The sequence below is a fragment of the Pongo pygmaeus genome, chromosome 4, assembly GCF_028885625.2.
Source record: "Pongo pygmaeus isolate AG05252 chromosome 4, NHGRI_mPonPyg2-v2.0_pri, whole genome shotgun sequence".
In the NCBI taxonomy this organism is placed as follows: Eukaryota; Metazoa; Chordata; class Mammalia; order Primates; family Hominidae; genus Pongo; species Pongo pygmaeus.
In genome coordinates, this window is record NC_072377.2 from 38,977,897 (window position 1) to 39,221,689 (window position 243,793).

General features: G+C 37.7%; 2 protein-coding genes and 1 pseudogene across 14 annotated transcripts; 2 read left to right on the forward strand and 1 right to left on the reverse strand.

Moving 5' to 3' along the window:
• Window positions 1-11,743: 11,743 nt before the first annotated feature.
• Window positions 11,744-105,369, forward strand: OSMR (oncostatin M receptor). 7 transcript variants are annotated; one of them, XM_054489565.2, is made up of 18 exons: window positions 11,744-13,651; window positions 34,345-34,430; window positions 41,551-41,723; window positions 46,926-47,097; window positions 49,229-49,513; window positions 50,752-50,887; window positions 51,438-51,589; window positions 73,681-73,823; window positions 74,150-74,303; window positions 87,321-87,397; window positions 88,620-88,842; window positions 91,396-91,575; window positions 92,940-93,044; window positions 94,211-94,384; window positions 94,998-95,165; window positions 101,636-101,717; window positions 102,214-102,286; window positions 102,420-105,369. In XM_054489565.2, the coding sequence occupies exons 2-18, from the start codon at window positions 34,358-34,360 to the stop codon at window positions 102,423-102,425; spliced, it is 2,376 nt and encodes a 791-aa protein (XP_054345540.1). In that variant the 5' UTR covers window positions 11,744-13,651; window positions 34,345-34,357; the 3' UTR covers window positions 102,426-105,369. The 7 variants fall into 7 exon arrangements, with proteins under 7 accessions (XP_054345540.1, XP_054345537.1, XP_063520826.1 ...); XM_054489562.2 differs by having other exon boundaries at window positions 102,623-105,369; XM_063664756.1 differs by having other exon boundaries at window positions 74,153-74,303.
• Window positions 105,370-107,626: 2,257 nt separating this feature from the next.
• RICTOR (RPTOR independent companion of MTOR complex 2) lies at window positions 107,627-243,239 on the reverse strand. 7 transcript variants are annotated; one of them, XM_054489567.2, is made up of 39 exons: window positions 243,137-243,239; window positions 242,919-242,966; window positions 190,596-190,693; window positions 173,123-173,187; window positions 172,123-172,254; window positions 166,445-166,508; window positions 160,575-160,701; window positions 151,841-152,010; window positions 148,542-148,609; window positions 145,476-145,543; window positions 141,792-141,874; window positions 137,660-137,747; window positions 137,048-137,138; window positions 136,871-136,937; window positions 136,338-136,418; window positions 134,511-134,611; window positions 132,590-132,755; window positions 132,199-132,300; window positions 132,029-132,075; window positions 130,140-130,275; window positions 129,521-129,720; window positions 128,928-129,054; window positions 128,395-128,559; window positions 128,171-128,247; window positions 127,358-127,436; window positions 125,302-125,411; window positions 124,468-124,555; window positions 123,161-123,253; window positions 122,676-122,782; window positions 121,883-122,112; window positions 119,408-120,416; window positions 119,052-119,123; window positions 116,953-117,130; window positions 116,164-116,248; window positions 115,191-115,424; window positions 114,613-114,768; window positions 114,146-114,269; window positions 112,550-112,688; window positions 107,627-112,099 (listed from the first exon to the last, which is right to left on the reverse strand). In XM_054489567.2, exons 1-39 carry the CDS (start codon window positions 243,183-243,185, stop codon window positions 112,025-112,027), a joined length of 5,199 nt encoding a protein of 1,732 aa, XP_054345542.1. In that variant the 5' UTR covers window positions 243,186-243,239; the 3' UTR covers window positions 107,627-112,024. The 7 variants fall into 7 exon arrangements, with proteins under 7 accessions (XP_054345542.1, XP_054345545.1, XP_054345547.1 ...); XM_054489570.2 differs by having other exon boundaries at window positions 115,191-115,310; window positions 243,137-243,224; XM_054489572.2 differs by lacking the exon at window positions 119,052-119,123 and having other exon boundaries at window positions 115,191-115,310; window positions 243,137-243,224.
• On the forward strand, window positions 191,965-192,117 carry LOC129037077 (androgen-induced gene 1 protein-like; annotated as a pseudogene).
• Window positions 243,240-243,793: the final 554 nt, after the last annotated feature.

The window sequence follows — 243,793 nt, forward strand, 5'->3', positions numbered from 1 at the left end:
AAATGTGGTCGCTTTCTGGTGAAGTCAGTGTTCTCAGGGTGTGTGATAGTTCAGTGTGTCCACAGTTTTATGATTGAGGCTGTAGATTGTTAGTTCTGTCTGCTTTCTAAGACCTTCTGAAGGGGCAGAGCTGGTTTGCTTAGTTGCTTTCTTCAGCAAAATGTATAGTGTTCAATAAATGTTGCAACTGACAGATATGTTTCAGCCTTGGCTTCTCCTTCCCAGGGAATAAATCTAATATGTGATTCTGACCACAGTGAATGTGTACAGGGAATGTGGCTAACATCTATGCCACCAGGAAAAATAAGCACTAAAGAGCTGCCCTCTGCTGATAAAAAAGCTTATTAGCATAACTTCAGATTCGTATCTGTTAACAACTTATACTTTTGATGGTCTGAGAATTTCTTTTTCACTTAAAAAAAAAAAAGGCTTGGCTTTCAAGTTATCCACAGTTCTTTTTGAAAAAATATGTGATCAATTAAGAAAACTTAGCAATGTCTTTGAAGCTGTAAAAAATAAAGTAACTTATAACCCTACTATTTAGAGATAACCACAAATAACATATTTTCTATTTCCTCTTAGTCTATATTTATAAATACGCATATGCATGTATGATTTTTTCCCAAATTAGAATCCTGAATCTACATTCTTTTCACTTATCATTGGCATTTTCCTGTCATTAAATACTCTTCAAAATCTGATTTTTAAAGACTAAATGATATTCCACTATAAAGATATATCATAATTTATTAACAAATTTCCTCCTGTGCCCAGTGTGCTCGCTCATTCTGTCCGCTGTTGCCTCTCCTTGTGCACATGGGATGCTCGCATTTCCCCGCCTCACTTCCAGTTTTGCTGGGGCCATGTGACTGGGTTCCAGCTGATAGAGTGTGGGTGAAAATGACTGGCCCGGGGCTGAAAAACTCATGTCTCCCTCCAGCTCTCTTGTCTGATGCTGCAGTGACTTTGGAGGTTCTAGTTGACATGGCTGTAATACAGAAGCAGCCTAGATTCCTGAGTTACCACTTGGCAGAGAAAAGACCATCTAATTGGCATCAGACTGTATGATCTGAGTGAGAAACAAGCCTCTGTGAGTTACTGCACTTAGTGAAATGATGCCTTAAGTAAACCGACCTAATGGAAGACCTGCAAGTGGCTTCCAACTTTCCATTATTGTAAGTAAATAGCAATATTTTGGTTATTTCCAATTATGTTGCTGTCATAAATGAGAAATATTTGGGTTATTTTTTCCTATTTTAAGTAAGTGGATAGTTACTATTTTCTTCTTTATGTTTTTGTATAATTTTGTAGTTTTATACAGGAAGCTATTCTTTTTTTTTTTTTTTTTTTAGATGGCGTTTCACTCTTGTTTCCCAGGCTAGAGTACAATGGTGTGATCTTGGCTCACTGCAACCTGCACCTCCCCTGTTCAAGTGATTCTTGTGCCTCAGCCTCCAGAGTAGTTGGTATTACAGGCATGCACCACCATGCCCAGCTAATTTTTTTGTATTTTTAGTAGAGACAGGGTTTCACTGTGTTGGTCAGGCTGGTCTCGAACTCCTGACATCAGGTGATCCACCCACCTTGGCCTCCCAAAGTGCTGGGATTACAGGTGTGAGCCACCACACCCAGCCCAGAATGCTGTTCTTTAAACAAACAAATATTAAAAGAGTGTGGGCCAGGTACAGTGGCTCATGCCTGTAATCCTAACACTATGGGAGGCTGAGGCGGGAGGATTGCTTAGGCCCACAAGTTCAAGACCAGCCTGGGCAACATGGCAAAACCTTGTCCCTATAAAAAATACAAAAATTAGCTGGGCATGGTGGCACATGCCTGTAGTGCCAGCTACTCTGGGGGCTGAGGTGGAGGGATTGTTTGGGCCTGGGGGGTCAGGGTTGCAGTGAATCCAGATCGCACAACTCCACCTCAGCCTGGGCAACAATGTTAGACTCTGTCTCAAAAAAAGGAAAAAAAAAAAGAGAGAGAGTGTGTGGAGAGAGACAAGTTGAATTGTCTGCTAAATGACCCTGAAGTTGCCATCTGGTGATGGGCTAACCTAGAACAAGGGTTACCTCTTCCCCATGGGAGGGTCCGTGCCCCAACTCAGCACCGTATGGGTTGAGGCATCTCTTCAGCTCTACGAATCTAATTTCTAAAACTGTTGTCAGGTGCTAGGAGCCAGCATTCTCAGACAATAGCTGCACAGCCTACATCTAAACTCAGGCTATTTGGCACCGAAGGTCTGCCTAGCTTACATAAAGCCGATTTGTTAATCTCAGCTCATACATACAACACTTTAATTTAGTCTCTGTCTGTTAATCATCATTTTATTAATTTTAATTTTTAAATAATATATTTATATAAGTAAAAATTCAAAAGATAGAAAAAGGGAGACTTAAGACTCTCCTCTCTGACGCTTAGGCACCCAGGGACTTTCCTAGAGGAAACTAATTTTTTTTTTTTTTTCTGAGACGGAGTTTCACTCTTGTTGCCTAGGCCAGAGTGCAATGGCGCAATCTCGGCTCACTGCAACCTCCGCCTCTCGGGTTCAAGTGATCCTCCTGCTTCAGCCTCCCAAGTAGCTGGGATTGCAGGCATGTGCCACCACACCCAGCTAATTTTTGTATTTTTAATAGAAATGGAGTTTCACCATGTTGGCCAGGCTGGTCTCGAACTCCTGACCTCGTGATTCTCCCACCTCGGCCTCCCAAAGTGCTGGGATTACAGGTGTGAGCCACCGTGCCTGGCCTGTTTTTTGTTTTTTAAAATATATCTTAAGACATATTTTATCCTTTTCTATCCTCTTTTTCTTTTAAAAAATGCATGCTTTATGAACTGTCAAACTTTTATCCATTGCCTATTTCAGTGCAAAAATTATCATATGACATTCAATATCTTTCTTTATATCTGGCTCCAAACCTTCTTTATGAAGAATGTTTTACTTCCTTCCAATAGACATCTCTCTTTACATTCAGCAGGCCTGGGAATTGCCTTTTCAATAAAGTCTGTTTTTCTTTGTTCAGATCTTTCTTCCAGCCTGGAATGTCTGCCTCACTGCCTAACAGTCAGTCAGACATCTCTGGGTCTTCTTTGGTTCCAGCAAGCAATTTAGTTTCTTCCTCTCTTTAAACTGGGCAGTACTACCTTCCTTTCAGCTCTGACAAGGCTATACTGTATAAAATGGGTCTCTCCTCCCTCCAGTTTCCCTGCAACTCAGAAACCCTGGATAGTGCTAATGAAATAGTTGGTAAAAGGATGCCTTCACCAACAAAATATGCTTGCAAACAATCTTGCTGTTCCCATGAGAAAAATCAGCCCCCCTTGTCAGGAGGAAGATCCCCTTTCAGACACACCCTCTTGCTCAGTTCCTATAATTCTGTTGTTATCTCTATTATCTCTCCTAGGCTCATACTTTTTCTTTCTCGTAGCTCTTAAACCCCTCCTCCTTAACAGTCAAAAGTCATCACTCCTCTGAACTCCTGAAAGACTGTTGCCTGTGCTTCTCCATCGGTGCTTATCACAAATAGCGTTTATTGTCATAGTCCACAACTGGACAGTAAACTTCTTGAGGACAGGGACCAAGGTACAAGTTGTTTTATGGATTATCCAAAGAACCTAGTGCAATACCTTGTATATAAGCATTTTATAAATATTTATCGATTATAAACTGAATATAACATTCAAAAAATAACAAGTGACGCTTCTTCTCCAGCAAGGCATTCTTTGATTTCAAAAATCATTATTTTTAAGAAGTAAAAATACCAATGATAAAAGGCCAATCTGCACAGACAGCTCTGAAATGAAAAGCACAAGCTTCTCTTACTCCTCATCCTTCATCTTTAGACCTTCTCCACAAGAATAACCTGTTATCAATTTCTTGTAATCCTATCCAGAACATTCTTATGTATCTACTCCATAAATATTAAGAAATTAAATAGATGAAATGGATATACTACATACACATTTCTGACTTCTGCTTTTTCACTGAGTTGTGCATGATGGACATATTTCCATAGGTGCATACATGTATAATCTTCCTTCTTTTGAAAGAATGAATCATAGTTTTCAGTCTTCTATTGGCAGATTTTTAGATTGTAGTTCTTTGTCACTACAATGTTCTTCTAATGAGCATTCGTGTGTTTGTGTGTGTGTATATAATTTTGCAAGTACGGATGTTTGTAAGCCTAAATATCCAGTCAAGCAGAATATTCTTTAACTTTTTTATTCTTTTTAAAAACGGGGAAGATTTTCAGAAGAAATTGCCTATTGTCGTCTTCTTTTTTTTTGAGATGGAGTCTTGCTCTGTTGCCCAGGCTGGAGTGCAGTGGCACCATCTCGGCTCACTGCAACCTCCAGCTCCTGGGTTCTAGCGATTCTCCTGCCTCAGCCCCCGGAGTAGCTGGGACTACAGGCATGCACCAGCACACCTGCTAATTATTGTATTTTTAGTAGAGACAGGGTTTCACCATGTTGGCCAGGCTGGTCTTGAACTCCTGACCTCAGGTAATCTGCCCGCCTCGGCCTCCCAAAGTGCTGGGATTACAGGGGTAAGCCACCGTGCCCAGGCTGTCTTCTTTTTCAAAACATTTACAATTTTATCTTTAGGCATCATGTTCCATGATCTTATGATAGGAAGATAAGTTCTTATGATTATTTGTGGTTCGAGAGCTAAGAAAATTTATATAATAACATTTCTTTCTTTCTTGGGTGTGCCATCATTTTCTCTCTTAGCTTGGTTGCTTCGTATTAAATTTGAATAAACATGTTTCCCTAGCCTGTTCCCCATATACTTCCCGTGGGAGTATGAAAACTATCTGACCATTATTCCAAAGTGACTAAGTATCATAGGCCACGGTTTTATAATGGATAAAATAATTGCCATTGCATTATAACTGGACAAAAGGAGCTACATTTAAGTAGCTGATAAGATTGAGTATAAAAGTGAGTGCCTTTAGGAAGTGTTTGTTTTAGTGTACATGGAGGTAAGTTAAGCACAAATAAGATAACAAACATAAAGGTATAGCTTACTGTAACTCACTCAAATGAATTTTGTGTTTAGCATTTGAACAAAGTTCAGAGGAAATCCAAGAATGCATTTAACTATTCTCCTTTTTTGATTAAAATTCTTTCCTTTGTATTATAGTGGTATTAATATTTATTTAAGCCTTCATTCTAAAGTGATGTTCAGCCATAATAGATTAACCGTACATGATTTCAGAAGGTTTTTACTCAATTTCCAGATTTAGGTCTATGGCAAATGTATTTCAATCTTCTGAAAAACTCGGTTGCATCCAAAAGAATGTTCTACTGGAGAGAAATCTAATTTAGCAAAGGAAACAGTTCATACTAGCTCCTCCCAATAACCTAGTCACTTAGCAGATATAACTAAAATTGCAGGGAGTGCTACTTTCAGCCATTGCTGAGTAGCTCTGTTTAATTGACTGCCCCTCCCCAACATAGAACAATATAAAACACTAGAAAAATATTGTTAAAAATTAAAAACAATTATCAGCAGTGGAGAGTGACCAACACCAGGCAGATTGTGGAGGAAAGTCAACACTTGGCAGAGGAAAGCCATGGAGCAACTTTCCCAAATTTTATGACCCTCAGCCCAAGACTAGTGCATGTCTGTGCAATGTGAGATATCTAAAACTCTGTTAGAAAATATGCAATATTTCTGGTTTGAAGAACCAGGGGTCAGGGTTCACAGCAACAACATTATTTGGAAAGTGAGGAGGGAAAACATAAAGGAGGGAGCAAGAGAGGAAGAAGCCCAAATGCTGTATTTAAAGTAAGTACCAATTATTGGATAATCTCTGAACCATGCTTGTGCAAGGCAAACTCAAAGCAGCCTGGTTAACATTAAAAAGTGAATTCAGATTTGAGCTTCTGCTTACTGTAAGCAATATCAGGTTTGCAGTTTGAGTTTAACCACACTGCTTGCCATTTTAAAAGATAATCAGTGTCATTGGAGGAACAGAACAGAATCTTCATCACATAATATTTATAATGCACAGGTTGCACTCCAAAATTACTTGACAATCCAAACATAGGTAAAAAAAAAAAAAAACCCAGGAAAATGTAATCCATTCTTATAAGAGAAAAAAATCAGTGGAGATTGACTACAAGATGATGTAAATATTGGAATAATGAAGCAATGTTTTAAAAGCAGCAATTATAATAACTATGCTCAATGAAGCACAGGAAAATATGTTCACAATAATAAAAAGAATAGGGACAACCAGTGTAGAAATAGACAATATATTTTAAAAGAACAGATTGAAATTCTAGAACTGAAATATACCATATATATGACACAAAATTTACTAGATGGATATAATAGTCCAACGAATACAACACAAAAGGAATTTGTAAGCTTAAAGATAGTTCAATAGAAATTATTGAATCTGAAGAGCACAGAAAAAAAGTTGAAAAACAACAGAGGCTCATGGGCATTTAGGACTATATTAAGGGGTCTGACATACTTGTAATTGGAATTTCAAAAAGATAAGAAAGATAATGGTGCAGAAAAGATACTATAAAGATATACAGGCTGAAAAATTCTCCAATTTGGTAAAATACATAAATTTATAAATTCAAGAAGCTTAGCAAATGCCAGGCAGGGTAAATAATAATTTTGAAACTTCTAAGCACATAGTTGATAAACTATTGACAATCAAAGATAATGAGAAAATATTTAAACCAGAGAAAAAATGACACATTATATTGACAGAGGAAAGAAGAATCAAATAATGGCTGACTTCTCATCAGAAGCAATGAAAGGCAGTAAAATGTAGAACAGTATCTTTAAATAGTTGAAAGAAAATAGAATTCTATATCCAACAAAAATATTCCTTGAGGATGAAGTGAAATAAAGATATTTTCAAATAAAATAAGACTAATACTATGTACCTCCGATAGACTTCCAATAAAAAATATACTAAAGTAAGTTTGTTAGGCTTACAGAAATGCTACCAGAGAGAAGTTTAGATCTTTGGGAAGGATTTAAGAACATTAAAGGTAAATGTGTGTATAAATATAAAAGAGTAGTTTTCCTCTTAATTTCTTTAAAATACATATTATATTGTGGGTTTTATCTTGTCTGTAGATGTAATACACTTTACAACTATAGTGTAAAGGATGGGGTGTGTGGTTAAATGGACCATTAAGTGAAAAGGTACAATACTATTTCAAGTACACAGTGAAATTTAAGAATGTATACTGTAATCCATAGAGAAAACATTAAGGCATCATGCAAAGAGAAATAAGAAAAAAAAAAGGCAAATAAAAATGAAATTTAAAAAGCGTTCAAAGCCAGATATGGTGGCTCATGCTTGTAATATTAACTACTTGGGAGGCTGAGGCGGAAGGATCGCTTAAGGTCAGGAGTTTGAGACCAGCCTGGGCAACGGAGTGAGACCCCCAACTCTAAAAAAATTAAAATGAAAATATAAAAAGATAAAAAGTATTTATATAGTCCAGAAAAAAAAGAAGAAAATGAGGAATAAAAAAACAAAACCAGAGAGAACAAAACAGAAAACCTATAGTAAAATGGTAGACTAAACACAAGCATATCAATAACTGCCTTAAATATGTCTACTAAACACTCTCTATCAAATTAAAATGCAGAGATTATCAGTCAACTTCTAAAAAAAAGTCTCAACTATATGTTTTCTGTAAGAAATTCAGTTTAAATATAAACACAACTATAGACTTATTTCGGATCAACCTTAAGCCAATAGTTTTCAAAAATCCAGAAAGTTCCCATGTAATTCTCTCCAAAGTATTTCTCTCTCACTGTATTAATGTTCTAACCTTTAGCATTAACAACTGCACTCAAATTTAGTAAGTGCCATAACCATAGGCCAAGAGAATAAAAGCAGCTATCTAAACAAACACATATTCAATATTTTCCCTAAAGTCCCTGAGGGAAAAAAAGTAAAAGATCCAGGAAGGTTCTCCTCATTGTCTGGTTTCTGATGACTTCTGGAAGAAGGTGTGAGCACAATTACAACATCCAGAAGAGGGTGGAATGTGCAAAATCCATCAATCAATCAATCAATTTTCAGATAATATCTAGTTTAATCAAGGAATTCCTGTAGAATTATTGTGGATAATATTATTCATCACTTAAATTAACTTAAGATATTTTGAAAGAAAAAACAATTCATCATTAAGTAATTATAGGGAATTCCTAAAATGATAAAATGAGAAAGTCCCACGTAGTCTTCTTACACTCAACATCTTGCTTTGTCATTGCAGTGTCACTTTTTTGCATATTTAGAAGTGTTAGATGTGTAACTGCACCAGACCAGTCTGGTTCAACTTTTTTTTTTTTTCCAATTTTTATTTTAGGTTCAGGGGGTACATGTGCAGGTTTGTTATGTGGGTAAATTGTGTGTTGAGGGAGGGATTGGTGTACAGATTATTTCATTACCCAGGTAATAAGCATAGCACCTGATAGGTAGTTTTTCAATCCTCAGCCTCCTCCCTCCAGTAGGCTTTGGTGTCTACTGTTCCATCTTTGTGTCCATGTGTATTCAATGTTTAGTTCCCACTAATAAGAGTATGCAGTGTTTGGTTTTCTGTTCCTGTGTTAATTAGCTGGTTCAACTTCATGGTTCACCATTTATATAGCAAAGCTGTGAGTTGTTTTTTAGTTGCCATGGACCCCCAGGTTGAAGGTCATGTAACTTGAGGAGGCCCACATGAACTAAGAATGCAACCATGGGCAGAATGTAAATGCTTGGACCACTAAATTAAGAAGCGGACACCACATGGCAGGATCCAGGATCCAATGAGATTGCGCCCTGGTGTCACCTCATGGCAGGATCCAGTCAGATTGTGCCTCCCAGCCTCACTTTATTGCAAGATCCACTCAGGTCATGCCTTATTATCTTCTGGCTATAAAACCTGACCCAAGTGCCAGGTGGGGACACAGATTTGAGCCAGACCCATCTCCTTGCTTGGTAGCCTTGCAATAAATTTTTCATGCTATGAGAACCGAGTGTTTTGGTGTTTGGCGTTCCACTGCACAGTGGGCAAATGGACCCAGTTCAGTTCAGTAACAGATGTCCCTTAATTAATCAAGCTTTATGATAAATTTCAGATTAAATTTTTTTTTGGAAGACCTGTTTAGCTTTCCACAAAATAATTATTTTCACAAAATAATTTTAATTTCCAATAACTTTTTTTTAGAAATAAGGCCAATATCACCACCAATAATAATCACAGAGGCACGCGTTAAGGCCTAAAAGTGAATCTTTAAGATGTCAGTGTCAGCTGGGTACTGTGGCTCTCATCTATAATCCCAGAAATTTGGGAGTCTGAGGTGGGTAAATCACTTGAGCCTAGGAGTTCGAGACCAGCCTGGACAACATGGCAAAACCCTGTCTCTATAAAACATACAAAAATTAGCCAAGCATGGTGGTGCGTGCCTGTAGTCCCAGCTGCTTAGGGGACTGAGGTGGGAGGATTGCTTGACCCCAGGAGGCGGAGGTTGCAGCGAGCCAAGATTGCACCACTGCATTCCAGCCTGGGTGACACAGACCCTGTCTCATTTAAAAAAAGTCAAATGTGATAATATGCCAACAAAATAGAATTCTACAGAACTTGTCGATGAGGGTAATTGTAAACCATTATCCACTGCTTAGGTGATGAAGCCACTTTCTTTACAAAATCCCCAATACCTTCAAATTCCATCAGTTGGTAACAAAATGCTGCCATCTTGTAATTATAGCCATTTACAGTAGTGGAATAAATAGAATCATAATTATATTTCACAATTTACATAGCTGATTTCATAGATGTATGTAAACATAGATATAGAGATACAGACAAATATAATGTTCCTGACAGTTATAGAACTATTTTTCCTCTGAGAAGTTAGATAGGGTAGCAATACATTCCACTAATCCCTCCTCCATAATAGTTATACATATGAGACTTTCTGATGGAAGATGGAAGATGAAAGAGGATGGATGGAGAATCATTCCCAGGGTTTTAACTTCAGTGTCCAGAGGACACTAAATGAAGGCTGGCCCATTAATTTAGTAAAAGTTAAAGGCTGGACCATTCACTTAGTATAATAAAATCAAGTGAGCACAACTGAAGTTTGAATTTGGGCATACTGATTTCGAAGTACGGTCTGGAGTGCAGATGAAATCATTGCAATGGATAGGAAGAGCTGAGAGCCATCAAGGCACAAGTGATCATTGAAATCCTGGATGTGAATATGATTATTCAAGAGGCCCTGGGGCCCTGGGAAACACCAACATGTAGGCGGCAAGTGGAGAACAAGAAGTTCAAAAATATGAGGGAGGAGGAAGTCAGGGAAATGAAGGAAGAATGGAGAGAGTATTGCTACTGAAATCGAAAGGAAGAGAGAACGTCAAGAAAGAGTGTTTAATGGGCCGGGCGCAGTGGCTCACGCCTGTAATCCCAGTACTGTGGGAGGCCAAGGCAGGAGGATCACGAGGTCAGGAGATCGACACCATCCTGGCTAACACGGTGAAACCCAGTCTCTACTAAAAATACAAAAAAATTAGCCGGGCGTGGTGGCCGGCGCCTGTAGTTCCAGCTACTCGGGAGGCTGAGGCAGAATGGCGTGAACCCGGGAGGCGGAGCATGCAGTGAGCCGAGATCGTGCCACTGCACTCCAGCCTGTGCGACAGAGCTAGACTCCATCTCAAAATAAATAAATAAAAATAAAAACACACACACAAATAAAAAAAATAAAAAGAGTGTTTAATGAAGCAGAATAATATGTGCCTTGGCCACACAATCTTATCAAAACTAAGCAAGGATGGATATTTTAGCTCTTAGCTTAATAAGCCATTGGTATTTTTCATCTTTTTCCTATTAGCTATTTTCAGGATAATTGTTTAAAACTAACTTATGGAACATAACCTATGTATCAGTTTCTTAAGGCTGCCATAACACATTACCACAAACTTGGTGGCTTAAAACAACAGAAATGTATTCTCAGTCTGGAAGCCAGAAGTCTGAAATTAAGATGTTGGCAGGGCTAGCTTCCCCTTAGGGGTTCAAAGGGAGCCTGTTCCGTTCCTCTCTCCTAGCTTCTGGTGGTGGTCGACAACCTTGCCATTCCTTGGCTTCAGTCAGCATAAGCAGGATCTGTCTCAGTGGTCACACAGTGTTCTTTCTGGGTGTCTGTGTCCAAATTTCCCCCTTTTTCAGAAGTACAGCAGACACTGGATTAATCTCATATGACCTCAGGTTAACTTGATTAAAGCTGCAAAAACATTATTTCCAAATAAACTGATATTTGGAGGTTTTGGGTGGATCTGACTTTATGGACCCAGTGCACCCACTGTTAAGGGTATGATCGTGAATTTATAGGTGCTACTGCATCTAGATTCTAGAATAAAGTATAAATTTAAGAAATTAGAATGGTGCGAAAACAGATAAATTATATTTGGGCACCAAATTTTTACACTTCAGTCTCCTTCAATTGCAATAGGAGCCCAAAATAAGCCTCACTTTTTAGAAATTCATACGGGGCTGAATATTTTTATTTGACATCTCATTTGCTAGAAGAGAGATCCCTTTCAACTGTTTCTATAAAGAATAATTTTTTTCTCAATAAAATATAAAATCATAAAGACTTTCCAACTCTTGGGCTTGGCAGTTTCCATAACCATGCAGATGGCTAAACTAATGGACTCTTTAAAACTCTTCAAGTAATGAGAGGTGTGGCAAAGGACCGTACATGTATTGAGACAAAAATACATTTTATTATCATCAAATATTTACTATGCATCATGGTCTTTGTGGCACCATTAGGTATTAAGTGTATTAGGGCCTTTAGGCCTTTGTTTTAGGAAAAATAAAAAAACAAAAGGACTCCCAACTTTCCTTGGGATGACATTGGGGAGGAGCCAGATATGTGAACAAACATAAAAGCAACATTTTAAAATAATTCTGACATTATTTTGAGTCATCCAGTCAATTCAATATAGGATTCTGAGACATGTTTATGGTCGATACTTGTTGATCACTCTTGGTTCCCTCCCCCACCCCCCTCCTACAACCTTCCTTTTATGATACTTTCCAGGGTCCCCAAACTCAAACCAAACTAGGCACAGCTGACCTGGAGCAAGGCCCCTTGCCTGCTGATCTGTCAGGCATCCAGACAGGCGAGGCTATGGGAGCCCCCGGTCCGAGGCTGCCTCGGAAGGCTCCTGTTATCCTCTAAGAGAGTCAAATGCACCTTTCAAAGGCCCAGACACGGTAAAGATTGGATGGCATTTTTGGCCGGGCGCGGTGGCTGACACCTGTAATCCCAGCACTTTGGGAGGCCGAGGCGGGCGGATCACGAGGTCAGGAGATCGAGACCATCCTGGCTAACACAGTGAAACCCTGTCTCTACTAAACATAGAAAAATTAGCCAGGCGTGGTGGCGGTCGTCTGTCGTCCCAGCTACTAGGGAGGCTGAGGCAGGAGAATGGTGTGAACCCGGGAGGCGGAGCTTACAGTGAGCCGAGATCGCGCCACTGCACTCCAGCCTGGGTGACAGAGTGAGATTCCGTCTCAAAAAAAAAAAAAAAAAAAAAAAAAAAAAAAAATTGAAGATTGGATGGCATTTTTAAGGGGAAAAGTAAACCATGTGTAGCATGTCGTAGCATTGGGAAATAAAGGTTTCGGGACCGTTGCAGCCGAAGAAACTTTGTCGGACAGGGCGTTTCTGGATAGAACGCGGGTAGGGGAAAAATGGGGACCCTTTGATTCGGTTCAAACACGTTTTCATTGCTCTGGACGCCAAATGGAAACACGGCCAAAATTTAGTTAAAGGACCTCTCTTGCCTGAAGATTTTCGGCCGGCGATCTCACGGGTTTGGCTTCTGGCTTGGGATGACAAGTGCCCCTGTGGGATACACAGCCCCAGGCCTCATCGGTCACTCGGCTTCCCTCTGGTTCCGCCGGCTGGCCCGGGCGTCCTTGGCCGGGGCAGGAGCACCGCTGCGCGCAGGGCACGGAGCCTCGGCCGCCGAGTTTTCGGTTTCCAAGTTTCCTTCCCAGGCCTCTCCCACTTCCTCTTCCCACCAGTGCCCGCCCGCCCGCAAAGTCCGGGTTGTGAGGCTGCGCCTCCCGCAGGATCGCGGCCGCCTCCCCCCGGGACTGAAGGGAGGGAATTCCTGTGGGTCTCAGGAGTGCCAAGAGTGCGCAGCAAGACGGGAAATTGCAAAAGACCTCACCCCTCTGCCCTCCCCCGCGGTTTTCCAGTAACTCCCGCCCCTCCGCGCTTGCCCCGCAGCTGATTCATAGCCCCGGCCCGGGCCGTCTCTGCACGTCCGCCCCGGCGCCCGCACCCGCGCCCCACGCGCCGCCGAGGACTCGGCCCGGCTCGTGGAGCCCTTCGCCCGCGGCGTGAGTACCCCCGACCCGCCCGTCCCCGCTCTGCTCGCGCCCTGCCGCTGCGCCGCCCTCGGCGGCTTTTCCGACGGGCGAGCCCGGTGCTGCGCGGGAAAGAATCCGACAACTTCGCAGCCCTTCCCGGCTGGACGCGACCGGGAGTGCAGCCGCCCGTTCCCCTCCTCGGTGCCGCCTCTGCCCAGCGTTTGCCTTGGCTGGGCTACCACCTGCGCTCGGACGGCGCTCGGAGGGTCCTCGCCCCCGGCCCGCCTACCTGGTGGGTAAAAACTAAACGATTCATTCCTTACAGGCCGCACAGTGCCGAGTCGCCCGTTTCCCAGTCTGTTTGAAATTCACCATCCCAGCGCCTTTTTCTCAAATGATGGGGGATTGTTTGTTGAGTGGAAAATTCCCACTTGAATCCCTCTTGCCTCTCTCCCAACACATCGTGTGGGGGAGTTCATTGCTTCCCCTACCTCTCCTCTCGTAACCCTTGACTCCCACCTGAGAGCCATTTTTCTGGGAATCCGTGTGTCTCTCCCACCTGGTCCCTAATGTAGAAGCGGGAGGAGCTCAAGCACAGGTGGAGAGAGGAACCCCCGGGCGACTCTGCAATAGTGTCCGTCCGGGGCGCTTACCTTCTTCTCCAGCCACTTGAGTGGAAGTGGCCCTCTACATTCTGGAAACCTAGGCACGGAGGGGTTCAGTAACTTGTCCAAGGCCATATAGCTAGCTGTGAGGGCACTGAAATCCGAGCCCGGCTCTCATAGGCCAGGGCTTTACCCCTGACACCGCGATTCCTTTCTCGATAGTTCTTCATCTGCCCTTCATCCACCCACCCATGCATGCCTGCATCCGTCCATCCATCCTGCCTGCCTTGCTGCGGGAGGCACAGTGCTAGGTGCTGCAGATGGAATGGCTTTGATAACAGACCTGCCTTGAAAACACTTTGGGAACAAGATATTCAAGAGAAGTAAATGGGAGGGCCTATGAAGGCAGAGAAGATAGAATTGAATGTAGGATACTTAGTTTGAGCTAGAAGGAATTCTGATGGAGGAGAAAGAAATATTTAGGTTTTATTCCCAAGATTAAAACTGACTTTGGAACAGGTCAAACTACTTATCACCTCTTAGTTTCCTTGTCTGCAAATAATAATGGTTCGTACTTACTGTGAACCAGCCCCTATTCTAAGCACTTGACATATGCTAGCTCATTTAAGCTTCATGAGTGAGGCGGGTACTAGTTTTTTATTCTATTTTATTGAGGAAACTGAGGCCCAAAGAGGTTTTGTAACTTGTCTAGGGTTACACAGCTAGCAGGTGACAGTATCAGGATTTGGGTTTGGAGTCTGCTCATGATCACTGTGCTGTAGCTCAAACTCTAAGACTGGGTGGGGTGTTTCATTATGGTCTTGCTTTTTCTCTCTCCTGGGCTGCTTTAAAATGCACTCAGAGCCCTTGATGTTCCCAAACTCCGCTGTGTCTGAGAATCATTTCTTGAGCTTTCAAAGCATCAAACTCCAAACACAGCCTTCTATTCAGAATCTTCAGGAAATACTCAGTTTGTTTTCCCCGTAGCATTTGTTCAGTGCCTCCAGTGGCAGGAAGCTCACCACCTCACATTTTATTGTGGGAAGAGCTAGTTCTCTGCTGTAAATTGCCTCCTTGTGACTTATATCTTTGTCCCAGTTTCCGTTTGTCCCGCAGGTATGGCTAAGCCTTTTGTATCAAAGGTGGCTTTGAGAGAAAAAGGCTGGTCTTGGGTGTTTCTTCTGCAGGGACCCGAGCTGCATTGGGGAAAACACATAAACACTGGGTCTTTTCCCCTCTACCCTTTTCTTTAACCTGAACAGACCAGGAACACATGCAGAGGTGTTCCTGGATCTCTCATGTTTTTGTAACCCTTTTGTCAGGACAAAACCGAATCAGGAGAACTGTTACGGTTTTCAAAGAGGAATCAGTGGTACTGTATTTAACAAGAAGAAGGTGTATATTTTCCTTGTGGGAAAGGGCTGGGGCGTTCGTTGGCTGCAATAGAAGAGAATCTTAGTGAGTGTGGTCTTGCTCACTTACAGGAACTGTGAGCCTTGGCCCTCCTTTCCCTGGGGGAGAAAATCCTTCTTGATTGCTTAAAAAATGTATAAAATGGGGGAAAAAAAACCCAAACCAAAACAAATAGAGTATCATGGCCTTGCTGGAGAAACCCCCTCCTCCAAGCAGGCTTCTTTGTAGCTACATGAAGGGAGAATTTCTTTTCCAACAGCTGTGTTGATGGCTTCATAGCCTTCCTTCCCTCCTCATTTTAGTTCTACTGGTCGCTCTGCATTTGTGCACTCCTGTTGTATTCTATTTTTGTGTTTTAAAAATAATACAAATAGTAACAACTCATTCTCACTCAATATAGAAGTGAAGTGAAATGTAGACGTGCCTTCACCATCCTCCCTACTCCCACTCAGAAGAGAGAAGGTTAAATTTGATAATACCATTCTAAGTCTTGTTTATCTTTTCTATAGTTTTACATAATACATACATATATATATGTTTTAAATATGCAAATGATCTTACTATACTTATTGTGCAGCTTGCTTTTTCGCTTTCCAAGTCTTAGAGATCTTTCCATTGTCTCTACGTACCTCTTTTGTTAATGGCTACATGTTATTCTTTTTGTGTGTGTGTGAGATGGTCTCACTCTGTCACACAGGCGGAAGTGCAGTGTCATGATCATGGCTCACTGCAGCCTCGACCTTCTGGGCTCAAGTGATCCTCCCACCTCAGCCTCCTGAGAAGCTGGAACTACAGGCACATGCCACCACACCTGACATTTTTTTTTGTATTTTTTGTAAAGACTGGGTCTCTCTATGATGCCCAGACTGGTCTCGAACTCCTGGGCTCAAGCAGTCCACCTGCCTTGGCCTCCCAAAGTGCTGGGATTACAGGCGTGAGCCACTGCGCCCGGCCAGCTACATGTTATTCTAAAGTAGAAATAGAATGTAATTAGTCCATCCTTTCCTGTATTGATGGACATTCAGCATTAGCAACATTGCTTCAGAGCAGATCACACATTCATCTTCCTGCTCAAGTGTGAGTATTCTGTGGAAGAGAATCTGAGGAGAGGTATTCTTGTGTCAAAGGGTTTGCCCATTTTTCCACTTGATAGATACGAAGTGAAAGGTAATGATGTAACTTAATATTTTTGTAAAGTTTTAGACAGCTGATCCAATAGCATTTATTTAATAATTCGTCTTTTTTCAAACTCATTTGAAATTCTGTTTTTATCATTAAATAAATTCCTGTTTGTAAAAGGGTCTGTGTCAGGACTCTATTCTGTTTCATTGATCTTTTTTTTTTTTGTCTTTTCCTATAACAATATTACTCTGAGTTAACTACTGTAGCTTTATAGTGTTTTTGAAAATCTTGTAGTATATATTTGTACTTTTTAAAACAACTTTTTTATAAATCACATACATTTTCTCTTTACAAATAGCCTGTCAAGTTTAATAAAATCCTAGTTTTAATTAAGATTTTATTGGGTTTATAATTGTTAGCAATTTTTAATGCTTTAATGTCCACTTCGGTATGAGCTCCAAGCTTTAAGGAAGCTGTGTCATGTGAACTTTGGTTAATGACTTATCTGATTTCAAATACTGGCTACACATCAGATTAACTGGGTCAGTTGGATAAATTACTTGTCAACTTTCTTATCCTTAATTTCCTCCTCTGTGAATGGGAATGATAATATAATCCTTTTCTTAGCGCTGTTGTGAGGATTCAATTAATAAATGCATGTAAGTCACTTAGCAAAACACCTCGTAGAGAGTTAGTATCTAATACATGCTAGCTGGGATCTTTTTCATATTTATATCCTACTCATGGTTTTGCAGAGTGCCCTACTGGTAATAGGAACCAGTAAATAATTTCCTTTATTTATTGGTAGTATCCTTAGAGACAAAAATATATATTTTAAATATAGTAGTGTTTCTCAAACTTCAATGAGCATATGAATCACCTGAGGATATTATTTAAACGCAGATTCAAGAGGTCTGAGGTCTAAGGTCTGGCCTGAGATTTTGCATTTCTGACAAGCTACCAGGTACTGCTGGTCCTTTGTCCACATTTGGGTGTACAGTCTTGTACTACTATTTAAATTTATGCTGCTAGTGATAGTACTTCCTATTTGTAATGAATATGATTGACAGGATTTTTAAATTGATTTCTTTTAAAACTACATGCTAAAGAACTAAATTATAGTTGTTTTCCTTTCTTCCTTCTTCTCTCCCTCCCTTCCTTTATTTTTGTTAAAAGAAAGAGGGTTGGTGAGATCACTAAATAAAATACCTAGCTCTGTTCTTAGATCTAGAATCATTGAGGCAATTAACTATCTGGATTATTTTAGACTGTTGACTTAAGATGAAGACAGCCATATAAAATATATGCAGCCTGAATATGACATTTAATGTCAACTAAAGAAAAGCACAATTGTAAGTGGCTTCTGCAAATAGAAAAATGTAAGACATAAAGAACACTTGGAAAAATGTAAGACAAAATAATTCTCAGAAAACAGTGATTGAGGTTTCATTGTTCATGTGTATGCCAGCTTTTGAGAAGATGTGCATCAACAGAAGTTATGCTTTCTTGTGAGTAGATTTTTCATACACCATGTTATTTCTTGGTCACCTCTTTCTACTTTCAGTCTTCCTAATGGGGGATTTTGAGCAAGTTTACTTCATATATATACTTCAGTGTGCCTGTCTGTCAGCGGGGGATGGTAGTATGATTTTTCTATTCAGGACACTGGTTACTTTTTGCATTTGGAAATAGATCATTAAAGTATCTACACTCTCTCAGAACCTAAGAGGTTACATTTTCTGTACAGAAACACATGGCATCCTCCCAGGCTGATCCACTATGTAAAAACTGCCAACCTTTTTCAAGTCTGTTCAATACCATGGGTCGGATTGGAAGCACAAACACTGTCAACTAGTTTAATCGTGTTGGGATATATGATTTCAAGTGTGGAAATAAGGAAATTGCCACTTGCACAAGACTGAGCTTAATATGTTTAAAACATGCACACACACACGTTTTAAGGAATGCTTTACGTTGCAGAACTGTATAACTTCAAGTGAGTTATCTATAATTTCTCTTATTCTGCCCACCTCCCTCCCTCCATCTCAGCTCTAAATTTATAACTTAGTTAGTGGGTGTGTCTTTTGGGGCCAGTTTGGATCCCTCAAGTAGAAGAGAGCAAGATAGAAACACATGTGCAAGAGATTTACTGGGGGAAGGACTTGTAAGGGGAAAGAGAGTATCGGTAGGCACAGATCCTTCAGACCCAGTGCAGGTGTGATGCCTGTGGAAGGAGATGGGGAGGAAGGAAGGTGGGAAGGAGTTGCTCCCAGCTGCAGCCATTGGCTGGGAGCAGCCTGGGGTGTGTGAATCTTCAGCAGATCTGAAGGGGCAGTGTCTGAAGGCTGTCAGTCATCTATGCTCTCTTGAAGGGAGCACTGAGGGGCACATCTGCACACTGCCGCAGTTCTTTTTCAGGGATGTTCTTAGGTATATACTGTTTTGAAACTGACTTAGTCACTGATGTGGTTTGGCTGTGTCCCCATCCAAATCTCATCTTGAATTGTAGCTCCCATAATTCCCTCATGTTGTGGGAGGAACCCAGTAGGAGATAACTAAATCATGAGGGCAGTTTCCCCCATACTGTTCTCATGGTAGTGAATAAGTCTCACGAGATCTGATGGTTTTATAAGGGGAAACCACTTTCCCTTGGCTCACATTCTTCTCTTGTCTGCCACCATGTGAAATGTGCCTTTCTTCTTCCACCATGACTGTGAGGCCTCCCCAACCACGTGGAACTGTGAGTCCATTAAACCTCTTTCTTTTGTAAATTGCCCAGTCTCTGGTATGTCTTTATCAGCAGTGTGAAAATGAACTAATACATTCACTCAATATTTTAGAATATTTTTCCATGTCAGCACGTGAATCTAGTTCATTCTTTTTAACAGTTGCATGATATTCCTTTGTAGAAATGCACCATAATTATTTTTCTGTTCTTTTTGAAAGGCTCTTGGATTTTCACTTTTTCCCTCGTGTACACAGTGCTATAACAGTCTTTAAACACATTTGCATACAACATGTGCAATACTCTACCTGTCTGTCTATCATCTGTAGGGCAAAATTTCAGCAATAGAATTATAGAATGATTTCTGGATCAACAGAAATACACATAGAATTTTAGTAGATGTGGTCAAATGGACCTCTGTAAGGTTGTATGCTTTGATCATTAGTGAGTCACAATGCTTATTTCTTTAAACTCTTACCAATGTGAGGTATTAAGACCTTTTTAAATGTTACCAATTGGATACTACATAGACATACACAGACATACATACACACACAATTGTCTTTAATTCTTAGTGATCTTGCCAAGTTTTTTGTGGGGGAGGGTGATATTTGTATTTCCCTCTTTTCATGAATTATATATTCATGTTTTTCTACAGAGTTGTGTGCCTGTTTTTACTTATTTCTAAGAACTCTTTGTATATGAGGGATAGCCCTTTTTGATACATATTGAAACTATTGTTTTCATTTAAAGCACTAAAATGTTTCAGTGTTTATTAATCAGTACAGCTATCTTTATCATTCTTCACCCTCCCCCTACAATCCTTATCTTTTTTGCTTATGAGTTTAATATCATGCCTAACAGATTATAAAACTATTTACCTATGATTTAATCTAGTACTTTTAATGGTTTTATTTCTTGCATTGATGTCTTTGTTCCTCTGGAATTTATTTTGCTGAAGGAAGTGAGGCAATAGCCATAATGATAAAATTAACATTAACTGGGTTTGCTGTATGTAGGTTCTCATAAGCCCATTTAATCCTCATGCCAGTGCTATAAGGTAGCTTATTTTATTCTTCTCCTTTTACAGAAAAGGACATTGAAACCTAGAGGGGTTAAATCACTTGTCATTGGCCATATGGTTTTTAAGTACCAAAGTAGGAATTTGACCCTAAGCATTTTATGTCAGAGTCCGTGGTACTTAATTATTAATATTATAGTTTCCTTTTCCCACAAGTCTGCATGCTATTGTTCCAGTACCATTTTGGGGAATGATTTATGTTTTCTCAAAAGTGATTTAAAATATCACCTTTAGCATATGTACATATTTTTTGGATTCAGAATACCCTTGTATTCCAGTTTTTCATTTTTTTATTTGGCTTCATTTACCTTTTAGGGACTCAGCTTTAATCCTAGCTGATGTCACAAATTCCAGAAATCTTGAACTGAATGTTGCTTTTTAAAAAAATCAGTTATTCATGAGCTAATTCAACTTTATAAATCAGGATTTACCTTATATAACACTGGTGGAAACACTTAACCATTATCCAGTGGACAGGTTCAAGAGGTGGGGTGTTGGGGACGGATGTGAAAGGAGAAATGCTCAAAGCTTCCCATGGCTGTAGCTTCTGATTGTGGAACCTTGAGGAGGAAGGGAATTGGAGTGAACACTTGTAAGTAATCAACCCTATGCTGTAAGACAGAGGCCTCTTCAGAGGGGCTCTCAAATATATAACTGGCTGTACTCTTAAAAAAAAAAAAAAGATAACCGAGCCTGAGAATCATGGAGAACCCGCAAGAAGTAGCATTCAACTCTTTGTACTGCTGCACAGGACTCTTTCATAAATGCGTACACCCAGGTAGGAGACCTCTAAGAAAGGGCTTCTTCCTTTAAAATGGCATTTGCATAAGACATCATCAGGTCACCCAGCCAGTTTTGAAGAGTTTGGCAACACGCCCACGTTCTTGGGACGTGAATGACTCATCACGCTGTTTCTCATGGGCATTATTTGTGGTGAGGAAACTTCCCAGGAATATTTCAGTAATGACAGAACAAGAAGTGTGGTGAGGAAGGGCAGACAAAAATCCATTTAAAAAGTTGTGTTTTGTTATGCATGTGATATTTTTCTGAGGGATTTTCATAAGCATCTTTACCGAGAATGAGATTTTGCAAAGAGACAAGATTTGATTAAGAAGTTCTACAAAATCAATGGGTAATTTTTCTTTCCTTCTTTTGCCTTGCAGAGAAGGAAAGTCAATGCAAGATTTATAAATTAGGCAGTATTTGACAATAGTAAAAGTAGAAAGGCCTGAACAGGTATCTGTTTTCATTAAAATAAGATTGAAAGCAAAGAAGAGAGAATGTGAGAAAATTAGTACCCATTTTTATTCATTTACCAAATACTTACTGAGTAGCAACTGTGTTCTGGGACTGACAGACAATGGGGAATAAGATCCAGGCCTGCCTGCAAGTGGCTCATAGTCTAGTTGGGAATGATGGAGACCTGAAAAAGAGAGAGAAATGAAGAACAGATTTGGGGAAAGGACCAAGTAGTGGGGATGAAGCAGGAAGTATTCTTTCCCTTTCTAAATTCTGCTGCTTCACACTTCCCTGACTTCCTTTTCTCACTGGAAGTTGGAAGTAGCAGTGCTCCTCACTGACAGTTGTGGGGAGAGAAAGCTGGCTGGGTGGATGAGAGAGCTGGCTGCCTTTCTTGTGCCAGAAGCAGAGCTGCAGAGGAGACACCACCAAGGTTGTCCCGGCCAGAGCAGCAGTGCAACTGTGTCGGGGCTGCAGGGGCTGTGCAGATTGCTCACCCCCACCACACAGCCCTCACCCTTGAGGCAAGCTAGGAAAGCCTGGCCCAATCTTGGATTTTCACTTGATCTGCAGGAGGGGTCACAGTAGAGGGTGTGGAGCAGCCCAGAGCTTCGTGCACTGACCTCCTAGCTTTTCTGTCTGTACTTCCGGTTTGGTGATGGTCTAGTCCCATGGGTTTAAGTACTATGTGTAAGCACTGAGGATGCCTGAATGTATATGCCTAGCCAGGACCACTCCCAGACCTTCAAACTGTGTTTCCGGCTAGCTGCCTGATACCTTTTCTTGGAGATGAAATAAGCATCTTGAACTTAACATGTGGCAAATTGAACTCTTGATACAGACCACCAGGTCTGTTACTCCCACACTCCTCTGCTCCTCCATAAATGGTAATTCCATTCTTCGAGGGGCTCTGGTCAAAACTGTTGTAGCCATTCATGATGTGTCACTTTGTCACCACCCCTGTCCTGTCAGCTCTGTCTTTTAAATCACTCCCAAATTCCACCACTGCTCACTGCTTCCACGGCTGTCACCTGCTCTGAGACCCTCATCATTCTTGCCTGGACCATTGCACTAACCCCCCCAACCCCCACTGCCACCGCCACACCCCCCTCCCCACCTGTTGTCCCTCACTTCACTGTTGTCCCTCACTTCACTGTCGTCCCTTTAATCTCTCATCCTTGCAGGCTTCTGTTCAATGTAAACCAGACCGCGTTACTCCTCTGCTTAAAATCTACAGTGGCTCCCATCTGGCCCAGAGCAGAAGCCCAGTTTCTTCCCATGTTTTGCCTGCTCTGTTCTGCCTGTCTGCGTGCCCTCTAGATGTCTTCTCTGGCTCTCACCAGCTTGCTTGCTCACTCCTTTCTAGCCACACCTGGCTCCTCCTTGTTCCCTAAATCCTCCAAGCAGCCCCCAACCTCAGGGTCTTTGCAGAGTTTTCTCCCTCACCTCTGGGCTTTTCGTTGTGTTAGTCAGGGTCCCATCCATCAGGAAACAGTTGGCACACTTGGATAACTTGAGGAGAATTTATTTACAAGGTATAGAGCTGGGGACTTCTTGGGTCTTGGAAGCAGCTAACTTAGAATCATTGGTGTCTGTGTTTTTTCACACTGCATCAGCCATGAGGAAGCCTGTTCCTATGGGATTTATCAAAGAGGCTCCCCAGTGTCTCTGGAATGTTCTTCCAGGTGTTGATTCCTGTTCTGCACGTTTTGATATACTTTATTGATTTTAGCAGAAGGTTTTTGGACAGTAGCTAGGACTCATCTTCCCTCTGTGGTCCTCAGGTGGCCTGGGGCCTGAAACACGGGGAGTGGCCTTGTCCAGTCCCACTGCTGGAAATAATAATCACTTTGCTCATGTGTAGGCAGTGACTACTGTGTCCTGCTTGCCCCTGCCCAACATGTGTGAACTGATGACAGAAAAAACAGGGAATCTGAGCGCAAAAGCTAAGCTTCTAGGATTCATAGCCTGACATATGTGAGAGACAGTATAAAGGGCAGGAATTCCAGACAAGACTATCTTGTGATCTTTTATTTTTGGTTTTAGAGATATGCTCTGACACCCAGGCTGGAATGTAGTGGTGTGATCGTGGCTCAATGCACCCTTGAACTCCCACACAAGGGATCCACCTGACTCAGCCTCCCTTGAAACTGGGACTAGGGGCACGTGCCACCATGCCCAGGTAATCTTAATTTTTATTTGTAGAGATGGATCTTGCTATGTTGCCCAGTCTGGTCTGGAACTCCTGGCCTCAAGTGATCCTCCAGCCTCGGCCTCCCAAAATGCTGGGATTATAAGCATGAGCCATCATGCCTGGCCCAGACAAGACTATCTTGATGATTCTCAAAGGCTCTTCTGTGGTACCCAAACCACAGAAATACATCTTTTGTAAATACTCATGTCTTTCCATTGTGTTGCTTGACAGCTTTTATTCTCTAATTTCTGCTTACCCTTAAATGGCAAGTGGCTTCTAATTTTTAGTCTTAAGTTTTTCTGCCCTATAACCTTAATTTTTTGTGACATGTAAAATACTCGACATTCTAGGAAAACATCAAAATTTTAGAAACATTTTAAGTAGTCCTTTTTAAAAAACATTTGGCAACATGCACATCATTCTCTGAATCATCTGCTTTTAAATTTATGAGATGAGATTTCCTTTCAATGGTGAACACCTTGCATTCCTTAGATGATATGAATGTGAAGAGGATGAGATACTAAGCCCATAGAATATAAGGGATATTTTAAATTTCAAAGTGAGTGTCATTTTGGAGGATTTTTCTTTGACTTCCCCTTGGTTATGACTAGAAACTATTTCCTCTAGAATTAGTTTTCTCCCTGGCTTTAATATTCAATTGTAATACAAACTCATTTGAAGTTTTATTTAAAATTGACACATAATAATTATACATAATTATGGGGTACAGTTGTGATGTTTCAGTGTATGTATACATTGTATAATGATCAAAGTAATTAGCATATTCAAAACATTAAACATTTATCATTTCTTTCTGATAACATTTAAAACTCTCTCTTCTAGCTATCTTTTTATTTTTATTTTTATTTTTCTCCTGAGATGGAGTCTCGCTCTGTCGCCCAGGCTGGAGTGCAATGGCGCCATCTCAGCTTACTGTAACCGTTGCCTCCTAGGTTCAAGCAATTCTCCTGCTTCAGCCTCCCAAGTAGCTGGGACTATGGAGGCGTGCCACCATGCCTGGCTAATTTTTGTGTTTTTAGTAGAGATGGGGTTTTACCATGTTGACCAGGCTGGTCTCAAACTCCTGACCTCAGGTGATCCTCCCACCTCAGCCTCCCAAAATGCTGGGATTACAGGTGTGAGCCACCATGCCCAGCCTCTTCTAGCTATCTTTTAAAAAATTGTATATATAATAATTGTACGTAATTTAGGGGCGTGTATGTGATATTTTGGTACATGCATAAAACGCGTAGTAATTAAATCAGGGTCTTTAGGATATCTATCACCTGAAACATTTATCATTTCTTTGTGTTGGAGAAATTTTTTCCTCTAGCAATTTTGAAATACACAATATGTTGTTGTTAGCTGTAATCACCCTGTGGTGCTATAGAACACTAGCCCTTGTTCTTCCAATCTAACTGCATGTTTGTGCCTGTTGACTGCCCACTTCCTAACCCTTTTCAGCCTTAGGTAACCATTATTCTATCTTCTATTTCCATGAGATCCACTTTTTTTTTTTTAGCTCCCACATATGAGTGAGAATATGTGATATTTTTCTTTCTGTGCCTGGCTTATTTCACTTAACGTAATGACCCTGAGTTCTATCCATGTTGCTGCAAATGACAGGATTTCATTCCTTTTTATAGCTGAATTGTATTCCACTGTGTATATATACCACATTTTCTGTATCACTCGTCCGGTGAACAACACAGGTTAATTCCATATCTTTGCTATTGTGAATAGCGCTGCAACAAACATGGGGGCGCAGGGATCCCTTTTATGTACTTATTTCTTTTCCTTTGAATAAATATCTAGTAGTGGGATTGCTAGATTGTATAGTAGTTCTACTTTTAGTTTTTTGAGAGACCTCTATACTGTTTTCTATAATGGCTCTTCTAATTTACATTCCCAGCAACAGTGTATGAGTTCCCTTTTCTCTGCATCATTGCCAGCATTTGTTATTTTTGCCTTTTTGATACTAGCCATTCTAACTGGGGTAAGATGACACCTCACTGTGGTTTTGATTTGCATTTCCTTGATGATTATTGATGTTGGGCATTTTTGCCATATACCCGTGGGCCATTTGTATGTCTTCTTTTGATAAGTCTATTTGGAACATTTGTCCACTTTTTAATGGAATTTTTGTTGTTATTGTTGAGTTCCTTGCATATTCTGGATATTAGTTCCTAGTCAGATGAATGGTTTGCAAATATTTGCTCTCATTCTGCAGGTTTTCTCTTCACTCTGTTGATTGTTTCCTTTGCTGTGGAGAAACTTTTTAGTTTAGTATAGTTGTATTTATCTGTGTTTGTTTTTGTTTCCTGTGCTTTTGAAGTCTTAGTGATAAAATTGTTGCCTTGACCAATGTTCAGAAGTGTTTCTGCTATGTTTTTTTCTAGTATTTTTATAGTTTAGGTATTATGTTTAAGTGTATAATCCATTTGGAGTTTATTTTTGTCTATGATGAGAAATAGGGATCTAGTTTCATTCTACTGCATTGCTATCCAGTTTTCCCAGCACCATTTTTCGAAGAGTATGTCCTTTCCCCAATATATGTTCTTGGAACCTTGATTGAAAATCATTTGGCTGTAAAAATGTGAATTTATTTCTGGGTTCTCTAATCTCATAAATTGGTCTATGTGTCTGTTTTTATACCAATATCATGCTGTTTGGGTTACTGTAGTTTTGTAGTATATTTTGAAGGCAGGTGTTGTGAGGTCTCAGCTTTGTTCTTTTTGCTTAGGATTACTTTGGCTATTTGAGATCTTTTGTGGTTTCATATGAATTTTAGAATTGTTTTTCCTGTGTCTATGAAAAATGTCATTGATGTTTTGATAGGGATTGCATTGAATCTATAGATTGCTTTGGGTGAGATGGTCATTTTAACAATATTATTTCTTCCAATTTATGAAAATGTATTTGTTTGTGTTTTCTCCAGTTTCTTTCATTAGTGTTTTGTAGTTTTCCTTCAACATCTTTCACCTTCATGGTTCAATTTATTTTTAGGTTTTTTGGTGTAGTTATTGTAAATGGGATTGCTCTCTTGATATCTTTTTCAATCAGTTTGTTCTTAGTGTATAGAAACACTACTAGTTTTTCTATGTTGATTTTGTATTCTACAACTTTACTGAATTCATTTATCAGTTCTAAGAATTTTTTTGTGGAGTCTAGGTTTTTATATATACAAGATCATGACATTTGTAAGTGGGGACACTTTTTCTTTCTCAGTTTGGATGCCTTTTATTTTTCTCTTGCCCGATTGCTTTAGCTAAGACTTCCAGTACTATGTTGAATATGAGTTGTAAAATTGGGCATCCTTTTCTCATTCCAATTCTGAGAGAATATATTTTGCTTTTCACCATTCAGTATGATGTTAGCTGTGGGTCTGTCATATGTGGCCTTTATTATGTTAAGGGTCATTTCTTCTATGCCTAGTTTGTTGAGAGTTTTTATCATGAAGGAATGTTGAATTTTATCAAATGCCTTTTCTGCATCTATTGAGATGATCATATGGTTTTTGTCCTTCATTTTTTTGATGTAACATATCACATTTATTGATTTGCATAGGTTGAACCATCCCTGCATCCCTGGGATAAATCCCACTTGATCATGGTGTATTATCTTTTTGATGTGTTATTGGATTCTATTTGCCTAGTATTTTATTGAGGATTTTTGCTTCCATGTTCATCAGGGATATTGGCCTATGTTTTTCTTTTTTTGTGTGTCCTTGTCTGGCTTTGGTGTCAGGGTAATGCGAGCCTTGTAGAATTAGTTAGAGAGAATTCCCTCTTCTTTAATTTTTTTTGAATACTTTGAGAATTGGTGTTAGTTCTTCTTAGTAAGTTTGGTAGAATTAAGCAGTAAAGCCATCTGGTCCTGGACTTTTCTTTATTGGGAGACTTTTATTACTGATTCTATCTCACTACTTCTCATTGGTCTGTTCAGGTTTTCTATTTACTTCTGGTTCAATCTTGGTAGATTGTGTGTGTCCAGGAATTTATCCATTTCCTCTATGTTTTCCAATTTGTTAGCATACGGTTGTTCATAATAGTCTCTGATGATCCTTTGTATTTTTGTGTTATCAGTTGTTATGTCTGCTTTCTCTTTTCTGATTTTATTTATTTGGATCTTCTTCTTTTTTTTCTTGGCTAGTCTAGCTAGAAGTTTATTAATTTTGTTTACCGTGTTAAAAAAACTTTTGTTTCATTGATCTTTTATATTATGTTTTTAGTCTCTATTTCATTTAGTTCTGCTCTTTATTTTGTTCTACTCATTTTGGGTTTGGTTTTTCTTGCTTTTCAGTTTCCTTGAGATGCACCATTTGGTTATTTATTTGAATTTTTTCACTTTTTTGATATAGGTATTTAATGCTGTAAACCCCTCATAACACTTTTTGCATTAGCTAATAGGTTTTGACATGATGTGTTTCCGTTTTCATTTGTTTCAGGACTTTTTTTTTTTTTTTCTTTTGAGATGGAGTCTCGCTCTTGTCACCCAGGCTGGAGTGCAATGGCACAATCTCGGCTCACTGCAGCCTCCACCTCCTGGGTTCAAGTGATTCTCCTGCCTCAGCCTCCTGAGTAGCCTCCCGAGTAGGTGCCTGCTACATGCTTGGCTAATTTTTGTATTTTTAGTAGAGATGGGGTTTCACCATGTTGGCCAGGCTAGTCTCAAACTCCTGACTTCAGGTCATCTGCCCACCTCAGCCTCCCAAAGTGCTGGGATTACAGGCGTGATCAGGACATTTTTTATGTCCTTAACTAATTCATTGACCCAATGGTCCTTCAGGAGCCATTTTTCCAAAGAAAATTTCCAAAGTTTCTCCTGTTATTGAATTCTAGTTTTATTCTGTTGTGGTTTGAGGAAACACTTGATATGATTTTGGTTTTTAAAAATTCGTTGAGATGGCCAGGTGTGGTGGCTCATACCTGTAATCCTAGCACTTTGGGAGGCCGAGGCGGGCAGTTCGTGAGGTCAAGAGATCGAGACCATGCTGCCAACATGGTAAAATCCCGTCTCTACTAAAAATACAAAAATTAGCTGGGCATGGTGGCATGTGCCTGTAGTCCCAGCTACTCAGGAGGCTGAGGCAGGAGAATTGCATGAACCCGGGAGGCAGAGGTTGCAGCGAGCTGAGATCGCGCCACTGCACTCCAGCCTGGTGACAGAGCGAGACTTTGTCTCAAAAAAAAAAATTAGTTGACACTTGTTTTGTGGTCTAAAATATGGTCTATTTTGGAGACTATTCCATGTGCTGATGAGAAGAATGTATATTTTGCAGCTGTTGGATAAAATGTTCTGTAAATGTCTGTTAGGTCCATTTGGTCTAAAGTGCAGTTTAAAATCAGTGTTCCTTTGTTAATTTTCTGTCTAGATGATCTCTCCAATGCTGAGAAAGGGATACTGAAATCCCTAAATATTATTGTATTAGAGTCTATCTTTCCTTTTAGATTTAGTAATATTTGCTTTATTATATATCTGGATACTCTGGTGTTGGGTTCACATATATTTGGTATTTTTTATATCTTCTTGCTGAATTGAGCCCTTTATTACATATAACAACTTTCTTTTTCTCTTTTTCTGGTTCTTAACATCTATTTTATCTAAGTACAGCTACTCTCACTTGCTTTTGATTTCAATTTGCGTAGAATATCTTTTCCTATCCCTTCACTTTCAGTCTATATGTATCTTTACAGGTAAAGTTTGTTTGTTGTAAGCAGCATGTAGTTGGGTCATTTTAAAAAATCCTTTCAGCCTACATCATTCAAGTGGGGAATTTAATCCATTTACATTACATTCAAGGTTATTATTGATAGGTGAAGATTTATTCCTGTCATTTTGTTAACTGTTTTTTGATTGTTTTTTATATCCTTTGTTCTTTTCTTTCTCTCTTATTGTTCATCATTGCAGTTTGGTGGTTTTCTGCAGTGGATATATCTGAGTCAGCTCTTTCTCATTTGTGTGTCTGTTCTACCAATTAGTTTTATATTTTCACGCGTTTTCATGACGGTAGATATCATCCTTTCACTTCCAGATATACGATTCCCTTAAGCATTTCTTGTAGGGCTGTTGTAGAGGGGATAAATTCCTTTAGTTTTTGCTTATTTTGGAAAGACTATTTCTCTTTCATTTGTGAAGGATAGCTTTGCTGAATATAGTATTCTTGCTTGAAGTTTTTTTTTTTCTCCTTTTAGCACTTAGAATATATCAGCCCATTATCTCCTGGCCTTTAAGTTTTCTACTAAGAAATCCATTGTTAGTCTGATGGGGGTTTCCTTATATATGACTTGATGCTTTTCTCTTTCTTTTTAAAAAATTATCTCCCTGTCTTTGACTTTTGACTGTCTGACTTTTTTGGGGTTAAATATCTTTCAGGATCTCTGAGCTTTCTCTATCTGATGTCTATATCTTGTGCAAGACTTGGGAAGTTTTCAGCTATTATTTTGTAAAATAGATTTTCAATGTCATTGCCCATGTCTTTTCCTTATGGAACACCAAAAATTTGAGTATTTGGTCACCTTGTGGTGTCCCATATGTCATGTAGGCATTCTTCCTTCATTTAAGTTCTTCTCTCTGTCTGTCTGTCTGTATCTCTCTCTCTCTTTGTCACTTTTATGACTGAGTTATTTCAAAAGACCTGTATACGAGTTCAGAAATTCTTTCTAGTCTGCTGATGAAGCTCTTGATTGTATTTTTTATTTCAATTATTGAATTATTCAAGTACAGGACTTCTGTTTGGTTCCTTTTAATGATATCTCTTTTGTTGAATTTCTCATTCAGATATGAATTGTTCTGATTTCTTTGTTTATGTTCTATTGTATCTCTCTGAGTTTCTTTAATATCATTACTTTGAATTCTTTTTCAGACATTTCATAGATTTCTTTTTCATTGGAATCTGTTGCTGGAGAATTATTATGTTCCTTTGGAGGTGTCACGTTTCCTTGCTTTTTCATGTTTCTTGTGTCCTTACATTGCTATCTGAGCATCTGGTGAAAGAGTTGCTGTTTGTAATTTTATGGATTTGCTTTCATAGGGAAAAATTTTTTTCCTATAGCTATATCAATAGTATTGGTTGGGTAGAGAGAGTGCTTAGGTTTTGATTCTGGCTGGACACAGTAGCATAGTCTCTGTATGATATATTTGGCTGTAATCAGCATTAGTAGTGTCTGTGAGTTCCTTGGTGGCTTAGGCTGCTGTTGTTAGTGGAAGCTGTGGTGAGACTTTGTTAAGGATGGGGACACCAGACAGGCTGGTTGTTGAGCCCCACTGGTGGTGGTGGCACCAGGCCTACTGTGTCGGTCCTTGGGCTCCCACATGCCCACCTGATGTACATAAGCACCAGTGGTAGTGGGGTTGGATGGGCCAGTCCTTGGGCCTCCATGTGACTTGCTTGGGTGCCAGCAGTGGCAGTGGTAGGCCAGGCAGGCAGACAGATCTTCTGGCCCTTGGGCAGCATGTGTGGTGCTGGTAATGGTAGTTGTGGCAGGTCAGCCCTCAGTACCCCAGGCAGCACACATGAGTGCTGGTGGTGGCTGTGATGGGCTGTGGCAGGCCAGTTCCCAGACTCCAGGTAGTGTGTGCAGGTGGGTTCTGGTGGCAGTGATTATAGCAGGCTCATGCTCAGGCTTCCAGGAGGCAGGTGCAGATGCTGGTGGTGTTAGACTGGGCATGTTAATCACCAGGCTCCTGGATGATATATGTGGGCACCAGCAGGCTGGGGGGGGGCCTGTCCTCAGGACTCCAGAAAGTGTGAGTGGCTGCCAGAGGTGGTGGGCAAGGCAGACCAATTCCCAGGCCCCCGCTTCATGTGTGCAGGCACTAGTGAGGGTGGTGCTGTGCGTGGCAAGCCTGTCCTCAGGCCTCCCGATGTTGTGCATGAATGCTAGCTGTGGTCGGTGGGGCAAGTTGATCCCCAGGGCCCTGGACAATGCACTCAGGCAGTGCTGGTGACAGTGGTTGGTGGGGTGGACTGGTCCCCAGGCCCCCTAAAAGTACATGCAGGTGGGTGGCAGCCCTGATGCTGGAGGTGGGGGGCAGGTTAGAGTTGCTGTCAGTGACAATGACCCCAAGTAATGGACTCTCAGGCTTTTGAGAGCACATGCTTTGGCTTCTTTTGTTCTGAGGGTAGCTTCCCCAGTGTGCTGCACCAGTTGTTCCCCAGGGTATAGACTGAGTGAGGCAGAGTGCTGGGGACACAGCCACACTGCTGGGTCCAGCCAGCATTGCAACACCACAGCCCTCTGAATGGATATTGGGTGATGTCTGCAGGGTTGCAGGAATGTGGAGAGCAGGGTCTGTTGGCCCCAGCACAGGAGGTAGTTTAATGGAGGTGGGCTCTCAATATGGTCCTGTGCTGATGAGAGGGAGGGGACGGGGACCCCACACGCACTCCCTCTCTGGAGCAATGCCATCACACAGACTCCAGACAACTCCCTATGCTAGTCTCAGGGCTGGCAAGGGTGGAGGGGCTGTCTTGTGGCTAGGATTATAGGAGTTCACGGTAGGAATATGAACCACTGGGGATCTCTCACTTAACTTTTCCTGGCACTGGGGAGTTTCTTCTGGCTCTGAGCCAATCCTGGCTGGGTCATCTGCTTTACCTCTTTCTCCTTCTCAGGGGTTCCCTGTCACTTCCCTGCTGAATTCCAGTGGTTTCTCTTCGATGCTCTATTCAACATGTGATTATCTACTTACTGTACTGGTCCTTTTAAGAGGAGGTGAGTGCCAGGTCCCTCTAGCCAGCCATCTTGAAGTCCCTCCCTCAGTGTATTCTGTTTGAAGTTTTAAGTAGAGATTTTGGAGAAGTATGAATGACTTGTTTGCCAAAAATAGAAAGTAGCGGAAAGAGGTGCTTAAAGGAATATAAACAAAACCTGTTCTTTGCAGACTTTTGCCTCTGTTTGCAATTGGGGTTAGCTATAGACAGGTCTGACCACCCTAGAATAATTCAATGATGTGGTTTACCCTCTTCTTATCTTCACTGTTGTTCCCACTTATCTGTAAAATATTATTTTTTAAAATAGAGGACATAGGCAGTAACAATTGATTATCTGGTTTACTGAATCACTGGCTTTTGATAAAATCCAGGTGGCTGGACAGAGGCAAAAATTGGTTTCAAATTAATTGTTTCATTGTTGCCCTCTGCTGAGTCAGAGTTTGAAGGAGAAAAGTGAAATTCAGTGCTTCCCCTGACTAACACATTTGTTATTAAATTAAGAACATATTAACCTTTTTGAGGTCATCCAGCCTTATTCTTGATGTCCTCAGATTTTTCCCGTGGTCAAAGTACCTGATGAATCACTGAAGCTCTTTGGCTCTTTACAATTCTTTTCTAAGGAAAGGAAAACCGGAAATTATTTGGAATAATGAAAAACTGTCTCTTGGGAGAATATGCTAACCTAGGTTAAATTTTAATGAGGGAGATAGGGAAGAATGGAGATGCTCTCACCTCCAAGTAATTAATTTAAATTTAGCTCTCTTGAGACTATTGTATTTGGAGATAGGGAATAATGGAGATGCCCTCACCTCCAAGTAATTAATTTAAATTTAGCTCTCTTGAGACTATTGTATTTGGAGATAGGGAAGAACGGAGATGCCCTCACCTCCAAGTAATTAATTTAAATTTAGCTCTCTTGAGACTATTGTATTTGTTCTCTTTCTAATCAGAGTTCGTGGTCCATATTTAACTCTTGTTTCTCTGCTTGACCTTTCTTTACCAATCTTTGCTTGGTCTGAATGAATTGGTTGATCAGTTATGCATTGCCACCAACCATCAGTGGCACACAGCAATAAGCATTTATTGCTTTTTCACCTGGGGTCAGCTGCTCTTGTCTGGGGTTGGCTGGCTGCTGGCTGATCTAGGCTGGTCTCAGCTAGAGCAGCTGAGGTGGCCCTCTCTGTTTCATGTGTTGCTCATTCTCCTTCCGGTTCCAGTAGGTGATATGGTTTGGCTGTGGCCCCACCCAAATCTCAACTTGAATTTTATCTCCCAGAATTCCTACGTGTTGTGGGAGGGACCCAGGGGGAGGTAATTAAATCATCAGGGCCAGTCTTTTCTGTGCTATTCTCATGATAGTTAATAAGTCTCATGAGATCTGATGGGCTTATTAAGGGTTTCCACTTTTGCTTCTTACTCATTTTCTTTTGCCGCTGCCATGTAAGAAGTACCTTTCACCTCCTGCCATGATTCTGGGGCCTCCTCAGCCATGTGGAACTGTAAGTCCAATTAAACCTCTTTTTCTTCCCAGTCTCAGATATGTCTTTATCAGCAGTGTGAAAACGGACTAATATAGTAGGGTAGCCCATAAATGCTCTTTTCATGTCAAAGGTAGAAACACAAAAGAGTAGGTAGAAACTGGCACACCATCCTACCTGGCACACTATCATTTATGCCTCATTTATGGACCCAAAAAGGTCCCATGGGACAGGGAAATATACTCTTCCTATTTTGGGGGAACTCTAAAGTACCATGACAAGAGGGCATAGATACAGGGAAGGGAGAAGTATGGGAGCCTTTAATGCCTCATCTACCACAATTGGCTCAAAGAAACTTGCCAGGATTGAAAATTAAATAAAATTTTCCTTCTTTATAATTTATCTTTTTCAGAAAACCAGAACTGATGGCTCTATTTGCAGTCTTTCCGACAACATTCTTCTTAACATTGCTGTCCTTGAGGACTTACCAGAGTGAAGGTAAGAAGTGGAAGGAACAGTAAAGACAAAAATCACGTCGGGAACAAATGAAGTCATTGGTGCTTTGGAAAAAAGTTAAACAGTTCTTTTTTCTTTGGGAATTACTTAAAATTCCTGAGTATCTCCCATGAGGAGATTTGTCAATCTCTCTAAGCAGTGGTTGCCTTAGTCTTGGCGTCTCTCATCTTGATGGCTCTCTTAATAAGCCACCCCTTGACCCTGACTTCCTGGTCAACGCACTGGTCATTAGGGCAGTTGTAAATAGACCTAATCCCATAGAATTTCATCATGGATATATTTTATCAGGCCATCATCGAAGTGGTTCTTTCTGTACCTTGCTGAGAAAAGACACTGGATATACCACACCAGTGCTGACCTCTAGGTTAGTACAAGTTTTTATGTCCCTCAACTATGTTCATTGAGAAGCTGTTAGCTTAGTAAAATATGAGTAAAAGCAATGAAAATATGAAACAATAGAAACTCTTTCAAGTCTCTGAAAGACAATATGCTAAATGCTGAAATGTTTTATAGATAAATAATATTTGTCACTTAGCTACTCCCCAAGGGAAAATATTTTGAGATAAATTAACTTTATAAATAAGGTCAATAAGAATTTAATACCTCTAAAATATTTATTGATACTATATTACTTTGAACTTGTTTAGAAGTAGATCTTAGACTTGAGTTTCTATTGGTTCATAATTTTTTGTACCTTTCATCTGTATTTTACAAAGCTTTACGTTTTCCTCTTCCTGTATTTATTCTTTGCTGTACTCCCCTTTTAAATGAGAGTACAGGTGTTTGCTCCTAGTAATTACCCATGCAGTTGCTGTCCACAGATTCATGAAAATGATCTTTGTGGGGAATATGCATAGAATTTCTCATCTTCCTTGAAACTCCATGAAAATATATTTGAAAAAAAAAGGAAACATTGTTCTGATAATTGCTCAATTCTCTGCTGACATTCCTTTCATCTGGATTTTTTTATTTTAGGTCCAGGGCACATGGGAAAACACTACTATGCTGCTTCTTTTGGCATCTTAAAAACCATAGTTTGATGTTAGTCTCTTCTAATCTGGGGCTGAAAGGTGGGAATTAGGATTTCTCATTTGTAGTATGTATACCTCTTGCTCACTCTGTCTTACTTGCCAAAATTTAAGCACAGTGCAACCAGACTGGGAGGTCAAACCGTATAATAAGAATGATTTTCTTTTTTTTTTCTTTTTTTTTTTTGAGACAGAGTCTCGCTCTGTCGCCCAGGCTGGAGTGCAGTGGCGCAATCTCGGCTCACTGCAACCTCTGCCTCCCAGGTTCAAGCAATTCTTCTGCCTCAGCCTCCTGAGTAGCTGGGATTATAGGCACACGCCACCATGCCCAGCTAATTTTTTTGTATTTTCAAACAGACCCACTGCCCCACCTCCAGGTGTAACCGAAATGCAGGTTCAGTTGCTTGCAGCTTGCGGAGTCCAATTAAAATGAGCAAGGTCTGGTATAAAAATAAAACCGAGTTTTTATTCCAAAGCTAACTTAGGGGAATAAGGACAGGCTTTCCTCCTTAAAGGGACTGCTTTGCTTTTGGAGTAGAAAGTGGGCACTTTTAAAGCAGGGGGTCTATGCAGTGGCAGAAGTGAGCAGGTAGGGGTCTGCATACTCACTTTGGTGCCTTATCTACTGGTTAGTTGAGTTGGCATCTTCATGGGCAGAAATAGGCTGTAAGGTGGCTGAAAATTCTCCAGGTGGGAGAGAGTTTCACAGTGGGCATACTTTGGGTTGTAAATCAACTGTTACCTCTCAAGGCAGTCTCCTGGTGGGTGAGAGTTCCTCTCTGGAGCTTCTAAGCATATCATTATTAATAGATGAACTTGCCCTGTAGGGAGTGTCTGGTGAAGGGGAGATAAAAGGTTATAATTGCATTTCCAAAGGGCTAAGTAGGAAGTGGGGAACAGAGGGAATTGGGGAAAAGAGAAAATAATAAAACAGTAGTAACTCATTCTCCTTTTCTTAGAAAAATGGGGTACTTGGTTACACAGGGTCTCCAGGAAATCCCAGGCATCTAACTCTAAGCTTTCAGCCCAGCTCATTTCTCTAGTGAAGTTTCCTTTTCTGATCCAGCACTATTTACTATGCGCCTTCTATGTACAAGCCACTCTATTCTCAGAGCAAGCTCTGCTGCTCATGCTTTCAGCTTCTTTTGTTTAGATCAGACATGCATTTCCCTGTTTTTCTATCAACCAGTCTTCACTTCTGCTTCCAGCTTTCTCTGTCCAGCATGCCTTCTTTGGTAATTAATCCTGTCTTTGCCCTGACTTGTGCTATTTGGATTTCTTGTCTCAATTTCTGCTGCATTTAACTAAGTACTTACTAAACTCGCACTCAAACTAGTTGGCTTACCACTTAATCACCCAGTCAGATTCAGATCTGAATATTTATTCCAAATAGCCTGGCTTAGTTTCTCCAATCAACGAGGCAGAGCCAAGACTTTCTTCAGTTAACCCTGGGTACATGTTTCCATCAGCCAGAGATTATGACTGCAGCAATATTTTCCTCTGTCTGTTGTGTATATGTACATACAGATAGAGATAGGGAGATGAATACATAGTGTGTTTTTAAATAAAAGTTAAATTATAGTATATATATATATGCTCAGGATTTTTTTATTACTTAAGACAATTACTACAACATATGATGAATGTTTTTCTTTGATATTAAATGTTCTTCTAGAAACAACATTATTTTTAATTGCTGCATGATATCCCTTCTTATGAATGGACAATGGTTTATTTCCTTGAGTAGTGTTATGGATGGTCAGAGAAACAGGGTGGGGAAAGTGGGAGGAGAGTATGTGATTAAGTCCTGGTCTGATTCCCAAACCTGACCTTCTTGGCCATACTCCAGCGTTATAAAAAGAGAGCTGGACAGAGACCCAGGAGCCCTAGGTTCTGGTCTGATTGTGCGGTTGTGGCAAAGTCACTTCCCATTTTTTAACCTCAATTTCCTCGTCTGAAAAATAATGGGATTGGATTTAATAATCTTTATGATTCTTTGATCCCTCTGACTTAACCTTGGCATTTTCCACTGTTTCCCAAGGAAGTCCTAGATTGCTTTTAACCAGATTATTTTTGACTGATGTCACTCGAGCACCTGAGTCATTCAGCACTCACTGATAGCATATGTTAATATAAGGAGTTCTCCTTTTGTCTGGAGCTTCCAGAAGTAAAGTGTAGACTGATAGTTGACTCATGCATTCAGCAACCAATCGCTGAATGTCTTTCCCATAACTGGTATGTTCTTAGTCTTGGTTTCTCTGAGCTGAGTAAGGCTGAGTCCCAACCTTGTTTCACTCACAGTCTACAGGGAGACAGACATAGAAACAGACTCTTACAGCATGTTGCAATCAGTGCTCCAAACAAGGGCTTAGGAAATCTAAGGAGGAATTGCACATTCTGAGGTATGGTTATAGTGGAGTGAATCAGATAGCTTAAAGAAGTATTTCTTTTATATTATAACTTATTATTTGATTTTCAAACTAATACATGTTTCTGAAGAACGTTTGCAAAATACCGAAAAGTATAAAGAAGAAAATTAAAATCACTCAGCCTCATCATTCAGAAATAATTACTGTTATAATGACTGTTAACATTTTATTTTTACTTCCCTTTATTGGTTTAAAAAAATGTCCTTTAAAAATCGTAAAATGTACATGTTCCAATACATTTTTAAAAAGTGTACGGGAAAATCCAATAAAAATATATATGATTTAAATTTGGCAATAGAATGAAAAGAGTAGGATTATGGAAACTCAATTTCTGTGTTATGCAAGCATTTTTTTCATGAGTAATTAGTGACATTGATTCATGATACTCATTTGGTGAGTAAATTAGCAATATTAGTACATTCACAATGTTATGCAACCATCACCCAATTCAGTTCCAAAACATTTTCATTACCCCAGAAAGGAAACCACTGCTTAAGCAATTAGTCTTGATTCCCCTCTCTCTCAGCCTCTGGCAGCTACCAGTCTACTTTCTGTCTCTGTGGTACTTACTATTCTGGCAATTTCACACAAATGGAATCACAGTATAAAACCTTTTGTATCTGGCTTCTTTCACTTAGCATGATGTTTGTGAGGTTAATCCAATTGTAGCATGTATCTGTATTCAGTTTCTTATGGCTGAGTAATAGTCCTTCATGTGTGTATACCACAGTTTGTTCATCTGGTCATCCACTGATGAAAGTTTCAGTTGTTTCCACCTCTTGGCTATTGTGAATAACGCTGCTACAAATTTGTGGACAATTATTTCTTTCAATTCCTGCTTTCAATTCTTTGGGATACTACTTACAAGTGGAATTGTTGGGTTATATGGTGATTCTATTTTAACTTTTTTGTTTTGAAGACAGGGTCTCACTCTGTCACTCAGGCTGGAGTTAACTTTTTGAAGAACTGTCAAAATGTTTTCAACAAGGTGGAGCCATTTTACATTCCTACCGGCAGTGTACGGGGCCTGTAATTTCTCCACATCCTCGCCAACACTTGTTATTTCCATTTTAAAAATTATTATAGCCATCTTCATGGATGTGAAATGGTACCTCTTTGTGATTTTGACTTGAATTTCCTTAGTGACTAATGATATTGAACATCTTTTCATGTGCTTGTTAGCCATTTATATATCTTCCTTGGAGAAATGTTCATTCAAGTCTTTTGACTTATTTTATTTTAATCTATTTTATTTTATTTTATTGCGACAGGGTCTCACTCTATTGCCCAGGTGGAGTGCAGTGGCGTGATCACAGTTCACTGCAGCCTCTGTCTCCCGGGCTCAAACCGTCCTCGTATGTCAGCCTCTTGAGTAGCTGAGACTACACGTACCATGACACCCAGCTACTTTTTGTATTTTTTTTGGTAGAGACAGGGTTTTTCCATGTTGCCGACTCTTTTGCCCATTTTTAAATTGAGTTCTTTGTCTTTTTGTTGCTGGTTTGTAAGAGTTCTTTATATAGTATGGATACTGGAACCTTATCAGATATATGATTTGCAAATATTTTCTCACATTCTATACGTTGTCTTTTCACTTTTTTGTGATTGTTATTTGATGCACAAAATTGTTTATTTTATTGGCTATTTTTGTTGTTGTTGTTGTTGTTGTTGTTGTTGTTGCTCATACTCTGGATTCAGATCTAAGGACCCACTGCCAGACTCAGGGTCATGGAATTCACGCTGAGATTATAGTTATCACCCTAGCCCTTCCCAGCATCACATTTACAAAATATCACAAGGTAACTTTCAGGGAAGGTAGCCACTGTGGCTCCCTTTCCTTTTATGGGCATTCTTGTTCATCTCACTTTCATAGAATGAGTTTTCTGAGGTGTTCCTCCAAATTCTGAGGTTATGCCTCATTTGAATCTGAAGCTTTCTACTATGTGGACCAATCACAAGAAAAACATCATGTTTGTCTTGTATCCACCAGGAATGCTCCTCAGTTTATCTGGCTCCATGCAGAGTCCCATCCTGTCACCTGTGTCCTGACCATGGTAGGACTTTTTTATTGGTGCCATGCAAAATACTTCTCAGACATTCCATTCCGTGCAAACTTCGATTGGGCCAATGCTCCTGTCTTAACAGTTGGAGGACAGTAAAGGGGGACACAGGTGTTGGTATTAGAGAGATTCCTATTTAATTTCACATCGCTTTGTATATGTTATTTACCCTAACTGAGCTTGAGTTTCCTTATCTAAAAAATTGCTGTCTAACAGTTTTATAGTAGGCATTGCATGAGACAACATAAGTAAAGACCCTAGCACTGTGCATGGTAAATAACATGTGCTCAATTTCATTGTTGTTATTTTTACTTCCCTATGAGAAAAACAGCATGTGCAGAATGGCAATTTGGGGACATTTTTTCAGTATTGGAGACTGTTTCCATTGTTTATTATCAAAATGAGATAATCTGTTACCATTTAAACTTAATGTTTGAGGGGTTCAAATGACAAGGGGAAATCCCCCTGAAACTAGAAAACTGAATGCTTAAAAGATGATATCTCTTATGCCATGAGTCATCAGATGGCAGCTGATTTTATTGATGCAGGCTTTATCTTTTCAATACCTTTGTACCACTCCCAGTTTACTTCTGATACCCTCACAGTTGAAATAGTTGAATCAGCAATACACAATTATTTTCCAATCTGTATGGTGTTTTTCTCCTCTTAAGTGGAAAGTCATGATTTGTTCTTCTCTAAGAATCAGCAAATCAGCAGTGACTTAACTCACTCAGTCAGGACATATTTCTCTCTCTAGTGGCAGATATATCTGCTTAAATCTCTGTGTGCAAGCCATTTGCAGTGGCGCCATTGGTGGTTTGTGCAGTCAGCCTAAGAGATAGGCTGCTGCTTCCCAAGGCCACCAACTTCAGCAAATCTCTTTCGTGTTTGAATTCCTGTTCTTTTACAGACTGTGTCATACCACTAACTAGTCTAAAATTCCAATCTCTTGATTATTTCATATGAGTTCATCATGTCTCTCCAACTAGCTTCCTTCTTTGAGCTAGGAACCTTGTCACAATTATTTTGTTTCACATCAAATGCCTGGTATGTTGCTGGTCTCATCAAAAGAGTTCAGTTAATTCTTGCTAGTCTTTATCTTTTAAGTTAAATACATTGAGACACAAATTACCATGTCTACAGATAAGACATGCTCCCACATTGTAGTCTTTTACCAAACTACAAAATATTGACTTTCAAAAAGGAAACTTTCATTTCTGATTTTCAGAAATATAACATTTCCATCAAAAAGTCTTCTTTCTTTTTTTTCAGCCTTGTTATAAAATTTCCAAACCGGTTAGATTGTCCAATAAAGGATCCTTCTGTTTCATTTACCTGTTTATCAATGTATGAGCTTGCTGTATATTATTGAGCAAGTCACTTCATTCATCTAGATCTTAATTTCTGTGTCTGCTAAGTGATTTCTAAATTCTCTTCCAGATTTCCAAGGTGTCTGATTCCAGGATGCACATATGAGCAATATTTTCCAGAGCTAAATAATGATGATATTCAAGTTTAATTATTTTTGACTCTTCAATCATGCTCCTATTAAATATTATTTCATACTTCATTTTGATCTTTTCAGTCTCGGCTGAACGTTTACCATTGACTCCTGTATCACTTAAAGTTTCCACCAATTCTACACATCAGAGTTTGCATTTACAATGGACTGTCCACAACCTTCCTTATCATCAGGAATTGAAAATGGTGTTTCAGATCCAGATCAGTAGGATTGAAACATCCAATGTCATCTGGGTGGTAAGTAATTTTTTTGGGTCAATATTTTAAAAATCATCTTTAAAAAAAGACACCACGTTTTTCTTTTATAACATCTGAAAAATTCTCGTTTTGGAAACATATTAGCAGCTCAAAACAGTTTGTCTAAACAATTACATTTCTGCATTTTCAGTTAAGGATCCAGGACAAAGTAACATGACAACTTTGGTTTGGTAGGTAGGATGGGATGCACTAAGAAAATAGATTTTCTCAGTTTTGCTCTGTCTTCTAAGAAGACTGTTGAATCTGTCCTCGTGAATACTGGATTCCAGAAAGCCACGAAGATTAACCATTTCATTCCTCCTACCTCTTTCTTCTCCGTCCTCCAGAGATTTTCCTAAATAAGATGTAATAATTTGGCAACATTTTTCTTTCCAATGTAGCTTCCTGACAGCTTCTTGGCCTATACCCAGCTGAAATGCAGGGAAGAGTAAGTACTAGCACTTAATGTTCCATCCAGCAAGGAGCCATGTTGGAGAGTAACTTCCTGTGTCCTTTGTTGCCTTACATGTGGCTTTTTCCACAACAAATTAAATTAAGAAAATACTGAATTTCACACTCTTTTTGTCTTTGAATTCTTTGGGGTGGATTTTTCACTTAGTTCAAATGATTATTGGGTCAGTTTTGCCTGAGATGTCCCCATCTAGTGCACTGGGACACATTAGTGGTTTATGATTTCCGTTTCTCATCTGGAAACTCTAGTAATGTAATGTTCAGTCATTTTCACGGGATAGTTAAGGACAGTGGAATGTTTTCTCATTGAAAGGAACTGAAAATTTTCCTACAGGTAAGAGAAGCCTGGACTGTGCTTGGGCCCTCTGTCAGCTCAACCAGGCTCCCCTCTTCACCCAGGCAGTGGAGGCTTTGGGTACACAGATACAGCATGGTTAGTTCCTTTGGTAAAGCATACAAATCACTAATTTTAACATTTTCAGTTACTTTCCATATTCATTATTGAAATTTGAGATCTGCGCAAGTTAAATAAAATTTTGACTCTGTCCATTTAGGATTCATACCAAGTCTATAATTCTACCTCTCAAAGGGCAGTTTCCCACAATGAGACACGTAGTATGATGATTTTGAACAACAGCGATACTTGTGTGTAGCTGTTTACTCCCTGCTATCAACACATCTTTCCACTATCCCACCTTATACTACTGAGTCTGATTTTTGTATTTTTAATGGGTACACTCGTTGGTAATTTGGGCCCGGTAAAACATTGAAGCAAAGGTCATATTGAGACTAAGGATTATCTACAAAAAGAAAAATTGAGGTGGAAGTGCTGGAGGAATTGTGGAAAACTCGCACTTAGCACCATTAGCAAAAATAACATTAACCATAGACTACATGGATCCCATTCTTTATTTTTCCAAAAGACAACTCATATCTATTATTATGTTAGAAAAAATAATATTAGCCATACACCAAGTGGATTTTTTTCTTTATTTTCCTAAAAAGCAGTTGTTCATATCTGTTTTCATATTCGATTCCCATAAGAGTCCTCTTTTCAAGGGAAAGCAGCTAGTGTAGACTATTTCTGGAATCTTCTAGGGCTCAAGACCCTTCAGGGTAGAGTTTTTCCTTGTCTGTCGTGTTGTCCTCACAACACCCAACCCAGCCTGACTACAACAGTGGAGAAACCACAGCACAGAGAGGTTTGTTGTGTTGCTCCAGGTGACAGAGGCAGGGTGGGATCATCCTTCACCCCTGTGCCCAAAAAGAGATGACAGTCACATGCAGCCCCCAGGCCATCGGTGGACACATGTCCTATGGAATAGATGATGCCTTGAGAAACGCTTGTCTGAATCACTCATGCCTGAAGTTGAGAAGAACTATCCTCCTCCAGTTAAGGAGGAGGATGCTGCTTCTGTTTAGACCAAAATCTCCCTTATACAGGGAAGCTCCCTGCAGTGCAAGCCTGACAGGGCACTCTCATTCATGCTGGGGGATGGGGGGAAGCTTCTGGACTCAATGTCTTGGACACCTCTGTTCCCAAACAAGTCAAAGGAAGAGCACTTGCAGCTGGACCAGAGGCACCAACCTGTCTCCTGGATGGTACTGGCCATTTGGAACCCTGAACTGCATGGTCCTGCCTTCCTGGGTCATGGTCCTCCCCTTCCCTTTGCTTTTTGATTTTGTCAATGGCATAGGAAGGCAAAGTAGAGTAGGAGCTTAAGCTTGGAAGGAGACTCCAGGTGTGGGAGTCAAATGTCTCAGTAACAAATCAGTGACCTCTGTTAGACTTCTGTGTAAATGTGTGTGCCAATTTCTTGTGACTTACTGATGTCTGCAAGGGTCAAATTAAACTTGCCGCTTCAATAAATGAAATGACCCAAAGACAATTCATCATATTTAAAGAAAAAAAATCACTGAATTGCTGTATTTAAAGAAAAGTTTTATCTCCTACATTAACAGGGCTGTAAAGACCACAAAGCAGAAGTTGAGGTTAAACAGGTTCCACACATAAATAGTGTCTGGGGGAAATACAACTCATTGTGTATTAATGAAATGATTAAATCATTCAGTCCAGAGTTTTAGCCTGTGCTCCCAGATCAGGCATTGTGCGCAGTGTGGGAATGTCAGCGCTGAGCACGCTGGAAAGAATGAGGAGGTGAACACACGAATAGGGCATTCTACACATGGGCTGTGTGTGCAGGTCACTGATGAGATGTTATGAGGTTGGGGTTAGGCCTCACCTTCTCCCACAATTTGGACAAAGGGCTTTTTGAGACCAAATATCCAAGAGGATAGAAGTTGTTTCAGCAAGTAGAGTGGAAAAGAGTGCTCTGAGCAGACCCAACAGGCATGAGCAGAGGCCTTGAAAGAAGGGAATTTCCAGGCCTGAAAGCCCGCTCTGGTGCTGGATCCCCGAGCACATGAGGGGGCACAGGCCTAGATGCACAGGACCATGGGGTGCATGCTCAGGTTTTGTTTTTTTATCCCAAGGGCAATAAGAACAAAGGAAGTGGCAAGCTCTGATTTGAATAGCCACACAGCGGAGCGTGGTGGAGAACTAGGACAAGGGATGTGTGGCCGCTAGGAAGCGAGCTGTAGGGTTCAGCCAAAGCGGAGATGCGGGTAAGAGAAGCGGCAGCATTTAAGGGACAGAAGGGAGGTAAAATTCAGTCTGTGACTTGTTGGCATTAGAGTGAGGTTGCCATTATTGATGTACTTTCCTTCTAGCAGGGGTCTGGGGGAAGAGAGGAAATATTTGCTCTTTTTTTTTTTTTTTTTTTTTTGAGATGGAGTCTCATTCTGTTGCCCAGGGTGGAGTGCAGTGGCGCAATCCCAGCTCACTGTAACCTCCGCCTTCCGGGTTCTAGCGATTCTTCTGCCTCAGCATCCTGAGTTGCTGGGATTACAGGCACGCATCACCACATCCGGCTAATTTTTGTATTTTTAGTAGAGATGGGGTTTCACCATGTTGGTCAGACTGGTCTCAAACTCCTGACCTCATGATCTGCCCGCCTTGGCCTCCCAAAGTCCTGGGATATTTGCTCTTAAATTTTAAAAATATTTAAGCAAAATGTACTTGACATTGCTCATGTTAAATAGTGAGAGTTTCATGGATCAGGACCTCACAACTTGTTAAGGAACATATTTCGTGATCTAGGAGTAAAGTAATGCAATAAATGGAAATAAAATATAAACATTAAAAAAAAAACACAGTCTGCAGAGAGTGAGAAAGGAAGCCCACAATTAAATGCCCCCTGGGTGGACTAGGATGTTCTCAGCCCAGGGCTGGGTTTAATTCTGTCAGGGGCACTGTTTCAAGTTTGTGACCTGAATAGGGGGCAGACATAAATAGAAGGCCTCCGAGTTGCTAACACCAAGCAGTGTGTGACATGTGACTTGTCCCATCCCCTTCACTGAGGACTTATTATTTGCCCTTAGGAACGTGGATGCAGACTCGAACTCAGGTTCCCCCAGTAAGTGTCAAGTGTGTGTTGTCTCCACCTTGCAGCTGTGGGGCAGGAAACAGGAGTCTTGGAGGAGGCACATTGAGGAGAAAGCATGCCTGGAGCTATGGGGGACGTGAAGAAGAGAGCGTGGTTCCTGCTCCCTCGGGACCATGCTAGAGTCACAGCTGATACACCAACAGCTAGCTGCAGTATATAGGAGGGCCTCAGAAGGGGTGGAGACAAGAGGAATGCAGAGGAAAGAGAAAGAAAGGCTTCATGAAGGAGAAGGGACATAACTTAGGCTTGAAGAACAGGACAGATCCCCATACAGCAGGGAGTGGAAGACACCAAATCAAAGACATTGCCTGAGCAAAGACATATCTGAAAGCATAAGGCATATCCAGAAGTATAGGGGAGGTGCTATGTTTGGAGAGAAGATTCCTGTGAGGGACTGGTGGGTTGGAGCCAGATTATAAGAAGGCCTTGCATGACAGGGCAAGGTGTAAAGGGACCATTGAAGCCTGTAGAATTAGAGAATGGAAACACCAGCATCTCAGAAAGATGAAGGCTAAAGGCTGTGTCAAAAGCCCAAATTACAGCTCAACTTAGGCAAGCTTCCTAGAGAACAGTGTAAGACATTTTGTGTCATTGACAGCTTCAGGGCCTAAGAGTCTGACAGATGGAGCCCAAGAGATGGAGTGTGGCCATGTGGCCACCATATATGAAAGGACAAGAGACAGAAAACCAAGGGAGACTCAGAGAGCCATCTGTCAACTTCCGAGAGAAAATGGAACTTCTGGTGTGCCATGAAAGACTGCTTTCTTGACTGAGATTTGACCATCCTAATCCAAACCTTGCTAAAGATGAATATTTTTAAAAAACAATCGATTTTTTTTAAAAGGATTACTGTGTTAATTCTCTACTTTTCAAGAACTTTCTTAGCAGATTCTCTGGGACTGGCACAGTGAGCACCTTCTGTCTCTGATCTGTTCCCCCAAGACCTGAGTAGCTTCTGTTTTCTCTCCCGCTTATTCCACATGAGTCCCCTGGAATTGGAAGACCATAGGGATTGGAAGCTTAGTTTTCAAAAGACAGGAGGTCATAGCTGGCTCCCATGCAAGGCATCAGAACATGGGGAATTGACTAGCAGAAGTGGACTTCACTGGTACATATTGTGGACCTGCAGTGGGGTCTTAGGTTTGTGCTTTGGGATAAGTCAAGTCAAGCTATTTTATAGGACAAGATGGCTGTGTGTTTCCAATTGTTTTCTCTTTGCTTTTAGGGGAATTACAGCACCACTGTGAAGTGGAACCAGGTTCTGCATTGGAGCTGGGAATCCGAGCTCCCTTTGGAATGTGCCACACACTTTGTAAGAATAAAGAGTGTGGTGGACGATGCCAAGTTCCCTGAGCCAAATTTCTGGAGCAACTGGAGTTCCTGGGAGGAAGTCAGTGGTAAGAAGTGAGGTGGTTACAAGAGTGAAAAGGGTTAATATATTTTTTAATGAGGAGCAATAGTCAAATAGTGGAAATCTCCTTTGAGGAACCCTGGGTAGACACTGACATTATTTTCCTTTGGCTCCTATGGGAACTAAAAAACAGAGGTGTGAAACTTGGCACTGGAAGATATAGTCTGAAGTCTTGCTCCTGAACTTACTCATTGAGTTAGTTGTGCAGATTCAGGCAATTTTATATTTGTTTTCAAAACGTGTAAAGTTTGTGTATTATAAATGCTAAGTGAACAAAGCAAGACATAAATTGTACATATGTATTTATTTGAGCAACAGAAAATGTGTATTCGTCCAGAGTAGAGGTTGGGAACATTTTTCTGTGAAGGGCCAGATAAGAGATAGTGTAAGCTTTTCAGAGCATACAGTCGCTGTTGTGACTATTCACCTCTGCTACTGTAGTGTGAAAGCAGCCATAGATAGCGTGTAAACCAATGAGACAGCTTTGTTGATAGAAATTTATTTACAGAAACAGGGCCAGGCATGGTGGCTCACGCCTGTAATCCCAGCACTTTGGGAGGCCAAGGCGGGTGGATCACTTGAGGTCAGGAGTTCAAGACCAGCCTGGGAAACATGGTGAAATCCTGTCTCTACTAAAAATATAAAAATTAGCTGGGCATGGTGACGGGCGCCTGTAGTCCCAGCTATTCTGGAGGCTGAGGTAGGAGAATCGCTTGAACCCAGCAGGCAGAGGTTGCAGTGAGCCTAGATTACACCACTGTACTCCAGCCTGGGCCACAGGGCGAGATTCTGTCTCACACACACACCAAAAAACAACAGATAGTGGACTCAGATTGTAGCCCCGCCGAATCTAGACGGGGGTGGGGGGGAAGGGGGACAGAATATGGAAAAATGAAAACGGTGTATTATTTGAAAAATGAGATTATGGATAAATATATTTTAAATACTCTTTAATACTGATAATTTACTTTTGTTGTAATTAAAATTTAGAGTGGGTTTTGTCAGTTTCTTTTGCTCACGTTAAACTAATAATACTAATGAGATAATAATAATTGAATTAAATCTATGACCTAGTCGCTTTTTAAAGTACTATACATATTTAGTTCTCATATCAGTCCTATAAAAGGACTTCTTATCCTCGCTTCACAGATAAGGAAACAGGCACTGAGAGGTTAAAGAAGCCATGCAAGGTCACCACGCCACTAAGTGCTGGAGCTGGAACTCCAACCCACACAGTCTGACTCCAGAGGTCATGTGCTTAACCATTACATCCTACTATGGAAAGAAGGACACATACACAGGGAAAGAAAATATATTAAAAAGATAGTAAGAGGTTGGGTGTGGTGGCTCACATCTGTAATTCTAGTACTTTGGGAGGCCAAGGCGGGCGGATTGCCTGAGCTCAGGAGTTCGAGAGCAACCTGCACAACATGGCGAAGCCCCAGCTCTACTAAAAATACAAAAAATCAGCCGGGTGTGGTGGCACATGCCTGTAGTCCCAGCTACTCAGGAGGCTGAGGCACGAGAATTGCTTGAAGGTTGGATTTTTTAAAAACTTTAAAAAATGAACGTTTTAAAGACCCCTCACACTTGAGGGACTGGCATTTCTGAGAAGGTAGGAAGAGATATGATCTCCAGTACAATGAAGAGATTATGAGGGATTTTGGAGCTGCATAGACCTTGCCAGTCTGAATGTTGCTTTGCCACTTTCTAACTGAGCAAACTTTGGCTAAGTCTTACCTGACCCATTGTTGTAAGGTACTAAGAACGACATGAGATAATGTATATAAACACTTAACATGGCCTTCAGCAGGGCTGGGACTTGATAGAAAGCAGTTACAATAACCCAGCTATAGCAATCATGCAATTATCAGAGTGGTAATAGTAATGTGCTGTCTGTGGCAACAGCAGTGGTATCAGTGTAACAATAGGAGCAGTGGTGGAAAGGATTGTCTTGCATGCACCAGAGAGTAGAGGTTTGGCAGAGAAATTTAGGTTGCTATTTTCTCCAGGAGGTAGAAAAAGCTAAAGTTATCTGTGGAAGGCAAATGGATAACTTGTTTTAAGAGGCTTGAATTTTGAGTGCGATTCTAACTTGGCTATTTTTTTTCTTGCAGTACAAGATTCTTTTGGACAGGATATATTGTTCGTTTTCCCTAAAGATAAGCTGGTGGAAGAAGGCTCCAATGTTACCATTTGTTACGTTTCTAGGAACATTCAAAATAATGTATCCTGTTATTTGGAAGGGAAACAGATTCATGGAGAACAACTTGATCCACATGTAACTTCATTCAACTTGAGTAGTGTGCCTTTCATTAGGAATAAAGGGACAAATATCTATTGTGAGGCAAGTCAAGGAAATGTCAGTAAAGGCATAAAAGGCATCGTTCTTTTTGTCTCAAGTAAGTATGCAAATTCTCTGTGGCCCTTTCCTCTCATTTCCTGAGGAATAGATTAAATCTCCTTTACTAGAAGACAAACATTTCTACCCATGATTTTGATTTTCTTTTGTTTCCCAAGTTTTCTAGGAGAGGCTCTGAAGTCGATGTCTTTAGCAATATTTCCAGGATTTCCTGTTGTTTTCTTGTCCTTACTGAGAGTTGTATTCCTAGAAATCAATAGTATTAAAGAAGACACAGTTCAGGTCATGACCTGGACCACTGGGAAATACCCTTTTTTGCCCAGCCATGCTGGAATTACTTCGAGATCATGGAGGGGGGTAGGAGCTACAGATTGGACAACCACGGAGTCAGCCAGGGTTGTGGCCTAGGAGACCTGGGTTTGAATCTTCTTTCCCTGGCTGGGCGTGCCATCTTGCCAAGTTTCCTAGCCTCTCCGAGCCAGTTTCCTCCTTTGTAAAATGGGGACAGTGATGGTGATTGTGAGGATTAATGAATGTGGGTAGTGCCTGGCCCCAGTAATAGCTGCATGCAGTAGGAGATCAGCAAATGGAGGCCATTACTGTTCTTAACTGTGCAGTAAATTGGTTCCATCGGATGTATTAGTGGAGTGGGAACATTTTGATTTTTATATAGATCTGTGTGCGCACAACTAGTGGCCTCCTGTATTTTGTTTTGAGCATCTCCTTCCCCTGCACAGTAGGGAACATCTACCTTCCTGCCTCCCTTGCCAAAGTCAGTCTCCAGTTTCCTGGTTGCCTGGTTCATCTGTGTCCCCTTAGCGTGGCCACTAAGGGCAGCAGTAACTCTGGGGATTCGGAGGTGCTTTGCCATTCCCTGAACACTCAACTCCTGCCTGTTGAATTTAGCAGGTTTACAAATCTGACTGATTTTCTTGCATCCCCGAAGCATTCTGTGAGCCACAGCACCCGAAATGAAACATTGGCAGGCACTGGGGATACAACCCTGTCAAATGGACATAGCCTCAGCCACTTGCATAACATGGACCACCCATGCCCATGACATCTCAGAAAATCACAAGGGCAGGAAGGAGAAGGGGCCAAGATGAGGTGGCCCCTGAAAAGTGACTTTTGGAGGCTGTTGATAGGTAGCCTTCCACCTCAGTGACCCCTTCATTGTTCAGAGTAACTCTGTGGCTTCAGACTCTAAACAGAGCTTTCCATTTGGCTTATCTTCCAATAAAAAGATTTAACTAGGTCTGTTTTCCTTTTTATGGACAGAAGTACTTGAGGAGCCCAAGAACTTTTCTTGTGAAACCCAGGACTTCAAGACTTTGCACTGTACTTGGGATCCTGGGACAGACACTGCCTTGGGGTGGTTTAAACAACCTTCCCAAAGCTACACTTTATTTGAATCGTAAGTTGGCTCTGGTTACGTTATTGACAAGTTCTTCCTCATTTGAGGTGCTTGTGACAACATGGCAAAAATCTACACTTAGATGTTGCAGGAAATTTGAACAAATATTTCAGAACCACCTGCCAAGGTCAAGAGGAAACCTTTAAGTGGTGACAAGTGTCTAATACTTTCTACCTGAGGTTTTTTAAAAAGGAACGTTTAGCATAGCATGGTAAGAAAGACAGTTAGTGTATACCCTGACGTGAAAATAGTCCTGTCTGCTAATCTGGGTCTACCCAATTTCTGACTTTTTAGGAATATTCCAAGTAAATTAAGGGATGTTCTCGCCACCCATGGGGAGTCAGTGATTCATGTTAAGACATTTCAGTACGTATGTCAAATTTGTAGAAACAATATTTTCGTTATTGGTATTTGTTGGCGATGGATCAATGCCATTATGGGGAACATAGTTTGACAGTCACTGAGTATGCCCTGAGGGATAAGGGATACATTTGCTTTGACAAAAGTAAAAACCTCATAATGGTTGTGTTATTTTGTTTTGTTTTTAAAGATTTTCTGGGGAAAAGAAACTTTGTACACACAAAAACTGGTGTAATTGGCAAATAACTCAAGACTCAGAAGAAACTTATAACTTCACACTCATAGCTGAAAATTACTTAAGGAAGAGAAGTGTCAATATCCTTTTTAACCTGACTCATCGAGGTGAGACTAGAGTTGTCACAGCCCACCGTGGCCACTAACGTGTCTTTGTTTGACAGACTGTGTGATCAAGTAAATGTGCTGTAGATCTTTGCCTCATTCACAGCGGAGGTGAGAGTGAGAATTTATACCTATTGTTCATGCCACGTTTCTCCTCATGGATGCACGCATCCGCTATTATTTGTTTCTTTTAATAATGTCACGAGCACCAATGAGCTTACTATCCAACTTCAAAACTAGGACTCTAACAATAACTTCTATCATATCTCATCCTGTAATGCCCCCACCTTCGCTCCTTCCGCCAAGATAATTATCACTTTAAATTGTGTGCATGTGTATTCTCATTTCTTATGTGATGGTAAAAATGCCTTTATTTTGTTTGGTTTTAATGCATAGAAAGGACATCAAGCTGTATGTAATAATTCAGTAATTATGTTTATATAATATTAAATTGCTAATACTTGCCCATATTGTTTAGTGTTGCTATAGTCCATTCACTTTTACTGCTGTGTAGTATTTCATTGTGTAAATATTAAATATTTTATTCATGCATCTCCTTTGATGGATTTGCAGGTTGTATCAAGGTTTTTGCTCTTGGGTACATGTTAATATGAACATTTTTATACATGTGTCCAGTACGCATCTACAGTTGTTTTTCTTGCATATATACTTAAGAGTTGGATCAGATGTAGAATATGTTCAACTTATAGGATAAGGTCAAATTGTTTTTCAAAGGAGGAATACCAATTATACTCCCACCCTATAGATTCGTATATTCTTACCAAGTTGGTATTGGCACTTTTTTTATTATTGCCAATTAAATGGCTATAAAATGGTATTTCATGATAGTCTTGAGATTGAATCTCATGAGTATTTTGGCCACATCTGTTTTCTCTTTTATGAAAAGCTTATGCAAATTGCACATTTTTTGTTGGTAAGAATATTCATATATTCTTGATACTGATTTGTTGTTCATTTCTTTACTGCTGATATCTTCTTCCAATTTGTAACTCACTTTCTTTTATATGTCTATTGATTAACAAAAGTTTATCATTTTTAAAGCAGATAATTTTATAAAAATATTTTAAAGATACATTTCCTACCCCGAGATCAGAAGGACAGTCACCTATAAGTTTTTAGTAAGAAGTTTAAAGGTTTTTAAGAAGACAAATTCCAAATCCATCTGGGATTGATTTTTTTATATTAAGTGAGATAGGGTTATGACACTGAATTTTTCTGTTTGGTAACCATTTTTCCATATCTGTTTATCAAATAACTTCCCTCCCTATGATCTGACATGCCACCTCTTTCACTATTATGAAAGTGTAAGAGAGTTCTGGATTCTTAATTCCACTGGTTGGTCTGTTTATTCCTGCACTAGTATTGCAGTAACTTACTTAAAGTTTCAGATGAGTCTTGACATCGGGTAGGATAAGTCTCTTACCCTATTCTTTTTCAGAAATATCCTCACTATTCTTGGTGCCATACTCTTTTATGTAAAACTGATAATTTACCAAATTCTATGAAAACCCCTGCTGGGCTTTTCGCGGGATTTGCACTTAATCTATAAATGCAACTTGGAGAGATCAAAATCTCTATGTTACTAAATCTTCCTGTGCATGGACATAGTATCTTTTTATATTTCTTTAGGCCTCTGTTAAAATCATTTCATAAAGTTTTAAATTTTTCCCTTGTATACTTCTTGCATATTTTTTGTGCTACTGATACGGCTGCAATGACTGGAGGAACATCAGGGTTCTTCGTTTCGCGCAGGTTTGGATAAAACGACACAGACACATGTGGAGTGGTTTTAAGGACCGAAAAGTTTAATAGGCAAGAAAGAAGGAAGGAAGAAGGAAACAGGTCCTCCATACAGAGCCAGAGGGAGGAGGGATTTGAACAAAGAAAAAACCCCATGTGCAGCAGAATAGTGGCTGCTTATATGAGGAGGCTGGAGGAGTTGGTTTCTGATTTGCATAGGGCTGAGGGTATTGATTTGACCAGGCATGTCATTCACATAGCCCAGGAAAAAACTGGCCCTCCCACCCTAGCCTTTTAATATGCAAATGCAGGGCACCTTGATGTTCTACACGCGTGGGGATATGTGGGGGCTGCCATGTTGCTAGGCACATGTTGGGGCAAGGAAGAAGACGGCGCGAATTGCCATGTTTGGGTGGACCCAGTTTGTTTCTAATGGCCAGCATTTGCACATTGAAGCTTGGGTGGGATGGCGGGGGTGGGGTTGAGAGGGAGGTTCTAAGAGCCAGGGCCTTTCTGCTAGACAAGAAACATTTCTGGAGCTGCTTTAAAAGAAACAAAAAACTTCCCAAGGACCCCTTTTAACTCCTATAACACTATAGGCACTTAAAAATTTCCTGAAAAGAGTTAAAATCATTGTTAGGATATATCCTTCCCTTTTTTCTTTCTCCATTTTGAAATTTTTAAATTTTAACTCCTTTCTCATTTAAAAATAATTGTACTATATCATCATTGTCAGAGCACATAGATATTACCTGTTACATCATCTCCCTTTTAAATCTTGCTGCATCTCATGAGTCCACAAGTATATATGTTTAATGTTCACCATTAGTGCTTATGCAAATATTTCTCTGGTCATTTTGATTATCTGAAATTTATTCCCTAGTACCTGCTTCAGAAAGTGTTTATGAGAACAACAGTCCCCTGAATTTTTGAATGTCAATAAAAGTTTTACTCTGGTCTTTGTATTTAATGGTCAGTTTGAATAGATATAAAATTTTTAGCTTATATTTTCTTCCTTGAGTATCGTAAATTTTGTTGTTGCATTTTTTTTTTCTGGCATACAGCAAGGCTGATGAAAAGCCTAGTAGTAATGGTAATCTATTTTTTTCCCCATTAGAAGTCACTTAGTTTTTTTGCCTAGATGCCCAGAGGATTTTTTTCTTTTTCTTTAAAACCTTTGTCTTGGTGTTGGCTATTCTAGGTTGATGTGTTCAGTAATATGGTACATTCTTTCAATATGTAGTATCAAATATTTTTTTAATTCAGGAAGTTTTTTGAATTATAGTTTTTGGTATTTGTTTGGCCGCCTTCCCTTGGTTTCCTTTTTCAGGAATTCCTGCTAACTCTATATTGAATCTTTTTTCTGATCTTTAATATTTGTCACTTTCTCTTGAATTACTTTTATCCCTTCATTTATTTTATTTTAAACAATTTTTTCTCCCTTTACCTCCTATTTGCTTAAGAAATTATCTGTTGTGTTTTTTTGCTCTGGTAACTACTTCCAGTTTCACGTCTTCAATTTTGAATTTATTTTTTGTTTTATATCTATTTCTTTCCTGAGTTCTGTTACCTTATCCATGATGTTTGCTAAATCTGATTTATATTGTTCTCTAATATCTTTTATCACTTTTACAATGTCTTTTAGTCTATTTTGAAGTAGTTGTCTTATCATCATATTCATTTCTGCTGTATCTGTGATTGTATCTTCTTTTCCATTCACAATATTATCTATATGTGCCTTTGCTCTTATTATTTGGTAATCTTGCTAGAAGTCTAACTACTTTGATTTCTTTTTAAAAAGAAACCAATTTTGCTTTGAAAATTAATTCTTTTTATTGTGTTTTGTTGTTGAATTTCCACTGTAATTTTTATTACCTGTTTTCTTCTTCTTTCTTGGATTTTTTTCTGTTGTTCCTTTTACTTTCATAAATTGGATATTAGTTCACAAATAAAATATTTAAAGCTACATATTTCCATTGAAATACCAGTTTTATGGCATCCACAACAGTCCAATAAGTTTTAACTTAACATTGCAGTGCTTTCATTATAACAAACTATATATGATACCATTTCTAATCCATGAATTAATTTGTGTTTCAAATTTTCCAAAATGAAATTTTTATTTTTTTGTTATTAATTTTTAACAAAAATTCACTGTGGTCATAGAAGGTGTCTATGTGATACGTGTTCATTGAAATTGTTGAGGTTTGTTTTATGGGCTTGTACCTTGCTGAAAGTGTGGTCTATGGACCAGAAGCATCAGTATCACCTAGGAACTTTGTAGAAGTGCAGAATCTCAGGCCCTGCCTCAGTCCTACTGAACCTGAATCTGTATTTTAACAAGGTCATCAGGTGATTTCCTATCTATATCAAAGTTTGAGAAGCATTGATCTAGTCTCTGATAAAGTAGGTTAAGTTTGTCCATTGTTTTGTTCAGATCTTCTGTATCTTTCTTGGTTTTGCTGACCGGCCTATCAATAATTGAGAAGGGTGTGTTAAAATTACTCACTATTTTGGTAAAATTGTTTATTTCTCCTTGAAGTTCTATAAATTTTTACTTTACATATTTTATCAGGTTCATAGTTTAGAATCGCTGTATCTTCTTTAAGGTAATCCATAGATTTCTTGTATGTCTTTTTTAATGTTTCTTTTGTTAATTTTAAACTCTTCATCTGTTTGTTCTAATACCACTGCTAAACTGCAGTCTGTAAATCACTTTGTCGTGTTTCTCTTGTCATAGTCATGCTGCTCAGATGTCTCACTATCTTGGTTTCTGAGCTTGAATTCCCCTGTAAGTATCTTCTATGCTGGTAGGCAGCAAATACCAGGGAAAGGCTACAGGCCAAACCCCAGCCTTGTCAGCTCAAAGTCTAAAGCAGAGCATGGCCTAGGGATGAGCTGAGGATAGAGAGATATAGGCACCCCCAAAACCATAATTAATCACTCTTCATGGTACCAAACAACCTTCAGGTCAGGGTTTCACCTTCAGCCCTGCCCCCCACTTTCGTCCCTCAAGAAGCAACATTAAAAGGTTAGATTGGAATCTACCAGACCTGTGTGTCTGGAGGAGAGAGAGGAAGAGAGTCTCCCAAGCCACTTGATTTCCTCATTTTCCTCAGCTCCTTGCCTTGCAGGACTTCTGTTCTTTCCTGTTCTTACTCCTGGGAACCCCTGCTCCAGTGGTCTGAGTTTGAGTTTGATTACTTAAGCATTTTTTTTTTTAAGATACAGACAGCATGGCTTCATGTGACCTACATGTTCTGGCACAGGTTGGCTGCTACCTTCTGCAATCTGCTGCCCAAGATTGGCATTTGTATTGGCCAGATGGGACCTATATTTTATATCATACCTGAAAGCTTTCCACTGTAGCAGAATCATTACAGAAACTTGTATGAGATTGGTTACTTAGGAATCATTCTTGATACTTTTCTCCCTTTTATCTTTCAGATTCACTCCATCTGCAATTACTATTTATTTTTTTATTTCTAAACATTTTTAAAACATACTCACTTCTTTCTGTCTCCACAATTTCTCCCTTAGCCCAATGTATTTCCCTCCTGACTTGGGCCACAAATACAGCTTCCCACCAGATTTATAAGTATCTTCATATTCTCTATACCCAAACAAAGGTTATCATCTCAAAACCAAATTTGATATTATCGCTGCTTCAAAATTAATAAAGCATTTTTAAAGATATAGACAACGTCATTTGATGTAACTCTCATGGTCCACCACAGGTTGGCTGCCACCTTCTTCTTTGTCTGCCCCTTGTTTTTTCAGTGTGAGGCCAGGTGCCTTCTCTGTCTCCTACAGGTTTGTTGCAATCTCTTTATCTTTATACATGTTGTTCACTTTTACTGGGATGCCCCCCTTCTCCTTTTACCTGCTTAACTCTTACACATCTTTAGATTTCAGCTTAATCCTCACTTCACCCTCCAACAGAGCAGGCACTGGGGACCTAGCAATGAACAAAATTGAGTGACTGCCTCTAGGGAATGCATATGCTAGTGTGTGTTGAGAGGGCTGGATTGGGGGCAGGATTGAGGACTGTAGATCTATAGCAACGTGTTAACATGTAAAGAAGTCAATACAATAATTTCAAGTACGGTAAATCCTATAAAGAAGGTAAAATTCAAGTAATAGGGTAGAGAATGCCTGGGATGTTGCTGCCGTTAGGATGGTTATGGAAAGCCTCTAAGAGAGCTGTCTTAAAGGATGAGGAGGAGACCTCCAGCCCCGCCCAGCTCAGTGTTTCCCAGCATGCACTGCAGTGGCATGTTTTCCTTGTGCTGGAAAGCAGTGTTTAGTGTCCACACTGTCCTAGTCAGATGGGAGTACTACCCTACCAGTAGTCTGTCTTGATGTCCTTTCTTCAGTTGCTGTGTGAGTTGGCTGTTCTTTTTTTTTTTTTTTTAATTTTTTTTTATTATTATTATTATACTTTAGGTTTTATGGTACATGTGCGCAATGTGCAGGTAAGTTACATATGTATACATGTGCCATGCTGGTGCGCTGCACCCACTAACTCGTCATCTAGCATTAGGTATATCTCCCAATGCTATCCCTCCCCCCTCCCCCCACCCCACAACAGTCCCCGAAGTGTGATGTTCCCTTTCCTGTGTCCATGTGTTCTCATTGTTCAATTCCCACCTATGAGTGAGAATATGCGGTGTTTGGTTTTTTGTTCTTGTGATAGTTTACTGAGAATGATGATTTCCAGTTTCATCCATGTCCCTACAAAGGACATGAACTCATCATTTTTTATGGCTGCATAGTATTCCATGGTGTATATATGGAGTTGGCTGTTCTTTAGTATCATTCAATGGCTACTTGGCTTGCAAAGGACAGGGTTCATGGAAAGCCCACCATATTCTATGAGAATGCATTCATTATTGTGTTGCTTGGGTTGTGAAGGATGTTACTTGCTCACATTAAAGTCTCATGGGTTACTCAAAATGATGACATAACTTTCTCATAAGGGCAGCTATGGTAGTCTGAGCATTCACATAAGTGACACGTATTTGACCTTTTTAGCCAGCTGTCATTCTACATAATGAACAGAGAGAGAGATTCTCTGAAAGAGAATATTTGGGACTAGACATTGCAATGGGAATACGTGTGCCATAGTAAACTGTGTATATTCAGGAATGTAGAGGAATTAAAGGAAAAATGAGGAGGATTATATCATTGTTTTGAGATAATTATCCTTAGCTACAAGAATCACTAACAAGGGTGATATCAGTCCAAGTTTGGACAAGCAGTTGCTGGGCAGTTGTCCTTGCAGAAATTTTGTGTGTGTATAAGACTGTGATGGCCTTTATGCAAGATTATGGTTTTTGCAGCCTTTTGTGAGAAATTTTTTATTCGGATATTCATGCATGAGAACTCTCCTTCCCTTCAGGGCCTTCCCTGGCTTCATTATTCATGGTTTTAAAAAAATCAGTTGACTCCATTTTTATTCTGACAACTTTCACATTTCTGCCTTTTGATCAAGATCTCTCTCTGAAATTATTGCTGATCATCTATTAACCAGGATGGACCTGTCCTGGGTTACTGGTCTGGTCCCACATTGGAGGGAGTGGTTGGCAACTAGGGGTCAGTGTCAAAACCCTTTTAGCCATATTTGAACAAGGGAGGTCTGGAGGGAGTTGCTCTCAGGGTAAGCCTTCCTGGAGTCCATTGTTAAGTTCAGTTCATCTATTCTGCAGTCTTTTGGCCATCCTCTCAAAGTGCTGGGCCAGCATTGTTCTGTTAGGAGTAGTACTTCAGCAGAAATTTGACAAGGAACAAGTACAAAATTTTAAAAGGAAAATGGAAAATAAAGTTAATAGTAATATGATAACCCCAGATTGCCTAATAGTTTTGAGCTTTGAGCCTCACCTTAAGGGCAGACAATTGAATAAATCAAATGACATGGGACTTAGGTGAGACCTGTTGTAATTATGTGACCTATTGTTTAAAAAAATTGTATGTATACAGGCCTCAACTTCTCCAGAGGAATTTATCCATATACAACATGTAATATTAGCAATAGCACAGATATTTCCTTATTTCATGACTTGAAGGAGTTCTGGAGTCAGGTTCTATCAAGTTATCCACAGAAACTACTGATTGTGAAATTTCAATTACATTATTATCCTGTAAAGAAAAAGATACGCCTAAGAAAGGAAAAAGTAAGAGGGGCAAGAGTGTTGTTATGATGGGAATCTTGTCCCATCATCTTGGGAAAAGTTGTTGACTACATAAAGCCGTCAACCTCTTGTCCTCGTTTGCAGATTGAAGGTCACTGGGTATGGAATTAGTAGGTTCCATTACCTTTCTGTGCAGCTCGTACATCAGGCCTGAGACTTGTTCCTTGAAAGTTATATTAAGTTGTCCAGCTTCAGTTTAAGAGCTTTAGGAACAGAGCAGGTTTTGGAGAGTTATAGCCAAATATTGGAGGAAATTAAGAGAATACAGGATCTAGTCCAGCCTACAGGCAGATAACAAGAACTCAAAATCAATGCACTGGTTTATAGAAGGAGAGTTGGGTTCAAATGATATGTCTGACAAAATGGGACCTGTTCATGTGGCTACATTTTATTTGCCCCGATAGGTAATTTAATGAAGGCTGGGTACCAAATTTTGGGTAAAGCAATTTCTGCAGCAGATTTATTTTTGAAAACCTCTTCCCTTTTTGTGTTTCAAATGAGTTTAGGAGTTAAACATTCAAATATTTACATTTTAGCTAGGACTAACTAAATCGTATCAGAAGACCAAAATCTACAAGTGACCTTCAATTTTAGCAATAATTTATCTTTTTGTTTGCCGGTCTTGTTGGCTCAATTGGTCAACCTAAGTGGGAAATGTTTTAGAAAAAGATACTTAACAGTCCCCCACTCCCTTGGCTTTTTCTGGCTCATGCATGGCAGACAAAGCAACATTTTTATGCCAGGCAGAGATAACTTACATTATTGCTCTGAACTCAAGATTTTGACTTGTTTAATCTGAGAGCCTAACTTTTTATAAACATTTATCTAGTTCTTTTCCTTTTAGATTATCAGTCTTTTAATTAGCTATTATATCACCCTAAGCAACTGCTAGCGAGGCAAACCTAATTTTACATTTCTGAAAGGATGACTCTTAGGTGTACAAGGCTAGGTTGTTGGTTGCCACAGAGCTGTTGTAATTTGAAAGCCCCCTCTTTTTTTTTTTTTTTTCTTATCTTGGCTGAAATGCCTTAAGAAAAACTTCTAATTGGCTTTTGAAATTAGCAACAGTAGAATATCTTAATTCAAGTGAAAAAGTCAATACATTCAGAGTAAGCGGAGAAGAAGAAGAAAAGAAAAAAAGAAATAAGTTGGGAGCCTCTGTATACCAGCATTTTAAAAAATTCTATAGCTGTAGTTTCTTAATTTGGTACCGAGAAAAACAAGCCTGGGGGCATTGAATGATTCTTAAGATGACCATTGACTGAAAACTGTGCACGAGGAAAAGCCAAGTAGCCAGCCAGAATACTTGGCATGCCTGAATACTGGGGAATCCCATTCTATTTGCTATTCATCTCTCCAGACCAAATAAATCCTATAAATCCTGTCAGGGAATGCCAGGAGTTTAGACCAGTGTTTTAGATGGTGATTAGCCACCTTAATGGATTTTATTTGGCCATCGTGTGGCCACCATTTACAATATTTTTGTTCTCAGAAGACACTGAAAAGCAAGCAAGAGAAAAAGAGCCAAATTATTTACAGATGCACATAACCAAATCAAAGTGAAACCAAGATCAGAGTACTTGCAAAAATTTTAACTCAGATGTGCAGAGCAAACAGAATATTAATCAGGTGTGCAGACCAAACAGTACTCTGATTTTGTAGAAATCAGGAAGGATGCAAGGTCCTTTCTTAAGATGGCCTTGTTTCTAGTTCAAGAGGACTGACTAGAAGCAGCTAGTGTGCGCTGCTCTCACAGAGAGGAAACAAAATGGTCTATAAATACTAGCTCTTTAAGTGGATTGTCTAAGACCTCACATCAGGATTTACAAAGGAGGCAGCAGGCCCCATGGAGAACAGAGATGAGCAAAGCCAGGCAGCTCCTACTGGGACTAGTGTGGAGCCAGGGGAGGCTCCCTAACGTGGGGAAAGGGTGAACAAGTGAGAGTTTTGGGGGAATCCACACTTACACCATGGACCTTTGTAATCCTGGGCACATGAGAACCCACCTGCCCCTGCCCCAGGCCTCTGGACTAACAGAGAGCTGCCTGGAGTCTTTAGAGAGGTACCACTCAAGCCCACATGGAGCTCCACAGGCCTTGGATCCCTGAGCAACCTGGTGCTAGCTGCTGTAGCCCCAATAGAGGCCACTGCCACGGTGCTGAGGAATGGCCAGACTGCCCCACTGCTCCTCACTAAGGCTTATTGGTTTGGGCTTCTAGTGCAGCAACTGCACCCCTGCCTGAACACTATGGCCAGTGTGGCTCTGTGTTCCTCCAGGAAGCACCCAGACTGCAGATTACACGATCCCCCACCCCTGCCGCCCTTCTCCGCGCAAGGCTCATGGCTGGGCTCCAGCACAATAGCCACACCCTCACCTGAGCACTGTGGGCAGTCACGGCTCTGAGTTCCTCTGGGGCAGAACTCCCAGAGGTAGTAAACAAGGTGTGGCACCCTTGCGTGCCCCCAAAAGTGAAGTCCAGCATTGGTTGGATGGGAGGAAGCAGGAGCATGTCACACACCCCACAGCTGTGTGTCTTCATTGCTTCAGCTGAGAAATCCTGCCCTCCCCAGTGAAGGGCCCACAGCCTAACCTCCCTGCCACTACCTGAACATTTCAGCTGTGGCCCAGAGCCCTTCTGAAAACCCAGCCCCCACTGGCCTGGGATATTCCCTTGGGCTCCCACCATCTAAGTGTTCTTCCTGCCCCTGCCTGAGAGTTAGTTTGGCTGGAGACCTGGGGGCCAGCCTGCCCCACCCCATCATAAACAGCACCTGAACTCCAACCCCAGTCTAGCCCCTTCAGAACTCATACATGTTGTCCTGCGGGTCATCTAGCGGCCTGGGAACTGTGGAAATACCTACCTCACTGCAACCACTTCCCCTGAGGCCTGAGATTGGGCTGACTCAACTAGCCAACACTACCGCAACCAACATCCACTCACGTGGGCCCAAAGGTGGAGTCCCCCCATACAAGAAGTAGTAGTACTGCCACATCGGAGAACAGGCAAGCCATAAAGCTATCTGTATTGGGTTGAGAAACGAGATTATGCTGTGAAACCACTCCCACAGAGTCACAAAACAGACATTTCCCATGGCTTTCAATCACATTGTGGACTGCAGATAGTACATTGTGGACTACAAGGTACAGCTAAACTAGGAGTCACAAGTCCTAGAACAGGGGAGTGATAGGGAAACAACTCAAGTTCCTGCCTATCTAGGATGGGGAGCTGGTGATGCCACCTTACCCCCTACCCCTACAGAGACCTAAGTGCACTTACAGGAGCTTCTCCTAGCCACCCTTGCCAGGGCTAGTGCCTGTGCTCACCATTGGGGTATTTGTGGGCAAGCCAGGGGCTCCAGCTCTGCCCACATTTGTCACCCTACCTCTGCAGAACAGGAACCCCAGATTACTGGGCACTCCACTGTCCAGGGCTTCACCTGAAAAAACAGAGCACTTCACAGTAAACACAGACAGGATACTTACCCACCTACTTGTGTAGCAGCTGGCTCTTACCCACAAGTGCCATCTACTGGCCTATAGGCCAAGCCATGCAGCCCAAAATGAAACCTGCTGACAGAAGTACCTAGGGCTATAGGTGCAAAGCCAAAAGACCTTACCCCCTCCAGATGAGAAGGGAAAAGCATAAGAATTCTGGCATCATGAAAATCGAAATGTTGTGACAACATCAAAGGATCGCTCTAGCTCCTGAACCCAAATGGAAACTCAGAAATGACAGATAAAGAATTTAAGGCATCAATTGTAAGGAAGCTCAACGAGATCCAAGACAAGTTGAAAATCAACATGAAGAAACTTCTAAATCAGTCCAGGAAATGAAAAAAGAGATAAAAATCTTAAAAAGAAATCAATTAGAACTACTGGAACTGAAAAACTACTGGAACTGAAAAACTACTTAAGGAATTTCAAAATACAATTTAAAGCTTTATTAATAGACTGGACGAAGCAGAAGAAAGAATTTCAGAGCTTCAAGAATGTTTTTTTCAAACTAACCTAGTCAGACAAAAATAAAGATAATTTTAGAAAATGAACAAAGTCTTTAAGAAATATGGCATTATGTAAAGCCACTAAACATACAAAGTGTTGGCATTCTTGAGAGAGCAGGAGAAAAAGTAATCAATCTGGGAAACAAATCTGAGGGAATAATAGAATAAAACCTCTGTAATCTTGCTAGAGAGGTAGACACCCAGATACAAGAAATCCAGAGAACACCTGCTAGATTCTACACAAAATGAACATCACTAGGGCATATAGTCACCAGATTGTTTAAGGCCAGCACTAAAGAAAAAATCTTAAATGCAACTAGAGAAAAAGGTCAGATCATGTACAAAGGGACCCATCAGGCTAACAGTGGACTTCTCAGCAGAAACCTTACAAGCCAGAAGAGATTGGGGGTCTATTTTCAGCATTCTCAAAGAAAAGACATTCCAACCAAGAATTTCATATCCTGCCAAATTGAGCTTCATCTGTGAAGGTAACATAAAATATTTTTTCAGATAAGCAATTGCTAAGGGGATTTGTTACCATTAGACCAACCTTACAAGAAATCTTTAAGGAAGTTCTAAATGTGGAAACAAAAGAACAATACCTGTTACCACAAAATCACACTTAAGTACCTAGCCCATAGACCCTATAAAGGAACCGCCCATAGACCCTATAAAGGAACCGCAGAATAGAAACTACAACCAGCTAACAACTTCACAATAGGATCAAAACCTCCTATATCAATATAAATCTGGAATGTAAACAGTCTTAACACCCCCACTTAAAAGGCACAGTGAATTAAATTAATTATTAAATGAAAAAGAAAAAAAAAGAAAAAACAAGACCCATCTGTCTGCTATCTTCAAGAGACCCATCTTACATGTAATGACATCTATAGGCTCAAAGTAAAGGGTTGGAGAAAGATCTGTCATAAAAATGGAAAACCAAAAAGAGCAAAAAGATATTCTTATATCAGGTAAAACAGATTTTAAACCAACAACAGTTAAAAAACACACAAAAAAAGGCACTACATAATGATAAAGGGCTCAATTCAATAAGAAGACTTATTGATTCTAAATATATATGTACCCAACACGGAAGCACCCAGGTTCATAAAACAAGTACTTCTTATTTTATGACCTACAAAGAGACTTAGATAACCACACAACCACAAAAAAAAAATAGTTGGGGACTTCAACACCACACTGACAGCATTAGATCATCGAGGGAGAAAACTAACAAAGAAATTCTGGAGTTATATTCAACACTGGACAAATTGGGCTTAATAGACATCTACAGAACACCCATCAACCACAGAATATACATTCTTCTCATCTGCACACAGAACATACGGCAAGATTAACCAGATGCTCGGCCATAAATCAAGTCTCAATAAATGCAAAAAAATAAAAACATTTAGATAAACAACAAAATGAAGGAAGAAATTGAAAAATTCTTGGAAATAAACAAAAACAGAGACATAACATACCAAAATCTCTGTGATGCAGCAAAAGCAGTGTAAAGAATAAGTTTATAGTGCTAAATGCCTGCATCAAGAAGTTAGAAAGATCTCAAATTAACAATCTAATATCACACCTAGAGAAACTAGAAAAACAAGAACAAACTGACCCCAAAGCTAGAAAAGAAAATAAATAACTAAAATTAGAGCACAATTGAATGAAATTGAGACCCCAACACCCATACAAAGGCTCAATGAAACCAAACACTGGTTTTTTGAAAGGATAAACAGGACTGATAGACCACTAGCTAGATTGTAGTTTTGATTTGTATTTCTCTGATGATCCATGATGTTGAGCACTTTTTCATATGCCTGTTTGCAAATTGTATTTCTTCTTTTGAGAAATGTCTATTCAGATCTTTTGACCGTTTTAAAATCAGATTATTAGATTATTTTTCCTATAGAGTTGTTTGAGCTTCTTATATATTCTGGTTACTTAATTCCTTATCAGATGGGTAGTTTGGAAAAAATGTATTCCCATTCTGTGGTTTGTCTCTTCACTCTGTTGATTGTTTCCTTTGTTGTGCAGAAGCTTTTTAACTTGATGAGATTCTGTTTGTCCATTTTTGCTTTGGTTGCCTGTGGTTGTTGGGTATTACTCAAGAAATTTTACTTGCATAAATTATTCCAATGTCTCGGAGAGTTTCCCCGATGTTTTCTTGTAGTAGTTTCATAGTTTAAGGTCTTAGATTTAAATCTTTAACCGATTTTGATTTGATTTTTGTATGTGACTGGAAATCGGTGTCTAGTTTCATTTTTCTGCTTATGGATATCCAGTTTTCCCAGCACTATTTATTGAAGAGACTGTCCTTTCCCCAGTGTATGTGTTTTGGCACCTTTGTAAAAAATAAGTTTACTATAAATGTATGGATTTATTTGGGGTACTCTAGTCTGTTCTACTGGTCTATGTATCTGTTTCTATGCATTACCATGCTGTTTTGGTTACTATAGCTCTATAGTATAATTCGAAGTCAGCTAATATGATTCCTCCAGTTCAGTTCTTTTTACTTAGGATAGCTTTGGCAATTCTGGGTTGGTGGTTCCATATACATTTTAGGATTGTTTTTTCTGTTTTTGTAAGGAATGTCTTTGGTATTTTGATATGGATTGCAGTAACTATGTAGACTGCTTTGAGTAGAATGGACATTTTAACAATATTGATTCTTCTAATCCATGAACATGGAATATGTTTCCTTTTTTGAGTCGTCTTCAATTTCTTTCATCAATGTTTTGTAGTTTTCATTGTAGAGATACTTCGCTGCTTTGGTTAAGTTAATTCCTAGGTATTTAATTTTACTTGTTGCTATTGTAAATGGGATTACTTTCTTGATTTCTTTTTCAGATTTTTTGCTGTTGGCATATAGGAATGCTAATGATATTTGTATATTGATTCTGTATCCTGCAGCTTTACTGAATTTGTTGATCAGTTCTAATAGTTTCTTGGTGAAGTCTTTAAGTTTTAACAAATATAAGATAATATCATCTGCAAACAAGGAAAATTTGACTTCTTCCTTTCTAATTTGGATGCCCTTCCTTGCTTTATCTTGTCTGATTGCTCTAGCAAGGACTTCCAGTACTATGTCGAATAACAGTGGTGAAAGTAGGCATCTTTGTCGTATTCCCAATCTTAGAGGATAGGATTGCTTTAGCATCAATTGAAATGATCGTATGGGTTTTGTCCTTCATTCTGTTGATACGATGTAACGCATTTATTGATTTGCATATGTTGAACCATCCTTGCATCCCTGGGATAAATCCCACTTGGTCATGATGAATGATCTTTTTGGTGTGTTGTTGAATTTGGTTTGGGAGTATTTTGTTGAGGCTTTTTGTATCAGTAGTCATCAGTGATATTGGCCTGTAGTTTTCATTTTTGTATCTGTCTCTGTCTGGTTTTGGTATCAGGGTAATACTGGGCTAGTAGAATGACTTTGGACATATTCCCTCCTCCTCTGTTTTTCAGAGTAGTTTGAGTAGAATTGGTATTAGTTCTTCTTTAAATGTTTGGTAGAGTTTAGCAGTGAAGCCACTGGGTCCCAGGCTTTTTCTTTGCTGAGAGACTTTTTATTACAAGTTCAAATTTGTTCCTTGTTATTGGTCTGTTCAGGTTTTGGATTTCTTCATGGTTCAATATTGTTAGATTTATGTGTCTAGGAATTTTTCTATTTCTTCTAGATTTTCCAATTTATTGCCATATAGTTGCTCATAGTAGCCACTAATGATCCTTTGAATTTCTGCAGTATCAGTTGTAATATCTCGCTTTTTATCTTTGATTTTATTTATTTGGGTCTTCTCTCTTTTTTTTCTTGGTCTGGCTAACGGTTTGTCAATTTTGTTTATCTTTTCAAAGAACCAACTTTTGTTAGTCTTTTGTATTGCTTTCTTCATTTCAATTTCATTTATTTCATCTCCGATCTTTATTATTTATTCTACTAACTTTGGGTTTGGTTTGCTCTTGCTTTTCTAGTTCTGTATTAGGTTGTGTATTTGAAGTTTTTCTTCTGTTTTGATGTGGGCACTTATAGCTATAAACTTCCTTCTTAGTACTGCTTTTACTGCATCCTGTAGGTTTTGGTGCATTGTGTTTCTCTTATCATTTGTTTCAAGAAATTTTTCAGTTTCCTTCTTAATTTCTTGATTTGGGAGCATATTGTTTAATTTCTATGTAGTTTATAGTTTCCAAAATTCCTCTTGTTATTGATTTCTAGTTTTATTCCATTATGACCAGAGAAGATGCCTGATATTATTTCAATCTTTAAAACTGTTTAAGACTTATTTTATGACCTAACGTATAATCTATCCTTGAAAGTGATTGATGGGCTGAGGAGAAGAATGTATTCTGCAGCCATTGTACAAAATGTTTCTGTAAATATCTATTAGGCCCATTTGTTCTATAATGCAGGTTAAATCAGATATTTCTTTGTTGATTTTCTGTCTGGAAGATTGGTCTAATGCTGAAAATGGGGTGTTTAAGTCTTCAGCTGTTGTTGTATTAGGGTCCATCATTCTCTATAGTTCTAATATTTCTCTATATATCTGGCTGCTCCAGTGTTGGTTGTGTATATATTTATAATTATCATATCCTCTTGCTGGATTGACCCCTTTATCATTACATAATGACCTACTTTGTGTCTCCTTAAAGGTTTTGTCTTGAAATCTATTTTGTCTGGCATAAGTAAAGCTACTCCTGTTTCTCTTTGGTTTCCATTGTCATGGAATATCTTTCCATCCCTTTATCTTCAGTCTATATGTGCCTTTATAGGTTAAGTGCATTTCTCATAGGCAACAGATCATTGGGTCTTTTGTTTTTAAATCCATTCAGCTACTGTGTCTTTTGATTGGAAAGTTTAGTCCATTTACATTCAATGTTATTATTGATAAGTAATAACTCTGGCCATTTAAAAATTTGTTTTCTGGTTGTTTTATGGTCTTCTCTTTCTTCTTTCCTTTCTTCAAGTCTTTCTTTTAGTGCAGGTGACTTTTCTCTGGTGGTATGATTTAATTTTCTGCTTTTTCCTTTTCGTATATTCATTATACATACTTTTTTAAAAATTTGACGTTACCATGAGGCTTGCAAATACTATCTTATAACTCATTATTTTAAGCTGGTAACAACGTAATACTGCTTACATAAACAAACAGGTAAAAAGCTCTACCCTTTAACTTTGTCTCTCTACTTTTTAACTTTTTGTTGTTTCTATTTATGTAATATCTTTTTTTTTTTTTTTTTTTTTTGAGACGGAGTCTCACTCGCTCTGTTGCCCAGACTGGAGTGCAGTGATGTGATTTCAGCTCACTGCAACCTCCGCCTCCCAGGTTCAAGCAGTTCTCTGCCTCAGCCTCCCAAGTAGCAGGAATTGCAGGCGCCTGCCACCACGCCTGGCTAACTTTTGTATTTCTAGTAGAGACAGGGTTTCACCATGTTGGCCAGGCTGGTCTCGAATTCCCAACCTTGTGATCCACCCACCTCAGCCTCCCAAAGTGCTGGGATTACAGGCGTGAGCCACCGCGCCCGGCCTAAGGCCCAAGGACTCTTTAGTCAGCTTGTGGTGAATGCTGCCAAGCCTGGGACTGGGCTCCTCTGTGTCCCAGGTCAGATCCAGAAATGCCAGCCAAGAGCCAAGGCCTGGAATCAGAGACCCCAAGAGCCCACTTGGTGCTCTACTCTCCTGTCTCCAAGTTAGTACCTAAGGTGCAAGACAAAATCCCCTTTACTTTTCTCAAGCAGAGGGTGTCTCTCACTGTAGGCACTATAGTGGGTCTCACCTGAAGCCAGCACATCTCAGAGTCTCACCCAAGGCCCATGATATACTACCTGGGTATTGCTCCTGGTTATTCAGGGCCCAAGTGCTCTTTAGTCAGCAGGTTATGGCTCCTGCTTGGACTGGGTCCTTCCCTTCAAGGCAACAGGTTCTCTTCTGGCCCAGGGTGTGTCTTTAGAAATGTCATCTGAGAGACAGGAACTGGAATGGGGGCCTCATGACTCTGACTGGTGCCCTGTCCTACTTTGGATGAGCTGGTATCCAAGATGCAAGACAAAGTCGTCTTTATTCTTCCCCCTCTTCTCCTCACGCAGAAGGAAAGGGTTTCTTTTGGAGCCATGAGCTATGCTGCCTGGGGTTGGAGCAGGGGTGGCACAAACTCTCCCTTAGCCTTCCCAGTTAGTGTCTTAGTAGGTCATCTTTCCCCGAAGTCTGCTTGCTCTAAGCCTGGCTCAGCACCATGATTCACCTAGGAGTTGCAGTCCTTGTTGCCCAGACTGGCTTTCTAGTTTATTTAGGGCCTCAGAGCACTTTAGCCTACAGTGGTGAGCCTTGACAGAACCACTGGGTTCTGACTGCTGGGATGGGTGATTCCTCTCTGGCTAGGGCTCATCTGAATGCTCCCTCTGTAGGCGGACGTCAGCTGAGTTCAGCCTGGTTTTGCTTGCTTTCCCAGTGACTGGGCAGCACTGAATTCCATGCAAAGTCTCTCAAGCACCATGCTCTCCCTCTCCTAAGTGCACAGAGGTTCTGTCCATGACACAGGGCTGCTGCCAGGGAATGGAGGAGGGGTGGCATCAGTGATTTAAGAATATCTTTCTTCCCCTTTTCAGTGCCTCTTTCAGTGATGCGATGTCAAAGCCAGGTACTGTGAGTGCCTACTTGACTTTTCAGTCTTATGAAGGTGCTTTTTTCGTATAATTGTTAAATCTGGTGATCCTGCAGATGGGACGATCGATGGAGCCTTCTCTTTAGCCATCTTAGCTTCTGAGATACCAGTATGCCAATCTAAATAACAGAGAGGGAGACTCTAAAAGAAAATGATATTTATTCAGGAGTAACATTGCAATGGGAATACATGTATTCGGAAAGGTAAACAAAGACAAAGGTTTTTAAAGAAACAATGAGAAGGATTACATAATGTTTTCAGATCATTATTTTTGACTACAAGGATCAATAACAAGGGTGGTGTCAGTGTAAGGTTGGATAATCCAGTTGCTGGACAGATGTCCTTGTAGAAGTATTTTTTTGTGTAAGGTTGTGTTGACCTTTGTGCATGGTTGTGGCTTTTACAGGTTGTTTCAGGATAGTTTTGTTTTCGGGCATTGGTGTAAGAGACCCCTTCCTGCGTGACCTTACCTGGCTGCATTTTTCAGGATTTTGTTTTTTAACATAAATGACCCCATTTTGATTCTGACAACTTTTATGCTGCAAGCTCTTGCCATAATTCTTGCCCCACACAGAGGATTCCTTAATCAGTCCAGTCACTCAGTTGTTTTTCTTCTGACAACATGGCTAGGCTATTGGCAATGGCCCATGAGTCTGTGAAAATAGCAAGATATGGTGAGAAAGGTGGCTGGCGTAGCCATTGCCACTGTATGTAGTTTAGCCTATTGGATAGGATGTCCGTGTCCAGTCTCAGTCAAAAGTTGTCTATCTATTGGCCAGATGGTGGTGGCAGCCCAATGGACCCCATCTGCTTTTAGTTTGGCAGAACTGTTAGTAAACCATGCCAGACCATTGGTAGGCATATTTTTGAACCCATAGGAGGAGCCAAAACATCCTCAACAGGTTACTTGGTCACTTTTGGTTAGCTAGCCATTTGTACATGGAACCTACTGGTCCCGTGGGGCCTGGGGGGACATGAACTTAAATGTGCCAGTTTCAATGTGCCAGTTTCATATAATAATCGAGCTCTGTTGAGCCTAATTTGATTGGTGGAGTTTGCATGAACCCAAGTAAGAATGGGCATTTCATGTTGTAGTGTCATGTGTGGTGCTCTGGCCATAAGATGCTCAGTGTCCAGAGACTAGTGCCTAGTAGCAAGCAAGGAGTTGCTGTTTAAAAGGGGTGTATCTGGGGGCTGCTTCAAGCAACTTATATATCCAAAATGTGAGAGGCTGGTACATCCCGGTGGTGGTTTTTTCTTGCCAGAGACTCCAATCAGCATGCATGGAGGTTTTGGACATCTGTAATTTTATTGAGCTAGCAGGCTTTAAGGGTTCTAAAAGCAGTGCCTGGACCACAACTTGTTGAATGGCTTCCAAGGCCTGTTGTCGCAAAGGACCTCATTTAAAATTGGTGGGTTTGCTGGTCACTTTGACTAAGGAGAGCAAAAGGACACCCAGGTTAGGTGTATGTGGTCTCCAGTACTCAAAGAGGCCTACCAGCTGCTGGGCCTCATTTTTATCAGAGGATGCCACAAGAGACAACACTTTTGTTTGGCTGTATCGGGGATACTTTTTTGGTGTTCAGCTTAAGTGGCCTTGGCATTTAGCCTGTGATAGTCCATGGTTAGTCTCCATGCCCTGGGGAGCCTTTTGCGACCAGCCAAACTGGGCTGTTATATTGTGAGAGGGTGGTTTATAACATTTGTATCTGTATTAAGTCCTCAATTAACAAAATACTGTCCTATTCTCTATTCAGTATTATAAGAGTACTACTTTTGTTGAATAAGCCATTGGAACTTGGGGAGCTTAGGTGGCAGGCAGAAGAGGATATGCCCCACTGTTATGGCTTAAATCCTTAGCTGTGTTGGGGGAACACACCCCTTCAGATGGAGGTGGCCTTCTGTGCCCCAAGCAGCCAAAATGGCAATGCTTATGATGCACTGACTGACAGGAACCATGGTCTCTGGCACCTAATATGGCCCAATGGGCCCTGCCCACAACCAGATAAGCATCTTGGGTCACTATGTTTGTCCGAAAACCTCCCAATGTCATCAGTTTAATTTTTCACCTAAAAGAACAAGGAAATATTGTCATGTGGGCTCCAGTATCCAAGAACTCCAGAAAAGTCTGAATTTACTTCTTTTTCTCTTTTCTCTTAACAAGAATATTAGGCCAGTGGCCATCGGTAGGCACCTAGAGACTTTGGCAACAACCCTAACTGCACCGTTTGGGTCTGCAGTGTCCCTTTATCCAACAAACACACTAACCAGGTTGCTTGAGAGCTTACTGCTTATGTCTATGTGTGTCCTTTGGATCTTGAGTCACCTTCTCTGTGAAGGCCTGCATTGTGCATGCTGGTTCCCTCTCAGATGTCTCAAGGACCATCAGAAGACCTCTTTTTAATTCCCTCTCAGATGCCTCCAGATGTATCTGAATACCCAGGAAGGAGCAATCACATATGTGCACTAAGCTCCCCTGTTTCCACGCTTCCTTCCTCTGCCACAATCCATGCAGCCACCTCACCCACATTCTCGGGGTGTATGTGTGGCCTGTGTCTCTCTTATCACTGCTTCTTCCCCATAAAACATCTAGCTGGTCTGATGTCTCCACTGTGGGCCAGGTATGAGATAGGGTATTGCCCCTTCTACTTCACCAATGAGCCATTGTTCTGTCCGATTGAATCCTGCTTGCTGTGCCAATTTTGTGAAGCAGGTGCTCTCTGTGCACTGGTTATCAACTGTCCGAGTCCTGTGAGACAGAATACACTCATACACAACAAGTTACATGAAATGGATTTGTTACCATCAGACAGGCAGCAAGGGATAACACAAGCCTGGGATTTATTGCTGCTGGTCCCCAAGGCTGTGGAGAGCTGCCCAGGGCAAACAGAATCTTATCTCTGAGGTCTTCACTTGTACCATAGCTGAGAGACCTCAGAAGCATCCATCCTGGATTTTATATCCTGACAACACATGACTCACTGCACTAAAGCATTAAAGGACATCCTGTTTCTAGGGAGGACTGGAACAGAGCCTGAGATGTTCTGGCCAATCCCCCTCTCATCTAAAGATGTTGCATTCCTAGCATAGTCTACATATTTTGGATTATATCCTTGACATTGTTAATGTTATTTTGGTTAGACTCTGAGTTCTGTTAAAACTCTTCCCTGTGGGCCATCTTCTCCAAGTTTTGACTCCCCTTCCCAATTTACCTACTTGTGTTTAATTTTAAGAGTCCTCAGGTAGTTTCTTTTTGTATTTTTTTCAATGCATGCAGTAGAATTGTTGAGAGAGAAAGGCTGTAGTTGGCTCATTCTAGCTTGTCTGTAAGTTCTTGTTTGTCATGTTCTCAAAAGTGAACAAAAATACTTGTTGAACAAATAAATGAAGAAATAAACTGCCTATTACCAATGTCTTTTTGGATCTATGCTTGAATTTTTTTCTTTGTTTCTTTTTCTTTTTTTTTTGACAGTTTATTTAATGAATCCTTTTAGTGTCAACTTTGAAAATGTAAATGCCACAAATGCCATCATGACCTGGAAGGTGCATTCCATGAGGAATAATTTCACATATTTGTGTCAGATTGAACTCCATGGTGAAGGAAAAATGATGCAAGTAAGAATCCTGCTTAATTTTCTATTTTCAAAAATTCCTTTTTGTCCTGAACAGAGACACTGATGAATAAAATCACTTTAAACTCTTATTTCTGTGTGGGTTCAAATGGTGTGGGTCATCTGTTTTAAAAGGTCCACGAAATTAATCATACACTTTTATGGTTAGGAAATGGGCCTTGAAGATTTTTTTTCCCCCCCGAAGAAGAACTGATCTTACTCCAGGTCAGGATTTGCTGTGTTCTGGTTTGCCTTTGTAATGGGATGCACTCACCAATGCTTCTGTCTTGTTCTTTTCTCTTTTTTCCTTTCTTCTCTTTTTTGATCAAGCAGTACAATGTTTCCATCAAGGTGAACGGTGAGTACTTCTTAAGTGAACTGGAACCTGCCACAGAGTACATGGCGCGAGTACGCTGTGCTGATGCCAGCCACTTCTGGAAATGGAGTGAATGGAGTCGTCAAAACTTCACCACACTTGAAGCTGGTATGTTCAGCCCCCTGGCATTTAACCCAAAGAAGTAGGTCTTAGGAGTTAGACTGGTTTCCCTGAGAGATTTTGGTTGTACCAAAAACTGAGAGAAAAATATTTAAACAGAGGTGGGGTAGCATTTAAAAAATTAGATTAGATGCCTCATGAGAAGTGAATAGGAAACCGTCCACCTCAGACAGTTGACAGTAGTATTTTATTTATACTGCCTATCTTCTCTCTTACCTTTCATTTTCCCAAAATGGTTTCAGGCCATCACTTTGCTGGATTCACAGTAGATCTGGAGCTATATAAATTAGTATACTCCTTTAATTCAGGACTGGGGACAAATGGAAGTGTTAACAACAAGGAAAGCATTGGTCTCATCCTAAACAACTTGAGGCCATGTTTGGAAATGTAATGACATTTGGAACCTTAATGGTTATTTGTGAGTCATTTGTTCCAGTGATGCCACACTGTGTGCCCTTTCCAGCATGCTCTGTGGCAGGGTTTCCTCAGTATTGATTGCAAACTTTTTCTGCTAAATAACTATGTCTGAGAACTCAAATGGGCCTCAGGAGATTTGATGGCCCAATCCTGCTTCCATCTCCCTCCAACTCAATGTCATAAAGGATAACTGTTGCCCATTTTACAGACGAGGTGACTTGCACCCATAACTGAAGAGATTTGCCCCGATTGCAGAGTTACTGAATGGTACAGACATCATAATAATCATAGGAGTATGGTGGCTCACACCTGTAATCCCAGCACTTTGGGAGGCTGAGGCAGGTGGATCACTTAAGGTCAGGAGTTCGAGACCAGCCTGACCAACATGGTGAAACCCCGTCTCTACTAAAAATACAAAAATTAGCCAGGCGTGGTGGCACATGCCTGTAATCCCAGCTACTCGGGAGGCTGAGGCAGGAGAACCACTTGAACCTGGGAGTTGGAGGTTGCAGTGAGCTGAGATCGTGCCACTGCACTCCAGCCTGGGCAACAGAGCGAGACTCCATCTCAAAAAAAAAAAAAATCATAGGAGTCAACATTTACTGGAGCCATACATAGCTCGAAGGGCCCTCTGTGCTCCTCTCTTTTCATCCTGACAACATGCAGTAGGTGCTCTTATGATCCTCATTTTATGCCGGAGGATATCAGGGCACAGAAAGATTAAGTAATTTGACTGGCCCAGCTGGGCACTGACTGAGCTGCGACTCACGTCCAGGCAGCCTGACACCAGAGCTCCACCCTTAACCAGAGCTCAGTTCTGTGTGTTCTCTCTCTTGGTGTTATTACAACCTCCAGATCTTGCTGATTCAAGTCCTGGCTATTTTAGTGCTAAAGGAAGGATTATACATATGTATTTTATTCTTCTTATTATTTGTGTATGGCAGCTGGCAGAACTCTTTCTGTTTCATTCTGGGAGGACCATTTTAAAGCAGTGACTCTAATTTGGGGGTGGTGGGCACCGCTAATCAGAATCCACACATGAGGATGGTCATTAGTCAGGTTCTACAGGCCTCCCCGCTTCCCTGGTGGTGCCTGCCCATCCTCAAGCCCATTGAGACTCCAGTAATTTTTCCTAGGGGTACAGGTTCCTCAATAATCTTTGTTCTGGAAGGCCCTGTTCCTGAGAGGAATGTTGCATTTTCCTCAGTGTGTTTTAGAAAAGAATTTTTATTATTTTGCTTTATGTTTTCTGGTTTTTTTTTTTGAAAATTTATTCCAACGTAACTAAAATTATGTAAGGGAAGATGGCAAAAGAATAGAGTTTCTTTTAGATGATAGTAATAATCTAACATCTTGAAAACACTTAACTTTGCTTTTGATGATGACAAGAAAATGAGATGAATCTACTGAAGGTGAACCTATAAGAATTTTTTATTACTTCTGATCGCACTTTGCTTAATGCTGGAAAACTCAAATGTTTATGTGTATTATAATCATGCTTAAGTATAATTATAGTGAGCAGACATTGAGTTAAATGAATTGATGGTACAAACGATGTTGTTTATAAAATACAGTGCTATCAACTGTATTGTAGCACTTTTTTGTTATAAATAGTAATTTACAAGCCAGCTGAAGATTTTGCATTGAGCTTAGATATTGTCCCTAAGTATTTCAATAAAGTTTTAAATTTAATATTGGCTTCTCCAATGACTTATTTAGCAAATTGAAATCTGCTTTAATAGATTTAAAAATATATGGCCACCTTTAACTTAAAGTATAAAGTGTCGAGTCAGCAACTAAAATAAAAAACTTAAATGTCAATTATTAGGCAAAAAAGATTATATTTTAATAAGATGGAGAGATACATTTTTATGTTATGTTCCAAAACAGTTCTTCTTTCAAAGAAATGTTCTGAATCAGATCAAAAATTACTTGTCCTCTCACAAACCAAAAACTAAAAAAAAAGAAAAGTTATTTTTTAATATTTGAAACACCTTAATTTTGTTAAATTTTGTTAATTTCATGACAGTTGCTATTTAACACTTTCACACTTAGCAGCCAAAATTTTTTTAAGCCATTTTAGTATGCAGAAATCATATTTAAAAAATAGAAGTTGGAGGTCCTAGCCAGAGGAATCAGGCAAGAGAAACACATCCCAAAAGGAAAAGAAGTCAAACTCTCTCTCTTGCTGATGATGTGATTCTATACCTAGAAAACCCTACATTAAGAGTGGACACAGGGAGACCGCAGATGCTGGGCTGAAGGGTCAGGAAGCTGCACACCCTACACAGGGTTATGAAGCACCCACACTCGTTCTTGGCCCCCAGCAACTCCTGGGGAAGGGGTTGAACAGGCGGCCTGCCCCTGCTGTGGACCTTTGGAATCCAGGCAGCAGGAAACCCCACAACCCTCATGGACAATTAGGCTGGCAGGAAGAGCTTCTTAGAGAGGTAGTAGGAATAGAGCTCCATCCTGGGCAGGGCCCAGAGGGTTTGGTGCAGAAACATCTGCAGTGGAGCATGGCCAGGGACACAAATCCCCCAAGCCTTGCTGTGCTCCTCTAGGAGACTTTGGCCATAGGGTGACCGTGAGACCTAGACAGAGGAGAATGGTCTTACCCATGAGATGGGGCCAGTCCAATCTGAGTGATCCTCTGTCTCCTGGCCACTCCTGAGGCTCCAGCCTCGCCACGCTGGCTGGAGTTGCAGCCTCAGATGCCCAACTAGGGTGCTTCCTAGGGGACCATATCATAGCTGCTTTGCTGGCAGATGGCACCTGACCATTGGAGAGCTCCAGCAGAGCAGCCCCTACTGACATGCATCAGCCCACCTGCAGCCTCCCCCATCCACGGCCTCCCCAATGCCACATTGCCAGTATGCACTTGTCCATGGTTACCCCACCACCACTTTGCCAGTGCACACGTGTGGGTGGACCTTGCCTCTTCTCCTCCAATGGCTTGTGTGTGCACATATCCCACTGCTGCAGTTGGCATAAGCACAACGTGTGGCCCTGCCTCCCCCTGGTGCTGCCATTTCTGGTGTGAAAGAGTGCGTGGACACCAGCAGCCCCACCCCCACTCCTGCCGACACTGCCACAAGCGTGAATGTGTGCACGGCCCCACAACCCCCCAACACCATCACTGGCACAAATGCATGCACAGACACCAGCAACTCTGCCCCTATCCCTGTGCTGCCACTGTGCCTGCTGCAAACCAGCACACAGACAACCACAGCCCTGCCTTCCCAGTGCCACCACAACTGCCGGTGTGAATGCATGCATGGATGCTGGCAACTCTACCCACCCCCACACTACCACTGCTGCCTGTGCAAACTCGTGCACAAAGACTGGTAGCCTCCTGCCTTCACCACTGCCAGCACCAGTGCCAGCACTGTCACTGGCACTTCTGCCCCTGCCTGCATCCCCCCCACCAGGGCACTTGCATGCAGGAACCCTGCAGCCCTACTCTCAGAGGTACCCCACCCCAGCTGATGCACATACAAACCACTGCACTGCCCTAGCTGCTGGCACATGTGAGTGAGCATGGATGCTGCTGCCACTACCCTGATGAAGTGCTTTGGCCTGCACCACTCATCGGAGTTTTGTGGCCAGCAGACTGAGAACACTTCAGCCCCTCCAATGCAGTAGGTTCCTAGCCTTGAGGGGCTAGAGAACAAAGGTGGGGGCCTGATACCAGTCCTGCAGAGTTAGAGCATGCAGACCAGGAGTGCTAAGCTGAGCTTTGGCCCCTTAAAATCTTCCAGATGGGAACCCAGTCAACTGAACCCACCTTATACCAAAATCAGATGTCCCCCAAGGACATCAAATAACATAAAACATAAAACAAAACAAAACAAAAACCCATCCAAAGGACAGCAACTTCAAAGACTAAAGGAACATCAGCCTACACAGATGAGAAAGGAACAATGCAAGAACTCAGTGGCAACTCAAAAAGCCAGAGAGTATCTTCTTACCTCCAAAGACCACACTAGCATCCTAGCAATGGTTCTTAACCTGTTCAAAATGACAGAATTAGAATTCAGAATATGGATAGAAACAAAGGTCATCAACATCCAAGAGAAAGTGAAAACCCAATCCAAGAAATCTAAGGAATACAACAAAATGATACAGGAGATAAAAGACAAAATGGCCATTTAAAGAAAGAATCAAACTGATCTGATAGAGCTGAATAATTCATTTCAAGAATTTCATAATAAAAATGCAAGCTGAGGAAAGAGTCTCAGCTCAAAGACCAGTTCTTCAATATAACTCAGTCAGACAAAAATAAAGAAAAATTATTATGTAAAGAGAACAAATCAACCACTCATTGGTGTTCTTGAAAGAGAGGGAGAGAAGGCAAGCAACTTGGAAAACTTATTTGAGGATATTATTCACAAAAACTTCCCCAGCCTCACTGGAGAGGACAACATTCAAATTCAGGAAATGCAGAGAACTCCTGTGAGGTACTATACAAGATGACCATCCCAAAGACACCATGTCTCCAAGACATAGTCATCAGATTCTTCAAGGTTGAAATGAAAGAAAAAATGTTAAAGGCAGCTAGGGAGACAGGGCAGGTCAACTACAAAGGGAACCCCATCATGCTAACAGTGGACTTTTCATCAGAAATGCTACAAACCAAAAGAGATTGGGGCCTATACTGAACATTCTTAAAAGAAATTCCAACCAAGAATTTCATGTCTAGCCAAACTAAGCTTCATAAGTGAATGAGAAATAAGATCCTTTTCAGACAAGCAAATGCTAAGGGAATTCACTACCATCAGACCTGCCTTAGAAGAGATCCTTAAGGAAGTGCTAAATATGAAAAAGGAAGTCCATTACCAACCACCACAAAAACAGACTTAAGTAATAGACCATTGACAGTATAAAGCAACCACGCAATCAAATCTGCATAATAACCAGCTAACAAGACAATGACAGGATCAAATCCATACATACCAGTATTAAACTTGAATGCACACGGGTTACATGCCCCAATTAAAAGGCACAGAGTGGCAAGCTGGAGAAAGAAGCAAGATCCAACTGTATGCTGTCTACAGGAGACCTGTATTACATGCAGTGACACCCATAGGCTCAAAGTAAAGGGATGCAGAAAAATCTACCAACCAAACAAAACAGAAAAAAGCAGGGATTACTATTCCAGTTTCTGTCAACATATATTTTAAACCAATAATGATCAGAAAAGACAAAGAAGGGCATTACATAATGGTAAAGGGTTCAATTCAACAAGAAGACTTAACTATCCTAAATATATATGCACCTAACACAGGAGCACCAGGATTCATAAAGTAAGTTCTTAGAGACTTACAAAGAGACTTAGATAACCACATAATAATAGTGGGAGACTTCAACATTTTGCTGACAGTGTTACATGAATTATCAAGGCAGAAAACTAACAAAGATATTAAGGACCTCAACTTGACACTTAACCAAATGGGCTTACAGAACTCTCCACCTCAAAACAAGTATACATTATTCTCATCTGCACATGGCATATACTCTAAAACTGACTACACAATTAGACAGAAAACAATCCTTAGCAAATTAAAAAAAAAAAAAACCAAAATAATACCAAACACACTCTCAGGCAACAGCACAATAAAAATAGAAATGAGTACGAAGAAAATTACTCAAAACCACCCAATTACATGGAAATTAACCTGCTCCTGAATGACTTTTGGGTAAACAATGAAATTAAGGCAGAAATTAAGAAATGCTTTGAAACTAATGAGAAGAAAGATAACAACATACCAGGATCTCCGAGACACAGCAAAGCCATGTTAAGAGTAAAGTTTTCGCTGGGTGCGGTGGCTCACGCCTGTATTCCCAGCACTTTGGGAGGCCAACGCGGGCAGATCACGAGGTCAGGAGTTTGAGACCAGCTTGGCCAATATGGTGAAACCCCATCTCTACTAAAAAATACAAAAATTAGCCGGGCGTGGTGGCATGTGCCTGTAGTCCCAGCTACTCGGGAGGCTGATGCAGGAGAATTGCTGGAACCCGGGAGGTAGAGGTTGCAGTGAGCTGAGATTGCATCACTGCACTCCAGCCTGGGTGACAAAGATCTCAAATTAACAACCCAACATCACACCTTGAAGAACTAGAGAAACAAGAGCAAACCAACACCAAACCTGTCAGAAGACAAGAAATAACCAAAATTAGAACTGAACTGAAGGAAATTGAGAAGCAAAAAACTATACAAAAGATCAACGAATCCAGGAGTTATTAAAAAGAATAAGTTTCATAGATCACGACCTAGACTAATAAAGAATAAAAGAAGATCCAAATAAACACAATCAGAAATGTTAGAGGACATTACCACTTGACCCCATAGAAATACAAAAACTCTCAGAGATTACTGTGAACACCTTTTTGGACACAAACTAGAAAACATACAGCCTGGAAACATACAGCCTCTCAAGATTGAACCAGGAAGAAATTGAATCCCTGGACAGACCAATAGTGAGATCTGAAACTGAATCAGTAACAAAAAGCCTAGGAACCAGAGAAAGCCCAGGACCAGATGCATTCACAGCCAAATTCTGTCAGAGGGATAAAGAGCTGGTACCATTCCTACAGAAACTATTCCAAAAAAACTGAGTTGGGGACTCCTCCCTAACTCATTCTGTGAGGCCAGCATCATTCTGACACCAAAACCTGGCAGAGACACAACAAAAAAGGAAACCTTAAGGTCAATATCCTTGATGAACATAGATGCAAAAATCCTCAACAAAATACTAGCAATCCAGATCCAGCAGCACATTAAAAAGCTAATCCACCACAATCAAGTAGGCTTTATCCCTGGGATGCAAGGTTGTGCCAGCATACACAAATCACTAAATGTGATTCATCACATAAACCGAACTAAAAAACTACACAATCATCTCAATATATGCAGAAAAAGCTTTTGATAAAATTCAATATCCATTCATGTTAAAAACTCTCAACAAACTACGTGTTGAAGGAACATACCTCAAAATAAGAGCCTAGATCTATGACAAATCCACAGCCAACATCATACTAAATGGGCAGAAGCTGGAAGCATTCTGCTTGAGAACCGGAATAAGACAAGGATGCCCACTCTCACTACTCCTATTCAATATAATATTGGAAGTCCTAGCCAGAGCAATCAGACACGAGAAAGAAATAAAAAGCATTCAAATAGAAAAAGAGGAAGTCAGAAGTCAAACTATCTCTGTTGGCAGGTGATATGATAGTATACCTAGAAAACCCCATAGTCTCTGCATAAGAGCTCCTAGATCTGATTAAAAAAAAAAAAACTTCAGCAAAGTTTCAGGATACAAGATCGATGTACAAAAATCAGTAGTATTTCTATATACCAATAAGATTTAAGCTGAGACCCAAGTCAAGAATGCAATCCCACTTTCGATACTCACATACACAAAAATACCTAGTAATACATTTAACCAAGGAGGTGAAAGATCTCTACAAGGAGAACTAGTAAACACTGCCAAAAGAAATCATATACGACACAAAGAAATAGAAAAATATTCCATGCTCATAGATTGGAAGAATCAATATTAAAATCACTGACTCCCCAAAGCAATTTACAGATTCAATGCTATTTCTATCAAACTATCAATGTTATTTTTCACAGAAATAGAGAAAAACTATTCAAAAAATTGATATGGAAACAAAAAAGAGTCTATATAGCCAAAGCATTTCTAAGCAAAAATGACAAAGCAATAGGCAGCACATTACCCCAGTTCAAACTATACTACAAGATTACAGTAACCAAAACATCATGGTACCAGTATAAAAACGGTCACATAGACCAATGAAGCAGAATAGAGAACCCAAAAACAAAACTACACACCTACAGCCATCTGATCTTCTACAAAGTCAACAAAAATAAGCAATGGGGAAAGGACTCCTAATATAATAGATGGTGCTGGGATAGCTGGCTAGCTATATGTGGAAGAATGAAACTAGACCTGTACCTTTCACCATGTAGAAAAAATTAACTCAAGATGAATTACAGATTTAAATGTAAGACCTCAAACTATAGGAATCCTAGAAGAAAACCTAGGAAACACCATTCTGGACATTGGCCTTGGGAAATAAAAATCGACAAGTCAGACCTAATTAAACTAAAGAGCTACTGAACCACAAAAGATACTATCAAAAGAGTAAGCAACAACCTACAGAATGTGAGAAACTATTTGTAAACTATGCATCTGACGAACACCTAATATCCAGCATCTATAAGGAACTTAAACAATTCAACAGGCAGAAAGCAAACAACCCCATTAAAAAGTGGGCAAAAGGGCCAGGCGTAGTGGCTTATGCCTGTAATCCCAGCACTTTGGGAGGTCGAGGCGGGAGAATCACGAGGTCAGGAGATTGAGACCATCCTGGCTAACATGGTGAAACCCCATCTCTACTAAAAATACAAAAAAATTAGCCGGGCGTGGTGGTGGCTGCCTATAGTCCCAGCTACTCGAGAGGCTGAGGTGGAAGAATGGCATGAACCCAGGAGGCGGAGCTTGCAGTGAGCAGAGGTCGTGCCGCTGCACTCCAGCCTGGGCAACAGAGTGAGACTCCATCTCAAAAAAAAGAAAAAAAAAGGGTGAAAGACATGAACAGAGAGTTCTGAAGACATACAAGCAGCCACAAAACATTTAAAAATGCTCAACATCCCCAATCATCAGAAAAAGTCATATCAAAATCACAATGAGACACCATCTCACACCAATCAGAAAGGCTATTTTTAAAAATCTTTGCATGTTGTTACTGTTTTTATTCTTTAGCTACCTCAGGTAGCTTCTGTAGCAGTCAGCACCACTGCCCTGCTAGACCTTCTCTAAGTATTAAAAGCCAACGTTCTTACAAGAACGTTTTTACACAGAAGGAGGTGTTACACAAAAAGGGGGAAGGTTAAGCTACTGTATGCATTTGTTTGCAATGTGTCATCTCACAGAACTCATCCCTGTAACCCCATCAGGGCAGGAGCCTTCTTCACATGTCTTCATAATATTTCCAAAGGGAGGCCATTTTCCACAGTGCTTCAGCTCTCAAATGCAAGTGGAGCCTGACATAATAAAACTCTGTTTTCATTTCAACCATGATGCATGGAATATATTCCATGTGTATTAATAGGTTGTAACAGTTTTCTAGGGCTTTAATAACACAGTACCACAGACTGAAGGACTTTAACAAGAGAAATTTAGTGTCTCATAATTATGGAGGCTAGAAATCTGACATCAAGCTGTTGGCTGAGGTTTTTTCTCAGAGGCCACTCTCTTTGGCTAGTAGATGGTCATCTTCTATGTCTGCTCACAGGGTATTCTCTTGAGCTTCTCTATGCATCTACTGCCTTTTCTAATGAGGACAGAAGTCAAAATGGCTATTACTAAAAAGTCAAAAAGCAACAGATGCTGGGCAAGCTGCAGGGAAAAGGGAACACTTATATGCTGTTGGTGGGAATATAAATTAGTTCAACCTTCGTAAAAAGCAGTTTAGAGATTTCTCAAAACAGAGCTACTGTTCCACCCAGCAATCCCATTACTGGGTATATATTCAAAGGAAAATAAATCATTCTACCAACACGCATATGTTCATCACAGCACTATTCACCATAGCAAAGACATGGAATCTACCTAGGTGCCCATCAATGGTGGATTGGATAAAGAAAATATGGTACATATACACCATGGAATACTACACAGCCATAAAAAAATAATGAAATAATGTTCCTCCCAGCAACATGGATGTAGCTGGAGGCCATTATCCTAAGCGAATTAATGCAGGAAGAGAAAATCCAATACTGCATGTTCTCACTTTTAAGTGGGAACTAAACATTGGGTATTCATGAAAATAAAGATAGAAACAATAGACTCTGGGGACTACTAGAACGGGAAGGAAGGGAGGGGGCAAGGGTTGAAAAACTAACTGTTGGGTTCTATGCCCACTATTTGGGTGATGGGATCATTCATATTCCAAACCTCAGCATTGCAAAATATACCCATGTAACAAACATGCACATGTACTCCCTGACTCTAAAATAAAATTATAAAAAGAAGAGTTTCTAGGAAGTATTTTTAAAAGTATTTCAAAGGAACATAAAATGTAATAGGGAGGGATATGATTCACTAAAGTTTGATTATTAACTACTGAATGATGAAGTATTGACTATGGTTTCACATGAATGAGTTATATGGAAATATGCTAAATTACTTTCAAGAACATAATAGCATGCACAAAGAAGTCTGGAGGTTAAAGTAGCACTCAGGTGATGGACTTTGAATTTGTGTTTTCATAACCAAACTCTAATTTAATGAAATCACAATTTCTCAAAAATTTGACAGCACTGGGATATATATTTTGAAATATAGTAAACCCTATCAATGATAGTAGACTGGTAAACATTTAGTAAATACTGATTTGCACCTTCCAAAAAGGATGTTTTTCTCTGATTAAAATAAAGTTTGTGATTTGGCAAACTGAGAGTTGGAAGAAAAGTTGGAAGAGTTGGAAGAAAAATAATTCATATAAAGTTAAAGAACCTACTGATAAGTAATTTGGATTTTATATCATCACTCTAAAATGGAATCTGGACTATTAAACCATTAGATTATTAAACTAACAACTCTATATCACATTTTGTATTTAAATTGATTTTTGTTATCACAAAAGTTATTTAGGTTTGTAGCAGTGCTACTAACTCTCTTAATTAGATACTTGAATTTAATTCAGTTATTTTTATTAGGGGCTATGCTAAAATATTCAAGCTATCTTTAAGAATTAAAGGGAAGTTTCAAAGTAAACATTAAAAATAGAAGTCATATGAAACATGCTATAGTTGTATTTTCAAATTCAGAAAGCTGAAGCAGCACGTTCACAAAATGTGATTGAGTAGAGAGATGAAGATGTTTTTTAAGTCTGGATTTAAAAATGAGATACGCTGTTCGGGCTCAGTTGCAGAATGACATCAATATCTGTGAGTCCCTTTCTTGTTTGTCTCCATGGATGTGCTATAATTGGGTCATCTATATCTTCAGCAGTTAAAGCCTGATATTTCTTGTGGCTTATGAATGTTTTAAATTCTCTTTTGACTACTTCTTGTTGTACTATTCTTGTGAAGTTCATACCATGACAAAATTGTATCAGTAGTAAATTTGATTCTATGTGGAATACAGAGTATTACATAAATCCAACAAAACAATTTACAAACGAAAAGACGTACTCATCTTAATAGGACTTTCATAGTATTTTTATCAATCAATGATTAAAATGTGTGCCTTTTTAAGATTTTAAAATAAATTGCATTGATTTCATTATTTTTCCATTGCTGAGATTTTTTTAAATGAGAATTTTGTTGAACTTGTCATGCAAGCTGAGCCTTCAGTTGACCATCCATTTTCTAAAGATGAATAATGGAATGACCAGACCTTAACTACCTTGAGTTCAAATCTTGGCTTCACTTTTACTTTCACCTGGGTGATTTGAGAAATTAACTTACTCCCTCTGGGTCTTAGTTTCCTTATCTAGAGAATGGGGTAAATAATCATACCTGCCCCATAGAATTGTTATGAGGATTAAATGAGTTAATATATGCAAAACATTTGGAACTGGGCTGGCATCTAGTAACCCCTCTATAAATATTAGCTATTATTATGTGTAAAAGGGATTCCCTAAATGGTTTTATACATAGGTACCCAGAATTGGCTTGGATTTAAAGACCTTTCCTTATGATAAGCTGGTTGAGCAAATGCAGATTTAGATGCAAAATCAATCAGTCAATCCGTTTACAAAGATTTCTGAGTGAGGGATGGAGACAAGAAAAGATTGGGACATTGAAGCAGGTTGTTTTCTGAGTTCCTTTGAAGTTTGGTTTTTATTCATTCAAACAGTTTGTAGAGCTTTCACGAGCCAGGCCCTGAGGCAGACGCTAGAGTTTCAAAACCCTTGGCCCCAGGGATTCTATGGTTTATTGACAGAGAGACAAGGAAGCACACTATTCTAAAGCAGCATGGTGAGAGCCACGATAGAAGAAATGCTGGGTGCTGCAGGTGCCTCAAGTGTCCACAGCAAGCAGGTGACCCAGGCACAGGCAAGGTGCTGGGAGGAGGAGTGGGATGAGGCCTTCCCAGTGGAGGGAGACCAGCACTCCAGTGAGCGGGCCAGCCATGGGTATCATGAAACGTGAGGAAGAACGCATCCTGCTCCTAGCGGGCTCCCCATCACTGTGTCTCTATCCATGACAGATGGGGCAAGGAAGTAGCAAAGGTCTGCTGCCTAGAAAGTCAAAAAAAGGGAAAATTTACCTAACTCATCTGGAATTGGTCTAATGGACAAATTATTCCAATGTTTATAAAGGCTTTCAGAGGCAGCTGACCTTTTTATAAAGCACTGTACTGTGTGCACCTAGTGAGGAGTGAGCAGTGTGGCTGTGGACCAGTGGGTAGAAGCCATAGAGAGTGAAAAGGGGAGAGGCAAGCCTCGGGTTGGACAGATAATTGTCATGTCCTTGACCATCCTGGAAAAAGGTTGAGCATATTGCTTTACGTACATATTGTGACTCAAGAACTTTTCTTTGGTTAATTTCAGCTCCCTCAGAGGCCCCTGATGTCTGGAGAATTGTGAACTTGGAGCCAGGAAATCATACTGTGACCTTATTCTGGAAGGTAAGATGTGCAGATTCCAAAAGCCCGATTGTTTCCAAAAGCCACATTTGTGGAAACAAATGTGTTTTCCTCTGGAGAACTGTGGATTGGTTCAGTGTCCCAACTGGGAGGGATCTTCACGTTCATCCAGTAGAATTTCTTACCTAGTAGAGGAATCCCACTCCACTCCTTTGACAGCTCATGCAACTGACAGCCAGTTCTGATTGGTAGAACCTTCTTCTCTGCAACTTCAACTCAGGCCAGCCCTGACTCTTGCAGGGCCCAGGGCAAAGATGTAAGTAAACAACCACATATGATAGTTAAAAGTTACACATATTTAAATAGTCATACTATTTATATTTAAAAATTATAAATCAAGCTTAAAAATTGTAATATAAAATAAATTTTATCCTTCTATCTTGCCTAATACACCTTCATGACAACCTGGAAGGCCAGGTTTGTATTATAAACTCTGTGATGCGTCAGTTTCACACTGAAACATGGTGATCCTGGGAGAGTTGGCTCCGGTCTCAACCTACCCCACTTTTTTTTTCACCTTTTAGTTTGGCACACTTTGCAAGAATCTCTGTGCACAGACATGTGGGCATGCCAGTCTGCATGTCTGGGTTCTGTCCACAACCCAAGCAGATAGCCACTCCCAGCCCACTCTCAGGGCTGGTGGTACACATGCCAGGGGGAGGGGAGGCCTGAGGAACAGACCCCAGAAGTGGGCTTGGGACTATGTGGGCAAGAATTTCTCTGCAAACTGAGGATCTTCCAGAGGAGGGCTCTGGGTATGGAGAGCAGCTAATCCCTGTACAGCTGCATGGGGACAACACAGCTGGAGGTGGAATGAGGCCAGTACCCAGGCTCCTCCTGCAGGGTCCCAGGGTGGTGCTGTTTGTACTCATTGCTTTTCTGCCCTTGACTACCCCTCACATTCTTTTTTCCACTAGGTTAAAGAGTCTATTCCTTGTGATTCTGACCTGAGCACTCTTCTCGGGACACATGATGCTCTTGAGGCTCTTATCTCCAAATGATCCTCTTATGTACTCACCTTCAGTTAGATTTGAATGTCTGATTTCAGACTTGGTTGAGAGAGTTATTTTCTCTATTAAGCTGTTTGAATTTTCTGGTGTGTGTGTATATAAAGGAGTTGAGGGACAGAAAAGATGAAAAAGGAGTTGTACAAATTCCTTTCAATTAAAACCCATTTAAAAATGTTTATCAATATTTTTTTCAGCCATTATCAAAACTGCATGCCAATGGAAAGATCCTGTTCTATAATGTAGTTGTAGAAAACCTAGACAAACCATCCAGGTCAGAGCTCCATTCCATTCCGGCACCGGCCAACAGCACAAAACTAATCCTCGACAGGTGTTCCTACCAAATCTGTGTCACAGCCAACAACAGTGTGGGTGCTTCTCCTGCTTCTGTAATAGTCATCTCTGCAGACCCTGAAAGCAGTGAGTTTGTTTTTCATTTTGCTTTGTTTTTATTCTCTAGGAAAATGTTGATGATGTTATTAAGTAGTGATGGATAAATTGAGAAAACAATAACTTAGGAAGACAAAATGTCTAGTCACCAAACAGTCATTTTCTTTTGGGCCAGGAGTGTCAACATGTTTCAGTGGGACAGTCCCCTCAGTGTGGGGAGAAGGAGACTTCAGCCATGGCTCAGGACATTTCCGTCCAGGGGATTCTTCAACATACATGGGAAATTATCTCAAATTTATTCAAGTAAATGCAACCCCAACAAACAGTCACCACTGAGAGTTGGAGTTACCGTTTATGATGTTTGTGGCTTGTGAAATAGGAATTGCGTTTACTATTTTGTAAAAAGTGTTGTCAGTCTTTGCACCTGGAAAGAGTCCATGAACATTTCCAGAGATCATCAGAACTGGCATCAACTTTCACCAGGGGCTCTGCCAACTTTGTAGAATAAAAGATAATAACTGGCTAATCTCTTGCCTATGAAAGAGCAAACAAGGTGGAATGCCCTTACATGCCAAATCAATAGTGATATTAATTTCCTTCTTAGCCATAAAAAGAGTCAACCCCACAGTTACATGCTATGAGATGATACACACATGGGCATACATAATGTAGTTGGCAAGTGGCATCCTGGGATCATTCATGAACCTTGCAGTAATATTACCCTTCAGTTCCTGCTATTAAAATTTCCAGACCCTTGTAGGTTCTATAGTATGTATTTATTCAAGTTCAGCTTAAATTTGGGTTGAGCTGGATTAGAGGATGTTGTTGTTTTGTTTTATTTTTATGTTTTTAAAAGAACTATCCAGTATATATCACATGAGGAAAAGAAATTATATTGTGCCATAGAAGAATAACCAACCTAAATTGGTTTAGGAGTTGTTTAGTGTAACGTTTGCTTTCTGAAGAACTATATTAGAGAAAAAAGTTATATTCTGACTTCATTAGGATGGGAACAGGAAAAGGGGGCATTTCATTCAGCCTCGGGGAGCTGGTACTGGCCTCTTCTGAGGAAGGGAGAGACCAGTTCAAAGCAACACTGCTGAGAGCAATTATGTATTTTGGGGTCTCCTACCATATCCTCCATCCACATGCCCTGCCTTCAGATCCCTAGACCTTCTGGTGAGAGGCTCCAGCTAGCTATCCTTAAGTGTTCCTTGTTTCTACATCACCAGTATGTATAAAGTCACTCACGTACTATGAGAAAACCAGTAAGGTTAAGCCAATTCACACTAGGGTGCGAGTGACTGACAAAAAGATTCCCCTACTCTTTGATCTACCTCCATCTCTCAAAACATATTTTCAGTTTAAAGAAGCAGCTTTCTAAGAGTTTCAACCCTGGGTTTGGAGTGAAATTGTACTAAGTATCAATAAGTCAAGTGAAAAATGTCAGCCTTAATATGTGAGGGGCATTTGTCTGCTTGAAGGTGGAAGGCAGGGAAGCCATGTGGCTGGGATCTATAAAGCCCTCATGGGCTTTTAGCTTATACCTAGGGCTATGCATTCCTTTGGGTGCCCCCAGCTGGATGATATTTTGATGCCCTATCAAAATGAATCAGTGGTTTTCACACCACTATTCAGTTGTAATTAGAATTGCCAGGTAAAATACAGGATGCCCAGTTAAATGTGAATTACAGACAAACAATAAACAAGTTCTTAGTGTAAGTCTCTGGAAAGAGGAGAAGTTCTCATGCCTCAAGGTTAAGGTATATCCCTGTTGGAACTCAGTAGAACTGGTAGTCCCCTGAGGCCATGTTATCCTTTTTCCAGTTGTCAGACATCAGGAAACCTACTTTAACATATAAAATATATTGACATGGCAGTATTAGTTGTAAACTGTGTACATATCCTTATATAACCCAACTTTTTATATACCTGAATATTTTCTTCTTTTTTGTCTTCTACTCAATTCCTACCTGTAACACATCTCAGAAGCAGTATTTAGTTCAGGAGCAACTGATGTTATTGTGGGAGAATTAGCCTGCATTAGTTATTCATTCAACAGGTATTTTTTGAAGCAGATCCAGTACCCAATACCAGATTCTAGATTAAGGATCAACAAATTGTGTGGTAAAGGGGCAGATAGCAAACATTTTTGCAGGTCATATAGTCTCCATTACATATTTTATTATATGCCTTCTTTGTTGGTTTATTTGTATTTTTACAACCCTTAAAATGTCTTAGAACCATTCTTAGCTCAAGGGTCATATGAAAACAGCCCTCAGAGGCTGGAATCATCCTCCTGGTGGTAGTTTGCTGAGCCCTGTCCTAGGTGCTGAAGTCTGGTTGGGCTTCAGAAGGTCAACATGATGGGCATCTGAAGGGCAGATGTGAATATTTGCTGGGAAGTAAGAGACAAGAACTCACCCATGAAAACATCCCCCACCCAAGCACCTGTAACTATTGAAGTGGAGGTCTGTTACCTACTAGATACAGTGCATGTATGTATTTACTTTCTACCTTACACACTTAAAACAATTTACAGTTAATTAAATCTGGAGCATTGCTCTATTTGTTTATATACAGAAGATGTTGAGGAAGAAAGAATTGCAGGCACAGAGGGTGGATTCTCTCTGTCTTGGAAACCCCAACCTGGAGATGTTACAGGCTATGTTGTGGACTGGTGTGACCATACCCAGGATGTGCTCGGTGATTTCCAGTGGAAGAATGTAGGTCCCAATACTACAAGCACAGTCATTAGCACAGGTAAGAAGAATCTTCCATATCATCGCATTGCTATATTCACCTTGAAGAAAATTCAAGTGGGATTTCTGGACTACTTCACAGACTTTGACTGTGCTAAGCTAATAATTTTGAAATGACAAATCCAGCATGGGTGTTAGGAGTTCAGATGTTACAAGAATATGTTCTAAAACTTGACCTTTAAATCTACTTTTGCAGAGAATATCTGCACATGAGGTGGGAATTGATTTTCATGATTTTCATAAACTTGTTTCTTTAAATTAGTGCATAGTCTCAAATGGCAGAGGGACATTATTATAACAGTTGTCCAGAGAGCTTTTACAAAAGCAGAGACTTGCGTGTATTTGGAAGATGTTTAGGACATATAGTTGATGAGAATCGATCATCAACTTCAGTTTCAATAGAACATGTAGAACTTGTTCTCTTACCTCCCACATTGGATTTGTAATGTGAAGATTGCTAGTTTAGCAGTCAGAGGAGTACTGGTTTGTGTGGCTTGAGCTGGAGGGGTGGGTGACGCCATCTACTGGGCTCAGGGAAAGGTGTGGGAAATGTCCCTGTTCAGAGGGTGATCAAGGTTCTGCCAATTTCCGTGGTATGATGGGTTGTGGAAGGAGATTGCAGAGGTACAAGTGTAATGGGGAAATGAGGAAGTGGAAGCAAAGCTTTCAAGACTATTGGCTTTAATGGGAAGAGGGAAGATAAGTAACTGGAGGGGGATTTGGAGCCAAAGAAGGGCTTGGTTTTCTATGTCTGGTCTGATTCTGCACCCAGTTGTATGCATATGGATACAGGCATGTTTGAGAACTCTTGCTTCAAAGAACACTGCAGAGGCCAGTCCCTGCAGGCTTTGCTGGAGACAAGACAGTGGGGCCAGGTGTTTGCAACATGGAGGACTCCAAGGCTTCATGGAAGGAGGGAATATGGTGGGGATTAAATACAAAATTCCTGAAAGCCAATTATTAGGGGAGCCCAAATTTATTTTTCATTCTTTTTTGGGGGGTGTGGTGGGGGACGGACTGTTGCTGTGTTACCCAGGCTGGAGTGCAGTGGCTTGATCTCAGCTCACTGCAACCTCTGCCTGTTGGGTTCAAGTGAGTCTCTTGCCTTAGCCTCCCCGGTAGCTGGGATTACAGGCGCCCGCCATTACATCTGGCTAATTTTTCCATTTTTAATAGAGACAGGATTTCACCATGTTGGCCAGGCTGGTCTCCAACTCCTGGCCTCAAGTGATCCGCCTGCCTCGGCCTCCCAAAGTCCTGGGATTTCAGGCGGGAGCCAACGTGCCATGCCTTTTCATTCTTTTTCTTTTCAGAATTAGGAAACGTCATTCTGTTATTAAAAGTCTGTTGACTTTTTTTCCCTAGATGCTTTTAGGCCAGGAGTTCGATACGACTTCAGAATTTATGGGTTATCTACAAAAAGGATTGCTTGTTTATTAGAGAAAAAAACAGGATACTCTCAGGAACTTGGTAAGTTTAAAGCATTTAATGTGTCCCATGTGCAGACTTGCTCAGAACAATTCACAGATTCCTAGCTTTGGGTTTAGGAAGATGTCAGCACCATACCCAATTTTTGGTATCCCATTTATTCTAGCAATTGGGTTTTTAAAATTATTTTTTAATCATACAAACAAAACATTTTCATTAATTCTCATTGCTAAGTCTCTCCCTTTCTTCCTTTTTTCAGTCTCTTATACCCTATGTGAATAATCATCATTTTAGCTGAATCTTTGTCCAAATCCATAATAATGGTTTGTAAATGAAGTCTTAAAGATAGGATGCTGGAATCAAAGGGTTTCAACTTTTAAAATATTTTTTTCATTCCTTTCATAATTTTTAAGACTTTGCATACATGTTGTGAAATCACCCCCTAGAAATGTTACCACTGTCCCACCAGCAGTGGAGGGGATTTTTGATCCTCCCATGGGCTTGCTTATTCCCCTTCTTTAGCTGGGTGCTTGATTGTTCGCACAGATCAGACCAGTTCTCAGGGGTTCTTCCTTTAGCAGGAGTGGATCCACGGTTTACAGTTGGCTCAGAGCAGGCGGAAGGTGTGTGACCTTGTGCACACGGTCCAAGTGTGCATAAGCGTGTGTGGGAAAACAGCCTCAGCAAAGCCTTCAAAGTAAACATTCCTGGATTGTTTTTCAGTGACACTTGGATAACTATGCACTGCCACAACCTGGGAACTAGAGTTCATCAAATCCCCCCACTTGCCTCTTTGAACATAATTCTTCCACTTCCTTCCTTCTTCCTCACTTTAGTAGGTTCTCTGGTTGAGTCTTTTCTCAAACACTGTTTCGAATTCAAGAACAGAATTAAGTCTCTTTTTTTTTAGACTTTAGTTTGTTTTATTTTTTGGGGGGGCTATGTGAGCTTGTGCAAGTTATTTAGTCTCTGGGTGTCCATTCTTCATCTGTAAAAGGCAAGACTTGAACAAGATTGCTCAACTCCTTCACAGCTCTTATAAACTATATCAAGGCACAAATCCTCTAGAGAAACAGATAAAACTCCTTAACTGGGCATAAACTGTTACAATCTCCGGAGCTGGCTATGGTTCTTCTATTAGTTGACATGAATATTCTTAGACTGTTTCCAAATCATGACTTTTCTCTTATCCCAACTTCTTTTCCTAGCTCCTTCAGACAACCCTCACGTGCTGGTGGATACGTTGACATCCCACTCCTTCACTCTGAGTTGGAAAGATTACTCTACTGAATCTCAACCTGGTTTTATACAAGGGTACCATGTCTATCTGAAATCCAAGGCGAGGCAGTGCCACCCACGATTTGAAAAGGCAGTTCTTTCAGGTGACATCTATTTTTAATTTGTTTATTTATTCTTTCAAGATCTCATTATTTGAAATCATTGAAAATAATGGCTGCCATCTCAGACTGTGGCCAGGCTGAATTCCTTTCTTGCATGGCTTTATACTGAAAAGGTGTTTGGGTGTTCTTAAGCAAATTAGTAGGGTGAGCAAGATGGTGGGGGCAGGGCAGCATTTTAACTTACTTAAAAAACAATATGACTTGGTATTTTTAGAAGCATCTGAAGCACCACTAGCTCCTTAACAAATCCTGGCCTTTATGAAACTTTCCTCTTTTTTCTTTCTCTTTATTGAGCATTGTTCCAATTTATTTTTAAGCCCCTTGCAAGCTCTTACTGTTTCTTGCAGATTTGTATGCTTTGGCTGGATCACTAGTACGCCTTGTTCAGTGGATTTTTTGCTTTTTGTGCCGTCTCCTGAACATTTTACCCGGTGTGCCCATGGTGATGAAATTATGATTTGATTTTTGTTTGGTATAAACATGTTGGTGGTGCTAAGTTAACAAGAGCATTAGTGTCCAACTCTCTCACAAGATGTTTACAACGCTTTTAATAAAATATTTTTTTCCTTGAAAAAAAAAATTTAAAAAATCACAGATGGTTCAGAATGTTGCAAATACAAAATTGACAACCCGGAAGAAAAGGCATTGATTGTGGACAACCTAAAGCCGGAATCCTTCTATGAGTTTTTCGTCACACCATTCACTAGTGCTGGTGAAGGCCCCAATGCTACGTTCACGAAGGTCACGACTCCGGATGAACACTGTGAGTTTTCCCAAATCAAAGTTCTTCCCTTAGGAGTTTCTGGGAAACTAACAAATTACAGAAGTGTTGACTTAGGCTTTGTCTAGATCAGGAATTTTCAAACTTTTCTTCTCCCCATCACACGTCCCTCTTTCTCTTGATGAAACCCTTTGTGTCACAAAAAAAGTGTTGCACAGACTCTCACTATATAAAACAGATACAAATAGAGGTAATCTGTCTGATTAAGGCCTAAAATCTTCCTTCTGCCTCCCTCAGTGGCCCTTGAGACAGTTCTCTGGAACTCAGTCTCACAGTCCTGTATGTAGTTTGAAAATCACAGATAGCATATTTTAGTGCTGACATCAGAAGAGCCACAAGCCTTCTGTCTAGAGAAGAGTGGTGCTGGCTTTCTCAGCAGAATTGTTCTCTGCAGCTAGCTTTCCTCTGGCTCGTTTCCCTCAGTGGCAAACGAATTGCTTCTTGACTCTGTTAGGGCCTCCAGGGACAATTAGAGATGGGCGCAGTGGGGTGGGAATTGAGCAGGGGAATGGAATACTTGCTCACAAACTACCTGTTTGCATATTTGGGTGGGAAATGGTGAGGTGGAGAAATAGATCTTTTCAAAAATGCATTTGGCTTGAAAGATGAAGTAAGAGGGAAGGGAGAAAAACAGAACTGGTTGATGGAAAAATTTATTCTCATGGCAAACCCTGACAACCAATAAACAGGAATGTGGTGAGAGAAAATAGATACTGATGGAAGAAAGAGGAGAAAAGAATATCTTCAGTGAGGGGATCATAGAAGATCCTGGAAGGCACCCATGAAAAGCAAATAGATTCAAAAGGCTTGCCTGAAGTTACCAACTTTCCTTAATGTATGGTGCCCTCACTGAAGCTGCAGCTGTAGAGATGGGCACATCCTGTTGGACTGCTGACCCTGGAGTGCCGTGACTGGTGATTCAGATACACATGGCTGCAGTGGCAGTGTATTAGTCCGTTCTCACATTACTATAAAGAACTGCCTGAGAGTGGGTAATTTATAAAGGAAAGAGGTTTAATTGACTCACAGTTCCACATGGCTGGGGAGGCCTTAGGAAATTTACAATCATGGCAGAAGGGAAAGCCAACACATCCTTCTTAACATGGCGGAAGGAGAGAGAAGTGCTGAGCAAAGGGGAAAAGCCACTTATAAAACCATCAGATCTTGTGAGAACTCACCCACTCATGAGAACAGCATGGGGGTAACTGCCGCCATGATTCAATTACATCCCATGGGGTCCCTCCCAGGACACATGGGGATTATAGGAGCTAAAATATAAGATGAGATTTGGGTGGGGATACTGCCAAACCATATCATTCCACTCCTGGCCCCTTCCGAATCTCATGCCCTCATATTTCAAAACACAATTATGCCTTTCCAACAGTCCCCCAAGGTCTTAGCTCCTTCCGGCATTAACCCAAAAGTCCAAGTCCAAAGTCTAATCTGAGACAAGGCAAGTCCCTTCTGCCTATGAGCCTGTAAAATTTAAAGCAAGTTAGTTGTTTCCTAGATACAATGGAAGTACAGGCATTGGGTACATACACCCATTCTAAATGGGAGAAATTGGCCAAAACAAAGGAGCTGCAGGCCCCATGCAAGTTTGAAATCCAATAGGGCAGTCATTAAACCTTAAAGTTCCAAAATTATCTCCTTTGACTCCATGTCTCACATTCAGGCCATGCTGATGCAAGAGATAGGCTCCTGTGGTCTTGGACAGTTCCATCCCTGTGGCTTTGCAGGGTACAGACTCCTTCTGGCTGCTTTCATGGGCTGGCATTGAGTGTCTTGGCTTTTCTAGGCACATGGTGCAAGCTGTTGGTGGATATACCATTCTGGGGTCTGGAGGACGGTGGCCCTCTTCTCACAGCTCCACTAGGCAGTGTCCCACTGGGGACTCTCTGTGGTGGCTCCAGCCCCATATTTCCCTTCCACACTGCCCTAGCAGAGGTTCTCCATGAGGGCTCTGCCCCTGCAGCAAACTTCTGCTTGGACATGCAGGCATTTCCATATGTCCTCTGAAATCTAGGCGGAGGTTCCCAAACCTCAATTCTTGCCTTCTGTGCACCCACAGGCTCAACATCACATGGAAGCTGCCAAGGCTTGGGGCTTGCACCCTCTGAAGCAATGACCTCTTTTAGCCACAGCTGGAGCTGAAGCAGCTGGGATGTAGGGCACCATGTCCTGAGGCGGCACAGAGCAAGGGGGCCCTGGGCCCAGCCCAGGAAACCATTTTTCCCTACTAGGTGTCTGTGCCTGTGATGGCAGGGGTGGCCATGAAGACCTCTGACATGACCTGGAGACATTTTCTCCATTGCCTTAATGATTAACATTTGGCACCTTTTTCAGATACACGTGGCTGTAAATATGCATTATTTATGCATATTTATGCAGCTGGCTTGAATTTCTCTTCAAAAAATGGGTTTTTCTTTAGTATTGCATGATCAGGCTGCAAATTTTCTAAACTTTTTTGCTCTGCTTCCTCTTGAATACTTTGCTGCGTAGAAATTTCTTCTGCCAGATACCCTAAATCATCTGTCTCAAGTTCAACGTTCCACAGATCTCTAGGGCAGGGGCAAAATGCTACCAGTCTCTTTGCTAAAGCATAACAAGAGTCACCTTTGCTCCAGTTCCTGACAAGTTCCTCATCTCCATCTGAGCCTGGACTTCCACCTCAGCCTGGACTTCATTGTTCATATCACTGTCAGCATTTTGGTCATATCCATTCAACAAGCCTCTAGGAAGTTCCAAACTTTCCAACATCTTCCTGTCTTCTGAGCCCTCCAAGTCTCTAAGAAGTTCCACATCTTCTTCTCTTCTTCTGAGCCCTCCAAACTGTTCCAGCCTCTGCCTGACACCCAGTTCCAAAGTCGCTTCCACATTTTCAGGTATCCTTATAAGCAGCACCCCACTCCCTCAGTACCAATTTACTCTATCAGTCCATTCTCTACTGCTATAAAGAACTGCCCGAGACTGGGTAATTTATAAAGGAAACAGGTTTAAGTGGCTCACGGTTCTGCATGGCTGAGGAGGCCTCACGAAACTTATAATTATGGCAGGAGGGGAAGCAAACACGTCCCTCTTCACATGGCGGCAGGAGAGAGAAGTGCCGAGCAAAGGGGGAAAAGCCCCTTATAAAAGCATCAGACCTTGTGAGAACTCGCTATCACAAGAACAGCAGCATGGGGGTAGCCACCCCCATGATTCAATTACCTCCCACCAGGTCCCTCCCATGACACGTGGGGATTATGGGAGCTACAATTTGAGATGAAATTTGGGTGGGGACACAGCCAAACCATATCAGACAGGTTGTGGTGCTGACTGCATGTTGACTACTACACTGAAACATGTCCCTAGGTCTCCAAGCCAAAATCCAGAACCCATTATCTGATTAAGATGTGTCAATGATTTACATTATTTGAGCACTCTTGGCATGTTGGAGTTAATTTTAAATTTATTTTCAGGTTAGTTTTATTCAACCTTTGGAATTTATTTGGTATACACACACACACACGTGCACACACACACTTATCTTTAAATATGTATTTTCTAAGTCTCATTCATCTCCCTTATGTTAAACTTCATTAGCCCTGGCTTGGCTTGTGACTATTGATTATATTATTATTTGAAAGAAAATATTTGAAATATTTGCAACTTTCCTGAGATTTTACTTTTAAAAAAAAAATAGGTATACTATTATGTGACTAGCATCCGATTAGCTGTACCTCAGATCTTGTTAGATGGGAGTAAAAAATACCTGTATCTGCTATAATGAGGCTAGGATGATTAAACAGTAAAAACAAACAAACAAAAAACAGAAATGCAAAAAATTGATGTAATATTGACATTGCAAAGTAGTGAATAAATGTTTATTCTGTTGGTATTTTTCAAAATAATCCTTTCTCTTTGTAAATTGGTTTGTTAACTTTTTCTCTGATTAGGAGACAGAGAGGGTAAACAGTTTGTTTAAACATATGGGGTATCCAGACCAACTGTAATTTGTGTTTTCATATTTGGACATTTGGCAGTACATTTCCTTCTGAATTTAATAGGCATTACTGAATCATTTTTCAATCCTGAGTATGGAAGTAGATTATGTTCCAAAAGTTTGTGTTTAAAATTAGCCTGAAAATAGCTGAAATGAAAAAAGATGAAAAATACCAAGTGTCGATGAGGATGTGGAAAAACTGGAACTCTCATACCTTGCTGGTGGGAGTAAATTGGTACAAGCAATTTTGGAAAACTCCTTGGTAGTATCTTCTAAAATGAGCATATATATACCTTAGATGTGAGAGCCTTCATTCCTAGGTATATATGCCCCCCAAATGCCTACATAAACCCTAAATAAATACCTAAAGAAGTGTACTAGTACAGTGATTGTGAAAGGAAAATAAAATTCACTATGCAAAGGAAAAAAATAAGCTGAAAGCTGGTTCATGCAAGAAGCTGCCTTTCATTTTGCTTCTAAGCAGATAGGTACAGTAAAAGGTTAAATATCTCCACAGGAAGCTACTCTATGTTTACCTTATCTTAGCCTCTCCTGGGAGATGAATACATGACTAACTATTTTCCTGTCTCCTGCTTTTCTCCTGTGACATGTGGATAATCATACCCTCCCTCCTCCAGCCCTTTCTCCTCCAGCCCACTTTTCCCCTTTAACAACATTATCTTTGGAGAAAGGCACAGACGGCATAATGTTTCTGTGATTCTGTTTATTTCTTCCAGTCATGTCCTTCACGTTGGCAAAAGAAAATTCTAAATTGATGGAGACCTGTCTCAGATACTTTTTGGTTTACATCATCAAAAGTACTGTTCTTGAGAGCAAGGTTTTCCATAGTAAGATTCATAAAGAGAGTTTCTTTCCCCTTTTCCAGCGTCAGGGTTAATTTTAGGCCAGTTGTTTTGGCCCTCTCTTACCTTTGTGGGTCCTTTTCCCTAGAACCCTGTGTTGCCTCATAGCACGGGCTTGTGCATCTACCCAGGGCCACCTTTCTTTACAAAACTCCAACATTATCTGCCACACCACTGTCCCCAAATCAAGCCCCATTTCTTCCAGGACAGCCAGGTGTGGGGCGGAGCATGGGGAGGGCAGGGGAGGCAAATGGATTGAACAGAATCATATGTAGATGTGAATAACTTAACCCCCTAGACCCTCCCTGAGCAATTTACATTTGTGAAAAGGGATGTTTACCAACCCAGCTGAATTATTATTTGGTGGAAATTGCAAGCAATGGGAACAGGAAGATAGTGTCAGTCTAATAACAGAGAGATACTCTCTGAAAGAAAAGATGTTTATTTGGGACTGAGCATTGCAATGGAAATACTTATGCCAAAATAAACTATAGTAAACTATGTGCATATTCAGGGAGGTAAAGGAAGACAAAGGTTTTTAAAGGAAAAAAAATGAGGAGGATTATATAATTGTTTTGAAATAATTATTCTTGACTACAAAGATTAATAATAAGGGTGATGCCAGTTCAAGGTTTAATGGGAAGATGTCGTAGAAGCATTTTGTGTGTGTGTGTGTGTGTGTGTGTGTGTGTGTGTGTAAGGTTGTGATGGTCTTTCTGCAAGGTTGCGTTTCCGTAGTGTTTTTTGTTATCTGCATGGCCTTCCCAGCTCTATTTGTCAGGGTTTCCTACCATTAGTGATTCCATTTTGATTCTAACAGATTTCACAATGGTCATTTGACATAAATGAAGCACCAGTTGACATATTGGAGAAATAAACGTAATCATTTTCCCAGATTAAGACATATTTATGTAATCTGAGGCTAACTAGAAGGAGTGCACTAGTCAATTTTTGATGTGTAACAAACACCCTCAAAGGCTCCGTGGCATACAAGAACAAATATATCTTTTTATGCTCATGGGTTTACAGGTCAGCCAAGACTTGGCTGATCTAGACTGGGGTAAGCTGGACTCCAAGCTTCAGTCAGGTTCAGATTTGTTTCACGCATCTTCATTCTAGGGCTAAGGCTGAAGTCATAGCAGCTACCTGGGGCACACACTTCTCATGCTGAGAAACACAAGAGGACAAGCCGATGTATGCATGCACATTTAAAGCACTTACTTACAATTACCAACAGCCCATTGGCCAAGCCAGTGCACATGGCTGAGCCCCAAGTCAAGGGGCAGGAAAGTATTCTCGCCTACCATGAAGTTTTGGCCGGGGTGGAAAAGCATAATTTTAATACAGCAAGTCATGATCCCATCTATCAGAAGAGGCAGTAAAAAATTTGAGACAACAGTGTTGATGGCAAATGGCTTCCTGTGTTGGTTGGCTAGTTGGTTGGCTTTTTCCCTGAAGTCAGGCAGAATTCATATTACAACTTGCATAAATAATTTGAGAAATAATAAACATGTAAAATTACTCTCAATCATAAACTTATTTTTATTCCTTTGAGGAAGGGAAAAGTACTTATTAAAAATGTCCCTTTCTTTTTCCTCGTTCAGCCGCGATGCTGATTCATATCCTACTGCCCATGGTTTTCTGCGTCTTGCTCATCATGGTCATGTGCTACTTGAAAAGTCAGTGGTAAGTGTGTGAGGAAGGTTTTATCGATGAAGAGAGTAAGAGAAAAGTCTGGAAAGAGATTTAGTAAGATAGAAATGACATTGAATAATATGAAACAACGTATAGAAAAGGAAAAGAACAAAGGAGGCTGGGGTGAGGGTATGTAATTTATTTCACAATTTTGTTTTCCAGGTGACTATATGAGGAAACTAATCACCATTTAAAATAGACCACAAAATTTTTTCAACAGCAATAGCTAATATTTGTGTCTCACTGTATGTCTGGCAATGTTCTAAGTGCTTTATCAATTAATTCATTTAATCCTCATGAGGACACTATAAGTACCATAATTATCTCCATTTAGCCAATAAGAAATTAAAGCATGGAAGAATTAAGTAACTTGCTTAATAAGTTACAACACAAGGATTAGAAGCCGGGAATCTGACTCCAGAGTTCTTGCTCTTAACTAGTCCACTTTACTGTGAAATTAAGTCTCATTTTCACTTTTTTTTTCTAGGATCAAGGAGACCTGTTATCCTGACATCCCTGACCCTTACAAGAGCAGCATCCTGTCATTAATAAAATTCAAGGTAAATGGTGGCAAATTGTATGTATACCATATACCTATTAAGGACTAACCCAGAGTGGGGGCTGTAAGAATCCTACTTTCCTAGAGCTCCTCAGGAAAATATAGCACAGTAAAAGCCATCTTTGCACCCACAGCCATGAAACAGGTGATTGGAGCTGTGATTTCTTCTGTCAGGGGAAATCTTTTGGTTTTCAACATCACCTCCAGGTTACTTGTGACCAGGAAGAAACATGAACAACGTTGAAGCTCTAAGTGTATTTCACGTGCTTAATATACTTTGATGCATGCATGCACGCACACAAATGTCTATATTTACATATTTTTGTTTCCTTTCTAGGAGAACCCTCACCTAACAATAATGAATGTCAGTGACTGTATCCCAGATGCTATTGAAGTTGTAAGCAAGCCAGAAGGGACAAAGATACAGTTCCTAGGCACTAGGAAGTCACTCACAGAAACTGAGTTGACTAAGCCCAACTACCTTTATCTCCTTCCAACAGAAAAGAATCACTCTGGCCCTGGCCCCTGCATCTGTTTTGAGAACTTGACCTATAACCAGGCAGCTTCTGACTCTGGCTCTTGTGGCCATGTTCCAGTACCCCCAAAAGCCCCAAGTATGCTGGGACTAATGACCTCACCTGAAAATGTACTAAAGGCACTAGAAAAAAACTACATGAACTCCCTGGGAGAAATCCCAGCTGGAGAAACAAGTTTGAATTATGTGTCCCAGTTGGCTTCACCCATGTTTGGAGACAAGGACAGTCTCCCAACAAACCCAGTAGAACCACCACACTGTTCAGAGTATAAAATGCAAATGGCAGTCCCCCTGCGTCTTGCCTTGCCTCCCCCGACCGAGAATAGCAGCCTCTCCTCAATTACCCTTTTAGATCCAGGTGAACACTACCGCTAACCAGCATGCCGATTTCATATCTTATGCTACACAGACGTTAAGAAGAGCAGAGCTGGTACCCTCTCATCACCAGTGGCCTTGGTCCTTAATCCCAGTACGATTTGCAGGTCTGGTTTATATAAGACCACTACAGTCTGGCTAGGTTAAAGGCCAGAAGCTATGGAACTTAACACTCCCCATTGGAGCAGGCTTGCCCTAGAGATGGCAGGATCATGGGCGCATGCTTACCTTCTGCTGTTTGTTCCAGGCTCACCTTTAGAACAGGAGACTTGAGCTTGACATAAGGATATGCATTAACCACTCTACAGACTCCCACTCAGTACTGTACAGGGTGGCTGTGGTCCTAGAAGTTCAGTTTTTACTGAGGAAATATTTCCATTAACAGCAATTATTATATTGAAGGCTTTACTAAAGGCCACAGGAGACATTACTATAGCATAGATTGTCAATGTAAATTTACTGAGCGTGTTTTATAAAAAACTCACAGGTGTTTGAGGCCAAAACAGATTTTAGACTGACCTTGAAGGGATAAGAATCTATAGTTCACTGACACAGTAAAATTAACTCTGTGGGTGGGGGCGGGGGGCATAGATCTAATCTAATACGTAAAATGTGTGATGAATCAACAAGATTTCCACAATCCTTCTGTCAAGCTTACTACAGTGAAAGAACGGGATTGGCAAGTAACTTCTGACTTACTGTCAGTTGTACTTCTGCTCCATAGACATCAGTATTCTACCATCATTTTTGGTGACTACCTCAAAACATAAAAAGGAAAGTATATCACATAATTCCATTCACAGTTTTTGGTTCCTCTTTTCTTTCAAGAACTATATATAAATGACCTGTTTTCACTTAGCATCCTTTGGACTCTGCAGTAGGTTGTTTGGGTCAAGATAACTCTCAGTCACATTTATATTCATATTATGCTAAAATAGTAAAATGAAACCTCATTGTTGGACATAATTTAGATATAACTAAAAAGTTCTATGGAGTGGGAAATTCCGTGTTGGCTCTGGAGCAACTTTGTCTCCTCTGAACCAATATATTCCAAACCAATATATGCAAAGCACCTGGTACGCAACTGGTATTTTAGTACATGTTGGTCCTTTTGGTGCAATCTCAGCTCACTGCAGCTTCTGCCTCCTAGATTCAAACAGTTCTCCTGCCCCAGCCTCTGGAGCACCTAGTAGGACTCCAGGTGCATGCTACCACACCTGACTAGTTTTTATATTTTTAGTAGAGATTGGGTTTTACCATATTGGCCAGGCTGGTCTCAAACTCCTGACCTCAGGTGATCCACCTGCCTCGGCTTCCCCAAGGGCTGGGATTACAGGTGTGAGCCACCATGCCCAGCCTATTTGTCACATTATTTGTCACATTTATTTTACTTTTATTTTTTGAGACGAAATTTCACTCTTGTTGCCCAGGCTGGAGTGCAATGGTGCAGCCTTGGCTCACTGCAACCTCCGCCTCCCAGGGTCAAGCAATTCTGCTGCCTCAGCCTCCTGAGTAGCTGGGATTACAGGCATGCACCACCACACCCAGCTAATTTTGTATCTTTACTAGAGATGGGGTTTCACCATGTTGGTCAGGCTGGTTTCGAACTCCTGACCTCAGGTGATCTGCCTGCCTTGGCCTCCCAAAGTGCTGGGATTACAGGCGTGAGCCACTGCACCTAGCCGTCACATTTCTAAACAAGCATGAAAGGGGTTCCTTTTTGTCTTGCCTGCCGTCAGCATGGTGGAAATGGCTCTGCCTATGCTCATGCCTCTGGTGCCCAATGCCTTGCGCTGTGCCATTCAACACTATGAAGACAAACAAGTAGCCACACCTCAAAATAATGTGGCTGTCAACTGGCCTAAATAAACCTACACAAACCAGTAATTGCCTTTTGCTGGAAACATTGATTATGTGCTCCTCACGTAGTAGAAAGCGGTATCCTGATTAGTCTAACAGTTGTGTTAGACTTTAGGGCCAGTATTGTCAGCATTTATTTATTTATGTACCTTTGTTATGATGGGATTATATTTTTCATTTGAAACTTGTTCACAAAAATGTCAATGACATTGATGACTGATTTGTACATATTTTTCATATAGTTTTGTTTAAAAAATAATTCACACAAAAGCTTGAAGTCATTTTTGCTATTGAAATAAACCTTAATTAAAATATTTCATCATCACATTGTGTTTTATCTCCCTCAATGAAATGAAAATCTAGTAATTACTCAGTTTAGATGATACATCACCTCATGAACTTACTAAATAAAAATGTAAATTCCTGGGTATGACTACAAACCTCTTAATCAGAATCTTTGGAGCATGGACCTGGAATCTATTTTTTAATCAGTTCCCAGGCATTCATCTACACACTAAAAACTTTGAGAATCACTCGCCTAAATCAAATGAAGTCTTTCTGAAATATAACAACATGCCAATAGGAAATGCTGGGCTCTGTAACATTTGTCTTCATAGTATCACTATGACCTGTAGTCTTGGCTGTAAACATTTCATCTCCAATGGTCATAACCAAATAAATTCATGTTCAAAACCTTAGTTTTCAATACTACTATATGCCATCTTAACATGGCTTTAGGAAGTGCTATTCAGAGACTTTGAAATACATATTCATGTGTCAGAAAAATGGAGAATTTCAAATATACACAAAAGTAGAATAGTTTAATAAACCACTGTGTATCATCACTAGCCCCAATGGTCACTACCCATGACTGTTTTAGCTCCATCCACACCCCTGTTCGCTTTCTCCTCACATTGTTTTGAAGCAAATCATAATATCGTGATTTCATGTAAATATCTGAGTTCTCTAAATAAGCTCTACTTTTTCTAATAGTCATAGTATTGTTAAAATTGCACCTAAAATCACAGTAATAATTCCTTAAAAATATCAGGATATTTGGGTGGTAGGTGGGACTGGCATAAATGGCCTTTACATCTTGCATCAGCCTGTGCACGGTCCTCACCTGTGTGTGGGGGACCTCGACAATTCAAGATGGGAGTTGGGACCTCTTCACACAACAGTACGACTGCTGAAATGCTTCCTACATTCAAACAAACACCTAACCCATACTAATTAGGGTCAACCTTGTTACCTACTAGAATGCGTATTGATTAAGAACGTCAAGACTTAATATCTTATTAACACTTCCAAGAGTTCTGTTGAAAGATAAGCTTTCATCTCAAATAATTTACAAAGCATGTTACAGCACTCTGCATAAAGTAGAACTTTTAAAACTGGAAGAGAGAAACAGTAGAAGACAGAACTTTCAGTTAAAATGTTTACAACACAATAGATATATTCAATTTGAAAGCATAGTTGTTTTATTCCTCTAAGCATTAAGGAAAGTTTTAGTATATTTTAGTTTTTCTTAAAATCAATACTGAAGTAGTACTGTATTTTTGAGTATTTTATATGCTAAAGTTTTAAAAATGAAACAATATTTTCCAAGTTCAGCTACATTAGGACTTTTATAAAAGATCAGCAGCATGATGAATTTGTTAAGTATGCTTTCTATTTTGAGGCCAACTACCTTTTTTTTTTTGAGACGGACTCTCGCTCTGTCACCCAGGCTGGAGTGCAGTGGCGTGATCTTGGCTCACTGCAAGCTCCGCCTCCCAGGTTCACGCCATTCTCCTGCCTCGGCCTACCAAGTAGCTGGGACTACAGGCACCCGCCACCACACCCGGCTGATTTTTTTTTGTATTTTTAGTAGAGACGGGGTTTCACTGTGTTAGCCAGGATGGTCTTGATCTCCTGACCTCATGATCCTCCTGCCTTGGCCTCCCAAAGTGCTGGGATTACAGGCGTGAGCCACCGTGCCCGGCCAAGAGGCCAACTATATTTTCAATGACATATACAGTGGAAGACATTGGGAAAAATGCTATACAGAAATTTGCCAAACTATCCAAAACAAAGTGTTTCTTGAAGTGAGACATACATTTTACCATATTTTATTAACAGACCCTAACTTTGACACTCAACTTTATCCTCCAGAATTGGTAATTTCTGTGGTATTCTCTTTTGCCAGTAGGTAGCTGTAGGTAAGCTTATCCAATCAGGGCAGTTTATGCGTGAGAAATCAAATACCTTCCACAGAGAAGTCACCACTGTCATATCATCATCACTCATATTGCACATTATTTCCTCAAAAAATTCAGAGCTGTTCTATCTAAAGACTGACCCATTTTCCAAATCCCTTTAGATATTTAAAAAACTACACAAATGTTTAATTATGAAGTGTTTAAGAAGAGTATTACTTTAAAATACTTGTAACAGCCACTCTACATGTCTGTGGTACCTAAAAGTCACTTTTGCTTGGAGTCACGTGTGTCAGCATCAGCATTACAGGACTCAAATCAAGGCCATATGACCACTGATTATTTTCAGATTTCAAATAAAGCAATGACAACGTTTAAGAATTTTAAGTACATTTTATTAACAATGTATCCCTTTGATAAGATTATGCTTCAGGAGGCTTTTAATGCCCTTGACATAAACTATACACATTATACAAAAACAAGAAAATCACAACAAAAAAAATCAAGGTGAGCAAAACCATTTGGGGACAAATCTTATTTAAATTATACACAACTCAATGAAATATTCTTACAGAAAAAATATAAATACTTTTTCTTTCTATGTTACAGTTATACAATATAAATCAGATTTCAATGTCTGTTCAGTGACCTACAAACACCAGAACCTCCAAATATGTAGCAGCGTATTACTAAATAAAAAAAGAAGAAACTCATGTGGTTAGAGAGCATTAAGTCTGAGATTTTTTTCACAATTCCTTACCACTTTTCAAAACTAATTTACACCATTTGTTTTACAATGCAGCTTTAGGGTTTCTGACAGGCATTTTTGTAACAATTACCTATAAAATTTTTTTCACTCCCCCTCTCTGCCCCAAGACTTTGCATTTTGTGCTAAATCAACCAAGTAGCAAAATTGAAAGGTATGCTTTTTTTGGCATAAATTATATTTTTGAAATTAAATATTCTATAAAGAAAGTAAAACAAAATGTGCAATTTATGCATGCTGTGGTGTAGCTATCCGATACTTACATTACAAAAATACTCCAAACAGGAAAAAAGTCCACATTCTGTGAGTCATATAAACCTACTAGGAATGAAAAATACCCTGGAACTTGGAACTAAAAGAAAAGAATGCTCCTAGAAAGATTCTCACAGATTTCAGTGTTCTTTTATAAGCACTGCTATTAATTTCACTGGTATGCTTTTAAATGAGATTCTCACTGTAATGACACTCTTGAGATTAAGATAGTAACAGTGTATTTTGTTAATGCAGAGATAATGGAGACTTTTCCTAACTTACATTTTGGAAAATCTGAAATGTTGGTTCATTCCAAATAGCTCCTCTAACAAAAGTCTCTCAATTTTACCTTTTCTTTTTTCCCCATGTTTTAATGGATTGTGAATCTGAGACAAAAGTGGAAGCATAAGACTAAAGGGGAAAAAACCTTACTTCCAAAGAACATTTCCCAAAGTAGTTTACAAAGTTCATCTCACACAAAATTAGCACCTCACTCTTACCATGCAAAAATAACTGCAGTTATAATTTGAATGACAGACAATTTGGTTTTTATTGCTTAATGATCTGTGCTTTAATGTGGGGATAAAAGGCATCCTCTGAATGGAATGAAATAACATTTTATATAAATAGCAGTAGGAAAATCTAAATAAGCATTGATATCCCTCTGTTGAACACTTTGCCGTTGTGATATGCCCTGAAAAACTCAGCTTTAATTATCTCGAGTTCTAGATAAAAGAGCTGAAACCCATTAAAGTTGTCACTTCAAAAGGACTTGTACACATTATTATGTTATAATAATGTATATACTTCCAAAGAGCCTCGTTTAATGTCACTGTCATATAGAATGTCCTCATTCTACTAATCGTTATTAGAAAAATTTTAATTAGGGAGAACAGACTGTTTCCCCCTTCCAATCTACCTAAGAATAAACAGGAAATAAAAGTATAAGAAATTTTAGAGCATATTTAATTATGAATACTAAATTTCTAATTTCCTTATTTATCAGTATTTACTTAGTATGTGAGGCTGAAATCTGTTCTTGAAAAACAGTTCAATTAGAAATAACAATTCACTTTACGATTAGAAATTCACAGTTTACAACCAGCACAACTGCCCAGATTCCTCCCAATTATTCAATAATTACCAATAGTACAAATTTATATGGACTAAGATTAATCCTAAAATCTTTAAAAACTACAGTATTGACATTATTTTGGTATTCTATAGTCTGTAATATCTATTATTTATAGATGATTTTCTCAATTATTTCTATTACTGCTGATATCATTCCTAACCTCTTCTGCTATAATTTAATATTTTTAAACACCTAAGTTAATCACTTGGCACTGCATGTATTTTTCACCATAAAGTCTACTTTTTACAAACAAGTACTCAAAGAAAATGTATTAGACCTGTCAGTGAAATCATGGAGAAACCAAATAGCACTATAAATTTAAGCATAGACTTTTTTTTTTTTTTTTTTTAGTATACTGATAACCACAAAGCTCTGAGTATCTCCCCAAAGTAAGTGATATAGGCAGATATGATAAGGTATACATACATATTTTTCAAAGTAACAGTAAAAAAAAAAAAAAACACACAAAACATTCAGGCCAATACTAACTAAGCCTTATTTCAGGATAGATGACCAAGGTGGGGGTACAGGGATAGTGATGGTGGGGGAGGGGGTGTGTGTTTGTGTGTGTACAAGACAAAAAAAAAATTACTGTTAACTTTTGAGGGATTAAACCACAGATTTTATACTCTATATTAACTGAGGTAGTGTTTAAAATGAATGTCGAAAATATGTTAATCCCATTATGAATAAGATTACTACATTACTTCCTTTGGAGGTTTTAACCACTATTTGGTCTAGTAACTCTGACATTTGGTTCTCTGGAAAGGCAGTTTAGTTATCCAAGACCAAAGACCACGATGACAGGCAACGTTCTTAGAAGTACTGTTGACATTTAAATAAACACTTGGGTTCAGTGATAAAGTATAAAAAAATTATTTATCTTCAATTGGATTTTATGAGAGAAAATCTGAAGAACCACTTTTCAACATAAGCAGCAGCTTACAGCCCTTATCTGCTTTGTTATAATGTAAGTTGCTACACAGTGCACATAAGAACAATTCACTGAAGTGCAGTCAACGAGGTGTTATGAAGTGAGATGAAATGCTTCATCCCAACTGGAACTTTCAGTGCCAGTAAATAAATTTTTTAAAAAAGTATCTCTGTGAGTTATGTTTTCTAGTTCACAGGGTTCTTTACAGAGATCTCAAAGAACAAGCCCATTACAAAAAGGATCTGAATCATGGGAAAATATTAATGTTGCTATGACTGTGTCATAACTGATGTGTAATTGTAATAAAAATGTTATACACAAATGAATTAAAAAAGAATCCTAATCAGTCCAGCTGGATTTTCTATTTCTATTTATATATAGATCTCAAAAAAGATAATCCTTTCATTTACAAGCATTCGAATGATGGCCATGCTATTTTTATATACAAATTTGCATATATGTTTAATTCCTGTAAAAAGTTCCAAATACCTTTAGACATATACAAATTAAACCAACAAAAACCTTGCCCTCATCAACTTAACTTCACAAATGGATAAAGGCAATTAATATACGCATAAACCCACCTACCACTGCATTTAGTTTGTGCAAAACAAAAACACTGATATAAAAATTAAGTTACTGCTGCTTTAAAATTTGGTACTTAAGGCTTTTCACTACAATTTTTCTTAATAACAAGCTTTATTAATGATTTTTTTTAAGGAAATATGGCTCTTCTTTCCCCATGGAATGTGTAAATTGCAAGCAAACTTATCTTTTCCTCAGGAGATCCAAAGTATTACTTAATGCTTTCCTATCCTTTAGGTCTAAACTAACAGTGCTTGTTCAAGTTCCTGTTTAAAGCGATGAGATGGAAAGTTGATGAAAGTGGAAGTCCATTGCAAATATATGCATTCTATAAATGGGAAGTATTTTTAATTAAAATAAAAAATGATTTTTAAATTTTATTCAAGAACTGTAGTGAAAAACCTTAATTGGTTCATATATCCTGTAATAACACATTGCAACAAAATGAAGACTTGAAAAACAAGAATCTTTATGCAAGTCTAGTAACATAAAAATAACTTATAAGTCCCGGGTTGTTGAGGCTCTTCTTTTGCTTTGAGGTTATAAACCTCTGAAGTAGTGTTACAAACATCAAGAAAAACGTGAAAGGGCCAAAGTTCCCTCTCTAATACCAGCAGTTATAGCACACCCCATTGTGGTAACAGGATGTAGCCTTAGAGACACTGATTCCTGCTTTCCACAAATTAGTTAACAAACAAGGCATCTGTATATTTACCCTAAAAATAATTCAGATAACTTGTGAAGGGTGCTTCTGCATATCCCATTATTGTTCCACTGTCATTATGCTTTTAAAATGAAAAAAAATAGAAAACCTATGTAGGTATTCAGTGCTTGGCTCTTGCATACAATGGTAACTAAAACTCTTAAAACTGTGGTAATGAATCATGAACCCCTCAAAAGGCTCAACAAAGGAGAGAAGGAAGTTGTTTTGGTTAGGAAAGTCAGCAGTTCCAACTGTTCATGTACCAGTAACTGCGGAACAGTGTACAGAAGATACTCCTGTCCTTGCTGCCTAGTCAGTCGTATTTTCTGAGGCTTTTAGGAAATCCACAAATATGAATATATATACTATATATCTATATCCATCATAAATATGAGGTCAGGATTCAGCAGATGTATCAACTATAGGTTGCTTTGGTGGTGTTGCCAACACAGCCTCTGCTTCTTCATGCATCTAGGGAAAAAATGGTGTATCATTAATGACTTTTATAAAAATAGATGATATAACATATTTATATAAATATCTAATTTTTTTTTTTTGAGATAGGGTCTTGCTCAGTCTTCCCAGGATGCAGCGTAATGTTGCCATCTTTGTTCATTGCAACCTCTGACTCCTGGGTTCATATGATCCTCCCACCTCAGCCTCCCAAGTAGCTGGGAATACAGGCACATGCCACCAACCTCGGCTAATTAAAAAAAAAAAAATTTGTAGTGACACGGTCTCACTATGTTGCCCAGGCTGGTCTTGAATTCCTGGGTTCAAGCAATTCTCCCACGTTGACCCCACAAAGTGCTGGGATTGTAGGCATGAGTCACCACACCCAGCTATAATCTGTATTTTAATTCAATTCAAACACAGAATTATTCTTGGAAGATAAATTTGAGAAGTACTAATCATACTTACTTGTAGAAACTGTACATCTTGAAATAATTCTTGTATGAACCTCCGACACGGAAGTCTGAATGTGCAGTGTGACAGCAAATGGGAAACCTCAGAGTAAAGGCATATGTCATCAAATGTTTGAGGATACTTCTCCTTAATTCTAAAATAAAAGATTATGGTGTGATGAAAACTGTAATCAAGATGTGTCTATTTTTCCTCCAAGGTATCACTTACTTTAAAAATAGATTTCCCTACAGATATGGATTAGATGGAATACTAGGGGTGATGACTTGAGAATATAAAATATTAAATATTCCTGTCACACACTTAGACATTCTGAGTTTGGGTTTTTTTTTTTTAAAAAATGATTATCAAAACCTGAATACTTCTTGTAAAATTGAAGCATTCTTTTTCATTAGCATGAGAAATTGCAAAATATATTTATCAGCCTAGGATGATTAAAATATGTTCAAAATTAAGTTTTAAAATAGAAATACATCTTTAAAGTTAAGTTATTAACATCCCTGACTGGGCTATTTCTTTGGATACTTCAAATAGCAGCTTTTAGCTAGGAGAGCACCTCAGAATCAGCTGTGAGTTGGGTGGGTGACCAGTTAAGGGCCCGCTCCCAGAGCTCCCGGCCCAGAGGTCTGCTGTGGGACCCTGATACCTATGTGGGACCCCAATACCTATATCACCCTTAAAAAAAAGCCCTACAGCTGGCCGGGCGCGGTGGCTCAAGCCTGTGATCCCAGCACTTTGGGAGGCTGAGACAGGCGATCACCTGAGGTCAGGAGTTTGAGACCAACCTGGCTAACCTGGCAAAACTCTGTTTCTACTAAAAATACAAAAATTAGCTAGGTGTGGTGGTACACACCTGTAATCCCAGCTACTCGGGAGGCTGAGGCAGGAGGATCGCTTGAACCCAGGAGGCACAGGTTGCAGTGAGCCGAGATCGCGCCACTGCACTCCAGCCTGGGTGACAGAGCAAGACTCCGTCTCAAAAAAAAAAAAAAAAAGCCCTACAGGAGACCCTGAGGTGCATTTCTTTTGAGAACCACTGCTTTAAATAATAAGAAAAAAATTAAACCAAGAAAATATGACTTGTTACACGTAAGCCCACTTTCCTCAAACTTTTTGGTCTCAGGACTTACTTTCTTAAAAATTACTGAAGACCCGAAAAAGCTTATTTTTGTGTGGGTTATGGCCACCATTAACTACTATATTAGAAATTAAAATTGAGAGAATTTCCTAACATGCATTAATTTATTTAAAAAATAAATCCATTACATGTTAACATATATTTTAATAAAAATAACTATTTTCCAAAAGTAAAAAAGTGAGAAGAGTGGCATTATTTTACATTTTTTGCAGATCTCTTCAAAAGTCTGGCTTAATAGAAGATAGCTGGATTCTCATACTTGCTTCTACATTCAATCTGTGGCCATATGTTGTTTTGGCTGAAGTATTAAAGAAAATCTAGCTTCACACAGGTATGCAATGCAGTTTAGAACTACTGATGAGTTAACTAGCCTAACTTTTGAAGTATTTCAAGTATCTTTTCTCAACTTAAAAAACAGAATAAACAAATAATACTTATGCACATAGTTTACTCACGTTAAAAGCCCAGTCTCATGACATTTAGTTGAAACTGAACTACTCAAATTAATGACTAATCTTAGAACTTCTTTGCGAAGGAGTATACGGCACATTGGTGTATCATCTGGAATTGTTTTAACACCTGAAAAGATTTCAGGGAGAAGTTAAATATTATCTATAGCACAACAAAAATGATTAAAACTCAGGAAATTTATTTTTAAACTTCACCTAAAGACCTAGAGATCAATTACACATGATCTGCCAATCATTTTGGGAGCAAAACTCTAATAAAAGCAGATAGCAAGAGGCTCTATGTCAGTGGGTGATATAGGTGCAATATTTAACAGTGTTAAATTGCTTCACTAAAATGGACATATTATTGTTTTGAGACAACTTTAATTTACAGTATTTACGAAAAACAAAACAAAACCAACTAATAAGAACAGTTTTACTAATAACGATTGGATTTGAATCTGAAGACTCACCTAGTAACAATTCTGTGCTTTTGGTGCTGCTAGCTGAGCCTTCTTGAGACACCCCATCACTGCATCCAGAAATCCCCGAAAACTTAGAGGGAACCACTTCTAAGGGATTATGGATAGTCTGCTCACACCAATCAGAATATGGAATATCTTGAAAGTCTGAAGAAAAAAATAATTATTTCAATTAAAGCACCATAATGGCTTAACTCCTGTGCCTACATTGCATACTAAAAAGAAATAATAGAAAATAACATCTTCTCTAATTGTATGCAATATACCAAACACTTCCAAAACTTTTTTCCTCATAGAAAATGAAAATAACTATAGCACGCAAAGGGCCTGGACAGGGCTGTTCACAGTGGAAAAGACCTAGTCCAGGGATCTGTCAGACTCAGGCCCCACTGTGACCTGGAACCGTGAGAGGAGCAGCATCTCAGCATAACATAATTTGGCATATCAGTGTGCTGCAACTCACCAGCTGGGAAACTCTGAATTAGAATACCAAAAAGAAATTTGGAAAAGTAAACCAGAGAACTTTAGTCATCACTAGGTTTTTCTGAAGGTGGGACATGATCACTTACCTGAATGACTACATATTGCACTCAGTTGGTTGCTGGGCTGGAAACCCAGAATTTCAATACAGACACAATAAAGGCAGTTATCATCTGTATGTTCCTGTAGTCCAGTGTCTTCTGTACTTTCTAAAAACAGAGAGGCATCTGAATGGATTGAATTCATTATTTCCGTAAGACTCATCTGCTGTCGTAGCAAGTGAAAAGAATTTTTTACAAGACCTCCAGTTCCAGATGGAAGACCTGTGCATAAGTAAATATAAAACATAATCCAATAAAGATAATACTTTTCAAGGTACCTTAAATTATGTGAAATTTTAAAGAAAGCTAAAGCACATTTTATGACTCAAAATCTAACCGGAAAGAAAAAAAGAATAATTTGCTTTAAATTATAAAAATAAGGAAAGCCAGCAGATGTTTATTATTTTAATATCGTGTTTTAAATACAAAATGGAAAATTGAGATTATGTAATACATCATTTCAATTACTGTCAATATTTGCCTAAAGATATGTAATAATTCTAAGTACAAAGAGGCATTTGTTTAAAAAGTCATTAAGAATATAAAGCTATAAAACCTGTGGCTTATATTTACATATTGAAATATAACAGTTCAAAACAAAGACCATGTATTTTATAAGTACATTTCTCTCTCCTTAGTCTAAATAAACAGCTATTTCCTGATCTATGAGGATTAGTGTTATACATTGTTCATGTGCTACTTTTAAAAAACAGAAACAACTAATTTGGTTTTTATTTCCTTGAAAGGTTGAGTACTTCATTGAAAACACTGTTAAGTCCCTCACACATACACAAAAATGTGGTTTAATTTTAAGCTGACTTTAACAATTGTTTTGGTATAATTTTAAAGTTGATCCAAAAGTAAGTCTCCCTAAATTTTTAGTGTTATCCCACTAGAAAGAACTAAGAGTTTTCTTTTTAATATAAAGAAGCATCTCACAAGTACAATGCACACGCATTACCTCCTGCATCATGGGCAAATGCTCTTGCACTTCGATCATCATGTGGTGGTATGTTTTTTGTCTGAAAATAGGGAATATCCTTTACCTAAAAAAGATATAAACCATGATAAGTCCTGCTATAAAAATAAGCCCACTTTATGAAAATTTGCAAAATTAAACAAAATAAAATTAAAATAGAAATACCATAGCATATGAACCTATAATCAAGTTTACTGAAGGTTCAACTACCAAAACTTAACAAAATAATCAAAAAGTCCTTATTATATTCTTAGTGACTAAATGAACATTAATTATTTTAGTGTTTATCTAAAATGTCTTCAAACTTCTAAGAAAATGTGTTCTTTAGTACTATATACCATCTAGAGATCTGCGGGTATCTCCTGGGATTAGGGTCACCTTATATTACTGGGTACCACATATGGCTACCTTTTATGGGATAAATAGGAATGAGGATTTAAAAATGAGGTATAAGTTAAATGTGACTAAAAAACAAGTTAGAAAGTTCATAAATTTCTACAGAGAATTATGGATAAGGAAATCAAATGAGATACTGATTTAATATGGGAAGAGAGGGAAGGATAATGTTCTAAGGACTAAATAAAAGAGTATAGAGTAGTTGAAAAGGGCAAAATAATTTTAATCTTAAAGTTTCTTTAAACAAAACAGTCTTAAAAATCATGCTGCCCCAAACTGGTGCCCACTCTAAATTATGATTTCTAGTAAGCAGGTACACAATATGAAAAAATAGGAAACCAACTCATAGGAAAACAATAAAATGTATGATAATACCTGGAATATATCATTTATATCCACCGGGAGAGCAAGACCAATGTAATCATCTGAACCCCCATATGTGGCACTGGACACCATGGACCGCACTGAGGAGGATCGTTGCAGGGTATTTTGATTAATAGGACTCAATAAATCTTCTTTATCTAATGATGCATAACTTAAGGCTTTCATGAACCTATAAAACCATAAAAAAACCACTTGCATTAGTTTCTTGATCTGTAATTTTAATCATATGAAGAAATAACATATATTCCTACCTTCATAAAAGACAAGTAGCTAGTCATGTATTAAGCAGTGTCATCTTGTTTACTGGGAACACATAAACACTTTAAAATATTAGCTGTTATAGACTGCTATGTAAAAGGTCACCAGTAATGTTGACTGTTACCAAAAACAACTGTTACGGTCTCTCAGGTAAAGGTGAAAAGGTGGGCAATTAGAATAACTTTCAACATCTAGAAGTAAAAAAAGAAACTGACCTCAGTAGTCAGAGCATGGTCCAAGGACTATCTTCATAATCACTTGAGACTACTAGATTTGGCATTTATGTAACTAAGGATATGCGTATTAACTCTATTTAATATTATATTTATAAAAAATGAGATCAATTACATATAATTATTTGTGTGATAATTACCTTAATGCCTTCATTATCAACATAAGATTTACGTAGCACACAAGACAGACACAAGAGCAAAATGGTCATTTATGACAAGAGACATCCTTGTAAAAAGCACTGATATTTCCACAATGTACTGATATTTCCACAATGTACTTCTTACTACTAGAGATTCCATAACAAATATGATACACTGATATTTCCATAAGATACATGTTTCTCATACAGATTCTTACTTATGCAACAGACATGCTAAAATATTTATTTGGTATCTGCTGTATATATACAAGGCACTATACAAGGTTCCACATTTATATACATTTATATGAAGATATTTTTGTTTGGAAAACCAAGTCTTTAAAATGTATGAATGCAGCCTAATATTAAATCAAATAATTATTTTGTAAAACACACAAAATAAATGCTTTCTAAATAGTAGCTATTAAGATTATCATAGCAAAAACCATGCTCCTAATTTCCACCCAAAAAACACTCTTTCAAACTGGAATCTGTTACATTTATTTGATTCCATAAAACTCTTCAAGGATTACTGGAGTGGGAGGAAAATAATTATTGGATTATTCCCCTTCTCAATTCCTATTTCAACCAGTATAGCTCCCTTTCTATCTATTCTACCTATTGGGTTTCCACAGAAATCTTTATGTGAAAAAAGAATTTCTCTGCTTAAAAAACAACAATACAAAAGTTGACAACCACTGATCTAGTGCAATCTCTACCAGATGAGGTAACTGAGGCTTAGGAATTTTCAAAATTCATGAACTTTACTGCATAGATTTGTAACAGTGAGCTGTTGAGTGTTTCCCTGGTTTTGTCCTGGACAAGGTTGCCAAAGCTAGTGAGTTCCAGATAGATGAGACATTACTGCACAATTTCTTAAATCCTGTAAGGGTACATAATTCATCATCTGCTACCAGGAAACCCTCTATTAAATGTGTTAAGCATTATTGAAACAAAACTGCTTAATGTTATTAAGAATAATGTAAGGGCTAGATGGATTACATTAAATAAATGCCAATGATGATGATAAAAATAATAGCTTTTATTGAGTGCTTAATATGTGCTACAGTATTCTAACATATACTGTTGACATATAAGTACTTGACATATATTAATCCACTTAAATAAATGTAAATGAATAATTTAAAACTAAGGAAAGTTGTTTAGAAGCATTTGGTCCAACCACAAAAATTATAGGTACAAAATTTTTTTGCAGCAAATACTGTATATCTTTTAAAAGTAAAATCTAAACTGTTCACTTTGACTAGCTTGATATAATCTAAATATGGTATAGAAATCCCTGCTGAGTCATGAGGACCAAGTAATTCATTTAGTGTTTATTAGGTTCCTATTTAATAATCACAGCTACTTAAAGTGAAAATAATTTCACTGTAATTTTCAGTTATCTTTTTAAAAAAATAATAAAGAGGTCAACTTTTGGAGCCTTAAATTGACCTACCTGAAAAGGTTGTTTGTTATTGTAGGTCTTAAGCTCCTGATTCCCCCGACATGCTTCTTTTTAAAATCGATCCTTGCAGAAGCGAGAAATAAATAAAAAAAAGCTTGTGACTTGTATGTCCTTTGCAAAGCATGTATGTTTATTTTCAGGGCCTATAGGATTTTCTTCCCCCCTCGCAGCTGCAAGAATCCATTTCAAGTCATATCGGGTAACAAGGAGCTTATAGCCTACCATAGTAAACAATTGTAATAGGTCAGTTATGAGGCTCACATAGTGTAAAACCTGGCTAACATTTTGTATTTAAATCTGTTAAAATGCAACCATTATTGGTCACTTCTAAACATATATTTGCTCACCTGCTTGGTGTTAATCTGGACTCAAAACTGTTGGCCTTCATGGTGATGGTATCAGTAAATAGCACATCTTTTGCTGGAGATGCCAAAGCTTCGGAGTGAGATAAGGATGGATGCATTCTTTGTTGCTGTAGTCTTTTCAGTGTAGCATAGCCAAAAGCATCTCTAGAACTTGTGTAACTAAAGTTACAATCTGCTAGACTTTTAATTGTAGCAATAGAGGGTGCTTTAAGGGATTGTGCTCTTCTAGGAAGCGTATGAGAAGAACCTGGAGGCACCAGGGACACCGAATTTGATTTGGAGAGAGACAGATGGTTAGACTGTGGCGTCAAATAGTGGCTTGTCTTAATAGTTTTAGTACTTACCACAGTACTCATGCTTCCACAGTCTGTGTCCATAGTTGTAGCATCTACACCTACTGTCTCTCGTGAAGGACTTGAGCTCATTGAACTTATGCCACTTGTTGTAGTGTCTGTATTAAAACTTTGGCTACGTATCTTCATATGTGAGCTCGTTGAACTTTCTACTACTAACCTCTCTCGGCTTGTATTTTCTCTGTGATTCTCTGTACCAAAATTCCTGGTGAATTTTAAGTCATTTTCTCCAATGCTTGGTGTACTACCAGTGTCTTCAATGTGCTTATTCCCCATAAATGAAGTCTCTAATTGTAATGTTTTCTGTACAGTGGATATGGGTGTAAAATCATCACTATGATTAAAATCAACACTGGGCTCCGTAAGTGTTCTGATTCGCCTGTTGCTTGTCTTACTTTCAGATGATAATTTCCCTCCTTTTGGATCACTGCTACTACGATGTTTTTTGTTAGGCAAAGTAAGTGAATTTAAGATACGATTCTTCACAAGTTTACTAGAAGCAAAGAAAGGGAATGAATTTTTATCCTTTATGGGTCCAGATCGGTCATAAAATGCTGGCTCTGTATCTTCGTTGATATCAAGGAAAAATGTACTAGTAGAGCTGCTGCCAAACCGGTCATCCTCCAATATGAACATACCTATGATTGAAGGATCAATTAATAAAAACACATATAAAATGACAAATTCACGATAACTATTAGTGACATCACATTTCAGGAAATTTTTTTTTAGTCATCTAGAGGAAAAAATTTAAAAATAAACGGTTAAACCATTCAGCTACATGAAAATATCTTTCTTGAAACCCAGAGTTTGGACTTGAATAAAATGTAAAATTATGTAATTTATGAGAATCTCCTGTTATTTCCAAAGAAAAATTATTATAAGACCCACTATGGCACAGGTTACACGAAGTTTCTTTTGATTCTCCAAATATTCAGGATGAAATTAAAGGGAAAAAGGAGACTTGACCATAGATGCTTACTCAATTACTACAGATTCCTAGTGGTTCATCTTTAAATTACTATAGGCAGGAGAAATTCACCTTGTCAGAAATGAATTCCCAATCTTAAAATATACTTACAGAGAACCAAGTGGTAACATTATAAATTCATGTCTAAATTATGTTTCTCATTTTACCTTAGATACTAAGAAACTCATTAAATTTAGTGCCCACTACTAGAAGACGCAACCCAAGTGAGTGCCTAATGACATCTACACGATTTTTCTTTTATTAACTTTTCTGTTGAATAATTACAAATATTCCAAATATATTCTGAAAGAAGGTAAAAGAAAATCCTAAGTGAATCTGCATACTGCATTACCATTTCTATATTTTGTCAATTCTAAGATGCACACTTTTCACATTTAATCCCTTCTATTTTCACACAGAATCTGATTCTAAAATCAATATGCATCTTGTAATAGTAGTATGTCCTAGTTTAATAGGCAGCACTTTTTCTTTCTTCTTCTTTTGTGGTACATAAAATATTGGTATATTTCATAATTCATGGCATCTCAGATTTGGTGAAATACACAGTCTGATAAAGCTGACACTATCTTCTTAAAAGGAAGAACCATGCCTTAAATTTTGTACACCTAACACCACTTAGCACAGGACTTAAAACCACAAATCATTTTATATGTAACTATTTTTGTTACTCTATTAACAATTTCACTATTTTAAAATTCAGTGCTTCTCTCAAAAATGAAGATGTGAATATAATATCTGTTAAAAATATATTCTGGCTCAACAATCTCAGTATCTGAAAAATGAGTAAAAAGATTAAATAAAGAAGGTAGACAAATAAATACTTATTATATTTGTTTCTTTTCTGTCAAAAAAAGGAGGACTGGTTCTTCTGGCACATGGCTTATTACATAACTTTGTAGCAATTCTCAAAAGCTACTTAGAATATAAGGAGAGAGAACAATGTAAGCTGGTGATTATACTCTGTGTTATGAAAATATACACATTCTCCAAGAGGCTATTATTGCCAAATAATTATCTTAGACAAAAGCAAATTACAAATGTAACAAATACATTTAAATTTAAATATAAATGTTAACATTGGCTAATTTTATATGAACCTGTCAGGATACTCACTTGATGGCACAGATTCACTTTCACTATTATGTCTAGAGCTAGTTGACTCTGAGTTCAAACTTAGAGTGCTTGGGATAGATGAAAGTTCATTACAGAGTTGTTCCACATCATCTGGAACCACTGGCCACAGATGTTTACGACTATGCCTCACAGCATCCCAGTTGTGACATTTTAGAATATCACAGCCTTGTTTGGTTTTAGCTATGAGCCCAAGTACATATACACAGGTCCTGTATACAAAAGATGCAGTAAAAACAGTTATAATTCCAAGCTGAGATTTCTTAAAGCAACCACAGATTAATTTGCTATACGTACTTTGAACTTTCTCTAAAATCCACCAAAATGGTTTTGTTTGTGGAAAAAAAAAAAACTTATTAAGACTAGTTAGGAATAAATTAGCAGCAATAAAAAACAAGCAAACCTTTCCAATAAAAATAGTAATTACAACAAAATAAAAAGAACACAATGCAATATGAGCAAAAAAGATATATTAGCTTTTCTAGTATAAATCTGGAACAGCTGGGTTACTGTAATACTGGAGTATCTGTACAACACTATGCCTTACCTGTTACCTACAAGCTAAACTTCAATATCATAATAAACATCAAATTATAGTAGTAAACAAGGAGTTCGTTTAGATGTTTAACTTAATACAGTTAATAATCTTGTATCATTAGAACTTTCAGTGGATTAACAGTTATGCATTGCACTTAATCATAAAATACTTTCCCCTAACATCCATTTGTGAATAACAATGTCTACATTAGAAAGATTTCCGAGTTAAATGACCTACCCTCTGATGGAAAGAACTTCACACTGTTTTGCAAGTTTTAGTATATCTGGAATCACGTTTTCTTCCTGTAGCAAATTGAGACCCCAATTTGATGAGCCGATATTTCCCTGAAAGAAAAGAAATCACTTACATCAAATATATTTATAAGAGTAACTCTTTCAAAAGATTTGGAAAGTTACCAAGAAACAAATTCAACCTCATCTCTGAGAGAGAAAAAATGTAAAAGCCTCCTCAAGTAAAAAACATTAGGCATGAATTAATTCTAGTTGTCTTAGCAACAAAACAAAAGTCACGAAACCAATAGTTCAACCATCTATTCTTCAACATAGAGATAATACACTTAAATTGGCAGGAACAATCCAGTATTAAATATTAATCTAAGAAGTAGTTCCAAAGAAAATAATATTTATCTATTTAGTATAAATGAAAAAAAACCCGAAAAATCTAAAAATTGCGAAGATCTTACAGAAGTGTTTATTACAAACCAAGGCCCAAAGAGATGCTTTCAGTTTTTTAATTTCTTCCCACTTATCCAAATCTGGTGTACGAACATTACGACAGAGTTCTGTAATAATATTCTGGAGAAAGAAAAAAAAATCACGAGTAATAATATATTTATGTATTTAATATATTCTTACTGCATCATAAAACCAGTATAACGTTTTTTGTCATTTTTTATACTTAAAATTCTAAATAATTTTATGTAAAATTTCTTCAGAAGCAGCATTAGGGCAGGGGTTCTGAATTCACATTCTAGAATTGTCACTTATTAACTGCATGGCCTTGGGCAAGTTACTTCATCTCCACATCCTTTGATTTCCTAATATCTAGAAGAGTGATAATAACATTTGCATCATAAGGTTTCAAGATTTAATAAATTATTGCACATACAGGGCTTACCAAAGTACTTGGCACTTAGCATTACTAAATAATCATACTTATTCTTTAAAATAGAAAGTAAATTAGTGCTTAGGTATTATCATACTATGTAGGTAGTAACACTGATAAAATCATTTAAATTTTTAGTGAAATTTTCAAATCTTAATATGAAAATACTTGTCCCAACAGTTTTCACAGAGGTAATATAAAAACACATGAAACTATAGAGTACATTTATGCAAAACTTTGTGCTCTTGAGATGAATACTGATACAATCGGGAACTAAATTGTTAAATAACTATTGTTCTGTCACAAAAACAAATATTCCTATAACTATTTATTTCTAAAATAAGAGAAAGGTTACATTTATTGAAAACAGTTGCATGACGTATTCAGAACCATAAATGCGGTGTACATATTATAACTCAAAGAACAACTGCTTGCCTATGCTTGTTACATTCCATGAAGTACATGAGAATAAAATGTGCTCACAACCAGCAACTCTCAATTTATTGCTCAACAAGGATAACTTAATCTGTATCAGGTTCAGTTTAATTTCCCAATGAGTGGAAGAAAAACTCAGTTTTTCAGTACGTTTCTGGAGATCTGAATTTCTCCAATAAACTCTAAAAAAAGAACTCAGATCTTCACTGGAATGCTTACTCTACATAACAAGTTAATTATTCAAAAGGTCATACACAAGTCAGTTAATACATTGCAAGGCCATTTATATTTCTCAGGTTAATAAATATAGAATGCCTAAGTCAATTACAAAATAGATGAATTTAAAAGCAATTACACCACTGATATTAAAGCTTTTGAGAAGTTTTTGCAAAGGTAATATTTTAGCAATGTTAAGATTTTGGTTTTTTTACTATTGTAGCCACTTAAAATAAGTGAATTATGTTTTTACCTGTATTTCCAACAAATGGCAGCCTGTTTTATGGTGTACCAGTTGTCCATAAAGGTGTATAGGCAGGTAGACATGAGGACGCTGTAATCTAGTATAATAAAGATGATTACTATATCTCCTGGCTAATTTAAATATGCTAATTAGAACAAAAGAATTTTAATAAATATTTGATAAATAAAATTAGATACAACTCTCCAGCATAAATAAAAATATGAAAGTAACAAGGAATGAGGATTTCTCAGGTAAAACATAGGCTGGGCTTCCCTAATCCAAAAGATCCAAAATCCAAAACTTTTTGAGCACTGACATGACACTGTAAGTGGAAAATTCCACACATTAGTATTTAATGCAAACTATTTCATACACAAAATTACTTATAACACTGCATAAAATTATGTTTAGGCTACGTGTATAAGGTGTATATGAAACAGATTAATTTCATGTTTAGACTTGGGTACCATTCCCAAGATATCTTGTTATATATATGCAAATATTCCAAAATCTGAAAAAATCTGAAATGCAAAACATTTCATCATTTTGGATAAGTGATGTTCAACCTGTAACAGTTTATCAGATCTCAAAGTACTAGTAAGAGAATCTAGGGCTAGAAATACAGACTGGGGTGCCAGCATGGATTATATGTGAATGCGTCATCAGTAAGGATATTCAACATGCTATGAATGCCACTGAATTTTTGAACAATTAATGCTGTGCATTAAGATTCTTCCTATATCATGTAAGAAGCAGAATGTACAAAAACTCAGAAATGTTAAAAATAATTTATGATGAACTAGTTTTAAATCTGATAATTGAGAACTAGCACTGGGTACACACCTTTGGTTACTCCGACGAACATAGTTATCACCATCAACAGGCTTCCGGTAAGTAGTAAGTGCTTCATTGAGTTGTTCCTCAATCAAGTCAACATATTTGGAGTTATATTCCTAGAGGATAATATTGTTTTAATTGCATATAGTATCACAATGAGTCACTAAATTTAAAATATGTCAGATACTTAGCAAAGGGTAGACAGATCAAGGTATTATGAATGCAAATGTTCTATCATATCCATAAGCTTTCGGCTCAGGTTTCAACTAGTACTATATACTAATGACCCCCATATCTGCTATCTTCCTCACAAATCTGAGCTGTAGATCCACATTTTCAAGCCATCACTTGGTTACTGCACAGACAATGCCAGTTCAACATACTGAAAATTCATTATCCTAATCTTAACAAACCACTTTTTATAAATGTGATCTCTTAATAGTGATCCATTATATATTCAGTCATTAAATTAGAAACCTTATGAGCCAAGTTGGACCTCTTAGTTACTGTATCCAATCAGCCCATAAATTCTGTCCATCTTATTTTGAAAATGCCCAGAAAATGTGTCCTCATCTATTCAACCTAACTACCAGTGAAGTTCAGGCACTCATCAATTCTTGTTTCTAAATTTGTGTCAATATTCCTAGACTTTCCCTTCAATGATCAAAATTCCACCTCTTCACTGCAACCTGTCAGATTACTAAAGTACAACTCTGATCACTCTTTAAAAGCTGTTAAGGATTCCCCACTATATATACAATTGAAATCCCTTAGGATGATATAATATGGCTTACGAGGCCTTCTACAATCTAGCTTTAATTTACCATTCCAGGCTCATCTTGCTACTCCACACTTATCTTAGTTCCAACTACATTGGAATATGACTTTCTTCATAAGTCTATTATGTTCCAATGATCTATACAGCTTTATTCTGCTCCTTCTTCCGTGGATACCCTTCTTCTAATTTATTTGCCTACTTACTCCTCAAGACCATTTCAAGTATCACATCTACTGCTCCTATCCAACATTTCTGTTGATAATCCCTAAAGCAGAATCATTAATCTCTCCTCTGTGTTCCCTTATACCTTGCATATAACTTTGTTATAGCTCTTATATTTTATGCTATTTTCAAGCACTGCACCAATATTCTAAGCAATTTTCTAATACTATGATTTGTATAATACATTTTATTATGATGATTTAAGTATCTTCTAGGAAACAAACCTATCACATCTTGTCTCAGTTCTACAATTCATCGAATACTAAAAGACTTCATGCCTTAAGTTGCATGCTTCAAAGTTTTAGTCCATTTAAGGAGTATCTCTTATGAAATATGGTTCAATACAGACACTATAAAAGAATCTGTAACTATGTTAACAAAAAAGAGAAAACAGGACAACTGATCTGAAATGATGAAAAATCTAAAAATCATTTATATTGGTAAAGATCATTTTGACCATGGGTTTCCAAGATGCTTTGATGACTTATAATACTTCAAACAAAATAATGAAGCCACAGCAATCACCAGCTAAAGAAAAGCTAGAAAAGTTGTTTCATATCTTCAAACTACTCTCTTCTTAGCAGGCTTCCCTATGACAGCAAGAAGTTCATTCTCAGATTTAGGTAAAGTAGTATCCTAAAGTAAAGTTTAACTAAATGATTATATCTCCTTGGGATTTCAATCTCCCTTCATTTAAAAAAATTATTTTAGTTTTAGCTTAAAAGGGCTCATGCAAAGTTGTAGGCCATATTAAGGGACCCAAGAATGAAAGAAATGATAAACAGGGCCAAAAATTAGATTATAAAATCAAATGAGTTGAAAGTCAAATTTCAATAGAATGAATACAGTCAACAGTTCAGAATAAAAGAAATAACTGTAGTTTAAAAAAATGTATAACTATAAATACTAGCAATTATGCAGAATTTAGGACTCAACTTGATGTTTAAATATTTAACCTTATTAATTTCAAAACACTGATATAAAAAACCATCCTCTAAACTCACAAATCAATTTCAGAAGATAAAAACACACAAATTCAACTTTATCCAAATAAGAAGTTACCTTGTGCCACTTTTCCAATTGTTTTGCTACATAACCTCTTTCATTCAGATAGGAAAATCCTTTTGGAATGGAGAGAAATCTGCAAATTAAAACAAGCAATAGTTTAACATAGAGTCTGGCAAAAAAGTATCTTAAGAAGCTAAAATAACTAAAATTTAAAAAAGTATAAGGAGCTAAAAGACTTTAGGAATAGTTCGTTCCTAAAACTAAAAGGTCAACTATAATTTATTATAACTTCAATTACAAATAAATTTTCACAATCTTTGCAACAACACGTGAACCCAATCACAATAAAGAAAATGTCAGCCAGGCACGGTGGCTCACACCTGTAATTCCAGCACTGTGGGAGGCCAAGGTGGGTGGATCACCTGAGGTCAAGAGTTCAAGATCAGCCTGGCCAACATGGTGAAACTCCGACTCTACTAAAAATACAAAAAATTAGCTGGGCGTGGTGGCGTGCGCCGTTAGTCCCAGCTACTTGGGAGGATAAGGCAGGAGAATCACTTGAACTTGGGAGGCAGTGGGTTGCATCGAGCCAAGATTGGACCATTGCACACTCTGGCCTGGATGACAAAGCAAGGCTCTGTCTCAATCAAAAAACAAAAAAAAAAAAAGGAAAATGTCATGAAAAGTATGAACAGACCAAAAAAATTAAAAAAAAAAAGAAAAACCCAAAACAATGAAAAGACAATGTTTCAATATTAAAAGGTAAACTCTTTAGCATACTTCCCATTTGGATTTGAATCTATCTTTAATATACACTGCCAAAGAACACAACAAAAAAACATAATTGAAAATTTACTTAAAATTTACCTCAGAAGGAGAAGCAAACCCTTGTCTCCAAGGTGGGATAACGCTGGTTTCATCTGAATGAGAGCATGAAGATTGGCCTAAAAGAGATTATCATTATTTTTTTACAATTGCACAAAAATAGCAAAATTTTTAGTTCCAAAATGCCTATTATATACTTTTACAAAATTGTCAGATGAGTATTTCAAAAAAATTTAAGTATTAAATTATAAAAAATGAACCTTTACCTTATCTTCACATGCTTCATCGAGGATATCAAGAGCTTCAGAAGAAATCGTTTTGTTTTTATCATGTAGCTGGGTCACTAACAACTCAATTCCCCAATTATTAAAGAATTCAACATTAGCTCTCAATAATACCCTTAAATGTTTTGTTGCATAGAGTCTGCAGGCCTATAAAGATAAATGAATACATTAAAAAAAAAAAACTTCACCATAAATAGCCTATTTGATTTTATTTTGGGATAGTCCTGCTACTTGAAAAGGGAAGAATGCCTGGAATTGGCGGTCTAGCCCTTGATATGAATACTTTTTTGCTTCTTGTAAAATAAAATACTTCCCTTTCTATCTAGCAGCTTCTTCCCCGTGATATAAAAATCTGAGTACTATATGCAGTTCCTTAGAGAAACTAAAATTTTAAAGTAAACTCAATTTCCATATCATATTCTTAGAACTTAAAATTAATTTTACTTAGCCCAAAATTCATAAAGTAGTGAATTAATTGGTTATAAAAATAGTTTTACTGGCTATGTTATACTCACATCAGTAGCTGCAGTTAAAATTTTGGAAAGGATGACTCTAGCCAATCCATCTCTGCTATAGTCCAAGCTAGAAACAGTAAGTTTTAGCAAGTGATCTTGGTTTTTCAAGGAGCAAAGATTAAGGAGACTTAAAAGAAAAAAAAATAAGAAAGGTTAAAAGAAATTACTATATTGATACATTAAACAAATATTTTTTCCAGCTTTACTGAAGTATAAATGACAAATAAAAATTGTATTATTCAAAGTGTATAACTTGATTTGATATACACATACATTGTGAAGATTACCACAATCAATGAACACATCAATCATCATACATCAATCATCACACATAGTTACTATTTTGAATGCTGGAGTGGGAAGAGCATGAAATCAATTCAACGTATATTTTTAAAATTCCTAATATAAACAAGCTTTTCGGAAAGAAAGCATTTAATAACAACAATTTAAAAAAGAATATTAAAGCAAAGATAATGCTAATTTAAAATAAAACTTAACCAAACACACATACACAGACTAAAAAGCATACCATATCTAACTACGTTAAAAATAAAGTTCATGTATATATTGCAACAAAATCTAGGAATGCTCACCACTGAAATACACTGCATTTTTCCAGCATTTTAACTCCATGAGGGTGGCAAGAAAGTGTTCCAATAAATAAAAAGTAGTGTTGACTAAGGGTGGTCAATAAACCATTATTTTGAAGACTTCTTTCGGGTTTCATTCCAGATGAAGCATTGAGCCACTGAACAATATCCTTTACTAGATCTTCTAAGTATCCTTGCCCATCCTAAAAGTAAATACATTGTGATATTGTGAGAAAAGCATTCAAAATCTGTAATTAGAAAATCAACTTCAATCAAGTACAAAAACTTACTAATAATGATGAAGTTACCAATAATAGCTATCAATCAGTGAGTACCTGTTGTTTTTTAATCCACTTCAACACAATGCCACATGGAGATGATATTATTCTCCATTTTACAGAAGAGTAAACCAGGTCTTCTAGAGGGCAGATAACTTGCCCAGTCTCATAACTAGTGACTAAGTTGGGATCCAACTCTAGGTCTGGGATCATTTCTTATGTTTCCAAATACAGCTTATGCATATTCAGAAACAAAAGCAAAACACAAGGTGGAAACAGAGGGAGGGTAAGGGAAGCAAATTCAATAAAAAACATTTGCTCTGGAAAATATTCAGAATGCCCACCTCTTCAGATTCAAGAAGAAATTCTGTAAACTGGCAACCTACAACTGTGAGCTGTTTGGCCTTGGCAAAATCCAGATCCAGGTTGGCATATAATTTACTGCTGGGCTTGTAAAAATAAAGCAGTCTTCGTACAAACCTAAAATCAAAACACAAGTAGCAACAAGGTAAGAAATGAAGCAATTATTTTAGAATCTTAACCATTACTTATGATATAATAAGGCTTTCAGAATATGTTTTCGGTCTGAACCATTGGGATAAATGGCAAGAAATGTATTAAAAGTGTTTGGTACATGATATGGTCTGCCTGTGCCCCCACCCAAATCTCATCTTGAATTGTAGTTCCCATAATCCCCACATGTCGTGAAAGGGACCTCATGAGAGGAGATAAGATTATGGGGGCGGTTACCCTTATGCTGTTCTCGTGACAGTGAGTGAGTTGTCACATCTGATGGTTTTATCACCAGCTTTTCCCCCTGTGCTCTGTACTTCTCTCTCCTGCTGCCATAAGAAGGATATGTTTGCTTCCCCTTCTGCCACAATTATGTTTCCTGAGGCCTCCCTAGCCATGTGGAATTGTGAGTCAATTAAACCTCTTTCCTTTATAGATAATTTCTATATTATCTGTAGAGGCAGTTATAAATAACTGCCAGTCTCAGGCAGTGATTTATAGCAGCATGAGAATGGACTAATACAGTACATTTCATACCCAAAAAAACCCCAAAAACCAAACAAACAAAAAACCTTCATTTAAAAAAATATCTCTGTGGAGTAAGAATTTTATAGTGAGATGGTTAGAAGAAATAAAGGAGAAGATGCTAGCCGGATGAATGCAGATTTAACATAGCTAGAATATAAAAATTAGATAAATGAGGATGTCACCTGAACTTAGATTTTCTTCTATTGTATTCATGAAGAACTTTGTCCCATGGCTCAATAATGTTCTATTGTTAAGATAATTGTAAGATACTACACTATGATTTTGTTGGTTTTTCACAATTAGGCAAAAGGTCAAGCATAAAAGTTGCAATTTAGGTCAATGAATTTATAGACATAATTTATTATCTTTCAACATTATGTTCTAAGCTTCTATTGAATTTAGTTCAGTTCAATTTCACGCACTACAATTCAATCCAATAGAGGTGTCCAATCCAGGAGCTGGGAAAACAAAGTTGAGTAAGACATCATCTGTGTTCTCAAGGAGTATAAAAAGTTAGTACTATGCTTTTTTATTTCAGTGCAATTTATAAGTTATCTTTATTTCTTAAAACTTTTATAGATATTAGGTTACATATCATAAATAGAGAATGCAATCAAATACTACTGTTAATGACATGAATTTCTCAAACATACTAAGGACCTCTTTCTGAGATCAGTAGTAATAGCTGGTTAGTCTAAACTCAGGAGTAAAAACATATGGATGCAATGAAGAACAGCATCGTAGCTTAAAGTGTTCTTCACGCTACAAACATTTGCATGGGTTATGGAAGGTGTGGTTAAGGAGAATGTAAACAGCAGTTATAATAGATAACTCCAAAGTCAAACAGGAATAAAAGTTGTATATTAAAAATGTAAGTCCTTATTATGTCATCCTCATATGTTAGGGCTAAGACCCACTATACAATTGATATTACCCCAATTTGAAAAACTTTTATCTCAACTACTTCATCTATTCCAAAACTAAAAGCAGAATGTAAATAACAAGAAAAAGAATTTGCTAATATGTTTTGGTTATAAAATAAGACTATATTAAAAAATATGAGTACCTATTGAAGAGACATTGTTAAAATTTATGTATATGTCTTTAAAATTATTACATATTTTAGCAGGCATTAGGCCTAATATCCATATTTAAGTTCTTTAAATTTAAATGCAAAATAGTTCTTACATACCTGTGTAACTGTTCATCTTTATAGTTTCTCAGATTTACATTTGGCCACTAGAAAAACATAATATGTTATATTACATATGTACTTATCAATTCTCAAACATATAAGATAATTACATTATAATTAATAATAAAATTAAAGACAAGCCATTACCATGAAGTATCTTTTCATACCTTAAGAATGGTCCCTATAAGATTCCAATTCCATTCAAGATTCTCTTTATGTTGAAGGACTTGGCTATCTCTAAGGTTAATTAAAAGAGCTTCCTCTGTATCCTAAAATCATCAGAAAGTAATAAGAAAAATTAAGGCAAACTGTCCTCATATCAGAAAACTAAGTTCAAATTTGAAAAACTGAAAGGCAGCTTTTCCATTTAAGGATAGATCAAGGTTTTTTAACTTTAAAGTTATAAAAACCCATCTCCAAATTATAAAACTCAGAAGCCATCTGAAAATTCATATGCATGAAGAAAAGTGTAAACTCAAATACATGCATACTAAAATCCAGTGGTTAAGGAATTAAGATGTTGTGTTTAAGTTGAAAATCATGGTTTCATGTCAGCACCTTAAGAACAAATATATCTTTCTGAACTCGGAGATACTGATCCCGTTTCTGGTGTGTTGCAATTGCTTTCTGAATAATGTGGTCTAAATGAAGACTATAAGGCTTAGGTCCTCGTTTCTTCATTTCATGGAAGCGTTTTAAACAGTTCAAGGCTGCACTGGCTCGCCTAATGAGAAAAACAATTCAATTAATACAGTAGCAAGACCAACATAATTTAAGAGATTACCGTGGTAAATTATTAAAGCTTACATAAGTTCAAGGCTAGAAATTATTATTGATCAAGTAAATTATTTCATCAAATTTGGAGAGACAAATACAAAAAATAAACAACACTACTGATTTATATAAAGACACACTGATTATTTAGATGCAATTGAACATGTACTTACTCAACTTTTCTTCTATGGTGGTAGGTATTTTTTGTATATTGGTTTTAAGAACTCCTACAAGGTCAGAAACCTAGTTTTCTATATTTTCTTATCAAAAATTTAAAGCTTTGCTTTTCACATATAAATCCTTAATCCGCCTGAAACTTATTTTTGTTTACGATATGAGGTTGAAAGAATTTCACTGTACTCCCATATGGATAATCAATGATCCCAGTACCAACTGAACAGTCTCTGTTTTCCACATTGGTCTGTAACTGTAAATGGTATATTTTTATAAATTATATTTAATTCTTTGTGGTAAATAAAAGTGCCATTTTCAAGAATTTGGTAGCAAGTCTCACCTTCATAATTTCTAGTAAGTAGAATTTTTAAATATTGGGATGTGCTGACTGGCAAGTATTTATCAATAAAGAAAGCTTACTGAGCTAAAGATAAAACTATTTTAAGAGGACTATTCTTACTGGAATTCTGAAGATAAATTTGAATTCCTGATGAACCCTGGAATTTGTGGCCATAATCTAACCCAGAGTTTAGGTCTATCAGGTACTGGGAAAGTACATTCTTCCATCATGAAACTAGTAATATAAAAGCTAAAAGCTACTATTACTGATGTAAGCCTAGAGACAGAACTGAGATAACTCCTAATGCCCTCAGTTTATAAGACAACTTTGGTCTGTTAAACAGTATTTCCAATGGCAGAATGAAAATTAATAGATTATTAAGGGTACTTTATTATTAAAGCTAAGTAAACTTTTCAAAAATGTACTATAACTCTTAACAAAAATACATAGTTTTGAATAGCTAAAAAACTCCATTTCACTAACATCAAGCAAAAAATAAAATGGTCCATATATATTTCTGATCATAATAACAAAAAAACACAACCACAAAAAGACATTCCTAGCCTAGATATAATCTTTGCCAAGTCAAACTAAGTTCCTTCTAGCACTTCCCAAATGAACCCTTCCATCATTACCTTTTATACACATTTTATCATTAGCACTGGAATTCCAGCAGAGCTACAGCTGTATTACCATAATTTTGCTCATAAATTCTATGTTTGCAGTATCTCCTTTAGTAGCAAGAGTTCAGCTTATTGCTATGTGGCCCAGTAGTACTTGTTACTAATTGCAACATTTTTAACCATGCAAATAAAAGAATACATTAATACTGTAAGGCTTGATTTGAAATAGTTCATAGACATTAAAAAAAGAGCCAGAATTGCTGCTCACGACATAAAGGAGTCCAAAAAACTCTCAGCTAACATTTTTAGTAATACGATAACCATTCTATGTCCTTGTCTACAAACATGCTAGAAAAAAGTGATTTTATTACACTATTAGTATTTTGTAGCCTAAAAAACAAATTATTAAATATTTTTAGAACTATTAATTTTTCCTTTAAGCAAATTCCTTAAAAGAATTTCCCACCATAACCTATCCATACTATTTTTTTTTTAAAAAGAAGAGAAAATAATCTAATTCGATATTAAATATATCAAACAAAAGCTTTGCTAAAGCTCTGATACTTACAGTCTCTTTTCCTTGGGGATATCAAAGGATGCGGCCATATTCATTAGGGTTGGCAAGCAGTGCAAATGATGGCTATGTGAATGAGGAAGAATTGTGTTTGCCTAAAATGAAGCATAACATTTTACATGAGTTTTCAGAAGTAGAAATAGTTTATGTTATAGATTACCTGCACATACAATGCTGTATTCAAGACTATTACAAATTCTGAGGTTTTACTCATAAAATTAACTTATTTTCCCCAATACATGCTTATTTATATTTTTATCATATCTATAATACTTTCAACAAGGATGAAATATAAAGATACACACATATTAACATAACCATTAAGTTTCATATTCTTTATTATAATATTATGGTTTTAAGTGGTACCCAGTTAAATTCAATTCTTAAATGACCAGAAGGCATTATATGTCAAAACATTACAGGAATCAACCTAAGTTATGTTTAAAATAACATTTAAAATGCTAGATGCCATATCCAAATTTATGAGTTGACTTCTTAAGTTTTAAAAACTACTTTCTCAAAATAGATTTGTCCCATATGCCATAATCTTTAAAATAAGAAATATTAATTTCTACTTTCCAAATAAAAACCTCACCACACAACCAGCTATCAACGAAGACAAGTATACTGATCAAATGTGGAAGACAGAAAATGTAAGAATAATAAGCAAAATAACCAGCTCTTTTATTTCAGGGAAATTATAGAATTCTGGGTATGGGACAAGGGAAAAAGATAAAATGTATAGAGATTCCTTCATATAAAAGCAAATAACTCTGAATATTGGTATTCCTGAACAGGAAATGGTATCTTAAGAATTAAAAGACAAATAATCAGACCTGAAAGCCGCTGACTCTACATAATTCTTTCACAGATGGGCCAAAAAAGAACAGAGCAAACAGCTAAATAATTCAATGGTTTAAAAAAAGAAAGTTAAATTAAATTCTGCTTAATGCTCTTTACCTCACTCACATAGCCCAGTTGCTATGAAGGGAAAACAAGTGTGGGGAGGAGGGGAACAGATCAAGAAAGAAAAACCTAAACAAAACACATCTGCTAAAAATAGCAAACTGTGACATAATTTCAAAATATTTGCCATAGAATCAATTCTTCCTTAATGAGTTTTAAATGGTTCTTTTTATTTTGTATTTACTAACTAGTAAGTAATCTAAAAATATAAATTCCTACCTTGCAAACTATCAGGGATCCCTCATTGATTGATTTGCTGAGAGTAAGAATTGCCAAATCACTTTCCTAGCTCCTACTTTCCAAAAGTTACTGTAATCACAAAATCACGGTGAAAAGAAAAACAAAAAAAAAACCCATCTTCTGAACCTCAAACTACAAGTTTATAGAAAAGACTATAATGTTCAACCAAGACTATATTTAAAGCTTCTGCACAAAGCTTTCTAAAATTCAGGCACTGACTACCATGTATCAAGTACATTCTTAGCAGACTGAAGTAGTATCCAGTTTTGCTATTTCTTGCTTCTTAGGAAGTCTTTCTGAGGTCAATTAAGATTTACAGGACGAAAATGTCAACTTTGAAAGCGAGTGTAAAAATCAACATTTCAGTACTTTGTATGTTGTATATTTATTCCATTTACAAAACCAATCAAAATATGCGTGTGCATGCGCATGCGCGCACGTACGTATCTATCTCAGGATACAGTACCAAGGGCTTTTTGTAATGCAAAGATAAACATTTATAAGAAATGCAAATTTATTTTTGAGACAATACAAAGCAACACTATTAAAATAACTTGTTTTATAAATTCAAACATTAAAGGTATGAAACATATAATCAGAAGTTGCTAAACTTACCATATGTAAAAGCTCTCCTAAAAGGATGGTAGCTCTAACTGAGATATGATCATCACTGTTTGTTATCACTTCAACTAGGCCCTTTGAAAATAAAAAGATGACACCACTGTTGCAAAATAATACACATGAAAACATTTATGCATCAGATTTATTTCTCACTCTGAAAGGTTTTTTTTTTTTTTTTTTTCTTTAGACAAGAGTCTCACTCTGTTGCCCAGGCTGGAATGCAACGGCAAGATCTCGGCTCAGTATAACCTCTGCCTCCCAGGTTCAAGCAATTCTCGTGTGTCAGCCTCCCAAGTAGCTGGGACTACAGGGGTGTGCCACCATACGTGGCTAATTTTTGTATTTTTAGTTGAGACACAGTTTCACCATGTTGTTCAGGCTGGTCTCTAACTCCTGGCCTAAACTGATCCGCCTGCCTTGGCTTCTCAAAGTGTTGGGATTACAGGCGTGAGCCGCCACGCCTGGCCTGAAAGAATCTGTTAGAGAAAATAAACAAAATGGAATAAAATAAGGTTTATAAGTCTTACCTCTAAAAGTCCATTACGAATAAATGCAGAGAGTATCAGTGCCAAATAATTATCCATGAGGTCTGGCCTGGAAAAAACAGCACAGAAACAATTTAAATAAAGTTTCAGAGATTACACGGTCTAACATAAAAACCCTAATTCTAATAAATTGAAACCCTTTTTATATTTAAATTCTACCTGGATCTGGCACGATGAGGAAGAATAGTTTTTGCCTCAGCTGCCACAAAGCCATCTGAAAGCCTCCAACTGTCTTGGAACCTCCCTGGATCTAAAATAGTTAAAATATGGTAGGGAAAAGATTAGATATCACTGGAACACTTCAGATAAGTATAAAACCATCAGCTAGCCAGGCTATAAAGAACTTTAAAAAGTGCTGGTTAAATACCATACATTCAAAAAGACACAGACAAAAATTAGTTATGTAAATATATGCAGATCTAATTTCCTTCATTTTGGGACTTCGGTACTTTAAGTCATTTGGCTCAAATAATATAAGATGAGAATTAGATAATCTGAGGATTACATAGGTTTCTTACTGTCTCCTCTCTTCCTTTTTTGGCCCATTCCTATTAATTTAATTGCTCTAAGAGCCAAGGTGATAAAGAAGAAATTAAAATTTCTCAGTCTTAGGAACTTGAGGTTTTATTTTTATATTAATTTCCTGTCACAATTATGCAGCAAGAAAAGAAAATGGTGTTCAATATTTAATATTTCTCCTTTTAGGAACTTTGTCTCCATTAAATAAAAATCATAATATATGAAAAGATACAAATGTACTTCAATACTTACCTACACTGAGTAGTGCTTCTATGAACTCCTCAGTCACAACAGGTAGAGGAAGACGAAAGATATCATAAAGCACTTCAAGTAGACCTCGCTAAATTAGCAGACAAATACACCTCATTTATTTTTATGAAACACTTTTAAGATTTTTAAATGTTCTATTCACATAATTTTTAAAATGATAAAAACAGAACTATTAATACAATGACATGCTACATAACAATATTTTAGTCAATGATTGGCCACATACATGATGGTCGTTCTCTAAGATTATGATGAAGCTGAAAAATTCCTATCGCTTAGTGAAACTGTAGCAGCAGTCATATTGTCTGCCACAGGGCAATATTACTCAACTGTTTGTGGTGATGCTGGAGTAGACAAACCCACTGCACTGCCAGTTGTTTAAAAGTATTATATACAGAATTATGTACAATTACATAATACCTGATAATGATAATAAATAACTATGTTACTGGTTTACCTATTTACTATACTATACCTTTTATTATTATCTTAGAGTGTACTCCTATACTTTAAAAAAAAAAAACATTTTGGGAAGCCAAGGTGGGAGGACTGCTTGAGGCCAGAATTTTGAGACTAGAAACATAGTGAAACCCCATCTCTACAAAAAATTTAAAACTTCACTGGGTGTGGTGGCATGTTCCTGTAGTCCTAGCTACTCGGGAGGCTGGGGCAAGAGGATCACTTGAGTCGAGGAGTTCGAGGATGCAGTGAGCTATGATCATTCCACTGCACTCTAGCCTGGGTGACAGCAAGACCCTGCTTCTTAAAAAAAAAAAAAAAAAAAAAAAAAGTTAACTGTAAAACAGCCTCAGGTAGGTATTCCATAACAAGACATGGTTATCACATGACAGCTTCATTCATGTATACTGCCCCTGGAGACATTCCAGTATACTGCTCCTGGAGACATTCCAGACATACAAGGTATGGAGGTGGAAGACAGTGGAAGACAGTGATACTGATGATCCTAATTAGGCGTGTGTGTGTGTGTGTGTGTTTTTTGAGGCAAAGTTTCACTCGTCTCCCAGGTGTGTGTGTGTGTGTGTGTGTGTGTGTGTGTGTGTGTGTGTGTGTGTGTGTGTGTGTGTGTGTGTGTGTGTGTGTGTGTGTGTGTGTGTGTGTGTGTGTGTGTGTGTGTGTGTGTGTGTGTGTGTGTGTGTGTGTTTGAGGCAAAGTTTCACTCGTCTCCCAGGTGTGTGTGTGTGTGTGTGTGTGTGTGTTTTGAGGCAAAGTGAGGCAAAGTTTCACTCGTCTCCCAGGCTGGAGTGCAGTGGCACGATCTCGGCTCACTGCAACTCCACCTCCCGGGTTCCAGCAATTCTCCTGCCGCAGCCTCCTGAATAGCTGGGATTACAGGCACCTGCCACCATGCCCGGCTAATTTTTGTATTTTTAGTAGCGATGAGGTTTCACCATGTTGGTCAGGCTGGTCTCGAACTCCTGACCTCAGGTGATCTGCCTGCCTTGACCTCCCAAAGTGCTGGGATTACAGGTGTGAGCCACCGCACCTGGCCTATGTTTTTGTTTTTAATAAAAAAGTTTAAAAAGTAAAAAAATTTAAAAACAGAAAAATCTTATAGAATAAGAGTATAAAACCAAAAAAATTTTGAACACCTATACAATGTGTTTGTGTTTTAAGCTAAATATTATTGCAAAAGAGTCAAAAGTTTAAAAAATTTGAAAGTTATAAAGTAAAAAGGTTACAGTAAGCTAATTACTTTTGAAGAAAAGAATTTTAGTAAATTAAATGTAGCCTAAGTGTACAAGTCTGTAAAGTCTACAGTAGTGTACAGTCATGTCCTAGGTCTTAACATTCACTCACTTCTCACACATTGACTCATCCAGGGCTACTATTAGTCCCATAAGCTCCATGCACTGTAAGTACCCTATATAGGTGCTGTATTTTTAATTTTTTTTTTTTTTTTGAGATGGAGTCTTGCTCTGTGGCTCAGGCTGAAGTGCTGTGGCGCAATCTCGGCTCACTGCAAGCTCCGCCTCCCGGGTTCACGCCATTCTCCTGCCTCAGCTTCCCGAGTAGCTGGGACTACAGGTGCCTGCCACCACGACTGGCTAAGTTTTTTCTATTTTTAGTAGGGACAGGTTTCACCGTGTTAGCCAGGATGGTCTCAATCTCCTGATCTCACGATCCGCCCGCCTCGGCCTCCCAAAGTGCTGGGATTACAGGTGTGAGCCACCGTGCCCGGCCAGTATTTTTAATTTTTATACTGTATTTCTATTGTACCTTTTCTATGTTTAGATGTTTAGATACACGAATTCCATTGTGTTACAACTGCCTACAGTACTCAGTACAGTAACATGCTATACAGGTTTGTAGCTTAGAAGCAATAAGCTATACCACATAACCTAGGTGTGTAGTAGGCTATACCATCTAGGTCTGTGTAAGTACTCTAGGATGTTCACAGGATGAAATCATCTAACAGTGAGTTTCTTAGAACACATTCCTATCATTAACCAATGCATGATTATACCATATTTTGAAACTGTATAAGGCCTATATTAGAGAAGGGATAACTAAATGCTTACTACTACATACATCACTTAATCTAGTCATTAAATTTTTCATTAACCTAATTGTGCAAAAAAGCAATTTTCCCAAGGTCATGGAGCTAACAAAAAAGTAAATAAAACCAGAGGTTAAACTCCAGTTGGTCAGACTCTCCAAAGACCATGTTCTTTTTCCACCTATTGAGTAAGAAGTGAATTATCTCAACAGTTTGTTACCTGCTTACAGATCTTTCCATTTATAATCATATCCTTCCATTTCCATTATCTAAATACTTTTTATTTCACATTTAAACAAAGCACACCTGGCTAATATTTTCTAATAAAATTTTTCAGCTCCAGGTTTGGTTCATATAAGGAAGGGCAAAAGAAAGAAACAAAATTAAAACAAATAAAAACATTTAAGGAGAAAGGAAAAAAATCACTTTAAGAATTCTCTTTTCCTTCAAATTCAATTTAACTGTATAATACAAATTCTTACAAATAATTTAGAAATATACCTAGTAAATATAGAAATATTAACAATTCTATTTTAATCAAAACCACCATCGTTAAAATAAAATCTCACCACATATTACAAAACATAAGTTAGAAGGCATAAATACATTTACCTTTTGTTAAATGTAGTCTGTAGTGCTTGAACCTTTTATAGTGAGAATGCCCTTGTGTGTTGTTTATATTGTTTTAATGAATAAAGAATAATTAAGTTCATATTTTCAACTCAACTTTTTTTTGTTTTTTTGAGATGGAGTTTCGCTCTTGTTGCCCAGGCTGGAGTGCAATGGTGCGATCTTGGCTCATTGCAACCTCCACCTCCCAGGTTTAAGTGATTCTCCTGCCTCAGCCTCCTGAGTACTTGGGATTACAGGTGCCCACCACCTAAGTAGCTGGGATTACAGGTGCCTGGCTAATTTTTTGTATTTTTAGTAGAGACGGGGTTTCACCATATTAAGGAGGCTGGTCTCGAACTCCTGACCTCAGGTGATCCACCTGCCTTGGCCTCCCAAAGTGCTGGGATTACAGGTGTGAGCCACCATGTCTGGCCTCAACTCAATTTTTAATACAGCCATTATTCCTAACAACAGCAATTTTTTTTTTTTTTTTTTTTTGAGATGGAGTCTCGCTCTGTCACCCAGGCTGGAGTGCAATGGTGCTATCTCAGCTCACTGCAACCTCCGCCTCCTGGGTTCAAGTGATTCTCCTGCCTCAGCCTCCTGAGTAGCTGGGATTACAGGCATGTGCCACCATGCCCAGCTAATTTTTGTATATTTTTTTTTTTTTTAGTAGAGATGTGGTTTCACCATGTTGGTCAAGCTGGTCTTAAACTCCTGACCTCATGATCCACCCACCTCGGCCTCCCAAAGTGCTAGGATTACAGGCATGAGCCACCGCGCCCAGCCAACAGCAATATTTTAAATGATTCCTATTATATTTAGGGTTTAACTAAGTAGTAAATATTTACTTGTGTATTTTAAAAATATGATCTAATTAACAACTAATGAGGAAAAAGCATCACCTGAAATAATTTTTTTTTAATAATTAATTCCCACCGTTAAAGGTCCAGGAATGAAACAATCCTAACAACTTTTACCTACCCTTATTTCCATATTTGGTATGCAAAGTACTCCTATTAGAGACTGGATCCCAGAATTTCCAGGTTTACATAAATTAATAATACCTAAAGAGGAGAGAAAGAAAAAATCACTGACGTGAATTTCAAAAAAATTTCTATAGCAATGTATAATATAAAATTTGTCATATTTTTCTAGGCAAAATTATATGATTATCTATGATACTATTTGGTCATCATAAGAACTATTATACAACTGAAATATATTTGAAGCATACTCCGTATTTCTCTATTGATTAGAGATTACCAATAATTTCATCATTTAAATTCCATCTTCAGTATCTGTTTAATATCCAGAAAGTTCATGAGTCTGACTGCCTGACGAACGCTTCTCTGGGAGTAAGAACACGGGAGAAAATCAGACAATGGTCTGTCTCCCCTCTTTTATGCTCCTCACTTTAAAGTGAAAAACTCTACTTGGCATTTATTATTTAAAAGTTCAATTCTAAAATATACTGAATGCACATGAGTATAAGCAATAGACTTCAAATAAATTATATGATTCAAAATTTTTAAGTGACAGAAGTTGAACAATTTTAAACATATTAAAATCATGTCACAAAAGATGTATGAATAGCCAATAAACACACACAAAATGCTCAATATCATTAGTCATCAGGGAAATGCAAACTATATTAATAACAAGAAACCAAAATATACCTACTAGAATGGCTAAAATTAAAGACTCACAACACCAAATACTGACAAGGATGCAGAACAACTGGAAGTCACATACACTGATGATGGGAGTATAAAACAGTGTAAGTATTTTGGGAAAAAGTCTGGCAGTTTCTCACGGACACAAACATACATCCAATCTCAGACCCAGCAATTCCATTTAGGTATTTACGCAAGCGGAATGAAAACTCATGTCCACAAAAATAGCTTGTATGAAGTTGCTCAAAGAAGCTTTATCTTTGATAAAGGAGCTTTGAATAGTCAAATCTAGTAACAAAAGGGCAAAAAAAAAAAAAAAACCCAACACAAACTGAAATGTTCATTGCATGAAATATTACTTAGCAAAAAAGGAGAACATATTACTGATATATACAATAACATAAATGAGTATCAAAATCATTATGTCAAGTGAAAGAAGGCTTACAAAAAAAAAGCCTTTATATCAGTATGATTCCACTAATATTAAGTTTCAGAATAGGCAAAACTAAGCCACAAAAATAATGGTGGTTCCTTCTTGGGAGTACGGAGTCAAAAACTGACTAGGAAAGAGTATAAAAGAACTTCCTGGGGCAATGATAATGTTCTATATATTGAAAAGGGTTTGAATTACAAAGGTGTAAGCGTTTGTCAAAATGCATCAAACAGTAGATTAATGATGTGTGCATTTCACTGTATGTAAATTTTACCTCAAATCTCTCCCCCCAAAAACAAATCAGGACCATAAACAAACATCTAATTCTAGTTAATAATGTGCATGCTGCAGTGTTCAGGAGTAAAGAGGACTATGTCTGCAACTTCCTTTGAGATATATTAGAATAACATAGATGGACTGATGAACGCCCAGTGGGATGGACAGATGGACAGATGGACAGATATATAATACAGCAAATACAGTAAAATCTACGTGGAAGTATATGGGTGTTTACTGCATAGTTTTTTTAATTTTTCTGTGTGTTTCAAATTTTTCATGACATGTTAGGGAAAACATTCTTTAAAATGTCTTATAGGACTCCAAAGTTCCCTGTACTTCTAGCTAAGCGTACAGATATTTATGAACAGTCTCTATGTTCTCTTTAGATTCAGGATCAAAATTCAAATTAAAACATACTAGGTAAGCTTATTTGCTTAAAGTATCAAAATAGTATTTCGCAAATTTTGATGTCTGATAGTTGAGAAATTACAGATAAGATATAGTCTCAAAAGATCATACTCTGTGCTAATATGGAAAACAGGCTGTTGCATCTCATTAAAAAATGTGTTCTAAAAGGTCATTTTTCAATCAGTTATTTGGAACTGGAAATACATCACAGAAATAATGTTACAAGTACACAAAAGTTTATTTAACTTAGAAACAGTACTACAGAATATAAATATTATTTAGGAAATTATTTCCATGAGACAAATGCTTTCAAGGTTTTAACTTATAATGCTGATATTTCTCTTCTTTCTTCAATAGAAAGGTAGAAGACTCCCACCCCTCTAAGTTTCTTTCTTTTTTTTTTGAGACAGAGTCTCGCTCTGTCGCCCAGGCTGGAGTGTAGTGGTGCGATCTCGGCTCACTGCAACCTCCGCCTCCTGGGTTCAAGCAATTCTCCTGCTGCAGCCTCCCGAGTAGCTGGGATTACAGGTGCCCGCCACCACACCTGGCTAATTTTTGTATTTTTAGTAGAGACAGGGTTTCACCATGTTGGCCAGGCTGGTCTCAAACCCCTGACCTCAGGTGATCCACCCACCTTGGCATGAGCGACCGCACCCGGCCCCACCCCTCTAAGTTTCTAATGATGAATCAGTATGAAAGGGCTCCAGGGGAAATTGAAACACAGTAAAAAAAAAATGTTTAAGAGCAATAAGGAAAGACTGGCAGAAACAGACATCATTACAGGAAGCGTAGAGTCTGGATGTAGGAAGAATGAGATAGCAGCTAGGATGCAGGATAGAATTAATTTTTTTGGTAATATACAAACAGCTCTAATGACAAGGAAGATGAGGAGTGGTAAAGGAAGATGACTGTAACTACAGAAAACAAAGTACTGTGGAGCTGATGAAGTATTTAAAAAAAGTACGTATGACTGTTGAGTCATCATAGAATCCTATGGTTGTCCATCAGCATTAAGGAAAATAGGCATTTATGAGGTATAGCAAGGCAGAGCTTTTTACCAAACTGCTAAGAGATCAGAGAAAATCCCTGGAAACATACTGGTTAGGGGCCAAGTGGCCTTTCCATACAAATGGCTGGAGTAAACATTTGTATGGAAAAGGTACTTGTAAGTTAGGGTTACCTAGGTACACAGAAATGTTTAGGTGAATTTCCTTTCTTTGCTTATTGCTACTTCTTTTCCATGCTACCCCTTCACAATAATACTAAATCAAGAAGGAAGAAGATAATCATTAATACATTGGGTACAAAAGTAATTGCGGTTTTTGCCATTACTCTCAATTACTCTTAATGGCAAAAACCCAGTGTTATTAACAACACATTTAATGGTGGTATTATTTAAAAAACAATACTTACTTTTTATTCCATGGAAAGATAAAACATGCACAATCTCTATTCTTAAGAAATTTGGAACTATTAATGGCCTATCTTGCTTATTTTGTATTTATGACACTACACTGTACTTTAAGTAACAAACTTTAGTTACATACACAGCTAACACTCAAGTTTTGTAGGTTTTTTTGGTAAAGATCATGCTTAAATTTTTTTAATTGCCCAGGTAATCATTAGCACAGTGACTGGCAAATAATTAATAAATATGTGTATACTGATCATAATATTAGCTAATTCCTATTGACTATTACAAATTTCCTTCACCATATTTTAATAATTTTGTACGAATTCCTTTGGTTCTAATAATAACATACAAAGTACTAGATTAGCATCTGAATTAGATGCTACAATAATAATTTAACATTTGAAAAAGCAGTCTAGTTTTTCTTCTTGGATGTTATAAAGCAATGTAGAGTAACCTACCTGCCCATGATCGGAATGTTGCTATGATTCCCATTTTACTGGCTAGAAATCGTGCTTCTCTGTCTTCTCTGTTGGGGGTGGGGGGGGGGCAGGGGGGAGAATCAATGAAATAAAAAGTTAAAATGAGTTTTTTCTTGGTACTAAATCACAATAAGAGCTATCACTAATGTTTAAACATTTACACATAAAATTAAAACAAGACAAAGACCAGATCTACACTAAAGCAAATTAGCCAATTATAAACTGACTTCAAACTTAAATTCACAACATCGTTTAAGTTATAAATTCTGCTTTTCTACTCAGTTCTATATTCCTGCTCTCTCTGAAAACTATTCTTAGATAAGATTTAATTAAGCATTAAGTCTGCTTAATAAGCATCTGTGGTACTAGACTGCCCCTTAGCAAAGAAAATTATCACATAAACCTCTTAATTTTAATCACACGCACTCTTTACTTCACAATCTTTGCTCTAAACTTATTTGAACATTTCCAACAAGCAAGTTCAACAACCTATATAGTCACTGAAATGTTATGAAATAACTACACATTAACATCACCAGCTACTTTCTTCCTTGACAATTATGTACCCAACTGTTTCCATTATTCCTTCCTCTACAATAGTTATGACAATTAAGCAACTGAATTTTTTATATGTTAAACATTTTTCATGGTTAGCTTATGGCCAGTTTCAATACTTAATAGCAATTTTGTGTCTCTTTATGTCACTCCAACCGCCATGTCTACCCTGTCGGTTGTCCCTTTTTTCCTGTGCCACCTTTTTTTTTAATCTTTCCTAGTTAAATTCTTAATGGTTGTGAGCATACAAAAAATCACAGAACTGGGAAAAACAGCAACAAAAAGAAGGAATAAAGAGCAATGACAGAAAGTCAAATTAGATATTAGTGAGCAATTAGACAGTCTACAAAAGTGGATTGAAAAGCTCAAAGAAAAAGACTAAGCTATGCAGCACCAGCTAAAATGAGAAAATAACAGAAATGAAAATGGGGGCGGGGGTGGCTTGGAAGAAGGGAGAATCAGACACCTGTGTGATTAAGCTTTCAGTGCTTTCTCTTAAAAAAGTTGGTGACATACATTGTTTGGTAATCCATCTCTAACCTATTAAACTTGTAATATTTTAAAAATCAGTCATTTGCCTGTTCCCTGGTCATAATATACCCTTATTTACAGGCCTGATATCTACCTGTTTATACTCCAGAAACTTAGAAGAAAGTACAGACCCAAATAGGAAAGGAAGGATTCTGATGGAATAGCCCCACCCTCCCAACTCTAAAAAATATCTAGGTTCACCTATTGTCCATCATCATATGCAGAATTCTATAAATGGCCCTATCCCAAGATTCCATGACCAGATCTCTGGGTCCTGTGAAAATGGTGAGATATCACCGCTATGACTGTGATGTTTGACTATGTTTATGTTATATTGTCTAGCAGAGCATAAGAAAGGGTATACAGCATATAGCAGGCTTGATCTAATTAGAGAGCTTTCTCTAGCTGGTAGCCAAAGAAAAAGTCAGAGAGGCTGAAAGCACTAGAAAGATTACAGCATTGTTGCCTTTGCAGAGGGAGAAGACCATGTGCTGAGGAATTTGGGAGGCCTCTAGAAGGCGAAAGTAGGCCCCAGCTGACAGCCAGTAAAGAAAAAGGCATAGCAGTTGTACAGTAGCAAGAAACTAAATTTTCTCAACAATCTGAATGACCTTGGAAGTGGATTCTTCACCAGAGCCTCCAGGCAAGACCTGAGCCAGACTTCTGACCTATCAAACTGTGATCTAATAAACTGGTATTGTTTTAAGCCATGATGCTTATTGTTATTTGGTGTGCAGCAACAGAAAACTCATATACTCTCCATCAATAAGAGAATGTCTATATTTCAAAAGAAGCCAAGAAAGGGCCTTACAAATTCCAATTCATAACTAAAGTTTGCAGGAATAAGTTTGAGAAGTCTTAGAGGATATCTACTTTGATCTCTTAGCTCAAAGTAGATCATGGTATGTTAGGGTGTGATAATGAGTTCACAATGATGGATGTGACTGAAGGTATGAAACCACCTTTTTTTTTTTTTTTGAGACAGAGTGTTGCTCTGTCGCCCAGGATCGTGCAGTGGTGTGATCTCAGCTCAATGCAACCTCTGCCTCCCAGGTTCAAGCAATTCTCCTGCCTCAGCCTCCGGAGTAGCTGGGACTACAGGTGTACGCCACCATGCCCAGCTAATTTTTTTTTGTATTTTTAGTAGAGACGGGGTTTCACCAGATTGGTCAGGCTGGTCTCAAACTCCTGACCTCAGGCGGTCCACCCGCCTCGGCCTCTCGAAGTGCTAGGATTACAGAAATCGCTATTTTTAACTCAGGGGAAAAATGAAAAACAATAAAAAACATTTCCCTGTCAATGTATACTACGTATCACAGTAAGTTTATGTCTACAATAAACTCATTGCAGTGCAATAAAGTCTACCAGAAAAACACTAGATAGCATATTTAATGGAATTGTGTCATTTGCAAAATCTTTACAGAGTGCTTTCTTTGATCCCTAAATTATGTTAAAGTTGTCTCCAAATACCTAGTGAACATGTGCCTTTCTCTCCAAAAGCACCCTGAAAATTATATTGTCTCATTTCTAGATAGTAATATTTACTCTATTCTCATTTATTTCTGTATTAAACTTATTCTCAGAATTCTACATATTACATCATTCTGCTGACTCAGTAAGTTAAGGTCACTCTTGATTCTATTATCTACTGTTATTTCATTCTTTTAGTTTTTTAAATGTAATTATGCTAAAATATATACAATACAAAAACAATGACCTTGGTTTCTGTCACAGTCTACCATATATTTTTTGAAATAAGAAATTAATCTTTAAATTTCTCAAAGCTTTAAATTTTTTAAACCACAGTAAATTACGAGAGAAATGCAACATAATTCTATAAAATAGAAAATTTATTTAAACTCACATTTCTCTGGCTGTACATGGAATCACGCAAACCTAAAAGCTTTAGTATTAACATATATATTATCTTAAAAATTATTAGGAACCAATGTTACTTACTTGAGCTGTCCTTCAGCTGTATCTGGACTATGTCTGTAGTGAAAATCAGTATAGGGTGCTAAAATTCTCTATTTAAAAAAAAAAGGAAGAAGAAAAGAGTCTTTATTTTAAAATGCATCCTTCCTGCATTTTATGGAATATACATTCCATTTCTCTCTATCTTTAATGGGTTTACTGCTTGAGGGACTTATTTCTTCTAACTCATCATCAGGGAATATGTTTGGTGATTTTTTTTAATGTACAAATTGAAGTTCTGAACTTTTAAATTGAGGTTTAACATGTATCTAAAACAGTGATTTTCTCAAACTAAGCACACTCATGTAACTAGCACAAGATAAAACATTATATGCATCCTCAAAGCTCTATTATACCTTTGTAGTCACAATCAGTATCTATCCCAAGATAACCGTCTTGACTTCTGACACTATGATTAGTTTTGCCTGTGTTTGAAAATTTAAATAGTTCTATTAATGAACTGCACGTTCCTTTTGTTGCTGGTATAAAGAAAATCCAAGTTATTTTTGTGTGGTGTTGTTTGTATTCAGCAACCTTGCTAAAATAACTCATTACTTTAAAACTTAAGAGACAGGATCTTACTCTACTGTGCAGACTAAGGTGTAGTGAGTGGTGTGATCATAGCTTACTGCAACCTTGAACTCCTGGGCTCAAGCAACCCTCCAGCCTTAGCCTCCAGAGTAGCTGGGAATACCGGCTACTTTAGAATTACTATATTTTATTAATATCCCATCTTGTCTACGGCATTACTGTGGACATGAATTTTAGTTCTACATATAATTTAAAATATAAGAGATTAATAATTACTTTTAACAGTCATGATTCTTTTAAATCTAGTCATATATTTACTTTTCTGGTGCTCTTCATTCCTTCCTGCATTTCTTTGTCTTAGGTCATTTTCCTTTTAACTGAGGATTCCCTTTAGCCTTTCTTTATGTCTCCTTTTAACAACAAATAGTATTTATTAATTTATACAGTTTCAGTGACTTAAGAATCTAGGAGAGGCTTGGCTACATGGTTACAGCTCAAGGTCTCATAAGATTTCAGTCCAAGTGTTAGCCAAGCCTGTAGTCATCTGAAGGCCTGACGGGAGCTAGAGGATCTGCGTCAAGAAGTGTCATTCACAAGGTGCTGATTATTGGCAAGAGGGCTCAGTTCCTCCCTACGTATTATCTCATTTGTTTTCTGAGCCTTATAACATGAAGCTTTATCAGTTTTAGAAACAAAGTTTTGGCCACTTTCTCTTTGGATCTTTGCTTCTGCCAATTTTTTCTCTCCAAAGACTGCAATTACATTTTATCCCTTCTGTGCTGTTCAATTACTTTCTTTTTTCTCTGTGCTTTACTGTGTGTGTATTAACATTATTTTTGTTTTACCCTTGGATATTTTTATTGACTTCTCTTTCAGTTTACTAATAACATCTTCCTGTTCAAACTGAATTTTAATTTCATTGTGCTTTGAATTCCAGATATCGTATTTTCAGTACTAGAATTTCCATTTGATTCTTTTCACATATGCAATTATATGGTAAAATTCTCCATTATTTCATCTATTTTATTTCTCTTCTTGAACAAATTAATCGGGGTTGTTTTAATGTCTTTTTCCTCTATCTGAATTACCTGCAAGCATGTTTCTATGGATTGTTTTTTTTCTTTTGGGGTTTCAGTCATACAGTCATGTCTTTTTACGTGACTAATTTCCGACTGAATGTCAGGCATTGTGCACTTTATAAAAGGCTCCAAGTGATGTTATCTCCCACTAGAGATGGTTTATTCTTTCCTCTGCTACACAGGTAGATTAAGGGGACTGATCACCTTATTCTAATGTCCAACTAAGTTAAATTGAGGCTACAATGTAATTTTGATAAGACTAAGTAGACCTCTGGTTTTCCTGTGTTTGAGGTTTGTTTCATTTATATAAAGGTTTTGCTAATCCACTGTGTGATATACAGGAATAAAAACGCAGCTGGCTGGGCATAGTGGCTCATACCTGTAAGCCCAGCAGTTTGGGAGGCTGAAGTGGGTGGACTGCATGAGCTCAGGAGTTCAAGACCAGCCTGAGCAACATGGCAAAGCCCCGTCTCTACAAAAAATACAAAAATTAGCCAGGTGTGGTGGCATGTAACTATAGTCCCAGCTACTCAGGAGGTTGACATGGAAGGATCGCTTGAGTCCGGGAGGTCCAGGCTGCAGTGAGATGTGATTGTGCCACTACACTTAAGCCTGGGCAACAGAGTGAGACCCCATCTCAAAACAAAACAAAAAACAAAACACAAAGCCTATACATATTATCTTTTATTCACCTCTCCAATTTTAAAATTACAGTTTTCTTACTTGATAAGAAAAAAAATTAAAGCTAAACATACTATAAAATATCAACAGTGCCAGTTTATTCCCATAGGATTCCAATGAATAATGTACTTGAAATCACTTATTAAGAATTATTATACTAACATTGTTAGTTAATAACACAGGCTGTCAATTTTATAATGTGAAGCATTTTTAAAAATAGTCCTGATAAAAACAGAACACTTAAGTTTCAAAAAATGATTTGGAAGAACAAATTAGGGGACAATCAATCTTTTATATCACACATGATTTCATACCTAAATACAAACAAATCCTTGATTTAAACTGACTCCAAATACTATATTCAAAGGACAACAATGCAATACATGCACACGAAGAAACTATAATACAGTGCATAATTCTGTTCCAACCTCCACTACATACTTTCTTATAAAGTATACAGTAGCCTTATTACTTTTGACTAACTGTAATAAACCCTACTTGAATCAGTAAAAAATTTACAAGGTATTTACAAAATATATATACATGCTTTCTTTCAAGTAGATATAATTAGTTGCTAACAAAGTGCTTCCAACTTCAGATAATTTTAGGTTTCATAAATATTGTATAATTAGCAGGAGCTAGTCACACACAATGTACTAAAGGCCTTAAAAACAAACGGTAATCTTAAATAGGTAAATTTGTTACGTAACTTTATTTGTACTCTAATTTGGTTCATAAACTTTTCATAGATAATACAAAAATAAAATTTACACATTGATGAAATATTCTTAAGAGTAATGTTTTCAATTCAGTCCAAACTGAATGATCTGTAAAACAGGGCTGGGAATAAATCAGTGTCGGCTAATTTAGGCTTGATAATTAATGTGGTGCTGCATCTATAGAATTTAGTATTTCAAAGTAAAAGTATACATTTATAATAATATACATTTATAATAATATTTTAAAACTAGAAAAGAATATTAAAGTTCCTACCTCTAATTCTACATCGGCTCGCACATACTGTCGAGTCTTTGGATGATTAAGAAGGTGCAAAATTGTAGTAATTAGGGCCTCATTTATTCGACTTAATTGGCAATCGATCACATTTTTCAAGATGGTGTTTAGTCCACCTCGAAGGGCCACCACCTCTGGATTCTGAAGTGCTAAAAGAGAAAAACTTAACATATTATATTTGGGGTAATTATTAAAAGTAATAAAAAATCTAGGCTTTAAAACTTAATTGCCTTTCTGACTTGAAAAACTTTCTAATACCAACATTTATAAGAACAAGTAGATAAAAGGAAAAGTGGATAAAGTAAGAGTCACTGAATATACTTCCCCACAACCTAATTTTTAAAATATCTTTGGATTGTCTTTTCATACCCTTTGTCCATATAATAACGGAATGGCTTTTTTTTCCCTATCAATTGCAGGGAGTTCTTTATAAAGTAGGGATATTAACCATTTATCTGTCTCAAATCTTTCATTTGTGATTTAACTTCAGATTTTGATTAAAATGGTGTATTTCATTTCTCTATATTTTTATTAAACACACACATAGAACACACAGTTTAATAATTTTAAGCTCAGAAATTTCTTGCTCCAAAGATCAGGCATTTCTTTGCATATGTGCATGTGTACGTATGTGTTTTAAAAGAGTTCATGAATTAGTTACACTTCGGTTTTCAATCTGTTAGGAAGCTGAGTTTTGTTAAGATGATAAACTCAATTTTCCCCCTCCCAAATGCTGAATCAATTATCCTGGGATGCTTCCCAAACTAGCTTTTGTACATTATGATACATTAAAGTTTTCTGTTTATCAGGGTCAGCAACTCTTGATTCTCTTTCATTTTTCTCTCCCTTAACAACCTAGGTTAACAGTTTAAAATTATACATACATACACACACACATATATATACATATATATACATACATATACATACATATAAACAGTTAATAGTTTAAAATTATACATACATATACATATATATATTCTTTTTCAAAAATGTTTATTTTTACTCTTTTTCAAAAACGCTTTCATGGTTGGTTCTTTACTGTTTATTCTTCCAGAAAATTTTAGAATCAAGTTTTTCTCCTATTTTCTAAAATGAGGCATAATTACATTTAGTAAAATCACAGATCTTAATGGTATAGTTCAATAAACTATGAACAATGTCCCACTCAACATACAGAACTCTCATTATCCTAGAAAGATCTCTCACATTACTTTCCAATGAGTCCTCCTCCACTGCACAGGCAGCCATATTCTCATTTCTACCCTTATAGATTAGTTGTGTCTTCTTAAGAATCAATTTGACAAATTCAAAAGTACTTCCCAAACACACACACACGTCATACACAGTTCTTATAAAATTTGTCTTATACATTTTCTTTTCTACTTTAAAATATTATTGCTTTTTCTAATTACTGATTATTGTTGAAACACAAAAATCTGTCAAATCTGTTTTCACATAGTCCTACTACCTAAAATTAAGTTGATTTTTGCTGCAGAGTTTTTCTATATATAAGATACCATCTACAAAGTAACACTGTCTCCTTTCCAATATATAAACATATTTTATTATTTTGGCTAATAACCTGGCTAAAAGTTTTAAAATAATGCTAATTAATAGTTACAAGGATGTGGTATCTGTAGAAATTCACCATTAAGAATAGCATTGATTGTTGATTTGAGATAAATATTCTTGAATGTTAACAAAGTAGCCTTCTAATTATCTATGTATCTAGGCATATGTGTATCTGTGTACATGTACATAAAATGCTAGTTACATAATAAGAAATTTGTAGGTTTGGCCAGGCGCGGTGGCTCAGGCCTGTAATCCCAGCACTTTGGGAGGCTGAGGCGGGTGGATCATGAGGTCAAGAGATCGAGACATCCTGGCCAACACGGTGAAACCCCGTCTCTACTGAAAATACAAAAAAAAAAAATTAGCTGGGCGTGGTGGCGCGTGCCTGCAGTCCCAGCTACTTGGGAGGCTGAGGCAGGAGAACTGCCTGAACCCGGGAGGCGGAGGTTGCAGTGAGCCTGAGATTGCGCCACTACACTCCAGCCTGGTGGCAGAGTGAGACTCCATCTCAAAAACAAAAACAAAACAAAACAAAACACAAGAAAGAAATCTGTATCTTTTTAATGTTCTAAATCAGATAACACTACCTAAGAATTACCTGTTTTTTTTTTAAAACAAAAGTACCTGGATGAGTTTTTTTGGAGCAATTATTTCATCAATGTTTTCAAATACTTCCATAGCTTTTGAACTACTTGTATTTTACAATTTGTGAGTGACTGGAAATTAAAGTTTATCCTGAAAATCCATTCATAAGTTTCCAAATACACATAAAAACTATTCTCTTCATTTATTTATTAATCTTTTGTATTTCAAATCTTTGAGTTTTCCAAACATTTGTGGATTTTACTTTCTTCTTCCAATTAACAATTTAGATTACATAATCGATCTTGTTCACTAATTAAGACTTTTACTGGTTTTTCTCCATCTGCTTAACATGAAATGGATTTTTTTTCTTCTTTTGGTATTTCTTGAGTTATACTGGTTCACTCACTTATTTTTTGCTTAATTATAATGAGCTTTCTAATGAAAAATTATCTTTGAGTATAGCTTTCTAGGCAACCAGGCAGTCCTACAGATTGGTGCACAGTCAAGTTTTACTATATATTTTTTTAATTTCCCTAATCACAGTTCTGACTCTGTCTTTAAATCAACAAGTATTGTGGTCTTTTTAAAAAATCCTCTATGGTAGGTTTTGGTTCTCCTTTTTTTTAGCTTAAACTTTTGTTATCATTTATCACCTCAAGAGGGAATATAACCAACACCATTCCTACTTTAGGCAGTGAAAAAAACACCTTTTCTTGTGACTTAAAATTATATTTCTTTGATAATAAGTGAGGTTGAACTTTTAAAATATGTTGTTGGTGGTGGTGGTGGTGTTTTGATACAGACTCTTGCTCTATCACCCCAGCTGGAGTGCAGTGGCGAGATCTCGGCTCACTGCAACCTCCGCCTCCCAGGTTCAAGCGATTCTCCTGCCTCAGCCTCCCAAGTAGCTGGGACTATACGCGTACCTTTTTTTTGTTTTTTAGTAGAGACGGGGTTTCTCCACGTTGGTTGGCCAGGATGGTCTCAATCTCTTGACCTCGTGATCCACCCGCCTTGGCCTCCCAAAGTGCTGGGATTACAGGCGTGAGCCACCATGCCCAGCCTAAAATATGTTGCTTAGCCATGCACTTCTTTGAGAATTACAGCCATCACTCTGTATCCACAGGGAAATGGTTCCAGGACCCCCGATGATACCAAAATTCTCAGATGCTCAAGTCCTTTATATAAAATGGCACAGTATTTACATATAACCTATGCACATCCTCTCATATACTTTATATCACCTCTAGATTACTTACAATACCCTACAATGTAAACCCTATGTAAATGGTTATACTGTATTTTAAAATCTGTTCGTTTTTTTTTTTTCTCTAAATGTTTTAGAACTGTGGATGGTTCAATCCACAGATGTGGAAGCTGTGGATATGAAAGGCCAACTGTATTTGTTTTCCTGCTGGTTTGTATATAAATAAATTACTTATTTTACTTGTTACATTTACTTTTTTATTGGATTGTTCTGGCACTGCTTGTTTTCGTGACTCCTTATAGTAATATCTATAGCTGCCAAAATCCCTGTGTGATTTCTTTTGATAACTCAAAACTCCTTTTCCTTCCAATGATCAGATAAATATTCATCCATGTTCCCCACTGGCCCCAGTTTTTTCCCTATTTAGCCCTTTCATGCCTTTGCAACTAGAATTCTATTTTTTTTTTTTTGAGTCAGAGTCTCGCACTGTCACCCAGGCTGGAATGCAGTGGCATGATCTCGGCTCACTGCAACCTCCGCCTACTGGGTCCAAGCGATTCTCCTGCCTCAGCCTCCCAAGTAGCTGGGATTACAGGTACATGCCACCATGCCTGGCTAATTTTTGTATTTTTAGTAGAGACAGGGTTTCACCATATTTATCAGGCTAGTCTCGAACTCCTGACCTCAGGTGATCTGCCTGCCCCGGCCTCCCAAAGTGCTGGGATTACAGATGTGAGCCACCATGCCTGACCTAGAGTTTATTATTTTTAGGCATAATGGATTGTTTACTGTTTTTAACCCACATCAAGAATGATTTGGTTTGGCTTTGTGTCCCCACCCAAATCTCATCTCAAATTGGACCCACGTGTCAAGGAAGGGACCTGGTGGGAGGTGACTGGATTATGGGGCAGTTTTCTCCATGCTGTTCTCATGATAGTGAATCTCACAAAATCTGAAGGTTTAAAAGTGACACTTCCCCTTCGCTCTTTCTCCTGCTGCTATGTAAGACATGCTCACTTCCATCGCCTTCTGCCACAATTGTAAGTTTCCTGAGGCCTCTCAAGTCATGCAGAACTGTGAGTCAAATAAACCTTTTTTCTTCATAAATTACCCAGTCTCAAGTAGTTCATAATAGTGTGAAAATGAACTAATACAAACATACAGAATAACTAATGTTAGAGAGCCAGACTTTAGTAGATTCTATTATATAATATTACTGGAATTTAGACAATTCCTATACTAAATGTAATGATGAAGAAAAGTTTAAAATTTATAGAATTTTAATGTCGCATTGAAATTATTTGTTAAATAACAAGTTATCTACTTCCCTACCAGAAATGTACTACTTTTTCATATTTTTGAAACAATAAAGAATTCATGCATTAAAGGCCTTAAAAATGTTATATATCCAATCACATCATCTGCAAACAGAGACAATTTGACTTCTTCTCTTCCTATTTTAATATCCTTTATTTCTTTCTCTTGCCTGATTGCCCTGGACAGAACTTCTAATACTATGTTGAATAGGAGTGGTGACAGAGGGCATCTTTGTCTTGTGCCGGTTTTCAAAGGGAATGCTTCCAGCTTTTGCTCATTCAGTATGATATTGGCTGTGGATTTGTCATAAACAGCTCTTATTATTTTGAAATACGTTCCATCAATACATAGTTTACTGAAGAGTTTTTAGCATGAAGGGGTGTTGAATATTTTACTGAAGGCCTTTTCTGCATCTATTGAGGTAATCATGTGGATTTTGTCACTGGTTCTGTTTATGTGATGGATTATGTGTACTGATTTGTGTATGCTGAACTAGCCTTGCATCCCAGGGATGTGGCCGACTTGATCGTGGTGGATAAGCTTTTTGATGTGCTGCTGGATTTGGTTTGCCAGTATTTTATTGAAGATTTTCACATCGATGTTCATCAGGGATATTAGCCTGAAATTTTCTTTTTTTGTTGTGTCTCTGCCAGGTTTTGGTATCAGGATGGTATTGGCCTCAAAAAATGATTAGGAAGGAGTTCCACTTTTTCTATTGTTTGGAACGGTTTCAGAAGGCGTGGTACCAGCTCCTCTTTGCACCTCTGGTAGAATTCAGCTGTGAATCCATCTGGCCCTGGGGTTTTTTTGGTTGGTAGACTATTAATTACTGCCTCAATTTCAGAATCTGTTATTTTCTAGAAATTTTTCTTGGTTTAGTCTCGGGAGGGCGTATGTGTCCAGGAATTTATCCACTTATTCTAGATTTTCTAGTTTATTTGCGTAGAGGTGTTTATAGTATTCTCTTATAATAGTCTGTATTTCTGTGGGATCAGTGGTGAGATCCCCTTTATCATTTTTTATTGCATCTATTCGATTCTTCTCTCTTTTCTTCTTTATTAGTCTGGCTAGTTCTTTATTAGTGGTCTATTTTGTTAATCTTTTCGAAAAACCAGCTCCTGGATTCATTCGTTTTTTTGAAGGGTTTTTCGTGTATCTCCTTCAGTTCTCGTTTGATCTCAGTTATTTCTTGTCTTCTGCTAGCTTTTGAACTTGTTTGCTCTTGCTTCTCTAGTTCTTTTAATTGTAATGTTAGGGTGTCAACTTTAGATCTTTCCCACTTTCTCCTCTGGGCATTTAGTGCTATAAACTTCCCTCTAAACACTGCTTTAGCTGTGTCCCAGAGATTCTGGTATGTTGTGTTTTTGTTCCCATTGGTTTCAAAGAACTTATTAATTTCTGCCTTACTTTCATTATTTACCCAGTAGTCATTAAGGAGCAGGTTGTTCAGTTTACATGTAGCTGTGCAGTTTTGAGTGAGTTTCTTAATCCTGAGTCCTAATTTGATTGAACTGTAGCCTGAGAGATTGTCTTGATTTCCGTTCTTTTGCATTTGCTGAGGAGTGTTTTACTTCCAATTATGTGGTCAATTTTACAGTAAGTGTGATGTAGAGCTGAGAAGAATGTATATTCTGTTGATTTGGGGTGGAGAGTTCTGTAGATGTCTATTAGGTCTGCTTGGTCCAGAGCTAAGTCCTGAATATCCTAGTTAATTTTCTGTCTCGTTGATCTAATATTGACAGTGGAGTGTTAAAGTCTCCCACTATTATTGTGTGGGAGTCTAAGTCTCTTTGTAGGTCTCTTAAGAACTTGCTTTATGAATCTGGGTGCTCCTATATTGGGTGCATATATATTTAGGATAGTTAGCTCTTCTTGTTGCATTGATCCCTTTACCATTATGTAATGCCCTTCTTTGTCTTTTCTGATCTTTGCTGGTTTAAAGTCTGTTTTATCAGAGACTAGTATTGCAACCCATGCTTCTTTTGCTTTCCGTTTGCTTAGTAAATATTCCCCCATCCCTTTATTTTCAGCTTACATGTGTCTTTGCATGTGAGATGGGTCTCCTTAGAAAATCCCATCATCTCAGCCCAAAATCTCCTTAAGCTGATAAGCAACTTCAGCAAAGTCTCAGGGTACAAAATCAATGTGCAAACATCACAAGCATTCTTATACACCAGTGACAGACAAACAGCCAAATCATGAGTGAACTCCCATTCACAACTGCTACAAAGAGAATAAAACACCTAGGAATCCAACTTACAAGGGATGTGAAGGACCTCTTCAAGGAGAACTACAAACCACTGCTCAAGGAAATAAGAGAGAACACAAACAAATGGAAGAACATTCCATGCTCATGGATAGGAAGAATCAATATCGTGAAAATGGCCATACTGCCCAAAGCAATTTATAGATTCAAAGCTATCCCCATCAAGCTACCATTGACTTTCTTCACAGAATTGGAAAAAAATACTTTAAATTTCATGTGGAACCAAAAAAGACCCCATATAGCCAAGACAATCCTAAGCAAAAAGAACAAAGCTGGAGGCATCACGCTACCTGACTTCAAACTATACTACAAGGCTACAGTAACTAAAATAGCATGGTACTGGTACCAAAACAGATACGTAGACCAATGGAACAGAACAGAGGCCTCAGAAATAACGTCATACATCTACAACCATCTGATCTTTGACAAACCTGAAAAAAATAAGCAACAGGGAAAGGATTCCCTATTTAATAAATGGAGTTAGGAAAACTGGCTAGCCATATGCAGAAAACTAAAACTGGACCCCTTTCTTACACCTTACACAAGAATTAACTCGAGATGGATTAAAGACCTACAACCATAAAAACCCTAGAAGAAAACCTAGGCCATATCACTCAGGACACAGGCATGGGCAAAGACTTCATGACTAAAACACCAAAACCAATGGCAACAAAAGCCAAAATTGACAAATGGGATCTAATTAAACTAAAGCGCTTCTGCACAGTAAAAGAAACTATCATCAGGGTCAACAGGCAACCTACAGAATGGAAAAAAAATTTTGCAATCTATCCATCTGACAAAGGGCTAATATCCAGAATCTACAAGGAACTTAAACAAATTTACAAGTAAAAAACAACCCCATCAAAAAGTGGGCAAAGGATATGAACAGACACTTCTCAAAAGAAGATGTTTATGTGGCCAACAAACATATGAAAAAAAGCTCATTACCACTGGTCATTAAAAAAATGCAAATCAAAACCACAGTGAAATACCATCTCACCCCAGTTAGAATGGCAATCATTAAAAAGTCAGGAACCAACAAATGCTAGAGAGGATGTGAAGAAATAGGAATGCTTTCACACTGTTGGTGGGAATGTAAATTAGTTCAACCATTGTGGAAGAAGAGTGTGGCGATTCCTCAAGTATCTAGAACCAGAAATATCATTTGACCCAGCAATCTCATTACTGGGTATATTTACAACTCATTGTACTATAAAGGCACATGCACACATGTGCTTATTGCAGCACTGTTCCCAATACAAAAGGCTTGGAACCACCTCAAATGCCCATCAGTGACAGACTGGATAAAGAAAATGTGGCACATATACACCATGGAATACTATGCAGCCATTAAAAATGGGTAAGTTCATGTCCTTTGCAGGGACACGGATGAAGCTGGAAACTATCATTCTCAGCAAAATAACACAGGGGCAGAAGACTAAACACTGCATGTTCTCACTCATAAGTGAGAGTTGAATAATGAGAACACATGGACACAGGGAGAGGAACATCACACACCGGGGCCTATCGGGGGTCGGGGGAGGGACAGCATTAGGAGAAATACCTAATGTAGATGACAAGTTGATGCGTACAGCAAACCACCATGGCATGTGTATACCTATGTAACAAACCTACACATTCTGCACGTGTATCCCAGAACTGAAAGTATAATAAAAAAAAATACATACATATATATATATATATCAAATGTTATATATCCTTTCTAAAATATTACATTTTTATTACTTGAAGAAAATTCTGACCTAGTTCACAGATAATGGCAATGCATGCTCGGACCATTCTGTCTCTTTCTTGAAGTCCATCATTTCCAACTGCAATTAATGAGTTGGTCACAGAACTAGGAAACAAGGAAGCATTCACAGTAATCATCTGTAACAGAAGGAATCAGAAAAAGAAGTTACTTTAGTAATACATTTCTTAAACCTATTTTGTCCAGACTGAAGTAGTTAATAACAGAATAAGATCCAGAATAAGATCTAGGTATCAATTTTAATCTTTTGCTTATGGATATTTCAAAAGACTAATATAACTAATAATTGATGTAACAAATGTTAATAGCCATTACTATGGAAAATGTGTTAGATTTTTTTCTAACAGTACAGACTATAAATTCACTGACCAAATGTTTCTGAGATTTTAAATTACTCTAGAATAGGGTCTAAATCTTAAACAGTTTTTCAGTACCTAGACAAGGTAAACCAGAGGGGACAATAGTAGTCAATATACTACTGTACTTTCACGATCCTGACCAACTCTCCATATACCATCATCATCAAGTCCTACCAATTTACTTCCATAACATCTTTATCTCTACTCCCCTCTCCTCATGAAATTAATTGATTAACTTGGGCCCTCACTCTCACTCTGACTACTTACTGCAATACATATCTAATCATCTCCTTACTCTCTAGTCACCTTTCCCATCAATCACTTGTTGCTATACCAGAAAGCAGAGTTCATAATCCAAATCTATTTTTAATATTTCAAAAATCCTGATGGAAATATCTTGTAATAAAATTTTGTATGAATCTCACATTAAACGAAAGATGTAACTGGCAGTAACATTTGGAATATTGAAAACAGGTAACATATGTCTTTGATTTGGGAAACAGAAAATTATGTAGCTAATTATTGTTTAATAAATAAAGACTATTTTGCAAATTAATTCAAAATAGCAGGTTACTGGAGTGGAAATAAAACATTTTGTTTGTATAGTAATAAAATATTACAGAAAATTAATTTGACCCAGATGTTACTAGATTTATTGTCCTGTTGATAAAATAAAACTTGTGAGACGAAACAATTAGAGGATGTAATATAACTAATGAAAGACACACAATTAAGTCTTACAGAAGATCAAAAGAAAGATCTGTTTGATTAGTAGTTGTAAGTGGTTTGTCATTTAAGCAGCATTTTTAAGACATATTACAAAGTTCACCTGAAATTACAGAATACAGTTCTACAACCATAAATCAAATACGTCTCCAATAACTGTAGAATCTACAAAAGCTTTCATATTCATTTCTAAGTCAGTTTTTTCAATTAACTGAAAAAGGAGAGAAAGAAAGGGAGAATGAAGGAGGTATAGGAAGTATAGGAAATCAGTCTTCCTGGGTGAAAGAATTCTAACATCTTACGTCGTTAAGTTCTTTTTTAATACTTTCTGATCTATTATTATTCTTATAAGAAGCTTATGAGAAAATTTCTCCAAACAGCAAAATGCATGTAATATATTCTGTAAAGAGCTGGCTGAAAAAACCGGCAAAATGGTTTTTAGAGTTAAGTCTGCTATAATAAACTATGTTACCTTGGCTAAACCAATCCTCTCTTGTGCCTCAGTTTCCTCATTTGTAAAATGAAGATATGTATGAACAGATGATTTCTAAAGTTTCAAGTATAAAATTCTATATAAATCTTGTGTCTACTAAACATATACTTAATTCACCAGATTGTGCTATGAAATAGATACATAAAATTTTTACAAATAAAATCACTCTTCTTATTTTCCAGGGAAATATATGCAAAGAAACTCTTAAATTGTGTGTAAATCAGAGAATGCTTTCCTCATAAATCAATGAATGCTCAGTAAGGGAGAAGCCATAAAATGCAGTCACTGTTAAAACTGTAAAAGTTTAATAATCTCTTCTGGCATGACAGGACAGACATATAAAACAAATTAAAGATCATGACTAGGTAATAAATTTGTGGAACTGACACAAAGGAATTAGAGAAGCACTGAGTTACCTAAGGGGAATATCTAATATTTGAGCTGAGACTAGAAGATCGATGTAAGGTGAGAAGGGCTGGAAATGAAGAGTAGGAAGGAAGTAACAATTGCGGTAGTAGTGGTGGGTAGTTTGCCTACACATGGTGGCAAAAGACATGTCAGATAGAAATGGTTGGCTGGACCAAAACTGGGCTCTGAAGGCCAAAGTAGGCAGGTTGAACTTCAAACTCGTGGGCCAATGTAGGTTTGGAAATTTTGGAGAAGAGGGTTCTTGCTCTGGCTGTGCCACTATCTTGCTATGTATCAAGGGCATGAGATACCAGCCAATGAATCTCTTTCAAATGTAAAAAGTTTGTGGAATTCCTTATTACATGAATAAAGAAATTATATATGAAAAAAATGACAGCTCAAATTAGGTGGGCAGCGAGTAGAATTTAAATAAGATTAAGAAAAGAATAGTAGTAACTGACTAGTGGAAAAATTACATTAAAAATGAGGGAGATAAAGCCAGAAAAGAGCTGCCTGCATTGGAAGGGGGAGAGAGAAGGGAGAAATTAGAGACATGGGAAAGAAAAAAGCAGACAGAACATTTCCAAATGAATGAGATGGGTAAAATAAGAGAAAAAGTAACGTAAGAATTCCTTAATTATTCACAGTGTAAGTTATCCTAAAGCAAAAAATGTTTTTCCTTATCCTTTAAAACATAATAGACTAATACTTTTATTAGAAATTTTAAGACTTTTGGGAATTCATACAAAAAAACTCAGTGATATAGTAATTATAATATTAAATATTAATTCCTATTGCAGGTTGAGCATCCCTAATCCAGAAATCCAAAATGCTCCAAAATCAAAAACTTTTTGAGCACTGACATGAGCCAGAAGTAGAAAATTCAGCATCTGACAACTTTGCTTTCTGATGGTTCAATATACATAAACTTTGTTTCATGCACAAAATTCTTAAAAATATTATAGAAAATTGGCCGGGCACGGTGGCTCATGCCTGTAATCCCAGCACTTTGGGAGGCCGAGGCAGGCAGATCACGAAGTCAGGAGATCAAGACCATCCTGGTTAACACAGTGAAACCCCGTCTCTACTAAAAATAAAATTAAAAAAAAAATTAGCCGGGCGTGGTGGCGGGTGCCTGTAGTCCCAGCTACTGGGGAGGCTGAGGCAGGAGAATAGCTTGAACCCGGGAGGTGGAGCTTGCAGTGAGCCGAGATTGCGCCACTGCACTCCAGCCTGGGTGACAGAGTGAGACTCTGTCTCAAAAATATATATATATTATACAAAATTAACTTCAGGATATGTGTACAAGGTGTATATGAAATGTAAATAAATTCTGTGTTTAGATTTAGGTTTCCTTCACAAGATAACTTACTGTGTATACACAAATATTCCAAAACCCAAAAAAATACAAAATGGGAAATAACTTCAGGTCCCAAGCGTTTTGGATAAGGAATACTCAACCTGTAGTACAGCTGCCAAGGTTTTACTAAAAAAAAAAAAAAAAAAAAGCATGCTTCAGATGCCAAAAGCACTAATGAAATTATAGTTTCTCTGGCCGATAGAGGCCACTGTTCGTTCAGCAAATGTGCTCTCACTCTAACCCTTTTAGCATAAACCAAGGAAAAGCCCTGTGCCACAATTCTTCCGCTGATTCTATATCCCACCACCAAATATCAGCAATTTTCCTGTTCTAGGATTCACAAATGGTATGTGAGTCAACTACTCTGCATCTCAGAAGACAATCAAATGAAATGATATTTTTGTTATGCTATTATTTTTGAGCAATTAAAAACTGAGCTACTTTAAATTAAATTTTAACTTATGCAAAAATACAAAATTGAAGTAAAACATTTACTAAAATATCAAAAATTGAATTTAATTGTCTGAATCCATTTGAAATTGTCTTTTCTTCTGACAGCAGTCTCTAAAGCGGTTACGCTCAAAGTGCAGACCAGGAAATTCTGAGGGTCCTTAAGATATTTTCAGAGATTCTGCATAGCAATACAAAGACATTATTTGTCCTTTTTACTCTTATTTTCTCACAAGTGTGTACTAAAGTTTTCCGGGGGCTCCACTGCATGTGTTATCAAAATAGACTGAATGCAGAAGCAAATATGATAATCCAATTGACTTGTTTATCAAGACAAAATTAAAGAGAGTTGCAAAACTCTAAAACAATAGCCCTCTTCTCATTAATTTTATTTTTTGGAAAATATAGTCATTCCTAAATGCCCATCAACCAATGAGTGGATAAAGAAAATGTGGTATTATATACTATGGAATATTACTCAGCCATAAAAGCAATTGAAATAATGTCTTTTGAAGCAACTTGGATGGAGCTGGAGGCCATTATTCTAAGTCATATTAACTCAGGAATGGAAAACCAAATATTGTATGTTCCCTGCTTATAAGCGGAGCTAAACTATGAGGACACAAAGGCATATGAATGATATAATTAACTTGGGGACCGGAGGTGGGGGGAGTTTGGGAGGAGGTGAGGGATAAAAAGATTATATACGGGGTACAGTGTATACCGCTTGGGTGACAGGGGCACAAAAATCTCAATCACCGCTAAATAACTTATCCACAAAAACCACCTGTACCCCAAAAATTATTGAAAAAATAAAACAAAATATGGTTTTCATAAAAATGTTATTTATATTTGTATTTAATGTGTTTATTATTTTAAACATATTAATATATATTTTAGTTCCTAACATTATAAATACTGAAATATACAACCCAAATAACCAAAAAATTGTTCTAGGTTCTTCAGAAACAAATTTTGTTTTATCTTGAATTCTCAGTCATGGAAGAAGGAAGAATTGTATAAATAAAAACCATACATTTTTAAAATCTGAATCTGAAAAGTCAAATTACAATCCTAGTGTAACAGTTCGCCCATAACAAGAGTCTCCTAATCTATCTCCAGTATCATTCTTAGTCGAATTTCAAACTTCTTTTAAGGCTTAACTTATCCATTTACTTGTTAACCTGTGAGTACTATTACTATTACTAACCAAAAGGTAGACAATTGTAAGAAAACGGAAAAAGAGGGAACCCTAGCTAACACAGAAATTGAACAGTACACCATTTTGGAACCTGTGTACTGAGTTGAAAGATAGGAAGAGAAAAAAAGAACTAAAAAATTCAACTGGAAAATATTTTTAGATTTTTTATGCAAACAAACATATATTTCATGATTCTCATGAACATTAAGATGAAATATGACTGACACTTGTCTCACTCAGGCTGTGTCCCAACCATATTTACTCTCAGTTCACTCTCTTCTTCCACCATTAGGGTATCAAGTGAAAACAACAAAGCATTCCCTGAAGGCCTCTCATGAGAAGCATTATGGATTGTCCTTAACACCCTCTCTTGTGGAGTTTAGGCTGTGACCTTTTATCCTGTACAAGGGCCTGAATTGTTTATTGCAACTGCCCACAGATTGTATCCAAATTCACCTTTAAAACAATGAACTTTTAACTATTTGTGACTTCCATTTAATACTATTAACTCTAAGTATGCAATTAAGAGAAAATCAGGATGGGGAGCAAGTAATCCTCTTTCTCTAGTAACTTATCAAAGCAGTAACTACATTTACATGTCTACTGAAGGAAGAAATATTCTTCACAATAAACATTTTGTAAGAAATATTGTCCTAGCTATACCCAATCACATAGAATTCCACAAAATATTTATGTTTACCTCAAAGTTTAATGAATTTATTTAATATATAACTTTAATAAAAATGCTTAATAAAAGTTGAGTCTTTAATCTTAATAAAGATTTCACAAAACAGTCTAATCTAAAAATGTAAATATTAACATAAAAACCATAAATTTGCCTTTTACTCTCACACATAGAGCATACCTTTCTGACTAATCGAAGTGCTTGTGTCCTCTCTACCTCGTTGCTCTGTTGTATGTCAATGCACCTAAACAATACACAAAATATTAATCATTGATAAAATTTGATTAAACAACTTTTTGTATCATAATACTGCTAGATGAAACCCATTTTCACAATGTCAATATGGTATATTAAAATTTTGGTATATGATTTCTCAGTACCAGCATATATTTATTTAATTAACCCATACATCTCTAGGGATAAATATCTGCCATTTAAAAGACCAATTTTTTCTTTTAAAACCTCAGGAAAGAACAGTATAGTAATATATAAGACTACATCTGTTCATAAAGAAAGAATAATAAACATAAAGTGTAAAAAGTCTACTAAAAAATTCACATCTCTGATAAAATTCAGACATTTTATAAAAATTGTAAAGGAAAAATAGTTCAAGGCTGTTTTCATTTAATTGCAATTTTGACCAGGGCTTAAACTAAATTAGGCACTATCCATAAAAATTCTATCTTACCAAAATATAATCTGAATTCTGAATTCACTTCAAATATTGATGTCCAAACAAATATCACCAAACTGACATTTCTCTGTAAAATTTATTAAATTATCCAGTTTTGAAAGTCTTTTGTTTATGTAGAAGCATAATTTTTATTTAGACAGTTCATTATTCTAATCAATGCTTTATATATAGATAGTCTGCGATTCAAAAAGCATTTCTTCTATCTGAACACAATTAATCTAAGGCAATCCTATTAAAATTCAAATGGACTTAGAATTCCATTCCTGGCCATGTCAGAGATGCGAGGTTCTGACTGTCTTCCCAAAAACAACCATAAAGATTAAAAAAAAAATACTTTACAGTATAAAACAACTGTTAAAAGGGCAACGAAGAATAATGCCTGAAAAAAGAAGCTCAGGGAGCTCCACATTCAACCACATTTGTTCCCTGGGTGCATCTGTCAATGTCAATCCCTGGTCTTACGGGCAGAGTCCTAACAGAAAGCAGAAATCTGGCCGTACTAAAAAGACAGAGGTTTAACTTCAGGGCAGCCAAAGTAGCTGGGACTTGAGGGGTAAAATCCCTGAGAGAAGAAAACAGAAGAAAGTGAGCTAAAATCTGCAGGCAGTGTTCTCTCCAAGACACTTGTCAACATCTACATTGTGCAAAAGCAGAATTACACTCTAAGAAACAAAGGAACAGAGTACAGATTTCAGCAGAAACACAATACTCTAAGAAATAGGTAAAGGTTCAAGACTGGTTAAGGTGAAAAGATTCTGCTCAATATCTACACTCTGAGATCCTAAACAGCCACTTCTAGGAGCAAAGGCAAATCTAAAACCAAACTTTAACAGAATCAGTGTAATAAACCAACATTCTAGAATAAAACTTAACTCTCTTACAAGGCAAATAACATAATCCTGAGACAACAATTATGTTTTTTTGTTTGTTTGGATATTTTGTTTGTTTTTGAGACAGAGCTGGTGCCTTGGCCTCCTGAGTAGCTGGGATTACAAGCACGTGCCACCATGCCTGGCTAATTTTTGTTTTCTTAATAGAGACAGGGTTTCGCCACCTTGGCCAGGCTGGTCTCGAACTCCTGGCCTCAAGTGATCTGCCCGCCTAGGCCTCCCAAAATGCTGGGATTACAGGCATGAGCCACCAAGCCCAGCCCCAACAATTTTGAATATCAATGTTCACATTCTATCAGACAATATGAGGCACGGTTTAAAACAAACAAAGGACCAAGAACCAAAAACTAAGAAAAGAAAATGGCACTACAAATAGAACACAGGTGATTTACATACTGGAGTTGTCAGAGGGGACTTCAAAGTAATTATGGTTAATATGCTACAGAAAACAGAAGAAAAGATGAAGAAATGAAGCAGAGACCTGAAATCTTTAAATAAAACTAAAATAAGCCAGGTGCAGTGGCTCTCGCCTGTAATCCTAGCATTTTGGGAGGCAGAGGCAGGCGGATTGCTGGAGCTCAGGAGTTCAAGACCAGCCTGGGCAACACGGTGCAACCCTGTCTCTACTAAAATAGAAAAAAATTAGCCAGGCATGGTGGTGCGCACCTGCAGTCCCGGCTACTCGGAAGGCTGAGGCAGGAGAATCACTTGAACCTGGAAGAGGGAGGGTGCAGTGAGCCGAGATTGCGCCACTGCACTCCAGCCTGGGTGACACAGCGAGACTCCGTCTCAAACAGGCAAAAAAAAAAAAAAAAAAACCTAAAATAAATAATAAAATCATAACTGAAATTAAGAATTCATGAGAGTCATTTACTAGCAGGATGAAAGGTTTTTAATAAACAGGTAAGTAGAAACTAAGCACACTGAAATACAAAGATTAACCACAACAAAACATTGAAAAATACAATAATGGCATCAGAAATGTGGGACAGTGAAAAGATCCAACTTGTGTATAGATGGAGTACCAGTCAATAGGACAGAATATACAACGGAGAAAAAAAAAATCTTTAAAGCAGCCAGAGGTAAAAAGATATATCTCAAAGAAGCAACAAGAGAAGCTACTTACTGTTCAACTGTTAAAAAAAAAAAGAAAAAAGAAAAAGAAATCTAGAAGACAATAACTGAAGCATTGAAAAATAAGTAAGTGGTAGTGAAAACAGCCTTTGAACATGAAGGCAAAATAGAGGGATTTACAGACAAAAGATGACTAGCAGAACTTAATATATCAAGGATATATGTTCCAATCTCTAGGACAACTACTAAAAAAAAGGAAAGACTTCATAGCCAAGACACTAAAAGAGGAAAAAAATTGTTATTTCAAAGGAAGCAAAAAAAGGAGAAATACAAGAACAAAGAACATATGTGACAAATAGAATACAAATACCAAGATAGCAAACAAATTCAAGTATTAGGAAGCTAGTAATGAGACAACAAACTCATAAATACACACAAATAATTACATTAGACAAAGTCCATAAATCATGCACATAATAAACCACTAGACATAAATAGTCTAAATACTCCAATAAGAAGACAAAGTTGGTCAAACCAGATATAAAAAAAGAAAAAACTATATGATATTCACAGGGGAGACACTTAAATGTAAAGACAAAAAAAGAAAGTAAAAGGATGGTAAAAGGTATACCATGCAACCACTAGGCAAAAGAAAGGTGGTAATGTATTATTAGATGACATGAACACTCATAAAAGAAGTATTACTAACAATAAAGAGGGTTATTTTATAATTATAAAAGGATTAAGCCCAATATGAAGATTTAACAATTCTAAACACGAAGTAACAACAAAGCTTCAAAATCTGAAACAAGAAAAGTCAGTATTATATGGGTGAAAAATAATTGAGTCTATAATTTTAAAACAGGCTGAAAAAGAAAACCCAGCCAGAGAGATCCATTAATGAATTATAATCATGTAGGACCAAAAAAAATACATATCTTACATATATTTTCCAGGTAATATGAAAACAAGGCCATATTTCCCTAGTTGTTTTATAAAACAAACATACATACTCCCAACACTAAAACCACACAAAGACTTTAGATGAATGGAAAAATAATGGTCAACAACTCTCATGAACATAGGTACAAAAATCTATAAAATATTAGCAAGGAAATTAAGTTATATATAAAAAGGACAATATATCACAAATAGTGGTGTTTATTTAAAGAATGCAAACTAGGAATATAAAGAAAATCTAGTAAAAGCTTATAGAAAGTATAAATAATGGTGAAATACTTAATGCTTTCCACCTGAGTTCAAGATCGAAACAAACTTGTGCATTATTATCATTCCTATTCAGTGCAATATTCTAACTCATGTAGTAAGGTAAGAAAAAGATAAAGTTTGGAAAGGAAGACATAAAATGGACATCATCTGTAATTAATGCTTATACACATAGAAAATCCAAAGTAATCTACAAACAACCAGAACTGAAAAGTGAATTTGGCAAGACTGCTAAATAAGAGGTCAATATCTCCAACAGGTCAATATCTCTCCCCAATTTTTTTATATATTAGTAGCAAAAACAGAAAAGAATAAGTTTTAAATTACATTAATACTATCATAAAAATATCTTAGAATAAACTGAATAAATATGTTCAGGACTTCTGCAAAAAACAAACAAACAAACAAACACTACTAAATACTGTTGACAGAAATCAAAGTTTCCAATAAATAAATGTTTAGAAAATTCAGTATTAAGATGTAAATTCACCCTAGCTAGAGCATCAATGCAATCCCTGCTAAAATCGCAGAAAGTTCTGTGGATATGGACTATCTTATTCTAAAACTTATATGAAAATGCAGAACCCAGATTAGTCAAAATAGTCTTGAAGAAGCAAAGTTAGACTCACATTAACAGATATCAAAACATATTATAGAACTGCAGTAGTTAAAACAGTTGAGAAACTGGTGCAAGGACAAATATACCAACTAAAGAGGATAGAGAACCCAACAATAGATTGCTACTGAACTACCTGATTTACAACAAAGGTGACACAAATCTAGACATGAAATGAAAATATTTTCAATAAAAGTTGCTAATTTTATTGGATATTCATAAAGATAAAAATGAATCATGACTTGCCATCTATCTCATATCTTACACAACCATCAAATGAGATAAAATCAAGTAAGATGGTTCAAAGACTTAAACACGTATAAACGAATAAAACCTTTAAAAGAAAACACAGATCTCTTACAAATAGACAAAAAGCATTCTGGATTTCACTAATTATGAACTTTTGTTCATCAAAGACACATTAAAAGAATGAAGAGGCAAGGCAAAGGCAAGGCAAACTGAAACAAGACATTTTCAATACATGTATCTGTAAAGACTGATATCCAGAAGATATCAAGAATTCCTACATAACAAGAAAGATAATCCAATTTACAAATGCGCAAAAGATAGGATATCCAAACTTTCAACCAGCAAATGAAAAGTGCTTAACATCATCATTCATCGGGAAACACAAGTTAAAACCACAATGAGACCCCACACAAGAAAGGATATAACTAAAAACTGAAAATAGCAAGTGTTGATGAGGATACTGGGCGACTGAAACTCCTATACATAATAGTAGAAGTATAATCAGTGCAATCATTTAGCAAACTGTTTAGCAATATCTACTAAAGCTAAACATACATGTACCTTATAACCCAGAAATTCTAGTTCTACATATACCTAAGAGAAATGAGTGCATTTCTTCTTCTATAAGAATATTCAGGGCAGCTTTATTCCAAATAGTCAAACACTGAAAACAACCCAGAAAAGCTTCAAGAGAATGGAATAAATTGTGGTCTATTTATAAAATGAAATGTTACACAGCAAAAAAAAAAAAAAAAAAAAATCAACATGGATGAATCTCAAAGATAATAATGAGAAAAAGAAACAGTAATAAAGAAAGAGTAATTACTGCATATGTCCAACACACAATGCTCAAGAACAGGAAAAACTTGTCTGCAATGGGAAAAGTCGGAATAATGTTTACAACTGATTGGAGGTGTAACAGAGCTTTACTGGGATGCTGAAAATGTTCTAAATCTTGTTACTTGGTTGTGTGTGTGTGTGTGTGTGTATATATATATACACACAAAATTCATCAAAGTTACACTAGAGTAAAAATCTATACACTTTATGGTAGGCATGCTAAAAACACAAAATTTCAAAAATATATAAACAAGTCTAGGAAATTTACCTAGCTATTAAATAGTCCACTTTCAATTTTAGCACCTTCTGGAGAATACTGGAGTCTTGGATGAGATATCGAAGTGCTCGTAGCCCTGCTGCTCGCACTTCTTTTGCTTCGTTTAATAAAGCTAACCGCAAACTGTATGAAAACAAACAAAATAGAAGTTTTGCTGCACGGGTTTCAAATACACACAAAATTATATTACCAAATTATTCCTCAGCCAAAATATGCAAAAATTCTAGTCATGCACGGAATTCTAAGAGCATTCTACATATATAAAAACTATTCACTCCAAGCCATACAATTTCACTTAGTGTTGTTTTTTTAAATCTGTGCCTCCTTAGTACATTCTTACCAATCAAGAAAATGTTATTGAGTTCTTTCTTACCTTCTGTACTTTATTTTATATAAACAATGGAAAATTAAATATGCCTTTTTCAAGCTATACCATTTGTGTCTCTACAATCGAATATCCTCTCTCTGCCTACCTGGTTCCATACCTCCCAAAAATCATTGGTTTAAATCAATGATAAAAATAATTTATGCCAATAGCAGGCACAGACCTTTCATATCAATTTTAATTCCTAAGAGTACCTAAAAGATAGTTATAAAACCATATAACATGCCTCTATTAGTGTGCATGGGCAAATCAAGTCTGTTGTAAGCACAAACTTTCTCTTAGGGAAGACCTAGAGTTATAGTTGTTCCTGGGAATAATATGAAAAAGTTAGTCTGCAAATTTCAGATTTAATTTAAAAGTTTAAATTATAGAAGTCCAGATATTTTTGAACATTCACTTTGGTTCTTCATATTTAGTAATTAGAAAATATCACAAAGACACAAAAACAAAACTACTGTAGCTCTTAGGTTTTTTCTAATGTTCAAGCAACTATTTCTATAAAATCAAATATGAGGTGCTGTATTATTCTATTTCTAGTTTAAAATTACTAAAATTAAAATTACTGAAATCTGAAAGGGATGGGAGGGGGGAATGAACCACACTTACCAAATTATGATATCCTCATAGTTAAAGCCCAGTTTTTCTTCACTGTGGCCAATATCACAAAGAAGCTGTCAGAAAAACAAAACAAGTGTATTTATGTGTTGTATATTTTTACATATTTATATACATTATATATTTACACGGGAAAATAAGGTATTTTTATGGAATAATATTTTGAAAAATATGATTTTACTGTTCAAATAAGCAGATTTATTTATATCATCTTACTATTTCTCATTTGACCTGCCAGTTTTAAGTTTCTTTAATCTTTTATCTTTCCTGCCTTTTAAAAAATCATTTGTTTTCTATTATTACATTTTCCTTCTCAATAATTTATTGTTTTAAAAATGGTTCTTTTAGTGGCTACTATTAAGACTACAACATGCATTGTTGACTTATCTAACAAAAAGTATCACTTCACAATGTCCTCAATGCCAGAATCTCACACTTTAATTTCACTTTCTCCCCTCACATTTCACTTTACAATTGTTTTTCCTATCTTTTAAACACTATACCGTATTACTGTTACTGGGTTTTAACAGTATTTAGTCAATATCAGTTTATATTTATTCACATATTTACCCTTTTTATTATTCATCATTTTGATGGTTCCTTAATGGGATATCTTCCTTTTACCTGAAGAACTCTGTTGTTGCTGTTGACTTGTTTTGTTAGTGTTTTAATTTTAGAGCAGGTTGCTGGTAATGATTTTCTTGGTTTTTATTTCTCTGGAAATAATTTTTTGTTTTTTACATTGAAGTTTGAAGAGTATTTTGCTGGATATTTAGAAGTTTAGGCTAGCTGCTATTTTCCTCCCACAGTTTCAAGATGGCAGTTTCAAGATGGCTTCCATTGTTTCAGTTGTGAAGTCTGCCATCAGTGTTATTGTTGACTCTTTTGAAAGTCATGTCATTTATTTTTCAAACTCTTTTTTTTTTTTTCTTTGAGACGGAGTCTCACTCTGTCACCCAGGCTGGAGTGCAGTGGTGTGATCTGAGATCACTGCAACCTCTGCCTTCCGAGTAGCTGGGATTACAGGTGCCTGCCACCATGCCCGGCTAATTTTTGTATTTTTAGTATGGACAGAGTTTCACCACATTGGCCAGGCTGGTCTCGAACTCCTGACCTTAGGTGATCCGTGATCCGCCTGCCTAAGCCTCCCAAAGTGCTGGGATTATAGGCACGAGCCACCGCACTGGGCCTCTCAGACTCTTTTTTTTTTTTTTTTTTTTTTTGAGATGGAGTTTCACTCTTGTTGCCCAGACTGGAGTGCAATGGTGCAATCTCAGCTCACCGCAACCTCCGCCTCCCACGTTCAAGTGATTCCCCTGCTTCAGCCTCCCTAGTAGCTGGGATTACAGGCATGTGCCACCACGCCCAGCTAATTTTGTATTTTTAGTAGAGACAGGGTTTCTCCATGTTGGTCAGGCTAGTCTCAAACTCCCGACCTCAGGTGATCCGCCCGCCTTGGCCTCCCAAAGTGCTGGGATTATGGGCATGAGCCACAGCGCCCGGCCTCTCAGACTCTTTTAAAGACATCTTTCCTTATCTTTGGTTTCCAGCAATCTTATTACAATGTTTCTAGGTGTGGTTTCCTTTGTAGCTATCCTGCTTAGGGTAAACAAAACTTCCTAAATCTCTGGGTTGATCTATTTCTGCAGTTTTGAAAAATTCTATACAATATATTTTCAAAACTACTTCTGTCCAAACTCTCCTTCTGGTAATTCAATTAAATGTATGCCAGATCTTCTCATGTGTATCACAAATCTGTAAATCCTCTTTTTTTTTTTCCATTTTATCTCAATGCTTCAGTTGAATATTTTCTATAACCTGTTTTCTGATGTGTCTAATCTTCTATTACATGTATCTAATGAGTTTTTAAATTTAGATACTGTATTATTCCCTTCTTGAATTTCCATTTAATCCTTTTAGCCATTCCAATGTGCTAATGAAATTCTTCATTTCACATCAGTTTTCTCCATACGTCTTCTATGTTCATGACATAGTTGTTACTGAAAGTAGGTTTCATCTAATAAACCTGAATGATGTGGATCATCTCTGGATCTGTTATTAACTGTTTTTCCTTTTGTTCTAGTCATGTAATCCTGTCCTTTGGTAGCTCCTTAGTCTTTGATTGTATATAAAAACTTGCAAAGATTTGATGGTGTTATCTGTCTCCACAGAAGGTTCAGCCTTCTTTCTGTTAAGCCACTAGATGGTGTTGAGTCCACGTTAGGTGGTTGCCCTGGTAAGACCAGGCCTACCTCTGCTTTTTCCTTGCCACCTGAAGTTTCAACTGAAAGCTTATTGTTAAGAAACCTAGTCCAAGGAGGATGAAAAATTTAATTTTTGTCCTGCAAACTCCATTCCTGATTTTCAAAGATTTTCTACTTAGGTTTTAAGTTTCTCATCCCAGGTAGCCCCAGGATTAAACAACTGAACTGAGGGGAGAATCTCCTCATGCTTGATGCATGTAGATAGGAGTCCACCAAAACCTCTGTGCTGTTTTTTGTCTTCCGGCAACAGTATTTCTGGGCCTAATGCTTGAATCCTGTTTCCTGCCCATACTTAACATCAGCAAGTGTCCCCTGGGAAAAAGTTGTTGAAGCAGCTTACTTGCACAAGATTCTCCCTTTTCTGAAAGGTTGGCGTCTGCACTTATTGTTGCCGGAGTAGCTTCCTGCTGCCTTCAAACAGGTTTTCCTAGTTTTCATTGAGAGCAGTGGTCTAATATTAGATTTATGGATCCCACCTGGATGAATATATGCCAGTTTAATCTAGGTATGAGTCTGGAGAATTGACTTTTATCTAAAAGTTATGTATAACATCCTTAATTGATTTACTGGGGCTAACTGAAATGGATTAAAGAGAAGATAAATCATTTATTTAACACCAAAGACCAAGAAGGGTCTCCCAAGTGCTAATATTCTTTCTCAGTATGAAGTTATAAACATTGTAACCATATAGTATAAAGCAACCAAAGTGATCAACATATCACATCACATCTATGAGAAGAATGGACCCTAAGAAAAAGTTGATAAAAGTTCACTACCCTATTGGTAGGATAACTGTAAAAATTTCCTGTCCAATTTTTTCTTTAGAGGAAAAAAGGGGAGGGAAGGGGAAGGGAGAGGAGAGGAGGGGAAGAGGAGAGGAGAGGAGGGGGAGGGGAGAGGAGGGGAGAGGAGGGGAGAGGAAGGGAGAGGAAGGGAGGGGAGGGGGTCCCAAACAGAATAGGGTAGGAGACAGGACTAGAATAGCTGCTATCAGATATTTCAACACTGCTGATATTACAATACTGGTATTCCTTAAAACTCTGATATGACGAACAAAGAGGCCTCAGACTTTCAAAGAGTATAATGTTTTTCGTTTTTACTGTCTTGTACAGTGTTCCAAGTAGTTACAAATTTAAGAGAATGCGTTTTTATACATACATATTTAAAATAACATAAAATTTTCTAAGTTTTGAGATAAAACTTCTATACCTCTAAAAAAACCAACCATATATCTAAAATTAAAAGTGACATAATGTGTTAGTAAAAAATATTTGCAACAAACATGGTAAGAAAAAGGTTAAGGCACTGTATGTAGTTTGCTAGGGCTACTATAATATATATCACAGACTGGGTGGCTTCAACAACAGAAATTTACTTTTTCATAACTCTGGAGGCCAGAAATCTAAGATCAAGGTGTTGGCAAAGTTGTTGTTTTTTTAAAGTCTCTCTCCCTGCCTTACATATGGCTATTTTCTATATCTTCCTATGTGTATGTCTGTCTCCTAATCTACACTTTTTATAAGAGATTATATATTAGATTAGGCCCACCCACCCATATGATCACATTTTTCCTTAATTATCTTTTTCAAAGGCCCTATCTCCAAATACAGTCACATTCTGAGGTATTGGAGGTTAGAAATTCAACATATGAATTTTGACGAGACACAGTTCAGCTCACAGCATTCCATCCTCACCTAGCAAACTAATACAGATCCTTATAATGTAAAAGGTTGAAACAAATTGAGGACAAACTTCTCAGGACCCCAAAGAAGAACAGGCAAAGAAAATGTACAAGCAATTTACAGAAGAAATATAATTGACAAATAAATATGACATATATTCATTTTTCCTAAAACCCAAATGAAATGAATTGCAAAGTTCTACTTACAATGCACAAAAATGGCAAAATATTGTTTTAAATATTATTGTATATTATTTTATTATTGTAAATATTTCAAAAAATAGTTTAAAATATTGTATATTACTATAATAGTTTTTAAATATATTGTAAAATATTATTTTAAATATTATTATATAGTGGTAATGGGATTGAAAACTGAAAATATTTTATAAAATAAGTTGGAAAAATGCACTAGGATCAAGATCCACTTTTGGAGATTTATGTATTTTAAATTATTTTACTAATATAAAGTAGGTTCAAGTACAAGATGCTTACGACATTATTTACAACATTAAAGAAATGGGAATAAAATGTTTATAAAGGAGGAACTTTATGAGGCCATTAAAATAATGTAATATACAATCATAAGAAAAAATATGCAGAATCTATTGCTAAATGGGGAAAAGATTCTGTAAGATATATTTCTTAAAAACACACTTTAAAAAAAAAGGGTATACATCAAAATTTTAACACCAAAAATTTTTTAACAACTCCTCTGCGTTTTTGTGTATTTTATAAATGTTCACAATTAAACATGTATCACACCATCTAGGAATAGTTTTATACATAGTATTGATAAATATACACAGAAGTAACAATTATTGACTGGTAATCTTCTCAACCCTAATAGTATTTCTGTAAATGAAAACAGCTGAGGCTTAGAGCGGTTAATATGACTTCCTAAGGCCACAAAGGTAATTAAGTGGTAAAGCTGGAAATCAGATCAAACCAGTTTGAGGCTACAGTCCACTATGAAAAATATTACTATAATTTTGTAATGAAATTATTTACACAGGGTTGGGGGTTAGGGCAAGTAAAAAACAATTGAATATTACCATCTCATTTCATTTCTCCAGCCTCAAATGTGGCATCAAGAATCTGGAGAACTGCACCCTGGCTATATATATACATAAAACAAATAAGAAAATTTAACTATTGTTTTCTCCAGAACTGCTAACTAAAAATACATCATAAAAAAACTGCCCATTTCAAAGAATTAAAACATAAAAAACTGCACTTTCACTCCTTAAAATAATTTATTATTTTAAAGATTTCTCACGTATTTCAGAATACTAGCATTATCACTGTGGTACCATACATGAGTAAGAAAGAAAAATATGGTCAGCTTACAGTGTTATGATTACTTCATCCTTGGGAATATTCAAATATATATAATATAGAAAAATTAAGATTAGAATTTGTTTATATCAACATACAAAATATTGTGCTTTCAAACTGGGAAAAAACGTAACTTTCTTAAATTATAATTTACACATATCAACTCAACTGCTTAAAAAGGGAGTATTTCCATTCTTCTGCTACAGTAATAATGAATGTTAATAAAATGAAAGGTTGTAAAATTCTACAAATATACAAAGTCTTGTCCTTTAAAGGGTTGGTTTTTCCCCTAAGTGTGTACTTGACTCTCATTTCCTGCATTATATTTTTCATACTTGCCAGTCAACCTTGTAGAAAACTATAGATTCAGAGAACACAATTTTCAAATTATCTACCTTCTCAGACGAGAAAAATATATGACCATTTACCACTTAACATTTCCTAGAGTTAGCAGTTTTAGTGAAAAAGTTAAACAAAATTCAAAGGTATTATAATCTTAAAAAACAAACACGCACAATTTAAAAAGTGTTTAGAGAGGTGTATCATTTTCTGATTATTAATGTCAATGCATTTCAAATGCAAGAAAAGTTTTTGAGAAAAATGCTGAATTAGCTGGAAACTGGAAAATCATAAATAACTAAAAAGAACAATTATGGCAGAAACACAGTATATTTGTTATTAATTAGTGCCTATTTTCCAGACATAGTAAATGGAATTCAATAATGGTTAAATTTAACCATTTAACCATTCAATAATGGTTAAATTTAACCATTTAACCATTCAATAATGGTTAAATGCTTTCAGGTTGTTTCCAGGATTGTAGAAGAGGGCTTTACTCAGTCTTAAATGAAAAACCTTTTGAATTAGAATTATCCCGAGCAGTGATTAAACTTTCTATGTGTAAATAAATTCACATATATATTGGGAATAAGAAAGAAGATAGTAATAGAATTCTAAATTTTGGATTATCAAAGAAATATCATACTTTCACTGCTAATCACTAAGAGTTCACATATAAATCTCAAAATATTATGAATGACTTTGATACAAACTTCTTGTGATGACTACCTTACTAGTTACCTCCTAATTTAAATAACCAAACCCTGAAGTACACATTAAACTCTTTAGCTCTTTCTCTATGTGATATGGTTTGGCTCTGTGTCCCACCAAAATCTCACCTTGAATTCTAATAATTCCCACGTGTCAAGGGCAGGACCAGGTGGAGATAACTGAATCATGGGGGCAGTTTCCACCATGCTGTTCATGTGAAAGTGAGTTCCATCTATGACCGTATCACCCTGAACATGCCCAATCTTGTCTGACAGTGAGTTCTCACGAGATCTGATGGTTATATGAGAGGCTTCCCCCTTTGCTAGGCACTCATTTTTCCCTCCTGCTGCCATGTGAAGGATGTGTTTGATTCCCCTTCCCCCATGATTGTAAGTTCCCTGAGGTCTCCCCAGCCATGTAGAACTGTAAGTCAATTAAACCTCTTTCCTTTATAAATTATTCAATCTCAGGCAGTTTTTTATAGCACTGTGAGAACAGACTAACACAGTAAACTGGTACCACAGAGAGTGGGGCACTGCTGTAAAGATACATGACATGTGGAAGTGACTTTGGCACTGGGTAACAGGCAGAGGCTGGAATAGTTTAGAGGGCTCAGAAGACAGACGAAAATGTGGGAAAGCTTGGAACGTCCTATAGACCTGTTGAATGGCTTTGACCAAATTGCTGACAGTGATATGGACAATGAAGTCCAGGCTAAGATGGTCTGAGATGGAGATGAGGAACTTGTTGGGAACTGGAATAAAGGTGATTCTTGCTATGCTTTAACAAAAAGACTGACAGCATTTTGCCACTGCACTAGAGATCTGTGGAACTTTGAACTTGAGAGAAATGATTTAGGGTATCTGGTGGAAAAAATTTCTAAGCAGCAAAGCATTCAAGAGGTGACTTGGGTGCTCTTTAAAACATTCAGTTTTATGTATTCACAAAGATACAATCTGGAATTGGAACTTATGTTTAAAAGTGAAGCAGCAGAGCATAAAAGTTTGGAAAATTTGCAGCCTGATGATGCAACAGAAAAGAAAAACCCATTTTCTGAGGAGAAATTCAAGCTGGCCACAGGAATTTGCATAAGTTAACAAGGATCTGAATGTTAATCACCAAGACAATAGGGAAAAATGTCTCCAAGGCATGTCAGAGATCTTCATGGCAGCCCCTCCCATCACAGGCCCAGAGGCCTAGGAGGAAAAAGTGGTTTCCTGGTCAGGGCCCAGGGACTTGCTGCTTTGTGTAGTCTTTAGTGCCCTGTATCCCAGCCGCAGCTAAAAGGGGCCAACACAGAGCTCAGGCCGTTGCTTCAGATGGTGCAAACCCCAAGCCTTGGCAATTTACACATGGTGTTGGGCCTGTGGGTGCACAGAAGTCAAGAATTGAGGTTTGGGAACCTCCGTCTAGATTTCAGACAGTGTATGAAAATGCTCGCATGTCCAGGCAGAAGTTTGCTGCAGGGGTGTAGCTCTCATGGAGAACTTCTGCTAGGACACTGTGGAAGGGAAATGTGGGGTTGGAGCCCCCACACAGAGTCCCCACTGGGGTACTGCCTAGTGGAGCTGTGAGAAGAGGGCCACTATCCTCCAGACCCCAGAATGGGAGATCTACCAACAGCTTGCACTGTGCGCCTGGAAAAGCCACAGGCACTCAATTCCAGCCCATGAAAGCAGTCAGGAGGGGGTGCTGTATCCTGCAAAGCCACAGAGGTGAAGCTGCCCAAGGCTGTGGGAGCTCACTTCTCGCATCAGCGTGACCTGGATGTGAGACATGGAGTCAAAGGAGATCATTTTGGAACTTGAAGGTTTAATGACTGCCCTATTGGGTTTTGGACTTGCATGGGGCCTGTAGCTCTTTTGTTTTGGCCAATTTCTCCCCTTTGGAATGGGTGTATTTACCCAATGCCTGTACCTTCATTGTATCTAGGAAGTAACTAACTTGCTTTTGATTTTACAGGCTCATAGGCGGAAGGGGCTTGCCTTGTCGCCAATGAAACTTTGGACTTGGACTTTTGGGTAAATGCTGGAAAGAGTTAAGACTTTGGAGGACTGTTGAAAGGGCATGTTTGTGTTTTGAAATGTGAGGACATGAGATTTGGGAGGGGCCAGGTCAGAATTATAAGGTTTGGCTCTGTGTTCCCACCCAAATCTCACCTTGAATTGTAATAATCCCCATGTGTCAAAGGTGGGATCACGTGAAAATACTTGAATCATGGGGGTGATTTCCTCCATGCTGTTCTCGTGATAATAAGTTCTCATGAGATCTGAGAGAACTCACTCACTATCACCACTTTTATAAGGGACTTCCTTCTCCCTTAAAAAGTCCTCTGAGACAACTATCAGTGGTTTTATAAGGAGCTTCCTTTCCCCTTCACTCAACACTCATTTATCTCTCCTGCCGCCATGTGAAGAAGGACATGTTTGCTTCCCTTTCTACCATGATTGTAAGTTTCCTTAGGTGTCCCCAGCCCTGCGGAACTGTGAGTCAATTAAACATCCTTCCTTTATAAATTACCCAGTCTCGGGCAGTTCTTTGCAGCAGTATGAGAATGGACTAATATACTACGAAAGATACAAGAAGAAATAGAAGAACACAGAGTGAGTTAAAACATGGACATCCTGCAAAGCCTCTACTAATAATCAAGTTGCTAATTAATATTCAACTATTAGGTAGCAGTTTCGTCACTACTATTTTTGCCGTTACTGGTGACATCCTATCTCCTGTATTAATGTAAGTCATTAAAATGTAATTCTGTCTACCCTATTATATAGGCTTGTTATTATATATTAAGAACAAATCATTGACTATGTTTAGAAATTGTTAAAGGCTTTACAAAATGTAAGAATTAGCGTCAACAGTCACATAAAATGCTAAATTATTAGACACAACACTTTTCATTGGGTTTGGCACTCCCCATGCCATCCATGCATTTTTTTTAATTGGCTATCGGTCACAACGCCTAGCTAAACCTGACCAAATAATATCAGAGTTCATATACAAAGATGCTAAGAGAGGGTTACTCTCTGCTTTTCAAGACTAGAAATATTAAGGATGATGTATTTTATCTTAGTCCCATGGAAAGTGTTTATCTGAGAATGAAGACAACCTGAAAGAAAATAGGAATGAAAAATAGAGTGGCAGCATGTAATTGACAGTGTCTCAACCCCTGGGTTGTCTTGTCTGAAATTAGGATCCAACATTTGATATTCCTAATTATGTACACAAATAACTTCTTTATATTTTAGCTAAGATGAATTAAGTTTGTTGAATTTATTACTTATAAACAAGTTAAACATTCAGTATCTTAAGTCCACAATTATTTTATGAGTATAACATGTTAAACTTAACATTTTTATATAAGCAAAACAAATACTATTATACAAATCTTATTTTAAGATGGGTTAAAGATTTTGATAATGTCACTGGTTTGCCTATTAAAATCCATGTCCATCATCAGTGAATCAGTTATTTGTTATAATAAATCTACATGACTTTCTTACACAAATACTAAAATATTCAAAAAGGGCTATAAACAATTATATCCTGTCAAAGTTACAACAGAACTGTAAATTATCTCCAAGTATTAAAAATGTGTCTGTGTTTATTAAAATGATCAAGTTTTAAAAAATGTAATGACTAGTTAAAACTAGGTAGTTCTAAATGCTACTCCCATTTTACTTGTATTACTCTGAAGGTTAAATAGTTCTTCTAAATAAGTAAAAGAAATAACAACCCTAATTTTAAAAAATGTTATCTCACATACTAGAATTCCATGGCACAGTCTTTTACATGGCAATTTAGACACAAACACACACACACAGAGCTCCAAAAAAAGTAGATTGATATGTATAGAAAAGAAAAGCATGCTATGATATATTGGGATGTGGAAAGCAGCAAACTGCAAGTCAATATACATATACATACAAAGATATATATACACACATACACATTTATATACACATATATATCACGCTCTCATTTAAAAAATACCTTTTTTGCATATACATCTACAGTCATGCACTGCATAACGACTTTTCAGTCAATGATGGATCACATGTAGAACTGTAGTCCTGTAAGATTATACTACTATATTTTTACTGTATCTTTTCTATGTTTAGACACTTAGCATTGTGTTAAAACTGCCTACAGTATTCAGTACAGTAATATGCTGTACATGTTCATAGCCTAAGAGCAACAGGCTATACCACATAGCCTGGATATGTAGTACACTACACCATCAAGGATTGTGTAAGTACACTCTATGATGTTCACAAAATGATGAAATCACCTAATAATGCATTCCTTGAACATATCCTGTGTAATAATGGTAAATAAATTACATATAACTGTATAATAAATGGCAAGCTGAGCATGAGAGTAAACACTTCATTTTGTTTTGCTCATTTAAATCTCACAATTCCCAAGAAAATACACACATACATTTATATTTATAATTATACCAGAAAAGGATACTTTTTAGTGGTTACCTCTGGAGAGTGGTATTTCTGTCAGAACAGGGAGGTGGGTGGGAAGGGTATGAAAGGGATGAATTTCACTTTTTATCATATATTCTTCTGTACCATTTTAATTTTTTTATACACAGCTTATACCTTAAAGTTTTTAAAAAGCAGAACAAAATAAATATTCTTTTAAAGCTTCTTTTAATATAAATATATGAGATTAAATATAGGAAAAGAGAACTTTCAAGATATAAATGAGCTGAAATATTTTCATCTTTAAAAAGCAGGTCTTTAGATTATGAGCATGTTGTCAGTTATAAAAATAGAATACTAAGATTATATTCATCAGCAGTCTGTTATACACATTACTTTATCCAGTGAGATGATGTCAGAAGGCAAGCATGGGTGTGTGACATTCACATGGTTAAAGGATCACATCACTAGCTCCCTTTCTTTATACCTTAAAAGGAAGTTTAGTTTTGAAGCTGAAGTTCACCCTATACAACATTTTAATGTCACTGTTCTAGTAAGATAACTTAATCCTAACAGGCTTATACTTAATAACAAAACAAATGCCAGTAAAAACAAAAACTCATATTTAAAATGCATCATCTTCCCAATCTAATATAATACCATTAATTAAACACATATTATGTGACATGCTTTTGAGTAGAGAGGGATATGAGAGTGGAAAAATAAATACTACGTATTTTTTTGTGTTTGAGAAACTCAGTTTAATAACAGAGCAACCCACAATAAATAATAAAATAGATAAAATTTAGTAGGCATATCTATCAACTAATGGAAACACAGAAGAGGGTGGCAAACAAACTCCACTAGTCCTGGCATCATAATTATTTTTCTTATTTTCTTATTCTATAGAGCTATTCTTAGAAATTTCTGAGAATTCCTAAATTTTACTCAATAAGCAAATGAATGAATTTACAGGTTTTACAGGAATACTAGTTACCTAAATATTTATAAACCCAGGTCTCTAACAAATGGAATTCAAGACACAGTACAATTAAATTCAGTGTTTGTTTTGTGCTGCATATTTGAATAAATTTTATAATAAAATCTACACACACATTTATTTACAGAAATGGTCCTTAATGGGGGGGCAATTTTGTCTCCCAGGGAACATTTGGCAATATCTGGCGACATTTCTGCTTGTCACAACTGGTTTGGGGCGGGGGTGCTACTGGCATCTAGTGGGTAGAGGCCAGGGGCAGTGCTGAACACCCTAAAATACACACAACAGCTTCTCAAAACAAATAATCATCTGGCTCAATTTGTTAGTAATGCCAGCATTGAAGAACCCTGATTTACAGTAATAGTTTACCAACTGACAACTCAAACTATTAAGCAGACTCACCATCTTACAGTCAGCTAAAAAACTGGAGAAGTGACAAAAAGAACAAAAAAACACAAAAACCAAACATGAGGTTGAATCAAGGCACTACCTATTATAGAGCACATATTATGTGTCAGGTACTAGACTGAGACCTTGCCTCTACAGAAAGCAAGATTACCTCTGAGTAAAGAAATCTGCCTAAGATTGCCCTGACAGTTAATCACAGTTGGGCTGCAAGTCTCCATCTGTTTGATCTAAAGCTCATGATTTTCCCAGCACATCACTAAGCAGCCAAAATAGATTTTATCAAGTCCAAAGTTCATGGACTTTACTGATGGGACAGCCCCTAAGATCCTGACTCAGGACGTACTCACTCTTAGAATAGACAAATTCTAATAAGTTTGGCTATCAGGATTTTAAAATCATAGCAACATAGCAAACAAAGGGGCTGCTACAAAACTTGCACCAAGGCCAGACAGATATATGAAAATCATTTTAAAAAGGATATGGTAAAACAAAAAACAAACAAGATAAAAAGTACAAAAGTTTAGAGCCTTCATTACAGAGGTATCACTGCATACTCTACAGTGGTACAATGGAGAAAAGGAAGGAGAGGGGGAACAGAGAAGGGGGGAGAGGGAACTGAGAAAAGAGGGAGGAAGAGAAAGGTGACAAGGAAGGGTGAAGAAAGAAGAGTGAGAAGATGAAGGGGGGAATGGAAGAAGTAGAGAAGGGATGAGAAGGAGAAAGGGCAGAAGAGAGTGGGGGAGCACAAATCAAGAAAGAGAGAGGAGGTGGAGTGAATAACTTAGTGAAATACTGTGGGGGAAATTTAGACCAACAGAAAACAAGGAAACTGAAGACAGAAGAAGAAAGAAAAAAAGGGAAACTAATCCTAATGCAAGAAAACCTGGGACCTAGACAGAAATAAATGAAGAATGAGAAGGGAGAATAAGAGGTGTTCAACAGATTCCTAGAAATGAAGGCTTTTAAGCCACTCCTGTTCCAAAAAGCTGTGTATCTTCACTGTCCAATGTGGTTAGTAGCTACTAGTTGCAAGTGACTATGAGCACTGGAAATGTGGCTAGTCTTAATTGAAATTTGTTGTAAGTATAAACTATAAACTTGCTTTCAAAACTTTAGTAGGAAAACATAGTAAAATAACATTTAATAATGTTTTATACTAATTACATCAAATGATGATGTTTTAGATATACTGGCTTAATAAAAATATTAAAGTTAATGTCATGTTTCTTTTTACTTTTTTAGTATGGCTACTAGGAAATTTAAAATTACACATGTGGCTCACATTATATTTCTATTACGCAACACTATTCTAGATTTTTAAGACTGCTGTAGGACCCATGCTGGTAACAAAGTAAAATAACAGGAATTACTGCCATTCTTACCTCCATCCCCAACCTTCAGAATCCTGTTGGCAAGAGATGTGGAACTATATTATCTAGTTGTGCCAACTTGGTTATAACAGTAATTATAATTGCAAACAGGACACAGACCTCGATTATAATTGTTTTTAACAGTTAAAACTAAGCAAGTGAGGCTTATTTGAATTGAGTGAAGATTGGTGAAATAAAACTATAAAATTTAATAAAAGACAATGAAACTAGAAGATGCATTTTGCAAACTTGGAACAATGTTGGGGTCTTAAAGATTTGACATTATCTCACCACCATGTTGAAGAAACATGTTTGAAGATTTTCATTACATTCACTCACACTACAAAATACATGCCCATACTTTTGAAAGCTCGTTCTCCAGTACCTATTCAATGTTTTTAAAAGCTGTTTCTTTTAAAAAATAACTTTCTCATCCCTCATATAAACTCATCTTCTCATCTCTTATATATTAAAAAACAGCCAGAATATTTTAAAACTTCACTAAGGAAAAATAAATGCCCATGTACTCACTTCTCTAGCTATAGAAAAAAACTCAACCTATATTTATTGCACAATACTACATAAAAAATTGTATTACATAGTGACTATATTCTCATCCACTTCTATTTCTATGAAATAAAAATCAAATCCAAGTCACAGTTCAATTACTTAACAAAGAATATTTGGAAGGATTAAAACAGTACTGCTCAAACTTGAATGTACACATACATTTACTTGAGACTCTTTATTGAACTGTAGATCCTGATTTAGTAGGTCTGGGGTGGGGCTAAAACAGTGCATTTTCAAACAGGCTTCAAGGCGATACCAATACTGATGAACTGTGGATCATATTTTGAGTAGCAAGGGGTTAAAACATAAAATAATTCTTTCATTAAAAACAATTTATATTTAATATACTAAAAGGTGGGGGGAACGTTATCCCAAAGACCCATTCTGTTTTCTATTTTAGGGTGTCTCCTAAAATAGCAGGCCTTTTAGTGTTTGCATGAATTGACTGTCCAGCATTACAAGGCTGAGAAACATACCAATCCACTCATCAAACTCAAAAATTCTGGGCTGCTATTAGAGATCAAGTCAATATTTATTTGGGACCAGGGCCCCCACAATTTGGGCTCTAATTTAGATCCAAATAATGGGGATACAACATCAGGAAAATAGAAAGTTATAATATAGTTCTTTGGGCTTATGGCAATATTTATGAAATATGGCACACATATGTAGTTACATACAAATACTTATAAGCATATTTCATTTTATTGAGCTTCACAGATACTGTGTTTTTTACACATTGAAGGTTTGTGGCAAACCTGCTTCAAGCAAGTTCATTGGTGCCATTTTTCCAAAAGCATGAGCTCACTTTGCGTGTCTGTCACATTTTGGCAATTCTTACAATACTAAAGATGTTTTCATTATGATTATCTGTTAGGGTGATCTGTGATCAGTGATCCTCAATAACTATTATCATTGTTATGGGGCACCATGAACTGGACCCATACAGGACGATGAACTTAATAAATGTGTGTTCCAATTCCTCCACCAACTAGCTGTTCCTGTCTCTCCCTCTCTCCTTGGGCCTCCCTATTTCCCGAGACACAATACTTAGTAAAATTGGGCAAATTAATAACACTACAATGGCCTCTAAGTGTTCAAGTGACAGGGAGAGTCAACCATCTCTCACTTTAAATCACAAATTAGAGATTGAGCTTAGCGAAGAAAGTCCAGAGAGGCCTCTTGAGACAAACAGGTAGCCAAGTTGTGAATGCAAAAGAAAAGTTCTTGAAGAAAATTAACAGTACTACTCCAATGAACACACAAATAATATGAAGGCAAAACAGCCTTACTGCTGACAGAAAGTTTTAGTGGTCCAGAGAGAAGATTAAACTGGCTACCAATATTCCTTTAAACTAAAGCCTAACCCAGAGCAAGCAAGGCCCCAACTCTCTTAAATGTTATGAAGGCTGAGAGGTGAGGAAGCTGCAGAAGAAAAGTGTGAATGGTTCATGAGGTTAAAGGAAAGAACCCATCTCCATAACGTAAAATGGCAAGGTAAAGCAGTAGGTGCTGATACAGAAGCTGCAATAAGTTATCCAGCAGATACTGCTAAGATCACTGACCAAGGTAGCTACACTAAACAACAGATTTTCAATGCAGATTAAACAATCTTCAACTAGAAGAAGATGCCATCGAGAACTTTCATAACTAGAGAGAAGTCAATGTCTGGCTTCAAAGCTTCAAAAGACAGGCTGACTCATGTCTGGGGCTAATGCAGCTCGTGACTTTAGATTGAACCCAATGATCATTTACTATTCTGAAAATCCTAGAGATCTTAAGAATTATGCTAAAGCTGCTTTGTCTGTGCTTTACAAATGGAACAAGGCCTGGATGACAGCACATCTGTTTACAGCATGGTTTACTAAATATTTTAAACATACTGTTGAGAAAACAGTATTTGCTATTGCTCAGAAAAAAAAAAGATTTCTTTCAAATTGTTACTGCTCATTGACAATGCACCTAGTCACCCAAGAGTTGATAGTTACAAGGAGATTAATGTTGTTTTCATGTTTGCTAACACAACATCCATTCTGCAGCCCATGAATCAGGGAACTGGGGAATAATTTTGATTTTCAAGTCTTATTTTAATGAAATACATTTTACAACACTACAGCCACCATAGACAGTGATTCCTCTGATGGATCAGAGCAAAGCAAACTGAAAACCTTCTGGAAAGGATTTATCGTTCCAGATGCCATTAAGAACATTCCTGATTCATGCGAGGAAATCAAAATCTCAACACTAACAGGAATTTGGAAGAAGTTTATTCCAATACTCATGGATGACTTTGAGGCGTTCAAGGTGTCAGTGGAGGGAGTCACTGCAGATGTGGAAGAAATAGCAAGAGAACTACAATTAGAGGGGGAGCCTGAAGATGCAACTGAATTGTGGCAATCTCATGAAAAAAGCTTTAATGGATAAGGAGTTCCCTCTTATGGATGAGGAAAAATGGGGTTTCATGAAATCTATTCCTGGTGAAGATGCTGTGAACACTGTTGAAATGACAACAAATAATTCAGAATATTACAGAAACTTAGTTGATACAGCAGTGGCAGGGTTTGAGAGGACTAACTCCAATTTTGAAAGAAAAAATGCTATCAAACAGCACTGCATGCTATGGAGAAATCTTTCATGACAGGAAGAGTCAATGCGGCAAACTTCATTGCTGTCTTATTTAAAGAAATCGCTACAGTCACCTCAACCTTCAGCAACCACTACTCTGATAAGGCAGCAGCCACTGACATTGAGGCAAGTTCCTCCACCAACAACAAAACACCACAATTTGCTGAAGGCTCAGATGACTGTATTTTTTAATCAATATTTTTAAATTAAGGTACACGCACTTTTTTTAAACATAATGCTATTGCACACTTAATGGACTACACTATAGTATAAACATAACTTTTTATATTCACTGGGAAACCAAAAAACTCGTGACTTGCTTTATTACAACATTCACTTTATTGCGACACTTTATTGCAGTGGTTTAGAATCAAACCCACAATATCTCTAATGTATGCCTGTACCATATATTATCAAGGAAAATGAGTAGAAGGCAAAAGAAATATATCCTTATGTGAATAAAAGGTTGAATTGTAAATTTCTCAGTGATTTTATTCTTTTCTGAACCTACCAAATTTTCTATAACAAAGATATAATTCTTCTATTACACAAATACATTTTTAAGATACACTGGGCAAAATCCATGAGAAGCAGGAAAGAAAAGCATTAATGCTGAGTGAATACACAAGAATTTGTATTTAATGATGGTCAAGAAACATTTAGTAAGTGTGGTAAGGAACAAAGAATTTTAGATAATAATAAAAATTCAAGTTACTTACCTTAGTAAAGTTATTCAGATGGCCTAGCTTTCTCATATTTGATACTCCTTGCAATCTGGCCACATTTTGGAGAATCTCTCTTAAGTTATCAGAAGGTTCTAGAAGGAAAGACAAGACAATTTAACATAATTTTATGAGTATTTTCCTGCTCAAACACATAAAACATGCAGTATTAAAACTTCACAACTTTGGCTCTTGGTTTAAAGTCTTACCCTCCACCCCAAATCTATTAATTTAAATGACTTCAAAGTCTGTGACGAATCCAATTAACTTCACATCTCTACTCCCCTGTACCCATGGTCCAGCTCTGTATCATTGCCTGGAATTACTCAACCACAAAATTTAAATCTTGCTATTATTTGAACGTGTTCCCTCAAAGTTGTGTTGGAAACTTAACCACTAATGCAAAAGTGCTGAGAAGTGGTACCTTTAAGAGGTGATTAGGTTATGAAGGCTCTGCCCCCATGAATGGATTGTTAAGGAGGAAGTGGGTTAGCATGAGACTGAGTTTGTTATAAGAGCTTTTGGCTCTCTCTTGCATGCACCACCCCCACCTTGCTTGTGCTCATGCTCTCACAAGCATCTCTCCCCTCACCCCACCTCCAGTGCTCTCTTGACCTTCCAGCATGGGATGACATGGCAAGAAGACACTTACTAGATGAAGGCCCCTTGACCTCAGACTTCCCTGCCTCCAGAACTGTGAGAAATAAATCTCTGTATTTTCTAAATCTCCCAGTCTCAGATACTCTGTTACAGCAGCATAAAACGGACTAAGAAAAATCTCAACATCACAACTTTCACTTGATAGCTGTTTGATAGCATGTCTACAATGTAGTAAAAGGGACCAAATATCCTGTCCCTGTTTGAGTAAACCAAAAAATTAGATAAAATATATAGATGGTCTGTGACTTACAACGGTTAGACCTAATTTTTCAACTTTACATGGTGCCAAAGCAATACACATTTAGTAGCAACTATACTTCAAGAACCCATAAAACCACTGTTTTTCAGTATAGTAATCAATATATTACATGAAATATAATACATCTTATTATAATATAGGCTTTGTGTTAGATAGTTTTGCCCAACTATAGGCCAATGTAAGTGTTCTGAGTATGTTTAAGGTAGGCTAGGCTAAACTAAGACGTTTGGTGGATTAGGTACATTAAATGCATTTTTGACTTAAGACATTTTCAACTTACAATGCATGTACTGGGACGTAACCCCATCAGTGAGCTGTGGAACTTCAAGCTGCTTAACATATATGTAACTGGAAACCCCAAAGAAATGAAAGAATTGAGGGAACAGAGCAATTACTTGAAGAAACGATGGATAAAGGCCACCCAGCCTGCCCAGGCCTATTGCAAACATGGCTCTTGTCCCCTGCCAGGTGCTGCCAGTGGTGTTTCTGCTGTCGTACTGCTCTATCCTGTGCAACTAGAAGGTAATCAAAATGCCCTTGCATCAGACCCATGGGGGGAGTTGGAAATTACTGCTGTTTATTGTTCCACGTTGCAGCTAAAAGTCTGGCTGCCCAAGAGCAGCACCTTCTGAACCATTCACTATTACCTAGTAGCTGGGAGACAGATGGAGGTGGGGTGCAGCCAGGTGGTGGACTATTTGGAGGGAGACACAAAACTGCTTCCAAGAAATGACACAGGAACATCTTAACTAACAAAAGCATCAGACAAACTTAACCATGAATGGCCTGAAACCCATTCACCCTCAAGATGCTTTCCTGAGCACCCACTGTGGGATAAACTTGCTGCAACTGAAGGAAACAGTGTATTGTCTAGCAATTTGGAGCTTCATCTGGAAGGACCCAAATCCTCCTCACAAGAGAGAGAAATTACCTAATAAAGTCTTATTTGCAAAAAAAGAAAAAAGTGATAGATGAAAACTTTCCAAATTTGATGAAAACAATAAACCAATAAAATGCTCAAAAAGCCCCAATCACAAGAAACATGAAGAAAACTAGACCTAGGCAGATGATAATCAAATTGCTCAAAACCACTGATAGAGATAATCTTAAAAGTAGCCAGATTAAAAAAAAGAAGTTACGTAGAGAAAAACAAAAACAAACAAAAAAGGATAACGGCGGATTTCTTATCCAAAACAGGACAAAACAGAAGACAGTAAAGCAACATCTTTAAAATAATGAAAGAAAAAATGCTTTAAAAAATACTTGCTTTACAAAAACAAGCCAAGAAAACTAGACCTAGGCAGATTATAATCAAATTGCTCAAAACCACTGACAGAGAAAATCTCAAAAGTAGCCAGATTGAAAAAAAAAGAAGTTACATAGAGCAAAGCAAAAAAAAAAGATAACAATGGATTTCTTGTCCAAAACAGAAGACAATGAAGCAACATCTTTAAAGTAATGAAACAAATGCTTTAAAAATATACTTCACAAAAACAAGCCATGGGCCAGATATGGCCTTATAGGCAGTAGTTTGCCACCTCTGGAATACAGTGTCAATTTCTTCAGATGGCTATAAACTATTAAAATCTTCACCATCCTATTTGTTTGAAATAAAAACAAAAGCACAATTTTTAAAATACATTACCAAGTTTTTGATATTTTAGTTTAAGAGCCATTGTGACTTCCTTTGAGACTTTTATCTGTTAACACCAACTCAAGGAACTGTTTTGAATTAGTGTTTTCCTCATCAAATGAAACTGTTTGCATTGTCCTGCTTTAAATTTAGCTTGCGTCTGCCTACCTTACTCCATTCTGTTATACTGGGTGTTGTCTATGACAACAAATGTGGTGTCAAAGCACTAAGTACACTACTTAGCTATTTCCAATTGCTTTGAAGTTGCTACATGCTGAGATCAATCATTTGATTTTCATGACAGATGAAATATTTTTAATGTAAATAAAATTCAATCTTAAGTGATTTAGTGTGGCAGTCCCCAACCTTTTGGAAACCAGGGACAGGTTCTGTGGAAAACAATTTTTCCATGGACCTGGGGTGGGGATGGTTTTGGGATGAAACTGTTTCACCTCAAATCATCAGGCATTAGATTCTCATAAGGAGGGCACAACCTAGATCCCTCGCATGTGCAGTTCACAATAGGGTTTGTGCTCCTATTAATAATCTAATGCTGCTGCTGATCTAACAGGAGGTGGAGCTCCAGCAGTAATGCTCACTCCCCTGCTGCTCACTGCCTGCTGTGCAGCCCGGTCCCTAGCAAACCACAGACCTGCACCAGTCCAGGCTCAGGGGCTGGAGACTTCTGGTTTAGCGTATGTCTTTATACTTAGAGATTTTGGGGAGTTATTTTGAAAGTCGAATGATCCATCACTGAGTGAGACTGGATCTATTAAAAAGAATTACAAGGGGCCATGAATAGGTCACTGTATTTAGTAATATCTTTTCACTACTATAAATTGTATCTGTTTGAAAAGACTGTAGGAGAATAATTATAAGCAAGTCAATGGATTAAGATGATTTAACTATATTTGAGAAGTTCATAAAAATTTTATAACAACCCTTTTAGATAATTTAGGACCTATGGTAGTTTGCAAAGTCAGGGTTGAGGTTCATAGAAACTAGTGTGAAACTCATCTAATGGAAATGTATAATCTAAACATTTTACTTCAGTTTATCATTAGCTTGTCAGGCACCAAACAGATTAACTCGTGACAATATAGTTACTGCTATCTAATGATCTAACAGGACTAATAGTTACGATGATTAGTCTGAAAAGATAGATTCCTTACAAAGGTTTGCAAATTTTTAAATACTGCCTATTTTCTGGGTACAAACTGATTGGAGACATTTTTTTAAAACCACAATCTTGTTACAAAGCAACATCTCATATCTAAGTGTATTCATTCAATAAGTATTGACTGAATGGCTATTATGATCAGGTACTGTTTTAAGTGTATTCATTCAATAAGTATTAACTGAATGGCTATTACGATCAGGTACTGTTTTAAGTACTGGAAATATAGCAATAAACAAGACAACTCCCTCTCTAATGTATCTAACATAGAAGTGGAAGAAAACTGATTACAACAACAACAAACTGCATGCACATAATTTAAAAACTGACAGGTGGTGATAACTCAACAATGAGTCAAATGTTTGCCTAATGAAGATGTTATCCTTCTTAACCCAAACCAAAATGAATCAGCCTTTCTCCTTCCTTCTCCTCCTCAAAGCTTTCTCCTTTATATAATTACCAAGAACCTCCACCTCCCAGACAGTATTTGACTTCCAGATCAATTAAAACAGTATTAGGGCCATTTTAGACACTGAACTACTATCTAACATTCATGTGGTACAATGCTGCTGAGGAACTTTTTAACTTGAAATAACATGTTAAAGTTTCCCTGGTAATAAAATGAGAAATCTCTGCTTTCTTCTTTACCTGCTAGACCAGGGACTGAAAAACATTTTCTGTAAGTATTTTGACTTTGCAGGCCATAAGTCTCCGTTGCAGCTATGCAACTCTAATGTTTTAGATCAGAAAGCAAGTGTAGAAAATGGACTTTTCACGTGTATTAGTCAGTTCAGTATACTATAAAACTAAGTAATGGAAATCAAATGGCTTATTAAACAACAGAAGTTTATGTCTCATAGTTCTGGAGGCTGCAAGTCCAAGATCAGGGTGACAGCATGGTCAGGTCCTGGTTCCTCTTTCAGGTTGCAGACTGCCAATTTCTCACCGTCTCCTCACATGGTGGGGAAATGGGGCTAGAGAGCTCCCTGGGGTCCCTTTTATAAGGGCACTAATTCCACTTGTGAGGGCTTCACCCTTATGACCTAATTACCTCCCAGAAGCCCCACCTCCTAATACCAATACGTTACGGGTTAGGATTTTGACATATTAATTTTTGAATGACACAAACATTTAGTTCATTGCACTGTTCCAATAAAACAAACTTGGCTCTCGAGCTGCAGTCTGTCAACCCTTAGAGTGTCACTACTTAAAGTAGTGAGCAAGCTGAGATTGACATGATTTTTATATGGGGGACAGGGTGAATAGATATGGAAATAGCAAAAAGAAATTTAAAGAGAGGTTTACCTGTCTCTATTTCTTCCTACTCTCAGTGTTTCCAATTTTCCTTCTCTAAAACTGTCTACGGATAACAGCACTATGTGAAAAGTATAAGGTCAGAAATGAGATAATCTAACTAAGATGATATTCTCTGAAGCCTTAAAGTTTAGAAAACCATGGCTGCATGAGAGAAAAAAGGAAAAAATAACCAGACACAGTTGCTCACACCTGTAGTCCCATCTACTCGGGAGGCTGAGGTGGGAGGACTGCTTGAGCCCAGGAGGTCAAGGCTGCAGTGGGCAGTGATCATGTCACTTGTACTCCAGCCTGGGCAACAGACAGTGCAAGACCCTGTCTCAAAAACAAAACAAAAAGGAAAAAATACATGTGGGTAGCTTGCTATGGTAGGCAACTACTCAAATGGAAGGAAGCAAAATACAAAAGAACTACTAGAATTACAGTGGCTCTTTTCCTCATATTGTGTAGACTGTAAATACTACATGTATTCCTGATGAATCTCTCTGGAGGTAATGCAGTAACTACAGCAATTCCAAATATCCAGTGATTTAATATATTCAATTGTAGAGCTGAATACAATTGATTTCAACCATCTTTAATTTGATCTGTCTTCTCCTGTCCTTCCATCGAGGAGTTGCCTATTCTGCTTGTGACACTGTAGATACTCTGTGGTATTGTTTTTAATAGATGAGTTAAAAACTTAATGGATGGCTGGGTGCGGTGGCTCACACCTGTAATCCTAGCACTTTGGGAGGCCGAGGCGAGTGGATCACCTGAGGTCAGGAGTTTGAGACCAGCCTGACCAATATGGAGAAACCCTGTGTCTCCTAACAATACAAAATAAGCTGGGCGTGGTCGTGCATGCCTGTTAATCCCAGCTATTCAGGAGGCTGAGGCAGGAGAATCTCTTGAACCCAGGAAGCGGAGGTTGTGGTGAGCCGAGATCGCACCATTGCACTCCAGCCTGGGCAACAAGAGCAAAACCCCATCTCAAAAAAATAAAAAATAATGTATTACTCTCACATACTAGTTACTGAATAGTATTAAGAAAAACAAAATGCAGATTTAGAGAGAAACCAAAATGTCAAGAGATTTATTTTCTTGACTTTACACTGCCTTATACGTTTTTGGAAGTGAGGACTGTATAAAACTTTAAGTATAGCTGAAAAGGGATGGGGTTAACACTTAATTACCCCCAAGGAGATAATACATGGCAATTCAAGGATTCTTGCAATTAGGAAAGTATATACATCAAAAATATTTTCAGAGAAGTTAATTTTAGGTGGTAAAAATTACTGATGATTTATTTTTATGTCTTAGACTATATTTTACTTCTCTAAATGAGTATAAAAAACATGTACAAAATGAGAGGAAATGAAAAAAAATGAAGACTTCCTGGCTGTGACTAGATTAAAATAATTAATCTCTCTACATTGCTTTTATAAGTAAAAATGGAAAAAGCAGTTTAAAATAAATATAATAAATGTAAGTGTAATGTGTTTTATATGTGCTTCATTATCATGTATTGCATGGCACGTATATAGTATTCACTGGAGTATTATATATTAATGTCACCATAAGTTACACGTATTTATGTTAAAGTTTATTTTTTAGAGTACTTCTGATGTTACATTATTTTGTAGACATTTTGAAAAATAAAAAAGTCAAAGAAAATTTTAAAAAATTACTAACACTTCCATCCAGCAAAAGCATTTTTACATATCAGTGTTAAATATTTTTCTAAGTATACAGAACAATAGAAAGCAGTCTTAACTAGTATAAAGTTAATTATCTGACATAAGCATCTAATCCTCTGCTCATCAAAAGACTACTAAGAAAATGAAAAGACAATCCACAAAATGGGTAAAAAAACATTCACAGCACAAACATCAGACAAGATTTTAATAATGACTATCATCTACAAATCAACAATAAAATAACCCATGTAAAAACAGGTAAAAGATTTAAATAGATGTGAAAGCAAAAGAGGATAAGAAGCCAAGAAGTATGAGAAAAGGTGCCTAACATCATTAATTAACAGGAAAATGAAAATTAAAACCACAGAAGTACCATTACACACCTATAAGAATAGCTAAAATCAAGAAGAATGACAACATCAAATGTTGGAGAGGCTATGGAGCAACTGGAATTCTTACACACTGTTGGAGGAGCATGAAATGTTACAACCACTTTAAAGAACTGTTGGCAACATACATCTGTCAATATTATAATTGTGTAATTTCACTCTCAGTTAGAAATACATGCCCACAAATATACTTGTACAAGAATATTTATAGCAGCCTTATTCATAACAGCCCCAAATTGGAAACAACCCAAATGTCCATCAACAGATAGATAAACAAATTGTAGTATATCTACATATTGGAATATTAATCAAAAATCAAAAGAACAGAGCTGTGTGCAGTGGCTCGTGCCTGTAATTCCAGCAGCTAGGGAGGCTGAGGCAGGAGGATCCCTTGAGCCCAGGTGTTTGAGGCTGCAGTGAGCTATGAATGTGCCACTGCACTCCAGCTCGGGTGCCAAAGCAAGACCCAGTGTCTTAAAACCAAAACAATATTAATAAGAAAAAAACAAACTACTTATACATACAACATAGATGAATTTCAAAAATGTTAAGAAAAAGAAGCCAGACACAAGAGTATATATTGTATCATTCTATTTGTATGCAATGCAAATATAAGCAGAAGTAATCTATGATGATAGAAATCAGATAGTGATTGCTGGATGATAAAGTAACCAATTGGAAACAGGCAAGGGGGTTTAGGGAAGGGGATAAAAATATGTTGTATCTTGTTTGGAAGTAGTGGATAATTATTGAATGACACTTAAATGCATACTTAAAATATGTATATTTTATTTTGTGTTAATTACAGCTCAACAAAGATTAGCATATCATAAAACTCTTTACATATTTAAACACACACATATACAAAGATACATAATACATACACCACCAAGAGAAAACTAACACATAAACCATTATTCACTAATTATTCATTTATTTATTTCTTGGCTCAATTCTCTGTATGTGCACATGTACACACACATATGTATATGTTTATATGTGTGTAAACATTAATATAAAATTGGCTTCAATATATGCTGCTTTATAACTTGCTGCAATAAACTATATTATCTTTACCTGTCAATAAATACACAACACAAAACTGATTTTTAAACAAATCTGAATCCAAGTACCTATAGTAAATTAATGACCAAAAACTGCTGGCATGCACATGCTACTTGGGAGTAATGGAAAGGAAAAAACACCTTTGGAATAAAAAAGAACTGAATTCAAGTCTAGCTTATTCACCCCCAAACCATGTAGCCTTGGCTAAATCACTTAACTTCATAAGCATCCGTTCTCTCTACGTAAAGTGGAAATATTTACCTACTTTAAAAATGCTTTTGCAAAATGTGAGATATAACTTCCTTAGCACAGTGCCTAGCCCATAACAGCTACTCAATAAATAATGACTATAATTAAAAGTTATTTGTTTAGAATAACCAATTTTCACGGACTAATCATATGAAATTTATACAGCTGGCCCAGGCAAGTGTTTAACACATTAGTCTGTTTAAATTAACTTTTATTATATGAGGGTTTTAGTAGTACATTACTTTCATGATCCAAGATTAATTCGTTTTTAAAGTAGAAACAATAATGACCTTCCAGAGCTATATTAATGATTACATTAGATATTCCATATAGAAATATTCAAACCATAAAGTGCTATACAAGTACTAGAAATTATGACCCTCTTTCTCTTAGTCTAGTGTGAATTACCTGAAATCATTTAATATGCAGGTAGAATTTGTTTTGCTTATGTAACATACGACATGCTTTTTGATACATAATTCTATCTAAAACTGTTATTAATGAAACCTCAAACAAATCCTTAAAGAAACTATTTTTTCAGTCATGCAAGAGTAGTAAATTATAATAAATTAAAGGAGTCAGTACAAATTTAATAAAGCCAAATATGCTGATAACTCAACAGGCCACTATGTTGTCATAAGTATATTCTCAGAACATGCTCCCCGACATCTTACGGTCACTTCAAGGATCCCTCAATTCTTATCCACTATCCCATCACTTACCTAGCCTTTAAGTTTCCATCACTCTTACCTAAACTCTCAGTAGTTTGGATGAGATGTCATTTACTCTAGAGCATTATCTGTGTAGCTCTGTAATTTCTAATATTTTCACTCTAAAGCAGGACAGTAAAAAAACAGGTGAACAATTATATAACATGAACCAAGATTCTATGAAGGGTTTTAAGCCTTATGAGGACAAGGACATCTTGCTTACAATTATCTTCAAATGCCTACCACAGTCTCTGCCACACAGTAGGCTTTCAAGAATTATTTTTCTATATTAAATAATAAATATGTGAGTAAACATTTTTTAAGACCAGGTTGTTGTTGCTAACAGTACTCAGGAGGAGGAGGGTCCAACCAACATTTACTAAGCATGAAGTATATGTCTGGTCATGTACCAATTCCAGTAAGTATTGCTAATTATCCCTTCCAATCGCCCTGTGAAGCACAATACCAACAGGACAGAGAAGAAGGAAAAAGAAACAACTATAAAAGGAGTATGTGAAAGGAGGGTGATATGCATGTAATGGCTATCAGGCAGCATGAACCTAACAAAGCTTTAGTTCCTGTCATTATCTCTTCTTCTAGGCTTCATACAAGTTTTCTCACACTCACGAGCTCCTTCTAATTAAAATCACTTATAAAATGTTTTCTTGAAGGGCTGGACGCTGACAAGAATCTTGAAGCAAATGTCTAAATGTATTTCCATTTATCATCTATAACTGTTCAGAAACAATGATTATTACAGTCAATGACTGATCAGGCTTGTTGATAACCGACTTAAAGAGGCACTGAAAAGAAAAGGCAGTTAAGCAAACTCTGAGTAATTACTGGTCCTTTAAATTCTTTTCCACCTTAAGGGAAAATTTCTCCTTAAAAGTTATCTTTGACATTTTCCTCTCCCTGATCTCTCACCTTCAACTGGCCAGCAAAGTGCTATTTACTCCTCTCTAAAGTTTCTGACATCTTTTCCTTTTTTTTAATTCTATCAACCATAGCCGCATTTCAATTGCTCTTCTAATTCATACCTAAATTATGGCAAAAGCTGCACAATGAATTAATTCCGTGTGCTTATATTGACTCTCTTTCTTCTAATCCAATCTCCAAGCCACTGTGAGATTAACTGTACAAATCTAACTTTTATCATTTTATCTACCTTCCTGAAAATTTCAAAGAGAAACTGGGACTGGGAGTAGAGCTGAACAATGTATTCTATGATGTATTTGTGAATACACATAAACAAATATTACAATATATCCAACCAGAAAAGTTGGATACATACGCGACTTCAACAGTCGAACAAAATTAAACAATTACACAAATCTGATATGCAATTATGTCTTTAATGCCATCTTTGATTATTGTTAGCAGATATGACTAAAAGCATATGAAGATTACTGTAGTTAGCATTACTTTTGCAAAAGCCAGAAGCAAAATTGTCTCCACTAGCAAAGACACTGGGAGTCCATCTTCTCACCTTTATCCACAGGTACAAAAGATGAGAAAAGCATTGCTTCAAACAATCTAACATTTCCTGAAATTCTAACAATTATTAATTTCAAAAAGTTATATAATTTAGTAAAGAAAGGCTGTATCCCAAGGATAGCATCTTCTGAGGGCCTCTAGTTTATGATAAAATAACTATGCAGAGGAAGTCAAAATTTGCCAAGAGAACCTATTCCATCTTTGGATAGAAAAATAGAACATTTTTTCTTTACTGATGCCAAAATCTGCCCCTTTGTAATTTTTGTCTATTTGTTCTGGTGTAACCATCTGGAATGCAGAGAACAAGTATTATCTTCCGTTTACATACTTGAAATAACCATGTTTTCTCTCAAGCAACTGAAGCACATAATAATCCTTTGATCATTGGTATATTTTAAATATAAATACAATGGCAAAAACAGTAAAGAAAAACCTGTCATTCAATTACAATGGCAAGTCAATCAATTTAACTGGATTATAATGTTCCTAAAATGTTAAGTTTATCATACTAAAAACTGAACATGGACTTCACTTCTGGTTCCACACAACAGGAGCCTGGAAGTCATCACGTGATTCTAACAACAAGTAAAAATCTGAACAAACTGAAAAATCAACAACTCTTCTTGAATTTGTAAGAGAACTGAGGACACAGGGCAAGACACTACCCCCAAGATCATAAAGACAGACACGAGAATACAGGGAGTCACACATTAGAAAAGAGGTTCATGAGCAGAAACTGCTGGGAGAACCAGTGCCTAGGTAGGAAAACTGAAGGGCAATTAACCAACTGAATGTTTCATAGCTGTTTCAGAAAAACGACAAACCATGAAGCACTTCTTGAGAGGCAATGATATGGACAGAGACAGAGCAACATGGACAGCAAGATGGCACTAGGTCCCTTTAACCTGTCATGCCATTTGTTTCTCAACCCAACTTGGGGAACAACTTTGTCATTCTTTGGAAGTCTAGCTCAGACTAGATTAGTAAAGATTTTTCCTAACCTACAAGCCCCTTCTCTATACTCTTATGATACATTCTTCATACTAACATTATAGCACATATAACACATATGTCTGATTTGTCAGGGTTCCAATTTACAGTTAGTGTACCACTGTAATTATTAATACCATCTATTTTCACTTCCCAAAGTATCCCAGGTTGTATTATAAATAACAACTATAAATAATATTATCGCCTTAAGTGTAAACTTCAACTGCAGTGTCTGTTTTTCTGAGGACTACATCTGCTCCATTATCTCCTTCTCCCAGAGACTAGAATTGTGTTGTTGGCTTCTTGTACCAGTGTCCTACTCTTTTTTTTTGGAACAGACTCTTGCTCTGTTGCCCAGGCTGGAGCGCTGGAGTGCAATGGTGGGATCTCAGCTCACTGCAACCTCTGCCTCCCGGGCTGAAGCGATTCTCCTGCTTCGGCCTCCTGAGTAGCTGGGATTACAGATGTGTACCACCATGCCTGGCTAATTTTTGTATTTTTAGTAGAGACAGGGTTTCACCATGTTACTCAGGCTAGTCTCGCACTCCTGACCTCCTGATCCACCCGTCTTGGCCTCCCAAAGTGCTGGGATTACAGGCATGAAACACTGCGCCTGGCCCACCAGCGTCCTACTTTTATAATAATGATGGCAGAAAGAGTTATGGCAATTTCTGCTGATTTGTAACATATTAAAATTGTCTTCCCCAAAGATGGGAAAAAGAGACACTGGGAACTAGCAGTCAGGGGAGGAGCAAAGAGGAGTGAGCACTGAAAAACAACCTATTGGGTACCATGCACACTACCTGGGTAATGGGATCATTTGTACGCTGAACCTCAGCAACATGCAACTTAACCATGTAACAAACCTGCACATGTACCCCCGAAACTAAAGGTTGAAAAACAAATAACTACATGTTTTTAACAATAAATAAATAAATTTTTCTCTCAAAGACTCCGGGATTCAGATCTATTTTCCTCCCCCTTCAATTCTGAATTATAAACTTACTCCATTTTATACTTTCCTCTTTCTGTGTACACAAAAACATCTTCCTTTAATTCCAAAGAATTGCTCACTTTGAATGATTTCAAGGAGAAAAGGTTATAATTAACGGAATAAAAAAAAAAGTCCTTGCTGACAGTTTATCATTCTGTACCGTTGGATAAATTAAACAAGTGACATCTACCAGGCCACTCCTGTGATTGTCTTAAAATTCTATTAACAAAAGCCATGTCTTTAATTGGTTTATTATCAGCATATTATTATATACTGTAACTGTCAAATATAGATGAGGATCAATCTAGGTATAGAACACTAACAGAAAGTGAGCTAGATGTAGTTAATAATTCATTTGAACAGAGCACCTATTAAAAGTTGTATAATTCTGGGGGTGGAGCCAAGATGGCCAAATAGGAACAGCTCCAGTCTACAGCTCCCAGCATGAGCGATGCAGAAGACGGGTGATTTCTGCATTTCCAACTGAGGTACTGGGTTCATCTCACTGGGGAGTGCCACACAACAGGTGCAGGACAGTGGGTGCAGCGCACTGTGCATGAGCCGAAGCAGGGTAAGGCATCGCCTTACCCAGGAAGCGCAAGGGGTCAGGGAATTCCCTTTCCTAGTCAAAGAAAGGGGTGACAGACGGCACCTGGAAAATCGGGTCACTCCCACCCTAATACTGCACTTTTCCAATGGGCTTAACAAACGGCACACCAGAGATTATATCCCGCACCTGGCTCAGAGGGTCCTACGCCCACGAAGCCTCACTCAATTGCTAGCACAGCAGTCTGAGATCAAACTGCAAGGCAGCAGCGAGGCTGGGGGAGGGGCGCCCGCCATTGCCGAGGTTTGAGGAGGTAAACAAAGTGACCGGGAAGCTCGAACTGGGTGGAGCCCACCGCAGCTCAAGGAGGCCTGCCTGCCTCTGTAGGCTCCACCTCTGGCAGCAGGGCACAGACAAACAAAAGGCAGCAGCAACCTCTGCAGACTTAAATGTCCCTGTCTGACAGCTTTGAAGAGAGTAGTGGTTCTCCCAGCATGCAGCTTGACATCTGAGAATGGGCAGACTGCCTCAAGTGGGTCCCTGAACCCCGAGTAGCCTAACTGGGAGGCACCCCCCAGTAGGGGCAGACTGACACCTCACACAGCCAGGTACCCCTCTGAGACAAAACTTCCAGAGGAACGATCAGGCAGCAGCATCTGCGGTTCACCAATATCCGCTGTTCTGCAGCCACCACTGCTGATAACCCAGGCAAACAGAGTCTGGAGTGGACCTCCACTGAACTCCAACAGACCTGCAGCTGAGGGTCCTGACTGTTAGAAGGAAAACTAACAAACAGAAAGGACATCCACACCAAAAACCCACCTGTACGTCACCATCATCAAAGACCTAAGGTAGATAAAACCACAAAGATGGGGAAAAAACAGATCAGAAAAACCAGAAACTTTAAAAATCAGAGTGTCTCTCCTCCTCCAAAGGAATGCAGCTCCTCACCAGCAACGGAACAAAGCTGGACAGAGAATGACTTTGACGAGTTGAGAGAAGAAGGCTTCAGACGATCAACCTACTCTGAGCTAAAGGAGGAAGTTCGAACCAATGGCAAAGAAGTTAAAAACCTTGAAAAAAAATTAGACGAATGGCTAACTAGAAAAACCAATGCAGAGAATTCCTTAAAGGACCTGATAGAGCTGAAAACCACGGCACGAGAACTACATGATGAATGCACAAGCCTCAGTAGCCGATTCAATCAACTGGAAGAAAGGGTATCAGCGATGGAAGATGAAATGAATGAAATGAAGCAAGAAGAGAAGATTAGAGAAAAAAGAATAAAAAGAAACGAGCAAAGCCTCCAAGAAATGTGGGATTATGTGAAAAGACCAAATCTACATCTGATTGTTGTACCTGAAAGTGACGGGGAGAATGGAACCAAGTTGGAAAACACTCTGCAGGAAATTATGCAGGAGTACTTCCCCAACCTAGCAAGGCAGGCCAATATTCAAATTCAGGAAATACACAGAATGCCACAAAGATACTCCTTGAGAAGAGCAACTCCAAGACACATAATTGTCAGATTCACCAAAGTTGAAATGAAGGAAAAAATGTTAAGGGCAGCCAGAGAGAAAGGTCGGGTTACCCACAAAGGGAAGCCCATCAGACTAACAGCGGTTCTCTCAGCAGAAACTCTACAAGCCAGAAGAAAGTGAGGGCCAATATTCCACATTCTTAAAGAAAAGAATTTTTCAACCCAGAATTTCATATCCAGCCAAACTAAGATTCATAAGTGAAGGAGAAATAAAATCCTTTACAGACAAGCAAATGCTGAAAGATTTTGTCACCACCAGGCCTGCCCTAAAAGAGCTCCTGAAGGAAGCACTAAACATGGAAAGGAACAACCAGTACCAGCCACTGCAAAAACATGCCAAATTGTAAAGACCATCAAGACTAGGAAGAAACTGCATCAACTAACGAGCAAAACAACCAGCTAACATCATAATGACAGGAACAAATTCACACATAACAATATTAACCTTAAATGAAAACAGGCTAAATGCTCCAATTAAAAGACACAGACTGGCAAACTGGATAAAGAGTCAAGACCCATCAGTGTGCTGTATTCAGGAAACCCATCTCATGTGTAGAGACACACATAGGCTCAAAATAAAGGAATGGAGGAAGATCTACCAAGCAAATGGAAAACAAAAAAAGGCAGGGGTTGCAATCCTAGTCTTGGATAAAACAGACTTTAAACCAACAAAGATCAAAAGAGACAAAGAAGGCCATTACATAATGGTAAAGGGATCAATTCAACAAGAAGAGCTAACTATCCTAAATATATATGCACCCAATACAGGAGCACCCAGATTCATAAAGCAAGTCCTTAGAGACCTACAAAGAGACTTAGACTCCCACACAATAATAATGGGAGACTTTAACACCCCACTGTCAACATTAGACAGATCAATGAGACAGAAAGTTAACAAGGATATCCAGGAATTGAACTCAGCTCTGCACCAAGCAGACCTAATAGACATCTACAGAACTCTCCACCCCAAATCAACAGAATATACATTCTTTTCAGCACCACACCACACCTATTCCAAAATTGACCACATAGTTGGAAGTAAAGCACTCCTCAGCAAATGTAAATGGACAGAAATTCTAACAAACTGTCTCTCAGACCACAGTGCAATCAAACTAGAACTCAGGATTAAGAAACTCACTCAAAAACACTCAACTACATGGAAACTGAACAACCTGCTCCTGGATGACTACTGGGTACATAACAAAATGAAGGCAGAAATAAAGATGTTCTTTGAAACCAACGAGAACAAAGACACAACATACCAGAATCTCTGGGACACATTCAAAGCAGTGTGTAGAGGGAAATTTATAGCACTAAATGCCCACAAGAGAAAGCAGGAAAGATCTAAAATTGACACCCTAACATCACAATTAAAAGAACTAGAGAAGCAAGAGCAAACATATTCAAAAGCTAGCAGAAGGCAAGAAATAACTAAGATCAGAGCAGAACTGAAGGAAATAGAGACACAAAAAACCCTTCAAAAAAATCAATGAATCCAGGAGCTGGTTCTTTGAAAAGATCAACAAAATTGACAGAACACCAGCAAGACTAATAAAGAAGAAAAGAGAAGAATCAAATAGACGCAATAAAAAATGACAGAGGGGGTATCACCACTGATCCCACAGAAATACAAACTACCATCAGAGAATACTATAAACACCTCTATGCAAATAAACTAGAAAATCTAGAAGAAATGGATAAATTTCTCAACACATACACCCTCCCAAGACTAAACCAGGAAGAAGTTGAATCTCTGAATACACCAATAACAGGCTCTGAAATTGAGGCAGTAATTAATAGCTTACCAACCAAAAAAAGTCCAGGACCAGATGGATTCACAGCCAAATTCTACAAGGAGGAGCTGGTACAAGGAGGTACAAGGAGGAGCTGGTATCATTCCTTCTGAAAGTATTCCAATCAATAGAAAAAGAGGGAATCCTCCCTAACTCATTTTATGAGGCCAGCATCATCCTGATACCAAAGGCTGGCAGAGACACAACAAAAAAAGAGAATTTTAGACCAATATCCTTGATGAACACTGATGCAAAAACCCTCAATAAAATACTGGCAAACCGAATCCAGCAGCACATCACAAAGCTTATCCACCATGATCAAGTGGGCTTCATCCCTGGGATGCAAGGCTGGTTCAACATATGCAAATCAATAAACGTAATCCAGCATATAAATAGAACCACAGATAAAAACCACATGATTATCTCAATAGACGCAGAAAAGGCCTTTGACAAAATTCAACAACACGTCATGCTAAAAACTCTCAATAAATTAGGTATTGATGGGATGTATCTCAAAATAATAAGAGCTATTTATGACAAACCCACAGCCAATATCATACTGAATGGACAAAAACTGGAAGCATTTCCTTTGAAAACTGGCACAAGACAGGAATGCCCTCTCTCACCACTCCTATTCAGCATAGTCTTGGAAGTTCTGGCCAGGGCAATCAGGCAGGAGAAGGAAATAAAGGGCATTCAATTAGGAAAAGAGGAAGTCAAATTGTCCCTGTTTGAAGATGACATGATTGTATACCTAGAAAACACCATCGTCTCAGCCCAAAATCTCCTTAAGCTGATAAGCAACTTCAACAAAGTCTCAGGATACAAAATCAATGTGCAAAAATCACAAGCATTCTTATACACCAATAACAAACAGCCAAATCATGAGTGAACTCCCATTCACAACTGCTTCAAAGAGAATAAAATACCTAGGAATCCAACTTACAAGGGATGTGAAGGACCTCTTCAAGGAGAACTACAAACCACTGCTCAATGAAATAAAAGAGCATACAAACAAATGGAAGAACATTCCATGCTCATGGGTAGGAAGAATCAATACCGTGAAAATGGCCATACTGCCCGAAGTAATTTATAGATTCAATGCCATCCCCATCAAGCTACCAATGACTTTCTTCACAGAATTGGAAAAAACTACTTTAAAGTTCATACGGAACCAAAAAAGAGCCCACATTGACAAGTTAATCCTAAGTCAAAAGAACAAAGCTGGAGGCATCACGCTACCAGACTTCAAACTAAACTACAAGGCTACAGTAACCAAAACAGCATGGTACTGGTACCAAAACAGAGATATAGATCAATGGAACAGAACAGAGCCGTCAGAAATAACGCCACATATCTGCAACTATCTGATCTTTGACAAACCTGACAAAAACAAGAAATGCGGAAAGGATTCCCTATTTAATAAATGGCGCTGGGAAAACTGGCTAGCCATATGTAGAAAGCTGAAACTGGATCCCTTCCTTACACCTTATACAAAAATTAATTCAAGATGGATTAAAGACTTAAATGTTAGACCTAAAACCATAAAAACCCTAGAAGAAAACCTAGGCATTACCATTCAGGACACAAGCATGGGCAAGGACTTCATGTCTAAAACACCAAAAGCAATGGCAACAAAAGCCAAAATTGACAAATGGGATCTAATTAAACTCAAGAGCTTCTGCACAGTGAAAGAAACTACCATCAGAGTGAACAGGCAACCTACAGAATGGGAGAAAATTTTTGCAACCTACTCATCTGACAAAGGGCTAACATCCAGAATCTACAATGAACTCAAACATTTACAAGAAAAAAACAAACAACCCCATCAAAAAGTGGGTGAAGGATATGAACAGACACTTCTCAAAAGAAGACATTTATGCAGCCAAAAAACACATGAAAAAGTGCTCATCACCACTGGCCATCAGAGAAATGCAAATCAAAACCACAATGAGATACCATCTCATACCAGTTAGAATGGCAATCATTAAAAAGTCAGGAAACAACAGGTGCTGGAGAGGATGTGGAGAAACAGGAACACTTTTACACTGTTGGTGGGACTGTAAACTAGTTCAACCATTGTGGAAGTCAGTGTGGCGATTCCTCAGGGATCTAGAACTAGAAATACCATTTGACCCAGCCATCCCATTACTGGGTACATACCCAAAGGATTATAAATCATGCTGCTATAAAGACACATGCACACGTATGTTTACTGCAGCACTATTCACAATAGCAAAGACTTGGAACCAAGCCAAATGTCCAACAATAATAGACTGGATTAAGAAAATGTGGCACATATATACCATGGAATACTACGCAGCCATAAAAAATGATGAGTTCATGTCCTTTGTAGGGACATGGATGAAGCTGGAAACCATCATTCTCAGCAAACTATCGCAAGGACAAAAAAACCAAACACTGCATGTTCTCACTCATAGATGGGAATTGAACAATGAGAACACATGGACACAGGAAGGGGAACATCACACACCAGGGCCTGTTGAGGGGTGGGGGGAGGGGGAGATATACCTAATGCGAAATGATGAGTTAATGGGTGCAGCACAGCAACATGGCACATGTATACATACGTAACAAACCTGCACGTTGTGCACATGTACCCTAAAACTTAAAGTATAATAATAATAAAATTTTAAAAAGTTGTGTAATTTTAATAATCAGAAGCTATAATTACTATTTTAATTCATTTACTTAGAATATAAGTTTTATAATATAAACAACTTAAAACATCTTAAAATTAAATTTTAAACAATGGTCCTTCCAAGGTTCTTTTTCAAAAAAGTTGTTAACACTATCAATAGAGTGGAAAACAGGTTTTCCCCTAGATTGTATTTCATAATTTTATTACTTATATAATTTTTAAAAATAAATCTATACTATAAAAGACAGTTACGATCTGACCTAGGAATAGCTCTGTATATCTATGCAGTATTTCAATTTCTATGTTTTATTCAGTTATAAATTTCAATGTTCCTCATCCGCCATGTACTGTGATAACTGCTAGGAGAGGAACATTAATAAATATATGATCTCATTCCTAGAGATCAAAATTAAATGGGAAAAAAGAGGGACATAAATATCTAACAGTAATATAATAGACAGGTAGGTAGTAAATACCATGCAAATAAAATAAAAGAGTGATTGATAGAGATTTCACTAGAGCATAAGACAAGTGAGAATAGGAAACCTGTCTATCTGTTTACAGATGCATCCTGGCCTCTGGCACAATGCCAGGCACATGGTGGGTTGTCAATCAACAGTGGTTAAAAGAAATACTGAGCAAGACAGTAAGTGACACAAATGTTATTTGGAGATGCTTAACACGAGCTTATTCTTGACAATAAGCAATACATCTTGTAGGTATATAAAATGTGAAGAGCAATATGTACATTAACATGGAAATGTGAAAAAACAAGGTACTTTTCTCAATGAACTCAAGGAATAGCAAGAAATTCTATATCTTCAGAAAACAGGATGATGAGAATAAATGAAAATGGAGCTAGATTCCAACAGCTTTCTAAGGTAAGTTAACTTACCTTAGAAAGATAAAAGTTAACATATCTCGTATCTTTGGGCAATGGATAATTATTAAGGAAGGCATTTGTGCAAGTGAATGGCATGATCAGTTTTTTGTGCTTTAGGAATACAACTTTGGAGAGTGAACTGCAGAAGAGGAGAAAGGCAAGTTTAAGTAGAAGTTAAAAAAATTTTCTAAGCAGAAAACTTAATAATGGCTTAGAGATGGAAAAAAGATAGAGGGCAGAATCAAGGAAGAAGTCTAGATTTCTGGATTGGGTAAACTGATGTATGATTCTATTCACTAATAGGGAATCCTAGAGCAAGTACAGATTTGGGGGAAATTTTCTACCAGCTGTAGTAAGCTTATGCACCAAAAGTAAATAACAACTAACCTTACAACGTTATAAGTTAATTGGCTATTTGTTCCTAAGATCAAAAACACTTATATTAGTCAGGCATGGCTACTCCAGAGGCTGACAGTAGGCGGATCCCTACAGCCTGGGAGTTCAAAGCTGCAGTGAGCTATGATCATGCCACTGGACTCCAGTTTGGGTGACACAGCAAGACCCTGTTTCAAAAATGAAAAAATATTTTTAAAAAAATTTAATATGTTTAATTAAAAATGATTTTAAACTACATTTACAGGTTATCGGTTTTCAAGCCTGTGTTCTTAAAAAATAAGTAGATTACCATAAAAATACCAATTCCAGGGTCAAGTGTGCCTAGAAAGTTGCCCACAGTAATCTGCATTTATAGGAAGTACCCCAGTGATTCTTATGCACACTAAAATATGAAACATGCTATAAAGGCTGCCAGAATGTCATGCAACTAGATTCTGATATCTCTTTGGGTTATTTAATCTGAAATCTAAGACTGGAACCTACTCTATGAAATATTCTTATGATCTTCAAATGTTACAATATAAAACACCACCACTGACACAAAAATAATAATTACTAATACTATACACACAGAGAACCTATACTATTGTGCTAATATTTTTGCATGAATAATCTCTTTTAATCTCCACACCAACCATATATGGTAGGTACTACTATTATTGTCCCCATGTTAATAAATGAGGCTTAGAGACATAGTTCACTTGCCTAAAAGTCACACTAATACCAGATATGGCAATGAGATCTGAACTTAAGCAGTATGACTCCAAAGTCTACCTTTTATTCCTCAATATATAATACAATACAGACTACCTAGTTGTACTGCCTTGCATAGGACAATGTACCTTCAGTGTTCATACCGGTTTATAATTACACACTTAATTGTATATTTGATGTTTATCTCCCTATACCACAATTCTGCTTTATTTCACCAATGTGATGTCATCCAAATACCTAAAACAATGGTTGGCAAACAGTAACCACACTCAAAAAGTATCTGATGAATAAATGAACTTACTATTCAGTAATAAATACATAGAAACTTTAAAATATACCAAATTCTGTTTCCTGATCTGGGTTCTGGTTTCATCTCACCTAAATTAGGCTATTATCAAAAAGACAAAAAAATGCAGGGAGCCATGAACACACCACTGTACTCTAGCCTGGGTGACAGAGCAAGACCCTGTCTCTAAAGAAAAAGACAAAAAGTAACAAATGTGGAAAAAGGGGAATTCATATACTGTTGGTGAGAATGTATATTGGTAAGTACAGCCATTATAGAAAATAGTATAGAGGTGCCTCCAAAAACTAAAAATAGAATTGCCAAATGGATGATCTAGCAATTCCACTACTAGGTATATAAATATAGCCAAAGGAAACGAAATCAGCATATCAAAGATAATCAGTAAACCAGAGATACCATATTTATTGCAGCACTATTCATAATAGCCAAGATATAGAAGCAACCTAATTGTCCTTCAATAGATAAATGAATTTTTTAAGTGTGGTATATATGCACAATGGAATATTACTCAGCCATTAAAAAAATAAAATCTTACCATTTGCAACATGGACGAACCAGGAGGACATGATCTTAAGTGAAATAAACCAGGCGCAGAAAGACAAACACCACACAACTTCTCATATGTGGAATCTAAAGAAGCCGATCTCAGAAGTACAGAGTAGAAGAGTGGAGGGTAGAGGAGAAATAGAGAAAGGCTGTCAATGGGTACAAAGTTACAGTTAGGAGGAATAAGTTCTGGTGTTCTCTTGTGCAGTAGAGTGACTATGATTAACAGTACTGTATTGTATATTTCAAAATAACTAGGAGAAAGGATTTTGAACATTCTCACCACAAAGAAATGATAAACATATGAGGTGATTGCTATGGTCTGAATGTCCCCTCCAAAGCTCATGTTGAAATTTCATCCCCAGTGTGGCTGTATTGAGAGATGGGGCCTTGAAGAGGTGACTGGATCATGAAGGCTCTGTACTCATGAATGAGTTATCACAGGAGAGGAACTGGTGGCTTTATAAGAAGAGAAGTGACCTGAGCTAGCACATTAGCACACTCAGCCCCCTTGCCATGTGATAACCTGTGCCACCCTGGGACTCTTCAATGACAGCAAGAAGGTGTCATCAGATAGCCCCTCAATCTTGGACTTCTCAGCCTTCATAACGGTAAGAACTGAATTCCTTTTCTTATAAATTACCCAATTTCAGGTATTCTTTTATAAGCGACAGAAAACTGATTAATCCATTAATGGATATACTAAATACCCTGATTTGACTTTTACACAATGTATACATATATCAAAATATCACACTGTACCCTACAAATATGTAATTATTATGTGACAATTAAAACCAAAATATTTAAAAATGTTTAAAATATACCAAGCTCTGTTTTGATCTGGGTGCTGGTTTCACAGGTGTCAATCTGTCAAAGATTCATTGAGCAAAACATGTATAATAAATTCATGTCTCTCTATTCAATAAATAGTTAAAAAGCAAGAACAAAAAAAAATTTTATTTTGCCAGATATTAAAGACTATGTTCATCGTCCTTTTACAGTAAACAAGACTATGCTTCTTAAATTGACTTTTAACAATCTGGCATTTATAACAGAAGAAGTCTCTAGGTCATACCTGTGAATTCTACAATATAAGAATGGACAAGGGACTTACTATCTTACGATTAGTTATAATAATGATAGTTATAATACGGACATACATAAAAGAGGGAATAAAAAAAAACTATGCTGCTTCAAAATGTATCTACTTCCCAAACTCTGAGCAACAAGATATGAAAAACATTAATTTTCCAAAAACCCTAACCAAACTTATTTCTATTGCTTTGAAAAGGAATCTCACTTTCTAAGGTAAGAACAAATCTATTTAAATATAATTAACAATGCAAGAGCATTTACCCAAATTTGTCAAATACAAAACGTTTAAAATGGCAATGCATAGAAAAACAAAAAGAAAAAGGCAAACAAAAATTTAAGCCTGCTGTCTACCTTCAGAAAACCATATTCTGATCCTTTTCTATTCCACCCTCTCAAGCATTATATTCACGCAGTGCTAAAAATCATGTTGCCAGGTTGCACTTGCTAGATAAAGAACTAAAGCCTAACCATTCCCCTTACCTAATCTTTTAATCATTTCATCCTTGTCTATTTTTACATGGTAGATAATTAGTGAATTTATAAAGATTTTCTGGCACAGATGTTTGAAGGAGAAAATGGGTAAGACCTGCTCAATGGAAAAAAGGCATCAAGTGCTTTCTTAGACTTCATCTCTTTCCCTTTTCCATAGTAAAATTAGAATTGAGTACTTGGGCTCGTAACACCTGTTAAAAGATAATTTGTGGTAGACAACTGAACCAAATTCACAAAGCACTTTTACTTTGTACACAAACACAAAGTATATATGAGCATATACAAAGAATTCAAAAGGTCTTCACCAGCCTACAGAAATGACTATCATTCAAAGAAATGTTTTTCGTAACATTTTAGTGTTATTTTCCTGCAGAAAAGCAGGAAAACTCTGAGCAACAAGATATGAAATAATTTCATTATAGACTGAAAAATAGAGTCTGCAACTTGAACAACCTTTTCTAAGACAGTAAAAATAACTAAAAGCAATTATTACTTAAACATCATAATTACTGCATGTTCTGCTACAATTTCTACGTCTTAGTCTGTTATATTTTACAAAGATACTTGTAAAATCATTACGCTTCCACAGTCCTCTAATTAGGAATCCTTTATTATAAGAGAAAAAAAAATCAGTTTGTCTTTGAAACAATTCACTATGTACATGAACCCTGTGAAAGAATGGAACAGCCGTGCCTAAAGGCTGAGACATTAATTTTTATATATATATCCAGTCTATTAGAATTATTTAGAAGTCAGTTGTATATTTTCATGTACAGCTACTTTCATGCTTCTGCTTTTCTCTATGAAACATGCCTATAGTTCAGATCATTTGTCAGACAGGTGGCTTCTATGAAGGCAGTAGTTAAAAGGGCTTACCTTCTTAGAAACTAATAAGGGAGAGCAAAGGTATAAATACACCTTGGCTGTAGGACACTAGGTTGTATGGATTAGCAACCTGAAAAATATGTTGTTACCGTATTATTTTCTAATCTTTCCATTTGTATTGATTCCACATCTTATCTTATTCCAGTATTTTTATCATTAGTTATTCACTATTCTTCATGGATCTTCAGTCTCTTTCACTAGCTCTGTCTTTAAAAATAAATAAATAAATAAATAAATGCTGGCCAGGTGCAGAGGCTCATGCACATAATACCAAAACTCTGGGAGGCCAAGTTGGGAGGATTTCTTGAGGCCAGGAGTTCAAGACCAGCATAAGAGCACTGTAAGACTCGTGTCTCTACAAAAATTAGGGGAAAAAAAAACAAAAACAGCTGGGCATGGTGACATACGCCTGTCGTCCCAGCTACTCAGGAGGCTGAGGTGGGAAGATCACTTGAGCCCAGGTGGTTGAAGCTACAGTGAACTATGATGGTGCCACTGCACTCCAGTCTGGGTAAGAGAACAAGACCCTGTCTCTGAAAACAAATTAAAAAAAAAAAAAAAAAAAAGAAGAAGAAGAAGAAATGCTTTGCCCATTGTTTCCTATCTTTGAAATATTACATCCTTTTTTTGCCAAATCTGAGATGCAACTGAATTTATTCTTACCTCATCATCTCCTAAACTTCATCAACCTGGTGTTTAAGGCCATCATTCAAATTAAGCTGTCCTCCTCAAGCTTACCATTTGCCTAATTCAAAGTTTTTCTCTCAGTTTTTCAAACTTTTTGACTTTTCCATCACACTACTGACCCAGGCTAACCAAATCCACCATATTTCCCGTGGTTTCTGCAACTACACTGTCTCAATCCTTTTCATACCTATCCTTCACTGTTCCTTATGACTTGGTTTAAAGATTTGTATTCCCTTCTCCTGTTCCATATCCTTTAACATTACCTAAAGCTTTGAGTTAAATGAAAGTTGCCAGGAAAAAAAAAGTTTTAAATGTAAACAACAACAAAGACAACAAAAATTACCTAAAGTACTATATCCTTTTCCTCAGATTTCTCTTTTCACTGTCTCCATCAACTCTAACAAATTCAATTTTACCCTTTAAGTCAATAATGCCTCAAAAGTTCAATTCTAAAATTTATCTATGATTAAAAGCAACACACCTCAGTCTGTATGTTTTGTGGTGTGTCCACCTCAAATTTAGCATGTCCTGTAATCAAATTAATTCATCTTAAAAAAAACTTAAAAAAATTTCCATCTTCAAATAATATTACTATTGGAAATTCTGGACTCCCTGGAATCTACTCACATCCAGGTAGTCATCAAGTATCACTGAGACACTTTAGAACAGTAGTTCTCAACCTTTTTGGCCCAGGGACTGGTTCTGTGGAAGACAGTTTTTCAATGGACAGGGTCAAGTGGGGGGGATGGTTTCAGATGAAATTGTTCCACCTCAGATCATCAGGCATTAGATTCTCATAAGGAGGGCACGACCTAGATCCCTCGCATGTGCAGTTCACAATAGGGTTCATGCTCCTATGAGAATCTAATGCAGCCACTGATCTGACAGAAGGCAGAGCAGGTGGTAATGCATGCTTGCCTGCTGCTCACCTCCTGCTATGCAGCCCCGTTCCTAACAGGCCACGGACTGGTACCGGTGCACAGCCAGGGGTTTGAGAACCCCTGCTTTAGTTCATGTATTTTACTAACCTCTTACATAGACTACATTATAAAGGTATCCCGTTTTTATACAGAATCAGTGTTTTGTACAACATTACCTATTCAAAAACTATTATTTCTTTTAGGAAAAACATGACTAGACACACTGAGACAAATATTAAGAAGTCAAATTCCAGTCAGGCTTTGCTATATGAAATGAGTTTAGGTCACGTCAGTTTTAACAGGTCAGGTTATTTATGGAAAAAGCTTTCATTCTCAGAGTTTTTAGGTTTTCAAAGCTGTGGAGAAGAGACTATGGACCTGTACAATTAATACTACCAAAGTGAAAATGTTGCACTCTTTTCTACAACTAAGTTACTGAAACTGTTACTTTTTCCATTCTTCCAAGACACAAAATATGTAGTGAAGTATAAATTTAGATCTTAAGTTGGAAAAAGTTTAACAAAAAGTAAACCATATTGCCCCAGAAATAATTAGTTTGTCAACACAAAGAATTTAACCACAACGAAGAATTTTCCCACTAATTCAGAATAAAAGACTTTGGCCATATAGGATAAAAACATTAATGAAAAGAAGGGCTTCTGGCCCTAAGAACAACTACCTGGCTACCAAAGTGTAGCTGTGGACAATTAACATGGGTACCACCTGTGAGCATGTCATAAGTGCAAAATCTTGAGCCCTTCCAGGCCTACTGAACTGGACTCTTCATTATGACAAAATCCCCAGGTGGTCCAACTGTATATTTGTGCAGAAAAAAAGTTAACCTAGCAGGGCTAACTGCTTATCTGTAAAAAGGCCTGCTTACAAGGTTGACCCTCAGCTGGCATACAGGAACTTAAATTTTGGGAGATTCTCTAAACTGGTAAGGTGGCTCACTGGACCTAAACTGTTTATACAAACAGTATGTTTTATATGAAATACTTGCTTTTGTTCTGTAAGTTTGGAATTTTGTTATCTGCCAGGTAGAGGCTACCTACTTGGCAATTCCTCAAATAAAAACCCTGGGCACTGAGTCTCTAATGAGATTCCCCGGTTGACAGCATTTCATGGGTTGTCACAATTCATAACTGGAGGGAACTAGCATGTCCTGTGTGACTCTGCTGGGAAGATTCTAGATGCTTGTGCTCGTTTCCCCCAGACTTTGCCCCATGTATGTTTTCCCTTTGCTGATTTTGTGTCGTATCTTTTTGCCACAATGAGTTCTAGTGAATCACTGAATCTAAGGATGGTGTCTGGGACCTCCAACAAAGCATTAAATTTCAGAAACTCTGCTTTAGAGAACCCACATGAAATCCTATTCCCAAAGCTTAAGAGCAGGCCATGAGGACTGTAGGCTAACCCTTGAGTCAATGCAAGTCAAGGAATCTGTTACGCATAAAGTTAGACCTCAGAAAAGTCTACATCCTAAGAAAAAAGGTGAATTGAAAGAACATCCAACAGAGGTAAACAGCAAAGAAAAGCAGCTCTGGGTAACACTGTAAACAAAACAAACAAAAGAGACTCTGCTGAGACTCTGAAGCCACCACATGTGACTTTGGAACATAAATGTACTCTTGCATGGTTAAGGGAAAAAAACACCAAGGTGAGAATCTGAATTTAAAGTAGCCCTTGGTCTACAAGGCTCCCAGGCAGCAGGCAGAAGCAAACTCAACCATCAATCACTCCCCACTAACTCACCCAACCAACCAGATAACCACCCTTAGCTGGGGTAACCTAACAAATATAGGGCACAACCAAAAACCATGAACACACAAGTAAACAGCAAAATAAGCCATTATAAACAGAAACAAGAAAAAAAGATATAAAAAGACTAAAAATCAGAATTATTCAATGAAATAAGAATTATGTTTTATATATCTACAACAGGAGAGCTGGCAAACTTGTTCATAGAGTCACACAGTAAACACTTTAGGCTTTAAAGGTCATACAGTCTCTGTTTCAACTACTTAACTCCACAACTATGGCACCAAAGCAGCCACAGATAAAACTTAAAACAAATAAGCATAGCCATGTGCCAATAAAATGTTATTTACATATGCAGTAGCAAGCCAGATTTGCAAGCCATAATTTGCAAACCTCTGGCTTAAGTAAAAAAAAGAAGTTCACTCCAGAGAACATTAAAAAAAAAAAAAAAGTTATCAAAAAGATCCATGACAGAATAGAAAAGAAGGGAGGGAGGGAGGGAGGGAGGGCAGTCCAGGCAGAACTTTTTGAAATAAAAATATCATAACTGAAATAACTCAATGGAAGGGATGAACAGCATAAACACTGCTAGCAGAAGAATTAATGAACAAAAGACCTAGCTGAAGATACTATACAGAACTTGGCTTCTCAGAAAAAAGGAGATGAAACACATAAAAAAGTTTAACAACCAAGAAAGATAATGAGAAACTCTAACATACATGAGAGTTCATAAAGGAGGTAACAAGACAAAATGGGGGAAATGCAATACTCAAAAACCCAAGGACTGACACTTTTCTGGAATTACTCAAAGACTTGAAATACTTAGAATCAGGATGCCCAATGAATCCAAAGGCAGAATAAATAACCACCTAAACACATTTTATTCAAAATGTTTGAAAGAAATTGTTAATATACACAGAAAAACAGATTACCCAAAAGGAAGGTGATCTAGATGAACAACTTGCTTTTTTACATATATAAATATAAATAAATAAATATATATATATAAAGTATGCTGACCTTCTATGAATCATTAAAGTACTCCAAGTATCTGTAAAACAATCAGGAAAATTTGAGCACTGACTGAATATTAGATAATACAAAGAACTTACTGCTTTGTTTTTCTTTGGTTTTTTTCTTTTTTTTTTTTTGAGACGGGGTCTCTCTCTGTCTCCCAGGCTGGAGTGCAGTGGCACAATCTCGGCTCACTGTAATCTCCACCTCCTGGGTTCAAGCAATTCTTCTGCCTCAACCTCCCAAGTTGCTGGGACTACAGGTGCACACTGCCACGCCCGGCTAATTTTTTGTATTTTTGTAGGGACAAGGTTTCACCGCGTTGCCCAGGCTGGTCTCGAACTCCTGAGCTCAGGCAATCCACCCACCTCGGCCTCCCAAAGTGCTGGATTACAGGAGTGAGCCACCGCGCCTGACCTACAAAGAACTTACTGTTCATTTACTCAGTTGCATTGTGGTTGCATATTTTAAAATTCCTTATCCCTTAGAAATACATACTGATGATCTGCAATGAAATAATATATACCTTGGATTTGCTTCAAAATGATCCATGAGGGAAGTGGGAGAATATACAAATGAAATAAGATTGTCCCATATGTTTATAATGGTTGAAGGTAAAGAATACATGAGGGCTCACTGTACTTTTTTCTCAAATTATGTGTATGTTTGAAATTTTTCACAATGAAATATTTTTTAATAAATCTGATAATCCCAAGTGTTGACAAAAGTATGAATCAATAGCAATTCCTATATATTATCACTGTGAGAATAAAGACATATATAGATGGATAATCTTTCTCTCTCCCCGTACATACACACAGACACACACACACACGCGCACAGCATATAACCAGTAATTCCACACTAAATTATATAATGCAGAGAAACTTACATATAAGCAGCAGGATTCATATACAAGACTATACATAAAATCACTGTATATAATAGCAAGAAACTACAAATAACACAAATGTCCATGATCAAAAGAATGGATAAATAACTGTTATTTGTTTATTAACACTTGTTCTTATGAGTTTTCACCTAAGCATTTGCCAGACACTATGCTGGGGTCTGTAAACAAATAATCTTCTCACTTAATACTGATAATGACATTGTAAGATATACAAAATTTTATCCCTTTTCACAAATAAAAAAAGTTAGACTCAGAAAACTTAACAGCACATCTGGTATTTGCTTGCCAATTATGGAGCAAGAACGTGAATTTTGGCTGGGCACGGTGGCTCACACCTATAACCCCAGCACTTTGGGAGGCGAGGCACGTGCATCACCTGAGGTCAGGAGTTGGAGACCAGGTTGGCCAACATGGCAAAACCCCATCTCTACTAAAAATAAAAATAAAAAAATTAGCTGGGCATAGTGGTGGGCGCCTGTAATCCCAGCTACTTGGAGGCTGAGGCAGGAGAATTGCTTGAACCCAGGAGGCAGAGGTTGCAGTGAGCCGAGATCACGCCATTGCACTCCAGCCTGGGCAATGGAGCGAGACTCTGTCTCAAAAAAAAAAAAAAAAAAAGAATGTGATTTTCGATTTTCCCTTCTACAAATTCACTTTTCATTTCACAGTAATAATTAGGAATGTATATTTTCAAAAAAGGAGTGATATGCTAATTTTGTAAAATAGCTTAAAATTAATACAGTCACCTACTTATGATGGTTCAACATAAAATTTTCTTACTTTAAGATGTTGCAAGAGCAACATGCATTCAATAGAAACCATACTTTGAATTCTGAATTTTGATCTTTTCCTGAGCAGCAGTATGCGGTAGGATACTCCTTCATAATGCTGGGCAGAAGTAGTGAGTCAAAATCTCAGTCAGCCACATGATCGCAAGGGTAAATAGGCCAGGCGTGGTGGCTCACACCTTTAATCCCAGCACTTTGGGATGCTGATGTGGGTGGACTGCTTGAGAACAAGAATTCAAGATCAGCCTGGCTAACAGCAAGACATCCATCTCTACAAAAAAAATTTTAAAAATTAGCTGGGCGTGGTGGTGTGCGTGTATAGTCCTAGCTACATAGAAGGTTGAGACAGGAGGATCCCTTGAGCCCAGGAGTTTGAGGTTACAGTGAGCTATGATCCTGCCACTGTAATCCAGCCTGGGCAACAGAATGAACCAACACTCTACAGTGTACCCAGTCATTAGCATTTTTTGGACATTGTTTTTGCAACCTATCCTGTCTACAAATACTTATTTTTCACTTACAATGAGTTTAGGAAGTTTAAGAGGATGTAATCCCATCATAAGTCTAGGGTTATCTGCATAAAAAAAGAACTTTTTACAGTATCACAAAGGTAAGCTGTAGTTGATCCAGACCTGTACAAATTACCAATAAGATCTAAAATAACAAGGTTTCCCATAATTTGCAGTTTATATTTTATGTATGTACACATAAAATAAAACCAATGGGGATCCTGGGGAAGATTACTGACTAGTTTAACTCAAGTAGTCCTCTTAATACTGTCAGTCTCCTCAAAGTACATTGACAATGGAATCTACCTTTTGTACCTAGAGAGCCACCTTCTTTTGTTAAAAGTCTTTCGAAATTAAGTGATCTCTATCAGTTTCTTCTAGCTCTAAACTCTGCTTACTTGGCTTCTATTTTACAATTCCACACCAATGATCTTCACCTACACTATTTCTGAACCCAAACAGCCATTCTCTAGTGCAAAGTTTGGCCTACTAAGAATGTCCTGCTCAGACCAAGGGATAAATATCAAATAAATAACAGTATCAGTTAAGAATCACATCCATGCTACTTTTAGCAATGAAATTTGTAACAGTATCCAATTGATTAGATTACATCCAAACACTTCCATGAACTAACTAAAAAGACAAATCGTTAGCTAAATTTTTTCATAGTTTTTCTCCAATTTATTTTAGGCTATTTCAATGCCCCTGATGCACCTAACCAATAAAACTTTCTCTGGAAAATGCTAACAGTAAAAAATAATACAATTTAAGTAGCTAAATCCTCCTCTATTTGCTAAAGGTGCAAAATATCCCTCAGTCAACAAACCAAAACACAGACATTATTCAATTATACTTATCATGGCAAATCAGGTTTCAACTCTAGTGTCGGCCTTAGTGCTTCCAGGAATACTACTCTGAGGATTATGAACCCTCAGTGTCACTCAGAGGAAAGAGTCTGGTGATTGCTGAGCAATTTCTACCACAACGGCTCATGTATCTGCCAACCCCAAACCATGATTTTACTTTACCAAAGGCACACATGCTCATGCTATAGCCTCTTTAAAAAATATTTAGGATCTAGCACAGTGCCTAGCACAAAAATAAATATTTATTAAATAAATGTTTATTAAATCCGCAGAATTAGAAAGCAAGAATAAGGGTCGGGCGTGATGGCTCACGCCTGTAATCCCAGCACTTTGGGAGGCCGAGATGGGTGGATCACTAGGTCAGGAGTTCAAGACCAGCCTGGCCAACATGGCAAACCCCGTCTCTACTAAAAATACAAAAAGTTAGCCAGGGGTGGTGGTGGGTGCCTGTAATCCCAGCTACTCGGAAGGCTGAGGCAGAAGAATCACTTGAACCTGGGAGGCGGAGGTTGCAGTGAGTGGAGATCGCGCCACCGCACTCCAGCCTGGGCTACAGTGTGAGACTCCATCTCAAAAAAAAAAAGGAAAGAAAGAATAGGTTAAAAAAGGGTTTTAATTTTAACAACGGACTGAAAATCTAGATGCTAAAGAACAGATTGCCAGGATCACATTCACTTAAAAAAAAAATACAAACAACATATGAATAAAAACTGTGAAATGAAAGACAAGAATTTCCCCCAAATCTGCCTATAAGCCATCCTGATTCAGCACTAAGAAAAAAAGATTGTTTCCAAAGCACTCACAGCCCACATGTCTTGGTGCTGGATAGGTGGGACGACGGTGGAAGTTAAAGTTGAATAAGGGGAAAGACTGACATAAATGAGAGGAAGGGGAGAGCTCATATCCAGAATAAAAATTTATTTAATATTAAAGAGAATAAAGTTAACACTAACTTCACTCATTCTGCTATTTTCAGTACTTCTTCATATTCCCAAGGATAGATTCAACATCTAAATGAAAGCATCTAGCTGCAGCAGCAGCATAAAGTATATCAAATGAATAGAATAATTTTTGACAAAGATTATATAAGACTAAGAAGTCCCTTCTGGGCCTCTTGATTTGTCAGTCTACCTTAACCATCCATTCAGTCTACATTTTTTGAGTAACATGCAACTAACTGGAGGTTCTTGAAGAGCAAAGTCTGATTTATCTTGTAACCTCAACCTTCAGAAAAACTGGCAGAATACTCTATGTTATATACTCATTAAATACAGCATTTCCACCCACAATGAAAAGAACTGTTGTTAAAATTAGTAATCAGGCATTACTTGACAACTCAAAAATATTAAAGTAATTAGGGTTATACACACATCGCTTACAAGGAAATCTATTAATACAACTATCATTTCTACAATGTTTGGTTTTGCTATCTCGTCTTGAAAAACAATACACTACTTCAGTTTCAAGTGATTCAAATGGAACAATCTTGCTCATCTTGTAACATGAATGAAAGAATTTATTCATTCACTTATTAATTCAGTTAACATTAATTTAACGGCATGTGCTATGGAGTGCCTGCTCCAAGGGCTACAGTATACTGTCCAAGGGGCAGAGTGATTTTTCTAAATTATCTCACCATATCACACTCCTGCCTAAAACCCTCTAATGACTTCCCTTTGCAGTTGTACCACCTTCTCCAAGTTATTACTTGTCTCCGTCTCTCTCCTAATCTCATTTTCCCATACTCTCTCTCTCATTCATCAAGCACTAGCCATACTGGTTCTTTCCTGTCTCTGATAGTCACATTTTTTTGGCTAGGTTTTCCTTCTACTTGAAGACTTTCCGCCTTTACATGGTGCCTCCTCGGTATCAACTAAACACTACTACTTAAGAGAAGCTTTCTCTGACAATTCCCCCCACACTCTTTTTCACATACCTGATTTTACACTACTAAGAGCATTTATCAGTACCTAAAATTCTGCACTCATGTGTTTACTGTGTTCTCCTCGCTAGACTATAGGTGCCTCAAAGGTAGGGACTCAATATATTTTTTTCACCACTGAATCAGCAGCAAAAGATCAGTGCCCAGTACACAGTAAAGGTCAACAAATATTTGTCTACTGTGACAGAGGCAGACACGTGAATAAAACTATGCCAATTATAAGAAAGGTAAAATACAATATATTATAAAAGCCCAAATGAAGAAGATGTTCAACCCTGCGAGGGAAAATTGACTTTTTGGGAAACTTTTTGTTGGTTACAGAGAAGAAAACAGATTGGAAAAGAACAGAACTAGAACAGGGAGAGTAGTTACGAAGTCAATAGAATCATCAGGAAAGATAATAAGGGCCTGAATAAAGGCATGGCAACAGAAATGGAAAAAACAGATTTGCAAGTATTTCAGAGATAAAATCATTACCATCTGGTCTCAGATTGGATATGTGGAATAAGGACAAGGAACGAGGTTAAGATGTCTCCTGGGTGTCTTATTTGGCCCAATTAAAGTACTTCTCTTAACCCAGAAAGATTTTTAGAATAATGAGATAATTAGCCAGTTTGAAACATATTAGGTTTGACGTACTTGACGACATGGTTACAATGTTGAGTAAGCAGCAAAACTGGTCGGGAGCCCTCAAGCTTAAACACAAATTTGATAGTCAATTATTCAATCAACAAATATTTACCCAGCACTTACTATGTCCCAGGGCTGTTCTAAGCACCAAGGATGCAATGGTGAACAAAACAAAGTACTTGTCTCCTCACAAAACTTACATTCCAGGGAGACAAGAAATATATACCGTAATATCAGTAGCGACAAGGGCTATGAAAGAAAAAGCAATAATGCCAGGCACAGTGGCTCATACCTGCAATCCCAGCACTTTGGGGGGCCAAGACAGATGGATCACTTTGAGCCCAGGATTCAAGACAAGTCTGGGCAACGTGGCAGAACCCTGTCTCTACAAAAAATACCAAAAAATTAGCCAGGCTTGGTGGCCTGTGCCTGTACTCCCAACTACGTGGGGGTGCTGAAGTGACAGGATCACTTGAATCCAGGAGGTCGAGGCTGCAGTGAGCCATGATCATGCCACTGCCCTCCAGCCTGGAAGACAAAGCTAGACCCTGTCTCAAAAAAGAAAAGGCAAAACGATAAAAAAAAAAAAAAAAATGACAAGTGACAGAGAGAGGAGCTACTTCAGACACAGTGATCAGAGAAGGCCTCAGTGATAATAAGGTGACATTTGAACAGAGTTAAACAGTGAGGGATTAAGTAATAGAAATATTGGAGGAAAAACAATCCAGAAAGAATATGATAAAAGTACAAATTTGGGTCAAAGAAAATATGATTAGGAATGACCAACATAGAAATCATCTCACTAAACACAGTGAATCAGGAGACAGTTAGGAAATGAGAATAGTAGCAGAGGTAGCCAGGGACTAGATTACAATGACAGTATTGCATATAGTGGCAATTTATTTAAAAGTAATTATCTACCTTGCAAATACTACCTTCCAGTATGTAATACAGTGCTGAGAAAAGAGCAGGTGCTCAATGTATTATTTTCAAATACATGAGTGAATAAATTAATGAATTAATAACTTCCCAAATTTGAGCCCGATTATATCTGACCATTTCCCAAACTCCAATTCATCCTCAAAGGACAAACCAAACAGCAATTTGAAGGACTAATAATATAAAGGATAAATTTAAAGGCCTTACAAGCTTTAGCAATCTTCACAAGTAGAATTTTAAAATGTTTTGAACAATAGCAACATCAATGGTTCCGTTGATGTTGGTTCCATTGATCCTGTCCCTTGCAAGAAGAATGCTTAAAAGAAAAAGACATCTACTTGGTAAGTATATAATTTCTGGGATGTCTGCGAAATTAATCCATCACTCCATAAACTACATTTAGTAATATTTTAATAATCAAAATATCACTTTAGACAAAGTTCAGATCATGTGGAACAGTCTTTAGTTTACTGCACTACTTCAGCTTTATTCTAAGGAAAGTCATTAAAAATGGTTGGAAAAAGGAAAATGATGTGCCGGTATATATAAGAGCAATAAATAATATAATCCTGGTTAAAAATATACATTTACTGCATTATATCACTCTTAATAGAATCAAGCAATCACTTAAAATTCACCACTAAAAACAAGAATTCTTTTGGTAGCTAATAATCTACACTTAGTTTAAATCTGCTCAGTGAACTTTTTAAATAGTCTGGACTCAGAGTCAGCAAGGATCTGTCAAGGTTATATTAAGTGTTCCCATCTTCATGAAATTCCCAACTCATTGTTTTCCACACGTCCCAAGAGTGTATGTATAAAAATTTAATACACTTCAAGTATTTAAAGTAAATTAATACTAATAGTTAATTATCAGCATTTAGAAAATGTACTTCATCAGAAACTTCTTAACTTTCATACACTTCAGTATTTTTGTTTCACTTTCATATTTACTCTAGTGCTTTTGCATACTGAAATAAGTAAAAATTTTCTTTATTTTAAAAGTGTATGCTAAAACAACACATGTTGCCAAGTTGCTGTCAGGTATTTAATCAATTTCCTACAAAATACCTGGTTTAAATTTCTCGGAGACAAGCATCAAAAGAAAGGCAGTGGAATCTTTTCCTATTCCAACTCTCACATCACTATTTCTTAGGGGGCAAATAATCACTGAAAACAACAAAAAATCTAAATATTAAAACTTATTTTAAATCAGGGAACATAAAAAGGTAGCAAGTACAACAAAAGAAAAATGTAATTCATCTATATAGCATACTCTATTTAACGGGTCATCTGAAGAAAGGCTAGAAATAGCAAAATAGAAAGCAATGAGAGAAACAGAAAAACAAGGCAGAAAGAGAAACAACCACACAGAGATAGGTTATAAGTATCAATGAGATGTTAGATACTATCAGTCTAATAAAGTTCTAATATATCTATTAGAAAATCCATGACATTACTTTATGACTTCCCTCATATGTAAAACCTGGAGTGGTATAAGACAGTTCTAATGGTTCATTTTGAACTCTTAAAATAGAGAATCAGAAAAGATATTTATATATGTATGCTCTTTCAAGGAGAAGGATCTCTATTTTGTATTCTAACAACTTTTCAACTTTGATGCACAATTACAACTGCATGTTGTAAATCTAACATATTAACAAATATTGATATTTCCACATAAGCATACTTTTGAACTGAGGATGTTTATCATCTTCCCTTTTTCTCTGTAGAAATACTAAATTGATTTTGGTAATCATCCCAGAAACATAATTAGGTCAACACAAAACTTCTACTAGATTACAATTCTAATTTTTTCAACTTTCTAATCTGTAGTTTTGAAGTCTTTATAAGTAATTTGATTATTTTTCATTAAACAGTCATTCAAAAAAAAGTTCACCTATCTAGACATATTATTAACTGGCCAAAACCTGTTCAATGAAAAGGTCAGGCTGAAGACACAAGAGAAATGGAGAAGATGATTTAAAATTTTTTAATTAAGGTGGAATTACTGTAATTACTTCAAACTTTACCCACTCATATAAACCCACTGACAATCCTAAAGAAAAGAATCCATCCACATCATAACATACCTGATACACATGAGCAGACTTAGATTAAAATAACTTTATATATACAACATGGTGATAAGACATAACATCAGGCATAAGAAGGCAGATACAAAAGAGTATACACTCTTACTTATCACCATAGATTAGTTTGGCCTGTTTTTGAACTTTATAAAAAGAGTACATCTACTGCATGAGTACATTTTATAAAGTTCAAAAACAGGCTAAACTAATCTATGGTGATAAATAAGAGTACATACTCTGAGCACTCAAAGATGTACTCATTTTATAAATTTCAAAAACAGGCAGCTAAACTAATCTATGGCATTAGAGGTCAGGATAGTGCCTTCCTTGGCTGGGAAAGTAGTGCCTGGAAGGAAACAGAATGGGAGCTTCCAGGGTATTGCAATATTATGTTTCTTGATCTGGGTTCTGATTCCCCATGTGTTCAATTTGTCAAAATTCTCAGAATTGTACATTTATAACAAAGACTTTTTGGATCTATGCTATCTTTCAATAAAGGAAAATTTTTATGTAACATTTACTGTTTTCTCTGTAGTTCTGAAGGTCCTCAACAACTTAACCTTATCCTACAAATCTAATAGTGAAATTCTATATTCTTACGGTTCCTTTCAGTAAAATGTGTCATGCCTTTATTTACGCCTTATTTCCTCTACATTTAACCACATTCTACCCATCCAAGGTTGAAACAATCCTCCACTTTCTATGATTTTTTTTTCCAGCTCACATCAATCTCTCCATTCTCATCTCTTTTGCTTTTACTGACTATACAAATAAGAATATGTAATATCTATTTCTTTATATCTATGTGCTAAAACTGTAATAAATATTTCACAAACATTTCCTTCAATCCTCAAATAAGTGTTATCTCAAAAGGAGATGAAGAAACATGCTCAGAAAAGGCAACTTGTCCAGCAGAGCCCTAAACTTCTCAAAGGCAGGATCAAGATTCAAATCTAGATCTGTCTGGGTCTGACACCATGCTTTTAGTCAATACTAGACTGTCTTCATATCATGCAATCAGTACCTTATTAGATGTTATTCTGTCCATATTAGTCATATTTTGTAACTTATTAGCTATCCTCATATAATCCTACTATCCATATTACATACGTATAAGCCAACTCCATATCAAGTCATACTTCACCTACTTTGAAATATGCTATGAGGCAATTACCTATTTGGAAAACCAGTACTCAAATGTAAGCACTCCAAAAAATGACAATAAAAATTCAAAGTATGTATCATCACCAAGTTTATTCACATATATTATGCATAGTAGAGCCTCTTAATTCTTCATAATCACAACCTATTTATCCTATTTTACATATATTAGCATAAGTCCACACTTACAGTTGCCATTCTACAGCACAATAAAAGTAAAAAACAAAGAATTAAAGGACCACTAAATATACAGATAATAACTGCATTGTAAAGTGACAGCTGAAAGAAACGCAGAGGCATACAGGAATCAAAAGAGCGGTGAGGTATTACAGAGGGTAGTAATAAATCGTCTTCACCCCACCCCACCCCAAAAATCAACATTCATAATGATGACCCTAGCCAAGGAGAAAAAGTTAACATATTTTAACTTTTTCTCAAGTTAATAGTTATTTCCTCAAGTTAGAAAAAAAACAGGAACCAGCTCTAGAAACAACTGTATCGAAATGGCTAAAATATACATTTCGGATCTCAGTTAATAATCTGGTTCCTGGGGGTTCCAAATCAATACTCTACAATACACAGAATACTCATTTAGTCTTAGTCGTATGATTTATCTTATATACGATGTTGTCTTTGGGAAGACTGCAAAGGGTTAAGTGCATGGGTTTTAGAATCAGAAACAAAGAAAGGCTTCTGAACCCCACCTCTCTCTCTCATAATACCTATATCATCTTGGGCTAGTTTGGCATCGCCCCATTTTCCTCATCAGTTACACAGGTTAGTATTAATGCATATTCTCGTAAGTATGTAGGAAGACAATGAGAATTTAAGTAATGTTTTTAACACACTCCCCAACATACATTATTCAAAATATGGCAGCTGCTGCTACTATTTCTTGTGTTCAAAGACGATTAAACATTTACCAATTAGAACAAGGCTGGACACATAACCAGTACTCAATAAATACTTGGTGAGTGGCCTGTGTATAAGAAGAGAAGGGTAACCAAATCTCTAATAGCATACAGCAGTGTCCAGCCTGATTACATCTACTACTTTTTATTTGCAAACACTTACCAAATAAAAGAACTAGGACTAACTGCAGAAAGTTATTTTTTCATTAGATTTTTTCCTAATTCAATGTAAGAGTTTTATTAACAAACATAGCTGCTCAACAAAGGAACAAACCACTGTGAATAACCTACCCATGAGTGGAAGGTTTGAGTGATGGTGGATGACAGCTGTCTGATATTGCAGAGAAAATTCCTGCTTTAAGTGGGAGGTCTACTAATTTCTAAAGTAGCTTCCAAATATTCTTAGAAACAAACATTAGATTTATATATGCACATACCTTTCCGAAATTCATACATATTCAAGCACTCCAGGTGAACACTTAGCAGCAATACATTTATTTTAAAGGTAATTACACTTTTTCTCTGTGGTACTTTTCCAGTATAAAAACAATTACTGATGTATGCAAAGAATTCCTCCAGGTATCAAAAATCAAGTAGAGTTTTTTTAGTAAAACAAAATAACTATTAGAAGAAACAATGCATAGCAAAAGGCAACTGCCACAGTTTACCCGAATCTTAATCACCTCCTTTTAATTTTGATATGAAGAACAACCAGAATCTTTTCAAATATATAACTTTTTTCATTCTGCTAGGGTAAAACAATAACATATACTTGTATATTCAAAACAATGTTGAAACATGACCATGAAACAACAAACTTTCCCATGAGAAAAAAGAAAGACAATGTTAAGGTTCTTAATAAAATAAGGTGGTTTAAGCATTTTTAAAACTATTCCAATCTAAAATTTAACTCACTACAAATTGTTATGTCATGTAAGAATTATTCTTATATAACATATGAAACCTTATATGACATAAGAATTAATCTGACCTGCCTTGTGCTGTTATGCCATTTAAAAATACCACTGAAAGTTATAGCCTACAGTAAAAATGTCACTCTAAATAAACAAGGTAGGAAATAGCTTAGTATTCAAACATCCATTATTATAATTTTATACTAATACCACATGTGACAGATATGATTAAAAACTTATAACACATACACTGAACAGTTTCACAATATTCCATTTGCTACCTGATTACATATCCAGAAACTACCACATGGCTAAATGTTAAGAGTTCACAGCTCACCTACCTCAAAATGTGTTTCCAACCACTGGAGTCTCTCCCTGCAACTCCATTCTCCTCAGAGTTTTTCATTTTTCCTTTTTTTTTCCTTCTTGAGTGAGGGGAGTGGTGGTGATGGTAGTGTGGTAAACATTAGAAAGTGCATTATAGAATTATGAGTGAAAAAAAGTGCAATTAAAAATTTTATTATATGAGGGTCAAACACTAAGCACGGAAATAATTAGCAATACTATTTTAAGATGTGATTTCTTGAAGTATGAAACTACTGATAAAAATATGTATGTGCATACATCTAAAACAGCTAAATACACTTTTATCTGACAAGCTGTTCCTTCTTAGTAACTAAATTACTTGGCAACCTTCTTTGTTTACAGCTTCTATGTCTCTTCATTCTCTATTCATTACAGGAAACACAGGAAATTTCACTGGATTAAATGCAAGATGACTAAAATCCCTGAAGTCTTGTTTTGCTGCTATAATAGAGCAATAATTTCTTCAAATACGATTTATCCTGTACCTAAATCACTAGAGGGCTGGGTAGGGTGTCTGAATTTGGCAATGAAGCATTCTGTGGTTTTCAGGATAATCTTCATTTCAAATATTCTATCTGACTGTCAGGTTACATGTTTAAATTTTGAGATCAGAAAATCTGGTGATTTTACTGTAGAACAAAACAAAAACACCACCCATCCCATTTATATTCTCTATTTCCAGACTGCATACTTCTAGAAATAAGTTTGACAAATTTACAAAGGACTTTGAACATGCATACTCCCTCCATTAAACAGTATTACTGAAGGTGCAAGACATGCACTACAAAACAATGGAAGAAAAAAATTATTAATTACTTATGCTTGGGTCTGGAATGCAGACATTTATAGACTCATAGTCACAAGTACACACAAACAATTAGTATTTCACAGTGTGCTCCAAATCTTTCAGTCCAGCAGTACCTTCCAAGGCCAGAAGAGCCTGTCTGTAATATAATCATTCTTCAATAGTTAAGGGATTTATATACAGGAAAACAAAACTTACCCCTAACTTTTTCTCAACATTATCTTGAAATACTAAATAATGTACCAGGAAAACGTTCGTTCAAAAAATTAAAAGTTTTAAAACCCTGGTGCAGAGCTCTACCTATTTGAATTGCTACTCTTTTATGCAAAGGTCTTACAATTGTCATTATATCCTCACTTCTAAGAGATCTTCCTTCTAGGTCATTCCTTACCTATCTCCCATTTTTTCTGAATTCCTCTAGCTTTTAGAGTCCCTTACAAAGATAACTGGCATGTGCTTCAAATACTACTGTCTTTTACTGTACACTGATAGAGCTATATCCCAATAGAAACTCCCTGAAGGAAGATGTATGCCTTCCTCAATCACAACAGTATTAACTAACCCATGTGATCATATAATATATATATAATTAACCCATGTGATCAAAAATATACTGGTTGACATTAATAAAACCATTACAAATCCAAGTTAACACAATGGGGTTAAAAAAAAAAAGGAAAAGTAACTGAAGGGGGCAGATTCTTGAAAATCCAGGTAATTAAGGTTAAAAAAACATTTTCTGTATTTCTTACTGACATCTTTAACAGGATATGTTTAAAGCATTAGAATATCCTCAATTTTATATTTTATATAAATTTCATCATTCCAGGTACATTGCTCAGTTTACGCAATCTGGCTGGAAGCCTCTAAAAGAGGAATACGAAGAATATATTTATATTTAGGTTCTCTTTCAACCCTATTACTTTGGGTATATGAATGTTATACGTATTAACTAGTTTAACACAATTATTTTCAATTTACTTGTATGTCTGTAATTTTATAACTACATTTGTTGTATGGATATAATTTTTAAGGAGCCATTCAACTTTAACCTGGCCACTGTAACAAAAAAACACAAATAACAGTATCTGTAGATGACCCAAAAAGCATTAACAGTCAACTTCAATTATTCATACAGAGTATCTAACAAATATTTTAACCTGTTTATGTTCTTCCACTAACAGCATTTGCTTAGGAAACAAAAATCTGTGCTAATAATTCAAATAAAATGTAAAAGAAAATATACATCAATCTATTGTGGGAGAGGAACATAAAATATTTTCTCACCAATATAAAGTATTTAGATTATATATTTAGCATTCTTCTACCATTATTCATCTTTTTAACATAGGTAATTGAGAATGGACTGTATTTAATAGCTTGGTGACGGAGGCACAGATACACAGGCAAGCAAACCATTCGCTCACCCCACTGCGCTTTTCGCAGTCTTATTCTTGGTAGCCTGAGACCCGGGAGCGGGAGGAGGCAGCAAGTCACTGCAGGTGGATCACTTAAAAGGAAACTGAGAGTTGACTGTAATTTAAATTTAAAGTGCTATGAAATACCACCACTCCTACATGTATTCATTATTGTTTGTGGGACTACTACTCACAGTGATTTAAGAAGGCTACAAATGCTTTCTTTTTAACCTTTTCAATATTCCAGGTCTGTAGTGATATGTGAGAATTACAAAGGTAGAAGGCTAAAGTGCTACAAGTATAAAGTAGTATGCATTTTAGAGGTGAGGAAATTGAAGCCAGAGAGGTTAAATAGCATGCCACATCTTCCTCAGATTAAAGTAGAACCTGGTTCTCTGGACTTCAACTTCAATGCAACAGTCTAGCAGCCCCTTCAATTCAAAACTCTTCTCTTGGCTTACATATCAGGCCATTCTTGCATTGTTACAAAGAAACACCTAAGACTGGGTAATTTATAAGAAAAGAGGTTTAATTGGCTATCATTTCTGCAGCCTATACAGGAAGCAGGGCACCAGCACTTGCTTCTGGGGGGGCCTCAGGGAGCTTTTACTCACAGCAAAGACAAAGCGTGTGCAGGCATCTCACATGGCAGAGCGGGAGCAAGAGGGAGCTGGGGGGAGGAGCCACACGCTTTTAAATAACCAGATGTTGTGAAAACTTACTATCACGAAGACAGCACCAAGCCATGAGAGATCCGCTCCCATGACCCAAACACCTCCCACCATGCCCCATCTCCAGCACTGGAGATTACGATTCAACATGAGATTTGAGTGGGGACAAATATCCAAACTATATCATTCTGCCCATGGCCCCTCCCAAATCTCATGTCCTTCTCACACTGCAAAATAAACTCATGCCTTCCCAACAGTCTCCCAAAGTCTTAACTCATTCCAGCATTAACTCTGAAGTCCAAAGTCTCATCTGAAACAAGGCAAGTCCCTTCCACTTATGAGGCTGTAAAGTCACAAACAAGTTATTTACTCCCAAGATACAATGAGGATATAGGCATTGGATAAACACTGCCATTTCAAAAAGGAGAAATCAACCAAAAGAAAGGGGCTACTGGCCCCATGCAAGTTCAAAACCCAGCAGGGCAGTCATTAAATCTTAAAGCTCCAAAATAATCTCCTTTGACTCTATGTTCCACATTCAAGGCACACTGCTGCGAAGGATGGGCTCCCAAGGCTTTGGGCAGCTCTGCCCTGTGGCTTTGCAGGGTTTAGCCCCCAGGAATGCTCTCACAGGTTTTAGTTGAATGCCTGTGGCTTCTCCAAGTATAGGATGCAAACTGCCAGTGGATCTACCATTCTGTGGTCTGGAGGATGGTAGGCCCCTTCTCACAGCTCCACTAGGCAGTGCCCCACTGGGGACTCTGGGGGGCTCCAACCCCACATTTCCCCTTGGCCCCACCCTAATAGAGATCTTCAGTGAGGGCTCCACCCCTGCAGCAGGCTTCTGCCTAGACACCCAGGCTTTCTCACACATCCTCTGAAATCTAGGCAGAGGCTCCCAAGCCTCAGTTCTTACATTCTGGGCACCTGCAGGCTTAATAACACGTGGAAGCCATCAAGTCTTATGGCTTGCACCCTTTGAAGCAGCAGCCTGAACTGTACCTGGGCCCCTTTGAACAAGACTGGAAGCCTGAGTGGCTGGGATGCAGGGAGCAGTGTCTTGAGGCTGTGCAAGGCAGCAAGGCCTGGCTAGCCCAGGCCCACAAAACCATTCTTTCTTCCTAGGCCTCTGGGCCTATGATGAGAGGGGCTGCTGTGAAGGTCTCTAAAATGCCTTGAAGGCCTTTTAACTTCATGGATATCAGCACCTTGGCATCTGTTTAATTATGCAAATATCTCTAGCAAGTGGTTGCTTTATAGCCTGCTTGAATTCCTCCCCCGAAAAAGCTTTTTCTTTCTTTGCCACATGGCTAGGCTGCAAATTTCCCAAGCCTTTATGCAGTGCTTCCTGTTTAAAAACAAGTTCCAACTTTAAGTCATTTCTTTGCTCCTAAATCATAGCATGGGCTGTTAGCAGCATCCAGGACACATCTTGAACACTTTGCTGCTCAGACATTTCTTCTGCCAGATACCAGAGGTCATCACTCTCAAGTTCAAACTTCCACAGGTCCCTACAGAATGAACAGAATGCAACCAAGTGCTTTGTTAAAGCATAATGAGGGTGACCTCTGCTCCAGTTCCTACTAAGTTCTTCATTTCCACCTGAGACCTCATCATCATGGACTTCATTGTCCGTATCACTACCAGCATTTTGGTCACAACCATTCAACCAGTCTCTAAGAAGTTCCAAACTTTCCCTCATTTTCCTGTCTTCTTCTGAGTCCTCCAAACTCTTCCAACCTCTGCCTGTTACCCAGTTTCAAAGCTGCTTCCATATTTTCAGGTATCTTTAGAGCAATGCAACACTCCCACTTACCAATTTTCTGTAATAGGCTGTTCTTGCACTGCTATAAAGAAGTATCTGAGCCTGGGTAATTTAAAAGAAAAGAGGTTTAATTGGCTATTGGTTCTGTAGGCTGTACAGGAAGCATGGTGCCAGCATCTGCTTCTGGGGAGGACTCAGGGTGCTTCTGCTCAAGATGGAAGTTGAAGCTGGAGTAGGAATCTCACATGGCAAAGTGGGAGTGAGAAAGAGTAAGAGGGTAGGTGCACACTTTTAAACAACCAGATCTTGCTAGAACTCACTATCACAAAAACAACACCAAGCCATCAGGGATCCATTCCCATGGCCCAAACACCTCCCACCAAGCCCCACCTCCAGCACTGGGGATTACAATTCAACATGAGATTTGGGTGGGGACAAATATCCAAACTGTTTTAGCTTAAGAGATCACAATTTTCTCTCTTCTCTTCTATTGACTCCTTTCTTCTTATTGATTCCTACCCCGTGATATACACCCTCATCATCTTATCTATTCTCAAACATTCAAATCTTAAGCTCTTTTTCCATTTATATCCCTTTTCTCAATATCTTATACACAGAACAATCAGACCAGAAATTCAGAGCAACTAAAACCTCCATTCCAGTATTTGCTGCCACCTTTTATACATTTATATAATCATGTGAAATTCAAGGTGCAAAGCTGAACTCATTATCATCCTTCCCAAAATGACTTCTCCATTTTATGGCACCATCAATTTCATTGTCCCTCAGGACAGTAAACTTAAAGCACTCTTTTCCTTCTAATCTCCTTAATACTGTACTATTCTTTTTCCCATGTCTCTCACTCCCTTCTTCCAGTCAATTAATGCTTCAGTGATTATCTGATGGATGCTGGGGGAAGCGGATGTTAAAAATGGGTAAAACAGGCCTCCTGCCCTCAAGAAGCTAAAGATCTAGTGAAGGGGGAAGAAACTGGACAAAGAACTAAAGTAAGACAATGGTAACTGCAATTTAGAAAAGAATAAATAAAGATGTAAAAAAGTAGAGAAGGAAGCAATAAATTCCCACTGGGATAAGGAAGGATCTCCAGAAATGGCATGTGACCTCAACCTTAAAGAATTAGGACTTCTATAGATAAGCTGTGCTGGAAATGCAATTCAAGGCAAAGGAAATACCTACGCAAGGTCAAGCAAATATTAAACTGCATGCCATGTTCAAGGAATAGCAAACATTCTTCGACTGAAAGATTCTCAAGTAGGGGCATACAGTCTTCACGAAGAAAGAGGTGGAATGGGGGTTGGTGCTTTAGACTGGCAAACTCTCCCCAATCCTCTCTGAGAAGCACTGTATGTAATTAAGTGAACTATGCAGAGAGGCAGATATATTGAGATGTGTATGGTTGAAATAGTACAGAAGAAAACCATATGGGAGTCAATCAAAAAAGGCCTTGAATGCCAAACTAAAGAAATGTGGACTGTATTCTGTGAGCAAAAATTAGCCTAGAAAATGTGTGTATGTGTTTTGTTTTGTTTTTTTATTTAAGAGAACAAGATCAGATCTCGATTTCTGGGAAATAATCCTGGCAGCCATACAGCAGACCGAGTGAAAAAAGGTGAGAAGATGTTACTGCCACACAACGACATAATGAGGATATGAACTGACAACGGAACAGAAGGAGAGACTGAATTCAACAGCTATTTCAGAAGCAAATAGAGGAGTTTAGCAACACAACAAAGAGGATAAGCAGTGGATCTCTAGCTTGAATAATAGAGGATGGCGGAAATACCTAGAATGTGAAAAGCAGTACACTCTGGGGTGCAAAGTTTTACACATAACAACTCTGAGATGACTATCAGACACATACGAGTCACTCACTAAGCCCTGTGACACTGGTTAAGTTATTTGTTTGAGTTTTAGTCCTTTAAAATTTCAAAGCCTATATTCTCAACTGTAAAACAGGGACAATAAGTGTAGCTAAAACAGTTGAATATTAAGTAAAATAATGAAATCAGTGCCTGGCACAAAACTAGTATTATAGTAATAGTATTTATAATAGTAGAATGTGGAACTTACAAATGCCCATAAATTTTGCAAGAGGTTACTAGCATCTTTTAAGAAATTATTTTCAGTACAGAGGGAGAGTTTTGTTTACAAGACTTTAGTGGTTAAGCAATAAAGTTGTGGAGTGAAGACAAACTATTCTGTCTGTAGAGGCTTCAAAAAAAAGTTTTGTAATATTGTCGTTATCATTCCGTATCTCCCACTTTCAGCCCATGCCTAGCATAGTACCCGGTCCATGTGAAGAACATAAAAATTGCTTGCTGAACATGAGAAAACTGAGCCAACTGTAAGGGAGAAATGAAGAGAAGATCTTAGTTCTACAAAGAATCTTGAGGAAACAGTATCAGAAGGATAAAAGTTTTTCCAAGTTACCCTTGGAAAAGAATAGCAATGCTTTATTCTTTGAATCAGGGTAAAGACAGTAAGTCTGAGCAGACAATCGATGAATTCACACTGGATGGGCAGCCTCTACCTTTTTAATAAAGAAATAAAATTCACTGCATAGAGTGGGGGGACTACAAAATCAGTCTGAAATCTGAAGAAAGCAAATTAGATAATTCTTCCATTTTAATACGTATTTGACTTCATTTCTGTAGCCAACGCCATGGTCCAGTCTTCTATCATCTGTCAGATTATATCAGCAGCACCCTAGGCAGCTCCTCTGTTTCCTAACTTTCCCCTTCCCAGGGTATGGTATATTCCCAAGAGAGCACATGTTTCCTTCCACTATGTCCACCATTATTCTTTTAAGAAGTCAACCGCTCTATAAGACTTCTCTGATCCTTTTACCCACCATAAAGTTAATCATTCTCTCCTCTGGCTACTATTGGGTTACCTCTGTTTCCTATGTAGTTTGATTACTTAATTTATTTTTCCACCTGCAATCATTTCCTTATGTCTATTCCAATGAAACCCTTAAAAGGGGGAAAGTGTTTCCTCATTTTTATTCTTCCAGCAGTTAATTCAGCATCTGGTATATAAATGTTCAGTCAATGTCCATTTTGTCTAACTGAATGATTAAACAAATGAGTAAACTCCTAACTAGAAGAAACTGGAAAATAAAAAGTTAGAGTTCAAATCTACATAATTTTGGAAACTTTCTACTTTTCTAGGTATTAAACAGCAATCAAGACAATCAGTTTTTTAGTTCTTAGTGGAAACGTAAAGGGGTTAATCAAAAATTATAAAATTCAACTGTACTTTTAAATAAATTATATTCTAATAATTATATTTGAACTAGTGTGTCCATATTCTGGGAATTCACTTTGAACACAATAATTAAAGTATACCAGGAGGGGTTTGCCCAGGAAGAACACTGTATCTTTTCAAGTGATTCAGTACCAGTAAAGAGATGCACTACTGGACTGATAAGACAGTCTATCCTTGCAGTACAAATGGCGAGAGGAAGCATTTGGGCTTCAAAATACATTTTGGCATGCATTACAGACAGTATTTAATAATATCATTAGCAAATATTGGGGACTTTCACAAATTAAGTAGTTGTCTGAACAAAACTGAAAGCAACAATTACCAATACGCTGACTATAAAGTCTACTATAATGAAGTTCCTAAACTAGATAAAAATTAATCCATCAACAATTTTTAACTGAGGCACTCTATGTATGAACCACAGCACTAACACAAGTACCAAAACCAATGAAACTTAGAATTCTTCTGAGCCTCAAGAAGCTTGCAAGGCTAGCCACGTCATTATTAAAATACTATGAAATGTCCTGGTGTCAGAGAGAAAAATTCTAAGGTTCTATGAAATACAGTATCACATTTTATCCTAAGTGAATATAACATACTGCACTTCGCTTAGACTTAATTTATTGGCAATGTCACAGATTACTTTACAATTGTTATATTCAAGAACTCTAACTCAGATAGACTATACCCAATTAGTATAACAGTATGTTTCAAAAAAAAGAAGCTCGAATACCATAATTCCTTATTAACACGTTTATAATATTCAAAACAACCGTTTAAAGTATTTTTAATGTGAGTTTTAAAATTGTGATTTCACAATGTAGGAAGGCAACTAATGTTAAATATCACTTACAAAGTATCCGGTCTTATGCCAAGTACTTTAATTAAGAACTAGCTCATTTACTTTTCACATTCTTAACCCTTTGAAGTTATCTCTTATTTTAGAAATAAAGAAATCAGGGGTAAAGCAAGGTCAAATAACTTGCCGCAAATCACCCAACTATTAAATCTCACAGCTGAGGTTACAATCCAGAATGATTTCACTTTATAGTCAACTCTCTTTTCACTACACATTGATGGATCCTTTAGGGATTACAATGACCATGTACTCTATTTTATAATGAGCTTTATTAGGTAACTACACAATGAATCTCTCAAAGATTAAATTTAAAAAATGAGAATAAAAGCGAACACTGCCTTGGCATTAAACAAGAAAATTTTTGGTTGCCCAAACTTTATCTTTTTACATACTGTAATCTAATCCACAAACAGCTGCCCTTCAGCTGCAACCCAAACTGCCTCACAGTTCTCAAATTATTACTAAACTTTAATCCCTCATGAATTTTCTTCAAGCTTTCTTTGAACAATGAAATGTCTGTCACAACAGCAACTTTTTAAAACAATAGTATCACTATAAAATGACTAATTCAGATTAATTCTAAACTTCCTTATGATTTAGAAATACAGATCTCATACAATCTCTCTCTCTTTATTTCTGCAATCAGTTTTAAATGGCTGTGTATACTTTATTCCAAACTGAAGTACATTTTGTCAGGGCAAGCCGAAAACAGCATTTTCTGCACTATCTATATTAACCTGGAAATACCTATGGACATAGGTGCTTACTAAATTCTCAGTTAATATGGCATTTTAAATAGTAAACAGAGTTACCTGTGTGCCTCAGTAAAACTGGAGTAAGCCAAAATTATCAAATCAGATGTGTACCCAAGCTCTTCCACAACTCAACATTTTGACACCAAGCAGAGAAACCACTATATATAGGAGCTCGACGAACTCAATTTAAAATACAACTATATATTTCCAGCACCACATCTAAGCAGGTTTTTAATGCACCAGTTAAACTCAAGTTTATTAAGTGCTCCTTTCACCTTCATCTAAAACACATATGCCTGTACATAAATTAAATCACTTACTAATTACATCTTTTACAGACCTGAAATTATAGAAATTATCCTTGTTAGGAAGTTTTCTAGTAAATCTATTTTATATAGATTTTTCACATGTGTGTTATAGTCAAGTTTCCAAACAGTTGCACAGAAGTCAAAAGCTTTACATCTTACTATACTAATTCTCAAAACCGATCTGCTGAAAAAAATGTTGGAAATTAGTGCATTGATAATCTAATTAGTAGCCATTTCCAGGACTTAAGCTCTATTATATTGTATTATATTTTAGAAACTGTCTTGTAAAAGGACCTAGTTCACCCAAAACTAAGTCCCTGAACTTTCAGAATAAAATATTAAGTTATAAAAATGTACTCTTGTAGCTAAGTGAAAGCTGACCATTCAGTTTATAAAACAGTAATCTTACATTGTGATATGCAAAATAAAACAAATTAAAAAATGCACTATGCTTTCACTCTAGACGTTGTCAACAAGGAGCCCAGGTTTAACAAATTACTGTAGATAACAGTCATTACGTCAGGTACGACATAGGGTAAAAAACTGATCTCATACAGAATGTCTACAACAAGTTTTTTTGTTTGTTTACTTCCTAAGGTGTTTTATAGATCTCAGAAACTGATTCTGTACAGCTGAATCGGGTTACACTCCAAGCTACAGCCCGTGTGAAATACGACTTCGTCGGAATCAGTAGGCTAAATCCTGTTTACCGTGGAAGAGAAAAGAATCTTGTACGTAACTACTAAATCTTCAACGAGATAATGTCGAATAAACTCTAGTACTGTAAGTGATAGAGGAAACACTGGCTAGTAACTGGATTAGGTCATTAAAAATATCACCCGAATTTCCCCTGTTCGGAAGGTGTAAACAAACCCATCTCCACTGCAGAAGGTAAACAATGAACCTGCAGCAGGGTGAGGGGGCGGTCTTTAGCCAACTACAGTCCCAGCGGCCCGGGAAAGGGAAGCAGAAGGGAAACAGCATAAACCAGACATTTAGCAGTAATGACCAGTTCTAGGTTTCACTACCGAGTTATCAATGCCGCGGGTCCCCACAGGACGGTGGGCAAAGGGGAAAGCAGTCACGCAGTCGGCAAGCACCGAGCAGGTCCGGCTTCTGCTCCGGGGACAGGGAGGGCAGGATGTGGTCGCTCTTCCCTCAAACATCCTCCTGCAACCTAAATAACAGCCTCTACCTCCCTCCGGCTGCCCCCAGCTTGGGCTGCCGGACTCCGGGATAGGTGCAAACCACTCTGCCGGAGCTCGAGCCCAGAGGGTCGCCGGGTTCTGCCGAGTTCCACTCGGGGCTCCCCCGCACCCGCAGCAGCCCGAGGCCCGGAGAAGGGCTCGGGCGAGGGAATCGGGCGCCGGGTAGGGGGATGGGTCCGGCGAGGCGGCCCCGGGCTCGGTTCCCGCGGGCCGGCAGGCTGGGCTCCGGCTCTGGCCCCCGCACCCCGCCGGTCCCGTGCGGGGCCCGCCCCTGCCTCTGGCCCCCAGCCCCGGACCCAGCTCCTCCCCAGCAGCGCGCCCTTGCCGGCGCCCGTGGCGCCCCGCGTTACCTCGGGTCAGATCCAGCGGGACGTTCTCTTCGCCGCTGTCATTCCGCCCTGCGCGAAACAGACACACAGCCCCAATTAGGATTCGCTCGCAGGCCAGCTGCGGCTGCCCTGGCTCCGGCCAGCGCCCCGGCTCGCTCCCCCACCCAGGGCCAGGGGAAGGCAAGTGCCAGGGGTGGCGGGCGCCGGGCGGTGGGGAGTGAGGGTTGCAGCGGGCTTACCTCGTACTCGGAGGTTCTTCAGAGAGCGGCCGCGGCCGATCGCCGCCATATTGACGGGTTTCAGTCACAACACCGGAAACCTCGCCCAATCGCGCGAGAACCCCTTCCCCTCCCCGCGCGCCGCGCCCGCCCCCCGCGGCACCTCCCCCGCCCCCTCGGCGGCGACGGCGGCTGGTGGTGCAGGCTCGGCCCGGGCGCTGAGGGAGCACTGAGCCGACCCAAGGTCTGCAAGGAGTTCGCGGCGCCCGCCCGCCCACGCCGGACCCGGAGGGCACGTCCTCTGGGAGGGGCAGTTCCCACGAGGAAAGTCCCATTGATGCGAGTTGGCAGTGTAGAGGATGCTCCCCTCCGGCCGCCGCGGAAGCCGTTGTCCAAATGCAGGCGAGCGGGGAGGAGGAGGCCGGGATGCGGCCGGCGGGCCACCTGCTCTCGCCGGCCAGCCAGTCTCCTGCTTGCTCTGAAGCCCTGCCATAGACGGCCCCGCTCCCCCGTGTATCCATTGAAACAATTTTTTATAAAAACGCTGAGCACATTTTTAGACTCCTTTCCAGGAATCGCTTTGCTCCGACTAAGTTAACACGTAACAAAGTTTGTTTTCCAGCCTCGCCCTTGATCTTCAGAATGCCCCTCTCGGCTAGGAGGGCTTCTCCAAGTGGA

What these genes read in the sequence shown, in the direction of transcription:
- OSMR (XM_054489562.2), top strand. Translation starts at nt 34,358, where the DNA reads ATGGCTCTATTTGCAGTCTTTCCGACAACATTCTTCTTAACATTGCTG. An exon ending in GAGGACTTACCAGAGTGAAG is followed by an intron (nt 34,431 to 41,550) that starts GTAAGAAGTGGA and finishes TGATCTTTTCAG; the next exon opens with TCTCGGCTGAACGTTTACCA. An exon ending in CACGACTCCGGATGAACACT is followed by an intron (nt 95,166 to 101,635) that starts GTGAGTTTTCCC and finishes TTCCTCGTTCAG; the next exon opens with CCGCGATGCTGATTCATATC.
- RICTOR (XM_054489567.2), bottom strand. Translation starts at nt 243,185, where the DNA reads ATGGCGGCGATCGGCCGCGGCCGCTCTCTGAAGAACCTCCGAGTACGA. An exon ending in TTATAGGGACCATTCTTAAG is followed by an intron (nt 132,076 to 132,198) that starts GTATGAAAAGAT and finishes ATGTTTTTCTAG; the next exon opens with TGGCCAAATGTAAATCTGAG. An exon ending in AAAGATGAACAGTTACACAG is followed by an intron (nt 130,276 to 132,028) that starts GTATGTAAGAAC and finishes TTTTGATTTTAG; the next exon opens with GTTTGTACGAAGACTGCTTT.